The sequence below is a fragment of the Metopolophium dirhodum genome, chromosome 5 (assembly GCF_019925205.1).
Source record: "Metopolophium dirhodum isolate CAU chromosome 5, ASM1992520v1, whole genome shotgun sequence".
NCBI classification, from domain to species: Eukaryota; Metazoa; Arthropoda; class Insecta; order Hemiptera; family Aphididae; genus Metopolophium; species Metopolophium dirhodum.
The window spans coordinates 19,832,447-20,116,974 of NC_083564.1; the positions used below are offsets into that span (position 1 = coordinate 19,832,447).

At 30.8% G+C, this 284,528-nt stretch overlaps 7 protein-coding genes, 2 long non-coding RNA genes and 1 pseudogene across 15 annotated transcripts; 5 read left to right on the forward strand and 5 right to left on the reverse strand.

The window, feature by feature from the left end:
* Positions 1-1,322: 1,322 nt before the first annotated feature.
* On the reverse strand, positions 1,323-22,297 carry LOC132945299 (valacyclovir hydrolase-like). Of its 2 annotated transcripts, none has more exons than XM_061015002.1 (6): positions 22,082-22,297; positions 19,000-19,093; positions 18,696-18,859; positions 17,327-17,736; positions 16,862-16,964; positions 1,323-1,341 (listed from the first exon to the last, which is right to left on the reverse strand). In XM_061015002.1, exons 1-5 carry the CDS (start codon positions 22,112-22,114, stop codon positions 16,868-16,870), a joined length of 798 nt encoding a protein of 265 aa, XP_060870985.1. In that variant the 5' UTR covers positions 22,115-22,297; the 3' UTR covers positions 1,323-1,341; positions 16,862-16,867. The 2 variants fall into 2 exon arrangements, with proteins under 2 accessions (XP_060870985.1, XP_060870984.1); XM_061015001.1 differs by lacking the exon at positions 1,323-1,341 and adding an exon at positions 14,089-14,397.
* LOC132945300 (valacyclovir hydrolase-like) lies at positions 9,774-13,818 on the reverse strand (annotated as a pseudogene).
* A 2,736-nt stretch (positions 22,298-25,033) lies between the features above and the next one.
* On the forward strand, positions 25,034-28,527 carry LOC132945193 (uncharacterized). Of its 2 annotated transcripts, none has more exons than XR_009664521.1 (8): positions 25,034-25,172; positions 25,355-25,500; positions 25,568-25,806; positions 25,880-26,061; positions 26,133-26,213; positions 27,341-27,491; positions 27,577-27,676; positions 27,747-28,527. It is a non-coding gene; the product is annotated as an uncharacterized LOC132945193 (long non-coding RNA). The 2 variants fall into 2 exon arrangements; XR_009664520.1 differs by having other exon boundaries at positions 27,571-27,676; positions 27,747-28,524.
* Positions 28,528-32,148: 3,621 nt separating this feature from the next.
* Positions 32,149-36,342, forward strand: LOC132945511 (valacyclovir hydrolase-like). Its single transcript, XM_061015284.1, has 5 exons — positions 32,149-32,353; positions 33,411-33,504; positions 33,649-33,812; positions 34,309-34,718; positions 36,109-36,342. Exons 1-5 carry the CDS (start codon positions 32,321-32,323, stop codon positions 36,203-36,205), a joined length of 798 nt encoding a protein of 265 aa, XP_060871267.1. The 5' UTR covers positions 32,149-32,320; the 3' UTR covers positions 36,206-36,342.
* On the reverse strand, positions 35,066-36,182 carry LOC132945512 (uncharacterized). The gene is made up of 3 exons (XR_009664576.1): positions 36,043-36,182; positions 35,564-35,694; positions 35,066-35,480 (listed from the first exon to the last, which is right to left on the reverse strand). It is a non-coding gene; the product is annotated as an uncharacterized LOC132945512 (long non-coding RNA).
* Positions 36,343-57,350: 21,008 nt separating the features above from the next.
* Positions 57,351-64,446, reverse strand: LOC132944863 (valacyclovir hydrolase-like). Its single transcript, XM_061014385.1, has 5 exons — positions 64,103-64,446; positions 60,002-60,095; positions 59,699-59,862; positions 58,550-58,959; positions 57,351-57,700 (listed from the first exon to the last, which is right to left on the reverse strand). Exons 1-5 carry the CDS (start codon positions 64,103-64,105, stop codon positions 57,604-57,606), a joined length of 768 nt encoding a protein of 255 aa, XP_060870368.1. The 5' UTR covers positions 64,106-64,446; the 3' UTR covers positions 57,351-57,603.
* A 6,061-nt stretch (positions 64,447-70,507) lies between these two features.
* LOC132945027 (uncharacterized) lies at positions 70,508-143,600 on the reverse strand. Its single transcript, XM_061014636.1, has 11 exons — positions 143,173-143,600; positions 122,097-122,323; positions 117,101-117,204; positions 116,103-116,507; positions 104,899-108,273; positions 80,862-81,007; positions 75,113-75,297; positions 74,221-74,485; positions 73,957-74,141; positions 73,688-73,896; positions 70,508-71,575 (listed from the first exon to the last, which is right to left on the reverse strand). The coding sequence occupies exons 2-11, from the start codon at positions 122,309-122,311 to the stop codon at positions 71,430-71,432; spliced, it is 5,235 nt and encodes a 1,744-aa protein (XP_060870619.1). The 5' UTR covers positions 122,312-122,323; positions 143,173-143,600; the 3' UTR covers positions 70,508-71,429.
* Positions 143,601-146,257: 2,657 nt separating this feature from the next.
* Positions 146,258-209,282, forward strand: LOC132945028 (protein tolkin-like). 2 transcript variants are annotated; one of them, XM_061014638.1, is made up of 19 exons: positions 146,258-146,587; positions 147,491-147,718; positions 154,842-155,127; positions 160,181-160,405; positions 166,381-166,559; positions 168,860-168,966; positions 182,502-182,631; positions 183,997-184,212; positions 186,032-186,154; positions 187,930-188,081; positions 193,069-193,264; positions 196,988-197,110; positions 203,557-203,717; positions 203,815-203,823; positions 204,055-204,241; positions 205,368-205,621; positions 207,088-207,301; positions 207,409-207,659; positions 207,995-209,282. In XM_061014638.1, the coding sequence occupies exons 2-19, from the start codon at positions 147,565-147,567 to the stop codon at positions 208,334-208,336; spliced, it is 3,309 nt and encodes a 1,102-aa protein (XP_060870621.1). In that variant the 5' UTR covers positions 146,258-146,587; positions 147,491-147,564; the 3' UTR covers positions 208,337-209,282. The 2 variants fall into 2 exon arrangements, with proteins under 2 accessions (XP_060870621.1, XP_060870622.1); XM_061014639.1 differs by lacking the exon at positions 203,815-203,823.
* A 13,833-nt stretch (positions 209,283-223,115) lies between these two features.
* On the forward strand, positions 223,116-235,402 carry LOC132945782 (zinc finger protein OZF-like). Of its 4 annotated transcripts, none has more exons than XM_061015543.1 (4): positions 223,116-223,427; positions 223,983-224,063; positions 224,232-224,384; positions 233,740-235,402. In XM_061015543.1, the coding sequence occupies exons 2-4, from the start codon at positions 224,017-224,019 to the stop codon at positions 235,064-235,066; spliced, it is 1,527 nt and encodes a 508-aa protein (XP_060871526.1). In that variant the 5' UTR covers positions 223,116-223,427; positions 223,983-224,016; the 3' UTR covers positions 235,067-235,402. The 4 variants fall into 4 exon arrangements, with proteins under 4 accessions (XP_060871526.1, XP_060871527.1, XP_060871528.1 ...); XM_061015544.1 differs by having other exon boundaries at positions 223,116-223,424; XM_061015545.1 differs by lacking the exon at positions 223,116-223,427 and adding an exon at positions 223,694-223,851.
* Positions 235,403-250,333: 14,931 nt separating this feature from the next.
* LOC132945627 (uncharacterized) lies at positions 250,334-253,882 on the forward strand. The gene is made up of 3 exons (XM_061015398.1): positions 250,334-250,585; positions 251,241-251,363; positions 252,182-253,882. The coding sequence occupies exons 1-3, from the start codon at positions 250,334-250,336 to the stop codon at positions 253,880-253,882; spliced, it is 2,076 nt and encodes a 691-aa protein (XP_060871381.1).
* Positions 253,883-284,528: the final 30,646 nt, after the last annotated feature.

The window sequence follows — 284,528 nt, forward strand, 5'->3', positions numbered from 1 at the left end:
TATTTTGAATTATGATAAATGGGTTAAGTTTTTTTTTAAAAACAACACAATTTTATAATATATTATATGTGATAACATTTTGAATTATGATGAACGGATTAGGTTTTTTTAATGTGTAATAAAAAAATTCTACAATGTATTATATGTGATTAAAGTTTGAATTATGATAAATTAATTAGATTTTTTAATAATAATAACAAGTAATAACCCTCTAACAAACTTCTAAATTTAAAATGTTTAATAACATATGAACAAATATTTAAAAATAATAAGTTAAAAATATATTTTGGTCAAAGAAATGTTTTCATAACATATTTTCACAAAAGATATTTCGACAAAGATATTATTTCAAAGACGTTATGACCTAGTACCAGTGGTGTATGCCATACTGTCATAGGGACTTAACTGTTTTGAGGACATTCACAAAATCATCAGAATCATTTAAAATAACAAATTGAACAATACGCGTGTATACAATTGCCCCTACAGATGAGTATAATAAGGTAGGTTACTTAAACATAAATGTTACATGATAATATAATATTATATAGAAACACTCACGTCGACCGATTGATGTTTTCGTGAAGATATACATCGTGCTCGAGCGGTACGAACACATCCTGTCGAGGTCTCTAGCCGTCACGTAAGCATTGCAGCTCCACACCACCAGCTTGTCGACCCGATCCGCTGCCCTGGACGCCGCGATCATCGCGGTGCACCCGCCGTTGCACCAGCCCAACATCGAATACCTGTCGACGCCCTGCAACGTCTGCGGAAAAGTCGGAAAAACCAACGATCACTTTTTGTCGTTACCGTTGTTTACGGTGGAGATTAGTGTCTGTGGTACGTAGTTATGATTTTGGTTTTTTTTTTTGATTGTTTTTGGGTTGATAGTTTCTTAGATCAAAGCTCAATTTTTCTTAATTTTAATTCACCACTTAACAGTATACATAGTATATAGTAAAACAGTTTTAATTGAACGTTTTAAATTCATTTTTTTTAGTAGGTACAGTAAAATATTACATATTATAATTTGTCTTAATATTAATTATATTTTAATAAATAATTAGTTATAATATTCATATTTTAATATATTAAATTTAATCTATAAAATGTCTATAAAAAAACAATATATATTTATCTATTATTTTGATTTTTTTGATTAGAATATTAACTTCTTACGAAAACTTTTTCGAATTGTTCAATTCCTTAGCTATATAAATTGAATATTTTTACATTTTGAACTACAAAGTCGCGTGTTGTCACGTAGCGCTCGAGGTCTCTGGCCGTGATGTAAGTGTTGCAGCTCCACACCACCAGCTTGTTGACCCAATCTGCAATCTTGAAAATTAGCAAATTATTTTGAGTTGAAAATTCATAAAAATTTTTCTTTTTAAATCAAAAATTTTAAAATGTAATACAAGATTATCCATAAGTTTGTCTACCTTAATCAAACAAAAAATGTCTACAAGGAAATCAAATTAAATGTTTATGAGAGTTTGAAATTCATATTTTTACAACATTTGATATTCACTCGATTTCTCATGTAACGATTTTGCTATTTTGTTGTTATTCAAAAACGAATAACTGCAGATACATGAAAAATTTACTGAATGTTTATATTTTCATTTTCTATACACCATACAATTAAGAAAATATTTTGACTCTTTTTGAGTTGTTACGGACATTGTGAGTTTTCAATTTTTTTTTGTTTTTTCTTCCATAAATATCAATACAATTTTAATTGTTAGGTAAAAAAGCGTGAAAATTTAATGCAAGGCTCCAAATATATTGTTACATTAGCAGTTGAAAAATATTAAAAATACATAGGCACAATTTTTTTTTATAACATTTTAAGTTCAAATTTTGACAAAATTTTAATTTTAAAATTTAATAATTATATTGTAGTTAAAAATGTATAAAATGTTTAACTTTTACAGCTAAGGATTGAAAATTTAAAACAAGGCTCCACGTAAATAGGTTATATATAAATTACTTTATTCACAATAATATCATCAAATATACTTGGTAATATCATAGGTTGACTGACTGTTTTCGCTCAGAATCGTTTTTCTTATACAACGACATTTGACATTCACTCGATTTCTCATGTAACAATTTTCTTATTTTATTGTAATTAAAAAACGAATGACTGTAAATACTTGAAAATTTCACTGAATGTTTATATCATTGAATTCAAATTTGACACCATCTATTACAGTGACCCACTTGTAATCTACTGTACAGCAGAGCGACATCCACTTACCCAACTTTTTTAAATTTGTATTTAAATTTTTTTTTGTGTGTCTGTTATCACCTTTTAGGTCAGTAAAAATAGGTGGATTTTCTTCTACAGTATCTTTTCTGATAGGAAAGTGAATTTAGTTGGTACTTTGAGGGGTCAAGAGTAAAATATTCTCAGTAGTTTTCAAATGCGATGTGAAAAACAAAAGAAAAATTAAGGAAAAACAGGAATTTTTAAGCAAACATTGTTTTTGAGAAAATCGGTTTTGATTTTTGGTGCAACTCTAGAAAAAATTACTGCAGTTACATGAATTTTTGACTGAATGTTTATATTAACATTATTAACATTTTTTATACACCGTAACATTTTCAAAATATTTTGACTTATTTTGAGCTGTTTACGGCCACTTTCAGTTTCCATGTTTTTTAGTTTTTTTTTTTTTTTTTATAAATATCAATAAAATGTTATTTGTTGGTTAAAAAAGCTTGAAAATTTAATAGAAGGCTTCTAGTTTATTGCTTCGAAGGCAGATGAAAAAAATTAAAAATCCACAGTCACAATTTTTTTATAAGCATTTAAAGTTCAAATATTGACAAAATAAGTGAAAATGACGAAAATTTGCAAATTATTTTGAGTTAGCAATTCATAAAAAATGTTTTTTGTTAAATCTAATATTTAAAAATGTAAAACAAGATTCCTCATAAGTTTTCCTACCTTTATCAAAAAAATTTGTCTACAAGAAAGACAAATTAAAATTTTACGAGCGTTTGAAATTCATATTTTTACAACATTTGATATTCACTCGATTTCTTATGATGCAACGATTTTCTTATTTTGTTGTAATTAAAAAAAGAATGACTGTAGATGCTAGATAATTTCACTGAATGTTTTGACACCATGAAGTTTTGAAAATAATTTGACTCTTTATGCTTAATTTATAAAAATATAATTTTTTTTTTGTAACTAATATAATAATTATAGCAGCCCGGCCGGCCCTTACAAGAACCGGCCCATCGGGAAGATTCCCGATTTCCCGATAGGCCAATCCGTCCCTGGCTTACAACCTTACAAGGTTAGTGCCGACTGCCGAGCCCCGAAGCGTCGAACACGGACAGAGTCATACCAGCTGATTCAGATGTGACCACTGAGTGTTCGGTATCTCGTTTCAATACTGGTTTCTGGATTGAGTGGTGCTTGAGGGGTCGACGGGTTGACCCACAGATAAAGAAAATAAACATATTATCATATATTATTATTATAATAATTTGTTATCTATATATGTGGGTCGACCTGTGGGTACCATTCAATAAGGATGGTTTTTTTTTTTTTTTTTTTATTAAGAAAACAAAACCCTCGGCAGCAAGGCCATTGGGATATATAATGTATAATAGTGTTACAACATGTTATGTGTTAAAGAGAGAGAAAAAAAAAATACAGAACGATAAAAATAATATAAATATGATTTAATATGTACAGATTATTAGATTAGTTTGAGCAAACCAGATTGTTGAAGGAAGGCTATTATATTGGAGACTGGTAGGTTAGGTCCGAGGCTTTCAAATATGTCTTCCGGAAGTTGGTTGTGTTCCCTTGCATCGCGGTATGTGTTACACTCGGTCATGATGTGTTTGATCGTTAACTTGACGCCACAGGATGAGCATATAGGGGGTTCCTCACGAGACATTAGGTAACCATGAGTGAGTTTGGTATGGCCTATTCAGAGTCTATTGATGCTGGATTCTATTTTCCGATTTGGGTGGTTGTTTGGCCAATGTAGGGTTGATTGCTTTATCTCATTAAGTTTAGTTCTCTGTGTGGACCATAGGTTTTGCCAGGATTTTGCTGATATGAGTTTTATTGTGCGTTTAGCATCGTGAGCAGAGATGTTTGTGATAATGCCGTTGGGGGTTGTTAATGCTATTTTTTTAGCGAGCATGTCAGCTTTTTCGTTGCCTTTTATTGATGAGTGTCCTGGAACCCACATTAATTTTACTACATTTCCTTTGACGTGGTGGGCAGAGATAGCAAGCTGAATCTTCTTTGATATATCATTAGGTTTGTGAGTGTTGGCAATACTTATTATAGAGCTTAGGGAGTCGCTTAGGATGACAAAGTTATTATTTTGTTTTTCTAGTGAATATTCAAGGGCTTTAAGAATAGCAATTGCTTCAGCGGTGTATATGGAGCATTCTACTGAAAGTTTGTATGTTATTTCTTCTACGTCATTGTATATGATAGCGATTCCCACGTTGCTTTCAGTTTTGGATGCGTCGGTGTAAATTTTTATAAAATTGGAGTACTGATCTAAAATGTTTTTGAATTCTTGAACATAAATTTGTGAGCTGGTTGTGTTTTTGGGCAGACTGGTAAGACTTGTGTCTATCATATTAGAGATCGAGGTCCATGGAGGAAAGAAGGGCGTTTGGGAGATAATAATGTCTTTGAGGTTCAGATTATTTTCGTCTACAATTGCTTGTATGGACGGGCATGATTGTACAGATGATACCATATTGTTTCTAGCAAGTTGTATGGCCAGCATCATGACGTTTTCCTGGCGTTTAATATGCAGGGGCATCACATTGGATATATTAAGTAGGCTTGTAATGGGACTGGACCGAAAAGCTCCAGTTGCCAGTCTTGCTGCTGCGTTATGGATTGTGTCTAATATTTTTAACGCATTTTTGTTGCCGTTTATAAACAGGAACGAATTGTATTCAAGTTTAGATAAAATTAGTGATTTGTGTATAGTTGTTAACGTGGAAAAGGAGGCCCCCCAACTGGTATGAGCTAGCATTTTCATTATGTTAATACTAGATGCGCAATTTTTTTTAATATTTTTAATGTGTGGGATCCATGAGTTTTTTGAGTCAAAAATTATTCCAAGGACTTTAGCAGTGTTATGGTTAGGAATTTGATTACTGTTCATGGTGAGAATTAATTTCTTTTCTTTTTTTTTTCGTGTAAATGTTATGCATTGGGACTTGCCTGCAGAAAATTTGAAACCAGATTTTTGAGACCATTTGTGAAGGTCATTTAATGATTTTTGCAATAGTGATTGCACGGTAAAAAGTTTATTACTACGACAAAAAATATTAAAGTCGTCAGCATACAGTGTACACTTGACGGGATTAGTTATTGATTTCGTAATGTCGTTAATAGAGATGAGAAAAAGCGTAACCGACAAAGTTGACCCCTGTGGGACACCGTTTTGTTGATCAAACGTCTCAGACAGCACATTGTTAACTTTGACTTGAAAGGTTCTGTTGGAAAGGAAGTTTGTGATAAACTTAAGCATGTTACCTTGGCAAAGAATTTTTTGGAGTTTTGATATGATATGAGGTCTCCAGGCAGTATCGTAAGCTTTTTCTATGTCAAGACTCACCATTCCGAGGAATTGTTTATTTTTCGTTGCGTTTTCGATTTCAGATTGGATTTTTATTAATGAACAGTTAGTTCCGCGCTGGTATCTGAACCCGTTTTGATCTGGGCTTAGATAGTTAATTCGTTCTGTGAACCACATAAATCTTAGGTTGATAACTTTTTCCAAAAGCTTACACATTGTGTTTAGTAAGGATATAGGGCGATATCCAGATGTGTTGAACTTGTTTTTTCCTTCTTTGGGAATGGGAATAATACAACTGTGTTTCCAGCTGAGAGGTATGTTACCAGAGTTCCATATTAAATTGAAAATTTGTAGTAAATATGTTTTTCCGATCTTAGGTAAATTGTGTAGAAAGGAGAAGGGTATACCATCCGGTCCAGGACTTTTACTGTTGCATTTGGAAAGCGCAATTTCAAATTCTGTAATAGAGATTTCTGAATTGATGAGGATTTGGTAGCTGTCTAGATTCTGATATTGTTGAGGAGTGTCAGATGCCCTAGATTTCATTGTTTTTTCTTTATTCAGAAACTCATTATCGTAATTAAGGTCACTGCTGTTGTCGTAAAAATACCTGGCTAATTTATCAGCGATAGTTTGGGGGTCTGATATCAATGTGTCATTCTCCACTAGATACGTATTTTGTTCCAGGTTTTCCTTGAATCGGTCTGGATATTCATTTCGGAAACAAACGATTTCCATGATAGCTTTTTGGAATTGTTGACAAGGAGTCTAGTTTGAGCTCTGAGTTTTTTTAAATTTATGAAATCGATAGGGTCTTTTGTAATTTGAAATTTTTTTAGTGCTTTTTTCTTTAATGTTATTATATCACCAATTTCTTTATTCCACCATGGGACGCGATGTTTAAGAAGACTCGGAGTGCATTCCCCAATTGACTTTTTTGCGGCAGAGATTATAGTCTCTGTTAAACATGAGACCATTGATAATATGTCGGTATTGTTTGGGTTTAGTTGTTTTACATCCTCCTCAATTATTGATGAAAAAAGGGACCAGTTAGGGTTTTTTAGGTTCCACCTTTTTAATGAGCTGTTTTTATTTTTATAATTTTTTTTAAAGATGGTTATTAGTATGGGAATGTGGTCGCTGCTGTATATTTGTGGGATGACTTGCCAGCCAAGTTGATGAGAGATAGAAGAGTTTGAAAAAGTTAAATCAATAGCGGAGAAATTGCCATTTCCTGAGTTGAATCTTGTGGGGTCCCCATTGTTGAGGATAATTATATTGTCATTGTCTAATACTTTTTCGATGATTTTCCCTCTGTCGTCTGTTTTGTCTGAGCCCCAAAGCTCACTATGACAGTTGAAGTCACCAGTTATAATGAATGGTGATGGCAGTTAATTGATTATATTTTCGATGTCTTCGAGGAGTAAATTTGTCTGATTTGGAATATAAATATTGCATAATGTGATGGTAGTGTTGTGGGTTAAAAAAGTTACGGCAACTGCTTCCAAATTAGTTGAAAGGGGAATTTCTTTACTGGGGATGGGTGATTCAACGAATATGGCAACTCCGCCAGATGCCCGGATATAGTCAATGCGATTTTTATTGTAACACTTGTAACCTTGAATGTGAGGCGTATGCTTTTCCGTGAGGTTTGTTTCTTGTAAACAAAAAATGTTAGGGATAAATTCTCTGATAATAAGTTCTAGTTCATTACGTTTTTTAAAGAACCCATTAAGGTTCCATTGAATTATATTTATATCTTGATTGTTCATTATAATGTTTTGAGTGAGTATACTGAAGAGGAGCTGCTTTGTGATTGGTTATTATAGTGGAAGAGTTTGGAATAAAAGGTTTAGAAGTTTGGAGAGCTTTGTTTTTATGTATCTATCAGATATCATTGGTTTAACTTTTTCACTTATTTTTTGGAGTGTGGGGATGTCAACGTTGACTTCCTCGCACAGAGAATGTATATTTATGGTTTTATTAGTAAAATTCTCCAATATGTATATGAATTGAGAATACGATATAGGGATTTCTGTATTATTTGAAAAAAGGACTTCGGCGGGTTTGAGCCCTTCATTGAGTTTTGTGTGAAGATTTTCAAGTGAACTGCATTTTTTAATTTTTTTTGATGGGTCGAGTGATTTGTTTTTTGATTTGTCGGAATCTAATAGTTTTTCTCTTATGGTTTTCGGCTGATGGGGGTTCACAATAGTTTGTTGATCGATATGTTGTGGCGTGACTGATGGTGCTGAAGAGTTAATTGGCGATGGAGGAGGTCTTTTGATTGGCTCATTTGGAATATTTGTAACATTGTTAGGGTTGATTAGTTTTGTAAGGTTGGTATTGGAGTCCTGGGTGTCATTAACTATCTCATAGATTAGATTCGTCTCTTGAGTGCTGTTGAGGTTGATACTGTTGCCCTGAGTGTCATTTACTTTCTCGCAAGTTGGGATTATCTTTTGAGTACAGCTTAAGATATTAGGTAATACACTATCCCCCTCTGGTGTTAGTGGGGTTAGTGTACAGCTAGTGCTATCATGGTTGTTGTTTTTATTTTTTTTGCAGAAAGAGGATGTATGTCCGGTTTGGTGACATACATAACATGTCAGTGTATCATCTGTTAAAAAAATTCTGAAGTCTGTGTTATCGTATTTAATGACCATTGAACCAGGTACATTAGCAGTATCATCGGGGTGTATGTATACCTGACGACGAAAGCTACTAATATGTGCCAGCTCATCGTGAAAACCGGCTTTAAGAAAAGTTATTTGGGATACGGTTTTGATGCCTTCTAATAATAGTAGTTCATTGATTATTTCATGAGGAATTATCGGATGTGCATTAGAGATAATAAATCTTTTTGCTGGGTTAACCAACCGGCGAAAAGGTATTTGGTGTTCGTTTATAGATATAAATGAATAATTTTTTACTAGTTCATCGACGATGTGCTTGTCCGTGAAATACACACAAAAACGGTTGTTGGATATGCGAGATGCAAATGAAATGTTTTTGGTAGAAGTGATTTTTCCGAAGGCTTTAATATATTCGATTTGGGCTATGTCGTTAATTGTGTTAAGAACAATAGCTTGTTCTTTTTTTGGAAATATAGTGTTGGCTGTGGTTTCTGCGAATGATTTTGGAAGGTTGTTGGTTTTTAATTGAGATGTAGATTGTGTTTGTTTGTGGGTATCCATAGTTGATAAAGTAGCCGAAGCCATATTATCGGTTGTTTGCGCTGCGGTGTGCCAGCAGCGGCTTAATTAACTAACTAGTGAGGACAGATAAGATAAGGAGTTACATACCTGCCCGAAGAGTGTTGATGTATAATAAATAAATACTGCTATCGATAGCTAATAAATACGTAACACACGTGTGCTCTGGACGGAGGTAGAACACGTACTGCAATAAGGATGGTTTATTGATAGTTAAAAAGTGATTCGACAGGGATTATAATAATATAAAAGTAGAATGTAAAAAGCTTGTATACAATGCCTATAAATTTGGTTATATTTTGATTATGAAATCAGGCGTTCGCAGACTTCTATTGTTACTAGTGGAGGTCAAAATAAGATGAAGAGGGAGATAGATCCCTTATAAAACACCTATTTTTAAATATTATATATATAATTAAATATTATTTAAATATAATATATATTTATATAATATATTGTATGTTTATTGAATAATGTATTATATTTTTTCGGTTAAAAAATCAGCTACATGTGTACAGCCCTCCCTCCACTCCAAATGTTATCTCATTGTAACGTTTAGTAGCTTGGACCCCTTGAAAATATGAGGTTTGCCAATTTCTATTATTATTGATTTTTCTATAGGTATCAGATCTAGGTAAAAACTCCTTGGACATTTAAACATGCAGTAACACAATGTCATTTTATTTTTCCTGGTATGTTGCAAACATGTAAGTGATGTAATTTTAATTTAAAATTAGTAAACATACGTTAGAATTATTTGTCCTTGAATTAATTATTTCCTTATTGCACGTAATTTACTTAGTCAGGTAAGTCTTCATTTTATTTTAAAACAAGCAATATTAATTACAAAAGTCAATAATACTTTAATGCTTTGAAACCAAATGCATCATGGCTTATTATTATTGATTTGTATGGTATAACAATCTGTTTAGATTTTCATAGTAGTTAGATAATGTAATACCACATGACATTTAGTTATAACACTATATTTTAAGATAACTCAACACTTAATACATTCTTGTTATATTAAGTCATTCACTATATAATAGCTTATAAATGTATGTGGCAAGTGGTTGTGATTAGGTACACATGCACTACTGCATAGAAGAAAGGAAGTTATCCACTATCGAAACAAACTTTTCAGGGTACATCAAATGTATGATATGAAGGCCTTCTGGAAATATTTCAAGTCTGCAATACAAAATACAAAATCTATTATTAGAATATTGTTGCTGTGTTAATAGGTAGGTACGTACAGACTTAAAGTATATAATATAATAGGTATTGTCATAGACTCAGGATTGCATTTGCAATAGGAAATCTTGTTTGATTGGGTGATTGTAAGCTCTATCGATTTTAATAACCTGTAAACTCTTGTCTTTTCTGATGGTTAACTCTCCCGAGTCTACTCCAATACTGCCTGATGGGAACACGTAAACTCTCCCGCAGGGCCGAAGGCGTGAGGTCATGGAGTGATGAGCATGTCATATCCCCCTTCTTTGGCTTAAATTTCATACACGCATTTTATGATAAAGCAATGATTACATATTAGAATATGGTCTGATAATAGCCAAAATTTCATATCCCCCTTTTCAAAAATCTGAGCACTTCTCTCCCGGGTTCACGTAAATCCTACTTGGAAGAAGTGTTCATGTAAATATTCTCGAGTTTGTAATAATTTTGTTTGTACATTGTACATTATAATTTTATTGTACTATGACAATTAAATAATTATAATAATTTTATTTTTGTCAAGATTGTATTTGTAATAGGGAATATTGATGAATTTAGGGTACCTATATTTCACGAGCATAATCCTACGCTTATACTAACATTTAAGTTTATCAATACATAATATCCTAAATATTTGAATTTTGTTTAAGTAATGGTGACTATATAGTAATTTCTTTTTTAGTAACACTATACTATATTATTCTATAAGTTACCGCAACAGTTATAATTCATAATGTTCAAGCTTTAACAATGGGATAATAATGTGCAAACTTGTTTAAAAACAAATATGATTAATTTTATAGTACATAGATACAGTATCTTCTTCCTAATAAAATAGGTACAACTTTACTACCTTCACTCCTTAAGTTAGTTATGGATAGTGGTATATATATAGGCCATACTGCCATAATAGGGAGTTATCTGTTTTTATTTCTTTTAGAACATTCACAAATACATCAGAATCTTTAACCTATATAAACATAATACTATGTTACATGATAATGATATTATGTATGATGGATACACTCACGTCGATCGCTTGATATTTTCGTGCAGATAGACGCCGTGCTCGACCGGTACCAAATTGTCTTTTGATCCGTGCAGGATGAGCGTGGGCGCGTTTATCTTGGCCAGTGCGCCGCGGCACACGTCACCGTCGTTCTCGTCGAGAATTTTCCGGGACGCGTCTATCCACCCGGACCAAGTGTCCGACATGTACTTCTCGCCGTACGCTTTGAATTGCGAAATTCTCCTCTCTTCGGGCCAGTCGTGCACGTCGCGCGTCGTCTCGTAGTACTCAAGGTCTTTGGCCGTCACGTAAGCGTTGCAGCTCCACACCACCAGCTTGTCGACCCGATCCGCGGCCCTGGACGCCGCGATCATCGCGGTGCACCCGCCGTTGCACCAGCCCAACATCGAATACCTTTCGATGCCCAACGCCTGCGGCAAAGTCGAAAAAACCAACGAACGCTTTTTTATTTATAAAAGTATATTAATATTTAATGTATGAAATATCTATAAAAAACCAGTAACTATCTATATTATGTTATTTTGTTTTCGACTACATACGAAACCTTGTTGAAAACGTTCAATCCTCATAGCTAAACACAAATTGAATATCTTATACATTTTGAACTATGAAATAATTTGACAATTTTCGATGAAATTTTTGATGAATTTAGTCAAAACTGTAAATGCTTATAAAATACATCTTTGCCTATGTATCATTAATATTTTTCAATTGCCATTATAACAACTCACGAAGAACTTAGTAATAAATTGTAAAGTTTTTTACGTACAAATAATTTGAAAGATGGAAATGTCTAATGCCTATAAATAGTTCAAAACGAGTCAAAATATTTTTAAAATTATGTCTAGAGTATTCTAAAGTAAACAATTGGTGATAATTTAACGAATCTACGGTTATTAGCTTTTAATTTACACTAATAAACAAAATCAGTTTTGTCAAAATAATTAGTTTTTCTTCAAAAATGTTATAGTTTTACCTTAATAATCAGATATATTTTTAGTTCCTCATTATAAAACGACTAGTGGTACTATTCTTTTTTCCCTCGAGCTTTAATTTTAGCTAATAAAATTTTTATACATTTAGATATTTTTTTTCTCTCACGCAATTGTTTTAAATATAAATCTATGTTATTATTAAAAAATATTGATTGATTAATATGAAAAAAAAAAAATGTTTATAATGTATATATAATTTTATATTTTTATTACTTTTAATTCAGAGTTAATTTTATATTATTTTTATCTGTTTTTGTTAGGTTTTACTACACTTATTTAGTTTTTAGTTTTTATCTAATATGTTTCCTTTACATAATTTGTAAAAGGGTATCCTAAATAAATAAATAAATAAATAAATAAATAAATAAAAAATATTTTTTACTATAAAGAAAGTTTTGTGAATTTTCATGATTTACCTTCTTCATAAAAGTACAAACTAGATTCAATTTTCTATGAAAAAAACCTCCTTAAAGTTGAAAATAGTATAACGGGGATCCAACGCTGCTGGTTGTTATATACACTTCTATAATATCTTACCTCCATAAACGCAATGGCGCAATCTGCGTCGCGATCTAAAAATCCCGGTGAAAAATCTCTGTTCGGTGGTCGACTTAAACCGTAACCTGGAGGGTCCCATATGTATATCGTATAGTTTTCTCCATTGAGGTTTTCCGTTAGCGGTGCAAAACTACGAATTACACCTAGGGAAGTAAAGTGTATTATAATATAACAGTGAACAAGTTAAATATGGGTAGACGTCCGGCGGTATAATAGTAAAACCATTTACTGGACTAAGATAATTATAGCAATAAATATTATGTAGCTATAGACTTACCCAGTACTCCAGGAAATATCAACAGTTTATGTGGTCCGTTTCCAACTTGAATGTAGTTTATCTCGAAACCATTGACATTGATTTTATTTGAATTCTACGTAAAACAGGAATTTGTTGAATAGCTTAACTATTTTTGTAGCTTGTAAAATAAATATCTCAATTGATATTTGGATAAAAGACAAAGACAGTTACAGGACATTTAATTGCTAGGTTTTACCTTGCGTCCTTGGTAGGCACAATTATTGCTGTGTAATTATATTACCATTTCTTTATATTACAATAATAATTTAAATACCTATGTGGCTTTTTGATATAGGTGTTAATGTTGGTAATATTACTAATTATATTGTATATTAAATACAATAATTATTTTAATGTTTTAACCAATTTTTATTTCAAAACCCTAATGATAAAATCGTGATCTGATTGTATTTAATTAAATATAAAAATATCGTCTAGATCAAGAACCAACAAAAAAATGTTCTTATGTTAGTCAGATGTTTTATTTTTTTCCTAAAAAACTAGTCATTATTAACTCGTTAATGCCCAGCCTTGGGTATATGCGTATAATTTACCAGCTGTGTCGAAACTGTGGATCGTTGGTCCATCACGAACGCCGTCGAATCAGTTTTATTTAAAAATAAAAATAATTTACGATTGTTTATGTTCCGAAATTTTATTTTGTGTTCTTGAAAAATTATACTATATATAGCCGTATGAATGTCACTGAGTCCATGTAAATTCTCACACTAGGTGGCAGCTAGTGATGGGTGATTTTTTTTGGTCGATTTATCGATTTTTAAATCGATTCTGCTAGGGCGATTTTGCCACTGGCAGCTAGGCCGACTGCTGAGTACTGACTGCAGCCGAAAGTACACGGACAAGGAGTTTCTAGCATTCCCGTTGACGCCACAAGTCACGACCAGTGTTCGGTACTTCATATTCTTATCTTATTTAAATTCTGGTTTCTGGAGTGGGGGTCGTGGGGACGCAACAAAAGTGGTATTGACATACTCGTACTGATGGTTAGGCGGGTTCCCCCCTCCGCCGAGTCGGGAGATTGTATTTATTTTCCCGACATTTCGTATACATTTTGTCTTAAGTGAAGTGTATTTAAATGTATTTGATAATATTAGTAGAAAATATTGTACTTACCAACGTATATTGCAATTAGCTATAAAAGCGTATAAAGATTCGATACCAAAATTAATTTATTATGAAAAGTAAAATAACCAATATAAAATTATATCTATACATTTCAAATAATATGTGAGTTGAGGATTATGCCACCAGCTTTTTTTAATTTTAGTATAATTTTGATATTAATTTATTGATTTTTGCTGTGAACCAAAACAATTGAAGTTGCATCAAATATATACCTACAGATTTTATCATCTGTGCTTCGGAGAAACAGGAATTCTTAAAGGGCCTCCCTACAACGTCTTTTTTTGTAAAAAACTAATGTTTCAAATTCCAACGATCCGTTCCGACGATTTTCATTCTGAAAAAATATTCAGATTGTCCTTAATATAATATACAAGGGAACGATCGAGACATTTAAAAAAAATGTTTAATTTAAATTGCAATAAAAATTGTGAAAAATTTAAAAAAAAATCAGAATTTCCAACTTAAATAATTAATTAACCAAATACAATATTAAAAAATTTAAACGTTTATATCGACGTAGGACTGACCTTAAATGACATAAAAAGTCAAAGTATTTGAAAGTACGGTCTTTTAATGTATAGGTAATAGTACAGAAATATTCAAAAATTCATAATTTTAATAATTTTATTATAAAAATAAAAATGGGGACGATCATGTAACCATGTATAACGTGTATATCGTACATAAACAGTTAAAACCACAAGTTATGGACTCCCTCAGGAAAGTCTGATTGTTCTATAAGTTGTTAAGACTTGCCATTTTCGTAATATAAGCGACAATGCCTATTATTATTATTATTGACAATTACAATAACTAGTAATAAGCGTCTCATATTATTTTATCACCCGTTGCAGCTTGACACGATATATCGTATTATTACGAATAATTATTACATTTTAAACTTGATACATTTTGTCAAAATTTGAACTTAAAATCTTATGAAAAATAATTGTACCTATGAATTTGTAATATTTTTCAACTGCTATTGTAATAATATATCAGGAGCCTTGCATTAAATGTTCACGTTTTTTTACTCAACAAATAAAATTTTATTGATATAAATAGAAAAAAGACTAAAAAAATTGAAAACTTACAACGTCCGTAAACAGCCCAAAAAGAGTCAAATTATTTTCAAAATTTTATCATGTACAGAAAATGGTAATATAAACATTCAGTGAAATTTTCAAGTATCCACAGTAATTCGTTTTTTAATTACAATAAAATAACAAAATCTTTACATGAAAATACGAGTGAATATCCAATATTATGTAAAAATATGAACTTCAAACGCTCATAAAATTTTAATTTGATTTGGTTGTAGACATTTTTTTTTGATAAAGGTAGACAAACTCATAAGGAATCTTGTATAACATTTTCAAATCTTAGATTTAAAAAAAAAATTTTTACCAATTCTTAACTCAAAATAGTTTGCTAATTTTCGTGATTTTTCCGTATTTTGTCAAGATTTGAACTTTAAATGCGTATAAATAAAAACTGTGTAAGGATTTTTTATATTTTTTAAATGTCCTTGTAACAATATAGTATGAGCCTTGTATTAACTATTAAATGTTAAGGCTTTTTTATCTTGATTGATGTCAGTCGCTATAAGTTCGTTTTGATAAAAAATTGATAGTGTTAGCAGGGGCCTTAACTGCAGTTCAAACATTGAAAAATAAAATACGACTTATGTTTGAAACTATATATCTTTTAGGTTTTGTTGATTTCTTTTATGGTTAAATTAAAAGTATGATTGAAATAATGAAATGTCAATTAAATCCGTTCGTATATGTACTATGCAAATATAGAGTAATCATATTAATCTAGAGTCGTCTTAATCGTCAACTCTTAAAACGCACACTTTCGATAAAATACAGGACAAAACCGTACTTCATTATGTATTGACGTATAATTTTTATTTTTTTATGTATTATGTAAATATAGAGTAATCATATTAATCTAGAGTCGTCTCAATCGTCAACTCTTAAAACGCACACTTTCGATAAAATACAGGACAAAACCGTACTTCATTATGTATTGACATATAATTTTTATTTTTTTTTAATTAGATAATATAGAGTATTAACTATCTGTAATATATATAATTTATAATACAATAATATTTTAATACTTTCAAACCAAACGCATTAATTGTATAATACTAGCTGATTAACCCGGCACCGCGCATGTGCAAGTTTTTTTTGCGGCAAATCGTATATAGTATAATATACGCTATATAATATGAGTAGGTATCCCAGTAAAATCGATTTTAGGTACAACCAAAAATTATATTTCTAATTATCAATTAGTTTATGTTAAAAAATCATCAACAAAATTCTAGATTCCACCTGAGTAACCAATAGCAACAATTAATACAAAAAATTAAATTTCGACCTTGAATCTAAAAGTCAATGTCCGAGGGCAACCTGTTTAAAAAGTGAATTTTAGAAAATCCTTTCTTAGTGTGACTAAACATCATAAAACAAAACTACTGACAACCTGACCAATAATGTCATACTCATAGCTTCAGCGATTCCGGCTAGACTATGATATATCAGTCAGTCATTCAATTGATCATGGCTAATTAGTTATATTATTATTTATTACTGATCTGCATGATGTATAGGATACAAAAAATCTACGTAGGTTTTCATAGAAGTTCGGTAATGTAATATCTCTGTACACTTACTTTATTTAGTTATAACATTATATTTCATGTGTAGGTTAATACCTTCTTGCAATATTATAAGTCATTTATAATATTATAGCTTATAAACGTAATGGCAAGTGATTGTGGTTACCTAGCACTACTGCACAGAAGAAAGAAAGTTATCCACTATCGAAACAAACTTCTCAGGGTACATACGTTGTAAGATATGCTTGCCTTCTGGAAATATTTCAAGTCTGCAATTCAAAAAACAAAATGTATGATCAAAAAATTGCTGCAGTGACGCAGTGTTATTAGTATAGGTATGTATGTACAGTTTTAATAATATTATTTTTGCAATAGGAAATATTGATGAATTTAGGTTATATTTTAGGAGCATAATCCTACCCTTTTATTGATATTTTAGTTTATCAATACCTAATCATTCTAATTTTATATAATTATTATATGTGATTACATTTTGAATTATGATGAATGGATTAGGTTTTTTTAATGTGTAATAAAAAAATTCTACAATGTATTATATGTGATTAAAGTTTGAATTATGATAAATAAATTAGGTTTTTTAATATAATATTATTCATATAGAAACACTCACGTCGACCGATTGATGTTTTCGTGAAGATATACACCGTGCTCGATCGGTACGAACACATCCTTTGCTCCGTGCAGAATAAGCGTGGGTGCCTTTATCTTGGCCAGTGCGTCGCGGCACACGTCACCGTCGTCCTCGTCGAGAATTTTCCGGAACGCGTCTATCCACCCGGACCAAGTGTCCGACACGTACTTCTCGCCGTACGCTTTGAATTGCGAAATTCTCCTCCCTTCGGGCCAGTCGTGCACGTCGCGCGTCGTCTCGTAGTACTCAAGGTCTTTGGCCGTCACGTAAGCGTTGCAGCTCCACACCACCAGCTTGTCGACCCGATCTGCGGCCCTGGACGCCGCGATCATCGCGGTGCACCCGCCGTTGCACCAGCCCAACATCGAATACTTTTCGATGCCCAACGTCTGCGGGGAGAATCGGAGAAAACAACCATCAGTGTTTGTCGTTATCGTTGTTTACTATGGCGGTTGGCGTAGTTATGATTTTGGATTTTTTTTTTTATTTTGTGGAGGTGGTTAGTTTTTTAGCTCAAAGTCCGATGGCTTCGCTCCTACTCCCAATACCATAAAGCTCTATTATTTTTTTAACACATTTTTTTAATCCATAAAATACGTCTTATATTAAATTTAATAGAGTATGAACTACTTACGAAAACTTGTTCAAAATGTTCAACTTTTAGCTGTATAAATTGAATGTTCTATACATTTTGAACTACAAATAAATTTTCCAACTTCCGAGATTTTGATGAATTTTGTCAAAAATTTAACTGCTTATAAAAAACGTCTTGGCTATGCATCTTTAATATTTTTCAACTGCCATTATAACGGCTCATGAGGAACTTAGTAGTAAATTGTTAAGCTATTTTACATAAAATGGATAATAAACTAAAATAAATTAAAAATTGGAAATATCTATAAATAGCTCAAAACAAATCAAAATATTTTTAAAATTATGTCTAGAGAATGTTAAAGTAAACTATTGGTGATCATTTAATGAATCTACAGTTATTAGCTTTTCACTTATACCAATAAAGTATAAACAATATCATGAACTGCAGTTGTGTCAATAAAACTTTTTTTGCAATATACAGTTACCGTTTTACCTTAATTTTTTTCTTCCGATTTTCATTATTTACCTTTCAAAGTACAAAACTAGATTCAACTCTCTATGAAAAAGCCTCCTAAAAGTGAAAAATCGTATGAAGTAATAAAATCGGTCTACAGATGTGCACAAAAAAGTTTTAAAAGCACTCATCTTTCAACTCAGAATCTAGAAACTCTGTGGATCCATCCTCATCACCTCCTCTTTCCCTCTCATAAAAACGCCACTGGTTGTTGTATAACACACTTCTAAAATAATTTACCTCCATAAGCGCAATGGCACTATCGGCGTCGCGGTACAAAAATCCCGGTGAAAAATCTCTGTTCGGTGGTCGACTCATACCGTAACCTGGAGGATCACATATGTATATCGTATATTTTGCACCATCGAGGCTTTCCGTCAGCGGTCCAAAATCACCAATTTGACCTAGGGAAGTAAATGTATTATAATATTACAGTGAACAAATTCAATATTGGCAAACGCCCGGCGGTATAATATTAAAACCATTTACTGGACTAAGATAGTTATAGGAATAATTAATAAATATTATATAATCGTAGACTTACCCAGCACTCCAGGAAATATTATCAATTTCTGTGGTCCGTTTCCAACTTGAAAGTAGTTTATCTCGAAACCTTTGACTTTTATTTTTGTTGAAATCTATGTATAACAGTAATTTATTGAAAACTTAAACTTTTGTTGTAGTTTATAAAATAAATGTCTCAAAAGATCTTTTGGTAAAAAAAGACATTTAATTGGTAGGTAAGTAAAATTTCTTCGTAATCATACTTTTGTGATATGGATTTTAATGTTGGTAATTATTACAGTATATTTAACACAATAGCAAATTCAATGTTTCATGTGACGTTTCGTAGGAAATTCACACCATTATCGTCTTTATGAATCACTAATTATTAAAGTGTAAAAATAAATTCTTTCAAAAGAATATTGCAGTACTCAATATCGTTGTATTCCTCATGACTATCCGCTTATTATTTATATAGAGTCTCTTTTAGTATTGTTAATATTAAAAAAAAAACTAATCGTTAAACTGCAATTCAGATACTTCAATCGTCTTTGGTACGATACATTCATACAACTATATGTCTATATGTAAATCAAACATAAAAAAGTGGGTAAGTGAATGTCGCTCTGATGTTCAGTAGGTTACACGTGGGTCACTGTAATGGATGGTGTTAAATTTGAATACAATGATATAATATCATTGTATAAGGAAAACGATTCTGAGCGAAAACGGTCAGTCAGTCTATGATATTACTAAGTATATTTAATGATATTATTGTGAATAAAGTAATTTATATATTTACCTATAATTTACGTGAAACCTTGATTTAAATTTAAAACTCTTAACTATAAAAGTTGAACATTTTTAACTACAAAATAATTATTACATTTTAAAATCAAAATTTTGTCAAAATTCGAACTTAAAATGTTATAAAAAAAAATTGTGCCTATGTATTTTTAACATTTTTCAACTGCTAATGTAACAATATATTAGGAGCCTTGCATTAAATTTTCACGCTTTTTTACCCAACAATTAAAATTGTATTGATATTTATGGAAGAAAAAACTAAAAAAATTGAAAGTTCACTATGTCCGTAAACAGCCCAAATCGAGTAAAAATATTTTCAAAATTTTATAGTGTATAAGCATTCAGTAAAACAGCATACAACATTTCTACCAGAAAGAGTGCTTCGATTTCAGCATATTATCATTTAGCAAATTGAATCAAGATGGTACTTTAGAGAGGTCATTTTTCGATTTTCAGTTATTTAATGCCACAGGAAATACTACCGACAAATTACAAAAACCGCTAAAAATTGGATTTTAATTTCTAACGCTTTGCTTATCGCCAGAGTAACGAATAAATAATAATAATAATATTATAATATTAATTCAACCAACAGGCTATAATAATTAATAATAACAATATAAAAAATCCTTACTGATAAACCGTCTCTGCTCAGAATCGTTTTTCTTATACAATGATATTATATATCATTGAATTCAAGTTTAATACAATCCATTATACATTGTCCCACTTGTAACCTACTGTACAGCAGAGCGACATCCACTTACCTGCTTTTTAATTATTTATATTAATTTCATACTAAATAACTAATGGTATGTTGATCGTTAGATATAATCATAATAATTAAATTAAATAAATAATGCTAACATAATAAATTGCATTTATTGATTTTTATTTTAATAGGTAATACCAATATGTTGCTATTTAGATACTTAAAAAGCCCTCTCTGTATTTGTTTGATTGTAATGAACATAAAATATGAATGTGCATATAACACATTCGTATGCCATAAGTCATATAACCGTATTACAAGTTTATATAAAACATATTTTAAGTACTTTAGGTTATATCTTATACCTACTTTAGATTCCATTATGTTAAAAATATGTAAGTAAATAAAGACATTTTATAAATTAATCATTTAATAATTTTTTTTTTGATTTTATAGAAATATACCATATTATACCCAAAACATTTTCAGCAATACTTTCTGAATATATGATATAAGCAAATTAGTGGGTGATCGAGTAGCGATACATAAATGCCCCACTAGAAAAAAATTAGAGTAATTACTCTATGGTTTAATCACTATCATGCCGGAGATATAACAAACTGATAATAGCATAACAATAATAATTCGTTATCAATAATAGTTTTTAAATTGATTGTTAAATTGTTCATGGCATGACAAATTTAATTTAATTTGTCATGGTTCATGGTTCATTAGGTTCTTCATTGTGAATAGTGAATTTGATTTGGTTTTTATCTTTTAGTGTGTACTGTACTACTGTGTTTGAGTAATAATAAAATTACTTTATTAACAACGATTACTTTATAATGCCTAGTACCTAATAAGATTTTAGGCGGAGCCGAGAATATTATTATTTGAAGAATATAATATATATACTTAGTAAAACAGTGCCACAAGGATGGTTATTTAATGAATATTTTACTGGGAAACTGTTTACTGTTTTAATATTATAAAAATGTTATTATATATTTTGTTTTTCAGAGTAAACTATACTGAAGGTTTTAACAATATGTTGTTGTTAGTTAAGATTAATTATTACGTTTTAATGAGTACTTAATATTATGTTAGCAAAAGTGGAACTGTAGTGTCTTATAATATAATGTTGAAAAATGTCTCAAATGTGTAGTGGGTTACCTTGCGAGCGGAGCGATCAGCTTTTTTATTTGATATGTAAAGTTTTATGATTATAGGGCCGGTCATTTTTATGCCCTACCCTAGCAAATATTGAAATGACGGCCCTATATCTGTATTGTGTTTTATTTAAATTAATTTTATTACGCAGAAACTTATAATTACCAGAAAACGTGTTAACATTTTATTCATATAGCTTATAGGCACTCGCACAAATTCACTCAAATTCAAATTTTGCGCAATACGCGTCACGCATCACGTAGTTGGATAGTATATTACGGGGTGAGTTCAGCACCCCCGTATTTGTGCCAATAGTACACATCATACTACGTATAATACATGCAGGGTAATACACCACCGTACCTAACTTATGAGTTCAACTGTTCAAGGATTTATGATGAAATATAATATTTAAAATATCATGTATAGTTACCGGCTCTGTCGAAACTGAGGATCGTACGACCATCGTGGACGCCTTCGAATCAGTTTTCTTTAAAAAGTAAAATTACTATAGGTAACGTTCCGAAATTTAATTTTGTGCTTTTGAAAAATTATACTATTTATTCTGCACTATGTAGCCATAATAATGTCACTGAGCGCCTGAGTCCACGTGAATTCTCACACAAGGTGGTAGGCCGACTGCCGAGTTATAGTGATGAGCACTATCGAGTTAAAACTATCGAAATATCCGATAGCTCTAAACCATCTAATTATTCGATTATTTTATCGAAAATAATTATAATATAATTATAATTTTGGTGAAATTACTGGGGGGGCTGAGCATTATATGCTCATTACACCTATATAGGTACCACTGTACTACAGCCGCTCGCAATGATTTACAAAGTTCGACATACTAAACAATTTGACCATAGTTAAGTACAAAAAAAATTGTGTGCCTTATCTTTAACATTTTAGAAGTATTCTAAACAGAAATATTATTAAGTTATTCGTTTTCAATTTAGTACTATAACCAGGGCTGTGAATTTAATGTACTAAAAACCCTTTTTATGCATTAAAAATATCAAAAAATACCAAAATTATGATATCCAATTCACTTAAAATGGTTTTTAATTTTATTTTTACATTTATATTGATATTATAGAATATTATACATTAGTACGTTACATTTTACATGCACCTGAAATATTAAAAAAAAATTTCAACATTTTTGTACAAGTCCACGACTAGTGCTCTGGCCTCGCTACAGTCATTATTTAAGGGGCAACATTTAGGCAATTTCTATGTGTTATTTGTAAATGATTATTAGTGTGAGTGAAATTAAATGCGGGTAACCTCTCTCGTACGCGCATGCACATGTCAATAACACGATAACCATATCAATTTCACTACACGAATTTTACAAAAACATACATTTGTTTTGACAAAATTAAAGTTAGTTAACGTTGTCTGATTTTGATTCTGAAAAAATATTTGAATTCAGCAGAAAAAATGCCTGTAGATCTTTCGAAAAATTTTCGTTTAATTATTTTTTAGATTATGAGATGTAGTGGTGGGGCAAAGTGCAATACTGCAGTGTCAACCAAGTTTTTACTTTTTTGATAAAAAAATTAAATGTATATAGATGGCATATCTACAATAGCTACAAGTTTGTGGTATCAATGACTGAATAGGCTAGAAATATTTAAATTTATAAATTACCTAAAATTATAAAACCAACGTTAACATTTTATCTATTAAAAAATAATATATTTGATAATTTAAAATTACATAACAATTAATTAAAATTAATGCTGCAAGATTAAGTGTTAACTTACTATATGTAGGTACGTATAATTCATAAATATTTTTACATTCCTATTGTCTATATGAAAGAAAATATGTCACAAAAATGTTTTATAACTAATAGGATAGTAAAAAATGTAAAAAGGAAAATATTTTTCCCTCCCTTTGAAAAATGTTTGCGGACGCCCTTTCCGTGGGCATTGTTTCATTTAATTGATCAGATGGGACTAATTGCAGAATTCATATAATCATATCAGTAAACTCAAACATAAACTAGTAATCAAGATAAAGAAATAAGTTATAAATACATTTAATTTGTAGGTGGTACCTACCTACCGTTTCCACAATATAATTTGAAAGCAGTGATTCCTGTTCAAAAAAAGTTGTGCTCTTTAAAGACAAATCTGAAATCCATAATGCAAAATTTTCGAACTTGTAATCTGTGAAACATAATTATTATATCTTCCTCTCATGAACTTCCCAGTATAGTTTTCAAAAGCACCTGCAAAAACAAAACAAAAAAAAAAAAAAATGAAGAAAAAACGGGAATTTTTTACGTAAAATCGGTTTTTGACAAATAATCGATTTTGTACAAGATATATATTACAATATAACCAAAGATAACAATTTTGGTTATTTTTTTGTAATTTTATAATAATATTATTCTATTTACCGGCTACCATACTATATCAATAATAATTAATAAACAATATAAATACATTATATTATATAAAATATCCTAGAATGACTAACCATCTCCGCTCAGAATCGTTTTTCATAATATTCTTATTATGTCATTGAATTGAAATTTGATCCACTACAGTGACCCACCTGTAACCTACTGTACAGCAGAGCGACATCCACTTACCTGCTTTTTATTTTGAATTACTCGAAAATTGCTATTTTTCTGGGCTATTAACTTTACGATTTCCATGACTAAAGTATTTTTCAACACAACACGTTATAGGCATTTAAAAAAAAATATAATAATTTATACTTTATCAAATTATAAATATTAAAATATCTAATATTATGATATTAAATAAATAATAGTACATAGGTGCACTATAAACTTTGACGTGCAGTAAATAAATACATATTGTAAACATCTTCTATTATTATTGTTTGATTGCCTAATTTAACAATGTTTAACATATTCGATGTTGGTACCTATATACACATTGTTTGTCGAGGAGTTAACATAATATTATGTACAGTACCAAACTACTTCGAATCTACGACAATTTTCTATGAAAAACGTATAAAAAAGTAACTATAGTACTAAAAATAATAGGTTTATTACATGATAAATGTTAAAGAACAACCAGATTAATTTTAACAAATAATTCATTTGTTGTTTAAAATGTTTAAATCGTACGTTTAAAGTGTAATATGACATACAAATATTTTATTCAAAAAATGTATGAATTACAAAATACAATCGTAATTTATTGTGAGAATAAAGAATATCGATAACAACAAAAAAAATGTACATTTCAAATATTTTAAATAAGAATTCAAATTTTGGTGGGATTTCGGCATGTAAAGCAAGATATCGACCTTATCAAAATGGGGGACAATAACTCGACATTATCAATAGTTAAAAATTTACCGGTGATAAGGTTAATTTTCAAATTATCTCAATCACAAACCGTATTATTTTACGACCGTCCATAGACCTATTATAACTTACTAAGTTATAGTTTACTTTAGTTAATAAACAATAGAAACTGACGACTGTGCACGGCGAATACTCTCAAGTACTAACGTCTACTGTAGTAAGTACCTAATTATAAGTGTCTAAGTAGTATGTAATAATTTGAGTCCAGTTCTAGTATCTTTATATTTCTATGGATTAAGCTCAATTGAAATGATCAATTAAGATCTTAGTTCAACACTCGGATACATAATATTATCATCTAAAATTTTTATCATATTTTAAAACGAGTTTTGTTCAAAGACGAGATGGATGCCATACACTGTACATCGTATTGTGACGGTGATCAAATGGGTGTTCGGAAGTCCGATGAATGCGAATCAACAAACTACACAAATACCACATTATCACTTGCACTGTTAAAGCCTTTGAACTCCTGCGATCTTTACGTGAGCATGTTATGAAATATTAAATGCCGAAAGAATAAAATATATTCATAACAGATGTCTGTTTTAGAGATGAAGTATTATACGTGATATAAGGCTGAAAGCTGATGATGATACAATTGTATTTGGACGCAAAGTTGTATTTATGTCTGCTAGTCAATATTTCCCGCCTATGTTCACTAATTTTAGTGAAAACAAAAAAGATATTGTTGATTTACGAGAACTAGATTCCACCATTTTAAACAATAAATTGGTAAATTATATTATATTTAGAGTGGGAAGATCATGATCAGCAAATCAAATGGACAGGTAATAATAAATATTTGATTTGTTTTGGACATTCATCAACATCATTTAAATGCATTACTGTTGATTTCTCAAGGTTTTGTTAACGGCTGCAAATGTCTTACGGTTAGACTATGTAAAAGGCGCATGTGCTTAGTTTGTACAGAAACAACTAGATCCAACCAATTGTCTTGGTATTAGATCATTTGCTGATTTACATAACTGTTCGGAATTGTTATCAAGTTAGAATCATTAGAAAAAAGTTTCTGTATGATAAATGTAATTACATTTTTTAATTTTGATGTTAAATTGTATAATAATATGTAATGATTAATCATTATTATTTTCAGAGATGTGGTTAAAGGTGATGAATTTCTATCTGTATCCACTGAATAATTGATAATGCTAATCCCTTGATTCCTGAAGAAAAAGTAAGTAAATTTAGTACCTAAGCCTAATAGTTTGTGTATAGTATTTTATTACATTTGATTACATATATTATTATTATTAATAATATTACCCTATTCAGTGGTGGCTTGATAGAAATATACTTTAATCTCGTATTTCACAAAAAAATATTTTAATTAGTGGTTGTACCATGTGAGATAAAGTGATTACCCTAAACTAAAATAGAGAACAGAAATCGCACAATTTAATAAAAATTAAATAATCTATATTGCTATTTCGACCTTAAACATTATGTTAATCTTTAAATATTAAATCTCTATTAACTACAAATTACAATAACTTAATGACCCACCATAAATTTAGGTTTGTAACTGTGAATAATAAATGATAAAAGTAAATATACTGAAACCACCTACTATACCTATAACGGCTATAACAATTATTATTTATTAACAATATTTTAATTTTTTTAAAAAAAAAACTACAATATGATGTTATGAAAATATTATATCTGAAATTGATTCATTTAACTCTTAAAAATAAAATAATTATTTCTTGGCATAATACACAAAAAGCAACCAAAGAGCTTTTTAACGCACCTGGTGAACAAAAATGATATTCTACTTAGTTCCAAAAGATAACCAGTATTGCTTTTACTAAAGGGACACAGGGTGCTACTCGTGCTATAATTTATAAGTCATTCTTTTCTTGCCCCAGGTAGGATTTTATCCTACGGGCACTTGTATACCAGTTCTACGCAGGTGGATTGATGTCTGCAAAAGTGCGGACCACTACTTTTCCCCTTTCACTAATCATTGAGGCAGCAGAAATGCCAATGATTATTTCTGAACGATAACAAAAAGTCCTGATGTGTAACTTGATATTCATCCGATAGGTGGTCGGATACATGTTATTCATGGTATAAAAACTAGTTGCCTGTTGATATATTATACTCTTTTGAAACAAAGTATAGTTATAACTTCTAAAATCCAGCTTTTATCAAATTTTGAATAATGCAATATGTTTTTTTCGGGTGGGTGGGTTGTATAACAAATAAATATTTAATTTCCAACAAAAAAAAGATTGAGCTGCTGATATTGTACAACTACATTTTAATATATTTTAATTTAATTTAATTTATTTGTTTTAGGTGTATGAATGTGTTATTAATTGGGTAACACATGAATTAAATGTTAGATATGATGGTTTGGTGAAAGTAATGGAACATGTACGTTTGCCTTTAGCATCATTAGATACAATGAATGAAGTCGAGGAACCTATTTTTATAAATATTCCTAAAAGTATGTTTTTTTTTCATAAATATGGTTTTTATTATACATTTAATTGTGTATAGTTATTGTTATAATAATATATATTTAGTTACAGATTATTTAATTGAAGCTTTTCAATTTCATACACTATTAAGACACAATAGCTAACAATTCCACAAACTATTCGAAATACACCTAGAATGTCTGGACAAAAGGTATTATTCTATTTTGATTAATTTAACTTAGCAATAACTTAGCAATAATTTATTAATTTCATCTTATCAGGTTATTCCAGTATTCAGACGTTCACCTGGAACCCTCGTGTATGATCCAACAACTAACTTGTCGCAGCAGCATTTACCAGAAACCAGTTTGATGGATTATTTTTGTGTAAATTAGTTTACCTCAATATTAAAGAATATTTTGTTATTCTTTCTGAAAGTTCTTTTAAAATTATTGATTTATCATTCAAATCACTCAGATGTGTGACATCCTTGTTAGACACCTTAGTTTATAGAAGTCATTGTGGATTTAGTGTATTAGATGATAGTTTATATTAAGTAAGTTTTAATTTTGTGACTTACTTATTTTTATATTTTAAATATATATTATAATATAAAATGTTCCCGTCAAGAATTACTGTAAAAATCTGATCCATGGGCCTTTGGGTGTGACAGGCCGACATTGAATTTTTATATACACACACTATTACACTAATTATCGTTTTCTACGTAAACTTGTAGGATTCAAACGTAAATGCCTGTAATATTGCCTATACTGAACTCCTTAAAATTTGTCATACTTTGTATAAATAATAAATGTACAACTTATACAAGTCATTCATTACGTAGGTACACATCGATATTGAAGAATGGATAGGCCATGGCTATTATAACAATATAGAGGGAAGCACGCCATGGTGGGGAAGAGAGAAAGACCATTTTTATCATTACCTCTCATTCTAAATTTCTATCAGAGGTAAAGTTATAATATATTTAATATTTATATATCCTTATACATCAATAATTTATTCGTGACAAATCCTCTGTAATTTCTGTGTGATAATCATAAATGGCCTATACATTCTATAATATCTATGGTACAAATTTGAATTTTTTTATTAAATCAAAAACAAATCTTACATAATTAAAACTTAAATAATATAAAATATCAGTGATTTATGAAACTCCTTTAAGAGGACGCTACACAATATTTGTCATCTCCGTCTTACAAGTGCATATCACAAGTTATGCTCAACAGATCCGTTACCTTAAAATTAGAATGAATCGACCTATTATGAAACTTGATGGTTTTACATGATAGTTCAGATTTTAAGTTAGTTATATATGAGCATTTTTAATGTACGTTATACTATAAATGCAAAACTTGCTAAAAAATTTAAAAAATTGTGCCTATGTATTTTTAATATTATTAAACTGCTATCGTATCAATACATCAGGAGCCTTGTATCCATTTTCACGCTTTTTGGCCCAACATATAAAATTGTATTGATATTTATAAACAAAAAAAACTAAAAAAATTTAAAACTGACAATATCCATAAACAGCTCAAAACAAAACAAAAAAGGTGGGTAAGTGGGTGTCGCTCTGCTGTACAGTAGGTTACAAGTGGGTCACTGTAATGGATGGTGTTAAATTTTAATTCAATGATATAATATCATTGTATAAGAAAAACGATTCTGAGCGAAAACGGTCAGTCAGCCTATGATATTACCAAGTATATTTGATGATATTATTCTGAATAAAGTAATTTATATAATATAACCTATTTACGTGGAGCCTTGTTTTAAATTTTCAATCCTTAGCCATAAAAGATAAACATTTTATACATTTTTAACTACAAAATAATTGATAAATTATAAATTTGATAAATGTTGTCAAAATTTGTACTTTAAGATTGAAAAGCGTGAACATTGAATGCAAGGCTCCTGACATAATGTTACAATAGCAGTTGAAAAATATTAGAAATACATAGGCACAATTTTTTTATAAGCATTTAAAGTTCAAATTCTGACAAAGTTTATCACATTTAAAATTTAATAACTATTTTGTAGTTGAAAATTTATAAAATGTTCAACTTTTATGGCTAAGGATTGAAAATTTAAAACAAGGCTCCACGTAAATAGGTTATATATAAATTACTTTATTCACAATAATATCATCAAATATACTTGTTAATATCATAGGCTGACTGACCGTTTTCGCTCAGAATCGTTTTTCTTATACAACGACATTTGACATTCACTCGATTTCTCATGTAACAATTTTCTTATTTTATTGTAATTAAAAAACGAATGACTGTAAATACTTGAAAATTTCACTGAATGTTTATATTAGCATTTTCTATACACCATAAAATGTTGAAAATATTTTGACTCTTTTTGAGCTGTTTACGGACATTGTCAGTTTTCAATTTTTTAGTTTTTTTTTTTCTATAAATATCAATAAAATTTTATTAGACATTAGTCTGTAATAATTACAAATATTGGTCAAAAAAACTATGGGGATACATTATGTTTAACAGTTGAGGGAGTTTGTAAAATATTTATTTTTTTCTTACAGGAATTTTCCTAACCTATGTTTGTGAAATAATTGTAAATATTTTTGGACTTTTCCTCGCCAAGGATAGCCACTATCAAAGTAATTTCCTTCACTCAAACATTCCGTGCGGCAGCGTTGCATAGCACTACAACTACAACTACATACTATATATACTATGTCTGATTAGGGGACACAGGTGTAAAGGTGTTAGGTGTATAAGGGGCCTCGCTATACTTCCGCCAATTTTAGCTGAAAGACCTGAAATATTGACAAAATTAAAGTTAGTTAACGTTGTCCGATTTTAAATTCTGGAAAAAAATTTGAACTCGCCAGAAAATTGACTATAGATCCTACGAAGCGCTTTGTAAAATCTTTTTCTTTTTTTTTTTTTTAACAAAATTCTTTATTACGCTATCTGTTACAATTAGAACAATAAGCTTAAGTGATAATAACAAAAAAAAACAAACAGAAGAGACTGAGGGAAGAGACCTCCCATCGGAGGTACTTCAACATGAATATCTATATTTTATATTATTGTAAATTGTAATTAAAAACTTGAAAATATCAACTTTTTCGAATCATAATTAAGATTAAAATTTAAAATTTAAAATTAATACTAAAAACGGAAAATTTTTCGTACGATCTACAGACATTTTTTCTGCTGAATTCAAATATTTTTTTTAGAATCAAAATCAGACAACGTTAACTAACTTCAATTTTGTCAAAACAAATGTATGTTTTTGTAAAATTCGTTTTGTGAAATTGATATGGTTATCGAGCTTATGACATGTGCATGCGCGTACGAGAGAGGTTACCCGCATTTAATTTCACTCACACTAATAATCATTTACAAATAACACATAAAAATTGCCTAAATGTTGCCCCTTAAATAATGACCGTAGCGAGGCCACTTAATAGAGCACTGGTCGTGACTCGTGCAGACATCAACGGGAATGCTCGGAATTCCATGTCCGTGTGCTCCAGTAGTCGGCATTCGGGCCTAGTGATGGGCACTACCGAATAGTTTGGCAATCGATTGTCATTCGATAGTTTAAAAAACAAAAATCAATTTTTTTGAAAAATTATCGATGAATACACTCATAGGCGGAAATCGGGAGCTTGAGGGGACTAAGCTCCCCCAGAAATTCAAAGCACAGGTCTCAGCCCCCTGGCCCACAAAATTTTAAAGTGACTAAATATACAATAATTGTTAGAATAGTAAAATTCATATTTAATAACAGAATTAAAAAATAAATTATAAAAAAATATTCTGTGATAAAAATTAAATTAAATCCATGAGATTTTTCTAACCTATTATCATAAATAATTATGAAGTATTAATAATAAGTAATAACTAATAATACCCGCATAGGTTATTTATCAGCAATCGTCCGCGTCGCGTCGCGCGTCGTCCCGGTTTCGATGAAATTACGTTTTAATATGCTGTGAAGGGGGGGGGGGGGGGTAAGTATTTGACTTATACAAAAATGTTGAAATTTTTTTTTAATATTTCAGGTGCATGTAAAATGTATCGTACTAATGTATAATATTCTATAATATCAATATAAATGTAAAAATAAAATTAAAAACCATTTTAAGTGAATTTGATATCATAATTTTGGCATTTTTTGATATTTTTAATGCATAAAAAGGTTTTTTAGTGCATTAAATTCACAGCCCTGGTTATAGTTCTAAATTGAAAACGAATAACTTAATAATATTTCTGTTTAGAATACTTCTAAAATGTTAAAGATAAGGCACACAATTTTTTTTGTACTTAACTATGGTCAAATTGTTTAGTATGTCGAACTTTGTAAATCATTGCGAGCGGCTGTAGTACAGTAGTACAGGTGTAATGAGCATACAATGCTCAGCCCCCTCCCCTCAGTAATTTCATCAAATTTCCGCTTATGAATACACTCGATAGTTTTCTTTCGATAGTAAATACTAAATAGTAGTAGAACTGGAACCAACAAGTTTTGACTATCGACTGTAAAAAATTAATCGAGTGATTTTTGGATATTATCGACCGAATTCGATAGTTTATAAAATAATCGAATAATTAGATGGTTTAAAGCTATCGGATATTTCGATAGTTTTAACTGGATTGTGCTCATCACTATAACTCGGCAGTTGGCCTTCTACCTTGTGTGAGAATTGACGTGGACTCCGTGGCATTATAACAGCTACATAGTGCATAATATATAGTATAATTTTTTAAAAGCACAAAATTAAATTTCGGAAAGTTACCTATAGTAATTTTTCTTTTTAAAGAAAACTGATTCGAAGGCGTTCACGATGATCGTACGACCCTCAGTTTCGACAGAGCCGGTAACTATACATGATATACCTAAACTATAATATATTAAATATTATATTTCATCATAAATCCTTAAACAGTTGAACAGTTGAACTCATAAGTTAGGTACGATGGTTTACGGACATAGTGAGTTTTCAACTTTTTTAGTTTTTTCTTCCATAAATATCAGTAAAATTTTAATTGTTGGGTAAAAAAGCGTGAAAATTTAATGCAAGGCTCCTAATATATTGTTACAATAGCAGTTGAAAAATATTAAAAATACATAGGCACAATTTTTTTTTATAACATTTAAAGTTCGAATTTTGACAAAATTTTAATTTTAAAATTTAATAATTATTTTGTAGTTAAAGATGTATAAAATGTTCAACTTTTATAGATAAGGATTTTAAATTTAAATCAAGGTTCCACGTAAATAGGTTAATATATAAATTACTTTATTCACAATAATATCATCAAATATACTTAGTAATATCATAGGCTGACTGACCGTTTTCGCTCAGAATCGTTTTTCTTATACAATGATATTATATCATTGAATTCAAATTTAACACCATCCATTACAGTGACCCACTTGTAACCTACTGAACAGCAGAGCGACATCCACTTACCCACTTTTTTATGTTTGATTTACATATAGAGATATAGTTGTATGAATTTATTGTGCCAAGGACGATTGAAGTATCTGAATTGCAGATTAACGATTAGTTTTTTTTTTAATATTTACAATACTAAAAGAGACTCTATATAAATAATAAGCGGATAGTCGTGAGGAATACAACGATATTGAGTACAATATTCTTTTGAAAGAATTTATTTCTACACTTTAATAATTAGTAATAGTTAGTGATTCATAAAGACGATAATGGTGTGAATTTCCCACGAAACGTCACATGAAACATTGAATTTGCTATTGTGTTAAATATACTATAACTACCAACATTAAAATCCATATCACATAAGTATAATTACGAAGAAATCTTACCTACCTACCTAAAAAATCTTTTGAGATATTTATTTTATAAACTACAACAAAAGTTTAACTTTTCAACAAATTACTGTTATACATAGATTTCAACGAAAATCAAAGTCAAAGGTTTCGAGATAAACTACTTTCAAGTTGGAAACGGACCACAGAAATTGGTAATACTTCCTGGAGTGCTGGGTAAGTCTACGATTATAATATAATATTTATTAATTATTCCTATAACTATCTTTCGTCCAGTAAATAGTTTTACTATAATACCGCCGGGCGTTTGCCAATATTGAATTTGTTCACTGTAATATTATAATACATTTACTTCCCTAGGTCAAATTGGTGATTTTGGACCGCTGACGGAAAGCCTCGATGGTGCAAAATATACGATATACATATGTGATCCTCCAGGTTACGGTTTGAGTCGACCACCTAACAGAGATTTTTCACCGGGATTTTTGTACCGCGACGCCGATAGTGCCATTGCGCTTATGGAGGTAAATTATTTTAGAAGTGTGTTATACAACAACCAGTGGCGTTGTTATGAGGGGGGAGAGGAGGTGATGAGGATGGATCCACAGAGTTTCAATGATGCTTTTAAAAATCTTGGAAGTTGGAAAATTATTTTGTAGTTCAACATTTATAAAATATTCAATTTATACAGCTAAAAATTGAACATTTCGAACAAGTTTTCGTAAGTAGTTCATACTCTAAACAAATTAATGTATAATATATAATTAATGTTTCTTTTTATAAGCATTTTATTTATTAAATTTAATATAAGACGTATTTTACGGATTAAAAAAATGTGTTAAAAAAATAATAGAGCTTTATGGTATTGGGAGTAAGAGCGAAGCCACCGGACTTTGAGCTAAAAAACTAACCACCTCCACAAAATAAAAAAAAAAATCCAAAATCATAACTACGCCAACCGCCATCGTAAACAACGATAACGACAAACACTGATGGTTGTTTTCTCCGATTCTCCCGCAGACGTTGGGCATCGAAAAGTATTCGATGTTGGGCTGGTGCAACGGCGGGTGCACCGCGATGATCGCGGCGTCCAGGGCCGCAGATCGGGTCGACAAGCTGGTGGTGTGGAGCTGCAACGCTTACGTGACGGCCAAAGACCTTGAGTACTACGAGACGACGCGCGACGTGCACGACTGGCCCGAAGGGAGGAGAATTTCGCAATTCAAAGCGTACGGCGAGAAGTACGTGTCGGACACTTGGTCCGGGTGGATAGACGCGTTCCGGAAAATTCTCGACGAGGACGACGGTGACGTGTGCCGCGACGCACTGGCCAAGATAAAGGCGCCCACGCTAATTCTGCACGGAGCAAAGGATGTGTTCGTACCGATCGAGCATGGTGTATATCTTCACGAAAACATCAATCGGTCGACGTGAGTGTTTCTATTTAATATTATATTATCATGTAACATTTATGTTTAGGTAACCTACCTTATTATACTCATCTGTACGGGCAATTGTATAAACGCGTATTGTTCAATTTGTTATTTTAAAAGATTCTGATGATTTTGTGAATGTTCTCAAAACAGGTAAGTCCCTATGACAGTATGGCCTACACCACTGGTACTAGGTCATAACGTCTTTGAAATAATATCCTTGGTCAAAATATCTTTTGTGAAAATATGTTATGAAAACATTTCTTTGACCAAAATATATTTTAACTTATTTTTTTTAAATATTTGTTCATGTGTTATTAAACATTTTAAATGTAGAGGTTTATTAGAGGGTTATTACTTGTTATTATTATTAAAAAACCTAATTAATTTATCATAATTCAAACTTTAATTACATATAATACATTGTTGTTTTTTTTTATTACACATTAAAAAAACCTAATCCATTCATTATAATTAAAAATGTAATCACATATAATATATTATAAAATTGTATTATTATTAAAAAAAAAACTTAACCCATTTATCATAATCCAAAATAATTATTATTATTAAACACTTAATTAGTTAAATTAAAATTAGTGATTAATACTGAATATTGTAAGATAAACCTCTTAAATATTCAACTGGTGTTACTTCAGAACGATTTTCCACGGTTTTCCACAATTTTTCTTATTTTGTTATCATGCTCCTCGTACTTTTTACGCCGAGGACCGTGGTGGACTTGATTTCCCGATAAACCTTTTTCCAATCGAACTTGGTATCACGTAATTATTCTATTTCTTAATGAAATAAATAAATTAAATAAGATAAAATATGAATACCTCTTGTAACACTTGTTCTTGTTATAAGAAGCGTAAGAATTTCCATATTGAAACATGATTTGCTCCAAGTGATGCATTGAAAGCATGATGCCATCATTATTTCGAAGATATTTTGACCAGCCACCACACCACTATATCCATCATTAACTTAATGAATTGTGAATATAGTAAAGGTAGTAAAGTTAATTAATAATAATTTAATTTGTATTTTTACCAAGTTTGCACATTAATATCCAATTAGTAAAAAAAAAATTATGAATTATAACTGTTACGAGTACTTATTAAATTATATAGTATAGTGTTAGTAAAAAAGAATTTACTATACACCATAACTTAAACAAAATTCAAAAATTAGAATGATTAGGTATTGATAAACTAAAATATCAATAAAAGGGTAGGATTATGCTCCTAAAATATAACCTAAATTCATCAATATTTCCTATTGCAAATATAATATTATTAAAACTGTACATACATACCTATACTAATAACACTGCGTCACTGCAGCAATTTTTTGATCATACATTTTGTTTTTTGAATTGCAGACTTGAAATATTTCCAGAAGGCAAGCATATCTTACAACTTATGTACCCTGAGAAGTTTGTTTCGATAGTGGATAACTTTCTTTCTTCTGTGCAGTAGTGCATAGGTAACCACAATCACTTGCCATATACGTTTATAAGCTATAATATTGTAAATGACTTTTAATATTGCAAGAAGGTATTAACCTACACATGAAATATAATGTTATAACTAAATAAAGTAAGTGTACAGAGATATTACATTATACCGAACTTCTATGAAAACCTACGTAGATTTTTTGTACCCTATACATCATGCAGATCAGTAATAAATAATAATATAACTAATAAGTCATGATCAATTGAATGACTGACTGATATATCATAGTCTATCCGGAATCGCTGAAGCTATGAGTATGATATTATTGGTCAGGTTGTCAGTAGTTTTGTTTTATGATGTAAGGTCACACTAAGAAAGGATTTTCTAAAATTCACTTTTTAAACAGGTTGCCCTCGGACATCGACTTTTAGATTCAAGGTTGAAATATTAATTTTTTGTATTAATTGTTGCTATTGGTTACTCAGGTGAAATCTAGAATTTTGTTGATGATTTTTTAACATAAACTAATTGATAATTAGAAATATAATTTTTGGTTGTATATATATTACAGATAGCAAATACTCTATATTATCTAATTAAAAAAAAATAAAAATTATACGTCATATACATAATGAAGTATACGATTTTTGTCCATCGACTTTTTTGAGGTCAAAATCATAAGTGTGCAGTTTTTGAATACAACGATTTTAAAAATTTTACAGTTTTAACCTATTGGATGTGTGCGGTTTTAAACTACGAAAAGTATACGGTTTTGTCCTGTATTTTATCGAAAGTGTGCGTTTTTAAGAGTTGACGATTGAGACGACTCTAGATTAATATAATTACTCTATATTTTGCATAATACATATACGAACGGATTTAATTATTGACATTTCATTATTTCAATCATACTTTTAATTTAACCATAAAAGATATTGTTTCAAATATAAGTCGTATTTTATTTTTCAATGTTTGAACTGCAGTTAAGGCCCCTGCTAACACTATCAATTTTTTATCAAAACGAACTTATAGCGACTGACATCAATCAAGATATTACTAATTGTTCAAATTAAAAATATAAAGATTTTTTATCTGGTAAAGAAGTTTACTTTGGATTAATACTTTTAATATTTATTTTAATAACACAGATATTTTTTTCAGCCTAAATCACATAATATTATAATAAACAGTGTAACGGACCATATCCGTTTCATCTTAACGTATATTAAATGTTAATGAACGTACAATTTCACCTGAACAGGTTTGATATAATATAAGAAAGGGGGACTAAAGATAAAATACACGAACATTTAGTTAAGATGCCTCACTACTACGTCTTTTTTTGTCAAAAACAACTGTTTCTAATTCCAACGATACGTATCGACAATTATCACGATTTTAATTCTGAAAAAATATTCAGATTGTCCGTAATAATATATACACGAGAACGCTAGAGCCACATTTTCAATTTTTGTTATTTAAATTGCAATAAAAATTGTGAAAAATTAAAAAAAAAACAGAATTTCCAACTTAAATATTTAATTAACTAAATAGAATATTAAAAATGTGATGACAGACAGACAAAAAAATAAAAAAAAACATACATCATTGTAAAATCAATACATTCATCGTTCCACTCAGAATCTAAAATGTGCCTCTATCGATCCCTCGTACATGTTGTGGAAAAAAAGAATATTTTGTCAGAATGCAAATCGAGGTAATCGTTGCAACGTATTGTTGGAATTAGAATCGTATGTTTGAGGGAAAAATACACATTTTTTCATGATCACAATATTACTTGATGACATGTACGTGCGAGTGCGTGCGAGAGCCCTCCATACCGCTACAATTGGCCCACGTGGACGGCACACACACAAATAATTATTTACTACCAACACGTCGTTTATTCAAAAAAAAATGCTTATTTCCAGTTTTTCTACTTTTTTTTAGTTTTCTACATTTTATGGGTTTCTACTGCAAAGTGGTTTTTGATAGAATTAAAATTAAACCAATTAATACAATAATGACGGTAAGATTTAATTTTTTTTCAACTATTTGTAAATATTGTTTGCATTTTAATTTTCAGAAAATCCCTCTGAAAATCTATAAATAATAATGCAAATTGTCTTGAAAGTGAAGTTTGATTTTTTATATAATATAACGATTTATCAATTATTTTTTTTGATTTTTTAGTTAGAAACTTTTTCTAATCATTATTTTTAGCACAGTTGTGCAAATTATGTCTATAGTATCTACTTTATCATGTAAAAAGAAAGTTTTTTTTTTTTGATGAAATATTTTTGCTTGAATTTATGTTTTTAAAATGCTATTTAAGCTCTTATTTTAATGATTTTAAGTGCTATAAGTTCCGAGCCCTGCTTATTAGTTATTAATTATAATTATTTATTTCTTAATATTTAAGTTATAATTTTCAGGCATTAACAAAAATAATTTTTTTATACTCATTATAAATTATAATATATCCCCAAAATAAAATATTACAGTTGCGGACCAGACAACATACCGTTCTTATTTCTCCAGAACCTCTCCATTAAAGGTAAAATTCTACTCCTCGAGTTGTATAACAATGTTTGGTCATCCGGTATTATACCATCGTTATGGAAAAATGCTAGCATTACCCCTATTCCTAAGAAAGAGCAAGACAAACACAAACCTTCAGGATATCGCCCTATTTCTGTCTTATGTAACCTGAGCAAAACACTTGAAAAAATAATTTCTAACAGGCTTAATTGGTATGTACAAAGATTCAATCTGTTATCTCCAAACCAGCACGGATTCAGGAAATCACACTCCACTTCAGATTGTCATGTTAAAATTGAAACAGAAATACTAGAATCTTATGCCAACAAACAAACCATGATTCTCATTAGTCTAGACCTTCAGAAAGCTTATGACACAGTCTGGCGACATAGAGTCTTAAATATACTGAGGAAATGGCACATTAATGGGCTAATGTTACAATTTATAATAAGTTTTCTTAAAGAACGTTCTTTCCAAGTAAGAATTAACGAACACATGTCAGATAAATTTGATCTTGAGAACGGAGTACCACAAGGTTCCCCCCTGAGCATTCTACTTTTTCAAGCTGCAATCAACAATCTACCTGATGAAATTTCACATCCTGTCAAATCAATTATGTTTGCCGATGACACACATATTTATCTCAAAGGGAAAAACATTAAATCAATGACACGTCAACTCCAAGATTGCCTAAACGATCTGTCCAAGTGGTGCTTCCACTCAGGTTTTATTTTCTCACCAGAAAAAACCAAATGTATAATGTTTACCAAAAAGAAACAAAGTTCAAAACCAAAGTTATTTTTGGGAAACACACCCTTACCCTTTGTAAACAACATAAAAATTCTAGGTTTGATGTTTGATAGCAAGCTTACTTGGAAACCTCATATAAGTAAGACCAAAACAACCACGACCAAAAGTATCAATATCTTAAAAACGTTGAGCCATGCTGAATGGGGAGCTGAAAGTAATATATTAATCAACTTATATAGATCTCTCGTTAGGTCCAAATTAGACTATGGGTCCATCTGCTATACCAATGCAAACCCCAATGTTCTTAAAACAATTGATATAATTCACAACAGTGGTCTAAGAGTTGCAACTGGAGCTTTTCGAAGCAGCCCCATTCCAAGTATATTATCTATCTCTGGAGAACCACCCCTTCACATTCGTAGAATCAAATTAGCTCTAAATTATATTGCTCGCATCCTATCCTCCCCAGAAAATTCAACATTACCATTCTTAACACATAATCGTTTTGCAAATACATTTTGCTCCAATCCCAATCTAAAAAAACCACTGGGTCAAAGGATGTTATATGAAATGTCACACACCAATATTGATCCAAATTTAATTATCAAACGAGAATGCAGTGTGGTGCCCCCTTGGAGGGTTCCAACATTTCTTGTGGACACCAGCCTAGCGGATCATAGTAAAAAAGAAACGTTAAATGTTATATATAAAAATTTATTCAATGAAATCATGGACTCTTTTCCATCTGAACCACAAATCTATACAGATGCCTCAAAAACAAACTCAGGTGTTACGATCGCTATCATAAACGGAGAGCAATCCATATCGTACAAATTACCAGACCATAACAGTATATATACGGCGGAATACTTTGCACTCCTGGAAGGAGTCCACCTAGCCATTCAACTACCCGATTCCACCATTAACATTTGTACAGATTCGCTCAGCGCTCTAAACAATCTGAAATACAATTTACACTCAAGCATCCTAGCAATCAAAATAAGCAACATCATTGAAAATGCCAACAAAAACATACGGTTCATATGGACACCTGGCCACAGCGGAATTGATGGCAACGAGAAAGCTGACAAAGCAGCTCGTGAAGCAGTAAATAACCCTCTGACTGAAATACGCACGTACTCCTCGCTCATCGACATCCATAGAAATGTCAACACCTATTGTACCAATCTATGGGAATCTGAATGGCGTCGTACACCCAATAACAAACTGAGAGAAATAAAAAATACTACCGAATACTGGCCTAAACCCCATACATCAAATCGTAAAGATGAAGTAGTTATCAATAGATTACGTATAGGTCACTCAAAGATGTCCCATGGTCATCTTATGCGCAGAGAAGAACCAGCAATGTGCCTAACCTGTGGAGAACTTCTCACAGTCAAACACCTCCTCATCCACTGCCGCATCCATATAGATACCAGAAAAAATCTAAAAATGCCCGACAACCTCTTTGAAGCCCTCAGCCCTACACATGACAACACCAACAAAATAATCATATTTTTAAAACAAATTAACATGTATAATTTAATTTAAGAATTTATTGTAAAACTATACTCTATTATGTACTAACTACCAATTTTGTTGCAAGCTAATAACCTAGTAGTTGATGCTAGTACCATGAATAAAAAAAAAAAAAAAAAAATATTACATTTCCTAATAATATTTTGACGATAAAAAAAATATTTCGAATGATCAAAATGTCAAATAATCCAAATAATTATCAAATAAATAATCAATGAATGTAAGTAGTAGGTACCTAATCATTTAAAAAGACTATTAACATAATAATATGTTGTTTAAAATCGTGATATAAAACTAAATAAAATTATTTATTATATTTTATTTTTTTTTAATGAAAAGTAGGTATAGGTACTATACTACTAGTAAGTATAATATAGTTGTAATTAAATATTAATAATATGATAATTATTACACTAATTAGCTTTTAAAAAATAATTGATTAATCAATTTCATGTACCTACCTAGTTGTCAGTAACATATTGTAGTCTGGAGGTTGTTTTTCCTAGGATCGGGGATTTTTTTCCGGGATTGTTCGTCGGGAGATACAGGCATACAGCTAATGATATTTACCATATTCATCATAGGCAATATAAAATAATTGTAAATTTTAATTAAAAATTAAATAATTTTACATTTTTCCCCCAAAATAAGTAAGAAATACAGTTTAATTTTTAAAGATTTATTAATATTAATATTTTAGGAAACAAATGAATAATTTATTTTACGGGGGCTATTACAAGTTTTTGGGGGCTAAGCTAAGATTAGGTACCTAATCAATATAATTTATGAATCCCTTATATTTTTAAAAATTCATCATAAAGATGTCATTAAACCTAATAGTAAAAGCCCCCCACAGCTTATATTGTTACTAAAAGTAGGTATTTTGCACCCAGTGAGCTACTTATCGGCGGGCGTGCCTCGCTATTCCGTATCATTGTTATACATTTACATTTATATTTATATTGTTATACGGTCGGTCCACAGCTGGTCTGAAGCTATTAGACTTCCACGATTAGAAATGTACGGCGAGAAGTACGTATCGGACACTTGGTCCGGATTGATAGTCGCTTACTGGAAAATTCTCGACGGTGACGTGTGCCCCGGAGCGCACGATCATTCTGCTCGGAGCGTAGGATTTGCTCGTACCGGTCGAGCACGGTTTCTAGGTCGAACAATTTCACAAAAATAAAGCTCGCTGCTCTGAGTCCGATTTGTATCTGTGAACTGAACATTTGTCATTCCATATTTATATTATGAACGCTCATCTTTTAATGAGTTTAAATAGTTCTCAACTTCGTCAATTGAAATTGGATTTAGGAATAATGATTCATCTACGTGACATATATTATTTAAATATTTCCAATCTAATTTATGATAACTTTTTTTAAAAATATTTTTTGATATATTCTCACCAACAATGGTAAAATTATCATTTAGAATAATTAATTACAAATTTCAAATTCGTCTTCAACTATTTTATCATCATTACTTAAAGCATTCGGAATTTTAGGTTTATTTTTACTATCAATAATTTCATTTATTATACGCCATAATGTAGATTTAGTATTTGAATTTGCTAGTATGATTTTATTTTGATAGTGTAGTATACGTGCATTTTTAATAACAATTTGAAGTAGATTCTTGTATTTTTAGAATTTAGTAGCAACATTTAAATCAAAAGGCCTCTTTTGGTTTTTTTTGTACAAATTAGATTCTGAACGGTGCGATGAACGTATTGATTTTACAATGATATGTGTTTTTTTTTAATTTTTTTATTATTATTTGTTTTTGTGTCTGTATACACGATAAGTAGTCGAAATAATGCTTCGATTTTCAACTTCAGTTTTTTTTTTTTATCGAGCTTAAGCCAGGCAACTATGGCCATAAGCGGGTTTTTTTGTAGGGGGGGGGGGAGTAACGGTTGAAACCCGTTTATATGTGTGGCGAGGATTTGCAGCTGGGAGCAGGCTAGGAACACCGGCCGATACGTACACTCAGAGCATTTCCGCAGTTGAGTGTACTGACCACAATCATTTTTTTATTAGGTACTGATTATGCATTTAAGAATGAATACCTATATTTAAAATAATCAGGAGGGCTTGGATAAAACTAGGGTGGCTAAGCATTTAAAGTTGAAATCTTGAGAAAATACGGAAAAATCACGAAAATTAGCAAACTATTTTGAGTTAAGAATTCGTAAAATTTTTTTTTTTAAATCTAAGATTTGAAAATGTTATACAAGATTCCTCATGAGTTTGTCTACCTTTATCAATAAAAAAATTTCTACAACCAAATCAAATTAAAATTTTATGAGCGTTTGAAATTCATATTTTTACATAATATTGGATATTCACTCGTATTTTCATGTAACGATTTGGTTATTTTATTGTAATTAAAAAACGAATGACATGTAGATACTTGAAAATTTCACTGAATGTTTATATTAGCATTTTCTGTACACGATAACATTTTGAAAATAATTTGACTCTTTTTGGGCTGTTTACGGACGTTGTAAGTTTTCAATTTTTTTAGTCTTTTTTCTATTTATATCAATAAAATTGTATTTATTGAGTAAAAAAACGTGAATATTTAATGCAAGGCTCCTGGTATATTATCACAATAGCAGTTGAAAAATATTATAAATTCATAGGTACAATTTTTTTTTATAAGTATTTTAAGTTCAAATTTTGACAAAATGTATCAAATTTAAAATGTAATAATTATTCGTAATAATGCGATACATCGTGTCAAGGTGCAACGGGTAATAAAATAATACGAGACGCTTATTACTAGTTATTGTAATTGTTAATAACAATAATAATAGACATTGTCGTTTATATTACGTCAATGGCAAGTCTTAACAACTTATAGAACAGTCAGAATTTCCTGAGGGAGTCCGTAACTTGTTTTTAACTGTTTATGTAAGTTATACACGTTATACATAGTTGCATGATCGTCCCCATTTTTATTTTTATAGTAAAATTATTAAAATTATGAATTTTTGAATATCTATGTACTTACCTATACATTAAAAGAAAACCGTACTTTCAAATACTTTGACTTTTTATGTCATTTAAGGTCAGTCCTAAGTCGATATAAACGTTTCAATTTTTTAATATTGTATTTGGTTAACTAAATATTTAAGTTGGACATTTTGATTTTTTTTGAATTTTTCACAATTGTTATTGCAATTTAAATTAAAAATTTTTTTTAAATGTCTCGATCGTTCCCTTGTATATTATATTACGGACAATCTGAATATTTTTTCAGAATGAAAATTGTGATAATTGTCGACACGGATCGTTGGAGAAACATAAGTTTTTTACAAAAAAAGACGTGGTAGTGAGGCCCTTTAAGAATTCCTGTTTCTCCGAAGCACAGATGATAAAATCTGTAGGTATATATTTGATGCAACTACAATTCTTTTGGCTCACAGCCAAAATCAATAAATTAATATCAAAATTATACTAAAATTAAAATAAGCTAACGATACTGGTGGCATAATCCTCAACTCGCATATTATTTGAAATGTATAGATATAATTTTATATTGGTTATTTTACTTTTTATAATAAATTAATTTTGGTATCGAAACTTTATACGCTTTATAGCTAACTGGTAAGTACAATATTTTCTACTAATATTATAAAATACATTTAAATACACTTCACTTAAGACAAAATGTATACGAAATGTCGGGAAAATAAATACAATCACCTGACTCGGCGTAGGGGGAACCCGCCTAACCATCAGTACGAGTTTGTTTTGCCAATACCACTTTTGATGCGTCCCCACGACCCCCACTCCAGAAACCAGATTTTAATTTAAATAAGATATAAGTACCGAACACTGGTCGTGACTTGTGGCGTCAACGGGAATGCTAGAAACTCCTTGTCCGTGTACTTTCGGCTGCAGTCAGTACTCTGCAGTCGGCCTAGCTGCCACCTAGTATGAGAATTTACATGGACTCAGTGACATTCATACGGCATATACCCAATGCTGGGCATTAACGAGTTAAAAAGTCAAAGTTAATTTATAGTTAAAAAGTTAACTTAATTTTAACTTTTTAACTTAACTAGTTACTTTTGGCTTTTCATTAACTTAACTGTGAACTTACTAAATTTCTTTTTTAATTAACTTAAAATTAACGAATTAATTTTTCATTTTAAGAAGTAAGTTAAGTTAATTTATTTTTATTTTTATTTAATTATATTTCACAAATTCGGTCTATTTCGTTTTCATGTCAAAAAACATTTACCGTGAATTTTGTAAAGTTAAAAATATATATCATTCGAATCTAACTTATATGGAAATAATGTATAAAGTATAAACATTATAGTCTTTATGATTTAGTTTTGGGTTGGAAAAAAAAATAAGTACGCTAGCGTTGTATTAGTAAATAAACTTTTTTTAACTTAATAAAAAGTTAATAAAAATTGTGTATTAACTTTTAACTTAACTAAGTTAAAAAAAAATCATCTACTTGCCCCGCCTTGCGATATACCTATTATAATATTAAATATTATATTTCATCATAAATCTTTGAACAGTTGAACCCATAAATTAGGTGTTATTGTGTATTACCCTGCATGTATTATAGGCAGTATGATGTGTATTATTGGCGCACATAATGCAGCGCCCTTACGTAGGTGGAGGTACGATGTGCGCCAACACAAAACAAAAGTACAAATCAAAAAGTATATTTTTATTCAAACCATAGTTTACATATAATATTATGTATAGTGTATATACTGTGTGTCCGCGAAAGCTAGCTACACTCTATAACTCAGTTACCTACCTACATCACTCGTATCCTTTACATATTTTGAAATTCTGTCTGTGGGAAATTAATGATCCAATAGTCTAGATTCATGTCCCACAAACATAATTCAAAAATATGTATAGAGCACACGCAAGGTATATGGATAGTACAAAATATGTCAATACTATACTTGAACTAATTAAATTCATATTTGAAAGTATCTGAATGAATTCTTTAATATAAAATATATCAACATTATAATTATCCCCCAACAAGATTTTTTGAACCAGATAATGCACAACTAAAAAAGAATGAAATGACCGTAATTGAATAAATATTGGTCAAATTGTCAAGTTTCCATGATTATTATTATTTATTATAATAGGTTATCGGTAATTTATTGTTTATGGTTTTTACTCAAAGCTCAATATGTTTGCTCAATATTACTATTTGAACATTTCAAAAATAAGTAATAACCTTTTTATAATAGGTACCGTCTTAAAATTTCAAAACAAAATGTTTGAAATATCTCAACCATGATTAAATTTAAATAAAAATATATAATTTATAATTAGACAGGTGTTAAAATTGCTTACCATTGGTTTGTGTTTTTGAAAATAAATTGAGAGGTTTCAAATCAAAACGGACCTTTTTCATTTCTCTAATTGTTCAGGACAACTCTTTTTTGTGTCTCTAATTTTTAAATGATTTAGATAATATGTGATGTATTGAAAAATAGGTAAAAAATGATGAATCAATTTCTAATATGGAGTATCTTAACTCATAGTAATACTGAGTACAACAATCATTAGGTCTTGGAAGTTGTATATTTTTGAATTTTCCTATAATATGCTTTCGATTCATAGCAGACCAAGCAAAAAATCTTTCATAGGTATACAATGACAAATTTATCAATTATCATTATTACCGTTCGAAAAAGAAACTATAACCTTTGTTGTGATCAAATCCAGAAAAATAATCAATGTCAATATATATTTTTCGTATAGCTTCGTATAAATTGTTATTCTGGTATAACGATTTTTCTATCAAAGCCGATAGTTCATTAACAATTAATGAAATGATTATATGTTATTCATTTATTATAATCTATATAATATAAATATATATATTATATTATAACCCTAAATATGACACTTTTAATGGAGCACACAACACTAAAAATGTTTTCTTCGGATTTATTATTATTTAATATTAAATTATTGTTATTAAAACTATTAAAAATGATTTGGTCGAAATTCAATGTAAGTACATATTATCTAAATATTAGGGTATTTAGAATAACCAGTGACATATACAGGCCGGACTAGATATAATTGCCTATCTATACTAAAAGTGGCCCACATTACACAACGATTTACCTATTTAAAAATTTAATTTTGTATAGGTACTTGATTTACGTATAAGTGTTTGTTTTTTTTTTTTGTGCCAAAGACGATTGAGGTATCTGAATTGCAGTATATCGTTCATTTTTTTTTTAATATTAAACACACTAAAAGAGACTTTATAAATAATAAAGCGAATGGCCGTGTTATAAATATACTAGGTACGATATCGAGTACAATATTTTGCGATTAATAATTATTAGTAATGCCTAAACAGTGACAAACTTTGTATTTTGAGGCCCTATTCAATATTTTTAGGCGGGATCCTTGATGATTATGGAACTATATGGTAAATACTGACACTATTGATATTTGATATTTATTATTTTGTTTAATATAAAAGCTGACAATCGTCAGCCTAACTTGCAGATATGGACAAGAAGTCCATAATGACTACTTTTTTAGGAAGAAAATAAAACGTCTGACTAACATATGAACATTTTTTTGTTGGTTCTTGATCTAGACGATATTTTTATATTTATTTAAATAAAATCAGATCACGACTTTATCGTCAGGTTTCTGAAAGAAAAATTGGTTAAAACATTAAAATAATTATTGTATTTAATATACAATATAATTAGTAATATTACCAACATTAACACCTATATCAAAAAGCCACATAGGTATTTAAATTATTATTGTAATATAAAGAAATGGTAATATAATTACGCAGCAATAATTGAGCCTACCAAGGACGCAAGGTAAAACCTAGCAATTAAATGTCCTCTAACTGTCTTTGTCTTTTATCCAAATATCATTTGAGATGTTTATTTTACAAGCTACAAAAATAGTTAAGCTATTCAACAAATTCCTGTTTTACGTAGAATTCAAAGAAAATCAATGTCAATGGTTTCGAGATAAACTACATTCAAGTTGGAAACGGACCACATAAATTGTTGATATTTCCTGGAGTACTGGGTAAGTCTATAGCTACATAATATTTATTGCTATAATTATCTTAGTCCAGTAAATGGTTTTACTATTATACCGCCGGACGTCTACCCATATTTAACTTGTTCACTGTTATATTATAATACACTTTACTTCCCTAGGTGTAATTCGTAGTTTTGCACCGCTGACGGAAAACCTCAATAGAGAAAACTATACGATATATATATGGGACCCTCCAGGTTACGGTTTAAGTCGACCACCGAACAGAGATTTTTCACCGGGATTTTTAGATCGCGACGCAGATTGCGCCATTGCGTTTATGGAGGTAAGATATTTAGAAGTGTGTATAACAACCAGCAGCGTTGGATCCCCATTATACGATTTTCAACTTTAAGGAGGTTTTTTTTATAGGCAATTGAATCTAGTTTGTACTTTTATGAGGAAGGTAAATCATGAAAATTCACAAAACTTTCTTTATAATAAAAAATATTAAGGTAAAACTATAACTTTTATGAAGAAAAACTAATTATTTTGACAAAACTGATTTTGTTTATTAGTGTAAATAAAAGCTAATAACCGTAGATTCATTAAATTATCACCAATTGTTTACTTTAGAATACTCTTGACATAATTTAATAAATATTTTGACTCGTTTTGAACTATTTATAGGCATTAGACATTTCCATCTTTCAAATTTTTATTACGTAAAAAACTTCACAATTTATTACTAAGTTCCTCATGAGTTGTTATAATGGCAATTGAAAATATTAATGATACATAGGCAAAGATTTATTTTATAAGCATTTAAAGTTTTGTCTAAATTCATCAAAAATTTCATCGAAAATTGTCAAATTATTTTATAGTTCAAAATGTATAAGATATTCAATTTGTGTTTAGCTATGAGGATTGAACGTTTTCAACAATATTTCGTAAGTAGTCAAAATCAAAATAACATAATGTAGATAGTTACTGGTTTTTATTGATATAAAATACATTAAATATTAATATACTTTTATAAATAAAAAAGCGATCGTTGGTTTTTTTGACTTTGCCGCAGGCGTTGGGCATCGAAAGGTATTCGATGTTGGGCTGGTGCAACGGCGGGTGCACCGCGATGATCGCGGCGTCCAGGGCCGCGGATCGGGTCGACAAGCTGGTGGTGTGGAGCTGCAACGCTTACGTGACGGCCAAAGACCTCGAACTGTACGAGACGACGCGCGACGTCCACGGCTGGCCCGAAGGGAGGAGAATTTCGCAATTCAAAGCGTACGGCGAGAAGTAAGTGTCGGACACTTGGTCCGGATGGATAGACGCGTTCCGGAAAATTCTCGACGAGGACGACGGTGACGTGTGCCGGGCCGCACTGGCCAAGATAAACGCGCCCACTCTCATCCTGCACGGATCAAAGGACGATTTGGTACCGGTCGAGCACTGCGTCTATCTGCACGAAAATATCAAGCGATCGACGTGAGTGTATCCATCATACATAATATCATTATCATGTAACATATTATTATGTTTATATAGGTACCTACCTTATACTCATGTGTATGGGAAATTATTTTATTTTTTATTTTAAAAGATTCTGATGTATTTGTGAATGTTCACAAATACATACTTATTTGTTATTAAGAAATAAAAACAGATAATTCCCTATTATGGCAGTATGGCCTATATATATACCACTATCCATAACTAGCTTAAGGAGTGATGGTAGTAAAGTTGTACATATTTTATTAGGAAAAAGATGTACTATACAATTAATCATATTTGTTTTTAAACAAGTTTGCACATTAATATCTCATTGTTAAAGCTTGAACATATTGTTATGGACGTCTCCAAAACCGAGTTTGTTCGTTAATAAAGAAATACGTGGTGTATGAGTTATCACTAATACTTTATTAATATAATCAATTTTAAAAGAAATTAAGTTGTACAGAATACTTATTAGACTTAAAAGATTAACAGAGGTTCTGCTCGATGGTCTGACAGTACTACACTAACTCTTATACAGACAGCGAGACACAGTAGGGGCTCGCTCGGGCTCAAAACTGTCCACACAGCGAATTCCCTTAGACCGTGTGACTCTTCCTGCTCACATATTAATATGCGTAAACACTATCATATATTATACTATTACTATATCTCATACTGCGTATAGCATACAGACAGGGGTTCACAACAATATTATTATGAATTATAACTGTTGCGGTAACTTATAGAATAATATAGTATAGTGTTACTAAAAAAGAAATTACTAGTCACCATTACTTAAACAAAATTCAAATATTTAGGATATTGTGTATTGATAAACCTAAATGTTAGTATAAGCGTAGGATTATGCTCGTGAAATATATGTACCCTAAATTCATCAATATTCCCTATTACAAATACAATCTTGACAAAAATAAAATTATTATAATTATTTAATTGTCATAGTACAATTATATTGTACAATGTACAAACAAAATTAATACAAACTCGAGAATGTTTACATGAACACTTCTTTCAAATAGGATTTACACGAACCCGGGAGAGCAGTGCTCAGATTTTTGGAAAGGGGTATATGAAATTTTGGCTATTATCAGACCATATTATTATAATATGTAATCATTGCTTTATCATAAAATGCGTGTATGAAATTTAAGCCAAAGAAGGGGGGATATGACATGCTCATCACTCCATGACCTCGCGCATTCGGCCCTGCGGGAGAGTTTACGTGTTCCCATCAGGCAGTATTGGAGTAGACTCGGGAGAGTTAACCATCAGAAAAGACAAGAGTTTACAGTTTATTAAAACCGAGAGAGCTTACAATCACCCAATCAAACGAGATTTCCTATTGCAAATGCAATCCTGAGTCCATGACAATACCTATTATATTATATACTTTAAGTCTGCACGTACCTACCTATTAACACAGCAACAATATTCTAATAATATATTTTGTATTTTGTATTGCAGACTTGAAATATTTCCAGAAGGCCTTCATATCATTTGATGTACCCTGGAAAGTTTGTTTCGATAGTGGATAACTTCCTTTCTTCTATGCAGTAGTGCATGTGTACCTAATCACAACCACTTGACATATACATTTATAAGCTATTATATAGTGAATGACTTAATATAACAAGAATGTATTAAGTGTTGAGTTATCTTAAAATATAGTGTTATAACTAAATGTCATGTGGTATTACATTATCTAACTACTATGAAAATCTAAACAGATTGTTATACCATACAAATCAATAATAATAAGCCATGATGCATTTGGTTTCAAAGCATTAAAGTATTATTGACTTTTATTAAAAATGTAATTAATATTGCTTGTTTTAAAATAAAATGAAGACTTACCTGACTAAGTAAATTACGTGCAATAAGGAAATAATTAATTCAAGGACAAATAATTCTAACGTATGTTTACTAATTTTAAATTAAAATTACATCACTTACATGTTTGTTGTGCAACATACCAGGAAAAATAAAATTACATTGTGTTACTGCATGTTTAAATGTCCAAGGAGTTTTTACCTACATCTGATACCTATAGGAAAATCAATAATAATAAAAATTGGCAAACCTCATATTTTCAAGGGGTCCAAGCTACTAAACGTTACAATGAGATAAAATTTGGAGTGGAGGGAGGGCTGTACACATGTAGCTGATTGACGGTAGGTAGGTACCACCTACAAATTAAATGTATTTATAACTTATTTCTTTATCTTGATTACTAGTTTATGTTTGAGGTTACTGATATGATTAGGTACATGAATTCTGCAATTAGTCCCATCTGATCAATTAAATGAAACAATGCCCACGGGAAGGGCGTCCGCAGAAATTTTTCAAGGGGAGGGAAAAATATTTTCCTTTTTACATTTTTTACTATCCTATTAGTTATAAAACATTTTTGTGACATATTTTCTTTTATTTAGACAATAGGAATGTAAAAATATTTATGAATTATACGTACCTACATATAGTTAGTTAACACTTAATCTTGCAGCATTAATTTTAATTAATTGTTATGTAATTTTAAATTATTAAATATATTATTTTTTAATAGATAAAATGTTAACGTTGGTTTTATAATTTTAGGTAATTTATAAATTTAAATATTTCTAGCCAATTCAGTCATTGATACCACAAACTTGTAGCTATTGTAGGTATGCCATCTATAAACATTTAATTTTTTTATCAAAAAAGTTAAAACTTGGTTGACACTGCAGTATTGCACTCTGCCCCACCACTACATCTCATTTTCTAAAAAAGCAACGTTCTTAGTTTTGACTCTAAATCGAGTGTAATAAAAATCACTCTGTAAAAATTTAAAATATTTTTATTTTTAATTTAAAAAAAAGGTGGGTACGTGGATGTCGCTCTGCTGTACAGTAGGTTACAAGTGGGTCACTGTAATGGATGGTGTTAAATTTGAATTCAATGATATAATATCATTGTATAAGAAAAACGATTCTGAGCGAAAACGGTCAGTCAGCCTATGATATTACCAAGTATATTTGATGATATTATTGTGAATAAAGTAATTTATATAATATAACCTATTTACGTGGAGCCTTGTTTTAAATTTTCAATCCTAAAGGTGGGTCCACACTTGAGCAAAATTACATTGTTTAAAAATTTGCGCCGCAAATATTTCTTGCGGCACAAGCAATCCGTAGGCCAACGGATAGCGTGCGTGCCGCACACCAAATCTTACGTGACGCACAACTAGTGTGGACGCGGCTTTAGCCATAAAAGTTAAACATTTTATACATTTTTAACTACAAAATAATTAATAATTTTTTTTTTTTTTATTGATCTTGAGCCCGGCAACTGAGGCCATTAGCTATTTTTTTTTTTGTTTTTACTGTAGGTTATTAAGTCGGTAGGGGGAACACGTGTGTGAATTAATAAATTATAAATTTGATAAATGTTGTCAACATTTGTACTTTAAATGCTTATAAAAAAAAATTGTGCCTATGTATTTTTAATATTTTTCAACTGCTATTAGAACGATATATCAGGAGCCTTATATTAAATTTTCACGCTTTTTTACCCTTTTCAAAATTGAAAACTGACAATGTCCGTAAACCGCTCAAAAAGAGTCAAATTATTTTCAAATTTTTATGGTGTATAGAAAATGCTAATATAAACATTCAGTGAAATTTTCAAGTATCTACAGTCATTCATTTTTTAATTACAATAAAATAAGAAAATTGTTACATGAGAAATCGAGTGAATATCAAATGTTGTAAAAATATAAATTTCAGACGCTCATAAAAATTTAATTTAAGTTTCTTGTAGACATTTTTTTTTTTTTTGATAAAGGTAGACAAACTTATGAGTAATCTTATATTACATTTTCAAATCTTAGATTTAAATTAAATTGTAATCACAATTTTTATTTATAAATTGGTTTCTATATTAGGTTAACATTTTGAAAAAATGCATGTCTTATAACAAAAAAAATGTAACGATTTTAGTTAATTTATTATAATTCAATAAATATTATTCGTATATAGAGACATTTTTCACCATTACGAATAATGTTTTTATTAACTATAAACAATGTAATTTTCGAGATAATAATAGTATGTAGATTAAATTTGAGCTCGTTCTTCTACGGTATATACTATATATGTATTGATTTATAAATTTTCATAAAAAAATCAGCAATCAACTTCTTCGGCCACATCAACTCTGCTCACAGTGCGAAATATTACAAACTAAGTGTCCCTCCTTCTGTACGCCGACTCAAGCGCGGACGTCCCCACGACTTGTTGCAATAACGCCTATAACTAATTTATTTAATTTAATTTAATTTAATAAGAAATTTAATATCATAATATTATTATTATACTACATATAAGTAGCCGTTTGTATCTTATATCACTAATGTATTTTTAATTGTTATTTATTTTCTAAATGTAAAAAAAAAAAAAATTATGTTATTAACAATAAGTTAAGATGACATTCGTCAGTAAAACTTTATGAATAATAATAATAAAAAAAAAAGATTTATAAATCAATTACAGATAAGGATGAACTAATACAAATATTTTAATAAATAATATGTTCTTATAATAATAATAATAATAATATAATTATAATATAATAATACAGAGTGTAACGGGAAGACCTGACAGATGAAATAACTAGTCTGATTATAAGAACAATTTTGATGGTAAATCTAAGTCAAGTAGTTTATTTTTAAAATTTTTAAAATACTAATCTTTCTTCGTTAAACTAATTCGGAACGTAATAACTTTTTTCAAAATATTATTTTGGAGAATTTGCTGACATGAGTAAATTTCTTAAACTCTTTGCTAATCATATAATTTTAACAATTTTTGTCATACGTTTAAATAGCATCATTTTTTTTCTCAGGTTTTCCTGTTACACCCTGTATACCTATGCGGTTTGTTTTTGGCAAAACTACTTCAGTCCACGATTAGATAAATAACCAGATATGATCACATCGAATACCGATTTATCATGGTATGGTTTGCGAACACACGTGCGTCTTCTGTGTCAACACTATAAACTTGTAAAGCGACGTCGTCGGCTCCACAACATTTTAAAGGGGAAATTCAATGTTTTTTTTGGGCATATGACGTTAGCGCATGATTCAGCGTGATCAATGATCATGCCTGGTGGCTGGGTATTTCTGTCATGATTAAACCCAATATAAAAATTAATTAATAATTGTAAAATAAAATTGATTTTTCCGTGGTAAAAATTTGTTTTAAATTGATTACTGTGTACTAAGTGTTAGTAAAAAAAAAAAAGGATCTCAAGTAGTTGAGGGGGAGGGGGGGGGGGAAATGAACAGCATATATTATATAATGTTTACTTGAATCAATTCTTAAGGGGGGCGTTACAGTGACATTTTTTGTTTCCGTCTTAAATTTTACGCTCAGCAGAACACGTTTATCTCCGTTAGTTTAAAAATTAGAGCAAATTGACCTCTTATAAAATTTAAAGGTCAGATTATTTTCTAGTCAATGGTATAGACTTTTTATTATATTTTAATTTTAAAGCGAGTTATGAATATTTTAAGATGTACAAACAGTTTACTATTTTAAAATACACATAACGACTCGCTTTAAAATTAAAATGTAATAAAAAAAACCTATGTTATTGTATAGATAATAGTCTTACCTTTAAATTTTATAAGAGCTCAATTCGCTCTAACTTATAAATTAACGGAGATAAATGTGTTCTGCTGAGCGTAAAAGTTGCTATAATATGTTACGCACTTGTAAGACGGAGACAACAAATGTCACTGTAACGTCCCCTTAAGTCAATGAAAATAAAAATGACGTTACATAGTTTTGTAAGTATAACATATTATTATAAAGTAAAGACGATGGTCATAATTTGTTTGTCTTATGATACCTATTCAGCATTTCAGCGAGTAATACTAATATAATACATACTTACCTGTCTGGTAATTTTAATAAATAATAATAATTATAATATTATATCATAATTATGGGTATTATTTTTATTGTTATTAATTTATATTTGAATACCAACATGGGCGACATATTATAACGGTAGAACGATGTGAATAGGTTAGTGGTATAAATAGCTTAAAATTAGTCTTAATAATATTATGAAAATGTAATATTATGAAAATGTAATATATTATTATGCAGAACAAAATATATGAATAGAAAGAAGCTAATATTTTTAACTGCATTATTACTTAAGGCGGTTATTATAATTGACCATGTAATATCAATATTATTATTTATAGGTTTTACCGCTTGTGCAATGGCCAATGGAAAGGATATTCGAGTATATAAACTATACGTTTGTCCTCGTTATTATATTAGAGCCAAGTGTACAGGTGTAGAACGAGAGTACCTACTACAATATAGTCGCGTACCTATCCAGAAATTTTTTATAATTTATTTTTTTGAGGACGGTATATGGAGACGGGGTTGAAAATTAATTTTGTTTAGCCAAACACTCCGCGATAACGTCACGCCAGGCACGGGCATAATTACAGGAAGCCAGGAACTGAATAGAACTTAAATATTTTTAGTCTTAAACTATTAACTTAAAGTAGGCACATAAAATAGTTCCCAGGCAGAGTTATAAACTATACGTTTTTCCTCGTTATTATAATATTGTAACCAAGTGTACAGGTGTATAGAAATAGAGTACCTACTACAATATAGACGTGAATCCAGAATTTTTTTATAATTTATTTTTTTGAGGACGGCATATGGAGACGGGGTTAAAAATTAATTTTGTTTAGCCAAACACTCCGCGATAACGTCACGCCAAGAACGGGCATATAATTACAGGAACTCAGGAACCGTATAGAACTTAAATATTTTTAGTCTTAAACTATTAACTTATAGTAGGTACATAAAATAGTTCCCAGGCAGAATTATAAACTATACGTTTTTCCTCGTTATTATATTGTAACCAAGTGTACAGGTGTATAGAAGTAGAGTACCTACTACAATATAGTCGCGTACCTATCCAGAATTTTTTTATAATTTATTTTTTTGAGGACGGTATATGGAGACGGGGTTAAAAATTAATTTTTTTTAGCCAAACACTCCGCGATAACGTCACGCCAAGAACGGGCATATAATTACAGGAAGCCAGGAACTGAATAGAACTTAAATATTTTTAGTCTTTTACTCTTAACTTGCAGTAGGTACATAAATTAATAGTTCTCACTTTCTCAGGCAGAGTTATAAACTATATATGGCTTCAAATTGTTATTATTTTAAATATATCAAAATGTAGGTATATACTATTGTCAAGTTTATATTATTATTTTACAAAAACTGTGCAACTTTCATTCCGTACATCTAGCCGAGTAACAATACGCGTTTGTGCTTGTTATTAAATAATTAAGTGTACAGGTCACAGGTGTAGAACGCGAGAGTACTACGAATCTACAACACAGAGGCGTACCCAGAATTTTATTTACCATTTTTTTTTTATTATTTAACACATTTCGTCGGGGGAGGGGGGCGGTTCAACCCCTTACACATCCCCTGGATACGACATTGTTACAACATAGCTTCGTTTAAATCGTTGATCGATGGTCCATCGCGAACATCGACAAATATAGTCAGTTTTGATGAAAAGAAAAAATTATGACGTACCTAGTATATTTTTATTAATACGAATAGTTTTGAGTAGAGTGGTTTTGTAACATACTCACATCAAATTTGTAATTTTAAATTAACATAAGTAGGTTATGGAATGATTAAAAAAAAATTTCAATAGAAAGATTAAAATATATTGTTGTTTAACATAAATATAATATAATATAATATACTGACTGGTAAATTGCATATTTTTTTATGTATATTCATCGCATGTATGCTATATTTAGTTTGTGAACTCCAAATTAAAAATATAACTTTTATATTATTCCAAATTAAAACAAAATGTTATTTTTATAACTTATATTTCTATAAGTTGTAGGTTGTAGTGTAAAATAATGTATAAAATATATATATCTAACATAAATTAATGATAATATAAGTAGTAACCTATTTTTTACTGTATAGAAGTAAGAAATTTATCCACCACCGAAACGAATTTTTCTGGGAACATAAAATGTATGATATGCTTGCCATCTGGAAATATTTCAAGCCTGGAATGAAAAAAAAATTCCTCGATAAGTATTGTTGTGATTTTTTGTTAACATATTACGCTATTGTCATAAATTGTAACACTCATAACTTATAAATCATAACTTGTATAAGCAAACCGGAGGATTTAGTTATATTATATAGATTTATAGGTAATATGAGCTACTTTGAACACATTTTAAGACATTTACAAAAACAAATTTTGAATAACCATAACCAACACTGATCACAGACCAGGTGGAGACTAGTCGATGTTTACGAGTGTTAAGAATAAAACTGAATAAAACGAGACTTTTTTATTTTACATATTTTTAAATATTTACATATTTAGTTGTGTCACACATTTTAAAACAAAAATCGAAACGTAGTTACACGGGTCGCTGGTTTATTTTTACCGCTGCGTTATCCTCTTGGGGCTATGTGACATAAACGCCAAAGGTACAAAAATGACATATCATTTGCGCCAAAATTAATATTTTATAATATAAGTAGTTATTTAAAAATGTCGGGTCTTATAAAAAATTGTCAATAAATATAATAGAAATTAATAAACTATAATTTTAACAAATCGGTTGATTTTTTCGATCTTATAAAAAATTGTCAATAATAATAAAATGTTAAAATATAATATAATTACAGGTACCTAGTTCTAAATTTAATATCTGTCATTTAAATATCAATTAACCGTGGCACCCATCAGGTATCTACGATTTTGGCGCTTTCGTACGATACAACTTTCTCATCTCGTTTTGGCGCTTATGTCGCGCTCATCCCCCCCCCCCCCTAATCGCCACCACCGGCAACGGCCCGGCCGGCTCTTAAGAACAACAATATTATAATATTGCACTCACGTCGAACTCTTGATGTTCTCGTGCAGGTACACGGCGTGTTCGACGGCCACCAACACGTCCAGCGCCCCGTGGAGGATGAGCGTGGGCGCGTCGATGTGCGCCAGCGCGCCCATGCACACGTCGCCGCCGCCCTCGTCGAGGATCTTCCGGGACGCGTCTATCCACCCGGACCACGTGTCCGACACGTACCTCTCGCCGTACATTTCGAACTGCGGCAGTCGCCACTGATCCGGCCAGCTGTGCACGTCGCGCGTCGTCTCGTAGAACTCGAGGTCCTTGCCGGTCACGTACGCGTTGCAGCTCCACACCACCAGCTTGTCCACTCGGTCGGCGGCCCTGGAAGCCGCGATCAGGGCGGTGCACCCGCCGTTGCACCAGCCCAACATCGAGTACCGGTCGATGCCCAGCGCCTGCAGAGGAACGGTCCGGGTCGGAGGTGAAGAGAAGCGACAACCGTTACCGCGTCGCAAGTCACTGCAGGCGGCGGATCCAGAAACGTCTGATCGGGGGGGGGGGGGGGGGCGCAAATTTGTCTTTAAACGTGCGGTTAAGCCGCCTAAGACATAGTACGCAAAAGCAACTAAAAGTACGTTGGCCACTCACCCTCCAGGAATATTTAAAAGAAAAGATTGGATCCAATATATCATAATATAATATACGTAATGCAAACCTATTTTTAGGGATTTGTTTAGGGGGTGCACCCTCTGCTCCTTCCACATTGGATCCGCCCCTGGCGTATCTACCTACCTACATGTACAAGTATAATATTACCTCCGTACGAGTACCGGTCGATGCCCAACGCCTGTGGAACGTCCGGAACGGAGGGCAAGAGAAAACGATAACCGTTATTGCGTCGTACCTACGTCGCAGACGGAGTGTCCAGAGGTGGATCCAGAATTTTTTTACGAGGAGGAGGGGGTGCGCCAAATTGTCTTTGAACGTACTACTAAACAGCCTTAATTTGAACAAAGTAATATACGTAAAAGCAACTAAAAGTATGTTGACTGCATAAAAGAAAAGATTGGATCCAATATATCATAATGTAATAGACGTAACGAAAACCTATTTTTAGGGATTTGTGGGGGACCGCACCTTTCGCCCTTGGATCCGCGCCTGGGCATATCTATATTTTACGTATAATATTATTACCTCCATGAGTGCGATGGCACAGTCGGCGTCACGGTTCAAAAATCCCGGTGAAAAATCTCTGTTCGGCGGTCGACTCGAACCGTAACCCGGAGGATCCCATACGTATATCGTGTACTTTTCTTGGTCGAGATTTTCCGTTAGCGGTGTAAAATCGTTGACTTGACCTGCATGGAAAAGTAAAATATGTTATTATAATAATATCGCTGCGGCTGAATCAGTCGGCTGACGAGCTCCCGGAGTAGAAACCCTATAGAGTCGTACAGATAAATTATTAGGGGTACGGTTAAATGAATAGGTAGGTACCTAGTGCTCCTGGAAATATCAACAGTTTCTGTGGCCCGTTTCCGACTTTGAAGTAGTTAATGTCGACGTTGTTGACTTTGATTTTAGCAGAATTCTGTATAACATAGGTAATTTTTTATTCGAGTAATAAACATTTTTAAACATATTTCAAATTTAATTATCAATTATTTCTTACAAAATATGTTAACCTACATTTTTATTTTATTAAAATTACGACGTCCTAAGGACGCGAATCCCAAACACTCTGGATATGACACTCTATATATGAATACAATATGCGTCTATGTACGCAATGTACACCAACACTGGGGAAAACCGACCTTGTTAATGTATTAGTTACCGTTAAGAATAACATGGGTAAATATGACTTGGTAAGGGAAGCTTATAAGTATCACTTAGGTGCAAATGGGTATATTAATATGATTAAAACATGTATTATTATTCGCTCATATCATTACACTCATGTCGTGGTACCTCCGCTGGGAGGCGTCTACATACGGGATAATCTGTCATTTATTTTTATTTTATTTTATTTTATTTATTTTCATCAATTGTTCATGTATTGAAACAGATTGAATAAAAATACTTTAATAACAAAAAAAAAAAATTATATCATTACACTAAACTTTTAAGTCAGCCGTATCTCGTTGCACATGCTCGCTTATTTGACAAAAACGATTTATTTAAAAAATCAATAATTTATTTATTTATAATTATAATACATACTTAGGTACTTACTTTTGTCTTGTTGTAAATATACCTATTGCATGTAAAATATAAAAATAATTGAACTAATATTATATTTACATTTAAATTATTTTAGTTTACAGACATAATATATTAATATATCTTTATTGTCTATAATATCTCTTAACAAATCAAAAATGGACAAATTAACAATTTTAGATTCTGAGCGGAACGACTCATGTTAGATTTTACAATTATGTGTTTTTGTTTATGTCTGCCATCACCTTTTCGGAACAGTAAAAATGCTTCAATTTTTTCCTACATTTAACGAAAAAAAAAGTTTACCGGAAAGTCAAATTAATTTTTTAATGAATGTTTGAAATTAGACATTGAATATTCACCCATTTAAACAAATTCTCACACGACAATTTTGTTTTTTGTTGTTATTTAAAAAAATATATATCCTCAGATACAGTGTTGAGCCCAGATAACAAAAATAATATCTAGATATAAGATAAAGATAATTTCGTTAACAATTATCTAGATTTAGATTCAGATGATCATTTTCACTTTTATCTAGATAAAGATAAAGATACATATTTTTTTTATCTAGATATCATAATAGATATTTTTATTTTTTGTTTAAAATGCGCAAAAAATAAATATATTGCTTAATTATTTTATACAAATCCTTTTAGTATTTTACTATTTTATGACCATTAATTTTAATAAACAAATTTTTCTATGCAATTCCTTATTTTAACTGTCGAACAATGATTTATTTCTGTGTACCTACTTTTGTACTTCAACTCAAACCGAATATGGAAATACTGCGAGACTTATTAATTTTTTTCAATCATCACTAATTGGTAACTTATGTTATATTTTTTAAGAAGTCAAAACTCCAAACGCTATACCCACAATAATTATCATCCTAATTTAATAGATAATAAATGCACGCAAGTATCTTTAGGACGACATCCACTTCAAAATAGAATTACATGTAATAAATTATAAAAAAAACAATATTGGTAAAAACGTACTTAAATGTTTTACAGCCAATATGGAAGTATGTACACAAATACGTCCGAGGTTGAAGGTTGAGCGACGACCGCGAGTGAACGTTAGCAATTATTGAATACGAATATAATAATATAATATTATTGTTTTCGAGATATTATACCAAATATTATTATGTTCTGAGCTATTTATGTCCGATTTACTCTCCGGACACCGCCTCACTATCCGAAAATCAAGATAATATTATTATTATAACGCCAAGTTGTGAACGTCTAGCGGGACAGTGCCGAATTCCGAAGACTATACTATATATACTTAATGCTTTATTACTATATAAATTATAATATATTATAGTATAGAATATTTCCATTACGAGTTCACGAAATAATGTGCGCTGCTGGACGAGGGTTTTACACTTTTACGTAATAACAATAATATTATTTAGATTTATATAAATAGACAAGAACGCGATATCATTTCATTGAAACCGTTTCTATAAAACAGTAATCAACATTACACGAGAAACGTAATAATAAATGACAAAACACATTCGTATGAATGTTATATTATTATAAATTATAATATTGTGATTTTATAGTATTAGATTGTTGTTATCAATACGATTACTGCTATGAAAAAAAAATTAATATATTCACGTTTAACTCAGAAATAGTGTAATAATATTTTCAATGATAAGATAAAATTAAAAATTAAAAGTACCAAACTACCAACGAATCAATGGAAACTAAAAATTGTTTATTTATCTAGATAGGTATATACAGTTTATCTTAGATGACAATCAGATACCTAATATTTTACTTATCTAGATGAGATAAAGATGCTGTTGTTTTATCTAGATACATTTATCTACGGCCGCTGGGGTAATACGTATAATATAATCCGGTTTTTTTCGCTCGATGAGGAAATTCGGGTTTTCTCTCCACGCAGTCCATGCCTGATGCCTTTTAATGTCTATTGACTGAGTATTGAGTAATTTATAGCAATTTTGAAATTTTCAATTATATTTTAGTTTTTTATTCTACAAATGTCAATAAAATCGTATTCGTTGGGCCAAAAAGTTTGAACATCAATACAAGGCTCCTCATAAGTTGTTATAATTATATTATACTATTATAGCAGTTGATAAAGATTCAAGATCGTGGGCATGATTTTTTTTATAAACATTTAAAGTTCAAATTTTGTAGTTAAATAAAAAATCATAAAATGTTCAATTGTCATATAGCTAAGAATGGCTTGGCTGGCCGCTGGGGCAATACGTATAACATAGTCTGGTTTTTCTCGCTCGATGAGGAAATTCGGATTTTCTCTCCACGCTAGACTGATATACCTACCTATGTAATGTACCTACCAATGCCTTTTTTATGCATTTCATTTGGTGTTCTATTGTCGTAACGTCTTATGGCTGTCCGACGGCCTATATTATTATGATATGAATTATTAACGAAAAAGATACAATACAATACATTTAGATAACCTAATATTAGATTTTATTGTTGTACACTCGTTAAGTCTATTAATGATGTACGTAATAGTATGATTAATGTTATTATTAATTGTTATAAACACATCGTTATGTTAATCAATTGTTTGTTTGTATATTCAATTATTTCTTAATGGTTTTGTGTGAATAATAATATAAATATGTATAATGTAAGCACTTCATATCACTGGAGGTAGTTACACAAGACAAAACTAATAAAATATTGTTTGTGTACGGCAATATTATAGTCTTGTTACACATAAGTAATTGTAAGTCAAAATCTTACTACAAAGCTTTTCGGCTGTACCTAGATACATAATATAGTATAATACACAAATAATATTCTATATATTAGAGAATGTATGAGCGTTTTGTTAGATTTATGAAATTAATCGGAAAATCAAACTTGACCGGATAGGTATTATCTTTATTTTCATGGATACGGTGAACCGACGGATAAGCGTTTAGAAAACGGAGAGACTTGAGCAAACGCGGTGTCAACCACATATTATTACCCATAGTTCTGGATAGTTTTTCTAATTATTGTAGTTTCGACGAAAGTCTCGAGACCAGTGTAGCACTCGAAAAGAGCGCAGGAACAAGGATTTAACTAGACGGAAAACGGTTCAGTTGGGTTGGAAGGAATTTGTATGGGATAAATACTATAAAATATAAAAATAAATCTCGATTATTACCCATAGTTCTGGATAGTTTTTCTAATTATTGTAGTTTCGACGAAAGTCTCGAGACAGTGTAGCACTCGAAAAGAGTGCAGGAACAAGGATTTAACTAGATGGAAAACGGTTCAGTTGGGTTGGAAGGAATTTGTATGGGATAAATACTATAAAATATAAAAATAAATCTCGATACATTACTCATAATCATGAAATTACCATTTCTGCTGATACGGCGGATCGTCGAGAACGCCAACGTAGTATATCAGTTTTCTATAAAAAGAACGATTTGTGCAACGCCTAATTATATATTTTAACGCGGCAACACGTCACGTCTAATTATTATTAATTTAATTCCAATGGTTTTTTTTTTTTTAAGTTTTTAGTAAAATGGATTTTCCGTACAATATTATTTCCACTTTTACGGTCACTGCTGCGACGACGACTCCCGCTCTTTGCCGACTGACGAACGCGATCGCTACACGACCGGTCCCAACCGATGCAAAAGGCATATTTTTTCAATGCTATTCGATATCTGGATATTCGTTTCTGGAGGGAGCGTTGGATACCATACAACTGACATTTTTCGTAGTCGTGCGCAGACTGTCATCGTTATCATCAGACGCGGTTACTATTTCTCCGATCACCCTAACCCGACTACACGCAGGGGTCCCCAACCTAAGGCCCGCTAAGCCAATTATATTTATGTTTTCAAAGAAATATTTTAATATATTATCAATCATAGTTCTTATAAATCTTTAATATTGCATTACCTCTCTATGGCTGCAGTGGTGTAGTGGAGCGTATACGCGGGTATACGGCGTATAACGACTTCTCCAGTTTTTGGTTGATGCGTATACTTATAATATAATTTGTGATACGCAGGTATACGGATATACTGTATAGCTATAAATCAATAATATTAATAGTATTAACGAATAACCAATAATACCAAACATATTTCCTTGTGATCATGTTCATTAGGAACTATTATTATTTTTACATTTTACACATCTATTTTTAACTTCATTGCATGGATCTATATTTATTATATATATATATCATACGTCTAAAATTATAAGCTCATCTATAACGATAGCCGACGCCGAGATTCACGGTCACATGCATTACTGAAAATAATTTTGTCAAAAAATATTATTTTATGTACCTACACTGTGTCACACAATAATTACATAAATAAAACAATTTGATGTTTTCATTTATTTTTAATCATTCAAAGTTGTGATACCTAATTTATATACTACCGAGTATACATTTAAGACTATAAATATTAATAAATATTTAGGTTTTTTGACTTTAAAAGAAGTGGGGATAGGGGGGTTAAGAAATTAACATAGGTAATCATAAACAATTTAAATGCATAATCATATATTTTAGGAGTATGATTGTAAACTATAGAGACTCAATTGCGGTAAGGTAGTAGTAAAGTGTATGTAATTATAAATATATCATTAGTAATAGCGTAGTATATATAGTGGTTGGGGGGGGGGGAGAAGCCCCCCACGTTTACATATCAAGTACATTAAAACGTGTAATCAGTAAAAAAATTACGACTACATCACTGTAATGACTGTCTGAAAATTGAACGTGTAGGCAATTTCTAATCTCGTCTTAGCAGCTCGGGACCTATGTTAGTTGTAAATGTAAAATGTTTATTAGCGTGTGTGGAATTCAATGCGGGTACCAATCTCCAACGCTCATGCGTAGTGGCGTAGCCAGGAATTTTGTATAGGGGGGGGGGGCTAAGTCTCACATAAAAATATAAAAAATACAAAATATACAATAATGTCTTTTATTTACACTTTTTATTTTTTTATTAATCTTGATAAAATCCTAAGGTCAACACAGTCAATGGGGGGGGGGGTATAGTCCCCTTAGCCCCTCCCTGGCTACGCCACTGCGCTCGTGCACATGTAAATAATTTGATAACAAATCACAATTTTACAATTACTTACTTGTTGTTTTGACAAAATTAAAATTATTCAATTACAGTTCACAATAATATAAGATTTAATTTTTAGTGTTCCGTACGACCTATAGACAATTTTCTGACGAGTCAAAATTTTTTTTCAGAATCAAAATAGGACAACGTAAACCAACTTTAATTTTAAAGGTTTTTTGAGCAAAAATTAACGGCAGTAGTTGGAAGGCCCCTTAAATCGAAATTATAATGATTAGTTTCTGAGTTATTAAAATGTTTACAATAAGGGTAATAATCCTTGAAAATGGTTTGTAAAAACATAAGCCATATAATATGTAATATTATAGATGTAGTATTTATTATACTTGGATCATTGTTTACAATTTTTTTATATTGACAGATCAATAGTAACTGTTATACCTTTTTCAAATCGTCTAAGCTCCCTTAATATCTACTTAACCCATTGCCATATGTCTATATAGACATATTATTATCCTTAGTGCATATAATGTAATAATATAATGTATGTATGTATGTATGTAATATTAATTACAAATATCATAACGCTAAAAAATTAATTAATGATTGGCTACATGCATCTCTAAATGAAACTTAGATTAACCTTATTGTATTATATTTTATTTATCTCTTTTTGTATTGTATAATTACGCAATAATAGTGTTTTAGTTTTTCCTTTTTTTAGTTTTTAAGCATGATATGTATCAATTTATAACTCTCTATCTTCGCCACAAGCCTAGCTTACTGAAGATAGATAATTCAAATGTACAATTAATGTAAAACTGTATATTTGTTTATTTAAATAAAAAAAAAAAAAATATAATTATATGATTCAAAAATTAATATCTTAAATTTCGATTTAGTTACATCAAAAATCTCAACAAAAAAACATCGGCTTAATAATTTGAAAAAGAGAAGTTTGTAATGTCACATGATCATCCTTGAGTGGTACATAAATGTCAAGGATTCGAAAATATAGTCTTCGAGTGTATGAAAAAATTCCAAAAATCAGAATTTGAATATTATATTTTAATGATCAATCATATTGTTCTTGATAGACCATAATGGACTTGTAATCGCCATCAGGCTGAGCTTGCATGTCTATTAAATCCACTTGACAGCGAGAGTTAAATTCTGACGAAAGTATAGGTTTTACAACTAAACCTTTTTTAATTGTACTGCCTTTTTTTTGACAGTGGTCACATAAATTTAAAAATATCATTATAGTCTACCTTGTTATATTTTTATATTTCAAGTTCAATTCATACTCCATACGGTTTCTACCTCCATGTCCCACAGACGTATGTGTTTCATTAAGAAGTTGAAACAATTGTTCGTTGTAAACATAATACTTAATTAAATTACCTTTGGATACCTACTGGAACTACTAACTTTTCAATCCCTGATATATTTACAACATCGTATTTTTTAATTAATTTATAATCATCTGCAGTGTTTTTTGTGGTTTTAGTTTTCACATTATTCACTTTTAAAATTGATTCATCGTATTTTACTTTATTTAAAAATACAGCATTTGCATTTTTGTTTAATAGTAAATTGTTAAACTTCTCATTAAACTTTTTTTCCATTTTATGTTAGAAAATAGTACACAAATACTTAGAAAATAGTTAAAAACGTTGACCAAAAGAAAAAATAACACTACACGCAACTGCACTACCTACTCTACAATGACAGACTACGCGACGTCGCCGTCGTGACCAGTGGCGTAGCAAGGGTATGGCGAACTGTGCCTACGCCAGGGGCGCAAATTATGAAGGGGCGCAAATTTGTGCTTCAAAATTGGTACTTATTTTTATTCTACCTTCAAAGCTACATTTCTTTATTATACATTTTGAAATCTGTATGATTTTGTTTATCTTGTTTATCGTTAAATTCGTGTTTCACTACAAAGAACGGTGCGCGTGTGTGTGTGTGTTTGTGTGTGAACTAGAAAAAAGATTACTTGATGATAAAACTATTGACTGTGAAGTACAACAAATGTTGAAAAATGAAAAAGAAAAATGGCGCAGTATTTTAAAAATATAATCGTTGATATTATTATGTTTTGCAGTAGAAATAATCTTGCTCTTAGAGGTCATTCAGAAAAGATTTTAGACTCGAAAAAAGGGAATATTTCTTGATCTTATTGAACTTATTAGTCACTATAACCCGGTTTTGAAAGAACATTTAATAGCGCTTAATGAGGGAAAATCTAAAATCAGTTATTTCTCACCAACCATACAAAATGAATTTATTGAGTTGATGGGAAAAACTGTTAAAACTAAAATTCTTGAAATCATTAAAAAAAGTAAATATTATGCTATATTATTTGATAGTACTCCTGATTTTTCACACAAAGAACAGTTATCACAAATTATAAGATACGTACAAATTTCAAATAATGAAGTAACGGTTGAAGAAAGGTTTATCGATTTTAGAATAAATGTTAAATATATCATTCCGTATTTTCGTCAATTTTTTAATCGCTAAAAAGGCGCATTTTCCTACGTTTGCCAGGGGCGCTAACGAGTCTTCCTACGCCACTGGTCGTGACAATAATCATTAGAAAATATCGAATAGGAATTTAATGATTCGATTATGAAATATTATCTACAATACTGTGTGAATGTGTGATCACGTCTTTATCGTTTAGATTACGGATCGGTTAGTACTATCGCAGCCGTCGCGTTGTTGTGTACGAATAAAATATAATTATAGTTTTGTAGTGATATTATTACGTATAAATGCAATTTGATATAAAAGTGTGCAGCGCACTGTTATAATTCACTTTGCCCACTTGAATCTGGGCAGGGTACACTTTGCCCGGGCAATCTAGTACAATGCCCGGTCAATGTATGACAAATTTGAGTATTAAAATGATCATTCTTACATTGGCCAAAATGTTCGGGCATTGTGCACAGTGCCCGGGCATTGTATAACAATGCCCGGATTTCCTACTTTGCCCGTAACATATTATACATAATTTAAGCACAAAAATACGGCGAGTATGCTTACAAAATCACTCAGTATATTATATATATTTTTATCAAAATTCTATACCATGCGATATTTTTCAATTAGAACAATAATAAGCTTAAGTGACAAAATTACTAAGTTAAATATTGTCATAGAAAAAAAACAGAGAGCAGAGGCCTCCCAGTGGAGGTATTTCAAATATAGATTTTTTAGGTAGTATTTGTAGAAATAATTAAATATTGTAGAATCTTGTGATTGTATTTATTGTATTGTATTTATATGAATTTTCGTTCCTAAACTGGAAGAGTAACTAGTACAAAAAAAAAAAAAAATGATTATATTATTTCATTTAATTTTTTTCCTTACTTGTACTTAAGAATTATTTCCCAATATGACATGTTTTCCATTCACTCAAATCATGTTATGTGATCAATGTCTATGACAAACGTGGCAGTTGTGTGACACATTTTTTACACGATATTGAATTTTGAAAATAATATATATACCACAATACACTGCAATATTACAGCTGAGTTTGAGTATAATATTATTATTCCTTAAAAATATTCTTATAAAAATATAAACAATAATAGTGTAGTTATTATGTAATATTAGGTGTAGTATTTATTATACTTGGATCATTTAGAAATTATTTATGTTGATAAATCAATAGTAATTGCTAACTTTATCCAATCATCTAAGCCCTCATATCTGCTTAACCCATTGGCTATTACCACATAGCCATATTATCCTAGTACACATAGTTATATAACTCAAAAACTACTCGCTTGAATTTTGATTTAGATACATTAGAAATCTCAATAAAAAATATCTGCTTAATAGTTAAAAATGAAAGGGAGGCGGTTCCTATTTAAAAAGCAGAAGTTCGTTATGGTTGTACCTAATGGTGAACAGGAAGAGTAACCCATACAAAAAAAAAAAGGTTTTGAAAATAATATAATATAGGCAAGGCTGGGCAAGTCAATGATTTTTTTAACGCAGTTAAATTAAGTTAATATGCACCAATAACAAAAAGTTAAAAGTTAAAAGGTAATTTAACTATAGGTTGTTAACTCAGTTAAGTTAAAAGTTAATACACACTTTTTGTTAAGTTAAAAAAAAGTTAATTTGTTTATACAACGCTAGCGTATTTAATTTTTTTCCAACCCAAAACTAAATTATAGGATATAGTGTTAATACTTCATACAGTATTTCCATATAAGTTAGATTCGAATGATAAAAATGTTTAACTTTAAACAATTTACGATACATATTTTTCGACATGAAAACGAAATAGACTGAAATAGTGAAATATTTTAAAATTAAAAACAAAATAAATTAACTTAAATTACTTCTTAAAATGAAAAATTAACTCGTTAATTTCACGTTAATTGAGAAAGAAATTTAGTAGGTTAACAGTTAAGTTAATGAAAACCCAAAAGTAACTAGTTAAGTTAAAAAGTTAAAATAAAATTAACTTTTTAACTCAACTTCAACTTTTTAACTCATTAATGTCCAGCCTTGAATATAGGTACCGCACCATAGTACCATACACAATATTATGTGAGCTCGATAATAATAATATTATTATTATTCTAACTGTTGTTGCATTTTGGAGTTATCGACACAATGACACCGACGCGCAGGTTTAAATAATAAAAAAAAAAAAAAAACAACAATACTATGCATACAAAAAATAATGAACTTTGCAGCACACATCGTATAATGGGTACACAATATATATTACACTACACAATATATTATATATTTATCGGAAATGCATTAAAATATGTTTTCCGATAGAAACATAATATTATTTTGGCTACTTATACGCAAAGTTACAACACATGACATGTTCGTCATTCCAAACGGACGAGATTATACGTGTTATTTTTAGGAGTACTCTCCCCAACCCATTTTCTATTTTGCTCTACGATCGGACAAATTGTATATTACATATTATAATATTATAATGTACTTAATACTCATGTATATATGTCTATAAGCTATGATAATAATAATAATAATAATAGTAATACGTAAAATAAAATAAAAAAAATACTGCACATTTATCAAAAAATAAATAACACGATATGCACATAAAACGCACAAATACTATCCGTGTAGACAAACTATCCGTACAAACACGTAAGTAAATATTAAAACTACATAATATGTATTATATAATAATAATAGTAATATTAATATATGATGCGTACAAAATTCGAATGGAAGACCGATATACATATTATAATTATTATAAAATTCTTCGTTTGTTACACGATCGAAATATTCTCAGATCACAGATATCCTTAGAGTTTATATAAAAACAACAAAACATAAAAAATAAAAAATAAAATAGAAATAATTAAAATGAAATCAAAGACCAATGTTGCCGCCATCGGTGATGAGTACCTAAATACACAATACTGTATCATAATAATGATAATCATGAAATATTATTAATGATGATACTGATATATAATGTACACGCACATCACGACGAAGCGGAATAATAATAATAAAAAAAATATACGAAGACATATAATATACGTCCGAAGAATAAAATAATTGAATTTTGTGTGTATAAAAAATAAACGAATATTAGTTTTAATTTTTGCTCGCTAACTCCAACGACGGTCGCAACGTCAGGCAACCTTCGACCCAAAAGTTTGGCCTGTCCAACATCCTCTGCCACAAGGCAATTTCTTTTTCGTTGGAATCCATCCAGTCGACTGGTTTTCCGTCACACATACCTGAAAAATTCATAATTTTTTTTTAAATGAATACATAAAAATAATCGGTATTACCGTTTTTTTTAAGTACATACAACTGCAGAGTTACTCTTTTATGGATTTAATTAACCTAACCTTTAAATTCGTTCTACGCATTACCATTTTCATGTTGCACACGTAGGGGCTAAATAGGAAGTTAATACTACATAATATATCAGTAGCGGATTTTCAAAATTTTTCTAGGGGGCGGGGGCACCAAAACGTATAAATTTAAAATTACAATGTATTTAAATGCATTTATAGAGGGTCCCGTGTCTGAGAGTGATCATTATTGGTTGATCACGTAATTATAAACCAGCATCACTCTCAACTAATATTCATATATGATAATATATAGAATAACTAAATTTTTATTTCATAAATAGGTAGATAATAAATTCATACCTGTGATTAATAGTGTTAAATTTTCCGGATAACTCAACTCAAAAAATGATATAATTTTATACTAAATCCAGTGGCACCTATACATATATATTTTTTTGGGGGGGGAGGTGTGAGTTATACTTTAAGAAATAATTGTATAACCACAAATTAAGAGCTAAAAAAAAAAATAGTGATTATCGTGATTGTATAAATACTCATGGGTAAATGGTAAGGTCCTACACAAACCAAAAAGGAAATGTTCTGGAATTGTAAATTAAATTACGAACAAAAATTTTTTTCCCACTTCATTTGTCCTTAGCTGGTGTGATTAAAAATTATTTGTTGGTGCGAGTTAGAAGGCACGAATATTATTTAGACGTTATTTTACCCATTAATGACAATCGAAAAATTCGTTAACAATTTATCAATTATTATAGACTATATAACGCGAGTTGTTCAGAAGTTGTTTTATATAAACGTATTTCTCATAGTATAATAATATATAAAATTAAACAAAATATATATTTTTTCATATTTTTCATTATTTGTACCACTAAATAAGCTGCAATCATATCACAAGGAAAGCGTACCATTTTATTGCTATTAATTTTCCAAAGGGCATTGTAAATGGTAAATCACTAGCTTATTTCTATGTAGAAACTTTCATATTATATTTAATTTTCGCTAACATATCAAATGTTATAGGTACTCGTGTAAGAATTTACAATCACCACCCAAATATACACAGCTGATCACACAACGCCCAAGTAAAATAACATAATCGTGATGTGTATACAAATGGGTTGAAAATGCAGTAAAAAATAACAGATAGTGAAATTATTTTATAATACGTACCTACCTATTTTACACTATTATTAATTTCTGTAACATACTTTATCCACATCACAATACATACAAAATATTCTTCAGTAAAAAAATTTTTTTTTTTTTTTTTATCATACAATCACATAAAATATATTAATTATACGAATAATTAATCATAATAATATGATGAATTCCCTGGGAACTATTCCGCCCAAATAAATACGCCACTGACGTGTTATGCTGTATTAACATTAAACTCCACGGCATAGGCCTTTAAACTACCTACTATAAGTACGATGAAAATAAGTGTTTGTTCCTCTATGGACGTGTACACCGGAGTGGTGCGTGTAACTCGCATACATGGGGTTTTTGAAACTTAGTACGATGGGATGTCTTCTCCAATCGATAATTATTGTTTATTACGTTTTCGACGTCGCCGCCCACACCGATCCGGCAGGTGAAAATTACCATTGTCGTTATTACGGCGTATATAATATACGTCCTATTATGCTGTGAATTGTGATATCGTGGCCGGGAAATACCGATGATAGTAATAATTATTATTGCCATTATAACGGAGTGAGAGAGAGAGAGAGAGAGAGAGAGGGAGGTCGTGCGTACGTTTCAAAACCCGTTCTACGTGATTACAACAGTCAACTCAAGATGTCATTATCATCACAGAAAAAAAGTTCGTCGTCGGATTGGGACGATGATTGCTACGGTATGTCCCCCCCCCCCCCAAAAATGATGGTTTGTCGCAAATCGGCAGCATATTTCGGCGTGGATTTTACCTATAATATTATTGTCATCGGGACCGATTGAACTAAATCATTTGGATTTTTTATTTTTTAAAATCGATTATTCGTCAGTTAAAAAATAATTTACCTGAACCCAACGATAGACGGACGCCTCCCAAGAACTCATTGCTGCCCAGCCGGTCATGGTCCCAAACGGTAAGTTCCAGACTCCGCTCCGCCAATTCGTCTGGAGATACATCTCGGTACGTAAGCGTTTGGTTCCAGTTCGGGTTGCACGTCTTTCGAGCTACGTTGGTCTTCTGCTTGGAACTACGACCCTTGTCGGGTAGTAAATAACTGGAAAATGAGGTAAACATAGATTAGCATAAATTACATTTCACATCACCAATTACTCACCTTTTACAAAACGGATCGGATGAGCCGTTAGACTTGATCGCTTGAAGGTTCTTTGCGTCTTTCACAAGCAGAAGGAATGTGCCCTTGGTACGTTTTTTTGAGTTCGGGTCGGGTGGCACACACTTCAGGCCGACGATAATTTCGCCTTTATTACTGACACACATAATATCATCTAAAGGTTCTGTCTGTAACATATACAAAATCGCGGTCATTAGACACCGGTCCTTCGTTTGGTCATATATTTTAATAAAATAATATACTCACTCGTTCCTGAAGTGGGTAGAGTTTTGGTGATGGATCGTCAAATATCATGTTCTCCAGAGGAAGTTGGACCTCGCCTAAGAAGTTGTTGCGTCCGAACATGTCCGAGTGCCACACGCTTAACCACAGTGTTCTGCTGTTGAGCTCTTCCAAAGGTAGACTGTACTTGAGCACCTCATCAAATATCGGGTTCATCGTGTGCTTCTTCACTCGGGTCTTTCTTTTGCCGGCCTTCGATTTGTCGGGTAATAGGTACACTTTTACGTAGCTACACAAAAAAAAAAACGATGCATGCAACGGTTACTGATTGTATCTCAAGGTAATAATTTTTTTTTTTATCAAACCTGACTTTTAAGAAAAATATTTCATAGGCTTGTTGTAATAACGAGATAGAATCTTTAACACATTATATAAGGAATGCGATCAACAGAAAAAAATCTAAATCGATGACGCGTGGTACGAGCATAGATAATAATATTAGTAATAGGTCAGACGGAGTCGGATATTTAATACGGGACGAAAATTCAGACGATTTCAAGTTACAGGCACAAATGTGACGACTAGGTATTTTACGAAGTGTTAAAAGTTTTATTGCGAGGAAAGTTGTTGTAGGTACTAAATACACCCTTAAGGGTGTCGGTGCCAGTTTTCCTGATTTCCCGCAGTTTTAAAAAATTTAAAATTATATTTTATATTTAAGTTGCTAGGTACCTTATAATTATAATACGTTTTCACTAATCTACTGCCAGATACCTATTCAAGGCGTGTTATTGTATAAAAAAAAAATTGGCTTCACAGGAAAAACTCTCAAGCCTCATTTATATGTTGAATTTTGATAATTTTTTTTTTTTTTGATCTGAAAGAGTACATTTTATATTATGGTCATCGAACTTACGGGTCGGATCTGTTTCGTTTGGGATCGGCAGCTGCCAGGTCGCGACAATGTTTGATGTTGATCTCGAACTGTGCCGCTTTATAGTTGTACTGAAGACCAAACTCCACCTCACCTCTGATAGGCACCATGCCGTACCTGCCCTCTCCGGCACCAGAGTACACGGATGCCATGGAATCGCTTCTAGCCTGTGAATGAAGAAAAACGGACGTTGAGACAATGCGATAGACACTATAGTATATAGTCGTATGTTAATTATAATAATATAATATACAATATTGCGCGTACGCAATGTGTAGATTAGTGTCTTCGAACGCATATACGAAACGAAATCGATTTACGCTCGGTAGACTTGGAAAATATCTGAATTCACGAGTGCCAAAATTGAACATTTCCTCCGGAACGAAAATTACGACGTTAAAATCATCCGCGGTCCAACGACGACGTGCGAAAACCGACACTACAGTCCATAGTAGGTACGGGTCTGACAAATTACAACCAGACGGCATAGATAACAATTTTTCAAAATAACGACGACTGCAATTTATACACACTCATACTCAGTTTGAGTTCCCAACCTGCCTTATTTTCGCTATAACACTCGAGACACGTCGTCGCGGTTTCGTGACGTGAAAAGCGTCACGAGTTGATTATTATTAATTAAAACCACCGTCACGAATCGATTAATAATTTGCGAAACGTTTGATGCACGAGGGATGTTACAATATTATTATAATATTATTATTATGTTATACGCTACGTCAGCTTACTTTCAACCATCGACCGTTGTATGTACGATCTGTCATTATTTTCGTTACGTTTTATGACGTGTCTATAACAGTGCGTACACCTATAGTTAACCTATTATTTTTCACGATTCGAAAATATTGTCATCCTATATTATATAGTTACAATAATATAAAACCGTAAACCTAGTGCCTCCAAGAATGCAGTATCGCGATAAAAATAAATTAGGAAATTCGCTCTGTAGACGATAACACTATAGCAGGTATCCGTTTTTTAAAGCGTTATAATCGCGTATAACGACTACTTTGTGAACGCGCTGGAATCGCCGCTCTCGTTAACGGAGTTTAAACGCGCGCGAGTTAATAACATAGGCAATGGATACATACATATATAATATATTATATAGCTTAGATGTTTATTATTATTATTATTATTCATAAGGCGGTATGGCGGAGTTTACCGAGAGAATTAAAGAACAGCGATAAAGAAATAAGGGACGTAGTTGTAGTGAAACAAACGGTGGTGCAGTTACGATTAAACGAAATATACGACCGCAGATTTCGGGTCCGGACGCGGTACGGGAGACGTAGTTGTATTAATTTTTTTATATATATATATATTATACGTATTATATATTATAACGACATCGCGGAGGCGAGGAAAATAATAGTTTAATAATTCAGAACATTTGCTAACGGCGGTGGTGCGATAATCTCACGATCGTAAGTATAATATATATTATTATAATAATAATGAAATGTACAAAACTTCGCGTTTAGAGTGTGTGAGTGAGCACCTGTACCTATATACATAATATAATATTTATGTAAACGCAGCAAAGTGAATTCGCGGGACAAGCGCGGCGAAATTTGCGGGATGAGAAACCTTGAAAGTTGTGTTTGTGTTGTGATTATTATTCGTTTGGCAAGGAGAAAAAATAAAATAAAAAATAAAATCCTTCGAAAACACTCAAGTCGCGCCGAACGCGCACATTAACATAAAAAAATATTTTAATCGGGTCTCTCCGCCGCAGTTGACTCGAGCGAAATCCAGCAGAATTAATCACGATAAATCCTGTGCAGCAAAACAAGACAAACGACGACGTCGTAAACACGTAAAATCGTACCTATATATATATATGTATTGCGAGGGGAAACCAAAAGTGAAGATAGCACACTACGCGGTGGTCGTATCAACTGATAATTTGCATTGTTTGAAATTCACGTGCCGTTTGGTAAAAGTATAGTGAAAGAAATAAAAAACGACGAGCTCGTGTGAAGTGCGCGGCATTACCTACCGAAAAGGTATAATATTATATACCTAACAGCCGCGCATTCGTCTTCTTTGTCTCACAAAACGTATAATTTCACAACGAGCACGCAGTTGGTTTAGATTAAATTTACAAATGAGATCATTATAACTACTGTGACCCGGTGCAGAGGTTTAAAAAAAAATGATTTTATTCTAATACCAGTATTTTAAGTAAGCGTTTGAAAATATTTATAATTAAACTAATGACTTGTATTAATATTAAAAAAAAAAAGCCATGCGGCACAGCTGCTGCTGCTGTTATAATGTTTGTATATTTATAATTAGTAAATAATTTATGGATAAGTGAACTACGATACTGTAATTACTATATTATACCGTAATGCGATGCGATACGTACATTTGCTAAGTTTAAATATTTTGGAAGCGAAAAAAATCGATACCAAGTGAAAAAGTATAATAAGGTATACACAAAAAGTGAACAATATTTTTTCAAGCATACGCGTGCGGGTTAAATATCCGTTTTCCCTATAGCTTTCTCGAAGAATACTGAAAAATGGTCATTCATTGTTCAATATGTGGACATTTTTCAATTTCTTCTAAGCTTCTGCGATGGTTAGGTATTTAAAAAACATTAAAACAAGTCATATATATAAACCAATGGATCCCTGCAATTTCCCAGATCCACGATTTAGAATCTTAAGTGTTGCTATTACGACGTCCTATTCGTTAAACGTAAAGAGATTATAGAAGCCCGTCCGCATTAAAAATAATTCGCGATATAACTCACCCCGACCACGAAACGTTTCCGGACTTTCCTCCTCAAACTAATGAGCAACAATTTTAACACCGAGCGGAGGCGTCCGAATCGTGCGGATTAAACGCGAAAACACATTCATAATGATAAATACGATCTAAAGTATTTTCGAACGCAATAAATCTCATCCTGTTCTACATAATAGGCACAAATTTCGGTAAGTGTCGTTGACGCGACCACGATCCTACTCGGGTACACTACACATGTGAGTATAATGACAGGTGTTGACGATTGATCGTCTCCCTCTTATCTAATTTACACTATTACTTTGTATCAATATAATCATATACACCAATAAATTTACAAATCATCGTTTATAAACCGTTACTAAAAAATGCGATCACTGCCATGGTAAAATACTAGGACATTGGTAATTTGGTATATCGTCCAATCGTCGCTCAATATACAAAGTTGAAGAAAATAGACGTCGCACATGCACGTTATGTTGTCTAACACACGTACGACACACCAAATTTTCGTTCACTAGTTTCAAAAGTGTGTTATGAGTACCTATGTAAAATATTAATATTTTTAAAATGCTCATAATTCACTTAAAACTTAAAATATAATAAAAACTCAACAAGGAACCACAAATAATTTTCTTTCCTTAAAGTTTGATAATAGGTCAATTCACTCTAATATCAAAATTAATAGCACACTATTGAAACATGTGAACGAAAATTTGGTATGTCCTACGTGTATAAGACAGAGACGGCATATCGTGCGGATACGACGTCCTCTTAAAAGATATTTAAATATTTGTACAATGTATTTCAAATATTTTATAGTTCCTATACCTAATTATATATATAAAAAAAAAGTACTGTGGTAAATTTGTGTTCCAAGTCTCGTACACGGTGCACCGTGATTGTGTACATTTTTAGTCCTAACGGATAATTTACCAACTTCAATAAAGATATATAAAATATATATAAGACTATAATTTATCATATATTTGTAATTGTATTTAATACGCATTTCAAGATGTCTTGTTTATTTTAAGAATCTATATATATAAAAATACTTGTCCTGGGTGATTCATCATCGCCTAGCCGGAACTGCTGAAGCTATGGATATGAAATTTTCAGTAAATGTATTTATTACTATGTATAGGCGCACTAAGAAAGGATTTTTCGAAATTCGCATTTTAAATAGCTGCTCAAACAGGGACATTGAGGTTCAAGATGGAAATTGGAAATTTTATTTTTATTTATTAATAGTTGCCATTGGTTACACTCTACAGTAGAAATTAGTAATTATTTATTATTGGTTGCCATTGGTTATTCGGGCGGATCAGGTACAATAGCTGGCATCAATTCGAATTATATTATAATATCAAAATTAACTTGGTATAACTTCGATAATTTAGAGTTAAATCCTACACTTACGTACAAACAGCACTGGGTCCGCGACCTACCACGGATAAATTGCCTACCTGATATTGCCTACCCTATTGCCTATACTGCTGCGAATCAGAATTTTTATTGCAGGAAACAGAAAAGTTAAGATACATTTCGAACACCATACACCGAATATTAAATAACGAATTGAACAAAGTTTGAGTCATATAGAGTTAAATCTTTGTTACGGTTTGGCTTCGAAACTTCTTATCCAATTGTCATGCAGTTTTTTTTAAATGAAAGAGGATATCACGGAGCAGGTTTTAGGCATAAATAAAGTCCGATAATGTTAGTCAATAATTAGTTATCTTTACATAAAAAATCCCAATACCACTGACTCACGGATCGCTGTATCTCAAAAACTACTCAACGTACGGACTTGAAATTTGGAATAGAGGTTCTTCTCATATTTTCACCGTGCAATAAGAAAGGATTTTCAAAAATGTTGCGTTTTAGTGGAGTAATTAACGATTATAATTATTCACTGGCAATACGTCATAAAATTTCTATCGTAAATCTCAAAATTCCTGTTTGAGCACCTACCGGGGGTGATCACTTCCCTTTTATTAATTAGCCTATGACACTCACAAAGAATATGGCTTTGTATTGGTGAAAGAATTTTCGAAATCGGTTCAGTAGTTTCGGAGTTTATCCCGAACATACAAACAACATTTTATAGTATAGATAAAAATGAATATTTGTGTGTAGATTAGACCTCTCTGGGAAGAAGATAGGCTAATTTAAAAAGTGTTAAATTTGTTTTTTTTTTTATTCATCGGATTTTAGTACGGTTGCGTTATAGGCTTTTGTATTAATTGATCATATTAATCCTCCGAAGGTGGAATTAAGTAAAAATGACAAGCTTTGTACAATTTTGATACTTTAGAGTTAAATCATACACTTACGTACAAACAGCACGGGGTCCGCGATCTACCGCAATACCTAACCTACCTAACCTACCTGATAATATACTGCTGCGAATCAAAATTTTTATTCCGGGCAACAGAAAAGTTAAGATAAATTTTGAACACCATACACCATACACCGAATATTAAATAACGAATTGAGTCATATAGAATTGGTACATTTAACGGGCAACGAAGTGCCAGCGGGATCAGCTAGTTAATTATATGTACCTAATAATATATTGACTTTATATTATATAGAGTACCTATAATTATGGTGTTTTCATCGATGGTTAATTTATGGAAAGTGATAATGATTTGTATTAACTTGTAAATTGTAATGGATAAAAATATATGTACTATAGGATGCTTAAAAAAATAATTTTAAACCGTATTTAAGTACCCACAGAGTACTCAAATACATACCCACATGACAACTCTAACTGTACCTATATACCTATACCACAGCGGTAATCAGATGCGCCGGAGTCGTCAAAAACACACACAGTAAGTAGTAGGTAACGTAAATTATACCTAAGTATATCAGTCCATTACAACTTTCAGTGCCCCCAAACCTTTATTTTACGAATAATAATTTTAAAAAAAACACTCACCACGCCCAGTGAGGAGCTGCTCCTGTGCGACAATTTTTCCATCTCGTCTTCTGGTTTCAAGCAAAAAGCCGAACTAGCCAAAGGTTCCGAACCACTGATGCCGCAGGCTATCGTCGTCCTGCAGTCGCTGTCGTTACCCGTAGCACCTGCACACGAAACAGAAATGAAAACAATTTTAATATTATTTTTATGGCTTTCCGTCACCCCGGGGATAGGATAGTTGTTCGTCCACCCTGTACGCCGCCAAACGATTAACCCGTCGTTTTACGAGGCATCGTCACACTACAACTCTACGTCACCCGATCATTTAACGATTATTCATTGTGGGTACCTACCAATATTATTACGGGTTTGGGTCGTTATTTTTAAAAATGTTTGTCGTATCTATATTATGCCACGCGCAAATCCATTACGTTGCCACCGAACACAATATTAGCGGTTTGTTATAAGTACCTACTCGTTATTTCATAGTTGACACCACCGAGAGCTATAAGAGGACATTACCATTGCGATAGTAAAGAACGCCCATGTAATTTATGTACAGCTCTTAGAACGAATAATATAATATAATATAATTGATTTATTTTAATAGGTACCAAACCTAATCGATATAATAATAACAGTCGTATTGATTCATAATAATATCTCACCGCAACAATATTATTATTGTCTGCGTTCAATGTTATAATAAAACGCATCGTCAGTCATAATAATATTATGGTTGCGTCGAGATATGAAGTTTACAATATTTAGAAACGTAATGCATTTTTCTTTTTCGCAATAATTATATACCTTGTTTACACAGATATCCCGCGTGCAATTAAAACGTTGTTATTTTTTTATAGTACAATAATTAAACTCGTTAAGATTGTAATGCAACTAATATGAGATATAAATGTAGAAAAAACTAATTTTATATATTATGATAATTACTTGTAGAACTCTCCGGTATGATTTGATTATAAAACTGTTCGAACAACACATTATATTTTCGGAGCTAAAAAGTTTAAAGAAAGTATATTATGAGATGAACATAATTATTATCGCGTACAAAATCAAAATCTATATCTTTTAACGGTATCCTACGCATCTATTTGGTATCCTACGGTATCCATTGCAGGATTTTTTTTTTTCGATCGCGAACCAGCAATGACTTATTCGAGAACCTAACCTATACGATTTTACAAAAAACGTTTCCACTTTCAACGACGACACACTGTTCTACATTTTTAAATAATTCTAAATCGTAATAGTTTTGTAAGAGTTCCGAACCGCGACAAAATTAAATAATCACCCTGTATATACGTCATTATAATAAAATATACATTATCGTAGACCTATTTAATATACGTCATGTACGATTCCGTATTGTTGCGAAACACACATAGGTAGACATATTATACCGTTGCGAATAATATAATGTACGCGCCAATATAATCATTAATATCGTGTGGTTACAATAATCAACGGGTTGGAACTCAGCGCGTTTCACCTCTTTTAATTAACATTATGTGATGTCTACTAATTAACTAGCGCATCAATGAACACCGAACAGCATAACACACATTATAGCGTATACATATGATGTGTGTGTGTGTGTGACGTGTGCGTATTGTGTATATTATATGGTACACGTAATATTCATTCATTGTTTTTTATAATTTTGTACAGCAGGTAAACTTATGTAACGAACAACGACCGAATTGTAATATCGAACTCCAATTCGGTAATTTACACACGTGCGTCGCAGGTAGTTTCAGTTATTTGTTCCCCGAGACTTCTGTACGCTATATTGTTTGCATGTTTGATTCGTTTCGAAAATCCCTAAAAAAAATACCTAGTTCAAATTCATACTTTATATGTATATTTTCAATTCTTGTTTTACGCGTACCTAAATATGAGTTTTAAATTAGCAAAAGAAACTTGGAGTGGAAAAAATTTTAATTCGTACAAAAAGCTGGATGTAACCCGAATTCGTCGTATCCCGTCTGCATAACAAAATATAATATGTATTGTATATTCGCAATGGGTATATTATTATAAGGAAACCGATACGGTTTTGTCGGCCTCGACGTTATATGATAAATTAGCCAGCTATTATTATTAGAATATATAATGCAATATGCATATAAGATTAAAAATATCGAATAACGAGTGACGATTATACGGAACTATTATAGATTTTTCAAGTTATGCGTATATGCTTTGTAAAATGTATATAAAACGATAACGAAAAATACTACACGGCCGTTGGGCGGGATACCTATCACACGTTTCCTTGAATTCAAGCAATCGTAGGTATAAGTACTTTGTAAGGAAATACGCAGAGCAATGAAAAAGTTAATGAAAGTTTTCAAACGTGCACAAATAGTGCGAATAAAATTATAAACCTTGGCAATAGCAGGTGGAAAATACATGACAATAACGGTCGGAGCCAAGTGAATTATCATTCGAGTAAAATTTTTGTCGGTATACTTATAGGTACGTTATTATTTGGACACCAATCAAGTGTAGGATTCCCAGAAATTGTTGAAATAAAAAAATAAATAATGACTTTCGCGGCAAATTATGTTTGTCATTATGCTATACATTTATATATATATATCATACACTATGATATATATGTATATAGATTTATGTTCGTATTTGGTAAACCGAAGAAAATTTTCTCAAGTAGGACACTGCACCGTTCGGTGTAATAACATAGGAATGCAGGTTAAATAAATATCGATATTTTACGAGATTTATGATTATTAATATTGTGTATTTTAATATAGGTAGGTACTTAACCTAACCTACCTACATAATATTATTATTTTCATTCTCCGCAACGTCTGCAACTGTAGTCCACGTCCGCGCAAAGAGAAGGAGCGTGCACGTATAGGTATTGCGTAAGATAATAATAATAATAATAATAATAATAATAATAATAATAACAATAATAATATGTGCTATAGTCCTCGCGGTTATTTAAATAATCGTCCGGAATTTCGAAATCGTATCTTTGATTTGAACAATGTCTGGGGTGGGAAGGATACAACGCACTTAAATCGGACGATATTATATCACATTATAATACGTACAATATTTCACTACCGCGTCGACCTTCGATTCGATGTTGAACACTACCACGGTCCGCACATTTCGGACAATGCAGATTTGAACTTGGGTTTTTTTTTTATTGGTATTATAATCCGTTTCTTTAGAAAAACAAAAAAATCCGTAGCCAATCGGATTTTCATTATATTTCGTCGAACGAGTAGTTTAACAACGAGAAGCCACGATAACGCCATACGCGTATTATACATTTTTATATTGTGATTACGGGTTTATGCTCCGAGGGCGGAATGGGTATTGTTTGACGTAGTCAAGTGAAATTTTTGTTGCGCCGCACGATTTACTCGCAGTGCACGCGCGTTCGAACTTGGAATATCATATTCGTGCAAATTCTATGAGGATAAAAACATTATGTGTTTAAAAACACTGAAACAATGTGGCAGACTATACTGATTCAGTGTACCCTGCTCGGATATCCAATAGGTATACCTATTATTGTATCGTATACCATTATATACACGGCCGCAATGTGTACCAGTGTGCCACGCAACCAGTGGCGGATTTAAGGGTTCAAATAAAGTCGCACAAAATGTAACATAGGTATACTTTCGAAATTGTTGTTTTCATTAACCCAACAACGGTAAATGATATCGCAGACTGCAACATGAAATGTATTTATTATTATTTTGTGGTAAAAAATTCAAAATTAATTTTATATAGTTTAGGTGGGCCCCAGTTTACATATTAGGAAAGGGGTCTCGTGGGTATTTGCCAACTAAACGACCGTTAAATATCTGTACATTTTTATTGTACAATCGACGTGTAACATTTTTATAATTCGTTGTAAATTTCGACTCGTGGGAAATTATTTATTACAATCGTCGGCGTCGACACTTTCGTCTGCGAAGAAAACAGAAATATTAATTTGTTTTAACTGCAGGCCACAGCTAGCTGGTCACAGTAATATTTCCTTTTGAAACACCGCGGGGAGGGTTTAACGGTGTAATTCAATCGTAAATAATATAATATGATTCATAGGAAACACTCGAGACACGCGTCCGGGCAGACTTCTCGGTACCCATCCATATTATACAAGTCGTATTGCGCATAATGACCAGCGACTCGGACTTATAATATCACATTTGCCCCCGTTGACTATATCCGCTCGGCCACCGCCGCCCTTGCAGTGCGTATAACCGCGAGAAAGTATTATTCCGGTATTTATAGTAAGTACCCATATTATATGTGTACCTGACTCTGATTGTGCACACTATAAAACGACAAAACCACGCCGTCGGTTAATTCGTTTTATATCTGTTGGCACGATCGATTTTATAATTTATAATTACAATAAGTACGTCATATTATATTATATACAATAATATAATATTATATGTGCCAATTTTCCTAAAGAGGAAACCCATAAGCACCGCCGCGTTAAGTTACGTCGCACAATACGCGCAATAATAACCACATTAAGCGCCTTGCTATATACGCCATGCGCGTTTTGGCTGTTTCCGCGTTTCCAAAACCATTTTGTTATTTTAAATATTCGCTGGTTGATCTCATATCAAAGTAGATAAAAGAAAATAATAATATCTGTGATGCTTTCTTGTAGGTTTTTCTAGTGTTTTGAAATCGTTATTATATTGAATAAAACCGACGAATGATCACGCGAACAATATGCAGGCTCTGCAGTCTAAAATTTAAATATGATAATACATATACTATAGGTAAATTCGCCAAAATACATTTAAAACAACAAAACTATATTGAAAACGCGGAACGAAAATTAAATATGTTACGTGTACGTATAAGACTGAGACCGAAAATGCATATTATTATGAAGCTCACGAGTCACGACAGAGTTCAGAATTTATCGGATTTCTCCGAAGGATACGTCCAACAAAAATTCGTCGCCACTAAAATTCAGTGTCAAATTTTATTTAGGATTCGGTGGTACGGTACTATGCCCGGAAATAAAATAGTAATAAACTAATAAATAATAATAATATACATTAATAGTGAAAATACCTATACAGGGTAAACGAAAAAACCTGACCTCATGAACAAATAATTAATGTCAATATAGCAGCGGTGAGATGAGAGGAGTTTAAAATATAAAATATAATAATGCATAAGTAACGCCGGACCGAATAGTAAAGGTTAAAACGAATCGAATCAAAGATAATATATAATACCTGTACAATGGGAATTATATTGTATAATATATGTAATATTATTATTTAAATTTATTAATGAACACCAAACGAGGAATTTTACGGCATTGGAAATTAACGATGGTATACGATATATTATTCAATTAACAAAACTGCTACGTCTATATAGTGTTTGTTGGAAGAGATATTATAATGTAGGTACAGTAAGTTTTTAACATTTCACCAGATTTAATTACAAATATTTAAAATATTTTAATGTGAACATTTTTTTATTCAGAATATCATTATGATTTACCAAGGTACTACATAATTTTATTTAATTAAATCTACAAAACTGAAAGTAACCAATAAAGAAGAATTAATTAAACAGTCGTGAACTCTGGACCCTCTGATTTGTTTAAACTTTTATAGAAGCATTTTGCATAAGCCGAAAGTCCCAACTTATGGCATCAGGTAGGTACATCAATCAAACTCCTAGAATTAACAACTCAGAAAAGTTTTCTTTATCAAAAATGTTATCTTGTACTGACTTCAAATTGTATAAAAAGATATTTCTAACCAGGTTAAGACTAAGTTGAACTGAATGTTTCCTTTTAAAATGATCCCCTTGCATTACCAAGGTATATATATTGTGTATAGTGCCTATTCACTATTATTCGATAGTATTATTGATGATAAATCTTCAGCAGCTGGCTTGCATGACGTGTTGTATGAGAATAATAATGAAAACCAACTATCGGGCATGTTAACCCTCGAGGGGTTGGGTTGTTTTCCTAAAAGCACACAATAATTATGATTTCCTAATAACGAAGTACATAAATATAATATGTAGGTATAAGGTATACAATTTGGAACTAATGAGAAAACACGTTTATTATTAATTGTTTATATTTATATTTTATTATATTATATATATGTACTGCATACTATCTATAAACTATATAGTCGTATTATAGTACCACCAGGACCGGATTGGTATGTATCGGCCCATCGAGATTTTCACTTCTATAAGCGGCCCATTTACATATTCCGTGAGCCAAAATTACGTCTATAATTATTACGAGCTTATACGTGGCCAATCGTATTTTAAACATGAATTTATTTTCACTCACACTCACACGACCGGCCCAAACTTTAAGCGGCCCACCGAGATTTTCTCGGTAGCTCGCCTAACCAATCCGGCCTTGAGTACCACATCACTTTGGTTATTTCCGAAGATTATAAAGTGTACTTACTGAATTATTGATTTGATATACTACGCATAGGCTCAAATTGGGGGGATATTTGGGGGGCTAAGTCCCCAAAAAAACCTAGGACATACAATTTAAAAATGCTATATTGCAATGGTCTGCTTGCCTTTAATATATTCAACCCCCCCCCCCCCCCCAGTCAAAAGTTGAAATTTCGCCTATGATACTACGTCAGTATTAATGGAAAATATGACAAAAATATCCAAACTATCAGCACCAAAATGTCTTAAGAGTGCTTTTGTCATTTTTAATTATTTTTATTGAAAAACTAATAATTTATATCAACTAATTTAAACTTCCTATCATACATATAATAAACAAATTTAGAAAAATGATTAATATTGGTCACAAATATATAAGTATGTGATCAATCGACGATGCCACCCATATAGTGTTGGAAATAATGATCGCGGTTGTTCTTAACCAGCTGATGGCCGACTGGTGGTTTTCAATTAATCAAGAACCTATATAATCTAATACCCAACAACTCGATATATATTATACTAGGGGTGAGATTAGAGAATTCCCCCTAGGAAATTTTCACCTCCTTCCCACCACTAACAGACTTTTCTTCACAGAAAAGATAAACACGTATTATATATACTGGGTGATCCGTTTAATGCGTAGAACATTCATTGTTTAAGAAGTATTAATGTTTTTGAAATTATATTTATTAACCATGCATGGTTTCAAATTGTTACTAAATAACGTAATTATTAAAAATTAAATTTTTAAATATTTTTTTTAAGTTTTTACTTTTTTGAATTCCAACACACAATTTTAATTTCATCTTCGAAAGCAGAATATTTTACTGAGTATTTTGAACAATCGAATTTAAGATGACTAGCTTATAAGTTATAACTTTAAATACTTATAACTCATAAACTACTCGTCCTAAATTAGATTTGTATGCATCGAAATATCTAGAAAAATATTCTGTTTTGAAATATAAAATTAAAACTGTATATTGTCATTCAAAAAAGTAAAAAACTTAAAAAATGTGAAGGATTAAAAATATTTAAAAAACTATATATTTTTTACAATTGTTGGTTTTAAAGACTAGAAATAAAGTAATTTTTTTTATTTATTTAAACATTATACTTTTTGAAATAATAAGTGTTTAATGATAAATGAATCATGCTGTAGGTACAATATTAAAAAAAACTGTATTACTTACATTGTTATTAAAATTAAAAAAAAATATAATTTATTATTCTTAATGGTCATACTAACGAATTTTATTAATTTGTTTCAAATAATTGTTTTGATTCTAAGTCGTCTCATACCTACAGATAAGTTTATTATTAGGTAAACTAATATAAATTTGTTTTGTTCTAGCTCGGTGTTATATTAATAACCCGTATATGATTGCATTAATGTCATAGTTGCAATAGCATTACTCTTTTGAAGACCTTCTTTAAATACTAGAATGTTTGATTTGTTTAAATTATTCATGATGTATTTAAATTTTTAATACCATACATAAATTAACATAAAATTATTAATAATTAATAACAGGTAATTATAGTATAATGTTTTAGAATCACCTTTCACAAACATTATTTGTTTGTCCTATTCCTATAGTTGAGTTTCGGAACACATTTCTCAAAAACGTGGCGAGGAGTTAGAGTTTGTACAAGTTGTAGTATTCCATTTACGTAATTTGAATTGAAAATATAATACAATTCATTTGCTGCATTTTTTTTTCATTTCAAAGGGGAAAATGTTCGTCTTCCACTCGGGGTGTACGTACGTCATATATCAACATAACAACAAACCTACGCAATATATAATATGCATAGGTAATACTCCAATACTATTATTATGATGTGTATTATAAAGTGAAACAATACCACAAATATCCGTGACGTATAGCCAGATACTATTGTAGAGGTATGCTCAGTCGTGGCGGAAATATGTGTGCAAAGTAAAAGTTGTTATTTGTGAGTATGTGACGCTGAGTCTCGAGATATTTTCTAAACGACGATAATCACAATACCACTCATTTTGTATAGGGTGTCTCGTTGTGATTGTTCCTCTTCGATAATTTTTTTCAAAATTTGTATTATTTAAATCAGATTATCATCACTGTGTGTGTTTATACTTTATAATATTAATTATGACAGCGAATTATATAAAGATAAGTTTTTGATTAACTTAAAATGATTTTTTTTAAATATTTGTTGTATTTGCGTCTTATCGGGGGCAGTAGAATAAATCGTAAATGTATTTATTATGGTGGGTAAACGACTGTTCGTGATTCCTCATGGACTACAGACATTTCGATTGGTGAGGAGATACTTATATATTATGTACCTAGGTATACGTCTTTCAGAGTCTCTGAATTGTTTATAGTTTGCGCGTACCTACCTACCCATTCCTTCTATAAGTTTTGACTTGTCACCGGTTCGCTCTTTTGTCATCATAAAATATCACAATAATATATCGTAGATATACGTCTTACGCGTCGTACCGTGTTTTTCGATCAAATAATACAGTCGACCATAGCTATATGATTTTGATATAACGGTTACGACGCGTCTCTGTACAACCGCAAATGAGACTTCCTCGGATGAAAGCGAAATCGATAAGACAGACCAAAATCAAGTGCATGCGCTCCACAAGAATATTATATTATCATACGAAATAGGGTCAACAAGGAAAACTTCTACAACCAATAAAATGGTTAAAAAGACTGCGGCACTATCTCCTCCGTCGCAGCAGAATAAAAACCGACTATAGCATGGCGTGTATAGTTGATTCGTTGAACCTTCTCACGTTTGGCGGGTTTGACCGCAGTTGTCTAATACATTAGATAGGTATTATATCTAAATATTATTATATAATTTTAGCTAGAACTTATGCATTACTACTACAGTCTGAATTAAATCTGTACTGACGCGTAATACCTAACTACCAATAAAGGAGAATCACAATTTATTTTATTTTATTTTATTTATTTTTTAGTAATATAATATTATGCTGAGGTTGAAAGTCGGTACTTGTGATGAATTCGGTATTACTTTTTTACCACCAATATCGAGATGTTTATAATAATCTGTAGTGACGGCGCGTACACGCTTCGTGGAGAAATTAAATAATATGTAATTACTCCGATGTTTGTTATTATTTATAATGTAGGTCAGTTATTGCAGTCTCCGCGACGTGCAGCGGTATATACAAATCGCGATTACGAAACAATGAAGGTGATGTGCGAACTTACCGAAACAATTAGCGATTACTATTGCGGCAGAGTGTATACTCGCGAATTGCCATCCGTGTTATAAATCTATTTAAATATATAGGTAGTATCCCTCATTTAATGCGTGCAATCGTTATTATATTGTATACTGCAGTGTGTATTTTACGTACAAACATGATCTAAAGAATAAGAGCGGCACACGATGTGTGCTCGTAGGTATAACACGCCACAGAGATAAGTAGCATAGTATACGCTGTATTGCGTTACACATATTATTATTATTGTGCGATCGTATGCATCGCGAATTCAACATGATATTTTTCGTTTTAAACGCAAATACCTACCGTGATCCAGTGTGGAACGATTTATTGTAATATACCTACGATCTACGATCGACCAACGAACATGATAATATATAATAGACGGACGTTTCGAAATTCTGTCGCCGAAACTGTGTAGCGTATATTATTATAAGACAATACAAATACCGACTGCGAGATCAAAAGAAAGTGAAATCATGCGCGAGTGTAAAGATTTTTATAAAATAACATCGTCGTCTTCGTCGGAAGAAATCCCAGACGGGACGACGCGAGAGATCGCAGATATTATTATAGTTTAAGGTTGTAGATAATAATATTATACATTTGTATTCCGTGCACGTCAAATTTACGGTTTCAAACCCATCGTGTAAGGCAACAAACACGTCGTTCTAACGTGTACGATTTAAAACCTAATAACTCGTAAAAGTTAACTTTTTGAATATAGAACCAAATTAATTTTGGGAAAATCGTTATTTTTCATTTAAAAAAAAGTTCTTTCCAGTACTACACAGTCCCTGCGCGTTTAAAGAGGGGGTTTTTACCTGCACACTCCGCTGCGACGTAGTAGTTTTTCTGCAATTTATCGTAGATAGCCAATTTTAAGACGCAAAATAGTATCGCTATTACACACTTGCAGCCGCGAGAAGAAGAAGACTTTGCAGTCCAGTAGGAGGAAGACGGCCTTAGTAGCAACATAAACCTTATGTACAGTTGTAGATATGGTATTATAATAACACTCGAAAGCTTATATTACAATATTATGCATAGACTATAGGTGTATCTAACACATATTATCGTCAGCGGATGATTTATTCGTTTCCGAGGACACTTGGATCCAGCAAACGTCTCACAGTATATTATATCGTAGTATTCAAGAGAGACCTCGGCGACGGCGACCCTATATCCGATCGGTGGGGAATTTTCAATGTCGCATGGTGGTCATCGAGACATCATCTATATCTACCGACCCACCACCACTATTTCTACTATACACTGTATATCCGTTGACGACAAACACATACACACACACACGACTATAGTCGATGATGTGGGTTACAAGGTCGTCGGCCTCCGAGCGCGGGACACGGTGAAACCGAAAACGTTTTGCCGTATATTCATGTACATGCGGCTTTCACTGCACCGTGCATAAATATAATAAAATATTTAACCGCCGAGATTTGCAGCCCAAGAACGTGGCGGCGGCGGATTTAAACGAAACGTTTCGAAAAGTCGGATCGTGTTCGTCCGTTTCGCTATATAATGTCATCTCACCCGTATTATAGGCACAACGATATTACGGCCGTTAGAGACTTTTACCGCGTCTACGTTACACTCACCGTACTCACACGATCCCCCACTACACAAGCCTCTGAGTAAATACACTTGACCAATCAAGAGACGACTACCGAACGAGACGTATAATATATATGTAATTTATTTCGCGAAATGATTCGAGACGTCTGTTTTGAAGTCAGTGCGGGGAAAGAAAAAGACAGGACGGATTTGGTGAAACTCGCCGAAACGTGTCGTCGATGACGCGAGTGAATATGTAACGCGATATTGTTATTATGAAATTTTTGAAAACTATACACCAAAAAGCCGGGTTGGGTTGTGTTCCGACGACCCGACACAACGGGATCGACAATAACACGCGGACATTCAACATCTTTAACCGGCATAAATACAATAGGTTGTTTTACATTTTTCGTGCACTTGTAGCACAACTCCGTGTCTTACAAAGACAAATTCTTACAAATGTTTTATGTTTGGCCGAAGAAAGTGCGCATAGGTAGATAACGACTGCCGATTTCCATAATATGTCGTGATGATTTTATAGCTTATATATTATTTTAACTATTGAAAACGAACCAGACACATGCGCATAAAATATATGAAACCAGCTAATGGTAATATAGATCAAAATCAGCCATAAAGTTGAAAGCCATTTACAGTGCATCGTTTATCGGGGTTTTGATAAGAAAATATTATAATAATATACTAAACCTTTTGTCTGTTTCTAGTTACAAATACGTGTACTGTTTTGTATTCACGGGGACTACGAATAAGCTATAAAAATTTCAGCCACACGTGCAGGTATACGACTGTTTTAAAGTTAAAATTATGTTCAAACGCGGTGATTGTACATTATTTTATATGCATTAAACATAAGTGTAGGTACTTCATACTAACTATATAGGTACTGTTTGTATACTATCTATATATACTGTATTTTTACAACAAATATCGTTGCAGTGGATGCGTGAAAAAAAAATCACTGACATAAGTGATTATACTTAAAATTTGAGCTACTTATTATAATTGATAATTATTTTCGATGAACATAATGTATAATGTACAAACAATATAATATTAAAGATGCATAGCATATATAATTATTGTAATGCACAAATTAAAAATGTTATTTGCATTTATTTATCGTTAATACTTTTTCTTTCTCGGCAAACAACGATATCTCCATTCTCAAGGTATAAATAAAATGTTTACGACTTCAACCATGGTAAGAATAATAATTATAAATCTATTAAAACAACAATTACACTTACTAGTATGAAAATAATACAATATAATGTCTTTTTTTATGAAATATAGTCGTCTATGTATGTACTTTGTTATGTACCATTGTAATATAGCGGTGCATTTATGAATAATTCAAAAGCATTGTTTTCTTTTTACTCTTTTTTTCAATTAAACATTTAAATATATATTAACCTTTAAAATTTAATTAAAAAAGGACTATCTGATTTTAGCAATTATATTATGTTAGCTGCTATTTAAATTTCAAATATTATTTTGTAAATGCGATTCAATTAATTAACTGTTAGTGATTAGGTAATTTATCTTAAAAAATCTTAACTTTATAAAAATTAAACTTCTGTAATTTCATGGATTTGTTTTTATAAAGTTCAAAGTACCTATATTTACAAAGATAATTAATAATATTTAAATTGTAAAAGGGTTCTGCACACAATAATAATGGACGATTTTCGACATATTTTGTTCTCAGATGGGGAGAACTATTATTAACTGTATACATGACGAATTGGCAAATGTAATATTGTAACCTATTATATACTCAGCTGTACGGGTTTTAATGTTTTGTGATAGGTAGGTATTGTATTTTTGTACTGGTATTTAATATTAAATAGTAAAATAAAAGGATCTGATATAGTAATATCCAATAAGGTTTGCATTGTATTTTATGTTTATACAACAAATTTACGTATATGGAGTAAAACAAGTTCGAGAATATCAAAACGCTGTCTGTTTAAATAAATCATTTTTCGAAATGATTCTGATCGGCATTAGAACCACATAATATATAGGTTATTAAAACTGTGCCAACGTAAAGTCAGTAATACAATAAACATTATTAAAAAACTATTTACGTGTATAGGTAATTTTGTTAGTTAATAATACAGGTAGGTAAACCGTCGTAATCAGTTACGATAAATGACAAAATAAAAAATCTATTGCGGTTTCCTATACGTTCAGGTATATAAAACGTTCTATTTAGCGTTTTTGATAATGCATAATAATATGCAATATGTTATCCTTGACCTTACAATAATGTTAACCGTATTCATATTAAACTGTTAGACCACTTATGACGATACAATGCGAATTTAGGTTGAGTTTGATAACTGATCATTAAGATCGCGCACTATGGCGTTTCAAACATGAAACGCATATATTATTACAAAAAAAAAAATTGAAGCCAAAAATGATGCGTAACTGTAAATGTCTGCTGTACAAAGGAAAAAAATATACACGTAAAAGAACGTATAGTACTAACGAATAAAAAGTATAGAATAACGAAAGTATACACACCTAACAATGTCCCATAATGAAGCAAAATAGTTATCATTAAATTTAAGAGCGATAAAAGCATTTTATTATCCAACGTAAAATACCAGGTTTATAATACTAAAATATTTAAATTCATATATTAAGTATAGGTACTTTCATAATAATATATAAACGATAAAAGTAAAAAAAATATATAATTAAAGTTAAAACCCATTAAATAATATCAAACGAAGACCATTCTAGTCTTATTAGCATTCGTCAACACTCGATTGGTTTTCTAAAACACCACACACACGAACCGCATAATACTAAACAGTTTTATCTATGGAAAAAAACTCCGATTTTACTTAGATCTCGTAAGACATACGGAAATGAAGATAAATAAAGTTCACCCCCCTCCAACGTCTGTCAATTAGCATTTAGTTAATTTGTGTGACTTTCGATTATACAGTATACACTATAGGTATACCTACTATGTCTATATCTATATAATATAAGAGTTTTTATTCGGTAAATCTCCAACGAAACTTAGGAGAGACCAGAGGGAGGGGGTCTCGGGAGATAAAATATATTCGTAAGTCTTATCGTTTTGGGAATGGTAAGAACACACATACACACACACACACGCATTTACCGTTATCGAGTACTATCTGAAGTACACGTTGGCGGTCAATCGTGGATAATATATTATCGTAATGAACGTAGATCATTTTCCGGCAATGGTTTTCGGACCGACTGCAGCTGCTCTACTCCGAGCATGATATAATATATTATCGGTAATCCTAAATTGTACGATATATGGCGTGCGTGTGACGTCTGTCTATCTGCAGCAGTGCAGCATATGTATTATGTATATATGTTTATAGGTACTATTTGTATGTGCAATGTATACACCATACACGGTATATGGTGTAACCGTGTAATTATGATTACTCTAGTTCCGGAGTGCACATATCGCCTGTTCTGTGTGACGTCTACCTATAATGATATATTATGTATATAGCAATCGCGCGGTGCATCATCGTTATTGTTGTCGACGACATGCATGCGTATGATGCATAGCTAGGCGGTATGAACAAAATGCGACGTACAAGTGCAGCACCGACGGAAATGCGGTTAAACAACGATTACATATTTGACAGAATAAAAATCGACGCGTCTCACAAAACCAAAATATAAACCACATTTTTCAGATCCGTTTCACTCGTTTATCGGGTAAAGCCTAAAAGTTAAAAAAAAAAGTATTCCCTCTATATTATAATATTACTCGAGTTACCGTGTATTATCGGCGTAATAAATAATTATGATGGGACCACTGCAGCAAGCCACGCGAAAACCAAAACAATATCTGTTTCCACTATACCCATGGACTTCCATGGTGGTACTTGTATACACCTATACAACCCGTACATTTTTCAAAACGTTCGGATAAAGACCGTTTTTTATTCGCCACGCACCGTCCATAATACTTATATAAATTCATATCTTTGTCATTATACTTATAGCGACGGGTAAATACGTGAAGACGCGCCCGAAACTCGACGAGCAAAATAACGAGTCGGACTTCTAATCAGCCGAGTTTCTTGTCCCTTGTCGGACCAATGACTTTACTTGGCGGTTATTCGCTTTTTGTTTACATATTATATTACGCGCGCCGTACTGTATACATCACATTATTATATTATGTAAGTATATGTAATACGCGCATAATTTTGTTTTTCCGTCCAGCGCGCCCACCTGTACACGTCTCGCGATCGTGGGTTTTTATATAATATGATAATATATTTTACATAATTATTATCATGCAGTCAACCTTGCGCAGCTGTGCTATAGTTGTATACATCATTATCTGGACATTGGAAAAAAAATCGTTCGAATACCTGCTGCTGCCGAACGTTTATAATAAACGCATATAATATGTCTTCTCTTGCGGTTATTATATGCTGTGTACAATATAGTATAGTTATATTATCGCGAACACGTCGGTGGTAGTATATACATTTAACGTGGACGACGAAAATATAATATTAAAATAATATCCAGCTCGGATGAACAAATTTCACTGTACCTATATAATAGGTATAGGTACGGACAGAACGTGGATCGCTGCATACATCCTGGTCGCGTATCCTTTCTAATCGCGTACATTTTCGTTATATATATAATATATATATATATATTATAAATGTAGTAGTTGTGTTATAATATAATTACAATCTTTTAATCTCGGATTAAGATTAACACAATGTGCGAAATCAGTGAAAGGGAAACGCGTATTTTAATATTATATATATACTACACTAGGCAGATTTAGGTCATCGGTTGCCTGTTTGATAATCATTGTTCTTGCATATTAGTATATTACTATTTTATATAGGAAATATGCATGAGACGATCCAGTGCATTCTACACACGGTTCTAAAATCCGTTCAAACGTACCTATTATACAATTGTTGTTGTTTTAGAACGACAATTGTTCACGTACTATGATTATATTGGCCACAAGAGACGATTATTTTCGATTACGATAGTCGATATAATACTGATGACGATGTAAGTATATACGCAAGAACGTATTTCAGTTGCGTTTAATGGGACGTGTCATTTCGTGCAACAATGGTCAATGAGCTGGACGGACACGTTGTTGTGATATTATTTTGTCACGATTTGAATGGGCCATCACACCACAAATATACGCATTTTATCGACGAATAATTCGGAGGGACAAAAATGCCGGACGATTCTGCTGTTGTGTTAGGCGGCGTTATAACAATATATTATTATGTAGGTTTATTACGCACTTTCGTTAGCCAAGCGATAATACGAATTTAAATCCGAGCATGTGGGACGGTCGCTTCAGGGTTATTTAAAATAAGTTGTTGTTTTCACGGACGATTGTAAAAATATTTTTGAGTAAATTCTTCTTTTTTAAAAAAAAATAACGAATAAAACTTGGCAAACGTTGCACGAGACTAACATAATATAATATGTATCGCCGAGTAAATTCGTTAGTGGTATACATTCAAATCGACCACATCGTAATAATATAATACATGAATTGAAGATTCGTTAGACGTCAATTAATTCAAGGTACAAGTGGGAAGAAATGAGTTATTATCGTCACACAACCTACATACACGCAGTGCGCATGTCTCGTGTTATTTCGCCGACTGCAACGATTATCCGATTTGTCGTGTAGTAAAGGCGAGACGATATTATTATATTGATTGTCGTACTGTCATAGTCATTAAAATATCTGCATCGCATCATTATTGGCCACACGATATAGTTTTCTTATATTATAATGTAAAAAAAAAAACAGATACATTTGACGATATTATGATGGACGTAGAATTGTGTGTTCGTGAAATTGTAAGCGTAAGATGTATCCGAAGGTATCATATTTCCTCCGATACATACCTATATACTATTTAATAGACTGGTTCAAACTGTATATAACTACTTAGTAAAAAAAAAAACACTGTACGACATACATAACGGCTGAGCGAATAGTTTCAGCACCTATCATCTCTGTATACTCGATTCGCCTGAATTATTTACCCAATAATAATTATTAGAGAATCAACATCTTATATTATTATGTTAATTGCAGATATTTACTCGCAGCTGGACTATCCTCGGACGGCTATAATATACCTACTTAATAATATAAATTTAATCAACGGTTTCCTACTCGAACGACGACGGATCGGTCATTTTCGCCATAACACACACGTGATTTGCGAAAAAATACGACTGACAAGACCTTGAAGAACACACACATAATATTGTTAGACAATTTCGGTAAAATTGCGACATTTCCGATTGAAACACGCTCAAATGTGTACTGCAGACGATATAATATTTAAAACTGATATATACGAGCGTGGCTCGTATATTTTAAAAACTATAAACAGTAGTCGTTCAAGTCGTTGTTGACACGAAACAGCGATATAGATAATAATAAAACAAACGAACATGTAATATTGAGTTAACGTACCTACCACAGTACGAAAATATTATACCGGTGTTTCTGTCATTACTATAATACGCATGCACTATCATCAAGTGTAAAAAAACAAATGTCTTCAGTTTTCATCTGCTGCAGTAGTTAAACGTGAACTGGAGACTGTATATAGATAACGTGTCTCGACGAACAACGTATACATAATATTATATAAAAATATGACTACAGGATTTGCCTCGTTTGTGTGATTCAACGCGAAACAGAGAGTCGAAAAATATGCTTACACAGATATGTAAAACGAATTTTCACAGAAATAGTATACAAAATATTATAATATATCTACATAGTTTAGTGTCATCCTCTTCCACTCTACAACGCCATTCTTTTGTGATTTTTTTTCTTTTATTAACAGAAAACAATTCGTAAACAAGACTATTCTATTATAATTATTATTATATATTGTACGACGTACGCCGTCTGTTTGTTCTTTTTCAAGTCACTGACCATGCGCGTTTACAGTGTTATAACGTTACAAGTCGCCGAGACATAATCAAGTGGTAAATTATGGAAGTGTCACGGTGTCTTAAATCATCCGGTCTCTTGCTCCTGCAGTATTGTTCCCGTGAAAACCTACAGAGACGGCTGATCGTATACCTACATTGGTCTACTAGATTTTAGACTTTGTTATGACACCCATTAGGTTTATTATTTTCCACTTGATCTATGGTGTGATGTGATGTGATACTATAGGTAGATTTTTTTTATTTATCTATTGCTAACTGATGATTTTTTTTTGAGATCTTTTCGATATTGGTTTGATCGAATTATTAACGCGTATATTGCCATGCCTATTTCTTCAGTACCAGCAATTAATACATTTGAGCGTCGTGCAGTTACCGTATATGTTCTAAGTCGCGTGAAATTCCACGAAATTCTGTAATCGAGGGCGCTAAAACTGTGCTAAAATGTATTTGATATTATGGCGTGTTAAAACAATTTGTCACTTATACACGTTAAATTGGAATAGTCAAGCTCAACAATTGTCATGCCTATTTCTTCAGTACCAGCAATTAATACATTTGAGCGTCGTGCAGTTACCGTATGTTCTAAGTCGCGTGAAATTCCACGAAATTCTGTGATCGATGGCGCTAAAACTGTGCTAAAATGTATTTGATATTATGGCGCGTAAAAACAATTTGTTTTTATGTCGTCGAATGACTGTGGCAAATAGAATGACGTTATACGTATATATTTAATTACATATTAAACATCTATCTATATCTATCTACCCATCTATATCTGTATAAAAATCACGGATACAACGATTTCACGTGCAATGCAGTCCAAAACTACCTACTTAACTGATTTCGATAAGATAATGCTCATGCAATACGTGTGATTTGGTCCAACTTAAAATATAGGATGGTCGTCATCTCGATAAGTTGTCCTTAATTTGTTTTTATTCAGCTTACTGCGGTATTATTAAAATGAATTGTTTTAAAATATTTATAAAATTAATTTCTAAAAGTACCTATATATAATTTTGGAATTTTTAACGGAAAACGAAGTGCACGGAGTCATATTATATGATTCGTATTTTAATGTAAAAATGGATTAAAGAGAAATGTTCTAATAATATATAAAACACAGAAATTAGATACGATATATAACACGTAAGACACGTCGAAGCAGAGTTTTGTGTTTTTTTGAAAATTTAAAACTTCGGTCGATGACGAATACCAATGTGTGAAGTACCTAGGTACACAGTAAACAACACGCGACAATCAGGAAAACATTGGTTCGTAACATTTTAATTACGACCATCGGGTTTTAATTAACCAAACGATAACTACGAAATATAGTTTGAGTGCTAATGTGTTATGATCGAATAGGCGTGAATAGGCAATAAGCGTGAATATTATTATATATTGATTGTCCATATTAATATGTTGTTGAATTAGAAAATACAAAAATAAATAAATACGTAAATTAATCGTTAATTGGTTTTCCGCCGTCAAACGAAAGTGTTGAAATTAAACTCGTTTGTCGAACAACGTGTGCAATATACGTTTATCCTCAATAAATGCCCACTCATAATATTATTATTAAATAGATTTTGACTCGAGAAAATATGAACGCAGACCTCTTTAATATCAACCTAAGTTTGAGTTTGATAATATTGAGAAATTTCGTATCCTATGGCTATTAGTCTATGACCCAATTCAGAAAAACGTACAATGACGCCTTGTATGATATATTATATATTACCTATAGCATACAATTAAATTTTAAATAAATTTTGCATTTATCTGCAGGTAAAAATTCAAACACTTGTTATGTTTGATTCGATTTTGTATCATATTTAATAATTATTATAGATACCTACTATTATAATATTATGAAAACGAATTTACAAAAGTTTTAAACTGATTATTTTTTTTTTTATTATACATATAATATTTTACAACGCTTTAGAGTTATTTGAATTTTGAAACGTTATTAAACATTATTTATGGACCTCGACTACAGAACAACTTCACACACATATACTCACATTATGTGTGTGCTTATGCTATTATAAAATAAAATTTTTTTTTTAATATACCGATGGATATTTTTTTGAATTAGTTTATTGTTATATAAATATGCATAAAATATGAACCGAAAAAAATAGTTAGTACATAATGCAAATATAAGTATCATATAATATCATATAACTATTGATAGAACTATGAAAATTAGAACTATGAAAATGCATAAGCTTTAATTTGATCAGTACCTACTTATGCAAAATATTACGGTGGAAATTCACCATGGGTAATATACTAATATATACTTAAAGAAACGTAGGTTAGGTTTTTTTGTATAAAACACTCGTTGATATTTTTTAATATCACTCGCACATATAATATATATAGTAATAATAGTCTTTTATAAAAGACCCTTTGTATTTTGTTTTTTTTGTTTTGTCAGACTATACTTATATATATATTATATTATTAATGGATTTTCATTAAGTAATAGGTTATATTATTATATATATGAGTATATAAATATAAGTCGAACGGGGTCACCATAACTATAACTACAATAGGGAAGCCTCACGGAAAAATAATAACAAAAATGATGTCATAACGAAACAAACAAAAAAAGGGCAGCACTCGCGCGTGAGTGTATTTACACCTGGCGTACGCACATACACACCCACACGCAACTGATGACTTATTGCTTGTACACGAAACACTCACAAGCACCTGGCAACATCATCGGCGACGTAATATGTTTACGGTGTCTCGTTGATGTTCGAAACGTTTGACGGGTAAAAAATGAAAAACGTCAATATTCAATAAATATATTTAAAGATATACCTATACAGAATACTGCTGCAGATAATACTAAAATAATATTATAATGTAACAGCAGAGAGCGAATCTATACAAGTGCGAACTCGCGGGTCCTATTCGCATGATAGGTAGGTAATAATGATAAGTCGCTGCAGTATAGTAATAATCCAATGGACATGTTGAAATGCGCTTTGACAATGAATTACCAGCTATGCCTTCCCACTGAGAGTATCGATAGGTACTGCGGAAGTATAAAATATACCTACGAGGAGACCGCCGCGTCGTTGCAGTAATCGATGGAAAGTCACGATTTAACAGACAAGTCACTATATAGGTATACAAACAGATAATAATAATTTTTACCAATTGTTTGAAAAATTATTTCGTCTTGCGTTATAATATTTAACGACTGTATGACTAAAAAATAACAGTGATGTCTCAGAAAACGATATCGCAGTTACCACCACACCGTGCATTAAAAAAAAAAATGCGGAACATTTAATGCAAAAATTAAATAAATTCGTACTTGGATAAAAAAAATTTGAAAATTATTCTCATTCGTCAATCGTATTCTATAAATAGAGTGTTTGAATATTATCCGAGTATTTTGTATGGTAGTAGCATTATTTTAAATAACACCAGCCACTATATGTATATAGTTATATGATAATATTATCGATATTGATGCTAATTTGCAGAGTTTTCCAGACACGATGTTCGTCGAGATCGGAATTTTCCGAATACTGAATACCATGATATTATAATAATGTAGTTTTGTGTAAAAACGTCTAAGGCCATGTTTTCAACATAGGTCCGAAGACAATGAACGTAGTAATTTTATTCTTTCAGAGGTTCAAATAATAAAAGCTAGTCAGTAAGTATTCGATAACTTCAGTGTTCCGTGTCTTTTTTTAAACAGGTTCGTTAAATAATATAATACAGAGAATTCGCGTTGTTATTCGATAGAAGAAAAGAATTGATTGTAATATATTAATTTTTATGAAAGGTGAAGAACTATAATTAACCGACAGAGTTCTAAAATTCACACGTGTGCAATGATATATTTATACTATAAACGCTACCTAGTCGAAACATTCCATTCATTAATATTATGGTCCACCGGTGTGCTCCGCATACGAGAAACGATCGCGTAGGTCGTAAATGTCTACTTAGTTTGTGAAAACGAATAAACTAGATTGAAAATTCACTGTTTAAGCGGGTTTTTACGATATTGGTGGTAGGTATATGTACACGTTGTATTTTACCCGTTATAATAATGTCAATTTCCCAACATGAAATCGATTTTTTTTTAAATAGTGTCCTGCACAGATGTATAAAATATAGTTTTGCGGATTACGATTTAATTATTTAAAACGCGTGGGAGCGACAGGAGTAAGTGGATATATTTTTCAAACGAATAAAAATGAATATAACATATATAAATATATAATACAACTCGTATAAATATTTTAAATAATTTCCATATTTCCGTCGTACCAGCAATGGTATGTAGATAACAAGTAAACATTTGGTTTATGTCACTTAGAAATGTACGCCCCACTTACAGATTATCCCTATTCACGCTGGACGATAATACGGTGTTCTACAATACCAGAAATTCTGGTCCCGAGTAAATACAAATTCAGTGTTAAGGAGGATTGTGTTTGGGGGAAAAAATACCGACGAAAACGAATGCGTTCGGTACTTACAGAGAGTAGAGACAATAATGCGCTGTCACGTCGTAAGTTACACGTCTGAAAATGCGTTGAAAAATAGTATCATTGAAATAATCGAAAAAGATATTTTATGTTTGACATTAGCCACAATTTAACCACCCAATTCAACATTCTACAACAAAATTATAGGCACTTTTCATTTAGTTTACTTGTAATTTATGAAAAATATATAATGGATACTTATATCTAATTAATTTTTATATTTTAAAATATAAGTTATAATCAATCAGCACAAATATGCTGGTTACTTATGAATTAAAAAGTATAAATCGAATACAAGTAATAGCATCATTTAAATAAATATTTTTAAAACTAATTCCATGGTAAACTATATATTGTACTATTGTACTTATTATAATTGTTGATATTATTTTTTTCTATAATTATATCGGTCGTGTCTCGTATTATCTTTGACATCTGAGGCGTCGTGAACATCTTTTACGTTTATTTTGCACACAATTTACTAGACAGCAGAGGTATCCCTTTGGCTCAGTGGCTGTGGTCGTTATTTCATTGTGGTTAAACGCGAACGCGCTAGACTGAAAGGACGTACACATTCCATCTGTACCTCTAGTACCGTAATTGACCGCCGCCGCAAGAACCCCGAGCCCACAGTCCATAATGTACCTACCTACCTATACCTATTTTTTTTCTTCTTATACTGTATATTTATCTTCTACCGGCCGTGCAACAGACTATTACCATGTTTCGGTCAAACGACGGCGATGAGGTCACGTCCGCACGTCCTGAAGTGTGCAGATGTGCTCTCTAAACTGTGACGAAACGAGTTGTGAGTGCTTCGGTCGCAACATCGAATTAACGTAGTATAGTATTGTAACTACCTATACATACTTGATACTACTGTGCGCGCGAATAAAAATGCTAATTCTCACGACGATTGCCTACGAGTTGTATACGATCCCGACTCATATTGATGCATAGGCGAAACTAGGGCATAAAATACATTCTGGGTCCCAACTAAGTCCCAACAGAAATTAAAGCGAGTCATGTGATAACAAACCGTATAGTAAAAATTGTACTATGTGTTTTAATTATAAGACATTCGAGGAGGAAACTAAATTATGTCAATACTAAGAGGTCGGAACAATTTATTAAACGATGCAGTTAGTATAATATATTATGAGGGACTTACCGGTCGGCGGCGATTGGAAATTGTAGTTGGCCGTTGACGACGATGACGGGGATGGAGACGTCGACGCAGATTGCTGTTGTCCCGGATGCTGCGCGATCCTCCTGCGGTTATATTCCCTACGTGGCGGTGAAGCCACATTTTTGTATCCTGGTGGCCTGTACCTGGCCGACTTTACGTTGAACTGGTGTACGCTGTGCGCCTTGTATATACCAGTCAGCGGACTTGGGGACGGAGCTGGTGCGGCTGCGGCGGTGGTAGGCAGCCGAGGTAGCGAGTTTGTATTTGATGACGATGCGATGGCCTGCTGCTGCAGACTCCTGGGTAACGTGGTCGACTTGGGACCAGTGGCTACCACGCCGTCGTCGCTGTCGCCACCCGAGTCACCGCTATCGGGTACGCTGCCCCGTCTTCGACCGTTCCTCCAGATTCGGTCCTCGACACTGCCACCGATGCTGCCACACGATCGCACACGGTCCAACTGTTCCCGGCTACTGTTAGCACTCTTTATCAACAGGTCGCCGGCCGACCGCCTCTTAGCAGCGAGCGTCACGCAACTCTCGCCACTAGACGTTAACCGGGTTCGCGAGTCCGACATCATAAGCGTCGATTCAAAACTCCCCCTCCAACTGAACCTTTCATTATCGCTGGCCTCTTGCCGAGCCTCTTCTAACAACGGGTCGTGTGACTTGGACCTGGGCAGACCTGGGCTATCAAACTGTTCGTCTTCGCCCTCGTCCTCTTCCTCCGTGGTAGTAGAAATTATCGACGTTTTGTGGTGGTGATGAGATCTTCTGTGATATCTTGACGCCCGTGGCGTACCGGGATTTTCGGAAACTGCGTGCATCAGCGCTACGAGCCGGCTTCCGATGTGTTGCATGACTTTGGTTACGAGTGGTGGCGAGTTCCTGGACGCCGACGAATCGGAACTGGGAACTTCGATCTTCCGCAGCGAAGCCATAAGTTTTTGGTAGACGAATGCAGTGTCCCGGTTTTCATCCTGTAGCCTTGACCCGGTCTCCAAATCAGAACTCGTGTAGTCCGACGAATCGTAAGAATCGCTCCACGTGTCCTCGCTACTTAAATATTCGACGATTTCTTTCACCTGCTCGTCTCTAATTCCCGGCACGGTTTTCATTAATCTGGTCAATTCGGACTCAAATTTTACCAATTGGGGCGGCTTGCTCTTTTCTCCAGGCACTTCCGGTTTGGGCTGGTTTGCCAGCATGGTCTTGAAAAACGCTCTCATTTTAGACATCATTAGATTTGTTTCTTCGTCCGAACTCCAATTATTAAAGCTGTCGGTTCTGGTCAGCCCCTCTGTGCCAATTGGTTTTTGATCGCTTTCTATTATCGGAACCAAGACTTTTTCTTCTGGCACTTCAGCAGTTTCCGGGTTTTTATCTAGCACGTCATCTCCAATATTGATATTTTCTACGTTTTCTTCAGTTTCCAATGCTTCCAAAGGAGGAGCAGTTACAACCGATCTCTTCTTTTTTTTGCCTCGTTTAACAGTATCAAATTGACCGTCACTTTTTTCAAACGATATAGACTCGTCGTTCGAATCTGAGCTTGTAGATGAGTCTTCGTAATCCAATTGTATCTCTACCTGTTGTTCAGATTCTGTAAGATTATCTAGTGACGAATGTTGCCGTCCAGTTCCTCTAGCTCTAACCAATCTTTTTCTCCGTTGCTCGGGGCTGTGTTCTGGACTGTCACTACCAACACTACCGTCCGAATCTGGTCGATCGAAGCCCATAAACTCGCTTAAAAAATATCGTTCCAGTCTAGATCCAGCCATTTCCGATGCTACTGGTTGTGGCTCGATGCTGTCCAAAGACTCGAATCCTTCGCTTATGATAGAACTTGTTTCAGAAAATCCGTCAGTATTTCTACCATTATCTTGATCTTTATCGCAGAGACCGAAGAAAAAATACTTTTCCAATTCTGTTTGGTTATTCCGGTCAGACTCCACTTCACTTTCTTCGCAGCTCTCCTCCACGATGGTGTGCAACGTAAAGTCCAATGCCGATCTCCTGAACTCAGGTTCTTCCTCAAATGACATTTCTTCGCCTTCGGAAGATTCAATTTTGAAATCGTCCCTATCCAAGTCTTCCACCCAAGAATCATCGTCGGCCAAACCTTCTTCCAACGTGATGACAGCCGACAACGTGTCACCACCAGTCACTACCTTCACTTCACTTTCGTCAGCCGGCTCGGACGTGTCCAGTGTGAGTTTGAACCCTTCGTCTTGGACGACCGTGGGCATTATTTTTGTGGTATCACTGGTCACCACGTTCACAGCCGGTTTGTCGTCACGTGTTATCATTATCAGGCTAGTAAACTTGCCACTCAGGCCGGCGGCGGCGGAAGATTCGTCGACGGATATCTGTTCCATGGACTCTGTACCGGAAAACTCGTCGGAGGCGCTGCTGTTTCCAGCGGCAGACTTAACTGCCGCGGCGGCCGCTGAATCCAAAATGCTGGACAACTTCACGTTGCACCCGTCGTCTTCGTCTTCGTCGTCGTCATCGTCCGGACTGTCGTTGACGTCGTACGACATGGCGACGTTCTGCGCGTCCGAATCGTCCGAGTCGTCGGACGGCGACGGAGATGGCGACGAAGACGACGAATAATATCCTACCTCGCCGTCGCGGTCGTCATCTCCGCACGATGCGCCCGGTGACGATGACGATTTTGCGTCGAGGGCCGACGCACGGGCCGCGTACATGGTGAGCACGGCACCACCGCCTTCGTCGACGGCGGCCGCGGGGGGTTCCGGCATATCCGCGGCGACGACACCACCGGCGCCCCTTTTTTCGTTCACATTTCTCAACTCTGCACCACTGACGGCATCACGTTCGCGGAAATATTCGGTTAAAACGTTGGCGAACGCGGTTGTTAGCGTGTACTGCGCGCGCTCCGGCGGTATCACGATCGGCACTGGCACGAACACGGGGAACGGCAACACGACCGGAACGAACGTGGTCGTCGTTGTTGCGCGCGCGTCGGTCTCGCTCGGTTTACTGCCACCACCGCTGCCGCCGCCACTACAGCCGGTTAACTGGTCGCTGTTACCGGTACCTGCGCCACCTGCCGACTGTCGTTGCTGTTGCTGTTGCTGCTGCGTTTGTTCCGGCGGTCGAGTCTGGTCGTTGTCGTCGTCCAGGCCGGCCATGAAATAGTCCCAGTCACAATCGTCATCGGCCGACAGGCTGGACGACGTTTGCCGGCCACAGCCGCCGTCGTCCGACGACCAATCGGCCCCGTTCAGGAAGACTAGCCGATAGTCCTCTTTGCTCCGACTTCCGCCGAGAATGTCTTCATGCAGGAAAGGGTCTCGGCGGAGAAAACGCCGACTTCGCGGTGGCGTCACTCCTGAAAATAAAAAAAAAACATATTTTATTATTCAGCGATAGTCTTAAACGAAAATCTTACAAAACATCGGTTATAAACAATATTGGGATTCATTTTTCTTATCATGTAATTTCCAATATTTTTTACGGTTTATTTGTGTCTTGCAATACAGTTGTATGCAGGTACAAGTCCAAATAGTATTTATATAAATTCAAAATTACTCGGAGATACAGGAGAGAGATCACACGAATGTACAAGTATTTATTTTAATTTGTAATCAATAAATATAGAAAAATAAAATATGTCATTAAGAACCAAAAGTTAATTAATACGTTTATAATAATAAAATCTAATTAATATTTTTCTTGTTTCATTTTATGTAATAATAGGTATAAATATATTATAGTTTATAAACTTCAATTATTCTACAAAAACCAAAATGAGGTATAACATTACATTTTAAATAAAAACCTACAAATAAATTCAGAATAAGAAAATTATTGAAGCGTAATTTTATAATAAATAACATGTTATTATTATTGGGTAGTTGATTGTTACATTGTTTAACTAATTACATGATCATTATTCATATAATCATAATTCGTGTTATAAAAAAATATCATTTTGCTTTTAAAACAAAATGTTTGTAATTAATTTAATTTGTCAGAATATTATATTTGTTTTATAATTCTTTTGAAAAGGATAATTGCTTTTTAAAAATGATCGATGAGTTTATGAGAAAGACTTGCATTTTAATTATATTTAAGCTGATTCTATAAAAACAAACGTGATCTAACGACTTTCGGTTTTTAAATGTAAAAACTCGTATAACGTGAAATGGTGAAAGAAGTCATAGGGTGAAATTGTTACGTTTTTAATGCCTCGCGGCTGATGTTCGGCCAAAAAAGTTACTTAAAATAGCTAATCGTTGTGAAATTTGAAATGTTGGCCTTTATCAACTACACGAAACAATTGCGATCAAAATTTAGATTCACAATGACAAACTATTCCAAGTACAAAATAATGAAACGCAAAAAACAAACTGTAATCTCATAATATGTGGTTTATTGTTAAAGAAGGTTTGATACAATATAAGCATTTTTTCTGTTGGTTGAATAGTGCAAATTAAATTTCACGAATTATTGTTTTTCAAATAAATAAAATACCAGTTAAACATGAATAAATACAGATTATTATACCAAAATATAACAGCGGTTACTAAAAATGATAAAATGTCACGTGTTTATGAGTTGTAATTTAATTACGAAACTACATTAGTTAGTTTTAAAATCACTTGAAATCACGTATATATTATTATCATATAGAAGTGCAACATCGTTTAGAAATATACTTAAATAACCATCATGATGATTATTAGTATGACAGTAGATAACAGGAATAATGAATAATTTTTTATTTTACAGAGCTTTTAGTAAAGGTAAAAAGAAATATTACAATTCATTATTTGTAAATGAGTAATATTCACTGATCGATGAAATGCACGTCATTATGTAAAAATAAATCGTAATAAATCAATTATTTTTTTTCTTGTTATACCTACAATCAATATATAAACAACGTGTGCAACTAATTAAAGACATAAAAAATTCTAATTATTAGTTTAAGCTGTTTGCACTCAATGGGTTAAGAATAATTAATTTTCCGATGACGTTGACATTCTGTATACACGCGCGGTTTAATTAATCCATTTCGTCCAATCACATTTTTTAATTAAGTTTAAAAATTACAAATCGTTGATATAATGTATAAATTTACATTCTTGTCAATCCACAGTCGACGTTTATATGAATTGAAATGATCAAAAATAACGGTTTGTATAGAACTCGACATATTATGTCGTCAAGACCCAGATTGTAATTACGCGCATATCTTAGTACTCTTCAAGCACACTAAATTATGCATACTATACTGCATCAAAGACCACACACACGCATTTTTCTGTTGTTGTTCAGTGGAGTTACGAAATCCGATGACACCGATTATCGACCGGAAATCCAAGAACAATAGACACCCTTCGGCAACATATTGCATTCCTAAAAAAGAGGTAGGAACCAATAATGCGTATACACATTTTGAAAAACAGATGTTAAAAAACTAATAAAAAGTTTTGAAAACTATATTTTTTTTACTTATTTAAATAATATTTTATTTTAACAGCATCTGCAGTATTCACGAGAATGCTGTGTTGTAGTTATACCTACAGAGTTCAGATATCGAATATCAAGTAGGCCCCTAACTAGTATATACGTTATACCTATATAGGTAGTATACAAGACTTAATTTGCATAAATGCATAATATATATTAATAATATGCAATTATGATTAATAAAATACAACTGAAGACGGTGGTCGGAGCGCCAGACAACTACATATTTTATTTGTACGTTATGTAATACAGTTCTGAATGGTTTGCATACTTAAGCTATAGCTATGGTTACATATATGTATGCATTGTAAATATTGCTTGATTGTTCTTGCACTTTGGATAAAGAGTCAAAGTAATGAGACGTATAATGATCAATGGGAACAACTAACAAATTGATAATGTTTTTGTATCAAACAAAGAAACGCATAAGAATAAAAATACTATGGCGATTATGGGAATGTCCACTCTGTCTTAATTTCGATTGTTTACGAAATCGTTTTTTTTTTTTATTAATTTCTCTTTGTTATTCTAATTTCATAAAATTTAGGAAATTTGTGATCAAACGGCTCTAAGTTTTATTGGATACGATTATTGATAGCGGCGTGGCACGTTACTAAAATAATAAATAGTTTTCAAATATTTTACGAGCCTCAGAGATGTGATAGATATTACACTAATATTATAAGTAATATTATATGGGTTTGAAATAAAACATATTAAGCTAAGCCGTACAATGTGTATGAATAGACCCGACCACGAGAAATGTATTGTTAATTGCACGCATGCAAATAAATAATAATTTATATTTGTCCGAACAAGAAGTATGTAGGTATAAAAATGTAGTAAACAAATGTGTACATAAAGAAGAAACATTTTCACATTTTAGTATATCACCTGTAGAAAAGTATAAATGATAATAAATACACGAAGACTATTAGTTGTTATTAATTAAACCGATTGATTTGCCTTGAGTAAGATTACCTAATTACTTTAAAGTATATAATATGTAAGATAATATACAAAACGTATAGCTAATTATGTGTATGTACTTCATCGAGATCGTATTGCTAAACTTCAAATAAAAGTATAAGTACCGAGAGTTCTTTGAAACCAATAGCGAAATAAAACGCTCGTCTTTAATCGAAAATTGTGATATTTCCACAACTTGTATGAATACTTAATACAATTTGGAAACTAATATAATCCAAGACAATTAGTTCTTACATACTCGAATCGTAATTTATTATTACTTAATGTTTATAATAATACTAATTTTAAAAGAAAGTTTTTATAAAAACGTAATTAAATATGTACCTAGGTAATTACATTCAATTTACATAACTTTGGGTTGAGATATCATAGAATATATTATTATAAATTAAAATACTTGTAGGTATTATACATAATTTTATAAGCGTACACATATACAGGGTGATTTGGTGATTATGGAACCTTATGTTTAGTCGGCAAGCGAATTGAAAGTTATTTATTTATCGTACACACAAAGACTAAGTAATCAATGAAGACTGATGAAGTGTCAATGATGATTTCAATAGTAAATTCGCGTATGTTATTAACAATTTAAATCTCAGGTGAAATCCTTCTATACCTAATTACCTCGTGTATACTAACTTTCTGATTTGAATTTAAAAAAAACTAATGATGAAAAGTTGTCGGAGAATGTTAATTTAGTCATTAATCACACGCGTTAAATGTAACTGAGAATTATTTCAAAATACAAATTATATACCTAATAAATTTCAAAATTAAAAAGTAAAACCGACAGAAAGAATATTATATTTTTAAAAGTCAAAACGTAATAATACGCACATCTCGACGAGAAATACTTTTGGAAATATTTTAAAACTCTATACGCGGTGACTGACGGAAGAATGTGGATCAATACGTTTTATATAATATTATTATAATAATATATTATAATTTATAAGAATGTATCGGGCCATAAGAAAAAAAAAGTACTAAATATAATATTATGCGTATATACATATTATATACTCCTTTCGTCGTAATAAACATACAAGTATAACACAACACAACATTATATATTATTTTTAGTGACATCACTGTCCACCACTGACGTTAGATAACAATAAATGTTTTGGATAACAATAAAGAGTCCACGTACACACACAACAGACACAAAACACACTGCACGGAAGACTTGGCAACCCTGGGTGTGACAAATGAATGCATAACAATGGCAATAGGCCGATAAGCACAATAGACGGATTGCTGAAAGAAGTGGCTGCAAGGTTAACCACCTCACATCACCGATGGTTGAGAGTATAGTGTGGGAGAGGAATAGAAAGACCTATACCGAACAGAAACGTTATCGGTTTTTGGGCAAGTATGTGGTTATGCCACCTTGCAGACACTTGTGCGCGTTCGAATACGTATTGGATACACTTCAGGCGTAGTCCTCCTCGCAAGTCACAATATATGCTTTACAAACTGAAGTTATAATATTAGTATTTTTATTAAGAGGCCTTGCTACTGCCGTCAATATTTTAGCTCAAAAGACCTTAAGAGGACGTTATACCCGCATGTGATGTCTCCGTCTTACAAGTGCATAACATAGCAAATTTTACGCTCAGCAGAACACGTGTAGCTCCGTTAGTATAACAATTAGAGCGAATTGACCTTTATAAAATCTAAAGGTAAGATTATTATCTAGGCAACCTCGTGGGCTTTTTATTATGTTTTAATTTAAACGCGAGTTATGAGTATTTAAAAATTGTAAATTTTTTATACATCTTAAAATACTCATAAATCGCTTTAAAATTAAAATATACTAAAAAGCCTATGAGGTTGCCTAGAAAATAATCTTACCTTTAGATTTTATAAGAAGTCAATTCACACTAATTTTTAAATTAACGGAGCTACACGTGTTTTGCTGAGCGTAAAATTTGCTATGTTACGTACTTGTAAGACGGAGACAACACATGCGGGTTTTACGTCCTCTTAAGGTTTAAAAAAAATTAAAGTTAGTTTACATTGTCCGATTAATATTCTGAAAAAAAATTTGAACTCTTCAGAAAATTGTCTATGGATTGTACAGAACACTTTGTAAAAATTAAATATTATATTATTGTAAAATGCAATTTAAAAATTAAAAATATGAATTTTTTAATTATAATTAAAATTAAAAACGAAATGTGTTTCGTACGATCTACGACATTTTTCTGCTGAATTCAAGTATTTTTTCAGAATCAAAATCAGAAAATTTTGTCAAAACGATAAGACGTAAGATGTCATAAAATTCGTACGGTGAATTTTATATTATTATCGAGTTATTACATGTACAGCGCGCACGAGAGTGGTAACCGTATTGAGTTTAATTCACACTAATAATCATTTACAAGTTGCAACTAACGCATAGATCTCGGTCGGCTAATACGAGTTCAGAAATTGCCTAAATTTTTCCCCTTAAATAATAGCCGTGCCCTTTAATAAGGGGACTTCAAACAGACAATTATTTCAACCAAAATGTACCTATCTTTTGTCAATCATACCGACAGACCTGATAACGCGATAAGACTTCTGAAAACTGATTTGAATTCGATAATATGTTTATTTGAGATCGATCAGGCCAATTTTATTAAAATGTTGTTCCTAAACTCCTATACATTTTGTTTAAATAAATAAATCCTATAAATGTTGTTAAAATGTACACAATTTTAAATGTTAATTATTTGAAAATTAAATTAAGGCTCTTACAATCTGGACTGATCGATCTCAAGTAAACATAATTCAAATCAGTTTTTAGACGTCAAATTCTGTTATCAGGTCCTTTGGTAGGATTGACAAAAAGTACATACAAATGAGCATAAATTGCTAACCGTTTATGCGCACAACGTCGTGGCGGTGACTTGTACAGTTGTACGTAAGCGTGCAAGAACGCACACAGATGATCAACTACTACGCACACATTTACAAAAACCGCGTGCAAATAATTTGAAAATTGCCTACTTTGAACTCCTTAAAAGCTGTACGTTTGCAATCCCCTTAATAGTAAGCAATGTAGTTTGATATAATATTATCCTGTATAAATAATATATTCACTATAAATATATAAAATATATTGAACTGTTATAAAAATATTTTTTAATATAAAACGCATATCAGTTATTATTGTTACATAAAAAAATTACATAATATTCTTAGTTATTTAACATAATTGGTATATTTGGTGAATACAGGGTTTTCATTTAAAAGTTAGTAGCCCTGTTATATTATATTACGTTTCGGAAAATTATTTTTATATATTACTTCATAATAACGAGCTAAAACATTAATGGTATAATTAACATGGGATTATTACTGTTTATTAATTTTCAAATAAACCACGTCAATACGTCATGTTTTAATATATTGTAAAATGTTGATAATTTGAAATTTTTTATTATATTGCCTATACAAAACTCCTAAAAAACTATCATCAGTGATAATATGTAGATTGCTGATACTAGGTACGTAAACGCTATCTAACGGTTAAATCAACACACGCCATGATATTTAACTTAACGATTAATATTATGGTGGTAATTTTTTCCAATATTATTTGATTTTAATATTTTTATGAATTTATCATCAATATTAAATGTTTAAGTACACGTTATAATGAAGGCTGGGTGAAAGGCGAAAACTTTCAGTTGTTTTCCATTGCTTTATACAAGGAATTGGGTTCGTTTGAAATTAGGTTTTATTCTGCATATTAATTATAAGTTATTTTAATTATTTATTGTTTTATTTTGATGAAGTGGTGAACGTTTACTCCTTTAGTAATTTGGCTTTTATTTATGAAGATAAGTTGTTTTTTAATTGTTTTTTTCAATGTATCTAAATAGCACTTGACAATAATTGAAAATACCATTAAAAAATATTCGTTCTGCTTTTGATTGTTAGGCATTTCTGAACACAGTTGACACTAAACAAAATTGTAAATGATTAAATTATACTAGGTACCAAATAAGAATAGAGTGGTTAGGTATAATTTTTTATGTTTTTTAGAACAGTTTCCCAATTTGTAATGCATTTATCGTACATTAATGCATTCCGTTCTCTGAATATAATATGATAATAAATTATTGTAACAAAATAAAATTGACGGAAATGGTTTTTATAGATGTTTTACATTTATTTTATATTAAGTTGCCTATTAGTAGCGCCTTAATGTGATGTGTAATTTTTATGTTGAAAATACATATATATGAAGAACGTTTTTCTAATAAGAGGAATGCATTATGATTCAATGTTTTAAGTCTTTTTTTATTTACAAATATGTTTTGTATACCGTTGATCATAAATAATCAGTATGGTATTTTTATTATGTACTATGACATACTACATAGTTAATATTACATTGTAACGTATGGGTATGGAACAATAATTGTGCTTTTAAGGGGCTTAATGTAGGCAAATATGGTGAAAAATAATGAAATAAAAATTTAAGAATATTGTACAAGCAAAAATATTAACTGGGGTTTTTTATAATAATACCTATATCGGATACTTTGTTATTTCTAGTACTTAAGTTCCCGATTTTATATCTATATGACTAATTCGACATTTTGATGGACAAGCATTTTAACACGGCGCAGCAAATATTATAATGGATCGCGGCCAACCGCAAAAACAAAATGGACGGCAAGAGCAGCTTACCGGGCGGTATGTGTTTGAGATCTTCTTGTACTCTGGACAGACATGCGGTCAGGGCGGTGGCCACTTGCTTCCGGTGGTCGTCTTCGGATTCGTTGCCGCCGCCGGAATGGTGGACGTTGCCCGACGTCTGCAGCAGCGACGATACGTCGGCGGTGGCCGTGCCCGCCGTCGCCTCGGCGACCGTTTGCATGTCGATGACGTGGCCGCAAGTGTCCACCAGGTGGACGGTGTTTACGTCCACGGCCGGCCCCGTCTGTCCGACGGCGACCGGGGCGGGCCGTCCTACGCGCGTGGCCGCTCCGCCACCACCACCGTTCCGCTGCGGCCACGGTACGCTACCCCGCGGCATGCTGCTGTAGGCTCGCAGTTCGGGCGACCCTCTGACGGCCGACCACGGAGACGAGTCTGTCGGCAAAAACACACATAACGCGTTACGCACACGATAGGAGAGAACGAGGAGACTAAACGAACAAAAACAGACGTATAACGAAAAAGTATACGGCACAACACGCACGTAGGCACGCGCGCGCTGGCGGGACCGTCGCCTGTAGGAGGAGACGGCGTGTCGATCCATTAGGATCAACGGACTTTGGTGGGCAGACTCGTTCACTGGTGTGTGTGTGTGTGTGTGTGTGTGTGTGTGTGTGTGTGTGTGTGTATAGTAATATTATGTATGAACTATGTAATATTATAATATATAAATATATTTAAGAGTTAGACGCGAAAAGAGTGAAGAAAAAGAGTACGGCGGTGAAGAGAGGACGGATGAGGAGGATGAGGAGGAGGAAGAGGACGGCGACGAATTTATACAATTGTTTCCAAGTTGTATGTATAATATTATGCGCTCGAGTTTCGTAACGAATGAAATATTAATATATTATAATATTATCGTAGTCGTACGACAAGACAAAATATTATACGCCACGCCACCACACGTTGTGTGAACAATAATAATGGTGCTGAAGATATTACGCGATTTATCGTCGTCGTCAACGTACCTTTGAACGTCAGGGACCTGCCCAGTTTAGTTTCGTTTTTCGGAAATTTCATGGTTTCTGGTGACAAAAAATCAACGATCCATTCTTTCGCCGGCTCCAACGATCTGAAACGACGTAATATATATTTTTAGCACACATCGATCTGTATATTTTCTTATAGTACCTACCTACATAATATATAACATTGTGAAGTATATGTTATGAAAAAAAAAACTATGACATATTATAAAATTCGAGATATCTAACTCTAACATTAAACACTCATATAGGTTATCATAATACGAGAACCCGCGACGGTTTCGTTTCCCCGTACAATAACATTTTGTTCCTCGAGCTTAAAAGTGTAAAGATATAGTTGTGATAATCTTCGGTAAGCGGGAGAAATAATTTTTTTGTCACGCCTGCATCAAAAGTTTAATTTTCGATTCCGGTCGAAACGTTTGAAAATGACCTCATTACGTCCAGCGGACATTAAATTAGTCTAGAGTCTAGCGTCAACTTCCAGTCCGGACATATACTCAGCATCACGACACCATGCTGTTTCACTGTTTAACGCTGCAAGAAAAACGTGCAGTGTATCGATTCATTTTGTCTAATGTATCAAAATATACTGCCTGGTAATGGTTTAATGCCGTGCTGTTCTATGAAAAAAGTTTGGCTTAGCACCGAGACACCGACAACAGCGAGAACGGTTTATTATAATTTTTGTATTACCGTAATATCTAAAGAGGCGGTGGAGGAGACGGTAAAAAGTCCGATATTGGTATTAATTTATGTAAGATAACCAATGTGTAAGAACTAAAATAGGTGCCACAATTTTTCAGCGGGTATAGGAACTACATTATTATAACATAATACCTCATTTTCATTAGGAAACTAATGTATGTAATTTTCAACCTGCTATATATACTCGTGTAGAAACTTACGATTTTCTAATCTATACCATCGTGTTTTTAAATTCATAGCTTAGTACATTTTTGGGTGAACTGAGTTTGAATTGATAAAGGTTTCCATATATCAGAAGTTAGACACGTAATATTATTATATTATGGTTAAGAAGCAAACTTTCAAAAAGAGACATTTATTATTTTCACGATAATAATGAAATAACCTATATATATTTTTTCGATGTTATTAGTCTTTACGGGTTGATAATTTAATATTGTGTACAAATTACAAGGTTCTTCAAATAAAATTCATACACTTTAAAAATCATACTTTGTAAATCGAGCCACGTTCAGGACTGAATTAAATAATTTATCATTGCTTTCAGATTTATAATAATAGGTATACAATACTGGCATATGTCAAGGTGAACGAAAGTAAATGTGTTTACAACACCCAGTTTTATGTGTGTAATCTATACCAACAACCAATGTTTTAAAAAAATCAAAACTAACAGAATGAAGAAGTGAGTATTAATATTTAAACATTAAAAACAAACAATATTTTTAAATATTTTCTGAAATATCAAAAAAAAATATTAGTTTAAAAATAGGGATTAAAAGTCGTCTCCACAAGAATATAGTATAGAGAATAATGTTTTTGTCACACCTGCACAGAAAGTTTAATTTTCGATGGTGGTCAAAGCGTTGGGAAATTAACTTTTTCCGTCTACCGTACAGTAAATTCTTTTTTTCTGCACAGTGGCAGTTAAATGTCTAAATCAGATTAATAGGTAAACGTGAAAGTATCGATGGTACATATTGTCTAATATATCAAAATATATTAGACGGTAGGAACGTTACTCCCGTTCTGTTCTATGAAACAGTTTGGCGAAGCTAGAAACAGAGAACACCATAAGTACAGATAATTATGACTTCAGACTACCATAACATCGATAGAGGTCCACCACGGAGGCGGCAGAGGCGTAACACATATTATTGTAAGTGTGGCTCGTGCGGGAAGGTAATTTCAGTCTTAGGTGAAAGCAGTGCTAGCCTGCGGGGATTGCGCCGCACACGTCACCCACGAATGAATGTAACTTCCCGCCCTTGTCTCAGAATATACTATAAGCTTAAAATTTTTATGCTGTGCGAAAAAAAATTGAATTATTATGTTTTTGATGGTCGCAATTTATACGGTTTATCGCGAAATAACGCAAAATCGGTTATGAAAATACTATTTATTTATTATTGTTTAGTTGCGACTGTAATACGAAATATTATGCTACGCTAAGAAAATAATTGGTATATAATCGAATAACGATTAATCAATAATAAATTATAACTTATGAATATATTATATGTATAATTTAAATTATTTTAATTTATGTTTGGCATATGGGAACTATATATAACGGTCAAAAAGAGTCGAAATATTTTGAAAATATTATCACGACGTATAGGAAATGCCGATATAAACATTTTGTGAAAACTTCAAGTACCTTCCGTTATTTGTTTTAAAGTCAAACCACAAAATCGATTTAACCAAAAACTGGTTTTGAATATTTCCGTTTTCCCTTTAAATTTACTAGGAATCTTTTACTTTTATCCTTCCAAAGTAGATCGAATTTGCTAACAAAACTGCCACAAAGATGAAAATAAAAGTATTTTCACTGTCCCAAAAGGCGATGAAACATTCCGTGTCTGTGCACAGAACAAAATTTCAGAAATCTAAAATCTAAATGTACAATTCATTAATTAGTCTTATAGTATTCTAAAAACATCGAAAATATATTTACACAGCTTTTATAGTTTTAATATTATTATTTTTTTTCAGAAATTTAATATCTAAACGAAAAATAACGATTTTATAATTCAACGTTATATGATGACTTAATATTAATTCAATAACATATTATATATGTAGTATTATAATATATAATTATAATATAATAATATATGCGATGTTTTTGGCAAAAACTAGTTCACACCATGCTACTCAGGTGTGGACGCTCACGCAATTAATATTAAAAAAACAGAGTATTCTACATTCCTATTCAATGTAAAATTATCCGTTATGCTTTAGTAAACCCATTCGGGTATGACGTCCTCTTAATATTGATAACATAAATATATTTCTGATATTATACCCTAAAAAATGTATGTTATACGTTATACCTACATAGTACATAGTATTTGGTATACCTACCAAAAAAATGTCAGAATACTAATTGTTGATATATGTTTACATTTTATATTTTAATTCAAGAGTTCAAGTTGTTTCATTTTATATGAATGTTATACCGTTTCAGATAATATAATATGAAATGAAATTATAAAAATAAAATAACCAAGTAAACAAAAATTTAATTTAAAAAAAATGTAAATATTTGTGTTGTTCGTTGAAATATTTCTACGGTTAACTTAGTATTGTATTACTAAAATATTGTATTTGATTCCTCTGGTTACTTTATAAAAACTATTTCTGTTAAACACACTATAAACAATTAAAATGCATTATTTATTTTATATTTTTTAAACTATATACTTGTTCTAACACTCAAATGAGTTTTATTCGTGGTGCATTTAGGCTTGTCTGTGATTTATAAAGATGGACAAAGTTCTTTGAATTATTTATAGTTTATACATTATACATTATTACTGAATGCTTTATCCGGGGTATGGTTTGTGTGGGCATTATTTTTATACAATTATTTACGTGGGTTAAATTTTAACTTTTTTTATTGTTAAGCTTATTATGTCTTTGTTTGTCTTATGTTTAAGATCTGTTTGATTGTTTACGAGCATTTTCAGAAAATATGAATATTTTAAGTACACCGAGGATATCGAGTGCGCCATTCAGACTTATACAATTATTGTATAATGTATATTATACAGTATACAATGGGCTTGAATGGTTACTATTGTACGATTTTTTTAAAGTTCAGATGGTTTATTTCTATATTAATAAAGGGAAATGTTTGTGTGTGTGGATGAAATCCATAGCCAAGTTTATTGCACTCGTGGTTCTGAAATTTAGTACATATTATGTAACCAAAATACTCGAGTATATGCACCTATTAAAGCCCAATTTTTAATTTAAGGAATTCAAACAGGATTTGTTGGCTTACGAAAAATGAATATTTCTTTTGTTTGTATAGGGTTGCCATATGTTACAGAAAAAAATAGTTACTATAGTTGGCTATAATCGGAAACTAATTTGTACTTAAAACTATGTAGGTACTAATTTTGATTAAAAATGGGCTTTGAAGATATCCTTGTCGGGGTTCAATTAAGGTTTCAAACTTACAACAAAACTGGATAGTACAAATCTCTGTCATCAAAAAGTAATAATATGTAATATAATTTTTATAATAATTTTAAATTGTTCAATTCAATTTTTTTAAACTTTTACACGTTTTGTATAACGTTGACCAAGTGACCTAGTGACAATAAAAAAAATATTTAAAATAAAAATTAAGTTTTAGAAATTTTGAATTTTTAAAATTATTATTTGACCACTATTTGTATGACGACAACGAAATATGTATACGTACCTATTAAAAAATAACCTGTGTGATTTAAAGTGGAAAAACCAATTACCCACGCACTTTCTTTGAACAGGTCGAATAATATTAATGTAGTAAATCAGTCATGTGAGAATTCACATTACAGCATTTAAATTATTATGATATAGTTAGAATTCAAAAATACTTAAGATTGTGTGATTTCTTAGAGGCGTTTAAATACGTATATTCGCAGCTTATTAGTTATTCTACATGCAATGTTTTAGTGGCGAAGACAGGGGGAAGGCGAGTGGAATAAATGTATTATTTAAATACGAAAACATGGTTTAATTTATACTTAACACACCCCCTCCCCCCATTTCATAATCATGGCTACGCCACTGCATAGTTTAGTAATTTTTTTGGTTTCTCGAGTATCTATTTATATAGGTACCACATTACATTAATAATAATTATTGTCATGTAACAGGTTAGTTCAACATAAGATAGCCAAGACGGATAGTTCAAGTATAATAATATGATAGGTCAAAGTTATTTTATCGGTAGGCACCTATTAGAAAACAAATAATAATTTATGATACATACTCGATTTTTTCTTTGTGACACCGAATGCACAGCCATTCGGGAGCATGTGTGGCAGTTGAATATTCCCTACAAGACATACATATCCGTTCACGGCAAGCACGACAATTAGCCCCTCTATTGATTATCCGGCCCAGTTCGGCTCGGCATCGAGCACAACAGTGTCCAGACCATAGACTGGATTCGCATCGTAATACTTCTAATTCACCGCTAGCCATAGTATCGTTTGCCTAGAAAAAAACAAATATTTAATAGTGGAAAAACATTCAAACATCATGAAAGCCGGTACCAATTTTTAGCCAAGAAGATTTTGATTTATAATAGTCATTTAAAAAAATAATAACGGGCCTCCGCATAAAGATTAATTGTATTTCACACCGTGCTGATACATTTTCTGCAGTTAAATATTGTAGAAACTATATGAAATTAAACCTGGCTGCATTAGGTAAGTATACCTATACATAGCTTGTTGATAATTAAATTAAACGTACAAATGAATAATGCAAACAATAATGTTACCTAAACCTAATTCATAACGCGCTGTAATTTCTCGTTGCTTAAGTACAAATAAACTGAATACACGACGAAAACACAGTTCTATTATTTTAAATTCAACTAGTTGTTCTTCTCTAAGAGGAAAATTTATTTCTTATGAACGATGACCTTAACTACCATTCATAATTGAAATTCATTATTTATTTTCCTCCCGAGTTCGTCGTAAAAACAACATCTGTTTTTCTCGTTATTGTCACGTCCGCGCCATGGTCCGTTCCTAGTTTTCCGCCAATGCTTACGCAATTTGTACAACATAATCTTCAAATACAATAATATGAAAAACCACTTAAGAACGTTAACACAAAGAGTTGTTATTGCATGTAAAACGTTGAACGGCACTCCCGATTAAAATGCGATGCATATTAAATACTTAATATAATATTATATATTATCTGATATCAGTTGATACATGCAAAACAAAACATGCGCAAATTACTTCTGCCCACGTACCATAAGATATATCACCAATGGAATAAAAATATGCTGTGTACATTATGCCTACCGGTTCTGTAATCCAATTTCATCACGTATGTGTGTCGTCTTTTTAATAGGCGTGAATCAGTGATCAAAGCGAACCCATAATAGTTTTCACAAGATACTTTTACTATTACTTTTTATTATACGCTGTATTATAAACCGTTTACAATCCAAACGAAACGCATCTCGGAACAGTATTTCCAAGAATATTTTATTGTGAAATCTGCGAATCGGCTTTGGGTATAAACTATAGAGCACACCAACAGTATTCAAATTTTATTTAAATTTTTTTATAAAATATTTTCGAAGCGTTTAATACCAAGTATTTATTATATTGTTATCGTTGACAGAGACAACGAAATATACTATAATATATAATTTTATCTTGGAATTCAGGGACTTTATTTCACAGTTGTGAAATTAATCATACTAAACATATTTGGGCACAGCAACTATATTAACTAAAGTATATAAACTATGACATACAGGCCTTGGCCTCATGGTAAAAATATAAATATAATAAGTATTATGTATTATTATTACGAACTAAAATATCCAAACCATATGGTGTCGGAAGCTTAATTTGATATACATTTCAATGGTAAATAATAAATGATGTTTTGATTGAAATTTTAAATTAATATTAAGCAACTTGGTTGTATGTGTGTTATAAAATTGGCTTTCTTTTAATAAAATAATGGTCTACAATGTTTGGATTTTTTTTTATATTTAATAATTTCCATCTGTCATGACTCATCATGACTATCCTATATTATTTTCTATATACCATCAATCATAATTACGACAGCAAATTATAGTTACGAACTCGTTTTTTTTTTGGTATTATATAAAAATAATATATTTTCGAAAAAAATCACTAGTCCAAATGTACAATTGCACAATGAACATACAAGGTAAAATCGCATAGATTTCTCCTTCCAAGTAGCATTCAAATTTTTGGCGTAATTGTTTACAGAATTTGTACTTATAGTGATACTAACATTATGTACGTAATTCTAATTAATTAAAAAAGGTATTGTAAAAACATAAATTATGATATTATCATTGCAGTAGATAAAAAATATAATATACTATTTGTTATTATTATACTCGTATATAATACAAAATATGGGTTCATTATAGACATTATCTAAACACGACCATGTTATACAAGTATTTGAGTGATATTTGTTACTGAAATGTGTTGCGAAAGTGAGTACTTAACTTATATATTTGCATAATTGCCTTAATATCATGTTTCACATGCAACATATATAATCTATATTGTATGTAGATATTTAAAATAATTACAAAGTGTTTGTTTATCGTTGATAAATAGCACTTGTAATTTTAGACTCAAACAAAACATATTAAAGCACCTCATTTAATAACATACACAAAATGAAGAGAAGTCACTGCGAGTGAATTTGGTTTAAATAATAATTAATTTCTATATAGGCTACAAAAATAATTAAGAATTATAGGAACTAAAATATGATTCAATTTAAATGGACCAAAACATACCTTAGTTAAACTCAAGAAGTGGTCTTTGAATACTTTGATCGTTACAAAGGTATATATATATATATATCACAATCAAAAATATAATAATAAATAATAATTACCATTTGATAATTTGTGAGTTTAATAGCTGATTTGGACAAACATTTTCTTTTCGATTTCATTAAAGTGCGTGCGCTTGATTATTCAATATACTTAATAAGGAAACCACAAATGTACAATACATTTTATTTACGTCATGAATCTAACACAATATAAATATACATAGGTAGTACATATTATTTAACAATATACCGCAATTAGTAAAAACATATTTGTAGTCAATAGTATATTACCCGAATTGTTAAAGATATATTATTTAGGTAAGTCATAAAGTCTGTGAAAACACTTTTTGGCATAGAGGGCACGTAAAAGTACAAGTTCATTCCTCGTCGCTTTTATCAAATGAGGTCATTTGAAATGTAGGTGTGAATAAAAGTGAATGGAAATTAATAATTAGAACTAAAATAACGAATGTCGAATGAAATATTGAAATTACCGAATAAAAATATATTGACACAGGAGAGATGTATATAATTATTACCTTTGGAGACCAAAACTAACACAACGTGTATATAAGACTTAATTTAGTAACTAAAAAATTATACTTTAGATTTCACATACATATTATTAGGTTAACGATGTTGGAAAATAATATTTTTATTATTTTTACAGAATCATAATTCTAGGAATGCTGCGTTTTAAAAATTAGGAAATATAGTGTACCAATATCGTAAGATCATCAATTATACTATATAGGTACAATGAAAATAAAAATGATAACCAAGTACCTAACCAACCTGGTTTATTATCGCTGCAAACGTAAAATCATAATCGATAAGAATAATTTAAGTCTTTATAGCGGCCAAGAACATTATATTATTTTTGAAAGAGACGACCAACGTATACCCGAGGTTACCATGCCTTATACCCATGTGGCATGAAGTCATCGGTGTCCGCGAACGAAACAAACATATCAACAGTACCTATATTAAATACTTAATGGTGGTAATTAATAACAATAATGATCATATTATTATAATAGCTACGTAGTGAGTACTACGTACTGACCGGTACTTCTGTTATTAATTATTATTATTATTACTACTATCATCATCATAACCGGTGGTTGGTGTACTCGAGTACTCGACCGGTCTCATCGTGAATATGCGCACGTGTGTGTGTGTGCGTACAACTGCGTACACGAGCGAAATAAACAATGGATGGCGGTGGCGGCGATAGAGGAACCGGTACGAGCCGTACCGGCAAACACACACACAGGCGCGCGTGCGCTCACGTATTCTATAATACTTGCGTATAATATTATATTATAATGCAGTCGAAGACGAAGACTGTGTCGACGACGACGACGACGATGAGGAACTGCAGAGGAAGACGAAGAGAAGAACTGAGAAGTCAACAGGGCAACGACCAATAACACACACACGTACGCGCACGCGCGATCGCACGCCATATATATATATATATATATTATATTATATATTATGAGACACGGCGAGTCTTTCAACTCACGTACGCACACACACACACACACACACACACACACACATATCCGCACTGTAGATACTACAACCGTTTATTGTGTGTTGATAATACACGATAATAATATTATTATTTTAAAACTTTAATGCTTAAATCATACTATTATTCATATTATTATAAAATATCATCACATATTATGTGCGACGGCACGGACAGAGGCGTTTCCGTTATGCTAACGATGAGATAAGAACCAAAAGAAGTACAGGTTATAGGTAGGTATCCGATGTCCTTGCTACCAATATTTAAACACGACAAGTGCATCGTCGATATTCATACGCCGAAAAATAGATCTCTGCGGATGATCTGATTGTGCCTATAGTAGGTAGTAATATTAATTTACTATTAGACATTAGGTGTATGTAGATAATACGACGTATTATTATGATACGTCTTCACAATAATTGTTAGTAAACCTTGAATGACTTATATAGGTACTGCGGATATGACTAACAGTAATAAACCTGAATTGATTTTGCATTACACGCGAAGTCGGCGTCAATAACCCATACACATATAGTAAGTTTCAAAACGAATTAAAATCAATTAAAGTCAAAAAAAAAAACTTTCTAAAATAGTAAAAAATTACAATACAACCCGAGTTGTTTAATTTTTTTAAATGAAAACCATACGTTATTTTTATAAGTTAAGATTTTATTGCATTTTTTTGGGTCGGAGGCGGAGGCACAAACTAATATTTTAGTGAGTAAAAAATATTTTGACGAGACGAAATCTTAAAATTAATTTCTTTATTAAGTACGGGTTTATAATAATAACTATATGAAAAATGATGCATTATCTGAATACCAGGATTATAAATTTAATACATATATTACATATTATATCCAACTTATCTCTATACCACAATGGCAACACAATGTGTGCTATTCACGAGGTATAACTAGTAAAAGTATAGAAAACTTTTAACACATAATCATAATATATTATACTTTTTAAAAACAAGCTAAACATTTAATAACAATAATATATTATTCAACCATAATTTTAAACCAATGTTGTCTGAAAAGTAATAAATTATTTTACTTTTTCTCAGATATTTGTTAAAAAACTTTTAATGAGATTTGATATTTTAAACCGTAGAATAAAAATAAATAAAAACTATTATTACTTATTTAGTATAGGTTTGACCGTTATTCTGGTATATTCACAAATTTGCATTTTAACGGTTTTAAAAAACAAAATTAGAGTACCTAACTATTTGTATTTTATAAGTCGTGTTTGACTTATAAAATACAAACACGGTACATACTTACATACTGTACATACTTACAAAACACGGTAACTCAAAAAACCTTTATTAAAAGTCAGATAATTCATATCAGAACACAATATCAGGAGTGTATGAACTACGAGAAAACGGTATTCAGAAGATAGCACAATATTATGTAGGTATTTAGAAGATATAGCACAATATCTTATTATTATTATTATTATTACTATTTCTAAAACACGCTGGTGCGTGTGTAAATAGCGAAAAAACCTGTTTCAAGTCCAAGTGCAATTTACGCAATAACAAGGGGTCATTTTAACCCGGTCAAGTGTAAATTCAGAAGCAAATTTAGAATTCACATAACAACAAAAACTGTAAAATATACAGGTAAGTTAATTACTTCTAAAATACTTAAACGATTGAAATTTTGTATTTATTTAAAGTCTGGTTTATTGCATGTCTTGATATTTTTAATTATATATTTAACAATAAATTAATTTTTTTTCTATAATCCGGTATTTATTCGTATATAATAAAATATAATAGGTACTTAATTTGCTAGCTTTTATATTTAAGTACTATAGAATAAGCGTCGAAGGATAATACGAACTTGGCCGAAATTTAAATTAAATATTTAATTATAATAATATATGTATACTGTATTGTAACTTGTAAGTTGTAAGTATTTTTTTTATCGTTAGTATTTACATATAGAGTATTTAAGATAAATATATATTTTGTAGAATATGCGTATTTTTGTTGAGCCCGGCACAATTGGTCGATTCAAAGAACGATTAATAGACACGTTTTTACTCCTTTTTGAAATAAAATAAAATAATTTGGGTTGAGTATTACTTATTTTTAATACATATATTAATAGTTAATTATTTATTTTAAAATATATAATATACCTATATAAAAAAAAAAAACAATAACCTTTTTTGTAAAGTTATATGATTCAAGATTAATAATATATTTATACAGATTGCGGTTGAATTTTCATATGATGTATGTTGTATAATGAATATACCTACAGGAAATAATGGATTCATAATAACTAATAGATATAGCTTTACCTTAATCAATACAGATTATGAAATTAAATTGGAACAATACAAACAACTACCAATAGTAATTATATAAACATGTATTATAATACGTTGTTGATAATTTATTGAAATTGCTGACACTATGTTATAATAATATTATGTATTATTATTATGTAACACGACTGTAGGAATATAAGTAACAAACGAGTAGTGACATTTCAAATAAAATGAATAAAGATCATGAATCAACTTTTTTATTTTTAGTGTACCATATTATATTGTGATTATTGAATTTTTTTAGCAATAATACAACCAAATTATAAAATTAAGTACCTACATAAGAAAGGAGTTAAGTTTGTTAAAATCTAATATGGAATTTATCTGCATTATATTTTGTATATTATTATTTAAGCATGTACTAACGTACTAACTATTAACGTATAAAAACATAATGTAAACTATTTTGATCAACTAAAATCTATGTACATTCACATACATATTGATATATATTATGATTTAAATCCTTAAATGTTTTACGTATACTGCTTTAACCACACATTTTAGAGATTTAGAAAACAATAAGTTGTCTAATTCTGTTGCTTTACGACAAGCTTATAATATGTTTAAAATGAAAGAAAACAGCGATTTTGTACATAGTTATATTATTATATTGTAATAAACTCCCATAAGCGACCAAGTTGAAAATAATGGTTGGCAATTGTTACAGAATAAAGTACTAGCAACTACTAATACAATAAATTTATAAACTTATTAATTTGCCAGTTGGTGTAATAAATAAGTACCTAGTTGGTGATAATTTATCAGATTTCATATGATTCAATATTATCGAGAGTTTAAATGTAAAATATGCCTACAATCAATTTTTTAAAGTTTAACGTTTTCATAAACTGTGCAAACATTTAGATTTCATTAGTATATCGTATATTATTAATATCTAATATTTTTGGTTTCGATATAACAGTTAGATATAGTTTATTTTAGTCATTCACATATCACATTGCCCTTATTATCAATCCCATTAGTTATAAACTATAATAGTAATTAACAAAATATAAATAGTAATAACAAGATACATTTTAGATTTTTTTGGGTTATAGTTAGGTACTTTATCGTGTTTGACATAGGGTCATTATTTCAATCACGAACCACGATGAACTATGGCATTTAGGAACTAGGGGCAGTCTAAATTTACCGTTTTAGATTATATACTATCACAACGAAGGAAAATTTAATTCTACTAAACGCTGCAGGATTATTGTCCAATGCCATTTGTCAAGAACAGCGATGGAATATAATATGAGAAAGACTGGTTTCAACTTCATTATGGCCAAGTACAACAATGTTGAACCGCAATGGTTGTCCGGGAAACACGCTGCTATACATTATACCATACCCTGCAGTTGAGTGCAGTAAATACAATTTTAATCAACACCGCTCCGCGTGGCGATATAATATTAAATAGTATTAGAAATATCTTCTATAGGTATCTTGTACTGGTGATATATGCAGTAAAATTTATATTAATTTATTTGATTGGACTTTTAAATTGTCTTTAGTCAATCACAAATGTCATCAATCGCTTTTCCTTTACAGACACTAGCTATTTTTTACTAATCAATAATTGTTGACCACATGGCCAAGTACTAAATTAATAAATTGTGATCTAATTATTTATAGTTTAGAAAAAATAGAGGGAAAACAATAGGAACTATAGGTAATAAAAAAAAATTAAAATTAAAAAATGTTTTTACCAACTATATCTTTTATTTAAATAAAATAGGGATACTTTTTCATAAAGAAACATTAGTTAGGTATATACAACTAATATGCGAAATTAAATTTATTTAAAACCCATCAGAAATTTTCATAAATACTTCTTTACCACATTTACTAGTTACAGTTTTCATATTTATTTGACTTGAGATTTTCAAAACAAGAACTCGAATAACACAGTTAATTATGCAGTTCGTACGTAGGTACCTACTAATATCATATTATGCTCATAGTTAATACTTGATGCGATATATAAGAAATTATCCATTATTTAGTACTTGTAGTAACGATGATCTATCACGATGTCTACATACCTCATATAGTCATAATATGACCGGCGGTTATTCAAAGCTGAATAATTTTAAACCAATCGATTTGCAATAAGGTTAAAACCCGGTAAAATAGGTATTATTTAATATTAATTTTTGCATAAATGAAAATTGAACCTTCTTAAAATTCGGCGGAATCGAATAAACGATGAATGCTCGTTTACGCATCATAATAATATTACTACAACCAAACCACAAATATTAATCGTAATACGTATAATAATATATTAATATGTGTACACACAGTACAAAATGCGCACGCAAACGTAAAACCACGAAACGCTTTTAAATCACGACCTTCGTGAATAAAAAAACAGCAAAAAAATACTACATGATAATATTGTGTATACAATTAAGAAAAAAACGAAATTCGACTACCACTGTAAATATAAGAGCGGCAAATAATACAATATGGTGGAGTGTTTTGAGTAATTTTTTTTTGTTATTATTATTCCATTCGGATTTTCTATCCAAAGGAATTTATCGTCAGACCAGTTCTGAAATCTATACGATCTTAACGTTGTGGTGGAATAAACTCTGCACACACACACCACTCTATTGTTTATAGGTATAAAGCGTAATTATATTACCGATAAACCGATAGGCGTCGTGGTACGCGAATTACCTGCACACTCGCGACTCACCTTGGCCGTTCATGACGCAACCCAATAATACGGCGAAGGCGGCGGCGTTTAGATACAATTTGTAATAATATATAGAATTTATCCAAACAAAGGACGCGACTGGCATGGGTCTCGGTCGCACACGCAAATTCGTATACTGATACTCACCACGGTCGCCCCATTTCCTTCGTCAAATTATCTATATAAACCTCGTCGTATCGCTGCTGACACTACAGAATAGAGAACACGGATGGAAACAATTCACTATCTATTTAGCGCACTTATCGGATTAAAAACACACAGCGAAAATGAAAATCGAGTAAGCTATGCACATAGATATTAAATTCATATGATATTATTATAATACATCGTACCTATATACACTGTACCTATATCCGTGAAATTATGAGAATGCCATCTATACTGTAGATACCTCCTAATGCTGATAATAATACGAGTTTCTATAAGTTCACTCCGTAAACCCTATAATCTATATATTAGTACAAGGACTATAGCAAGCTCATTATCTTAGATATTACATAAATGGATAGAACAAATATTTTTTGTTCCATTATTATGTTTCGCTTAGCACTTGTTTTGCATACAACAAACGTTAAAACCATTGTAATTAATTAATTCCTATTTAATATTCCCATGTATAGTCTCCTCTTACAATAGTGTACAACATACCAAATTTTACGTTCACGATTATTACTCAGTCATTTTTAACCTATTATGAAATATTGTAATTTAAAAATAAGATTATTATCTAGATTCTAGGACATCTCTTAGGCTTTTATTACTATTTAAATTTTGACGCAAGTTATGATTGTATTAAAATTTTTAGTTTTAAATTAATCATAACTTGCTTTGTAATTAAAATATCAATAAATTCGTATGAGACCTAGATAATAATCTTATCTTTACATTTTATGATAGGTGAATTCACTCTAATTTTAAAAATACAAAGTAAAATGAATTATTTTTATGAACGTCAAATTTGCTGTTGTACTTTTGTAACAAGGAGACAACTTACATAATACACATGCGATACGTCCTCTAACAATATTATTTTATTATATTACCTGGTTGTCAAAATTAAAACCACAAAGTGTAATTATTGTGCACGTTACAGACCTCAGCAGTTCATAAAATTATAACGGCAAGTGATAACTATTTTGTAATTATTACATTTCTTATCAAAAGTTACTCAACTAATATTTAGTCTTAGTAGACCGCCATTCCGTAGATACAATACAATATTATATTATCTATTTATGTCCATTCCACGGGAATACGGGATTATAATTTGACCTTATCACTGCTCGTCGGGCAACCATATTATTATAATCTTACATCGTGGCGGATGTTATTATGTAACATCAACTAAGATAGTTCAATAATTCAAATTTCATGTTACGACTAAGAATAGCCATAGTACATGCGAATAATATGCGAAATGTGCCCTCCTGCAATATCGACGACGATAATGAACAAAAATATACGGAAGGAAATAACAAATAATAAATGAAAAAACATAAGAAAGGTAACTAAAAACAACAACAAAACGTTCTCCGTGATTGCGGTGGATGCGGGAATGCGGGATGCGATCGGCGGCTGTCCGCCGCAGTAAGTTGTATTCCGGTCACGGATGCGTGAGGAGGATCGGGTCGGCGCGATTTGCACAATAATATCCTAGAGTGGCTAGAGTCTATACTCTATACTTATTCTTTATAGACTATAGTCTGAAACTACTACTACCTACTACTACTACTTCACAATACTGAATACGCGATAGTATATTACTGGGGGAACATATTATAATACCAAAACGATACAAAATTCGCAAATAGACGAGATGTTGCGTACCTTAAATGACATGCACATTTTGTATTACTATTATGTATTATAAATAACAATAATGATTGTAAATGTCAAGCGCATTATAAAACAACGAACAATGCGAAACAAACGAACTTCATTGACGTTGGAGCCTCGGTGACATCATTCGCCGCGCGTTTGGTTAGTCGTACATGGGAGAGGCGTACACACACAGGGGGGAGACATTCAACAACCTACCACCCTTGTCTCATTCGCTTTATAAAAATGTAAACATGTTTTTATAAAACATAATATATTGTATGCATATTTTTTTTTAATATAGTCCGCCTTTGGAAATTTCTGTGTACGACACTGGTACACGGTTCTATGTTATTATGTTCATGTCTATAATATATTATTTATTAGGATTTAATATATTATTAATAAGGATATTTCGAGCTGGCCGTTTCATATCAACGAATTTTAGATTCTCCACGGAGCAATGTATGTATTGGTTTTACAACTATGTTTTTTTCTCGAAAAAGCTTTAAGAGCTGTAAAAATGCTTAAATCTTAAAGGGTAATTTCTAGCAACAAAAATTGGATCTAGTTGGTACCTACTTTGGTGAATTTTTATTTGGAGTACTTACAAAAAATAATAAATATTTTCCTAAATTCCAAAAGATTTTGTTTAATTCTGCTGCGCATAATACATTTTGAGCAAGACAAAAAAAAAACGAGTGTACACTTGTCGAGTGACTAATTATTGTCATTTTTAAATTATTTATGTCTGTTATTGTTTTAGAAGACGACAGAAAAACTATAAACAAAAAACTCTGTTCATAATATTAAATTCTACGTAGCAATATTATAGATGATGACGATGATTTTCATTACAAATTTACAAATGTTTGTTTTGACGTTTTTAAAGTACTAATACAAACGTCTCTTATTCTTTCGTTGTGTTAATAATATTATATTATATTTCGTTTAATATACAATATATTAGCTGAAACAATAAGGAAACATTAAAAAAATTTAATTATTATAAAACTAATAAGTACCTACTGATTTTTTTCTCAGAATATTTTATTATTTCGGTTACGTGGGAAAATGTTATTTAATACCAGAAGTATTGGTTGAAATTGCATTTTTAAATAATTGAATATTATGATTTTGATTTACTACAGTGATTTATGATTTTAATATATATTTTGTGACTTGTGTAGGTGTAATAGAAATACATTTTTAATGACATTTAGTTTATGATGTATTGGGCTTGCAGTAAACAACAACACTCTGAGGTAACTTTAAATTCGAAATAATTGATATAACTAACATTTGTATTGATATTTTTTTGTACCAAAATAAAATATTATAGAATATTTTTCATATCCATGTGTATACTGTGTTATACTAATAGCATTTCTACATTAAGATGACCATAATATAAATTATAATCCATATTTATATACCTATATAATATTCAATATTCATATTATATTTTTTATTAATTTAATTACTTAGGTATTTACTACATAAGAAAACAAATTTCTAAAATATATTCATTGAAAAGTCTGAAGCAATAACTCTGCATTGTTCCTTGAAGATTTGAAGATGAGCATTTAAAAAATGATAAATTTAAGTAATTTATAATTTCAAAACATATTTTCTAATAATATTGATGTCCCCATTTGTATGCATTAATGTAGATAAAAAAAGGCCGAGGTTAGTTAATATCTAATGGATTGAAAATAATATTTACCAGTAATTGAAAACCCAATTGTGTTGGAAAGAATTTTTTTTTCATTAAAAATTAAATTAATTTATCAGAAACTAAAAATGTATACTATAATACCTACCAATTATGCCAATTAATTAGTGAATCGTTAAAAAAATTGTTTTAATAATAGAGGTTTAAATGTTTAACGCCTGAATAGGTTTCATTCTGAGTTTCATAGTTCTAATAAGTAAATGTAAATTATATGTTAAACTAGCTAGTTAGACAATATTAAGTCGTGTATTGGCGACTTATCAATCGAAGTATTTACAACATTATCGAGCAGTATTGCGCATTATTTTTTGATCCACGACCCCCCAAATAAATTTGATACGAAGACACAACCCCCTACCAAAATGTTGAACATAATATATACAATATACATATTAGTATTCAATATAAATTCGTTAATATTATGCAATTTGAAATATTTTTAATTTAATACAAAATACAAATATAAAAATTATTATTTTAATAAAAAATAAAAATAAAATATTAAAAATGAAAAAATTATCAAATTACATTATTTGTCACGTTGGTGTCAGAATCCGTCAGTATAATACCACTTTTTTATTTGTTGTTAAATATTGGCGACTCTATACAAATTTAGCGACTGTCCGGTTGTGCACTACTGCTATATAGAGGTACTAACATTTTACTACCTTATAAATTAAACTATTATAGTAAACAGTAATTATATAGCTATAAAAATTTCAACTTTTTTAAAAACTTCCCAATTATGCAATCTTATTCTTAACTTTCAAATATTTCACCGGGTATTTCACTTTTAAATGTGAATACCCAATGACTGAGATTATATACGAATACAATGATAATATTCAGTTGAAGATAGAATAGATTTGATTAGGTTGTTGATTAGATGAAAAAACAGTCACAGCAGTATACATTATTTTTAATATTATACATACATGTGTCATAATATCTGATAGATAATTTAATTATGCAAGTTATATTTAGAAACATTAAGTATGGATTTAGTAATTTTTTTGCGATTTTACATAATTTAATATTTTGAATACAAGTAAAATGGACCAATTAGACAAAAATGTAAATAAGTAGATAGGTATCATCGAGGGTATTATAAATTAACGGAAGAGTTAGACTAGTTAGAGCTCAAAAATCTTAAAACTTTTAATCACATCAAGGCATTTTTAGAATTACTTAGATGATAAGAATTCAAAAGTGGATTTATTATTAGACTAAAAAGAAAAGATTGGATAGAAAATGTATATATTCATAAATTAGGTTTTTGAACTTTATTATCAAGTTAATAACTTTAACTTCACTAAAATATTAATATTCAGTATTCCGAGTAATCACAATAGAAATTTTTAATAAGATTCTAGATTTTCGTGCAAATATGATACAATTATGAGAACTCTATTAAAAATAGGTAGTACGCATGGATTAATTTTTTTACAAAAGTAAGCAAAGCTATGTAGTTATATAGGTATTTAAATTGACATGTATTCATAAACAATAATTTTGTATTATACTTGAGAATCATTCAAGCTATACGTCTATAATAACTAATTTTATGATGGTTAATAGGTTTACTACTGCTGATGTATTTTCCCACGAATCTATACTATTTCAATGGCCATAATACCTACTATATGATATTATAATTTATATGGTTTCCGCTTTATTTATGACAGCGATGCTATTATTTTTGTACGTATATTGTATACTGTATAGTATTGCAATAGGTGCCGTATTTAAAATCGTATTGACTTTTATAAATCAACATTGGAAAAGTTGAGAGGATGTCAGCACACTATTTGTTTTCCTTTCTTTGCAACATAGAACATTTGCGTTCAGGAGAACCAACCTTATGTTTTTAATTTTAATATTTGTGGAATTTTCCTATTATAAAACTTAAAATTAAGAACACTATCAATTATCTGTGGTGTTTGTTCAATGACTTTTTTATACGATATTTAAACTGTTATGCGATATATATGGGCATTTCTGAATTGCAATATTTTACAAACCCATTTAACTTGTTACTAGATATTGTTATATCCTTAGGCTTTAAGTTTAATAATAGACCAATTCATTATAATATTAAAGTTGACAATATAAGGTTGATCCTCCTAAATGCAAATTGTCCACGTCAAAGTGAAAAACTAGTGCGCTGATTTCCTCTTAAATACCTACTACAGTTTAAAATCAATACAATATATACTATATAGGTACCTACTGATATGATACTGAATAAATATTAAAATATTAAATTATGCATGAGCAGTAAGATGTCATGAAACAATGTCAAGTTTTTGAAATACTGCAACATTATAAATATAAATATACAATATTAACAAGAATATCATCATGTATCCCATATACATATTAAACTAATGCGTTTTAAAGGTTTTGGATGGATCGTATAGCATGTTTTTCCAGTTGACTAATTGCTTTTGTTGTGCATTTTTCTAGAGTCGTTCGAGTAAAATAAAAACATATACGTGATAAAAACCGATGACAATGTTCAGAAACGTGAAAACGTGAATTTATGTTTAGACGGGAAGTGTAGTTAATAATTATTATTACCTACATGACTACATACAATTAAGGTAGGTATACCTACTCATCGATAGGAAAATAATCATTTCATGGGGAATGCGTTATTTACTCATATAATAGAGATAATCATATTTTTCATCTTATATGCATGCAGTAATGTATTATATATGTTATTATTACTATTACTCAGCCTTTTATTTGAGAATATTTTGTCCAGGCAATGATAATATGGTTAATGAATCGACAAAAAAAATACTCTGGGAACACTCAAAATATAGTTTATGGTTAACGAAATACTCCATTTTAAGTGCACTCTCTCTGTATAATATATTATTATATCATTGTTTTCATTTAAATTTTTTCATAAAAAGTATAATAACCTGTACAATAGGTCATATAAGGTCGTTTTTTGGATTATGAACAAATGTAAACATAAAAATGATCAAGTCTATTTTGAAAAGTCATTCGGTAAAAACGTGAAATACACTCAGAAGAATGTTCTACGGCATTGCAGTTATTATCATTGGTAATGTTGCTTACACTAAATTGCATTAGTAATCCTATTTTAAGCTGATAAAACCGTAACAAGATAACCAATTATGTCAATCCATTTAAACCTAATAAATCTACTAAGTCTGATACGTTATACAGTTCAAATCGTATATAGGTCGGCATATAATGCAAATTGTAAAACGTTTAGGGGCAAAATTCGTTATTTTCTCCCTTCATCTTCCCCGATCACAGTATATTTTGTTTAAAACTATATTATATAATATTATAATTACGTATATAAAAGCATTAATATAACTTATAAGTAAGTAAATAAAATATGACAAACCACCCTAATTCTTGAACCATAGATTTATGATACAAAAGTATTTCCACAAATTATATTATTCCTATAAAGTAACCCACTATCTAACACATTATTATTTATTCAGTCATTCAAATCTTATAAACTTGGCCGAAATGATATTCTCAAATAATTGTTTTAACGTCTCCTAAACCCAAATTATAGTTTTTATGATCTCATATTTGATTTGTGTTACCCGAAAACCTCGCCGAAAACTGACATAGACACTGCATAGTTCACGAACTAAATAGTTAATATTTATTCAGGCATAATATACTCATATGAATCTTATGGACATGGCTGAAATTATATTCTCAAATTGCTTTTTAATGTCTCCAATAACCCAATTATAGTTTGAATAATTTCATATTCGATTTGTGTTACTCGAAAACGGACATGAACACTACTTTCACGTGGCTCAATTACCTGAATGAAAAAAAAAACCCGCCCATAAGCTAATAAAACATTTTGAATTAGATATTTTAGAAAAAAACGTGGAGAAAACAATTTCATAACAGCTATTATTAAATAATACCCACTGAGTTTACTGGATGTTTTTTCGTAACATTTGTTAATAATTTAGAATACAATAGAAAATCGTATTAAACCTTAATGAAGAATACTGTTTACAGTGGTTCTCTTCGAGTTAAGCAATATGTACCACATAACATAAAATAATAAATAGTGTTTGAACCCCGGTTTGAACCGTTTATGCAATTAATTAATTGTTTTTAATGTTAAAAAATTCAAAAGTAAAATGTATTAATAAATCAATTCAATGTCATCTAAAAATGCATAGATTAATCATTGCAGACGGTGGCACAAATGCCCTACGGGACACTACTCGAGATCAAATATCAATAGTCAATGCATAAGTGATTTAAAATAAAATAAACCTGTCTATAATGAGTAATGACGTATCACGAATGAAATCAGTGTTTGATTGATTTTAGGATATGGAGTTTTTGTCCACTCTACATTTCGAACATGACGTGAAGATATGTGATAGATGTATTAAGAACCGGATGGTATTTACGATCTACACAACTAAATCTATATAGTAATGCACGGCGACTTTATCAGTTTTCGTACAATCTTATAACCGAGTATAGTACGTTTTTCATTAAATTATCGCTGCATAAATATATAGGTAATGTACCTACAACCTACTGCACGTGGTCCCTGAACCCTGCAGGTTGATTGGATTTGGCGGTCGATTGTTTGGTTTCAATATTTGTGTTTGCCAAGCCACTTAATTTTAAATTTTGCTCGACTCACCGCAAAAAAGAAACGATAAAGTAGATTGATACTCGCACACAACACCCACGGGTTGTGGTCTCCAGGGGCTAAAGCGTTCGGGTCGACGGACTATTATCCACGGTCATTGTGATGCACTTGGGAATCGATCATTGACAATGGGAAAATATACAAAGGCGCATTCAGTATCGTCTAAGAAATAATTTCGAAATTAAATAGTTAACTTAGACTTGCACCCCTGCCTTGAAATTGAAGAAATATATTAAATAATTTGATTCATCGGATATTTGTGTACGTTATGTTATATTTAATACTAAATTCATATGATTCATGAATAGTTATATACTTGTATCTATAGTATATTATAGACCACACCAAAAAAAATACTGAAAAATAAAAGCCACACACACAAAACGACTGGTTTAAGTTTAGGTTTAAGCTTATGGTTTTTATTTTTTATACATTTATTCCGAGCTATATTCTATCTATGCGGTTACTGAGTATTTGAAAATAGTTAACTACCTATTGTGTTTAGCATCACCTACCTATACATATTTTAAGTTTATCTCATACTTTTGAGTGCATATTTAAAATGTCTATAGAACACATAGGAAAATTAACACATAACAAGATATATAACCATCATCCTTCCGGAATCCGGATGAAAACGAAATTATAAAAGGAATGAAAAATACTAAATCTACCAGAAGTCTATAACCAATACAGTTGAAATCGAAGTAGAATGCATTATTTTGAACATTTTATTAAACCAATGTATTTGAGAACTCATTTAATATATTTTTCTTGCGACCTTTGTTTCTTACTTCAACTACACGTCTCCACTCCCCCCCCCCCCCTCTTACCATAAAAAAAACAGTCGACAGAAAAACATTATCTACCCACCGAAACTGCGCTTTATACGAGTCGAGATATCCTAACTATCGACTGCATCGGCGAAATTCGTCTCTGTGTAGCTACATCGAAAATTTAAACAGTTAAGTTAAGTAGTAATAGTATACACTGATAGTGCAATGTGTACAATGTACACAGTAGGTACACAATAATATTATAGGTACTTACCTACCTATTTTTTGTCGTAGCAATATTGCGTAACGTCATTCACTATGTATCGACACGCCACCGCAAAACTTTTTAAAATAAATAAATTCAACTATCAGCAACCGTCGATAACTCGTGTATGTATCGTAGTATCGTTCAATACGTCAATATAACATTGAATGAAAACGTTTTAAATTAATCTACCGTTATAATTCACATAATAATAATATATACACCTACTTATACATATAAGTAGCATAATATATAATATTATTTTATATTACATTTTATTATAATTGTTTACTCGCGTACTATATTTTTCATTTTTTCCGGAACATAATAATTGTAATAACCCGGGTAGGTTAAGGTCTTAAGAATAGGGTGGTTAGAAAAAAATGGATTATCATTCTGAGAAAACTTTTACACTGTTTTATACTCAGTTTTATACTTACAATTTTCGCTGTTTAAATTTCAACAAGATTCGATCGTACGGTATCCAGAACAGAGCCTGGGGTCACGTCGAATTGGATAAATTACCAACTACATTCGTGACTTGTGCCGTCCGAACGGTTACGATTTGCTTACGGAGAGAACGTTCGGCGTCCGACGGTAATATACGAATTTTTATTGTAGGTATTATAAAACTTCAAATATCAAACATAATAATTAACAGTATAGGTACTGTTATAAATGTTTTTATGAGTGGTTTGCGCATACAGACAGTAGATATTATGTTAACGTGTACAACATGCATATTAGAATTTGTTTTTAAATTTACTGATTGTAATTCTCATATTTATTCGTTTGTTTTTAATACAAAAATGTATTATAATATAATGCTTAAAGTGATTAAATTGTATAATAAGACTGTCCTGTCTTAGCTAAATTTCCGAAATTTAAATATTCCCTGTCTCGGGTTTCGTATATTAGGTAGGTAGGTAGGTAGGTACCTAATGTATAAAGGCATAAAGTATTAACTATTAAGTGTAAATTAACAGAGTACCTAAGCCCATATACATATAAACGAGCATATTAATATATTGTGTAACATTTGTCATTTTATACGTTGTAAATTTAATAACATTATCTTTGTTTTCGAACTATTAAACATGTAAGTAATTCGTTAATACTTAAAATACATGCGATATTTATCGTCAAAGACATATTAACATCCCCAACGTGGTGATCATCCATGGTTCAAAGTTCGTAATGTAATCGTAAACGTTTAATTACATTTTTAATCGTTTTTTCAAAGTTCGTTATCACCTAACCGCTAACACTTTCCACTCTGAGGTATTTTAGTGACAGGTGGTTTTTCATACAAAAAAAAAAAAAACTAAGTACCAACACCTTTATTATTTATGCGACATGCGTTTGGATATTTCAATATTTTTGATTGTTGATAATATTTTAAATTTTAATATCGGACAGTCCTTGATTTCGTTTAAAATCTCGTTATTGTTATAATATCTGTTATACATTATGAGTTGTTTTTCTGGGCATAAAAAACCATGAATAGTAGGTAAGCTTTCGTTGAACACTCGGAATACATTCGAAATATTGAACTTTTACATAATACATAATATTATTATTATCATATAAAATACACATAATTTAATTATAATAATATGTACGTCACCGGGTTTTCAATTGCAATATTTCAAGGTAATAACTTATAATATTATAATATACGTATAGATAGCAAGTATAATATAATGTAATGGTTTATATATTATTATTAACTACACAAACACTACGTATTTCGAGTGTCGTCAAGACTCGACTTGGAATTCAATCGTTTTCTGGGAAAACCAAACCATCGACCCGCCCCGCTGACGGATTTTGCCGTCTTCCGTACCCGGGGGGCAAGTTGTGGCCGTTCCCGATCGTTCAAAATCAATAAATTGTTCGTCACGGTTAGATGTCCTCCGGTGGGAAAAATGTCGGCCGAGGACGAATGTGATGACGGGAGACGTTGACATCGACTGCACTTGATGGTAAATAAATAATAATAAATATTATACCCGATACCCTATACGTGTCGGTAAGTACCGAAATGTAACCCTAAACACACGTTTTAGTACCTATACGATACGCACGCATTGTGGGACCTTTGGAGTTTTTCGTGCCGGACAAAACGTCTGGACCAGAAGAGGTTTCGACCAGAAGTGGTTTCGACGCCGCGGCGGTACCGACAATTTTGTCAACAATTTATTATTTCGCTCCGTACCTACTCGTCGCACGGTCGCTCGTTTTTAGATTCTCGTCATATTTTTGGTAAATTCGTCGGGTGCAACACAAATCGTGGGAACCGTCGAGCCATCGGCGGTAAACGAACAATAATAAATACCCATCATACCTGCTACGCGTCGGTAAGTGCCGAAATGTAACCTAGACACACGCTTTAGTACCAAGGTATAAACGCGCGATACGGGGTCTTTGGAGCTTTCGCGTGCCGGAGGTAACGTCTCGACCAGAAGCGGTCCCGACGACACTTTGTCAACAATATTTATTTCGCTCCGCAGCTAGCCGTCGCGCAAGTCGCTCGTCATATTTTTTAGTAAACTCGGTCGTTTTTTCTTACCTTTTTACCGTGCGGATTTCTCCGGTCTCACGCGGGTCTGTGTTCCGATTCAAATACGGTCATTGGCCGACCGCTGCGACTGAGCTGCTCCCATGGATGAGGACAAGAAGAATTCTCAGCGGCCTGAGGACGCCGGCAACTACGGTGCTAGGTGTGATCGCGGAGAACCTTTTTTCGACGGACGATCGCCGAAATCGGAAAACTGTGAGGAATGAACGGGTTCAGCGATGGCCGCGCATTTCCGCGCCGACTGATCACGTTGTGCAATGGCAATACGCGTTTTAAAGGTACGTCAAACCGAACAACGAAAACTACAAAACCACACCGACGAACCGATTGTAAAACGTCCGTCAACCTGCTGCCGCCGTCGCCGCGCGTTTACCTCCAGTCTCCACCAGTCCGCCACGGGAACCGCAACTGACCGGAGCGACAACCACCACCACTACCAGTCGCCGCCACCACCCCCCACCTCCTTAGAACGCGGTATTCACCTTGGCCGTAACCGCAGTTACCATCGACGCCGCCGAGTCCCCACTACCGCGACCAGCGTTCCCAGTATTTTCCGTGTGTGCGCACGCACCTGTGTGTGTGCGTGTGTCGTGCGAAGTGTTTTTGAATTATCGTGTGCGAGCTCGGCGCGCGTACCGCGTAGTCGCCGTACCCACGTGTGTCGTCGTACTGCTTGATCTCGCGCGTCGTCGTCGTCGTCGTCGTCTTATGACGATTCGAAATAACAAAAACGATAGCTGATAATACCACGATTTTATTCCCCACGTTTCTCACTTCACTCTTGCGTCCTCGACAAAACGATATTACAGATTATAGCCATAGGTACAACCTTCCTAACGGTTACACCTCCAGATTTCGGACGTTTTCTTAGGAACCAACTAAAAACTTTCTACAAACCTCTGAATAGCGGACAACATTTCGGCGACCGAGGGTGTCACTACTGTATATAATATAATATAATATTCAGTATTGTCTAATATGAACTGAGGTTCCAAAGGCTGGTTTCCGCACTATACACAAGTTCGCTATAATCCTTTGCTGCGTTTGGGTGGTTAGGCACACGACGTGTATATAGTGGAAACCCGCGTAACCCGAGGAACATTACGTCAACTCTATCGCTAACGTCTTATGCGTATAGATCGCGCGCGCGGCGCTCTTTTCTCTCTCAAACACATAATTTGCTCTCTCTCACTCGGCCGTCTTCAACAAGTGTATACCGGAAACCGGTCCACTCGGATACCCGGTACGTGGTAGGCGAGTACCTTCGCGACTGCCGAGTGTTGATGGCCGTGTGTGTGTGCGTGTGTGTGTGTGTAATAATAATAAAAATATTTAACCCACACTACCGTCAGTCGGACCGACCCCACACGACCACCGGTGTGCCAAATCACCACCGCCCGTACCGGTGAAATGCCATATGTCCTAAGAACTATTCGACTACGCGCGTCAGGTTTCTGCAATGGCGAAAGGCCAAGGACACGGTATTCTGCAACCGCGGTATCGTGCGTGCAGGACACATTTCGTTCCTTTTAGTTCTTGCACCACCCCCGCTCACACGCCTTAACAACGCCGATCGGGATAATAATGACGACGAACAACACTACTCCACCGCCACCGCCTAGATAAATGATCTATTTCATTCAATTTTTTTTCCTAATGCGTATACCTATCCCAAGGTGCACGCATTCGAAAAACGATTTATCACCGCTTGTTCGTGGGATGCTGATGCAGTACCTACGTTCGCGATATTGCCCTTACCTATAATATACCATCATTACGATCCTGCGCGCGTGTACGACTATAACGCCTATCCGATGACCGACATCATCGGTTTTGTGCAAAAAATAAAACAGAAAATAAGGAGTCCCTCCCCCCAGAGAGGCAGACAGACGATAATAATAACATCATTATTATTGTTACGACGAGCGAGCGAGATTGGAAAACGTGACGTGAAAATTACGATTTGGCGTTATCCTCTGGCACGGGGTCGTCCGACGACATGCGCCGCCGCGGTGTTGGAAATTGCGGCGAGGGAAGTGCGATGACTAAGTGCGAAAAGGGTGCATTGCAAATCGCTGTTTACCAAAAACGCTATTATATATTGTATTAAATGACGTCATAATAGTTTGTTGCTAAATAATATGCGCTAAAAATATATTATACATCAAAACAAAAAAGCCATTAAATCTGCAGCGTGCAGGTGGGTTGCATCGAATACCTATGAGATCGCTTTACAAACGATGGGTACACAATATTATAAATATTCGAACCTATTACGGTAATTCAAATTATCATTTGATGTGACGTTTCCTGTAGTGTACGCAACGTTTCGAATATTTTAATATGTATAAGTACCTATACAGTACTTACACGTATTTAAAAAAAATTCGGTTATTTCGAGTTGTGACCTTTTTTGTGTTTTAATTGTATACTTATTACGACTCAAATAATATTATTGTATATTTTTTGATAAACAAGTTTTTATTTTTTTTTTTACATAATCGAGTAGGTTCTCTACTTTATACTGCGTGGTGTGTAGTAGACAATAACATTTCGATTCGAAATAGGAATTTTTATTTTTTGTTTTCGCACATGTTGTTTTCGCCGATGAAATTCGGCGTAAACGCAAACATAATATTATATTATAATAATATGCATCGACGACTGATTTTATAGCCGCTATGTCATTGTTATTATTATTATCGATTTTAGGATTTATCAGAGTTAAACTGGCATAATAATATTATGTCAGCCGTATAATAATAATAACAATATTTTGTTGCCGTTTAAATCGGTTAATAATTTTATAATATTATTATTATATTATCATACTCTCCGGGAAAATTATTATTACAATAATACAGCGCATTCGATAATAACGATGTTATAGCGGAATATTAATATTATTATTGTAGAAAAAGAGCGATAGTGCGGCGGCGATATAGGTTCGACAGGACGTCGTCGTGTGTGATAGGCATGTCGATATTTATGGTACACGTCGTCGGCGGCGGCGAACGCGGGAGATTGATACGGCGAAAGAGGGTGGATAAAAATTGGTCATATAGGTACGGGCGCATCGCGTCTCGCGGGAGCTCTTTAGTAGTAACCGTAGAAGTACTCGTGCCGGGCGTAGTACGTGCTGCGTCGTTCCGTATAGGCGCGCGAGCCGGTCGTTTCGTGTTCGCGTTCGTACTATAGTTTACCAACGATATATCAATAACAATATTATTATATAACAACCATTGTCGTGTGCGTTGCTTATAATAATATATAAGTCTCGACGCATTTTTTTTTTGCCGTCGCAATATTCATCGCAGTGTGCTGCGTTTACCGCGAATATACGATCGAATTATTTTTTTATTCGTCCGAACACCGCCAACACGTACCGTAGTCAGCCGAAACAGCAGTAAGTATCCAGCGGCTTCCATACAACTTAGTATATCATAATAATTGATATTCGTAATATTCGCATGTATTTATTTCAACGTCGTCAGTCGTTTTTCGATTACAAACTCGGGTACTGTACAGCACATTAGCACCGGCTATTACCTAGACAAACGAGATAAAAATATATTCTTGTTTTTAAATTAACCGACTTTTACTAAATCGACGTATAGACACTGAAAAAAAAAAAGGAAAAAATGGTAGGCTTATATTATTATCACTGTTATTTGTATATCGGATCAAATCAGTAACGCAATACTTTTCGAAATTATTTACGTTTCAATTTTTTCTTTAATCAGTACCCATGCCTATTTGTTATTTCCCATCTTATATTATAGATAAAACGCATTATGTTCTCGCACATTTTTATTTAGGAAAATTAAACGGACGACTAGAAAATAATGAAAAATTAACTCTGTGTTGTTATTGTATTCGTAACCGTAATCGGTTTTACATATTAAAAATATATTATCTAGTTCCGTTGACGGACATTATTGAATAAGAATCGCACCGGTATTATTGTTGTTAATCAACTTTAAACGCCGTTTTTCTCGTGTCCAAAACGTCCGTGGACTTTGTGATATAGGTCCACACTAGGAAGAGAAACGAGGCCACGCAATATTTTCTGAATCATAAAATAAAATATGTAACACATCACACTCGTGATAAGAGCAAATATATTATTATTTATTACGATGATTGTACGTTCAACGCGCGCGTGTAGAAAATAGTTCGTTATTGATATGATTTCAATAAAATATTTATTTGCTATAATAATATTATAACAAATAACTTATACTTATATAAAAAAGTAAATGTTATTATAAACGACGAAATTATAATATTATAATATTTCCTCCTACAGGATAATATGCAGATAACGATCGTCGTCAAACGGTGTTGAGCACTAGCCAGTAGGGACGACACTCGAGAGTCGCTATGAAGGCGGCCGGAGGGTTCGTCTTGTTGATCCGCGTCTTGGCGGGATTATGGCTTACAGCCGATTGTTCCAAGTTCACCGCCGATGAACTGCTTTGCTCGATTTACCCGAAAAAAATGTCTAATGATGTCGATTTAGACCCCTGCAAAGCCGGTAAGTTCTAAGTAACGATGTTAAAAAAAAAGAATAAGAGAAACGAAATAACTTATATTAGCTTGTATATATATATATATATATATGTATATATACGTCCCGAGGGGTCCGTATAGGTTTGGTGTACACTGTTTGGGGTGCCGTTTGACACTCTTTTCTTATAAACGCGCCCGCGGGGCGGTAGATATTTCTTCGTCGTCTGCAGTTTTATAGTAGCTATATTCTATATATAGGGAGAGTTTTTCACGGTGTCCTAAAAAAAAGGTCGGAATAACTCCGTTAAGGTGAACTTTAGGATAAAGTAAAAAGACAATTTGGTGAATGACATTCTTCTTTCATCTGGATAATTGGTATAGAACTAGTATTTGCCGCTGGACTTTGGGTCGTTAAAATACGCAATGTCGATGAACTCTATATTATATAATAGGGCTTGTGTATGCGATACCTATTGCATTCAATAATATTTCGATTGTTATAGTGATATTATTAATTTTATTTTTGACTAGAAAAATACGCTGTCTTACACCTAGTGTACAAAAATGTCATACCTATGATACAATAATAATTTATAAATACAAATTTCAGATAGGAATATTCAAAGAGTTAATTCAATAATTTCAATAAAATAAAAAATAATCAAAAATTTAATATATTGTATGCTTGATCATTATTATGAACCGCATAACTCATAAATCATAATGTTTTTTATGTCATTATCATAATATCATACCCGCTTTTCTTATACATATTATGCCATTATTGTTATAAATGTAAATCCATGTAATTATGGGCACCGTTTGTTTCTAAAATATATAGAATATAAACGACTCACATTTTTTATCAAAACTGATAAAATAAATCTTTGGGATTCGTATTTTTTTTCAAACGTCCGACAATACCGATTTTCAAGTAAAGGTTATTAACAGTTTCAAAAAGAACCTAATAGAAATCAAAAATAATATTACTGTCGTTAAAATTCGTTTTTTCTCATATATTTTATATAATTTTTTTTTTTTATTAATTCTTTAGACATTTTAGACATTTACAGATACCTACTTCTATTTAAATTATAATATTCTTAGTGTTGAACACTACACGTGACACTTACATAGTGTTACATAGCAATATTATGTAGTATTCATTAGAATAATGTGCATTAGGTATAAGAGCCAATAGCTATACATTGCTATGTATTGTTAAAATCGAGAAGCCAATTTATCTTATACACAGATACTTTTCAGTTTGCATTATTTATTTTACATTATTTATATTGAACTTCCATGGAAAATTATTTATTCGAAGTGTACCTATCTAGGTATACTCTAAATTCTATTCTAATATTTTGACATTAATACGTGCAGACTTATAATACAGCCGTACCTACCTATATTACTTTGTCTTTATCTAAAGAGCATGCAATAAAGTATAATTTTGGCAAGACGACCTTCGTTAACGTAAAATCCTTCGATATTATACCTATTATATTTTTCTTTGTCACTTATTATCGTTGATGAATTACATTTTCTATTTGGTTGATATCGGTACATTGAATAAACATTAATTTAAACTTTATGAAAAGTCATAATATGTATAAATAGAAAATATATATTTTTAAATTTAGTTCTTAATTCAGATTGTATGACATTCACATAAAGTAGAGATTAGTTTAAATTGTTTTAATCCTAAACAAATCTAACTTGAACCTTGTAATGTACGTATGTAATTTGTACGTATATAATAATACCTACTAATTTATTGTAAAAATACAATATGCAAGAGTTATAAAGAGGTACATAGTTATTATTAATATTTATTCTGCGATTTAGAAAATTTTGTAAACAGTTAGTGAACATCCCTATACTAAAAATAGCATTATTCAAAGATATTATCAAACGAAATCCTAAATTAAAGTTAGTAGGTATAGGTATGTACTTACTTTATCATATTAGAGTATTAAAAACTTTCTACACATTCAGTACCTACATTAATTTATAAAAATATTAAACTATCACTTGATATGATATTCATTATTAAAAAAAAATTAATAACCTTACCAATTTTTTATGTGTCTAAAAAATGTAATAATTATAGTCCTAACTTTTTAGTTTGTTTATACCTTATATAAACTAAGAAATAACTGGTTTATTTTTTTTTTCAAGTAACAAATAGTCATGATGCACTATAGAAATATAACATAACATCATAAATCATATAAATAATAAAATGTATGAAAAAAATTAGCTAAATTAAAAAAAAATAGGCATAATATATTAATTCTTATGCTATATATTATTCTGTATAGTATATAATTACCATTTAGCAGAATAAACAGTAATTAAAAAGAGTTTTACGCGTGTACCAATACAATATCGAGGTCAGTTTATATTTATAGTAAATATAGTATTAATTACTATATTATGAAGTCATGACCTCTTCTTCGCAAAATGCAGTGAAGATTGTTTTTAGTCTGACCTTTGCTTTAGACTTGCAATAGAAATATTTTATTGGTACAATTTTGTACCTAATTCTGTTTAATATTTATCATTAGATAAGTGATAGTTATGAAATATGTCTCCGAATTTGTCTTTCTGCGAGCAGTTTCAACTGTAGTCTGCATAAGATCATATGAATATTCTTTAAACTGCAATAAAACATTTAAGTAAGTACCTATAGCCACCTAGGTTATAATGTGTATTATATTAAACTGCTGAATATTGTATTAATCTATATTCTATAGCTAATTTAATATAGTGGCACGCCATATTTAGACATTTTAAATTGTGATATTTTACATACAGATAACTAATTTAAAAATTAAAAAATCGCAAAAACCTCACAAAAAACATACATATATTATAATGATGTTTTTACCTTTAAGTTAGACAAAGTGCGTTTGTAAGACACGGAGACAACACATCTGGGTGTGGCATCCTCTTAATATTTAATAATTACAACACGTGTATCTATACGTATTGAAACTTCTAGCTAATTTCGAATATTATAATATGCACTATAAATTAAAATACTATATAAATATTATAAATCATAATTAATATCCGTTTACATTATAAAATTTACATATTGCATTATTGTTAAGATATAGTTATTATTACAGTAACAAATATAAATATCCAACAATATTTTTAAATCCAATACACATATAATAATATTTTTTCACATCCATTTTTTAATATGCATAAATGTAAATTTATTAGATTTTTTTAAAACATATATTTTGAGACAGTACCTAACACATTTTACCAGTAATAAGCAATTGATTTTATTTTATTTCCACTTTAAGTTCAAAATGTACCAAATAATTCGAATACGCACATGGGAACCGGTTGTTGTGGCGCAAAACATATTTTGCATAAAGAACTCATAAGTCATATCAAGCAAACTTACTGCGTTATACTTATATATGCATATAAATAAAACACTTAGTGTAATATTGTGTGGTACTTGAGTTCAGTTACATATCATTTTGGTAATATTGGCAAAATTTGAATAATCAATAAACATTCTTTGGTGATTAAATTCACATAGGTGCCTGCAGTAAACATGCACGTTATTACTTATTAGTTATTACTCATTATCATATACACGTACTACAATCTATAATTATATTTTCGACTCGTGCACTCCGGTATGCTATACCCTTAGTGCAGACTTACGTCGAAGTATAGCTCACAGAGAAATCGACTTGGATTTAAATTCGTATACCTACACGATTCTGACATTTTTACTCGCCGTTTGCAACCATGATGCAGCTATAGATGTATATAATATTATACCATACCAATACCATATCACGATTACTGTTATTACTATTATGAGTTATTACCATTATTGCAATAAATAAATAATAATTCGAACATCATCATGAGATATGAGTCAGTAATTATATCTACCAGTTTATAGTATATAGATGGAGTTTCACGCGTACCCCATTCCGCCGAAGCCCACGGCCATAGGCTTAATTCTTTCGGGGGTTGAACTTCCTCGGATTTAATGCAAATGAAACGAACTTATTATAATTCCGCCCACCGCCTCGAGGCATCTCGACTGCTAATCACTGTTAACGTGTAACTCGGTGATTGAACATAATATAATATTATAGCGCGAGTAGATATAATATGAATTCGGTCGCATTAATAGGTTTCGTTAAACTGTTGACGAAAGTTAAGATATTTCAATCGAAATACCGCGCAAACCGATGACCGCGGATAAGCGAAAAAATTAGGCTTGTCTCTTGCAAATTTTCTCGAATCAACGATAAGTTATTATATTATTTTCTCGACCCAAATATCATCGCGCATTATTAATTTCGTTTTTATTTCCTTCGCTTCCGAATAGCCACTTATACGTCATACGTGTATATGTTACCAGCAGCTAACTAACTAGTAACTACCTACCTATTCGTTTATACGATGCACACGTACGCTACTGGAGAATCGCTGTACCGTATAATTATAACACGCTGTAACCGCACGCATTTTCGAATTTTTTATTTTGACCATACGCGTTTTTAAAAGAGTTGTACCACGCGTAGTGCAACCGTAATAATATGTATACATAATTTATACGTATTGTTTATATTGAGGTTATTATATTATATTACATGCGTATAACATATAGCCATATAGGTACTTTTAGCAGGCAATTACGCGGTGTACGCACTGTATTGAAGATAATATATCTCATTAATATTATTCCTTTTTTTTTATACACTTTGGTTAACACTACAAATTACTATCAGAAACCGCGTCATTTAAAATACGGATTCCAGTGTGTTACAAGCGAAAGTCCTATTTTCCTATTTTTATCGCTATACATATATACATTTATAATAATACTGGCTATTCAGATTTGGGTACGCGTAAAATGGGCGTTAATAATAATAATAACAATAATATATTCTTAAACGGAAATCGTTTGTCAGATTTGATGTCCTCGCGACTCGCGAACGTTTTTTTTTTTTTTTAAGTATTTGAGGATTGAGAAATAATGTATATTGTCTTTAACGGGTTTTAAGAAGAAAAAAAGTGTAATCATCATATTATATTCTACTCGAAACAATGAATTATTAATAAATAATAATGATATGTTTTACGTATATTAGTAAACTATAATTAATTTATAACTAAGTTTGATCCAACTATAGTTTGATGGCAAAAATAATCGAGTTTTATACTTTCAATAATATAATATTAGAAACTCGTTAAGTATTAGTAGTAAAATCTTACCAAAAAATAGCATCTGAACTCATTTTTCGTTGATTTGATTTTCTTGAAATTTAGAATATATATAAAATAATGGAGGCTGAAACGTGTTTCTAAACTTGTTTAAAACGCGCACTCTAAAAACGCCTAATCCGTATTAAACTTATCACTCACCGTACGTCTAGATTGTGTAATGCTCAAGCTATGAAGTATATATAATGTATTAATGTGTAGGGCCAATCGAGTCAACACTGGAAACATTGTTAGTAGTTGTTACGCAAATCCGTATTTCATTATTGACTGATATACCTACCTACCACATATGTCCTATAGGTATACAACGCGTGTAAGTTCAATAATATACAAACGATTTATACCTATTCAAGAATACCATATAATATTATAACACTCGTGTAGCGGTCAAGGGACGCGTTCATCACGTAAATTAATGACATTATTACCTATTCTTAATCTAAGTATTAGGAAAAAGGGCACGTCCCGCCTGCGAGGTACCCACCGAAAGTCAGTAAAAGGGTTTCGCTTGCGCTATAGACTGCAACGTGTGCAGTAGATACATCATTCAGATACCTACTCGGTATAAATAAGTTACATATTATTATCACTCCGACTGGCTGAAGGTATCGCAATATTATATAATATGTATAAACGTATATTGCATATTATTATATATTATTATAATGTGTAAAAATAATATAGGTACCGCAATGACAGCGAAATAAAAAACTTTAGTAACGTGATTTTTATACAGAGAATACAACTGCGCGTTTATGTATTATGTTGGATACATTAGCTGAAATAATTGTGTATTATATAGAGACATAACGATTAAGTTCCTGGAGGCGTTATATTAATTTTAATAGCATTTAAAATAAGCGCATATCAAACTATTAAGACTAGATTAAAAAACTATTTTATTAACATATATATTTAATATTTATTGGGTTGGGTTTATGTGTACGTTAAAAATATTTTACCGGAATTTCTAGTCCGCATTATCGAAATACTAAACAAATTCCAGATTATAATCTGGAATTTGCTTTAAACACTTTGTATAGGTACATTGAATTATGCTAAAATCTGAAGACTTAAAATTAATATTTTTTAAGTGGCCATTATTATAAAATCTCATTATATATTATAGTATTTTAAAATAATATAAATAATATAATATTATATTATGTTCAAAAAAAGTAAATTATGATCACGTTTTAAATAATTATAAATAAAAGATATAAACTCACCATCACAAATAATTGGTTTTATAATCAGATATAGGTAATCCATTGGATTGGATATTAAAACTATAAATAAATAAATATAATAGGTGTAAAAATAGTGTAGATCACCACGATAATATATTTTTTTAACAATTTTTCATTTGTGTAACTTGGTTTGTTTTCCAACGAATTGTTATTGTTTATTTTATTGCAAAATTAAAATTATTTAATTAAAACAACTAATATTGTATTTAGGCATGGTGCAGTATATATGTATTTATATATACAGTTACCGTAACACATTGTGAATATGTGATGAGCTCCTGTTGAATCGTTTTAAAATTAATGGTAATTACTAATTACTTATAATCCCTGTAGAATAACAAAATTCGTATTCTTATTTTAATGTGCTCCTTCTACTCTTTTTTTTTTATCAGTATCAACTTTTTGTATAGATTACATTATTTTATAAATATAGTCGCACTAATTAATTTCTAATTAACCATGGGTATTTATAGTATTGAAAATACAATTAATAAAGAATAACTATTGGGTATCCAAATTGTAATTTATAGATATTATAGATGAAATAAAATATTAAAACTATAACTATAACTATACCTTTAAATCAAATCATGTATTTAATAAAAAAAAAATTTTCAGGTAATTTTATGGGTGATATAGCCGTGCCGGATGTAGAGTACACTAACAAAAACGAAAAAAACAGACAAGCATATGCAGAAAAAGTTGAAAAATACAAAAAAGAAATCAACGAAGGGTTGCAAATCGAAGAAGAGGGTATCGTACCAGGAACGAGTAAGTCAACTGATGTAGCGCAGATCAAGATAAGACACAGGCACAACAACAGAACAAGGAAAAACCACTTGAACAAGAGAAAAAACGATGATCATCGGGATAAAACTACAGTTCTTGATAATTCTCTAACCAGGTATCTATCTCAAGGGGCTTATACAATAGTATATATAAACATTATGGATCATAATTTTATAATAAAAAAAATATTGGAATATCAGACAATAGGTACGCCGAATTGGTTTTATATAAAAATTGCGGACTAAAAAAATATAATAAACAACACATTTGTCACATTTGCTTATTTGAAATCTTTATTGGCTAAAATATTTAAAAGAAATGTGCTTATATTTTACTGTCGTTTTTTTCTCACGAAAACTACTGAAAAATTACATCTGTCTCTAGTTTACAATCTAGATCGATGCCATATGAATATTTCAGAGCGCTATATCAACCCAAACAAATAATAATTATAATAAATTATTATATATTGCAGTAGCATTTTATGATTTTTTTTAATGTTTGAGTGTAAATAAGGAGTTAGTTTGAAAAATATTGAAGTGCGGATGTTTGAAATGTAGCTATCATGTAGGTATAATTATTAATATTTGTCAATGTTTTACAACATTTTTAATTTATAATGAATTTATGATGTAGCTATCTACATAATGTAGTTATGTAATTTAATCGAAACAGCAAGACTGTACCTATTTAGTTATTTTCCCATATATATATTATATAGGTATTTATTTTAGACGATGTGTTCATAACTGACAAGTGCGAAAATTCTGGATATAAATGTATAATAAATTATATATTATTAATAATACGGATTTTTTTTTATTCATAATTTGTTCTCACTTTTATTAGTACATAATAATAGGTAACGCAGTGTGAAAAATAATGAACTCGTTCTATTATATTAACACAATGAATGCGTTTATCGTGTTAAACTATATACAAGCGTAGAAAAAAAATTAAGGTACATTTTGATGATTTTTAAGTGCTTACTAGCTCTTTTAGAATATTTTTAGTTTGGCATGATTATACTGGTTATAGTACATGAAGTTAGAAGATAATTGTATTTAGTTTATAATAACTCCGAGAATTGATTATAATATAATCATAAACCAATCTAAAAATAAAAATTACTGCGTATAAGTATAATTGGTTAGGTACTCATACGTGTTACTAAGAATCTAAAAATACATAACACACCTCATACGTACGTGTTGCTGACCTGTATACTACGAGTCGATCCCTTATATTAAAGAAAAATTGAAACTCTTCATAATTTAAAATTTCTTTGCATAAATACAAATTTAACATCTTCATTTAAGAGGATGTCAGCGCACTATTGGTTTTCTCTCACTGGCTCACGCGCAACATAGACAAAACGCATTTGCGCAGAATCGTTTTTTCCATGTTTTTAAGTAATCTTAGAGTAAAATCACCCATTACAAAAAAGATAGAGAATAATATTTTTGAGAGAATGTCATATCGATTTCTCTAAATATTGTTTCAAAACAATTTAAACATCATTTAAATTTACAACATTTTTTTGTTTTTTTTGAAACTCAAATACAAAGTCAAATAACAATACAATCTAAAATCGATATGACATTCCCTCAAAAATATTATTCTCTATCTTTTTTGTAATGGGTGATTTTACTCTGAGATTACTTGAAAACATAGAAAAAACGATTCTGCGCAAATGCGTTTGTCTATGTTGCGCGTGGGTCAAAGAGAGAAAACAAATAGTGCGCTGACATCCTCTTAATGTTTTCCAAGAAACGTGTCGTTTTTACCTCTATCATCGTACATTTTATGAAATAAAAAATAATTTTTGAAACCTCTCGTTAACCACAATCCGTAGGTATTTTCATCGTGAATTATAAAATAAAATCAATATTTGACGGGTTTGAATAAACAACTTAAAACATTCTGAACAGGAGTGGACGTGAGAAATTTTCATCGGCATATTTTTATCAGGGCAACAAAACAAAACAAAAAAAAAAACATTTCTCCTCGGCCGCGGAGTGAATAATCCGTGCGGTTGGTTTCGAAAAACGAAATCATTATTGTTACCCAACCGTCGGAACCGTGGTAGCTGATAGGACAACTCTATTATAGTTAAGGTATTATATTATATTATGAGACACGTTGTAGTTGTGCAAAAACTGCAAGACGTATTGCGGAGATTGATTTTCGGTTGTCAGGTCCTCACGTTAGTCGCTATATGTATATACATTGTATAATACTACATGTACCTGTGCATACATATTATACATACAATATTGGTCTGCATAAATGTCACCATCATTGTCACTTGAGACACAATGTCATAACGTTTTTTTCTATATTAATGTTTTATTATATTAAGTTATAGATAGTTAAATTATATGTTACCGCGTTGCGTATTACATACCATTATATTATTATCACATATAGGTACTAATAATTGTATTCTTTCGATAACACGAGAAACTGGCGCATAATCATTTATACCTAGGTACCTTTATAATATAATATAATAACCAAGGTTTAGGACAAGTAGCACTGAAAATAAATGCTCTTATGTATGTATGCCCTTGACAATTTAATTATCTTCACTAAAAACGTAGAAATTAGCAAAACAATTTTTCAAAACAAATGCATTTTAATTTATTTTTTAAGCATTTCACGATAGCAGCAAATCAAAAATATAAAGAAAACATTAGCTGCATATATTATAGTTATAGTGATTATCTTAAGCCTTAAAGTGAAAAAACGTGTTGATATTTGGATATGAATTAATAGAACTGATTTGCTTTTTCTTATAGAAAATAGTTCACATAATTTTCTAAAAAAAAAAATACAAAACAATTTATAAAAAAATTGAAAATCGTTAAATATACCTTACTAAGGTAAATATTTTTCTATTGTTATACATTTTAATGTTGCAGTACTTAAATACTTTATACAAAAAAAATATATTCGTTTATTATTTTGCTTATGATGTTTAACTATATGTGCAATATGAATATAATATGATATATTTTTTGACACATAAATAGGTTGAACCCAAATAAAAATATGTTGAAATTAACTATGAAAAACTAAAATTTAAGTGTATTACAATAAGAATAGTAAACATGACACTGATAATATTTGTAAATCAAATAAGGAATGATGGGTCCTCATTGACGAACTTTCTCAGTCTGTATAGGTGCAGAGGATTACTTTTTAAATCGTGTGTGATAAATAGGAATGAAAAAGAATTGGGAACGGTAAAAAGTTCAGAGGAGATATATTTGAATTAACAATTGTTGACAATTATATTATAATATTAATACCTGTCAAAACTTTTATCAGTTGAACATTTTAAGTCGATGGCACAAAAACAAGGGGGCATTCAGTTTTTAAAATAAATGCATTGAAATTGAAGAATTTCCGCTGGACAAGTTCTAGCTGACACTCACCAGTAATAGTGATAGGATCGCAGAAAATTAAATTGTATCGTACTCCGAGACAGAACTAACAATATAACAGACAGAACAGTATAGGGATAAGAGGAAAATAATTTAAAATCAACGCAAATACACGCTTGACAAAACTCAACAATTCAAGAGCTTTATAGGACATAGTATTTTAAATGTGTTAACGGAAACACAATTTCTTGTCAAAAATAAAACCTAGATCAACCACCTCATTCTTAGACGATATTATATTAACCACGTCAATCGTGTGTCTTTTATGATTATTATAGGATTATGATTTCTTGAATAAGTCAAAGTGTGACATTTTAAGATAGTCAAAGAAAGACCCGTCTGCATCATATTTAGTGTCTTTGATATAATAATAATAGTAATAGTAATATTTTGAGTGTTTCCATCCCACCCGACACAGCTGATTTACTTGCTACCTAGTGAAAATTGGACGTGTGGGCTTGATGTTTACCATTATTATTTATGTTCTCCCGCAGTTTCAATGATATTTGATTAATTATATAGCTCTAGGAACGGTTGCAGACACGTCATGTGTGGAGGAATTGCTCACAAAATTTTCTTATACCCCATATTAGGGATAAAGGATACTATAATTTCGGGTATTGTAATATTATTATGGCCGTTTCTCATCATACCAACGAGGTTGTTTTTTAACCAATATTTTATAATACAAACATCACTCACTGAGAAATCAAATGCTTTAACAATAATAACCAAATACAAAACAAATAATATATAAACAATGTTTTTTTTTAATCATAAACAATATGATTTATTTTTCGTGAATCTAAGAAAATATAAGAAACTATTAGGATAAAAAAAATGCTCCATGTTATATTTTCATAAATATTAGGTACCTAGTTGATAATACATTGACTGAATAATATTATTCTGTACCCACACAAAGTAATATAATATACTTATGTCCTATATGAATATTAATCGCACTTAAGATTACTCTATATTTAGTGTAAGTAGGTACCTTTTTTTTTACTATCACTTGTATTCTTGCATGTAAAATTTATTTACTCCATCTCAGAACAAGTGTGATATGTTTTTTTATACTTACATTTTCTCCAAACCAATACCCTCTGAGATTAAATAAGAAAACCACTGTGTTCGCTGTGTATTATGTGAACATAAATACTTATATTATATTTATGTTTATAAGTTTTACAGTTTAAAAGTTCATCTCAAATAGCTTAATATGCTATTCATTTATTTATAATAAACTGCAGGGATATTATTATAAAATTATATTATTATACACAAATATTATATTATGTTATGTTTTGTTTTTACAAAGACTATATGTATTTCGAATTTTTAGCATTTAAAACTTTTTCTCTAACGGTTATTTTATATACGATATTTGTCGAATTTTCTGAGATTTAGTTATCTACTCGTACCTATTACAGCGATATGCCGGTATCCATATTAGGTATCCATACGCGCTTTGTGTACCTACTAATATTAATGTACATATTATAATATAATTATGTTATATACTATGTACTATATACCTACACGCGTGGCTCTTAATAAATTACGAATTTTACTTCCGAATGCGAGGCGGAAGTGGACAAATTATTAGAATACACACGTACCGGAAAACCCTATTTATTATACCTACTGGCTACTGTTTCAAATGTTTAAATAATTAATTTCGATAAAACGTCTAAATAATTTGCTCGGTTTCAGGAACATTGTCCATTCGAGGAGACGCAGAGCGGCCACGGCAAGAAAAGAAAGGGTATGGGATTTTGGCGTAATACCTTACGAAATCGACAGCAGCTTCGGCGGCCCGCACAAAGCGCTGTTCAAACAAGCCATGCGACATTGGGAAAATTTCACGTGCATTAAATTCGTCGAACGTAATCCAGACGAGCACCCTAATTACATTGTGTTCACTGAAAGACCTTGTGGGTAAGACGTTTCGTACGCATCCGTAAAATACGGTCCATATCTAAATCTCGTGTAATGCATATCCCAGTCTTGTATAATAATATTATTGTAGTAGTGCGGTTACTTTTTTAAAGTCGAAAATAAACGTTATCGTATTATTACAGTCCCCGAGATATCCAAATTTTTGTACTATATTATATATGTATGTATATAAATCTTATGGTCTTAGAACCTTACAGATAGAAAGCAAATAGGGTTGAGAGCTTAGTCCCCAGAAATATCTGTGTAATATTTTATCAAGGATTTTGTCACTTTTGGCGTGCACAACTGTGATAAATATAGTTATACCTATACCCAAATACATAACTCTGTCTCCACCCATGAGCCCTCTATAATCATTAGCATGACGAATACTTCATACTGAATATACTAATTCAAATATTTAACAATTTTATTAAATATATTATATTATAAAATAATGTAAAATTGATTATCGTACACCACTACCTGTATTATATAATAATTAATAACAATATGCACAATACACGTGTCTTGTGATGTTAATATATTATATAGATATTTATTTATTCTTCAAGAAGATAACGGGTCCATGAGTTCACGACTGTCAATAAAATATTTAAAGTATAATATAATCAGTATGAATTGAATAAAGAAAGTTGTATGAAGTACAATCGAACTTTATTTTAAAAATTGCTTCAATAATTTATATTTATTTTTAATCGATTAAATAATACATTAATAAGCAAATAATTAATAATTATTAAAACAATAAAACTTTTATCTTAATAATACAACCAACAGATGACAACTGTAACTATGATTGGTACAACGATATTAGATAAAAAACCCCGTGTTCTATTTTAAAAGTTAGAACATTTTTGTTTGGTGCATAGGTACTACTTCCGTCCGAAATTATAACCAACGTAGGTCCAAATAAATAATGTTCAGAAAAGGTCTGAAGTAATAATTTGCGTCCTAACGTGATTTTTAATTATCTATAGATGGAACCCTAAATATCTACAAATAGGTATGGATTACTATAGTTATTACATTAATTTAAAAAACTGAGTGATATTAATGTTAATCTGGATTTCCTATTTCCTTCTATGTTATTTCACAATAAGCACACACAAAATAATAATCATAATAACTATAACAAAATTGACATAACAAAATAATTTGTTTCGAAAAATATATATTTCAATTTTTAATACAATCATAATAGTTACCTACACCCATTAATTTTTTTTATTATAGACATTTCAAGTTCAAATTTATACAGACTCAAATAATTAAACAAAAATAACACTTTCAATTATTTTATTGTGTTTTATTTGTTAATGGCATGTAAGTACTTACTATAACAGGTATTATCAATGCTCGAATTGGGAAAAATTAAGTAGAGGAGCTCAATCTAACGATTTAAAAACTGCGTTCCAAGGGCACAATTATTCAACATAGACCATACAAAAAATAGCAGGGGTACGCAAAAAAAATAAAAATAGTAGGGGTGCTGCGTCTCCCTGCGCCCCCTCCCCCCCAATTCGAGCACTGGCTATTATTCAGTATTATAATAAATTAAATAATATTATATACTAATTTATTGTATTTAGAAAAACTATAATAGCAAAATAAATTACTCATAAAGCAATTAAAATTCTTAGGAATATAGGCTGATAGACGGTCTCCGCTCAGAATCATTTTTCGTATGAAATAATTTATCAATGGATTCAAATGTAATACATCCATTACAGTGACCTACTTAATAACGAGATACTCTCGCGATAACTATATACTATACAGCAGACTGTTGAGAGACTTCCTCAGATTTTTCTCTCAAAATTATGTTTTTCATACATTGTCTAGAATTGACTGAATTCTTTCGTTCCGTATACTAGTTAAAATATTATTCATAGAAAACTGAAACTATTCCTCATTACGTAGGTATAGGTAACTATTATTATTAACATTTTATAACCCTCCTATTTACGCATCTGAATTGGTTCCCATATCTGACAATTGACATCCGAATTGGTTCCCGATATTCTAGGCGGTACACATCCGAATCCGTTTCCAATAAAGACCTTCTAATTGAAACATAATATTATATTAAATTGCGAAGCACGGACAAATAACAGAACCATAAGATTAAAAGTAAAGAAATATAGCTACATGAAAACACACAAATTTCAAAAAACTGAAATGAATAGATTGAAATTTATGACTAATATTTGTTATACATTTTTACCTCAATAAAATAGAATATTAAAAAAAACAAAGAAATACATTAAGTATGTTTATTTTTATATTTATAATTTATTTTTTAATCCAAAAAAAAATATGACCTACCTATTTCAAAACAAAAAACACTATTTTTAACTATACATGCATAATAATATGTGCAGTCCTAGTTCTGTATAAATCGGGAAGGGGAATTGAAAATGCTTTTAAAATAATTTGGAACCGATTCGGATATACACTTCGTAACAACTCGGAAACCAATTAGGATTTTTCGGAACAAATTTGTATATACACCAGGAGCGTCATTTTTTTTTGGTGGGGGGGGGGGGGGGTGCAATGTATACATTTGCACCAACTTTTTTTTAAAACGTCTTCTTCGGCCTGCCATAAATAAATACAAGCGCTGTCTTAATTTTTTGAAACATTTCTCATTTTGAATACAATAAAATCAATAATGTCTCACTTACTGTCTTACAAATAATTAACAAATACAACTTACCTACTCAATTATGATATTATTAGTTATGATGAATTCTATAAAAAGTGCTCTTTAAAACATCAATTATAATTTAAGACTAAACAATACACCAACTATTTTAATATTTAGACCCATCATTGTGCACAGGGATGGATTGGAATTTAAGATCCAACTATTTGTTGGGAGATTGGGGGCGACTGGCAAGTGTACCATACTGAAGATTCTCTTCCTTTACTGCCACTTTCGTGGGCTTTACGGCTCTTCTTTATTGCGGTTTCCAAGTGATCTTTCATTTGAAAATCATATTTTGCAAAAAACAATATGATTTCTAAAAAATTTCCGTGGTCAAAAAATGGATTAGCTAATGTGTATGCTGCTTCAAATTGATTTCCCCTATAACTCAATCCACGTTTTCCTATAAGTTTAACAGCTTCAATCACTCTTGTAACAATTTCGCAGTTTTTTTTATCTCTTTCTTAGTTTCACAGAAAATAAGTGAACCAATATCATGTATATTTGAATGGAGAGAAAAAAAGCTGATACACAATTTTTATGTACTGTGCTTTTATCATGTTCATCAGTTCGAATATAAGTATGACTCCATACATCTAAACCTTTAATAAAATTATTACTTTCTGAAGAAAATGCAAGACACAGATAGCAGAATAATTGTTTTGGATTTTTATTGTAGGTTAACCATTTTCGTTCAGAGCCATTACTTCTAAAGAAACCTCTTTGAAAATTAAATGGAGTTTCTTCATTTAATTTTGGTTTTTGAGGATGATATTTAAAAAATTGATTAAGCTGTGTAATTTTAGGTTTCTTGAATATATCTAGAGGGCCAAAATTAAAAAAAAAATTACACATTGATCAGTTTGATAATTTATAAACTGCAATAGACACAAAGACACGTAGGTTATAGGTATCTAATAATGAGCCAAATGCTCAAATTATTAAATTGTAATATAATATTTCAACAAATATTTTTAATAGAAAATATTATGAATTCCTTTATTGTCGATAATTGCAAAAAGTGAGATTGACCTTTTTAGACCCGATCCACAGAATTTTAATTAATATTATTTTTGTCTTTGTGCCTTTGAATGTTCACTAAAATTGTTTCCAAAATTAATAAAAAACTTACTAGGTATAACTTCATTTTTAACACTTTTTTGATGATCAATAGATTCAATTACATTCAAGCCAATATTTGCATTATTTTTATTTCCAATACCAAAAGTTTCATTCTCCAAACTAACGTTATTAATGCAACTATCAGTCACCTATTTAATTACAATTAAAAAAAAAATATTATATATTCAGTTTTAGTATTTGTAATAGTATAAGATATATCAATTATGTTACTATGATTATAAGTTATAATAATATTATTTACTTTTATAAGAAAAATATGAATAGTTAAATATAATAATTTAATAGTACTTTTATAAGAAGAACAATAAATCACAAGACTTACTTCATCTAAAGTAGATGTTCCAACTTCAACATCTGTAGTAGTTTCATCCTAATTAATAATATCATTACTCTAAAAATAAATCTATAATTATTATACTAGGATGGGTATTAATGAGTTAAAAAGTTTAAGTTAAGTTAAAAACTCAGTTAAAAAAAAAAACATTAATTTGCCCAGCCTTGTTATCAAATCAATAAATCATAATTTATACTTATAGATAAATATTATCTATAATGTTTAGAAGTAGGTATTAGTTGAATATCACACTAAAATAATTTAATGTATATTGTCATATTAAAAAAATAAAATAGGTACCTATTGAATTAAGTATTTTGCAAAATATGTCGTTTCTCTCATTCTCCATCAATAAAATAAATTGTAGATTATTGTACTTTGTACAGTAACAGTTTAATATTTTTAATTATTAATATATTATTATTATAATGACAAAGTTCAGCTAAAACTCACTTCGCTATTCTGAGACTTGAAAAATTATTTAATGCTTTTAGAAGCAAAGGCTTCTAAAAGTAGTATTTTTTTTATTTTTGTCTCGAATTTTTTCAGCTCCTCCTTTTCGTTTTTTACTACAGTCTGATCCATCCATTTCCATTTTATTTTATAATTCATAACTATTGTATTATAAAATATTTTATGAATGATTCCTAGTTAAGTACTTAGTAATTGAATTGTAAAATTAACCAAATTGTGCTGAACTGCTGACTGCCGAGTGCTGATATCGAGGTTTTTAATGATATTTAAATATAAATAATATAAATTTCAAATAAAAATATTCTTATTAGGTATTCATATTAACGACCCACTTCGACTTGTATCGTCAAAATTCGTCGTCATTACCCGCAACCCGACGGTCCATCTGATTGACGACAACCCGAATAACCAATTATTTATAGATTTTACTGTCCACGGAAGTTGATTTTTTGATTACAGTTTGTTATTACTTATTGATAATTAATATCATTATTCAGTTTCTATTGTAGACGTTGTATACTTGTATCATTACAATTTACAACGTTTCACGTTATAATATTATAGACTGTTATTACGTAATATCATTGAATAAATAATTTATAAATTTATAATCAATGGTAATATTTATTAAATATTAGATGATAGATTTTTTTTTTTTTAGCTGATTGTGGGGTTTTTATGATTGTAGGTAGTGGGATTTTTAACGGTAGGGTTTTTACACGTGTGTGTTGTGTTAGGCAGAATTTCTTAGATTATATTTACTATTTAGTACGCGGCCCATCGGGAATTTCCTGATTTCCCTATGGCCCAATCCGTCCCTGATTGAGCAGAAACTGAACAGTAGACATAATTAAGGCAATGCGATTTTGCGACAATGACGTAGGTATTAGGTACTCGTATGTCACATTATCGTAAATTAATACCAGTTGATGGACATTTTAGAAATTATGTTTCAAATAAATATTTTTGTAATATAACTTATTACAGTGTTATAAATATTTAATAATTTTAAGCGGGAATAAAATTCAGTCACGATTAGATATTTTACACGGTCTATGGAAATGATAAATATAATATTATATGTGCGGGGATGGCCATTATAACATAGCAATATATTACCATACATATATTATAATCATGTCGTGTAGGAATCCCGGCGGACGCTTCGCCGGTGTCTTATATGTATATGAACATTCCAAATAACTATAAGTATTTAAATAATTCCTGTTCGTATGGTTCGCATTATAGATCGATGATTTATGTACGTATTCATTTTTTCCCCTCGTCTTTCAGATGCTGTTCTTTCGTGGGCAAACGTGGCAACGGTCCGCAGGCGATATCCATAGGCAAAAACTGCGACAAGTTTGGCATTGTCGTGCACGAGCTTGGACATGTGGTCGGCTTCTGGCACGAACACACCAGGCCGGATCGTGACAATCACGTGCAGATCGTGAGAGATCACATCATAGTCGGTAAGGCGATGTGAAAATATTTTGCAAAACATCATATCATAATAATATAGTATTGTACGTTATGTTGTATTTTTTCAAACACAATAATATTATTCGGTGAATGACAAATAGATTCAATTCGATTCGTATCCACGCCATCTCTCCTGTATACATACTGTATTATATAAACGTATTATTACTCACACATTTGCCCAGTTTGAGATAATAATAAAAATAATAAAATCCTTTAGGCGTTCTCCGGGCGTCCCTGTAAATAATATTATAGGTATTAGTCCTTACACCCAACCTATCCATTTCGTGTTCTATAATATTAAACTGGTAGTTTTAAAATATCATTTGGTATCCCGTGGGCATCCCTGCAATTCAATCAAAAATATTCAAAATAAATATCTTAGGTCTCGTATATAATATTCTGTTTTTAAAATAACTGCTTACTACAGACCGGTTGTATTTGATGAAAATATCAGATATCTACTGTTTAGTAGTGAAAAGAAAATTATAATTATAATACCTAATTGAAAAAATATTATGCGCGGATTGATTTTCTTGTGGAAAATATTTATTATTGTTTTTAAAACATATAAATGTAATAGTTTTCCCTTTCTCGTAAGTCGATCATTTGTTACTGTTATATATAAATATATACATAAGTCTTATAAGTTTTATACTGCTCAAATTTAAAATGTTGGGATATTATGTTTGAAAATTCTAATGTCTGTAAGTACCTACTTATTTTGCGGAAAAATTAATAATTTAATTTCATAAGAAACACATTATATACAAATAGTTAAAGTTTCACAGAATAAAAAAAAATATAAGATAACCACATTTGTGCTGTTTTATATAAAATATTAATGCTGCATATTATAATATTATAATATAGTTTATATCTATCATACATATTATTATAACGAACATAAAATTATTATTGTATACTGCGTGTTATTATCGTACAGTAAATATGTTGTAAGTACCTACCTATATATTGTAAAACGTTTACCATGAAATGGTTTTGCAACAATCGGAAACTGTTGACGGTACTACTGTAATTATTATAATCTACAATAATATAATAAAAATTAATAATCTAGTTACATAATATCATGGGTAGTGTGCATCATTTATTTGTTTTATTATTTTTAATCGGCGACGAACTGAAGTTTACGCGTGTTTAAATAGCTGCAGGAGTCAATGGTCTATGGGTATTAAATATTAATGTATTATATTGTGTATACTCGCTTACCTAATATACCTTCACACGTGCAGTGATAATACAAATTACGAATGCGAAATTTGCGCCCCAGAGCTGATAAATCATCCACCGGTGCCTGCTGGTGGTCGGGTGATGAATTAGATCTTCACTGAGCTACATAATGCTTATTCATCCATTAATCATCGATATCGTTAACTAAAACGTTGCTGGCAACGGTCAAACGTGATTTATATAAGTGTTTCCGTGTTTTTGTAGACGACCCTCATCGTAATCCGAAGTGCGATGTTCAAATTCATACTATTTTTATCTGTTTATACTTTATATACAGGATGATTCACCAAGCATGTTCACCCTCTTTTTGTTCTTCGATAATGCAGTTATTCAAAATCTGATTTTTGGAATTTTTAAATATACTTTAAGACCATATTTTCAAATTCTTGAGATTTTTGTACTACTTAAGTACTAAGTAGTGTCTTATGGGGATACAACACTTTGTTTTTCAAATGAGAACACACTTTTTCAACCGTAAATTATTCAGTGAATCATTTTTCTAAACATTTTTTTATTCAGAATCAAAATGCGTACGGGCACTTTTTGAGTTATTCAACTATGTGTTCTAAGGATAAAAAATCCATGGTAATGGGTTAATAAGATACGGGGGCTATGATGATTGATGGGTTGAACATTGTAGTAATTAATTAGGAAACTCATTAAGAATTTAAAAACATGGTCAAAGTATATTTAAAAATTCAAAAAATCAGAATTTGAATAAATTAAAAGAAAAGGTAATAAGTTCTAGGTACATAAAGAAAAAATGTGGGTAGGTATGCTTGAATCACCCTTTAAATGTGAAGCTATGCTCTAAATCTAAAATTGTTTTCTTTTCGACGATTAGAGCTAATAGAAGTTACTTTTTGTTGTTATTATACTTATCATAATTAATAAATAGTTTTTTTGTTTAATGAAATGGTTTTATACGAGACCCAATTAAACAGAATTAATTTGGATTTTTTTTTATTTTGAGAAAACAACGTATAATACATTGATTACATTCGTATTTTTAAATCCTCATTTATATGTTTATTAGGACAAGAATACAATTTCAATAAATTAACCGAAGAAGAAGTAAATTCATTGGGCCTTCCATATGATTATGATTCCATCATGCATTACGCAAAGAACACATTTTCAAAGGTAAGCTTAATTATGATTTCTATACTGTACCTACTGGCTACTATATTATATTAACTGTTGGAAAACGCGTACCTATAAACAAATGTTTTTTTTTATTTATTTGCATGGTTTATACAATTATAATAATATAATGGCACATAATTTGAGTAAGAACAAGCAGATAATAAGTTATTTTTTAAAATAACGAATGATAATAGACTAAAAATTTGTTTGTTATAGCAATAATCATAAGCAAACAAAACTTCAATAATAATATTAATTTACAAGTTAATTTCAAAGTTTCCAATTAAGTCGATTGCATCAGCGGTCGCATTGAATTAATTCTCGAGCTGACCGTTGAATTTTCTCTTTGGACAGTCTTGTACATATAATAATTAAATATTGAGAACTAAATTAATTCAAAAGGTAATAACTCCGCTTTTTATTCAATAAAATAAAAATGTTTATGATTTTAAAATACCTTTTACCTTATAGTTACCAACTACCAGGGAAATATAAAACCGTAGTAGCTGTACGGGTTTAAAATTACAAATGCTACAAAGGATTAAAACTCAAAGTAAATTTAGAATATTATTTCAGAAATATATAGTATGAAATAAGTTTTTTATTCACTGAAGTATGTATAACACACTAAACAATTGTGAATTAATCTAGGTATTTGATTAAAACAAAGTTTTTAATAAAATATTAATTCCATGACTGATTACATGACGGAAGTCCATACGTTTTAAAACACGTTCACCACAAAGATGGATTTTTAGTTCTATTATATTCATAAATATTATAAATCATTCAGCCATCATATTATATCTCAACGCGTAAATATTATTGTGGCCGTTTCTCACTGTCGAAAATGTATATAATAAATTCGATTCCGATGCGAAAACATCTTTTTGAGGAAACGCGTATACCTATATAAATTATATAATATGAATTGAAACGAATCTCAAAAAAATTACATTTTAATTTTGCCTATGACACTTAAACAAATATAGGAAGTTAATATAGATATATTGCAGTCCGGTAGGTCTGATTAAATTTTATAATTTCAAAAGAGCAAAACCCCATCTACCAAGCATATATATATATATTATATGTACAAGCTATTGAAAATAATAAATTAAGGAGGCTGTCAAAAAATATATTCATCTTATATTTTTCTCCATATTTTAATAATTTTTAATATTTTAATTACGTTTTTAAAAAAACGTGGTTGTACATAAACCATCGCGACTGCTTACTTAGAAAACCATCGAGAGTTTTGAGCTATACGAGTATATTAGTATATGATATTATACATAACATTTAAGGCGAAATCTTAACCATGCATCGAAAACGACCTAACAAGAGTATTTATATAGGACGTGTATAGTGCATATTGTACTATACCTATTTTATAATACTACTGCTAAAAATAATTAAAGTTTTTATTTTACGGAATAAAATTCAAATTTTAACAAGACAGTGCAATACAGTGTAATATACACAGTTATAATAATATCTAACACATGATAATGGATAACGACAAACAATGAATTAATTAGTATAAGAATATAATATTAAACTATATGAATAAATAAAATTATAGTGAACAATTATAGGTACTATAATAATAGTTTTAAACAGTTATAATTGGAATGAAAATTCGTTGAGAGATAAATTGAAAACCTAGTATTACCTAGGGACATTAAGACATTGCATGGAGAATTTAAGTCTTTAGAGGATGACGTACCCGTCTCCATCTTACTAACGGATAATATACCAAAATGTACGTCCAGAAGTTGTAGGGTTGTAGAGTGAATTTACCTATTATCAAACTCAAATGTAGGAACATCATCTATGTTCTGTTGTTGGTTTTTTAGGATATTTTAATTTTTAAGTGAGTATTATGAGTATGCAAAATATTAATTTTGATATATCATGCGTTAGTAAGACAGAGACTACAAATGAGGGTACGACATCCTCTTAATTTTATAGGTAATATTTAGTAATGTTTTTCAGATAGAACAAAGATTAATCGCGTGATCCTTTTGTAGGTATTTATTTAAAAGTTAATACATTCTAATAATTTCAGGGCAGTCGAATATATTTTTCAATAATTTAAGTAGGAATTTTATTTCATTTTTATTAAATACAACTTTAAGTTTTGGTAGGTGGATTAAAAATCCCTTCAACCCCTGTGTACCATGAGTGCGGAATTCTTTCGATATGGCATTTAAATGAAAGAAACTTAAGGAAATTATTTTGAATTTTCTATAGGCAGTTTATATTATTGACTTTGAGATTTGAGTGCCATATGAGAGATCCGTGTTATGTAGGTACCTATAGTAGTATGCACCTATGATACAATTTTGCTGTGTTATCTGCAGTTGAATGGTGGTTGATATGTTCTGCAATATTCGGCCTGTCGTCGCTATTATTATAACAATATATATACCAGATACCTACTATATTATAACGTAGGTATGTATAATTATTATATAATATATGCGATTTAACAATAGTAATAATATCGTATGAATATATATATATAATATATATAGTACCAGCTTCGCGTGTATAATATTGTGCGTATACCGCGGAATATATAACGCAATCATATTATTATTATTAGGTATATTATCATGACAGACCGTTACGCGGTTATAATAGACATCGTCGGAGGAGTAGTACATTATAATAATAATAATATTATGTATGTATTAAATTATATTGTACCCATAATACACGCCGTACGCGCAAGTTGTGCACCGTGTACATTGTAGGTATATATATTATTAATATATAATAATGTACAAGCTACCCGGCCAACGCGATGGTGTTTTAATTGGCCATACTTAAAACCGTGTCAATTATGGACGTCGAATGTGTATACTATAATATACATGTTATGTACATATATTTTGCATAAATATAGGTACGCATAGGTGTCTGTCTTCCTTGTAACACGTACCCACGGCATCCTACTATTACATTTATTATGTAATATAATATATATTATTATATCATATATAGCTGTTGCCTGCCATGTGCGCAATGCATTAAACGAGACGGTTTTCGACAATATTGTAATATTAATATTTTATGTATATTATATATACAGTGTGATTCACCGCAAGCATACTCACTCTCGTATTTTCCCTTTAATAATGAAATTATTCAAATTCTGATTTTTGGAATTTTTAAATATAATCAAAGAACATAATTTTTATTTAAAAATTGTTTATAGCACATACGTAAAGAGTGTCCTGAGGCAATTCAAACTTCTGTTTTTCAAATGAGAACCCTCCTTTTCGAATGTAATTGATCTACCTTATAATTTTTATGAAAACGTTGACGTATCAGAATTGGATAGAATCAAAATTTAAACAAGTTATTTGTGTGTTATATAACCTTGTACTAAGGATAATACGTCTATGGTTATGGCCTTATGGAGTTAGTAGATATTGAGACTTGGTGATTTAAAAATATTGGTGATTATTCATGAATATTAATTTGTCTACATTCATATTTTGTAAAATGGTCCAAGTATAATAAATACTAGATCCGATATCTACTATATCTGTTTTATATTTTTGTAAGGACAGTTATCCTTAGAATAAACATTTTAATCAGTAATAGCTGAGAAACTACTCGTCCGAATTTTGAATTGGACACATTGGGGTGGGCATGCTTATTGATAAATTATCCTGACATCCTGTATATAAATATTATTTTCATAATAATATATAGATACGTTTTCCATAGTTAGATTTCAATGAAAATCGGCATTATAATTTACTAGGTATGGTAAAATAATCTTGAATATTTTTTGAAACTGAAACACGTAATTCTATTCGATTTTTCATTAGTTGAAACATCCTCTTCCTCGACCATCAAAAGTCAAAACAGTGTAACCTTTGTAAAATATAAAGTTGTAATTATTATGATTTTCAACTATCGGAGAGAATATTATTTTTCTGATTATTTTGTTATACCTATACGGCTATACCTATATAATATTAATATTTAATATGTATTTTATATCATCTGATTTATTAAACTATTTTATTGTTAAAAGTGGAAATTTATGTAGTATAGGGTTAAGAAAAGAAAAGGTTACCTGCTTTAAAAATAGGTTGTAACTATAGATAAAAAATATTTATGCATTAATTTTTTTCGTTTCTCCAATTTGGTGATATAGGATATTATATCGATTTATATTATGTACCTACTACCTACGTATTTAAATATACGTTTTTTTATTTAATAACGTTTCAATTATAACTGCCACTGAAATTGAAAATTACCTACTTAACCATTTGATTCCGTTTAACAATAGTGTGTGCTTTATTCACAAAAATAAATGTTCTAATATTGCTCAAATAAATGAAATAATATTAAGATCAAAGTCTGAAAGAAGTTAAACAGTGATTCGAATATAATTACGAAAAATAATGATTTCGTAGGAATTCGACAACACAGAAAGTTTTAAATATACCACAGAACGTATTCGGAATATTTCCCGAGATATGGTTTAATATTTCACGTTTGATTACAGATCTTTATCGGAAATCGGAAAATATATCTAATGGTGGTATAGTTTTTATAGATTATACAAAGTAATTCCTCAAGCATGCTCATTTCAGTGTTTTAACACTTAATGAATTTATCCAAATACTGATTTCTGAAACTTTTAAATACACCTATAGTTAAGGGCAGTATTTTAAAAAACTTTCACTGTTTTTTACCATTTTAGGAGTGTTCTGTGGTTTTACTCGTGTTTTTCAAATGGGAATCAATTTTTTTTCTGTAAATTGTAAATCAGATGACTTATTAGAAAATGTTGTGATCAGAATTCAAATGAGTGGTTTTTTGATTAATTGACTTAGTGTCTTAAGGATGATAGGTCCCCATGATTATGGGTTTGGAAAAGCGTTTGTTTGTTATTAGTATTAATCTATCAACATTTTCAAAAATTATCATAGTAAGTAGATTTATTGTAAAAATAAATAAATATTAAATATATACTAGATCCCAGTATTGCATAATATATTTTATACTTTTTGAAACCATGTTTAAATAATAATATTATCCTTGGTGTATATCCATTTTAATAACACAGAGAATACTCTTTCGAATAAGTTTATTCTTAAATTGATTTCTCACTCATCGCTGTTGTAGTGCTAATAATTTACGAATATACTAATACACGGAGATAGTATATTTGATAATATTATAGGTAGGTGGTTGTAGTATTTTCGGCGCTGCAGCAATTATGATTAAACCGTCGCCGACTTACTCAATCATCACAACACCACCTTTTGGAACAAATCTGCGGCCGGCAGACCATCGTCATCATAATATATTATACGAGCAATTTTAATTAACCGTATTAATCTATTCTGTGGTATTTATGTAGGTATTATGATTATTATCATATCCGTAATCGCGCTGCACATTCGCGCGGGCGATTTTACGTTACGCATTATACGCGTGTACCTATAACGATTAAATTATAAAATAAATATACCTCCGAATTCGCCGTTCAAATTAGACGGAAAAAGCATGTTCCAGCACCCGGCGAATCCTCATTACCTAATAATAATAATAATAATAATATATCGCACAACTTCATATCGTAGATATTATAATTATGGGTCGTAACCTAGCTAGAGATGAAAAGCTTGAAAATATTCAATTTAATAAAATTAAAATAGGTATATAGATACTTACATGATAATAAAACATATTAATGAATTATAAATAGTTCTGACTTATGGTCTTGTGTAAAAACTAGGTACAATGTAATTTGTAATAACTTATAACTACTCATAAAAATAACAGTTAGTGTAAAATAATTGCGAAAATAACTCAAACAATATATAACAAAAAATGGAAAAATCAATAAATGTATGAAAATGTTTCTACACTCAACATTTATACTCAAGTAAAAATACAAGTTTTTAACAATGGATAAAAATACACATTTATTACCGAGATAAATATATTTGTATTTTGAATTTCCTATATTAATATGACGTTTAATATAATAGGTAATATTAAAATGGGTATAAATGGTAATACAAGTACACAGTATTAAATATAATTATATAACTGTATAATATCAAGGGATTTATTTGATAAGAAATTAATAATTTTAAATTTTGGATATTGACTTTTTGAAAATAAGTAGTAGTAAATATAATAGTATATAATATAATATAATATAATAAATATAATAGCTCTAGTCAAAGTACACAGTTATTCGTGATTGTTTTTCCGTTTATTATTGTTAGGTAGGAATTATTAATTATTATTGTCCAAACATTAAATCATACAATGTATTATCGTCGTTTTATCGCGTTCACCGCGTTCGATCAATAATCAAAATACATTTTGTATATTGTTAAATTACGTTGACACCTATTTAGGTATCTTTTTTCTTCTTATCGTTTGGATTTTTAGTCATGAACACGTCATGATTCTAAGGTCTTGATTTTATTATACTTACATCAAATGTATAAATTGACACGCATGATATTATTATACATTTCAAGAGTTACAGACGTGACGTTTATTCACTGATATAATTTATTTAGCTCCCATATATTTATAGCTTCAACTTCACGTGTATTTGTCGATGTTTTCAAAACGCGAACACAAATTTAATTTCAATAGACATAAATGAAAACATCGTGTTTGATGATAAAAAAAAATAGTAACGATGGAAAATATTAAAATAATGTAGATAAATCGTAAATTATTTTGTGGATTGTAACTAGGTATATACAATATTATACATAGTGAAACTTTTCCTAACCAGCACCTGTAAATAGTGGACACCCACGAATAGCAGGCAGATTTTTTTAGATAAAACTACCAACTAAACACTCTGAATAGTGGACACAACTTCAGCGACCAGAGTCGTCCGATATTTAGAGGTTTCAGTATTTTTTATTGCATTTAAATTAGCTATAATTATTGTAATTCAAATTTTATCATCAAAAAAAACTCTTTGACCGTCGCATCGATAACACTAAATAAGCTACCGTACCCAAATGGAATTAAACCTTTTGTAATGCAATATACTGACCGTATGTAAATGGTATTAATTATCGTTGCAATACATTTCAAATTATAATCGCTACACAACACTACCTATATTATACAAAACTGTTTCTAATTACATATCTACTTCACGTTAATTATAGAAACGGTTAATCACTTGAATTATACACCCTGGCGCGATGACCCCGAAATCGGAATTCTGCGTTTTGCAAAAACCGATCCTAAAACAAAAAGTTCAAAATGTTTGCCCTCGGAGAGGACAAAAGTTCACCGCAGTTATTTCGGATATATCAAACATCTAAATTGATTTTACATATTTTATAAGATAGCGGGCATTCTAAGTATGATAATATAAGTTACTATAATGTTTACTATAATGGTTACTATAATAGTTACTATAATGCACAACAATGCGTAAACCACATAATAATACCGATCGAAAATATTAATCACGTAAATTGCAGTAATGTGTGTGTGCGAGACAATCACAATAATCGAACTCATTGTTTTACTCAGCGTGCGGTATCCGTATACGATACATACTGCGCACAGACACATAATTTTTATAATGTTATAATAATGTTAATTTTATGTTATGTACGGAAACTCAAAACTTTTGGAAATCGACGAAAATAACTAATCACTTCAGAAGCTGGTTTAACGAGAATAGGAGCGGCTTGTACCTGTAGTTAACCACCACACACACACACACACACACACACACACACACACACACACACACACACACACACACAGAGTGATGTTTTTGAGGGTATACGGGGTCACGGGGGTATACGACGTATACCTACCCTGTGGAAATAGTAAAAATGTTAAATACCCAAGTATCCGTTCTTATACCTTAAAATTTAAACAAATTTAACAACAATTTACTAAGCAATTCGCATTTGTATTATTATATATTGTTATAATACTATGGCATCTATCAATTATATATAAGTTAGAACCATGTAATAAATTTACTATAATTGGTTATTACCACGTATACGCGTAGAACGTATTGCTGTATTGGTATATGTAGTAAGTTAATCATCGTTCGTGACCGTGACTATTACAGTTTTTTTAAATAAAATGTTTGAGTCAACAAATTAAAAAGTGGTGCCAATAGGTAGAACTATCAAAAATAAATGTTGTAAAATGTTGAATCTGACTAATGAAAAATAAAAACGTATAGGTTCCAAACTAGGTAACAGAAAATTTATTTTTGGAAAATTTTGGAAATTTGTAAATGTATTTCGTAAGAGTCTTGCAAAATAGTTTTTCGCGTGCGTATAACGAGCAGCTTTTCGAAGAGTCCACTAAAAGTCACAATATTAATTGCATATTTGTATCATTACTTCAATTTCATAAACAAGCGTATACCCTGTAGTTTTTTTACAAAAACTCCAATGCACACATGTTCAGAGTACAGGGCCATCGTCTTTGACTGTTTTCTCATATTATCACTATTGCAGGCTACAATCTATATGTCTTGCAGGCCAACCCTGTATACCACGTGACAATCAAATATATTATGGCAATGTCTAAGGTTCGAAAATAAAACAGATAACGAGCAGTCATCTGAAATCCGCTCAAGTCATCTAAACGTAAACTGTGGCGTGACGTGTCACACTCTTGAAATCCCTTACAGATACGTTATACTGTATATTACATCCGATATAATTGTTACACGGAGACAACCGTAGTCTGTTTTCCGCGATGTGAAATAATACTAATACGATAGGAACGACGCGATGAGCTTTTAATATACTTGAAGAAGCCGCAAAACACTCGAGACACTTCCTCCAGACTTAACGTATCTACGACAGGTCCCACATATATCATAATATAGGTACCTATAATACTATCTATTCGTTTATTTTGTTTATTATTTTTGATATCATCTACTGAAATACAATATATAATATAATAAACCAAAACCTCGGTCAATACCTCGTTATGTCGTTATTTTTACAGTCGTAAATCTCGACAGACAATATATTATAATTATGATTATTATATTAAATGAAAAATATCAGTAGGTATTCATTTAGTACATGTGACCTACTAAGACGATTATCTACATTATGTACGGACAACGTACGGGTACCGATCTCTAACAGGTAAGATATATTTTTAAAACTTTTGAAGTGATATACAAAATATTAAAGTGTATTGCTAAACATTTTTTTTAAAAATTAAATTGAATTATTTTATAATAAAATAATTGTATGACATTTTATGACTAATTTTGGTATAATTTATTGCTGTATTATAGATAAGTGTCTTCATACATTTTTTTTACTGATATTTTGTTTGACTGATTTTGATATTAAAAGTGATCCAGTCATACATATTTTATATTTGAATAACTAATTAATTATTAATAATAAAATAACTTAATAATTAAGTATTATTGTATTATTTTTGATTTGATTATTTTTAAATTAATTATCGGTCTGGTAGGTAACATATATTAAACGAATACCAAAATATCCAATGCAGATATGGTTCACGCATGTGCCATCGTAAATAGATAATTATTGCATTTTACTCTTTCAGCATCAGCACACACACTGTTTAAGGAGTTTTGAATAGGCAATTTCAACAAAATAATAAGATTGCAGTCAAGCAATATTTAAAAGTTTAAAACATATACGATTTCTGAACGATTGAAAAGTAGTACTATTTAGATTACATGCTGTAAGGGAGCTGATATGTTATTTCGAATAAATAATCGACTAAACATTTTTTTTCGAATACCAATCGGTACCTACTATTGTACTCGTATTTCATAAAAATTGTTATCAGCCATAATAATAGGGTGACTTAAAGCAAACCGTGTCTGCGATGATTTTTATTTTTAGTTTTTTGTAATCTAAACTCAATTATTATTTCGTATTATAGAGTTGATTTTACAAAAGCGGAAAATTGTTTATAAATCAATTTATTACTCAACGCAAATATTATTTAAATATTCATATCTACCACCGTACATTTATATTGCAGGCGACGGACGTATTTCAGTTTTTTTTTTCACTCGTAGTCAATCAAAATACCAATAATACCATTGATTAAATATTGTTCATTTAAAATCAATACGATAATACGGCTTGGACGCGAACGTTTATAATAATATTATTATACTCATCCGATTCGTTTAGAACCGAACGACTACACGTCATATCGCCATCGTTATTCATGGTTTGTGATTTTATTTTGTTTTAACACACGTGTGTGCAACGCGACCGGAGGCTCATCGTGGACGCTAAATCTAACGCATAATATAATGTATTTTTATATTGTTTTAGTATCCGTACATCTGTCACTTTTTATGGGCGTCCGCATGTGCGTTTTGAAAAGGGACGACACGGAAGGTATAAATCGTGTGACGGGGGGTGTGGGTCCGGTGTACGAAACAAAAAATAAATATTAATAATATTTTCATATAAAATAACATTATCCGCGGTAGCTGCAAAGTGTAAAAATCAGCATTTTCGCGTTTAATGTCTGTGCACACGTTCGGAACGATATTCGTCGTCGTCGCATTTACTGCGTCGTACAGGCGGTTATCCGTCTATTTAATGACGGTCGATCGCGAAAAATAGCAAATGAAATTTACAAGCGCGCGGAAATTGGAATCGACACAAACTCATGTTTGTACATATTACATGTTCGGAGTAGTTCACCAGGGCATGTTCACCCCCGTTTTTCTTCAATAATCAATATTTATTCAAAATCGGATTTTCAGAATTTTTAAATATACAATATAGGGATTATATTTTCAAATTTTTGAGATTTTTTATACTACTCGAGGCGATTGTCTTGTGGAGATACAAACTTCTGTTTTTCAAATGAGAACCCCCTTTTTCAACTGTAAATTATTCAGTTTATGATTTTCAGAAAAATTTGATCTATGAGAATCAAAATTCGTACGAGTAATTTTTGAATTATTTAACTTTGTGTTCTAAAGATAGAAGGTTCGTAGGTAATGGGCTTACAGGAATGGGGGCTATGGCGATCAAACAATTTTAGTAATTTATATAATATATCGACAAAAATAATTTGTAAAAAATGGCCCAAGGATGTAATAAATACTAGTTCCAATATTACGTTTACTTAATATTTTTGTAAAACTATTTTTAAGGACTATTATCGCTACCTAGCACAAACAATTTAAATAACTTTGATTCTACTCATTAGAATTTTGAACTAGATACACTAAAATTACAAAATTATCTACTAAAATATAATTTATAGTAAAAGAGGGAGGGGGGAGGTGGTTCTCATTTGAATAACAGAAAATTGTATCGCCACAAGACACTCATTAAGAAGTACAAACATTTCAAGAATTTGAGAAAATTGCAGTTTTTGAGTGTATTTAAAAATTCCAAAATTCATTATTAAAGAAAAATGTGGGGGGACATGCTTGGTGAATCACGTTGTACTTATGCTAGTGAATATCCGTAGATGTATACAGAATGTGTCGTCACCGTGTTTGTCCTCGCCTACTATATATAATAGTAATAGTATCACATAATACGGAAGTACTCCATTACTTGTCTTTGTCGTGGTTCCTGAGCGCTTTCAAGCAGTACACACGAACAGCCACCAAATGATAATTAAAAAGAAATAAGTCATCGGTGGCGATTATGGCGTTCGACTGTTAAATGGTGGTAGGGGGAGGGAGGGGAGGGTCGTAAGGTAAGTAAATATCTAAAAAAGCGATCGAAACGAATGTTGCCCGTACTTGGGTTTTAGGTCTTATCCGTCCGTTGCGGCATTCGTATCGATAATGTGATATATTTTCCAATAATTATTGTGCCATTTCCAATGAATTTCATTATTCACAATTGACTTACTTTTAAAAAAGATGCCATATTTTTAATTATTTTATTGAAATGGATTCATGGATTTTTTTTCTTTTTAGGCATCATCGACAAAAGGTTTTGAATTTTGATGTATGTGCTAAGAAATAATAATTTTTTTTATAAAATATTAAGAATAAATTTAAAAAATATCCACAAAAATTAAATATAACCTAATCTAATATACCTAAAAAGGAAGTTGAACTCGTCAAAAATGACATTGTCTACATAAATCATTGAAAACAGCACTTAATATACTGAATAATATAATATCAAAACATATAATATTGATTTTAATTTTAATTTTTGTTTATACAAAATAAAAAGTTTTTGTCTACTAGCATTTATGACTGAGAGGTGTCTACGCACCAACTTTAATATTGTACTCCTGTTTTGTAGCCGTTCATTTAATAAAATCGTCCACGCGTATAACGTCACTTAAGTACATTATAGCTATTTCGTTTTCACCGCAAAAGCACTGATGGTAAACGTATATTATTATGATTTTTTTATTGCACGTTAGATGACGAGCTTTTAACGTTTCAGTTTAGTGTCGGTTTAGACTTTATATTATTACCGAATTCGATTACAATATAATCTATTAAACAGATTCCGAAACTGTGGGTCGCGAGTCGCCAAACCAAAAATGGGTCGAAATTATATTTCTAATGTGTCACGTAAAGTTTTGAAATGTACCTACATTTATTTTTATAATATTAAATTACTATAAAATATGTACCTACACATAACAAATAAAAGATATACTATTATTAACACGAGTATATATTATGTTTTAGTATTTTCGCATGTAACTGTATATTATATTGTACATAATTTATTAATTTTAGTTGATGTTTGAATTTATTTTTATCATTGAAAATTATCCGTGACGATTACGAGAGTACCGCTACTAGACTAAAAGTTATCGCAAAAATAACGATCAACAATTTAAAAAAGGGTCATTATTCATTACTCATTAGTATATGGGTCGCCAAAATTAAAAAAATTTCCAAATTGGGTCGTATACCGTTGAACATGTTGGAAATCTCTGATCTATTACAATTTACAAAATATAATATTATATTATATAGGTACCACTTGTGCATACAAAATCAAATATTTTATTTTATTTTATACGCCCGCCACGTCGTACTTATAATACAATGTATAGAAACAACCAACGGGGAAGTAGTTGAGCGGCGCTCCACGTCGTTTTAGAGTGTCATCCTTTTTCTTATATCTGTTAAATATTTGCGACTTAAAAGTTACGATACTGCGGTAGTCATAGGTAGTCGCAGGGAGGATATTTTTTTCTACCGTAGTAATCTCTGTGTACTTAAAAATCCTTTATGCAGTTTGCTCAATATATAATATTTATTATAATATTTTTAACAAGCGGTGAAACGTTCAATCAAGAGGCTTATTCCTGGAGAGCATAATATATTATATTGTATTTTATACATATATGGTTCATATTTGACGATAATAATAGTACGCTCTTCGGCCGGACAACGTTCGCCCTATATGTAGAATATTATTAATGCTCCTTGAACATATTATAATGTTTGTTTAAATAATATCTCCATTTTAACATATAATATCGCGTTGTCTTATTTGCAGGGATCGTATTTAGAGACCATACATCCGATTGATGCGGTAAGAAATTTGAAGAAACGTCCAGAGATCGGACAGCGTGTCCGTCTCAGTGAAGGAGACATAGCCCAGACGAAGCTTTTGTACAAATGTTACAGTGAGTAAAACGATGTATTTATTTATTTAATCAATGTACCACGGCTGACCTCTTGAAACACACATGCTGTATAGGCAACTGATTTTACATCGATGTCTCGTTGAAGGCGTTCGACACAACTCGAAAAATGTTATTCCACGATTGGTTGTATATATATATTTGATAGCATATTGTTATGAAAATGATTTTTGCGCATCATTTAATTTTGCCGGTTGAATTGATATTAATAGATTTTAAAAATACGAATATATATCGTTAAAACGAGATAATAGTATACAATATTCTAAGAAATATTAATCTTTTATTGAAACCCACGGTACACCTATATAGCCTTAAACCATAATATAATAATATTTATGGTTCACCGAATAAAAAGAATTATCACATTTTTGAACGTTCATAAGAAATTATATATTGAAAATATAAATCTTTACTTACTACTATTAGCGATGGAACTTTTTAACTTTCAATTTTTTTTTCTCATCAATAATAATTATTTAGGATTTAATATCCCTGCATTGGCGGCTATTATAATATGTTACCTAGGAGAAATCTCAGAAATACAGTGTCTGAATGTAGGTACATTTTTAATAAGAGGATTTCTATGATAATATTATATAGGGGGGGGGGGGTATTACGCGTGGTATGAAACTTTTATAAGATACGATGGCAGTTTTGGGGATCGTATGAATCTGGCACATTGTCATGTGCAGTATAGGCACAGGTTGTAGACATCGTTTGGGAACGCCAAGCAATCGTTATTATTATTTATTACCATATACCTATGTCCTATATATTACGATAGGACGGATTAGAATGCTGGGATTTTACGAATATTATGTAAAGGCTTAGCGGGACTTTCATATCTGTAACAACCACGTGTCAATGTACTTAAATAATTTAATAATAAACTTATACGAGTTCTGAGAAGCAATATAAAGTACGATTATGTTATAGCGTTTATAAAAGAATAATTTTGCTTCAACCTCTCGTTATATATTATTATAATTAGTATGTATAGTTCAATCGGGAATTTAAAGATACATTATATTATGATATAAACCACTGCAATAATCAATGTGTTTGATGATGTTGCGCTGCCAAGTTCTGTAAGATGAATTACAATATTGATTAATTAATGGTCTAAAATCAAAATATTTTATATTTCGGAGTTACAAAATTATCGCATGTCGCTGCAATATTTTTGTGTAACGCTCGCGTTGGAATTTGATTTTCGATTGAAACGATATTAGGCGTAGTTTGCCCACGGGAGTGATCCTAACAATATTCAAAGTAGCTGAACCAGATAATATTATGTGATTCTTTACCTTATAATATACTGCTTGTATTATTATTGTTTTCAAGGATGTGGAAAGACCTTGCAGGAGAACAGCGGAATTTTCGGTTATTCGCCCGAACCTGGACAGGAGTACGGAGATAGGTGCGAATGGCGTATTACAGCCACCCATGGCGAGCGTATCGTGCTAAACATCACTGAGCTCGACATACTAAAATCGGACCAATGCAGCACCGATTATTTGGAAATCCGCGATGGGTACTGGCACAAATCTCCACTGCTCGGTAAGTGTTCGATCATCGTCATCGCGGTTGTCGTATTCTGATAAACTTTCGATTTATAGATATTATAATATACGAATAAATGAGGCATGTTAAATAACATTACGTGTGCAGTGAAAACAATAATACGAGTATATGGATAGAGCTTTCACAAAGTTGCGACCTGACCTTTGTTTCGGCTTATTCTCCGTGTACGGTAATGAGTGTATAGCGACATATTGTTTTGAAAGTCTCATTGTTTCACGGCGGAAACAGTAGAATTTTTCCACTCCAATTATGGAAGTTGTCGCAAAGAGCGGTGTTCAAAACACAAAAAAAAAATGGAATTGACAATTATTTAAATTTTGTAGAAGCAGGTGGGTGTACGAATATAAAAATAATAATATATAAGTGCGCTACTTTATACCAGTCACTACAAACAGTAGGTAAGCCCCTTTTCGGTGTACTATGCTGCAATTGTGTATTACAAACTAATTACTAATCAAAGAGTTCTTTTAATGCATAATATATTACATGAAGTAAAAAGCATTTGACGCTGTGTAAATAAAACCGTTCCGTAAACAGTTCTTCTTTGATAAAACGTTTTTGGAAAAAAAAACTTTTGTACTCAAAAACCATTTTACATTACCGCTATAGTTTAAGTTACTTTGTCCGGACAATATTTAATTAAGTTTAAGTTTTGATTTTCATTTTCATTTGCAAACCGAAATGCGCGTATCGTATTTTATAGCAGTAAAATAATATTTTTCAAAATATAGCTAGTTAGGTACCTATGACCTATCTATTGTTCATAGGATAGATATAGAAATTAAAAAAAAAAATTATCCTTTTTGGTTAACTGCCATTAAATATTAAATTCTTTATTTTTATTACGTTGACCGGAAAATCCAATAAAATAAAATTATTATACCATTATATTTTATATTATTCTAATTACTCTTTACAAACTTCAATGTTTTAGTGAAATAGGTTAACCATGTGTTATTTGAATCATTATAATAATAAACACATTTGAGACGTAGTTTTTGAGCATTTGGTTATTTTTTAATAAGATATTAAGTTACTTTGTGATTATGTTTTTTGGTGAAATTCGCTGATTTATAAGTTCAAACTTTATTTCCAGGTTAAAGGTCCCTACTACTTAAATTTATATTTTATGTTACTATGTATATTATATGCATTCAATATATTAATAACTATATTAATAGGTAATCTTTTTGTTTTTTATTTGTCCTTTTTTTTGTATTATACCTACAATAAATACATTGCATTAAACAATAATCACAAGGCACAATTATTACAACAGCACTGAAACGTTGTCTGATCATTGTTTAATTGTATTGCAACCTTGGTATTGTTTTTAGAATAATTAAAAAGTTAAAATTGGCAGAATTTAAAATAAAACGTGCTCGTTTAATATTTTTAGACCTCTTACATAAAATATAAATTACAGCTTTATTACATTTTGTGCTCATTAATAAACGCTACATTTGTTCGGATATTGAGTTAAACTCTAAAGATTTATAAATAATTTTGAATTTTAAGCAATTAATCCAGGAAAATATAAAAACTATTATAACTATTATAACTTTTATATAAACTATCTACATTTATCGTGGATTGTGTAAGTAATAATCTGCAACGCTTACATTTTAGTTTTTTTTCTCTTATGGAAAATGTATTTTGTAAAAATAACAAGTTAAATGTTATGGTCAATAAAACAGACTCAAATGTCTATTCGATTTAGATGGACAGTATATTATTTAGTAGTAATTACGTATAATATTATCGAATAATAAATATTGATTGTGTGTTAATATAGGCAGGTTTTGTGGGAGTGTTCGCATTCAAGACCTCATCGTAACCGGCAACAGCAGAATGCTCATCAGTTTTATGATATCCGACAAAGGTACAAAATACAAAGGATTCACGGCAAATTACGAAGGTTGGTGAATATACATTATTTTATCCGTTATCATTTATCCTTTAATGATTTTGAGGGATTCACAATTATTATTATTAAACAGTCGTTAATATCAGCTATAGGAGTAGGTGTCCGTGTTTCCGATCAATCTGTCGTCGTTAAATGTTTATAATAATATGCACTATTCTATATAATATACCAACAGCGACCAAACCTCCTCCCACGAATACAGAATAGACCTTATAGATAGAATACCATCAGTTAATCAGTTGGTCCTATCTTACTATAATAAAACATAATATTCTCCCTCAATTTTCTAAAAGTCACCCTCTGGTTAAAATGATCGAAACTAGTATAACCAGCCTTTGATACTGCTAAATCGTTAACTGTCAATGGGTATATATACTAATGAAGAGTGATGCTTTCTTAATATTCCGTGGTCATTCTGTCATTTCGTAATTTCGTGCTATTGATTTTATTTATCTATGAGTCATCTATTATACATTCAAAGACCAGATTTATATGCATTTCCAACTGTAAAGTATGCACTTAAAATGTTTCAAATATGCACTTAAAAAGCACAAAATATACAAAATAATTTTTGCATATTACAGCTCATCGTAAAGTTGTAAAATCAAAAAACTAATGATGAAAAAATGATTATATAAACAAACTACAATATTATATTTTATATTTTATGTATTTTATGGTTGCGTGATGAAAAAATTTACAATTTAAACGTTATTGAAAAAACCATAAGTAAGTAACAATAATATTTTTCATATTGGTCTCGGTTAAATTTATTATAACGACGATTTGTAACAATGTGTTTGTACGCACTAAAACTTCGTTCCACATCAACGCTATAGGTGCACATTTCAAACTCGACAACATTTCTGGGAAAATATTTTGGGTTGAAGAACTTTTAAACTCAACGTTCTCACCTTGGTGTATTTTAGAAATATATTTATTTTTATTAATGATTTCGGAATGTTTTTTTAAAATTAATAATAGCTATTTTCATTTCCAAAAAGATTATTAATAGTATTCGTAACTTGTTCAAAAACGTCTAAAGTATTTATAAATAAGATACTTGAAATATAAAGTTATCTAATACTTTCAACGATAATCATAATATTATAATTTATAATTAGGATACTCTCAATATGCGTTATGTTCGTAATTGTATTGTTAAAAAAAAACTGTTTATACCTAACTACCAATTGGATTATGTGATTAATATTTTGAGTCAGAAAAATTCCAAAATAATTAAAAATTTCTCTTGAGAGGAGGATGTCGGCGCACTGTTTTCCCTCTCTGACTGACGAGCAACATAGACAAAATAACGCATTTACGCAGAATCATTTATTTTTATGTTGTTGAGTAATCTTAGAGTAAAATCGCCTACCACAAAAAGTATAGAGGATAATATTTTTGAAGGTATGACATATCGATTTGTCAAAACGATTTAAACATCATTAAACTTACAATAAAATTTTTACACGTTGAAAGTCGAATACAAAGTCAAATAATAATAAAATATAAAATCGATATGTCAAACCCTTAAAAATATTATCTTCTATAATTGTTGTAATAGGTGGTTTTACTCTAAGTTACTCAAAAATCATAAAAACGATTTTAGATAAAAGCGTTTTATTCATGCTGTGCGTGGGTCTAATGGAGAAAAGAGAGAATTGCGCTGACATCCTCTTAAGATATGTCTATGACGGGTCGTAGGTACCTACGTGCAAGTTGATATTAAAAAATCACTTTGTTCTTTTCTTTTTTATTTATAGCCGTTTGCGGAGGAGAAGTCATTGTGACTGACGAACAAGGGCACTTGGAATCGCCCAATTTTCCAGACGATTATTTACCGAACAAAGAGTGCGTTTGGAAACTTACAGCACCAGAGGGATACCAAGTCGGATTGAAATTTAACGTATTCGAGGTAAATGTTTATGTTTTAATTCCGGTGAAACTAATTTATTTTTATTCCATTAACATTACCTATCCGAGAAGAATTAAAAATAAAAAAAAACAAATACATTTTGAAACCCGTTTGATAAAGTCATTAAAATAATATACAGGATAATCCATTTAACGCAAGACACTCATTATTACAAATTTATTAATGTTTTTGAAAATATTTAGTTCCCACAAATTTTAGGTTAAAATATTTTAGTATAAATATTTTTCAATTTTTCTTAATGACAACATGTATTTTTAATTCCTTATTAATTCCGATGCAGCATACTTTTTTGAGTGCTTCCACACAAAAAAAAATTGATTTTTTGACAATTAGTTTGTGAGTTATAAATTATAATAGTATTTAAACTTGAAATGAGTGGACCGAAGAGATACAAGAGTACCACCCCACTACGGTTGTTCCGTAGTTCACTTATATCATTTTGTAAGCACATGCAACTAATTAACTACATGTCCGAAATTTGATTTTTATAGATCGAAATACTCCTAATAATATTTTATTTCAGAATATGAAATACAACTGTATGTTATTCAAAAGAGTAAAAAACTAAAAAATGATCACGATAAAAATATAATTTTTTTCAAAAATTATGATTTGTATAACGACTTAAATTTATATAAATGAAGTATTTTCAAAAACGTTAGTGTTTTATCAAAATATAATGAATGTCTTAGGTACGTCAAACGAATCATCCGGTATAATATATTACAATGACTTCATCAAACGGTTTTCGAAATTTATTAATTGTTTTAAATTCTTCTCGGTCCATTAAGTTACATATATTATGTGTACATAACTTAAATAATATAATATTAACAAATATATAACAATCATAACCAATGATATAAAAAATAGACATATTAAATATAAATAAAATACCTAAAAAATTTAATTTGTACAGTAGGTACTAAAAATATATTTTACTTAATAATATTACGTGACATAAAGAAACATCAATACAAACAGAAATTTAGATCGCTAATAAAAGGACCCTTGGGAAAACAGATTCGGAATTATAATTATTATTACAAAACGAAACATGAAACAAATTATTTTTCCTTAGGCTGTGATACCTTCATTTAAGCCAATCATTAATAGTAATTTGGGAGAGTCAATATTGCCATTCAATAGATCGTATACGAAAATAACGTGGGCAACTTTCCTCCTCTACTCACGTAATTCCTAGTTTGGAAACTTATAAGTTGTATGAATTCCTGGAAATCGGTAAATTTAAATATATATATAGTTTAATTTGGTGAATAAACTTTTGACCCAAACTAAAAGTTTGATCTATGTATCTAGAAAAGTATAATTTTTTCAAATCTGTAATATTTTCAAAACATCATATTGTTTTTCTTTTTATAAACCCCTTCCACATTAAGTTGAAAGATACGGAGCTGGGCGCTCAGATCTCGAGTCAAATAGTCCTCAGAAGGACTGTTTCCTGGTTGAGAAATGTTGACGTTAGAGTTGTTGTTGCTCATGGTTGCTGTGAGGTTCTAAGAATAGTACAGCGGCCGGTGGTGGTAATTTTTTAGCCGTCTAGGGCGTTGCCCGGGGTACACTACGTGGAAGCGAATTACCTTTGTACCCCAAATCTCTAATATAAATATCGATAGTATTGAATTATCAATCTTGTAATACTGTATAATATAATAGGATTGTTTGATCGAGTATAAAAGTCATAATATTACACTTATTCACAATTCAATGGTTAGTAGTTTTTATGACCAATATAAATAACGAACATTATGTACCTATTATTGATTGTACATTTTATTTGTTTTAGAGCGTTATAACTTTTTTCCTTGATTTTTTTTTCTAAACGTTTTGTTTTATATCGACCCTTTGTATAACACATATTGTGTCAGTAAATTGAATATAATATTATGACGTGATTTATTCGAAATATTTATTCGTCTGTATAATACTGCTGTCATAAGTCAATAAGCTGTAACTCCATTTTTTCAAAATCGATTTTTCGTAGGTATCTATCTATCGATATTTTAATTCTCCGCCGATTCCACTAATACAAATTAAGGGTTTTCTCATTAGAAGTGCATATAAATAGAAAGAAAATAGTTAAAAGGTGACATGTGCATAGATTCATTAAGATCAGAAGTAAATAAGCAGTATGTCCAAATACTAGAACAAAAAGCAATAAGTAATCTGGAGTTAACGGCTTTTTTTCCTATTACCTATATAGGTACCTAATTATTATTGTATTTACAGAGCAGTATCTCCAACAAAATTATAATTATTGGCTTAAACTAAACGTAAGTCCTGAAATGGAAGTTATATTTATACTATGGTAAAGTTAACCTAATAGGGATTCATAATATCTCCACTTAAAAAAAAAATCACATTAAATGCGATCTGTATTTTCATAAATTTTGTTTCAGAATTTTAGATATTTAAATTAGATGATATAATATTACATGTTCATTATAATATTAAAAATTAATTTGAGTTTATTACAACTTATTTAAATATCTAAAATTGTAAATGTAATAATATAAATACATTTGTTAAGACAATATAATATGCTTATGATATCGGAAGGCATTTGGTAGTAACTCTATATAAAATATGTGGGCCTACTGCATTTCGTCTTCTGATTCATATAAGCCGTATCCAGTGAGTCCATTAAAACAAGTAAAGAAAACACTTTTCTTTGTGTTCAAGTGTTCATTAATTTCCTCGTACAAGAATTAATATTATAATAATTAATAACATACATATATTTAATGTTTAAACATTTTACTTTCTTGATTTTTAATCAAGTAAGTATGGTAATTGAAATGAAAAAAGTCTGAATTTTGAAAACTTCAAGAATTTGTGTTAAATACGAAAATAATTATAATTTAACTCAGTAATGGAGTAGGTGGGTAATTTAGCTATAGCTTTAATATAAAATATTAATGAGAGATATTTGATATCCCACCCAAGCGGTAAACCATTTGAATCCATAAAAACGTTGGCGTGAACAGTCCCAAAATGTCTATTTTATACTTTTTCTCCTAAACTATGATAGTTAGAAAGTTGACTGATAACTCATTAAAAAGGAATTATCAAGTAAATACTAAATGTGGAGTTAAAATTTTTTTTAAAAAATTATTTAATTTTTCACTGATAAAAAAGAGTTATTTTTCGCTAGATTTTCATTTAGTGAGGTAGATTTACAAAACTGGAGAACGGGTTTTGTTGTTTGGGGTCTTGTTAGATTCACATTGGCTAGGAGAAGTGCAGTGAAGATTTTCAGATTTTTATCTCCTATTTAATGTTAATTCACTATAAAGCTGAAAAACATCAAAAAACGCCCAATAAAATTTATTTTAATATTTTTTTTTTATGTTCTAGAGAATTAACTATTAAAGATAAAGTTCTGAAAATCTTCACTGCACTTCTCTTAACCAATGTGAATCTAAGAAGAGCCCAAACAACGAAATCCGCTCTCCGGTTTTGGAGATCTATCTCACTAAATGGAAATGAAAATGAAAATGATTTTTTGTGGGGCTGTTCACACCGACATTTTTCTGGATTTAAATTGTTATACCGCTTGGGTGTGATTATCAGTTAATAAACTTCTAAAAATTAAAAATCAAGAAAGTTTACATGCCGGTTCCTGACTTGTAAAGAGTTTTTTTTTTACGCTATGGACTAATTTATTGCTGAAAATTGTTTTATTCATTCCCGAAGAACTACGCGTATGTTTGTAGTTAGGTACTGCTTAGTGGCTATTGGTGGCAAAATATAATATCTAAAGGTATATTCGAGCGTGTTATTACTTATTATCATGTCTTATTCCACCGTTCCACGAGTTTAATGTTCAACCCGTAAATTAATAATAAATCGTCCAACTTCTTTTATCCCGATTAACTATATAACGAATCTAATCAACGGGTTTTCATACAGCGTCGAATTCTCGTACGCGCAATCAATAGGTACCCAACACTATGGTTTCGTATTATTAGTATTACCTACCTACAGGTATATACGCGTATATATAAATAAACTGCTGTGTGCGCTCGTGAAAACTTGTTCAGTAATTGGATGTTTATGCCGAGCAGATGCATTATTAATACAGGCGTATATTGTTCACGCAGGGTCCGATATTTTGACGATATCGATCATATTATTACTATTATAATTATTTTATAATATATATAATATTATATAATTCAAACCTCTAGAACAAGATTGCCACACCTCAAAGTTAATTGATTTTGAGTAATGACTACTTTGAAATAGTAAAAATTTAGCTTTATAGAATGCGCTGCAAGAACGCCACATTCAATACTATCATTTTTAATTTCGCCTCTAAAAAGATGTGCCAATAGGTATTGCATTTTATTTATTCAATTTTTAGATAATTTTTAAAGCAACAGATCCGTATTTACCTTATATGGCAGTATATATATAATATAAGTTATAAATATAATAATATAATATAATATAATAATATAATCGCCGAAATTAATATTTAAGACTGCCTTATTTTAATTTGTGGCGTTCTTGCGCTAAATAAAAACTCATATTCGTGTGATGTGTTGAGTGGAAAACAGTAGTGTTTAATATTGTGGCAGTATCGTATTTCATAATTTGTGATATTGCGGCCATAATATGAAAAACATCAGTCTTGTATTTTAAAATAGACATTTTTTACTGACACGTCTCAATAAATGGCTGTCTTGAATGGACATAAAACAATTGTAAAAATCTATGAGTCTAACTTTTTGAGTTTTAGAGAGTATTTCACAAATATTTAATTTGAAATGCATCGGTATAAAGAACTCTTTAAAATATCTTAGTTTTAAATTTCGTATCACTTTTCATCAAAAATATATGTACTTGCAGTACATTTTGAGTTGAGCTAGTCTTGTACTAGACGTGCGATCATATTATGTTATAAGTGTGTGTATAATAATTACGTTTTAATCCGATACAGATCGAAAACCACGACAATTGCTTCTACGATTACGTGGAGATCAGAAACGGACATTCGGCCGACAGCCCTTTGATAAACAAGTATTGCGGCTACAAGCTTCCCTTGGACGTCCATTCCAGCACGAACAAACTGTACGTCAAATTTCTATCGGACAGCTCGGTGCAGAAAGCCGGATTTTCCGCTACATTTATGAAAGGTATGTGTACTGTAAAATGTAAATACGAAATATATACCTTCACGTTCGTCGATCGAGACCTTTTTCGTTTCGTTTAAAAAAAAAAAAAAAAAATGTTTTTCGTCCAAACGGATCGTAAACATAATCGGGTTAAAAAAAATACAAATGTGCCCGCTGTACTCCGTGTGCGTATTGTATACATTATGATACACGCACCTACACTATAATATTATATGCTTAAAAATGACGGTTCCGTAAACATATTATAGGTATACCATCTACAATTTCGAATGGATTAATGCTAAATTAAAAAAGAAAATAGGGATTACTTCGGGTGAGACGGTCCTATATAGCGTGGACGTCGAACTGTTTGTGTTCTATAAAAAAAAATATGCGATTGTGAATCATTATTATTACTAATTGCAATGCAGTTAACGATTTTGATCATTAGTTGGATTAGATTAGTCTGTTAAAAACTGGCACTCGATTACATTCGTTAGGCAGTCTTTTTATTTAGATGTCCCAAAATAAACTGTTGCCAGTTTTTTGTCAGAAAAATCATCACTCTTTTAAAATTTGTGTTCCATTTCTTATACACATGTACCTATATCAGCATATACCTTCCATATTCTGTGATCTGTCTGCCTATCTATATATTATTTCTTCATATATATGAAAAAATGCACCTTAAGCCTTTTTAAATCTTTTTCTGCTCAAAAATTCGTTTTTCGAAGAAAACCGTATACGCCATCGTTGAAAAACCAATAACAAAAAACGGAAATTGGGTTCCTGGGAGATTATATTTTTTATTTGTAAACCGAACATGTGAGTATATTTGTCTATTTCGGTAAAGCCTTTATGGGTAACCAAATGTCACAGTTTCCCAATACTTACTCGTTTTCTTGCCTTTTCCCCTCTTATTTTGAACTACAAGTATTATAATATTGTATATTGTATAGGATTTAGGTAGTAACTAATTATTCTATTAAATTATAATAAAAGTATCTAATATTATATTGGTAACATTATTTATTTCGTAAATATAGATATTTTAATCATAATATTTATAATATTCCCACATAAATAATATAGTTTTTAATTAGTTAATGTTTCTAGTTAGTTTTAATAATTTCTATAAAAACATTTTACTGAACAAATTTATTTTACAAACATTAATTCTTTTACAAAAACAATAATTTGTGGTTTTTATTTTAGGGTTTTCCTTCATTTGATTTAAATTAAACACATTATAACTCGTTGGGAAAAATTTCCATTTTTATATATAAAAAAGAAAACAATAGATTAAAAAAATTCTTAAAATTTACTTTTGAAACACTTGAACTACAATTTTATAAAGTTATATATATTATATTATTTAACGTTCAGTGAGTACTGAATGGTATGAAAGTACTAATGCTTCGTAATAGTTCTTATTTCAGACAAAGAGTGAAATAATTGTCAAAGTAGAATTTCCATTGCTATAGTGCTGTTGATATTAATTTTACTTTAATCAATAATAAAATTTAATTATTTAGCTTTTAACGGTAATGTATTAATTTAATCATTGTAAACGCTAATGGCCATGTCCTGATAATAGCTCATTGGGTATTTTTTAATTTTTAATATTACCTAATTATTATTATGTATGCGTAAAAAATCGATAATATATTTTTAATTGAACTGCTTTACTCAAATAATTTCAAGAGTGATGAGTGAAGCCCGAAATTAGAAAATTTGTTTACTGTACCTATCGGTCAACTAAAGATTTACCGCTAATTGTTACGTCTAATTAAACCTGAAATGAAAATAGCCCGCGTGTATTCAAACTATCTGAAAAGATTATTTGTAAAAACGTCAAAACTTTTCATGACAACGAGTAATGAGTAATCAATTTTAAAATAATCACCTTGTATAGTCAAGTTTAAAAGTGTTTTTAGATGTTTTTTTTTCATATATAAACGTTATAAATGATATATATTTGACGTCCGTATTATTGCATATTATAATATTGATATAAAAAAAAAGAAAAAACAATTGTAAAACTATAATATTATGTTTTTCACGAATTTTGTGTACACATTTTATCATAATATTATGTTTAACAAATATTTCAAAACGATAATTAAAAAACAGAGTGTTTTGATTTCATTTGTAAGTTAAAAAATACACCGTCATAATAGCAAAACACGAAAACAATAAAAACATGACCATAAAACGTTTTATTAAAAAATATGTAATATAATATACTTCACGGGGGAAGAACATTCGTTTGGCTGGTTCACCGACACCCGCGTGTATTTTTCTCCTCCGTTATCGTGAACACATAATATAATTATTCATAATACATACAAATGATGCATTGCGGTGACGTTTTGTGCGTGCCGGGTTTTTGAAAAAAATATTATAGTTTTTTGATCATCAACTTTAAGGCCATATATTAACTTACAAATAGGTTTAATGTGCGATATATCAATCCAAATACATTTGAATTTTTTTCAAGTAAGAGATTTTACTGATTTGACATCTGAAAAAAATCCAATATATAGCTTCGTAATGATTGTCTGGAATGGTGTATTCGTTTCTGGCCCCCGTGAACTATTTCCATAGTTTACGACAATACTGTGCTTAACTGAAAGTTTAGTATCGCATGTTATATTGGACATGATGAAGGTTAAGTCATTTCCATCAGCTGGTGTATCTGTGTGAGATCCTCGCGACATCAATCATGAGTCATTTTTTTAGTGCTACTTCTAAACTTCTTCCTTATAGTTTATAGGATTCAAACCATTGTAGTTTGGCCAGGATTCACTTGAGTATTTAGAAAGTGATTTTTTCAGCATGCTTACCCTATTTTTATGCTTAAATTACGCATATTATATTCTGCAAGTTCTGATTCTTGGAATTTTTAAATACACTTATAGACCATAACATTTTCGAATCCTTGAGTTTTTTGTATCACTTAACGATCTTATGATACAAACTTCAAAATTCTGATTTTCAAATAGGAACCCTCCTTTTTCATTTTTAATAATCAAGCAGATTTTTTTTTTTAGTATTTTAATGTATTTAAATCAAAATTCAAACGAGTAGTTTTTGAGTTATATAACTTTGTGTACTATGTCCATGGTATTAGAGTAATGAGATTGGGGGCTTTGATGATTTGAAAAATGTAGTAATTACTATTGATTTATCAATAATATACATAATTTTTAAAAAATAATTCAAGTATAAAAAGACTACATCTAGTATTACATAATTTAGTCGAAGGTTTTACAAAAATATTTTTAAGGATTATTATCCTTAGTATAAACATTTTAATACCTCAGAAACTTCTCATTAGAGTTTTGATTTAGATACCTACTTCAACATTTTTAAGAAAATCGTTAAATAATATTTAGTAAGAATCATAGTTTGAATAAATGAACTGTTAGTGTAAAAATGTGGGTGAACATGCTTAAAAAAATCACCCTGCATATTCCCCCAATTTATTTTCCGTAACATCGTGCCAGTTAGTGTTCCGTAGACAATTGCTATATTCATCTATATTTATTATTAATTTCTGTGTACGCCTATCACTAGGTAGTGATAAAAATAAATGGTGTTTCGCTGTGGGTGTTGTCCGTAATAATTGCGTTTCGAGCTGCTATAGTATGATAGCCTCCTCAATCATTGTTATAATAATATTATTGTTAAACTAATACAATGTCGGTTTTATTTGTTCACCCCATCCCGTTGGCGCTGCAGAGTACGACGAATGCACATCGGTGGACCACGGATGCGAGCAGTTCTGCATCAACACGCTGGGCGGATATGATTGCGCCTGTAAGGTGGGCTTTGAACTACATTCTGACAACAAACACTGCGAAGGTACGTAATTTAGATATTAATATTATAGACGAAGATAGATGTTTGATATTATATTATATTATTTCGTATCTTGTATATTTATATAATATTTTACATTCAATATCGGGACCCGTTAATAATTCGTTTGAAAACCGTGAAAGACGGGATTCCAAAAACGAACGGTTCGATTACAATAATACTGTACATGTACCGGTCGAAGTGATGGTAAGCCGACGGGATTTCTTTTTTTCAATATCGTTTTATTTTTGTAATCATCCCACCACGTTCTGCTCATTTACGAAAACACTTTATCCACCTTGTGCAATGTGCGTGTTTATAAGTGGGTGGGAACAGGGAGTCGTTCACCGGTAAGATTTTGAAATGGATTCGAGATTACCTCGTCGATTTGCGGCAGACATCATTCGTGGTTATTACGTCATAAACGCTACTGAATTCAAATTTATAAAATATTCACCCTCTCCTCTCAGATAAACAATTATTTACCGGGCCTTTTTAGTAGTGAACTAGTAACTTTGACGATTATGCAGATTTTAGGTTTACCGTCATCTCGAATTTTCCAAATAATCTTCTTTTTTTGTCGTTCTTTATTAATAGTTGTCGTTGCTAAATAATTTTTTTCACCCTAGGGCCATATTCTCCCAAAGCCTAAATGCACGGTATCTGTAATATTATATTATGCATATTGTATATACTATATTATATAGCATATAATCTCATAAAAATTCTCAGTTTATTGCGACATGAAAAAAATTAGTTATTTTGTTCTGTCAGATAATGAAACGGGAAATGGAAAAAGTCTAAACAAACCTAGATGATCGAAATCAGTGCAAACATTATGACTGTTATAATTAATTTTCACGAGGTCGACTAAATTTGTGAGAATTGTATTAATAAAATGCACTCAGTGGAACCCGCGTCCCGATTTCAGCTAATTAAATTTTAAAAATATACGAAAAAAAAGTTAATGAATGACTTTTTTTTCTAAAACAACACGTTAATTTCACGTTTTTGTACCAATATAATATCATTGATTGAAATATAAATTAGTAATAATATATTAATTTATTCTATGTAACCTATAATCAATCAATGATCATATTATATTCTTATTTTGTTTATGCTTTTCAATAATAGTGTTTAATTAATAACCGTATATTTTTTCAAAATTATAATAAATAAATAAAAAATATTATAGAACATGACGATTTGGTGGGAGGGGGGGGGGGGGTAGTATCGACAGGGGGTTTAAATAGAAACTTCATATCGTACAGTATAATATACCATTTTGATAATAATATAATATTATAAATAATCATCATCCATCATGAAATAGACGCCGATAGCGCGGCGTTCTGATTATGCAATATGACAGCATGTGCGCGTAAAATGACGTCCAGTCGGCCAATTCGATTTTTATCGGGCGTTCACGAATCACACGAATTTATCATTTAAAGGCAATAATATTATAATATTATAGGTATAATTATATTTGGTTGTATTTGACTATTGTCGTGAAGGTAATATTTTATTTTCACGATTGCCCTTGTGGTTTCCGTGTGCATTCAAATCTCGAATTAATAACAACTTGATCAACAACGTTTGAGACGATTGATCGAAAAATTCAAAAAGTGATCGCGAGTAGAAAATTTAAAAAGTAAGAACAGGAGCTAACCGCAGTGAGTAAATTAAGATATAGGTACCTATATTATCTATTTACTATTCGATACTACGGAATCTCTAAACGTACCGACAAAAAAGACACTATATAACATAATATAGTGTATAGGTACCCACATTTTTTATAATAAAAAGCAATATATTTTAATTTTATTCGGGCGTGATAAATATATTACTCACGTAGTATACTTTTTATAAAAAATGTTAAAAAAAAATAATTTATTTAGCTGAAACGCTTTTGGATGGCATAAATATGACACAATATTAAGTTATGCACAATGTCACTCATAAATAATTTTGAATTGTTGCAGTTTTTAGAATATTATTTGTGCGATAAAAGCCCTAAATACAACATTTTAATGATTGTCTATGTCTAAATCCGTATAAAGTTCACCCGGGCATACATCACACTTCAAAGTCCTTATCAAAGTATGATATATTATTACAAAATAGACGTAAGCGTTTCTATTGAAAAATCAAAATCATAACATGCAGCAAAAAAAAACCATTTATAATAATATTCTTATGTTATAATATTATTAAAGTGATATGTTATGGTTCATTAAATAAAACACTTGTACTGTATAATATATCAAACGCGTTTGGAAATATCCTGCAAGTAACATGACTTATACGTCACACGATAATGTAAATGTCGAAAAGTATAAAAGAAGTAGAATTTATTATAAGGCGTTTGGCATTGGCATAAGACGTGTTTACAGTTTATATAGTTATATACCAGGTACCTATGTAGTTTCATGTAGTGCGATGTTTATTGTTTTTCGTATATTTGTGATGTAAAATAATGTCTGAGAGTTCACATTAAACGCGGTATAATAATCGTTAATTCAAGTTAAAAAATTTAATGAAAACCATCCAAAACAATATACCATTATATAAGTTTTAATTTCGTGTTTTATTAAATCCCCTTTAGTTTGCCCGAATTTATTTGAGACGTGAAGTTAGACTGATTAAAATAAATGAACATAAAATGGTTTATTTATTTCATTAATTGTTAGTATGAAATTAATTTACTTTAACTTGAGTAAGATTCACAGCAGGCTTCGACAACTGACGTCATTAGTCTGTGGAACTGTGGGGGAGGGTACTGTAGGTTTTGAACACGTGTGTATTTTGTTTTGGGAGAATTTTTGTGGGCACCCGTAGGTATCTACCATGCCCGGGGGGGGGGGGAGATGGCAGCCTCTCTCTCCGGACACTGTAGTCACAAGAAAAATGCTGCCCGTGGCCGAGTTCGAACCGGTGATAGTGCGCGTCGCAACCGATGTCTTAGTTCACTCGACCACTCCGTTCCCCTAAAGACATATTATTGTATGTAAATATTAATAATAAAATTACTTTCGCAAGTTTTGTATATTATAATAACAAAATATTGTTCGATTTTTATATTGTATTCAGGCGAAAACCATTGGTCCTTATTGGTATTTATTTGATTTATATATATTTTTTTTGATACTTCATATTGACAAGTTTATTTTTTTTTTGCAAAAAAAAAATTTTCAAAAAGTACTTACTTATAATTTTTTCTTAAAGAAATTAATAATTTGAATATGAAAACCATTCTTTGTATATTTTTGTTTACCAAGCTTTTGCAGTATTTCAAGTTTCAATCCGTATAATTATTTTACTCTTTAAGCTACTTAAAATAAATTAAAAAATTCAAGCTTTCTCTGCTTCACCATGACTTTAATTAAGTACTTACTCATTTTTAAAATATTTTTCAGAAATATAAAATATATTTTTGCTAACAAAAAGTTTACCATGTACCTAACCTACTTTTTTTTGTTAAGATCATTTAAGTTTTATGTTTTATATGTAGAGTGCCGACTATATTATAAAATACCAAATACGTCATCTGACAAAGTTTCAGGGAAATCAGATTAAATGTATTATCATTAAAAAGTTTATAGACACGATATATTATTTATAATCACGAAAATGTTTATAAAATTGTACCTACTGCAATTCGTATGAAATTAGTATTTCATGATAAAATATCTCCTTGAGTTAATTCTGCCAATTGCCTGCAATTAGGAACGCCACGGGTTCAACTTACGTGGAATTTCCAATCGATGTAGAATAAATAGAGAACTTTTCGAGCAATCTTCTCCGATGTAAAGTGTTGACATATAAAAAAACCACGAGCAAATAAATACAAAAATACGATTATATAAGACACCACTTGAACTGACAGGTAAAATAACAGAGATGGACGAAAAAGTTCTAATACAAACACGAAAAGGCATTTTAATTGTTTAGAGTACATTATTATTATTTTAAACGGACAAATAATAAAAACATATTTTAGTAATTTGGATGACGCTATCACAAAAGTGAGGCATTATGCGTGTCTGGTGAGTCGAGAACACCAATGCAGTTTGCTCACGGAGTTTTTAATATCTGGCGAAACGTTATTGATGTCACACAAAGTTGAGCAAACTTGTGGTTCCCACAAGACTCATGAGTCCTATTGAATTTTTAGCCTACACCATTGCGAACTCGAGTGAAAACCCAATTATGCAATTACCTAATTAATAATTACTAGAGATACCTAAAACAGTATCAAAAATTACCTAAAAAATATTTGTAAACAAAATTAAGTAAACATTTAAATTTTAAGTTTAATTTACAGTAAAAAAATATATATGTATATGAAATGACTACATTAATTTTATTATATTATATTAATTACTTAAATCTGCATCGGTACGCAATAAATTTAATTACCACAAAAACCCACCAATAATAATAAATAACCTTTTGAACAAAATTCTAAATTCGATAAAAATGTGCCACAAAAATACCTATAATATGAAAAAATTACCTAAAAATCTAAAAAATTACATTAAAAGAAAAAAATGCAAAAGCCATCAACATCCTATCCCTAGTAATTACTAATATAATTAATTTAAACCCATATTATTTTCGTCTCCAGGCCACATCTCGTTTTAAACGTATTAATACTAAATTGTTTATTTTAATTTTTATATACCGCATTTGACATATTATGTGATTCGAAAAGATTGTAGGAACCTATAATATAATATCCAAACACCATAATGAGATGCCACTATACACAACTGGTGTGGTAAGCTCGAATTTTAATGACGTGTGTGAAGTTAGCCCCCCACTTTACTAAAAAGCTTTCAACATTTTTGTAACAGGATTTTTTTAATTTGTAACTATTTGTAACCAACTTTTCAAAATTTGTAACTTCATAGTTCAAAAGTTACAACTGGTTTCTCAATGATGGGCTAACTTCACGCGAGCCCCCCCCCCTTTTATTTTATTTGTTGGGTAAAAAAGCGTGAAAATTTTATATAAGGCTCCTGATATATCGTTCTAATAGCAGTTGAAAAATATTAAAAATACATAGGCACAATTTTTTTTTATAAGCATTTATAGTTCAAATTTTGACAATACATTTATCAAATTTATAATTTATTAATTATTTTGTAGTTAAAAATGTATAAAATGTTTAACTTTTATGGCTAAGGATTGAAAATTTAAAACAAGGCTTCACGTAAATAGGTTATATATAAATTACTTTATTCACAATAATATCATCAAATATACTTGGTAATATCATAGGCTGCAGACTGACCGTTTTCGCTCAGAACCGTTTTTCTTATACAATGATATTATATCATTGAATTCAAATTTAACACTATCCATTACAGTGACCCACTTGTAACCTACTGTACAGCAGAGCGACATCCACTTACCCACTTTTTTTGTATTATTATTTGTTTTTTCCACCAAACGTAATTTGATTATTTTTAAAATTGGCGAAATTCTGCCGTTTCTATACACATATGAGTGTATATAAGTATGCAGTTCAGTTATAATCTCTATTGGATTTTATATTTTATTACAATAGTAATTAATACATTAGCGGCCATTATATTTTTACCGATTCGTTTTGCGAATTTAGATTTCAAGTGTCGCGTCACATAGCATTATAATATACGCACATCAATTATATTATAATATCACTGTCGTTATTAATTGAAATATATTAATTGGTCGAATAATTAAATTTATAATTACCATAATTTAGTGTTACAGCAGTTGTACATTTATATTTCGTGTGATGTGCCGGTGACATATTTTCATATATATAATATATCTTTATTATAGCCATTGAGTGCCATTATACAATGCTGATAAGTGATAATAATATGTTTGTCGGTAATTTTTCGTCTCGGGTGACATTAAAATCAATTTATCGAACGCGTTAAATAATATTTATATTATTGTTCTCGCAACATAAATAACCATATTGTTTTATTTTTACTGTTTGCTATTAACCTTTGCCCCTTGTGTCATTAAAATAATAGGCATACAATTATGTAGGTAGTGTTATAACAATAATTATTACTGTAAAAAAAATTGCATTGATTATTGTGAATTTCACAATAAATTTATTTAAATTTTTTTTTATTTCAACAGACAATTAAACAATACAATTTTTTTGTTTATTCTAACGCACGATATAAACTGTTACATTATTATTTTATCTGGAGAAAGTATTCTGTGTACAGTTATTAATATAGTACCTATACTATTTTAATGTGATAATACAATAATATAGGTAGGTACCTACACTAATGTCTAATGTTCATGGTCATGACAAACTGGCCTTGAATTCTTAAACGTGGATTATATTATACCATTATAATATGAACAAAATAATTATAACAAACTTAATAGTAATAAAAATATAATGCATTTTGCGCCGTTTCCAGACGCTTGCGGCGGTATAATTGAAGCGACAAATGGCACGATTACAAGCCCTTCGTTTCCTGACCTGTATCCCGGAAATAAAAGTTGCATATGGGAGATCATAGCGCCAATTCAGTTCAAAATCACACTGAACTTTACTCACTTCGACCTGGAAGGGAACAACGTGAGTCAATAACCGCTCCGGAGTCGATCGCGGTTTCGTGCTCCACGTGCACTACGTATTTATCCGTTTGTTTTTGTTTTGATTTTCTATTTTTCAGTTACACCAGGTGAGCGGTAGGAAATCATAGGAAATAACACATGTCTGACGGACGGATTCGAAAATAAAACCACTTTTCTAATACTGTTCGATCGTACGCGGTGCGCTAGCTGTCATCAACACCTATAACCACGTGTTGATGTATCATACAGCTGTTGCGTACTCTCGCGACGTATTCTCTCTGGCCGACCGTCATCTTATTTTATTCTCGACGTTCACCTTATTTTTCTTTTCTCCGTAGGCCGAATGCGAATACGACCGAGTGGAGGTGTACAGCAAAATCGGTTCGGACAAACTCCGGAAGCACGGCGTGTACTGCGGCCAGGAAGCGCCGTCCATGATCACTTCGGAGGCGAATGCACTGCGCGTGGAATTCGAGTCGGACAGCTCCGTGCACAAGACCGGATTCGCCGCCGTCTTCTTTACCGGTAAGACAGCATGTGCTATTCCTACCAGCGGTACCCAAACTTTTTTTCCGGAGGTGCCCTTTTTTGGACCAAATCCTGCCACGGTGCCCTGCTGTGAATACCAAGAGAAACATACATAAAATAAACGAACACTCGTTGATAATCGATTTTTTTATTATTTTTTTGAACATAATACAATAATAAAAGCGCTCTAAGCATACAGCCGACCTAAAACTTTAAACTTAAAAATTATTATAATATAATGTAACATTGTAAATTGTAACTAATGAGATGTATGTGTCTGCTAATGTTTGCAAAGTTTTGCAAAGTTATATATTTTATTTTTTATTTTCATCAACTGAAGTTGAAAGTAAGTTTCTTCTTTGAAATGTTTGTGGTAGGTATTTGGTTTTAGTTGCAGTGTAGGTAAGCTGAAAATCCTGACTAATATTTTTATAACTTTCAATTTGAAATTATTAACAAAATATAAAAAAATAATTTCTTGTGAGCTGCTGTGTCCCTGGAATGTACTATCGAGGTGCACCCAGAGTACCGCGGTGCACAGTTTGGGATCTAGTCACTATAAAAAGTCAACTGCGCCAGTAGGACGCATTAAAAGTACAATTATAGAGCAAGTCCCTTAAAATAAGCGGAATGTGTGTCACGAGAAGGGACACCAGAAAATTTTGTTTAATAAGCGTTTGAAAATATCAAAATTTCGATCGCCCGTCTGGCGCATCATAAGAAATTTAAACTGTACATATACATAGGATATATTATTTTAAATACTATGCACTTTTACCACTTAAACAACGTTTTGTTTTCATATAATATTAATTTAGCGACACGCGTTAATATAATATATTTATGAAGGTCTAGTCACTAGACACCGACTAGTCACTAGCATAATACGACTTTTGAAATAGGTAATACATTATATATTCACGCATGTGATATCTAAATACTTAAAAAATAAACAACTTTTCAAGCCCGTTAAATTTTAAGCGTGTGTCATATTATTTTGAAACTCCTTTATCATAATAAAGATGGTTATTATTAAAGATACGTTTTAGATAGCCACCACCTAATACAAAATTAATTATATCGTGTGTTGAACCAAGTGCGTTATGCGTTGTCTTGTTCACAGACATGGACGAGTGCGCCATCAACAACGGTGGATGCCAACACGAGTGCAAAAACACACCAGGATCATACGAGTGCACGTGCAACAACGGGTTTACTTTGCACGAGAACAAGCACGACTGCAAGGAGGGTGGTTGCAAGCACGAGATTTCGGCACCACGTGACGTCATTAGCAGCCCCAACTACCCGGACTCGTATCCGGGCCGGAAGGATTGCGTCTGGCATTTCACCACCACCCCGGGTCACAGGATCAAAGTGGTAACAATGAATTAACTGAAATACTACTACTAATAATAATAGAGATAATTGCTTCCATATTGTTGTGTACACAATTGTTTATGAAGTCGTTTGCATTCGTGATTCGACTCGTTTTCCTACCGTTCGATCGACCTAGTCAGACTAGACCTCCCTACTGATACATCGAACTCTGACATCCTAGCCCACCAAATGGCGTCCTTTCTTAATAGTTTCCAAACAACTGTATACATCCTATTTAATCTCCTTGTTCACTTCTCTCATAAAAAAACTCACACATTCTAACGATAGTAAATAGACAAAATAATATCCATCACCCGATCTAAGTGTTCTCATGGAATGCCAACGGATTACTGCACTTAAAAAACGAACTCTCTGCATTACTTCTATACTAAAATGGTCACGTGATGTTATCATTAATACAAACTAAATTGATTTCATATTGGAAGTAGTGTCAATGGACGCTCCCTACCCTCAAGCCGTCCAGCCTAGTTAAAAAATGTCAACACAATTACTTATTGTATTATTTGTAATTTGTATACAGATTGTACATTTTAATATATTTTCTAAAAAAAAAATCTACTTACTGGTTATTGAGAATTTAAAAGATACAAAACTTCGTTTTGAAAATAAAATTGTTATACGGTCTGCGCCTTTTAAACTGCTGGTCGACGGTCGGGGCAGACATTCATATAATATTATAATATTAAATTATGTCTTATCGATATTATATAATAATATGGTCATGATACTATATTATAGTCGTTTATTAATTATCATCTGACATTTGGTTGGTATTTCATTTGTAACGGGCATATATAATATTATGTATAAGCATGTATATATAAACACACTTTTCGCAAATGCTTTTTCTAAACAGTTTAAACAAACCTTCCCTTTAGGTATACTATTGCAGACGTCAGACAATATTGTGTTCGAATAGAATATATATATATATATATTAGGTAGACTGCAACTGAAGTGCGCACGAAGAATAAATACACTCGACGTTTCACAATATTTTTCATTTTTAATAGCACACTTATTGTTATAATATAGTTGTACTTAAGGTCATCAGTAAACGCGTGCGGCTTTTAAATCGCGTACATTTCCGGGCCTCGCACAGATCATTATCATCGTAATATACATAAAACGGTCGTTATATTATATTATTTTATACAATCGCGCCGCGTCGTGGTGTATTTATAACAACAATAATAATAATAATAATAGCATACGTTTGCGTCAAACCGAATAACATAATAATATAGTACTATAATATACCCAACTATAAACAGGGCGCAGGGTCGTCCCGATTTCCGTGATATTTAGGAGTGTTGTTAACCATATAATATATGTCTGCGTTTGTGACGATGACGATGATGATGATGTTGTTGATGACGATGATAATGATGATGATGTTGTTGATGACGATGATAATGATGATGATGTGTGATTATAATGTATAGCTCTTCGACACATTCGAAATGGAACCGCACCAAGAGTGCGCGTACGATCACATCACGTTCTACGACGGGCCCACGCCGGATTCGCAGACGCTTGGACGGTTTTGCGGCTCCAAGATCCCGCACCCCATAGTGTCCTCGTCCAATCAACTGTACTTGGCCTTTAAAAGCGACGCTTCGGTGCAACGTAAAGGATTTCTGGCCACGCACAGCACGGGTACGACCATCGACGACCGCGCGAGCCATCGCCATGATAATATTATGGCTGGTTATGGGGGGTAATACATTGGATATAACAAATAATCGCTAAAATCGTTTTCGCAGTTTGCGGTGGTAGGCTGATAGCCACGAACAACGTGAAACACTTCTACTCGCATTCCAACTACGGCGATCTGAACTACGACAGCGACGCTACGTGCGAATGGACCATCGAAGCCAAAGCCAACATGAACGTGCACCTGACGTTCTTGACTTTTGAACTGGAAGACGAAAAAGATTGCATGTATGACTACGTGGAGGTGTGGAGCAGCTTGGACACAAGCGGACCGTTCTTCGGAAAATTCTGCGGACCAACCGTTAGTATATAATGATAATATTAAAACAACGTTCGCAGCTGCTATATAAAATAACATTATTATACTCTTAATATCATATACGGTCGCGATAAGTAGAATTATATGAATAAAACATAAACCACGCGGTTGTTGTTATATTGTCCTTTTAAAATGTTAACGAAAATCCGTTTTAATGGTGAGTACTTCAGCACGTCATATTTTGAGAGAGAAAAAAATGTAGTTGATCGTATATTACGTCAATAATACGTAGTTGAGTTACACGTCCTATACAGTTAGTTCATTTTGACCCATTCCATACTCCAAACCAGACCTAACCACCATTTTGTCATTTTCAGAACCCAACGGATGTGATATCCACGAACGACGCTCTGTTGCTCCGGTTCAAGACAGACAGCACCATCGTAAGCAAGGGATTCTCCGCGTCGTACATAGCCGTGGAGTCAATGAACCCCAGCGTCGAGTATTCGTCGGTGCCTGACGAAGACGACGTCGACTTGACTTATCACAAGGCCAAAAAGAACAAGAAGAAAAAGAACAAACCATCGTCGCCGTCGTCGTCGAACAAGACGAACGGCGATGGAGACGACGACGACGACAACGACGGCGGTGGCGGTGGCGACGAAGACGACGATGATGACGACGAGGACGATGACATGCTCGCCGTCAAGGGTCCGTGATGCAGATATGATATTACATGATAATATATAAACATAGTAACCCGGCGACGACAGACGGTTAAGAAGTTTAAAAAAAAAAACAAAAAAAAAATACTTAAAAAGAAGCAAAACATTAGTTTATTATAATATTATTATTCAATACATAGCGATTTCTAGAATATTACCTCTACGAGACCCCTATTTATGATAACATTATTATTATCGTGCGTGTAACAGGTGCCCATCGTATATTATCATAATATTGTTCTTCGGATCATAAAAAAAATCTACACTTCAGTCCGCCAGCCGTGTAACTTTATGATAATATTATAATTATATTATGTGCCAAATAGAAAACGTCCGACCTACTCGCCGTGTCACACGTCACAATATTGAAATATATAATAAAATAATATAGATACGTATCGATTTCGTATAAGATTTTAGTAAGTCGTTTTCGCGATCTCATGTAATAATATAATATTATATGTTTGATATACGTGCTCCTCGAACCCCACGATCAATGTCCAGTCTTAGACACTGCTGCAGCACCCGTCGAAATCGTCACCAGCTCGATAATAATATTATATTGTTATCGAGTTTGTTATAATATAATATCGTATCGTATATAATAATAATATATCGTACGATCCCCCCCGCGGTACGCGAACCGATCGATCTCGACGCGGTTTCAATTATTTTTTATTTTTTTTCATTATTACCTACTGCCTATTATATTTTACTCGTTTTACTTTTGTATACGTTTCGATATAGGCACATTTTTACCATCGACGGTACCAGTATTTTTATTTTTATTTTTTGAAATTCGTTTTTCCCGATACGTTTATATAAATATTTATATGTAGGTAATAATATGCGATACCTATACCAGAGTGCGCGCACTTACCGCCCGTGGTATTAACCGGGTATGTTAACGATATAGTATTACCATGTTCCGACGATATTCCTATGCCTAACCTATCACGACGGCGACGTTATACGAAAATAATTATTATATACACCTGTGTGCGAAACAAAACGATTCGTCAAATGCGAATTATATTATATCGATGACGATGACGATGCCGCGTGATGGAATTAATATTTATTATTATTATTAATATTATGAAAGCGCGTCGAGATCGTCGGTGTAAATATAATTATTATGGCGACGCGGATAGCCATATACCCACCCCCGCAAGTCGTACGCGTTATATTACATAATTTTTTTTTAAATTTAATCGTAACGTTTAAAAACCCCACGTGTGTTGTTTCATGTGACTAAAAAATAATATCATTGTACCTATATAATATTATTATTATTATAATTTTACTATTATTATTATTATTATTATTACTACTATCATTATATTCGAACGAAAATGTTGATCATCGTTTATAACCAATAAAAAAAAATAATAAACAATATAATTATCCTGTTTTTTGAACGTCGTCGCGTTGTTGTATTTGCAGGATCTCGTGTAAACAATAACATTATACGCGCACAACAATAATTATTATTGCTATCCATTTTTATTCCCCGCAAAGGTCAGAAATCTTTTTAAAATCGTATTCCTCGTAATAATATATACCTACAAACTGTTTTTTTTTTTATTTTACATACAAGGCCTCGACTACAAAGGTCATTGGCCGTGGTTTGTGTATTACATGAAAATAATATTTAAGTTGAAGTATATATAGGTGATAAGGTAAATACATAAAAAAATATATTGGAAGACTTACAAACTAGATAAAATGAAGTATTTGTGTTTTTAGCCTACCAACTGTTGTCAGTGTATAGATTATTATAATATTATGTATACCTGTAGTATTAACTCGTTGACATTTTGTTTTCGATAAAGGTCAGCAGAAGCTGTTGTTCGTAAGAAAAAGAAATACACAAGTATACATTATAGCGTACAATCGGTCAAAATACCGATCGACAGATTTTCGTTGTTACTGTGACTGCGACATGGACAACGCACATAATATATCATTACATATAACAATAATTATTAATAGGCATCGCCCATTTGCGCCAAAATAAAAAAGGTATGTTTTTTTCTGACAGCCCATTTGTGTCAAATTTACTTGCGTAAAAATTTTACAATAACTGAATAGAATAACTATTTGGTTCAATTCGAATGTCTTAAAGATACGACATACCTACGTTAAAATTTGAATTAAAAAAAAATCAAACTCAAATATATCAATCAATAAAATAAGCCTATATCTATTTTTATTTTTAACATTATAATAGTTACACATTTTTTTCAAATCCTAGTCAATATCTTATATGATATTTTGACAAACAATTATCAATAAAACACATTTTTTAACATATTATTATATATTATATTTTTGGGCTGGTTATAGGTACAGATATTTTATTTTTCTAACCGATTAGACGTTATCGATTTCATGGTTAGGTACTTATCATTAAAAATAATTTTAAATTAATAACCTGTAGATTTTAAAGTTGTCTATATTATTGCGTAGATTGATTGAAAAAATGTGTATTATTGATGATTATTTTTAAAAAATCCTTATAATAATACGGATTAAAATTTGAAACAAATTGTATAATTGATTATTATTTGAGAACAAAATATATTAGTTTATTATAATTAATAAAAAAAATTTACACTTAAATAATATTATAAATTATAGCCTACAATTTAAAAAAATGTGTACCTATTATAAGGGCTGGATTTAGCACAAATGCCGCTATAGGCCGCGATATAATTTGTGGATGCTCCACCCTATCCTTTCCTACCATGAAAATTAGGCAAATTTTAGCTGTTGAAAATTTGCTCTAATATAGATATTGATATTGAAATAATTAGAACAATTTGGTCAAATATTATAATTATTGAAATAATATTTATAAACAACATCACGAATAAAATACATACATTTTTTTAAAAAATAACATTGCCTACAAAGTTTTACGGTGGACTTATCTTGAAGCGAACTCGTCATTTATACTAACGTAATTCATATTACACAACATTTTTGACTCCATGTGTATAACAAAAATAGACAAAAACTTTATAAGAACCCGATACTCAAGCAATTTTTAATATACGCTAATACGCGATTTACAAAAAATTAAAATAAATAAAATAGATTAATTTTTTTGATCACTCCGTATGGGTACAATCAATTTTTCGCTCTAGGCCCCGGGCCTCACGCCCAAAATTCAGCACTGCCTATAATAATATTATTTATTATTGCTTGAAAAAGCCATTGCACGCCACTCGATATTTTTCCTCTACAAGGGAAATCTATGAATCATAAATATGTTTTTGTTAACAACTATCATTACCAAACACATAAAAATATTATCATTGGCACAATATACCCTACTCAAAATAACTATACTCGTTCAAATTTTGATTTAGATACATCAAAATTCTCAAAGAAAAAATATTTTCTGAATATTTAAAAGTGGAAAAGGGGAGAGTTCCTATTTCAATAATAGAAGTTTCTATACTGTCACATGCTGCAGCATCATCTCTAATAAATTAGTATTTTTTAAACTGCAGATTGAGCATGCTTACAAAATTACTTTGTACAGTTAAACGGATGCAATAATAATTATAATGTTATACACTTTGAACTTTGTCTGAACGAGTAAATATTGAAAAATCGTCATGGAAATTAATATTATATTATTACTATATGTGCAGATTGTCAACGCGTTTTACTTATAATTTCAAGTTTATAGCAACTCGTCCGTGAATGTCTCGAAAGGGAGGTCAAAATAAGGACCAGGAAAAATGAAGGCGTTTATTTAACCTTTGAAAATAGTGTGGGCGTAACAACAAAAATAAAAAACGTAGAAAACATTTACGACGTATATTAAACAATAGGTAAATCATTTTGATAAAAGCACATTTACTTTTCGAAAATCCATTTGATTATACACATTTGTTTGTTTATTAATTTATTATACGTCTATATAAGATCATGAATTTAGTTGATTTTACAAAATTCACTTTTATTATTCAACTATGTAAGTATACCTCATATAATTATACCATAATTTATTGATTATAAATAGTGGTTATACATAATATACTGTACTAAAAAACCCGCAGCACACTACTCTATGTTTTTCCTCTACAATGAAAATATATGAATCATAAACATGTTTTTTGTTAATAAGTTACCATGACAACAAAATCTTTACAAAAAATCTTCTATCCAACCCAAAAATATATAATATTTATGTTAAAATTAGAAAAACAACTCAATCGTTGATAAAGAGCAGTATACTGCAGTCAGCAGCAGTAAGTTAGATATTATTTGTTGTGGTACCCTTTTAGGTTTTAATTTATTAAATCGCTCATTTTATCATCACTTTGGAGAGTTTTCAATCTAGATCTCTTGAAATTTTAAACGTTTTCATTTTTTCGTCCTTCGTATACCTGCATATATTATATCATAATAATATATATATTATAATATGTGTTGTGTTTGCGTCATCAACAGAAGTTATAGGTGTATCGTCAACCCTGCAGCTCCTGTACGTGCGATAAATCTCGCGGCGACAGACCTCGAATGGCGACATTTTCACTTTGTTCAACATTCAGTTCGGATGAAGCAATTTTTAAAATAAAAATTTAGTGTGATGGTGCAATTTTCAAATTCAAAATCCACAAACAGGCCACGCCACCCCAGATACCAATTTTTTGTTTAATAATATTATTATAACATTATAATAAAGAATAATATTAGTATAACGTTATTATAATACTATTATAATATTATCATTACAAAATGCTGTTTGGGACGTGAACATGAAGTTTCAGAATTCGTTGCGAAATCGTTGTACTACACACGCGAGACGCGCACTAGATTTATGCGTAATTAAATCGTTGCACTGCTGTTTTAAGTGTACAACTTACGATTCACGTAGGTACGGCGCTAATAATAATTAATAATTATTCACTAAGTATTGATCTACTGAAAATCTAACGCGCACAGAGATTCTGTTTCGATTGGTCGTTACAATATACTATTATTGTTTGTACCTATTGCAGGGTATAGGATGGACATGAACGAGTCTATCACAATTATAATGATTATAAATATGGCGTTATTACCTACATGAGTACATAACATTAAATAATTTTTATTAAACACCGAGTGAGTACGAAAATGAGTGAGTAAATCATTTGTTTTGGAATGGGTCAGAACGATTTTTGATCGGTTTTAAAACTTTCTATTCTACGTACAGTAAAACCTCCTTAAAACGGAATTCCTCGGTACCATCTGATTATTCAGTTATATATGAGATTTTGGTCTTATAGGAGGGGTCCGTTATAAGGAGGTTTTACTGTACAGATATAATAATATATTCGTTTTGAGTAAATATTATACACATTTACATGTTATACTCATACGCATGTCCATCAAGCGATTCAACAACATGTTTGTATTCTCACTTATAGCCCGTGTTCAGTTATCGTGCCCGTATCAGTTGCACAGCCCAGTACATCCCACTTTTAGTGTATATATAAATTCGATGCATATTTTAATGAATTTGATTTACTGACTGCAGTGTTGAAAAATACTTGAATTAGGTATATGAAGGTACAATTATTTGTATAGGTATCTCATTTTTTCTGAGAAAATAAATTTACATAGTTATTAATTGTGTAAGTATACCTACCAAGATTGGTTTTTATATAAGTGCAAACTGAATAATATACTGCTCTGAAGTTTGTTACAAACTGTTCATTGATAACTTATTTAATTTTAATTTTAATTTGGATACATACATCCATACCAAAAAATCATATTGCCTAACCTAACCTACACTTAAATAATACAAAGTGTTATTGTAATTGTAAAAAAATATTACAAGTGTAAAGTTTGAATTATAACAAAATACCGGCAGAGTGAATTATATCGATATTTTAAGTGTAGCAAAAAAAATTATACCAGACATGGAGTTTATAATCAAAACATTATACGCATCATCACATCGAACCAAAAATTCAAAATGTTAATCAGTCATTATAACAAACAAAGTAAACAATTGAAATGCTGTGCGTGGTTGCACTTGGCATTAATCCGGACCGTCAATTATTACAAACACAATACCTATATCATCCACGTTTATCTCCTTGACTGCTCATGCCAACATAATATTATACTGCAGTGTGCAGCGTAATCATGATACCCTGACAAATTAAATAACTTTTGTTCTAATCCATATTTAAAATTTATTTTTATATAGGTATTATAATTTGTTGACTAAACTAGTCTGTTACACGTATAATACTACATTTTTATTCATAATATATGCAATAAGGTAAATTTATAAATATACAAAATTGTTGTATAGAAATTTGATTTAATTTCACAGATTTAAATCTCAGTGTTAAATTTAGTTTAGTGGACTTCAAATAATAGCGACCATTATAATTTTTTCTGCAGCTTCTCAGTGATTTGGGTGGGTCCGATTCACCCGACGGTTTTAAAATTGTCTATACAAATTGTTTCGCCAAAAACTTAATAACAACAAATTTACAATAATGATTGAAATAATTAATTTATATGAACTTATTGATAAGATTATTAAAAGTGAAAAATTTCTATTTAGTTGCTTACTTTTGATATATTAATGACTTTTTAAAGACTTTCAAATAAAAACAAAAAAAGATGAGTAAGTGGAGGTGTCGCTCTGCTGTACAGTAGGTGACAAGTGGGTCACTGTAATGGATGGTATTAAATTTGAATTCAATGATATAATATTATTGTATAAGAAAAACGATTCTGAGCGAAAACGGTCAGTCAGCCTATGATATTACCAAGTATATTTGATGATATTATTGTGAATAAAGTAATTTATAAATAAATTATTTACGTGGAACCTTGTATTAAATTTTCAATCCTTAGCTATAAAATTTGAACATTTTATAAATTTTCGACTACAAAATAATTTATTATTATATTATAAATTTGATAAATTTTGTCAAAATTCAAACTTTAAATGCTTATAAAAAAAAACTGTCCCTATGTATTTCTAATATTTTTCAACTGCTATTGCAACATTATATCAGGAGCCTTGCATTAAATTGTCACGCTTTTTTTAACCGACTATTAAAATTTTATTGATATTTATAAAAAAAAAAATAAAAAAAATGTAAACTGAAAATGTCTGTAAACAGCTCAAAATAAGTCAAAATTTTTGGAAAATGTTATAGTGTATAGAAAATGCTGATATAAATATTCGGTGACATTAATTGAAAGAAAATCGTTACATTCGAAATCGAGTGAATATCAAATGTTGTACAAATATGAATTTCATTTTTACGTATTTTGTCAATATTTGAACTTTAAATGCTTATAAATAAAAATTGTAACTATGGATTTTTAATTTTTTTTCATCTGCCTTTGAAACAATAACCTAGGAGCCTTCTATATAATTTTCAAGCTTTTTTAACCAACAAATAACATTTTATTGATATTTATAGAAAAAAAACTAAAAAAAAATGTAAACTGAAAATAACCGTAAACAGCTCAAAATAAGTCAAAATATTTGGAAAATGTTATAGTGTATAGAAAATGCTAATATAAACATTTAGTCAACATTTCATGTATCTACCGTCATTTTTTTTAGAGTTGCACCAAAAACCAAAATCGATTTTCTCGAAAACGTATTTTGCGTAAATATTCCTGTTTTTCATTAATTTGTCTTTTGTTTTTCATGTCGCTTTTGAAAACTACTGGGAAATATTTACTTTTGACCCCCCAAAGTACCAAATAGATTCACTTTCCAATCAGAAAAGTTACTGTTGAAGAAAATCCAAGCACTTTCACTGTCCTAAAATGTGATGACAGACACAACAAAAAAATAAAAAACACACATCATTGTAAAATCAATACATTCATCGCTTCGCTAAGAATCTAAAATAAGTAGGGGAACGCAAAAAAAAAAATAAAATAGTAGGGGAGCTCCGTCTATTAATCTGTTAAATGCTATAATATAATATATTATTCATATAGAGTTGGCATTTTTAATGAGCTAGTTATTTATAAAATAAATAAGAGTAGGTAGTTTTTATTTCTAATAAAATGTAAAATATATAACATAAATAATGCATTTTATGACATATGACTTGAATAAAAGTTTTTACAATCAATATTTTTCGATAAACCAGGTTTATAATTTGGCTAGGTATTTCATATTTCATATCATTATTGTTAAAAAAAAAATAAACATTGTTAAGGTATATGCAATGACGTTCGTCTTCAGAAATGTAGGGGTGGGGAAACTTTATTTTTTCAATATTATTGACCTTTTTATAAACCTGTTAACTGCTAAAATATGTATGTTTACGTAGCATAATATTATGTATGGCTGTACTAGTGTACTCATACAATAGTATTATTAGTATTTATCAATTTATCATAAATATTAACTATATAATTATTTATAAAATACATAAGTGTACCTTGGTACTTTAATTTCTAATAAAATGTAAAATATAATATAGGTAACATAAATAATGCATTTAATTATTTAATTAATATAATTACTAGGCACCTACTTACTTAAAAAGTAAAAAACATTATATATAACTAAAGATGATTAAATTTTAAAACAAGAACTGTAAGTTACGTTTATTTTTTGAAAATTCGTCAATAATACATTTTGAACTAAATTTAAATCTTGAATTTTCTGTCTACGTATACTAAGCATGCATAATCCAGATGATAAATCATATTATACTTATTATTTAGTTTAATATCTATGATTTTAATATATCTGTTGTTCAAATCATTGAACTACGTGATAAAATCATCGGCATATTTTTATTTTATCAATATAATAATATTATCGTTGGATAAAATTAATTTCTATGATTATATAGAACAAGAAGTTATAGTAACGAACACTATAATACAGTTATCAATTTTCTTTATTAAATGTATCGATTATTATAATATAATATTATGTATAAATGTATTTAATAGTATAATAGGCACGGAAAGCCAGGTGGTATGTCCCCTTTCACCCCTAATGGTCGCACTTGGCTCTGTAAATTATTGAAAGTAAAATATTGAATAAAACAAAAGTTGTCAGGTTACGCTCTACGTCTACGCTATCAAGCCGGATTTCCACTTTCCACTAAACCGTGTCGTGATCTAGATAGTTGCATTTTATTTTTATACCTTGTAACCTGTGTGTAAAGCGTGTTACCGACATATTCCTACCTGTCTATACATATAAAATATACGGAAAACGGCATGACACGACCCGACGTAGTGGAAACCACCGACTTTACGATGGATCGACGGTTCGTGTTTTATTTTCAGCACCTTGAAAGCGACTTTTATCGTCATAATGTGAACAGTGATTTTCCAAACTAAAATGTTATATTTTGTATTTTATATCTTATATTCTTGTGCGCCTGCCTGCGGAGAAGCTTGATGAAGTCCTCGAACCTACATTCTGGCCTGATGCTGTAATGGTCAAACGCTTTTGGGGTCGTCTTACGCCCGAGATGATTCTAACCGACACTCCAAAAAACTAATTTCTTCGTGTACGCCTATCTGTGATCCTCCTGTTGATATAAACGCTTATAATTATAATAGTAAGGGTTATTGTTTATGTAGTGATTTATGTACTTGTAACCATATTCTTTTAGGTTTTTATCGAAATTGCCGCGGGTTAAGAACCAAACTAAGTAATTTAAAATGTAATGCCGCTGTTTTTGATTATGTTTTTATCTGTTTCACTGAAACATGGCTATGCGACAGCTTCTATGATAGTGAACTTGGTCTATCCAACTACATCATTTATAGATGTGATAGAAATAGTTTAACAAGTAATTTTTCTAGAGGTGGCGGCGATCTCATTGCCATTCGTAGTGACATAGTATCTAATTTAATTTACACTCCAGCTACTAATGTTGAACATCTATTTGTTAAACTTAGTTATAATAATATCAACTATGTAGTGTGCTCAGTGTACTTTCCTCCTAATTGCCCGCTTTCTGCTTATGAGTCTTTTATTTCCGCTGTACAATCTGTTCTTCTCCTTCATCCAGAATGTGTATTCATTTTTTGTGATGACTTTAATTTGCCAGATATTATATGGTCCAACGATGATTTTGGTTTACTTTACAATACGGTTTCTAATCCCAGAGTTCAATGTATCCCTGATGCATTTGCGTTCTTTAACTTTTTCCAACTAAATGATATTCAAAACTCTTTTGGTGTTGTCTTGGACCTTGTGTTCTCCAATGATAATTGATAACAGAATCTATATCTCTAAAGCCGTAACTTCAGCAGTACCTTGTGATCCCTACCACCCGGCTCTTGATATTATGATAAAGTTGGATAAACTCTCCCCTTTACTTGATCGTTCCCATAATTATTATGACTTCCATCGTGCTCCCTATTCAAAAATATGCGAATTCCTAAATTCATTTAATTGGTTGGTGACCATAATATCTCTCGACGTTGATGAAGCTGCTATGGTAATTTATGACGCCTTGCACTTTTGCATTTTAAACTTTGTTCCGGAAGTGTCTTATATACCTTCGACATTCCCGAAATGGTTTTCAAAAAATCTTAAGCATATTGTTTCAAGCAAGAAAAGGGCACATGCCAAGTTTAAAGCTTCACGCTGTCCCCTTGATTATGCGGAATTTTCCACACTTCGTGCCTCTTACAAGGCAGAATACAAGAGATGTCATACTGTCTACCTGTCTCGCACTGAGTCTATGCTAAAATCTAACCCCAGGTCGTTTTGGGACTTTGTCCGAATTAATAAATCTAGCAACGAAATTCCCCACTCAGTACATTTTGAGAATTTTCAAAGCTCGGGTACAGAGTCTGTCTCTAACTTATTTTCCCATTACTTCAATACAGTCTATGTTCCTCTTTTGTCTAATGACCATTCGTCTCCTTTCTTGTTCCATGACCTACCTAGCACTTGTTCATTCGACATCGACGATGTTGACGCTGGTCTAGACGCGCTAAAAAATGTTAAGTCCGTAGGCCCCGACGGCTTGTCAGGTATATTCTTATACAATGTGAAATCTTCATTATGTTTTCCACTGTGGCTACTTTTTAAGCGTTCAATCGATAGCGAAGTTTTTCTCTCTTCTTTCAAGATTAGCTCTGTCACTCCTATTTTTAAATCTGGTGATAAAGCTGATGTCAAAAATTATAGACCTGTCTCTATTTTGAGCCACATATCCAAACTGTCTGAACTTCTAGTATTGAGAAGAATTCAATCGCCAATTAACTCTATTCTGATCGACGAGCAACATGTGTTTAGACCTGGTCGCTCGACCACTACTAATTTACTCATTTTTAACAATTTTGTTATGAAGGCTGTCGAGAAGCACATCCAAGTTGATGTTATTTTCACAGACTTTACTAAAGCCTTCGATAGAGTCGACCATGACTGCCTAATCGAGACCCTATACAAAACTGGGTTCGGTGAACCACTGTTGTCTTGGTTCAAATCTTATTTGTCAGACAGAGTCCAGTGGGTAAAAGTGTTCGGATGCAAATCATCCATCTCAAAGGTCTCTTCTGGAGTTCCTCAAGGAGGACATTTATCTCCAATATTGTTTTCTTGCCATGTAAATGGCATCAAGGAAACTGTCAAAAACTGTGAACTACTCATGTTTGCCGACGACTTGAAGCTCTTTAGGAAAATTGATAACTTATCTGACTGCTCTACGCTCCAGAATGATCTCAACAACCTGGTCTCGTGGTTTAATAATATTGGTCTACAGTTTAATGTAAATAAATGTCATTCCATGTCATTTTTAAGACACCGCTCCCCTATTAACTATACTTACTCCATCAATGGTTCAAGTGTACCATCGGTTTGTAGTAAGAAAGACTTAGGTATTATCTTTAATTCCGATCTCAATTTTCACTCCCACACTGAAATTATATGCTGCAAAGCCTTAAAAACGCTTGGGTTTGTAATGCGCATATCAAAGGAGTTCAATCTATCTTCTTCATTAAAAACTATATACTGCTCATTGGTCCGTTCACTTTTAGAGTATTCATCGGTTCTATGGGACCCTTATACGGTATCTGACTCATGTCAATTAGAACGTGTTCAGAGACGGTTCTTATCTTGCGCAGCTTTTGTCTTAAAAATAAATCATCCTCTCCACGACTATTTCTTAGTTATGCAGGAACTCAGCCTCATTTCACTGGCTGACAGGCGAGTTAACGCTAACATAGAGTTTCTGAATAAACTGGTTGATGGTCGTATAGATGCTCTCTCACTTCTCTCGATAGTCAATTTCAAAGTTCCTTCCCGTACTACTAGATACCATGCTCCTTTCGTTGTTCCTGCGCACACTACCAATTATGGCAGAGATAATCCGTTAGACCGCATGATGCGGCTGGCCAATGAGAGCACCGTTCATAAAAACTGATACATTTATTATTATATATTTTTATATTGTTTTATTATCATTATTATACTTATTATTCTGTAATTATTATCTTATATATATTTAATTATGTCATTGTATTAATTATTTTAAATTATGTATTATTGTATTATGTTAAACTGTTGAATAGGGCCCAGCCCGTTAACAAATAAATAAAAATTAAATAATATTATGTGTTAAGTTGGGCTAGGATGGCCAACAGTGCCAGGAAGGCCGAATTATTATGAATTAAGTTAATTAAAAACATTTATTGTAATATTGTAGTTCTTGAGGTTTGGGGCACACTGGTAACCTTATAAGAGTGGTCCTTAACAGCAGGTGACATCCTGATATTCAAAATAAAATGAGTTATTAACCGGACGTTGTCGTGCGTAATGTTTCTGTTGATTGTTCCCCAAGTAGCGTTAACAATTTTAAACGATTTTCAATAACTTGAGCTTTTCAAAAAGAATTTACTTGAGTAGGTACATCAAATGTTTTATTTTCTATTATTTTAACAAGTTCTTCCGCTCTTATTGTTGATAATTTATAATAATCAGCATTTGAGTTCATTGTAAAACATTTGAGGGCATCTATTTCATATTCATAAGTGGCTATTATTACCTAAGCACCGACGTTTACAGAGCTACCTTTTCCCAATGTTTCATCTGAAAACTATACACACGTTTTACAAAACGTACCTTCTAGTTTATCGAACTAACCAGGGAAAACTTGGTATGTAGCATCTGAAATTGTTGAACCAACCAATACCTAAATGTATTTATAAATTCTTTATTTAATTTAAATACTTATACATTTTTTTAAGTATAGGTACCTACCTACATTCGTGATCTAACTCAATAATTTAGTTTTCAGTGCTCAGTGACTATAATATTCTAGTCTTACAATTAACTTACAACTTAAATTGTGCCACGTAGGTATACCTACAACCAGAGGTGTGCTCAAGGGGGGGGGGGAGGGAGTTTAACCCGATTATAGGACGCGAACAGACTACAAAGGTGATATGCGTTGGAGGGACGCGGATATTGCCATATGCCCGGAAGACATTGAAAACCACTGTGTGACGGGGAGTATAAGACCAGCACCTCGGGGGTTTTTAAACCTTTAGCCATGATTCTCGAGGGCGGCTCCTTCACGCCTTTGTGACGCGGTCGCATCCCTCCGACGGGTTAAGTTCAGGGCGCCCTGGCGCCATACTGACGTTCCCCCGCCGGCTACTCCCGTACGGGGTAGATCGGTGGGTCTCGCTGATCCGCGTCGGCGAGCGCTGGATTCGACCCAGGCAAATTCCTCCCCTTCTACTAAGGCGCTACTCCCACAGTCTTCGCGAGGCCATCCACATAAGTCGCGAACGCGCGGCCGGTGAGCGCGAGCACGCGAGGTACCCGCGCGCATCGGCCGGACGCACGCCACAAAGCTCACTGGGTACTGATACCGTTCGGGCGTTAGCTAAGTCGGGTTGTCAGTAGGGCTCCCCCAGTGCCCGCGAAATGAGATTTAAGGATCCGTTATCCAGAGTACTCACAACGACTCTTTTCCCACTAGCGTCAGCATCGGGACAGTTGTTTAAGCTGCCGCGGTGCGACCTTTTATGAGTGGTACGGTTTTCTTTTTGCCGGGTGCCGTGTCCGTACCGAAAGCTCGGGTTTGGGTGCCTGACGGCGGGTGTCCCCCGGCCGAACTTCCACCTTGCACGTGTTCATTCACGAGTTGGCCGGGCCCGTGAACTCTCGGCCGGAGTTTGGGCGGGGAACGTGCCGGCATGTGGCTGGAGGTCCGCGGACAGGAATGCCCGGAAGACAATACTACTGTTTCCAGTTACTTGATTTTTTGTCTTTACTATATAGTTATATAGTTGTTATTTAATTATTAGATGGATTATTATGAGATATTTATTTTATCATGACTATTGTAGTATTGTTACTTGTTAGTTGTTATAAAGTTTAAAGTAAAAGACAATATTATAGTCGGCACTTAGCAATCAGAACAATAAGCCGCAAGTCGCAACACATTTTATAATATCAGTTATAGAAAAACGATTAAATATCAGCATTAAAGAAGCCAACAGCTAAATCATTTACAGTGTGAATGGCAGTAAGTAGTGAGTCAGTACGGTGTAAGTTGTAATAAATATAATATAATAGTTATAATATCTTTTTTCAACGAATAATAGTAATAAAAGTACAAAATATTATCTAACTAATGATATAAAAATTCAATCGAAGGCGGTAATCAAATTAGCATTGATAAGCTGATAATGTGTTTATCAATATTTGAAGAAATTACAGCATAGGAGTTCTATGATAAGACGCGAACTGTCGTGACAGGGTCTGACTGGGTCACTGGGATATTGTCACCGATTATAATATTGCGAATACAGAATAACGTCTTGTCAGACACTAGTTTCTTGTTTCCACTTAATTTTTGTTCTTTATTCGTTATTACTTATTGCATACTTACATGAAAGATATTTATTTTCTCATGACTATTGTTACTTGTGAGTTGGAACTAAAAAGTAAAAGATAAAAGTCGGCACTTGGCAATCAGCACAAAATACAAAGCCGCAAACACATCAGCCATAAACGAAAGATTAAATATTAGCATTAAATTACCTAGTTAACAGCTAAATAGTTTAAAGTGTGACTGGCAGTGAGTAGGTAGTAAGTAATTTGTAATAAATAATATAAATCTCTTTTCAACGGTTTACACATAGTATGAAAAAAAACAATTTAAATACCTACCTACCTAATTCAACGCACAGCCCGCCATAAGTATTTTATTACACATACCGGATTTAAACATTTTCCATAATATCTAAGAGCATTAACTCAAAATATTTTAAATGCATAAAAAAAAAACAGTTTCAATAGGTAATATAGCTTAATCAGACAAACTTATCTCGTTCTTCATATCTCTCTATTATAGGTATTAAAATAAAGTTATATATTTTTGTGTTTTATATAGACTTATGATTTGCTATTACAACATAAGAATTTATCTATACAATTTTGAATTTGAATTCACTTTTGATTTGTGTTCAAAATGGTGTAAACGAGCAGTGCGAGCATGATATTGTTTTTAATTGTTGGTGCCAAAATGTTTATTGACTAAAAAATACCTTTTACCAAATATTAGACCTACATACCCTTCCTCCCACCAAATGACCAAATTTGACTTAAATTTAAACTTATTATTTTAATTGTTTATGTTCATAGTAATTGAGATACACTAAGGAGAACGTAATTCAGTATGGAACCATTAAGAATGTCTATTACCGATTCTGCAGTAAATTCCAAGTAAGAAAATACAATATTAAGCAGCGAAACATTTAAAAAATGTGAAATTTTTACCTACATTTGAAATTATTTCATTTTTTATAATATATATCACATTAAATATGATTTAAACAGTAATCGATTCAATACTGAATAATAAATAATTAATTTTTTTGTAATTTCTTTTAGGTATGATAGTAATATGCACAGTATAATGCATAGTTCTAGAGTTCTGACCATTCCACTTATTAGATGTGACGATCCAGCATTTAATAGAGTTATTAAACAAGAATTAATTGAAGATACGGACAATAATGATGATAATCAATTATTACAAATGAGGTGAGAATTGTATTTACTTCATAGAATTATAAAAAATTTAATGATACTAACCTAATTGATAACCAAATATAATGAACAATGAATTTGATAAAAATTTTAATAGAAATAAAAGCTTTCCAATGCTAGAATCTTAATATTTTAAACAGGTTTTACATTTTATAAGATTATCAGCTTTTAAATATAATTAACTTAACTTGAATATTATATTGATTTTACTAAAGCTTTCTTAAAGCTATAATGATTGTTATATTGGTTAATATTAATACTTAGAGATTTACATAATAACTCTCAACTGCGATATTAATACAACTTTAAATCTCAAAGACTGTACAATTTGTTTTAATCACAACAATATTTTTTTATACTTTTCTTTACTATTATTGTCACAAACACTACAAATATAATTTTTATTTTTGTATACTTGGTAGAAATAATAAATTTTTTTTAAAAAGTCTATCTAAATTAAATACATTAAAGTTAATAAGTTGGATCTGTACTATAAGATTTGGCATCCTAAGGCCGGGTTGCATAAACGTTCTGTAATGACTTACAGATCTGTACGTGCGTTAACGGCTCTGTAAATAAAATTAGGTGTTGCTTGAACACTCGGTAAAGTTCCTGGGTCTGTAAATTATCAGCTACCGGTTCTGAAAACTGCAGATAGGATTTTGCATATGTAACTACTTACAGATCGGTAAAATTATTATAATGATAAGAAAATCACATGGTTTATTATGTGTTTAATTTATTTGGTAACCACGGTTATAAATAATTTACTATTTCTGTATGCAAAACTAGCATAGTTTACACAATCATTAAAACCTTACAGGGCCGGTAAATTACAGAGCCAACTTAAAGAGTAAATGTACATACTGTTCTTTATACAACCCGGTCTTACTGAATAATATAGAGGTGGATCTATTTAAGTGGGTACACTAATTATTCCAAAAAGTATTAATTTTTTTGGATTTTTTTTTTTAAAACTTAGATTTATGCTTTTCTAAAACTGTATACTATTTAAATTTTTTTCACCCTTATGTTTATTGGTGAAATCACTATCAACTTTTGATTTTAAAAGGCAACATTGGTATGATAAAAATATCATGAATTAATAAAACCATATTTATATGAATTTACTCGTCAACATTTTTATTTTTTGTTGATTGGTTTGCGAGATACAGCTCCTCGAAGTATTAGTGGTTAAAGGAGGTGTTATAGTCGGTATATGCAGAAAAATTTTCATTTGTAAAGCCCAGAAGCTATAACTGATAAATTTGATACCATTCGACCTAAGGTACCTAACATTTAACATATTGATAACTGTTATACTTTGTACCTGATTAATTAAATGTCTTATTATACCTAAAGCCTAAAGCTATACGCTTTCCTGTAGCTATCGGATTCCTCCCCACCACGCTACATTAAGTTTCAATGTTTTCCGTTGATTCAGAATTCAGATCACACTATGACAAATAAACAATAACGAGATCAGCTGATTGAGGGTCATTTCAACTTTCTATTATATCATTGTTCTGTGATATTTGCATAAGTAATATTAATTATCATTCCATCATATCAATTATTATTCCACACATCAAATAAACCCATACGGCTTTCTCATTGGTCTATATATTTGACGCAAAAATTTAAATTTTAAATTTAAAACAATTGCTTACAATATATTTTAATTTTTAAATTGTTAAAACAATACATTTTTCAAACTAGAAACTGAGTAAACTCGTGTTTAAGTTGGGTTTTTTCACTGTTAGCAAATAGTATATTAATTGTTATTGTTGCAACACTTATGATATCAGTCTACATTTTACATAACTATTAAATCTTACAAAATACATATATAACTATACTATTTATACTTAATAATATTATAATAAATTTAATAAGTCTTATCATATAAACATAACATATTTTATTAATATTAAATAGATACATTATGCAACTATTCAACATGATTCATGTTAGTTACACTAGGTGTAACAGAAAGACCTGATATATGAAATAACTTTTGTTCTAATTAATATTAATTTTTTTTTTTAAATATTATATAATTTATAGATGATTGCACTACAAGTACTGTATAATATTTATTATTTTTATGTTTTTATACTAAAAAATGAAAAAATGTCAATATAGCCAATTTGTAAATCTAATTTTTATACAAATTTTGGTGGTAAAAATATTAATTTAAGTCAAGTATTTTATTTTTTAAAATATCAATTTATGTTTTTGGTCTTTGAAGTAAATTAATTTTAAGTTGGGATATTAGTAAATATTAAAAAAGAATCGCTAGTAAATTTGTACAGAATATTTGGTACCACAGTGAGCGATCTAAAGACTGTAGTATTATTTATAATCAATGCTACTACTGACCTAGAGTTTACTCCAATTATTATAAGGTTGATAAGATATATCTTATAATAATATGTATAAACAAATGATAACCCTGAATATTGTTTTCTGAAAACATGAAAAAAATTATAGTTATATATTTCATATTCAATGCATTATTACCTCCTGTCACAAATTAAGATATATCTTAATTTGTGCCTCCTGTTATAAAATAATAAAAAATGTTAAACAATGTATTATTTTACTATACTTTTTTTAAGTTAACGATATACATACATATACATACTTAAAAAATATACTAGGTATAATAAACAACTATACCTTATAAAAATAAATTATAGAGTTTGATTTCTTATAATATTGGCCATAACAACATTTGAACACAATAATTTTTAAATTTATCTTGTGGTTCAAATGTACATATAAATATATAAAAGCCATGTGTACAAATATACTTCATAGCTATAAAACATAGTAGGAAATTAGTAAATAATTACAAAGTAAATCATAGGATTTTTTTTATTATAACATAATATAATACAGGTGTACGCTGACATTAATTTAAGATGGTTTATGATAAATCTATGAGGCTCATTACTCTTTTGTAAAATCTCTTCAGAGGCGCATACAAAGCTAACCTAAGAAATTATCTTATACATGTACCTTATGATTTATTTAAATTAATGCATGTTCAGCAAACCCCTATGATACAACTGATAGAAGTTTAAAAATGTAACTAAATTCATATAAAATGAGGTGACTCGAGCCTTATTAAAAATATTATTTTCACAATTTAACATTATTTTATTGATTTTTTTTTTTTAACACAATATTTATTTTAAATTTTACTATAATTTGTATAATATACATATAACTGATATGTCTTATTTTTATGATTTTAAAACTATTTCACATTAGTTTTGAGTTAACTGTAGCAAGTTAGTAATTATAATTTTAAATATACATAATATAGTGCTTAACCTATAAGTATACATCTAGCATATTGTATTTTTCTAAATGCATACTAATTATTAGGGGGGTACGCACGAATGGTAAGCGTCAGAACTTTAAGTATGATTATTAAAGAAGTATACAGTAGGTGTATGCCAATAGTATTCAGCTTTCGGTGAATTTTTATATTATGTTAGAAATTGGTTCGTATCATAAACCGTACAGATATAACACCGCCGCGCCGTAGCAACAACCTTAATTCTTATGGTAATGAATATAAAAAAAAATAAAAAAATAGTATATTATGTAAAAACATAGGGCTATAATTTTTCTAATAGGTCATTTTGGTGTAAAACTATAAATTTTGCCTAAAAAAAAAAAATCAAAAAAAAAATCAGTTTTTTTTCAAAAAAGTTTTCTTAAAACTACCACGTTAGAATTTAAGTAATTAAAATATTATATTATTATAGTAAATTGTTCGGTCTTTAATTTTGGTCCTATACTTTTTTGTCATGAGTTCAACGATTAACGAGTTATAAGAAAAATAGTGGGAGGGTAGATTTTACCCCTTTTTGGGGGGTGGAGAGATATGCACAGGGGGTCAGCTGTCAGGACTTTTAGTATGTTAATTGGGAAGGTACATTTTAAGTGTGTATCAAAATTCAGTTAGGGGCGAATTTTTTTCGATCTTTGTTGATTTTTTATCTAATTTGACTGGACTATATGAAAGAGATGCACAGGTAACTGTAGCCAATAAACTCCCTTTAAAATTGTATCATAATTTAAAATCCTAGGACTATGATCAATCTATGTCAAATTAAATTATACAGTTAGATCAAAACATGTATTCAAAAAATTTAAACTAACTCAACTTAACCCTTAAATTTAAAAAATACAAAAAACTTAAAAATGGGACTAATAATATATTAACTTAGATTTAGTAGGTGGTAATAAATATCTAAAAACACAAATCAAACAGAAGGAACTATTCACTTGCAAAACACTAATACAATATAGTTTTAAATAAAAATATTTTTATGATACCTAAATATTAGGATTAAGACCTACCTAATATTATAACAAAGTAGTTATTTAAATATAATACCTTATAATAGCATGTATAATAATGAAGATGAGCAATTTATGATTTTTATAGATTTTTGATAAATAAAGAAACATACATTTTACCACACATTTAAGTAACAATGGTTGATTTGATGTGGTTAGCTAATTTAACTTAATTGTATAATATTTGTTAAAATTAAAAAAAAAAACATAGATAGATAGGCAGCCATCTTGTTGGGTCCAAGTATACGGTAATAAGTAATAATTTATGAAGCTTGTAACTGAATGAACAATACTGATTTAACTGAAAATAAAATTTAAATAAAAACTGTTAATACATAACAATATATAATAATGTATGTACAAATTAATGTATTAATCATAACAATTTATTTTTCTACTTATACATTTTAAGAAAACTTACCAATAAACTTTATGTAGATACAAATATTGTGCTTTCCAAGTGGTAGATATTATCAAATTTACATCACACTTAATAATATAAACTTAAATACGTATATTTTTGTTTAAAATATCAAATAAAATACATGAATATATTACAAATTACGATTTAGGTATAATGTAACTTTGAGTTCAATGGAATTTTTTTGACAAACTTAATGATTCAACAATTATTGCATTAGATCTATTATGTTATTAAAAATTTAAACTGTTTGTATACATATAACAGTTTAAAAAATACAATAATTAGTTTAATTATTAATTACATTTAATATTTGACTATTTAAGTATGAGTGCTATGCTGCATGGCCACATGGTTTACAATTTACATTTTAGTATTTTACTTTATATGTTTACACTTTAGTATCAGTTTATCACAACTAATTGATTTTTCTTTACTATTATCATTAGTTAATTAATATTATATAATAATATTTTAATAAATGCTATTATCTTATAAGACCGTGGTCATAGATAATTCATAAAGTAATTACTAGTAATTACTCTATGAGATAATTATAAATAATGATAAAGGTTGGCTAGTCTAATTCGTGTCTGGCTAGCAGCAGTTCCGCTGGTTCAAGCTCTAGTTTATTATTTTCCTTGGAGATGGATAGTTTCCACCTTTCTCTTTATGCCTCTTTATGCCTCTTCATTGTGTTTATTTATAGGTTTGGTCGTTTTAAAAAAGATTTCCCTTGATTTAAGTCTGAAATTGGGTGTATTTTGTCCATTTAGCGGGTGTCGTATATCAGTTTCTGCTTTGGTCCTTTCCCGGTCTGCTGCAACCTCCTGACGGATGTTCGGAGGGGTTATACCAGCGAGTTAGTAGATTTTAGGAAGTGGACAACCTGTTACTAAACGGCAAGATTCATTGAGTATGGTGTCTAGTCTGGTTTTGTGTGGACGGACATACTCCACACAGGACTGGCAAATTCTCCAGCATAGAAACAAAGTGATAATGCAGATATTCGTAATGTATGTGCGTTGGCCCCCCCACATAGAGCTTGTGAGTTTCCGGAGTATATTGTTCCTTGCAGCAATTTTTTCCCTAGTTTTCTCACAATGGTGTTTATACGTTAGGGATCGATCCAGCGTAATGCCTAGGTATTTGGGGTATGCAGAGTTCTCTAATACAGTTCCCTGCTATTTAATTTTCAGTTTTCGATGTGTCTCTTTGTTTTTAAGTCGAAAAACACAGACTTGTGTCTTAGTTGGGTTCGGTTTTAGGAAGTTTTTATCATAGTAATCAGACATTACCTTAAGCGATTCCTCCAGTGCTCTTTCAACATCATGAAAGTTGTTACTTTGGGCAACTAGGGCTGTATCGTTGGCATGTATAAAGTGTTTGATACCCGTCTGGCTAAGTATAGATTGATAATTAGTGTATATGTTAAAAAGTGTGGGTGATAGCACACTACCTTGTGGGAGGCCGTTCTTCTGAATTCTCTACCTTTCCTTCAAGCTCTACTCAATATCGTCTGTTTCGGAGAAGGGGGTTTATTGACCTGGCAAGCTTATTATATTTAGTTAGATCCTTGATCTTAAAGATCGGCTGGTTATGGTTTACTGTGTCATATGTCGCCGTTAAGTCTATAAAGACTACTCTAGCTATCGTTTTTCCTCATAACCATTCTCTATGTGTTGGGTGAGGCCCAATATTTGTCCAGTAAGGACCTCTGGTCTGAAACTGCCCTGCTCATTGATGAGTTTATTATCTATGTGTGTTTTTAGCCTGTTTAGGATTATTTTCTCGTATAATTTGTAGGTATGACAGAGAAGAGAGATGTGTCGTTAGTTCTTTGGGTCATCTGGGGTTTTACCTGGTTTTAGAAGTGCGATAATTTTTAATTTCTTTTAGATTTTGAGGATTTGTTCTGTGTTTGTGATATTGTTGAAGAGATCTAGGAGCCACTTTTTGGCAATCGGCCCAAAATGCTTTATTTGTTCTGTGCAAATATTGTGTACACCCGCTGTTTTCCTATTTTTCAGCTCAACGATGGCGGTTTGGAGTTAGAAAGAATCTCAAAGTATTGATTCCTTCTAGTGTTGCTTTTGAGCTGTTTTATATCTATGTTTCGGTTGGGTCTTTTTCTTGTCCTTCCATTTATGAGCCACTTGATTTGCTGTTAATGCTGATATTCGTGTTTTAGCTTTTGATTTGTGTAGAGTTGGAACTGTTCTGATAGTTCAGAGGTTAAGTCTGGTATATGTCTTGTTCTATAACCTCTGGGAATAAATTTCCTTGAGATACGTTTCACTTTTTTCATGAAGGTGTCATACTGGTCATTAGTAGCGTCTAGGTGAAATATTTCTGCGTCCAGGCTATTCGAGAAATCCAACCAGTTAGCCTTTTAGAAGTTAAATATCCTTCGGAATGTTGTTATGTTAGCTCTGATTGTATGTGTTATTTCACATGATATGGGTCTATGTTGTGACCGTGGTATGTGTTTTCAACTCGTTTGATTGTCTGTTGCTTTAGATAATTGCTGAAAAAAATTAGGTCCGGGTTATATCCCCTCCTCCATTGTCCGATATTAAATGAGAATGGAAGTTTGGAGTCATAGATCAGTGTAAGTTGCCATGCTTCGCCCATTATTCAACGAGGTCACTATTTTCATCATTCTCTTTGCATCCCCGTGTACTATGGCTGTTGAAGTCGCCAACTTCTATTAGTGTTCTTTGGTTATTAAAATTCCCAGGATCATGAAAGGTGAAAGGAGTTACGTGGTGTTTATACATCGAGGTAATAGTACAGTTCTGTATTTCAATAGTTAGAATCTTTATGTCTAGTTCTTCTGATAGTTAAGCAGATATTATATTCAAGTCTGGTCTAACAAAAATAGCACTGCCACATTTGTCATGAGGTCTTTTGATTACTGATTGCATGCCTGAAATTTTTGGTTTGTTGTGAGGGGCTCGATGCGTCTCCTGCAAACATAATACGTCACATGCTGTAAACTTACATTATTCTGCAAGGAGTTCTTCTTTGCTATAGTCCCTCAATATTGATTGAGATCGTCTTGAAAACTTTGGGAGGTGGTCCTGAAAATCTTTTTATTATATGTTACCATTTGAAGATTAAAAGTTGATATTGGTTTCCTCAATAAATAAAGGTGATAAAAATTAAAACAGTAAACAGTTTTAGAAAAGCATACATCTAACAATTAAAAAAAAAAAATTTAAAAAAAGTTAATACTTTTCGAAATAATTTATTATTGTACCCACTTAAATGGATCACTCAGTATAATAATTTTGTTCATAGTGGTTTTTAACTTAGTGTGATGGAAATTGAAGTTCCCTCCCCATATTTTGATAGCAAAAGTAATAAGTTATTGTACAATGGAGAAATATTTTACTTTTAGGTTTTGTATATAAAATAAATCCCTAATGTTTATAAATATATAAAAATGTTTTCTTATAATTGTTATCTTCTTCTTCTTCTTCTTCTTCTTGGTTTCGGCCATTAAGAACATGTCGATAAATACAAATCTTGCCATCTGTCCTCTGCCGCTCCTCTCCATCTGGTTCCTAATCCTATCATTTTTATATCCGTTTAAACACAGTCTTCCCTTCTCAACCTAGGTCTCCCTAAAGATCTTTTACCTATAGGGTCTTCCTATCTGCCTTACTAGAAATCCTTGCCTATGCCAGGCATGTCCCTCCCCACACGAGTCTTTTTTTTTTTGTGATCTCCTTAATTATATCTGGTCTCTGAAACTGCATTTGGAGTTCATAATTATGTAATTTTCTCCATTAATATGCTTGACCGTTAAAGACCGGTCCATGTATTTTTCTTAAAACTTTCCTCTCAAATCCACCAAGTCTCTGTTCTTCAGCCTTCCTCAATGCCCACGTCTCAGAATCATACAGGACAATAGGTCGTAATAATGTCATACATTCTGATTTTTTAATTTCTTGAAAGGGTCTTAGATTTTAGTACTTTTTCTAATCCCTAGTATCCTTTGTTAGCTAATTGTATTCTCGACGACACCTCTATCTTAAGTTCATTGTCTTGAGTTATAATCGTTCCCAGATATTCAAATTGTGATACTCTTCTAAATGTATGTCCTTTTAACTCAATATGTTGTTCTAGTTCATAATTTCTGTTGCTTCGGCTGACAATCAGGTATTATCATCATTAATGGTTAATCCCACTTTCTCCATGGCCTTAATAAGTTTTTTTCCCAGACTTTTATCGTCTCGATATCATCTCCTAAGAGAGCAATATCGTCCGCATATGCCAAGAGTCTTATTTTTATCTGCCCGAGCTCAATTCCTTCCGGAACGTTCATTTCTCGTGCTATTTTTTTTCCAGTACCAGGTTAGACAACCCTGGGGAAAGTGCATCCCCTTGCCGGAGACCTGTTATCACTCTCACGGGCTGTTATGTTGTGTACATTTAATATATATATGTTTAAATAACAATAAATCTATTCATATACATAATTATCAAAGTTCTTATAACAATCTACATAATAATAAATTTTGAAATAGTTTTTATTTTTAGAGCTAAATGCGAATTTGAAGAAGAAATAAACACAACTGATACCATTATAAAAATCGAAAAGGATATGAACGACGGATGTAGGATTGAAGGATCAGTTAAAAACGAAAGCCATTCTTCAGAAATAATTATTCATATGACTTCGGACAAGACAGCACACTCAGGGAAAACATTTTCAAATTCAAGTGATATTCAAGTCATTAATACATTTCGAACTAATCATAATAATCAAAAATGCATTATCTCTGATAAATTATTCAACTCAAAAGCACAACTCAAAAAAAATCTGAAGACTTGTACCAGCAAAAGAAAAAACCGGTTTGTTTGTGACAATTGTAAAAAGTCTTATTTTACTAAATCCGATTTGATTACACATATATTGTGTTGTACGGGAGGAAAGCTTTATAAATCTGATGTATGTGATAAAGGTGTTTCTCAAGCAGGAAATTTAAAAGAGAATAAAAGGCATCATATTGGATTAAAGTCATATGAATGTGATATCTGTGATAAAAGGTTTTCTCGAACAGAATATTTAAACAGGCACAAAAGGACACATACTAGAGATAAACCATATGAATGTGATATCTGTGATAAAATGTTCTCTCAAAAAAGAGATTTAAATAGACATAAAAGGACACATACTGGAGATAAACCATATGAATGTGATACATGCGGTAAATGGTTTTCTCAATCATATATTTTAAACAGGCATAAAAGGATACATACTGGAGTAAGGCCATATGAATGTGATATCTGTGATAAAAGGTTTTATCAAACAGGAGATTTAAACAGGCATAAAAGGACACATACTAGAGATAAGCCATATGAATGTGATATCTGTGATAAAAGGTTTACTCGAGCAGGAAATTTAAAAACCCATAAAAGTACGCATACCGGAGTTAAGCCATATCAATGTGATATCTGTGCTAAAAAGTTTTCTATAAAAGGAGATTTAAACAGGCATAAAAGGACACATACTGGAGATAAACCATATGAATGTGATATCTGCGATAGAGGGTTTTCTCAAACAGATGATTTAAAAAGGCATAAAAGGACACATACTGGAGATACACCTTATGAATGTGATATCTGCTATAAAAGGTTTTCTCTTGCAGGAAATTTAAAAGCCCATAAAATAACACATACTGGAGTCAAACCATATAAATGTGATATCTGTGATAGAAGTTTTTCTACTCAATCAAATTTAACAAAGCATTCGAGAACCCATACTGGATTAAAGCCACATAAATGTGATATCTGTGATAAAGGGTTCACTCAAGCGGGAAGTTTAAAAATCCATGCAAGGAAACATACCATTAAAAGGCCTTAAAATGCACATTTCTTTGTCAGGTTTTGGTTATACCATAAACTAATGCAATTACAATCATCCCTGTACTTTTAAACGAATTATTTTTATATTAAGATACCTATGTATAATGTTCAATAAAATATGTCTAAATAAAGAGAATTTAATTTAAAACTTTTAGCTTTATAAAAAATCCTGGAGAATAATCAGGTTACCTAACCTTTCTGATGTACATGTAGTGTTGATTGTATTTCTACATTAAGGGATACGTTACTGTAATGTTTGTGTTTATTTTGACCTCGATTCATTATTGTATATTAAAAATTGATATAAAACAAACAAAATAACAATATGGAAAAATGTGTTTATATATTTAAAAAAAAAATACAAATAAAAACAGTATACTATAATATGATAAATACATTTTGTGACAATCCAATTATCTAAGGTAATAAGACGAATTACACAAAAAAATTACCTTGTTAGTTTTATTGAATACTGTTTTTGCATAAATATGCAAAAAGTATTTATTTTTTTGTGTGTATGCTTCGATTTTCTACTTCATTACTTTTCTCAGTGAGTCGAGTTGGTTTATTTGGGTGGTCAAAATTCAAAATATTCGGTTGTTTTCAAATGTCGTAAAAAACAAAAAAAAATAAAGGAAAAACCTTGAAATTTATGCTAAATCGGTTTTCGAAAAATTTGATTTTGGTTCATGGTGTAATTCTAAAATAAATTATAGTACATACATGAACATTCACTGAATGTTTATATCAGAATTTTCTATACACCTAGAACCGTATTTAAGGGGGGGGGGGGGGGTGTTACGGGGATTTTTGCCCCGGGTGGCCAATAGTTGATGCATTTAGGCCTGCTAGACACCAGTGCAAACTGTATAAATAAATTTTTTTTTTGGTAAGAATTTGTTTGTGTACCTATGTCTTACTTGGCCTTTTTTCATTGCAATTTTGAAAGTCGAATTCAAAGTCAAATAACAATAAAATAAAATATAAAATCGATATGTCTTTCCCTCAAAAATATTATTCTCTATCTTATTTTATAATGGGCGATTTTACTCTAGAATTACTTAAAAACGCAGAAAAAAATGATTCTGCATTAATGCGTTTTGTCTATGTTACGCGTGGTACAGAGAGAGAAAACAAATAGTGCGCTGACTTCCTCTTAATATTGTATGTTGTTTTACATTTTGACAATAGTTAAAATAATATTTCATCACTAAATGTGTTTTTAACAAATATTTTATAGATTAAGAATAATAACTAAACAATTAAAAAACGAATACATTTTTATTTATGAATGTATAATCAAATGTCTTTTAATGTGTATCATTTTAAAATTTAATACCATGGTATTATAGGTATCAATAAAAAAAAAATGTCTACTGATAAGTCAAATTAAATGATCGCTTGAAATTGAAATTTTTACGACATTTGATATTCACTCGATTTCTCTTGTAACGATTTTCTTATTTTGTTGTAATTCTAAAACAAAATGATTGTGTTATCGTTTTCTACACTTGATAAAGTTTTCAAAATATTTTGACTCCGATGATAATCGAATCGCGATACCCGAAAATCGTCAGTAGTTACGATAACCAATAAGTAAGACCATAGGTTCTTTTGATAAAGGTACTTGATTTATAAGGCAAAAAATAATATTTATTAAAAATGACTACTATTTGATGCTTGATATTACACATACATCCGAAGTACCGAGTAACCGATGGCAACTATTTATATGTAAAAAAAAAATGTCTTCTTATACAACTACCTATAACCTGTAACCAATTGCAACCGTTTTCAAATAAACAAAAAAACAATTTCAAATTCCAGTGTGAATTACAAAACCTTATTGTGCGTGATATAAAATGAGGATTTCAGATCATCCTTTCTTAAAGTGCTCCTCCACGCGGTGGTACGCAATTACTGTCAAAATGTCAAGTCCATATTATAGCTATCAAAGGTTATGCTCTCCGTCAGTCTGGACACGTCCTATTACATATAATATAATATAGATAACAAGCTGTTCCTCCCGGAATTGTCCATGCCATATATTTGTGGTTTTATTTATAAATATTTTTTTTTTAAAACAAAGTTATAATATGTTCATATTAGTATTATAATATGAATACAATATGTAACCAATGGCAACCATTTGAATAAATAAAAATAATACATAATTCATTTTTCGTGAGCTGAAAAAAATAATAAATTTGTAAGCAACGACTCTTTTGGTACATAAGCTATTAGGTAACACTTTCCAAGTCTCGATAAATCTATTGATATGACTTTGATTGAAATAGTTTAAGCAATTTTCGATTTTTTAAGTGACAAACAAATAGGTAAATTCACACTTTATTTTTGTTTTAAGATATAATTTTTTTTTTTCAAGGCCATAAACGTGACGATTTTATGCATGCTTTTACCTCATCTATCTGAGTAAACAATAGCAACCATTTATAAATGTAAAAAAATATATACTAATTTCTACTATGACTATTATAACCTGTAACCAATTACAATGCACCATTCATAAAAAGTACAATTTTTTTAATTTCCATCGTCATAATCTCATAATCCTTACGTAAACATCTCTATAAAATGTTTATTTTGGAAAGGACACGTTCGATTACAAATATATAGGGCTGTTATAGTTGCTAATACCAAAGAACATAACGTATTCCAATATATTTTTACTATATTTCTGAAATCTTAATTTTCTAAAATATACAATTATCTGCTTATAATAAATCATTTCAAAATCACCTTTTAAATATGACAGTCAAGTTACTCGAATATTTGATTTTATTGATGTGGTAACGACCAACACATGATTAAATTTACACTAATCTGTATATACTATAGGTATTATATATTTTACTACTCAATACTTTTACTGTATTATGAAATGTAATATTGTATACAATTTGTTAAATGTTACAATATACGTCAAATGTTACAATATATACCTAATATATTTGGCAAGAATTTAAACTGGTAAATATATAAACATATAATATACAATTTAATGTGTTTGGTATTAGAGTTCATTTTATATTTACATTGTTAAAAGAAAGAAAAATATACTTGTTGAAATGACTTCGATCACTATATATTATCAGGGACGGGCAACTTAATAAAATTATTAAAATCGATATAATGCATATTGTAAAACGTAGATACTATGAATTCTTATCTAATATTGAATTATTAAATGTCTTAATAATATTATATCATTTATAAAAGCATAGTTAACATAGGTATTTTTTTGCCTTCTATGTGCTCTGGCCCGCTAGATTTTTGAACTCAAAAAATTGGCCCTCTATAGTAACACTGAGTTGCCCATCCCTGCTATATATCGAATCACTATTTTGATGAACAAAAATGCTTTTACAGGAAAAACTCTTACGCCTCGTTGATACGTTGGATTTTGGTTTTTTTTTTATCTGAAAGATGAGAAGTTTTTGCAGGTTGGATCAAAGCTTGAATTTTCATTTTATTTTAAATAGTTACGTAGAAAAATACTTTTAAGAAAGGTTGGCAAGTGGATGTCGCTCTACTGTACAGTAGGCATAAGTGAGTCACTGTAGTTGATAGTGTTAAATTTGAATTTAATGATATATCATAACATCATTGTATAAGTAAAACGATTCTGGGCCAGACGGTCAGTCAGCTTATGATATTACGAAGTATACTTGATGATATTATTGCGAATAAAGTAATTTATAAATAACCTGTTTACGTGGAACATTGTTTTAAATTTTAAATCCTTAGCTATAAAAGTTGAATATTTTATACATTTTTAACTACAAAATAATTATTCAATTTTAAATTTTCATAAATTTTGTCAAAATTCTAATTAATTTTTCACGTTTTTTTGGGTCAACAAATAAAATTGTAATGATATTTGTAGGAAAAAAATTAAAATAATTGAGTAATATAAAGTAATAAATAAATGGTAATTATAATAATTACCAATGGCTCAGAAGTCAGCAAACCATACAAGCGTAAATACTTTAAAAATTAATAATCAAATAGTAATCTATCAGTCTTCAAGGAATAAAAACGATCAAGAACATATTTTAGTCACTTATACGACGGGCAACGCGCAATGCTACGGTTTGTATCGTACAAACTACAAGGACTAGGATCTAGGAAATTTGACGCCCGGGGCTAATAAAATTGCTGCGTAGGTGGTGTGCCGGGTGTCAGCACAAAATAAAATGTTTAAATACAAATCTAAAACAAATTTTTTTTATTGAAATCATTGTTTTCATATATATCGTGTGTACGCAAGAACTGGGTACCTACACTATAACTCACTTACCTACATTACTCAGTACCCCTAGGTACCCTAAACATATCCTAGAGTTCTGTTAGTCTGGTTTCATGTCCCGCAATAGAAGTAAAGAATATCTGAATATGTTATACACATATAGTTAATCTATAAATCCTCGCGCGTAAACACCTCTAAATGGGAATTTTGGAAAGTTCTTTCTATTAGGTGCACCACTGTCTATACACGATGGTACGAATATTTAGGCTCAATTTTATTATGATCAGTTAGGAGTCTGCAGGACACGTTCAATTTTACATGGCGTTTAAAAAAGAATGCACCCGTTCACCAGCGTACCTGATACCTAACCGTGCCCGGAATTGTTGGTCCCGCGTGTTTAACCGCACGACCTAACCGTGTTGCGGGTATAGTGGCCACAGGGGTAGGAAGCACTACCTTAATTTAATGTCTTCGATTCGATTGCGTATGTGGTCTAATGAAGCCTGTGAGCAGTCTGTGAACAAAATAATAAGACTAGCAATAGCAATAACTGCTACCCCCGCCGCAGTGAGGCCTATCACCTATATCAGGGTTAACCAACTGGCGGACCACGGACCGCATCCGGACAACAGACCCGTTTTTTTACGGACCCTAATGGCTGCGTAATCATAAAATATTTAGGTAATATAGTTTTTTATAAAAAAAATGACGAATAAATAGTATGTTGTGTGGCAAGGGCGGGAAATGGCCTTCCCGCGCGAGCCACACATACTATTTTTTGTCACGCCCCTGCGTTCATGGAAAAGGTTATGCAGGGATCTATGCAACAATTATAGACTATTCTACAAAAACAATTTCATGGAAGACATTTTATTTTATTTCAAAATTACAATTTTCACTTTGTATATTTTATTATTGTAACTGATAAGATTAGGTATTATACAAATTGCGTGAAATAAACTTACTAACGCATCGTTCGACGCACTTATCTAGGAACAGTGAAAATTAAATATGTTTAAATGTTTATGCGTCATGCAAGGAGGTTATACTATACATTTAAGATGTAACCAAAAGTTTGTGTTTTGTAAGAACCGTGGTAGGTATACATTTTAGTTTCTGGTTGTGCAGGGGATACGCGCCCGGGGGCTGGCACTTTTGGGGATTTCTTCTTTTCCACCCTGCACTTTTGGCGATTTCCTCTTTTCCGACCTGCACTTTTGGGGATTTCCTCTTTTCCGCCCGGCACTTTGGGGATTTCCACTTTACCGCCCGCTGGACGGAAAAAGGACGCTTTCGAACGCTTCAACCGTGGTCGAAAACCAAACTTTCGGTGCAGGCGTGACAAAAAATATTTTCCGATATTGTGAGTATGGTATACAATATATTATATAATATATATCATATGCGCAAAGCTGGGCATTAACGAGTTAAAAAGTTAAAGTTAAGTTAAAAAGTTTATTTAATTTAACTTTTTAACTTAACTGTTAACTTAATACATTTTTTTTTTTTAATTAACGTGAAATTAACGAATTAATTTTTCATTTTAAGAAGTTAGGTTAATTTATTTTGGTTTTAATTTAATTATATTTCACTATTTCAGTCTATTTTGTTTTCATGTCAAATATTTACCGAGAATTGTTTAAAGTTAAAAATGTTTATCATTCGAATCTAATACTTATATGGAATTACTGTATATAAAATATAATCACCATAGATAGTCTATAATTTATTTTTGGGTTGGAAAAAAATTAAGTACGCTAGCGTTGTATAAACAAATTAACGTTTTTTTTAACTTAATAAAAAGTTAACAAAAAGTGTGTGTCAACTTTTAACTTATCTGAGTTTATCTATAGTTAAATTAACTTTTAACTTTTTGCTATTGGTGCATATTAACTTAACTGAGTTTAAAAAACAATCATTAACTTGCCCAGCCTTGCATATTATACGTGTCTCCTTCACCGGAGGTTACGTTAAAAGCCCTAAATATTTTAAAACCTAGCCAATAGTATCTTTATTACAAATTTATTTATTATATTACTAATTGTTATCAATTTTCCAAATGCTAAAAAAAAATGTAACTCAATAACAATAAGTTAGGATGACTTACGTCAGTAAAACTTTAATTAATAATAAAAAAAAAACGTTAAAAGCCCATTATAGGCACAAAAAATAATTCAGAGAAGTCGACTAATAGCCGCTGCGTTGTCGCGTGTCAAAAAACGATATCTATGAATTTCCAAAGTACGTTTTATTACGATTTAATATGATTATTATAAATTGTTTATGTGTGAAAAAAGTCATTGGGTTCTTAAATATGAGTCTTGGACCGCGGAAAGTCTGGTAAGTTACAAAACGGACTAGAAATTGAGCTATATTATACTTATACTATTTCTGTACCGTTGAAGCAGTATAGGTAATTCAAAACCTTCAAATTCTATTTGAAACGCTCTGTATATATATATATAGAGATAGATAGATAATATTATAGTGGTTTCGTTGTGCAGTCCCTCAACTGTGTCGATGACTGTCCAAAAGAGTGTGTGTGGGGGGGGGGGGGAGGGCGATTGAAAACATATTGTACGTCGAACGTCATTACATTTTATGGAAAACGTTGTCGGTTATTTAGAACGGCGACGTGGTGGCGGACACCCGGTATATATACCTACGTACGTTTACCTACATCGTGATCACGGCAAAACTTGCTTGGAAAGTTTCGCGCATGTACCCGGGTGTATAATAGGTACATATAATACCTACGCGCGTTGCGATGATCGATCGGAAACCGGATGTACCTACGTCGCGACGGCCGCGGAGCGGATATTATATTATATCGGCTACATATTATATGTTCACCGTTTTGGGCGTGTTAGCGGAATTCTTCTTTTTGTTTGTTCCGAGAAAGTCGTACGAACGCATACGGACAAGCGGCAAACTGAAAATTTTTTTTTTAAAAATACCGCTGAATTCCGTTTGCGCCTCCGACACGCCGCGGCCCATTCCTCGTCCCGACTTCCTTCCGGTCACCGATCCGCTGACGACGTCCGATCGACAGCAATAATTAATATAATATGATACCTATCGAAACGCGACGATTGATGATGATGATGGTTATCGTCGTCCTTTTCCATTCAATAGTTTCATTATATTACTGTATAGTAATATAATATACGACGGCTGACGTTCGATATAATATGATATATATTATGCCTATAGGAGTACCTGTATGTTATAACTAATTATTAATTTAGGGACCGGATTTATATGCAAATGCATATACGTATTGGAATCATCTTTTTGAAATCTGAGAAGAGAATAATTGTCTCCGATAAAGATCATTCTTATTAATACAACAAAAATTGTATTTTGCATATTTCAACGTTTTTACCTATTAAATGCATATTTGTAGTTTTATAGCGCATATTATTATTTATAGCACATTTGTTTTTCATCGTATTTTCACAGCCACATAATATCGATAATATTACGACCAGTCTTAATTGCCAAAAATAACACACTCATATGCGACATATAATATATCTATATATATTATTATAATTTATTTTCATTTAAACAACTTTTAAAGGTTTACATACATGAAATTAATACAAAATATATTAATACTTATTAAATATAACATTATGCATAAATGATTGTCCCCGTAAATTTGTAAAACGCTTGTTGTATATATATATATATATTATTATATTAATATAGATAAATATTCGTTGTTCATATATTATTAGAGTTCAAGTGTTTGATTGGAGATAAAGAATGTTAAATGGCGAAGAACTTAGTGAAGATGACGAAATACATTTTTATACTTTTAAAAACCTTTTTGTACCTTTTGTATAACTTAATTAACCAATAGCTATTTTTTATATAATTTTAAATAAAATGTTTTCGATTCAATTTTAAGGGCATATTTAAAACAACAAATGCATATTTTATAGCATATTACAGCATTTTTAAAAGCATATTTTGGGAACTTTTAGTGCATGCAAATCCGGTCCCTGATTTATTATAACTATCGTATGTACGATAATGTTATGCCTACTCACTGCACACACCCGCGCTGATGACCCACCCGCGGTCGAAATCAGTTTATAATGTTTATGTGTATATATGTTAACATATATAATATATATATATATGTATGTAATGTATAAATTATAATGTATACGATAATGTACACACGGCCCGCGGTCGAATCCGCGAAATTCAACTCTGGCACATATAATAATAATAATACACCGTAATATTATAATATTATGGGTGTGCGCCGTAAAACACATAACTACCGATGAAATCATAATTACTGTTATTATTATAGTACTATTATATTATCATTACACACATTCGGACAATCGTCCGCGCGATGGTGTGATGATCAAATTTAAATTTAAAAGGTACACACGCACACGATCGCATATAAAATAATGCGATGATGTTTACCATGACGTTTGGAAAACGTTTTTAAAAGACGTTATCAAACGAAAGTAAAAAATAAATAAAACGAAAAACAACTATTATAATACGATAACAAAAAGACACAAAAAACCGAAAAAAATCTAAAACCAAATATTATATGAATAGATATAATATACAATAACTATAGATAGCCGTTTCCTTCTTATCATCGAAGTCGGCCGCCATTTACAAAGCAGGAAATGTTTACGAAATAATATTATCACAGTATATATTATGTATATAATATATTGTATAAACAAAGCTGGACTAGTTAATGATATTTTTTAACTCAGCTAAGTTAATTTAATTATAATTTTTTCAATTAAATTAAAAATTAAGTTTATAGACATTTTTAATGCATCAATTAAGTTTAAAATTAAGTTGACAAATACCATTAACTTAAATTACGTTCAATTAATAAGTTAATTTAATAATAATAAAAAAAAAAAGGTGGATAAGTGGATGTTGCTCTGCTGTACAGTAGGTTACAAGTGGGTCACTGTAATGGATGGTGTTAAATTTGAATTCAATGATATAATATCATTGTATAAGAAAAACGATTCTGAGCGAAAACGGTCAGTCACCCTATGATATTACCAAGTATATTTGATGATATTATTGTGAATAAAGTAATTTATATATAACCTATTAACGTGGAGCCTTGTTTTAAATTTTCAATCCCTAGCCATAAAAGTTAAACATTTTATAAATTTTTAACCACAAAATAATTAATAAATTATAAATTTGATAAATGTTGTCAAAATTTGAACTTTAAATGTTTATAAAAAAAAAATTGTGCATATGTATTTTTAATATTTTTCAACTGCTTTTAAAACGATATATCAGGAGTCTAATATTAAATGTTCACGCTTTTTTACCCAACAAATAAAAATGTATTGATATTTATAGAAAAAAAAACTAAAAAAATTGAAAACTGACAATGTCCGTAAACAGCTCAAAAAGAGTCAAAATATTTTCAACATTTTATGGTGTATAGAAAATGCTAATATAAACATTCAGTGAAATTTTCAAGTATCTACAGTCATTCGTTTTTCAATTACAATAAAATAAGAAAATTGTTACATGAGAAATCAAATGAATATCAAATGTTGTAAAAATATAAATTTCAGACGCTCATAAAAATTTAATTTAAGTTTCTTCTAGACATTTTTTTTTTTGATAAAGGTAGACAAACTTATGAGTAATCTTATATTACATTTTCAAATCTTAGATTTAAAAAGAAAAATTTTTATGAATTCTCATCAAAATAATTTACTATTTTTCGTGATTTTTCCGTATTTTGTCAAAATTTGAACTTTAAATGCTTATAATTAAAAACTGTGACTAAGGATTTTTAATTTTTTTCATCTGCCTTTGAAACAATAAACTAGGAGCCTTCTATTAAATTTTCAAGCTTTTTTACTCAACAGATAAAATTTTATTGATATTTATAGAAAAAAAAACTAAAAAAATTTAAAACTGACAATGGCCGTAAACAGCTCAAAAAGAGTCAAAATATTTTCAAATTTTTATGGTGTATAGAAAATGCTAATATAAACATTCAGTCGAAATTTCATGTCCCTACGGTCATTTGTTTTAGAGTTACATCAAAAACCAAAATCGATTTTCTCGAAAACAGATTTTGCGTAAAAATTCCCGTTTTTCCTTAATTTTTCTTTTGTTTTTCACGTCGCTTGTGAAAACTACTGGGAAATTTTTACTTTTGACCCCCCAAAGTACCAACTAGATTCACTTTCCTATCAGAAAAGTTACTATTGAAGAAAATCCAAGCACTTTTACTGTCCTAAAAGGTGATGACAGACACAAAAATAAAAAAAAAAATAAAAAAAAAAACACACATCATTGTAGAATCAATACATTCATCGCTTCGCTCAGAATCTAAAACGCATTTATGAGGTATTTTTTAATAAAATAAGTTCACTTGATTAGTAATCATCATTCATAGGTATATTATTTTTCAAACAATCTATGATAGTCATTTTTGTACTAATAAAAAATAATTAATAACTAATGAGTAATTAATAGGTATTATGATTTATGAATATAATTCGAGTCGTGGGATATATTGATGTCTTCATACAGGTGACTAATGTTACCCCTATATTAATATTTATAAGTACCTACAATATATTAGTTTTATCTTTAAATATAAATACGAAGTTCTTTTTAAATATATCTTTTTTTTTCTAATAATATTTTCCGTATTATGCGAACATTATTATAGATTACATTATTACATTATTAAAGATTATTATAAACCGAAAACTCGTAATAAACAAAATATTTTTCTGGATAATATAAAAATTCAAAATTAACTTAATTGAGAAAATAAAAAATAATTGATTTTAAGTTAATGTAGAGGTAAATGAGTTAAGTTAATCAATACACTGAACTAGTAATTTAAATTAATAAGTTAAAATCAACTTTTATAATAATGAATTTTATTATTAAAATATTTTCTATAGTTGTGGACTATTATGTTAACAAATACATAAAAATAATTCAATTATTTTATTGTTAAAGTATATATAAGTACCTACAGTTATTAATTTTAATACATACCTACATTAATTTCAAAATTATAAGGCATTTATTTAATTACTAAGTTATTTGTTAGCTTTAAAAAAAAGGTATCTAGGTATAATACTTACATAATGTTGTATGACAAAAAAAAGTAACTGATTTTTAACTAAGTTAAGTTACTTTTATTTTCTAATTAACTTGTAACTTTTACATTTTAAAACAAATAATGGCAACTTTAAACTTAACTTACATTTTCCTATGTTAACTTAACTTAACGAGTTAAAAAAAAGTAGTGTCCAGTCATAAATAATTGTTGCTGTTTATAAATTAGGTAATGATGTTTTTAATTTGACCCCAATTTAATGTAACATTTAATAATCCTGTTTCTAAAGTATAACAATAAAGGTGATATGTTATTATATTTGTCCAGCTTTTAAAATTTTAAGGAGTAGGTATTATAAAATACATTAAGTATTTTCCGGAAATCCATTTTTATGACTATCAAAATTAGAAGGCGACCAAAACGCCAAATCTAAATCTATTTTATTGTTTTATAATGCATCTACTCTCCGTGCTCTCAACATATAGCTTAATCCATCATAGGTGAAGTCTTACATATAAGTTAAAAAATGAAAATATGCCAGGAAAAATTGTAAAATGAGCATGAGAAAAAGTCAAATATGCAAAAAAAATTAATAAATATGCATATAGGTAGTTATTGTTTTAAGTACCCAAAAAAATACATCTAAAATATTGTTATTAATAATTAACAATAAAATAAAATATCGAAAAATAAATGTATAATATTTAAATTATGGCAGTAAGCTGTTTGGCGTTTTGATATTTTATTGAACTTTAAAAATAGATTTAAAAAAACATAATCGACAAGACTATACTGTACTCCAGAATATTAGCGCGATGAGATTAAAATATGCACATCGCACAGTCATGTTGTCGTCGAGGTTAAGCTATCAGATGACTGAAAAGATAACAATAAATACCTAAGTTACAAAATATTAAGTTTTTATATTCAATATCATATTTTAAGAGGATGTTACACCCGCATGTGTTGTCTCTGTCTTACAAATGTACAACATAGCAAAAACTGTTTTGCGCGGGAAAGAACCAGGAGGCTACAATCATAACTAAGAAACGAAATTTTCACCACATAAAAAGAAGAACTTTGGCTGTGAAACGTTGTTCTTATTTTTTTGATATCATTTATATGAAAAAAGTTTTTCAAGTTTGAAAAACACAAACAATTATGGTTTTTGAAACGGTAAGAAATTTTTGCATATAAGTGATATCAAAAAAATTTTGCTATGTTGTACATTTGTAAGACGGAAACAACGTATGCGGGTATAGCGTCCTCTTAAGACAGAGACCTACCCGAAATATTACAAATCGCGGAACCTCACCGAAACCCTTATTTAAATTAATTTTAAAACCAAAATTTCACCGGAACTGATAATTATATTTTATGTAAAGGTTTTTTAAGATTAATTTCGGTTTCTAATTTGAAGCGAGGTCGTGCATTAAGTGACAGTGATAGGTAAACTTTTTACTTATTTAGTCATCACCTTAGTCCTAATAGGAATTAATAGGATATCTGATTGAAAATTGGTATCGACCCAATTGACAATACCAATATTATACATTTTAAAGAATCCAAATCGGAACCAAATTGTTCTTACACAAGTATAAAACCAAAACAGGAAACAAAGTTTTTATTCTTTTAAAAACCAAAAAGAAACCCTTTATTTTTTAAAACTGAAAATAAACTGAAACAGAAATTTTAGTCTTTTTAGGAACCACATCGTAAAAATCATCAAGTTTCGGGTACATGATTTTAAGTACACAGGTTAAGAAAGAAAAAAATCAAATATTTTCTAGTAAATATTAAATGTGCTTGATATACGTACAAAAATCAAGAAATATGCACATTTACCCAACAATTTTAAACTCAACATTGTATGTAGCTCTGATTTCTAACTTGGCCTGCTACAAAACGAAAGCATTTTATATAATACTAGCTAATCCCGTGCACTTCGATACCCGTTAAATGTACAAACTGTATATGACTCAAACTTGGTTCAATGCGTTATTTAATATTCGGTGTATGATGTTCTAGATTTATCTTAACTTTTCTGTTGCCTGGAATAAAAATTCTGATTCGCAGCAGTTTATTATCAGGTAGGCAGTCTACCTGCGGTAGATCGCGGACCCCGTGCTGTTTGTACATAACTGTATGATTTAACTCTAAAGTATCAAAGTTTTACCAAGTTTGTCGTTTTTACTTAATTCCACCTACGGTGGATTAATATAAACAATTAGTACAAAATCCTAACCTAACCTAACCATACTAAAATCCGACGAATAAAAAAAAAACCAAATTTAATCCTTTTTAAATTAGCCTATCATCTTCCCGGAGGTCTAATCTAAACACAAACATTCATTTTTATATGTAAATATTGACAGAAAATAATAATACAAATCAACAAACATGCCCGATTAACTAATAGCAACCAATATATTATAATACACTATTATTATTTTTATTTTTTTTTCTGGACAACGCTTATCACAGGGGTATGAAAAATAAATAGTAGCTGATTCTCAGACCTACTGAATATGCATATAAAATTTCATAAAAATCGGTCAAGCCGTTTCAGAGGAGTATGGTAACTGACATTGTGACCAGTGTTGAGACTTATCTAGATAAATTTATCTAGATAATTATCTAGATAAAAAATTACTCATCTATTATCTCATCTAGATAACTATTGTGCCATTTATCTATTGGTTATCTTAGATGACAAATTTAGTTATCTAGATAAATTTATCTAGATAAATTAATTCAAATCATATTATACATTTTCATGAATAATATTTTTTTTTTTTACTAAGATTGTTCTCACAGAACTCTTTCCAATTGTTCCCATGTTCTACTAGCAAATTGTATTAAGTTTAAACGTTATTTTATGAAGATTTCGACAACATAACCCTTATTGGCAATTTGGTATAGATAATAATTAATAGATGTGAAATGTATAGTCTTAGTCTTAACTAGCCGCTACACAAAATAATATTATAATATTATCGTAATTTTATTCATGGTATCATTGATTATAATTTATAAATACTAAGGATCCGGCCACCGATCGGTAAACAACCGTGCCATCCATATATAAATACAGTCAAATTCGCGTATAACGATGACGTATATAACGATATTCCGGGTAAAGCGATTCCAAGCAATGTATATGGTTGGTTTTATACGTTATGTCTTATGTGTATGTTACTTTTTATAATCCGGATATAAAGGAAGTTCGGTTATAACGATCAGATTCTCTAGGTCCCTAGAAGATCGTTATAAGCGAATTTGACTGTATAACATTAAGCCGCGTTATCGGGGCCAGACTAGTCGATTCTCCGAACCGTCCGAAATCGTTCTGGAATAAACCACGCGATTTGGTCGTGACGTTTTTATCGTCAACCGACAAAACGCATATTATGATCCGGCCCTATAGTACATTAGAACCTATTTATAATCAATGATGGTATCAACAATATTAATGATTGACGATTTCAACAATTCGCGTAGGCTATAATATTATAGTTGGAAAAACTCAAACACTAAAAATAGCCTTCTTAACGAAAAGATAAGACCGTATTGTCTGTATTACCATTGATTATAAATACTAGTATTTATAATTAATGGTATTACCTAGTGCCCCTGCGTATGTAATCGGCGGTCTTCAGTTTTCTGACCACTGAGTGTTGAGTGTTGACTAGTGACTACAATGGTTGTGTAAGCTTTGCTGTTAGTATTATTCATCGTTATTCGTTAACAATATATTATATAACATATTCACAATAAGTAAGTACGAAGTAATAACTTTTATTAATAGAATGCCTATTAATATTAGCCATTATCTAATATATTATGTACTTAATATTTCAAGCATTGAAGTTTACAACATTATGGACCGTTTTGTTACGAAAAAAATTCGTCTTGATCTGGCAACGGGGGCACAAGAAGAAAATGCTGACGACCCACATTTAGACAAATCTAACCAAGCTCCTCTTGAACCTCCTAGTTTTAAATACTTATTTAATGATTTTTATAAAGTATTAACTGTGGAAGGTAAAAAATTGTCAGTTATATGTCAAAACTGCCAAAAAGTAGTAAACGGATCAACTAATTCGAGTGGAAACTTTTTAAGCCACATTAAAGTAAGTTTTTGTAGTTATTACTAAATTGTATACATTGTTATTTTAGGATTATTATATAATTTATCAGGTTAACACGTTGATCGACAAAAATAAAAAAAATACCTATGCATGTTATTTAAATTACTTTTATGATTTTGTAGTTACTAATTTACTATAGTAATATTTTTACTGGCTAGTGGCTAGTGGCTACTAGGTGCCTACCTATATTATGATATCATATACATAATAATTAATAATATTAGTAGTACTGAACTGCAGAATTGTAGAAAAATATTACATTAACTTACTTGTATTAAACTAGTAACTACAAAGTATTAGACTTGTACTATGTAAACTGAGTACTGATTACCAAGTATATTTAATTTTCAATATGTTACGTCTTATGTGAAGTTTATGGCTTAAACAATTTAAATATAGTTTCTCTAGTTTGATCAGGCTAGGAACAATGTAGATAAAACATCTAAGTAAATTATTATAAAAATGCTTGATAGCTGCAAAATATGCACCTATTCTGTTCGAATATTTTTAAGTTGTTTTTCTAAAATGATGTCTTATTATAAGTTATTACATGCTGATTGTTAATATAAAGTAGTTAATGCCATGTGTAGTCTGCTTTATTATACATTTTATAAAGAAATTACCCATAAATTTACAGCTCAAACATAACTCATTGATGCAAAAAGTAAACCAAGCAAGGAAAAGACATGATGTATCCAAAACAACAGAGATTCAAACAAAACTGTTTAGTGGTCCAACTAAAAAATGGTCTAAAGATAAGGTAATTCAACTTACTAGTTATTAAATAAGACAAGTACTTTTCAATAAATTGCATTTATAGATATAATTATGCTACCTAGCTACTACCAAGTTACAAACAAAGTTTTTTTTACAAATTACAAAAATTCTAGAATACAAATTATAAAATAATATAAATTACAAATACAATTTATTTTGACCTTATCAATGTATATGGTTAATAATAAATTGCAATCATGTAGATTATTTGAAGATGATGCCAACATGATATGAAATATGAATGAGTAATTTTTCAGTTATTAAATTGTTTGTACTAAGGATAATAATCCTTAAAAAAGGTTTTACAAAAAAACTCTAAGTGAATCTAGTATTTATACTTGAGCCATATTTGCGTACAAATTATTAATATCAAACAATTAATATTAATCACTAAAATGTTCAAATCACCATAGCCATTCTTATATATCCATTATTGTGGACTTATTATCTTTAGTACACAAAGTTAAATAACTCAAAAACCACTCGTACAAATTTTGATTCTGGTACGTTAACATTTTCAGAAAAGTTACACTAAATAATTTACTGTTGAAAGCAGGTTCTCATTTGAAAAAAATAAATTTATGTCTGTTGGTCATTATTTCAGTATTACAACAAATCTCAAGAATTTAAAAATATAGGTCTTAAAGTACCTATTTTTAAAATTTCAAAAATCAGAATTAAAGTAACTTCAGTATTAAAAAAGAAAAAGGGGATTAACATACTTGACGAATCACATCCTATATAATAGTATATTGTAATCTAAAACATAAAAAAGTAATATTAATATTTTATACTCTATAGATTGGTAATTTGGTGTTCAACTACATTATTCAAGAAATGAGACCTTTAATTACATGCGAGAAACCAGCATTTCGACAGTTAATCTTTGGCCTTACTGGTTTAACATCTGCAGATTCTGTTTTACTCCCAGACCGAAATTATATATCAAAGAAACTCAATTCAAGCTATACAAATTATATTTCAATGTTGACTTCTTTGCTCAATAAACAACAGTATATTTGTACTACTGCAGATATATGGAGTACTAACAATAAAAGCTATCTTGGCATGACATGTCACTTCATTGAAGAAATTTCTTATACCCGTCATTCCTATGTTTTGGGCTGCAGAAGAATCAAAGGTGGACATAATTATTTAAATATTTCTGAGTTAATCAATGAAATAACTCAAACTTATCAAATAAGTACTTCAAAAATAACACATACTATAACTGACAACGCAAGTAACTTTGGTAAAGCATTTCGAACATTCTCAACCACATTGTGTGAAAAATCAAATACTTACGATGTAGGTAATTTATCCAGTGATTCAGATTCTAATACTATTGGTGAAAATTCGGAAAGTGAAGATGACGAAGGTTGTGAAATTCAATATGTTGATTTATATCCTTTACTTTCTGAAGAATCAAATGAACATTCTGAAGATATTAGTATTTGCCTGCCTGACCATATGAATTGTTGTGCTCATACCCTGAATTTGATTGCTACAACAGACATTGCAAAAATAACTGACAGATCTTATTTACAAATTTCAAAAGCTACGTTTGAAAAACTGTTTAAGTTTTGGAATCTGGTCAGTCGTAGTACTGCAGCTTCAGATACAGTAAGTGATAAATGTAATTGTAAATTTCCAGTGCCGGTTATTACAAGGTGGAACTCAATGTATGATGCGGCAAAAAAAATATTATATTATAAAGAAAAATTGATTCCAGTATTTGATGAACTGAAATTAAATAAGTTAAAAATGACTGAGTGGCTATTTCTCAATGAGTATTGTGAAGTTATGGAGCCATTAGCCTCAGCGCTAGACAAATTACAAGGAGAAAAAAGAAGTTATTTAGGATATGTGGCACCAACAATATTATCCATAAGACTTTTGTTATTAAAGTCAACAAATAGAGTATATTGTAAACCATTAAGTCTATGCATAATTCAAAATCTTGAAAAACGATTTGATTATTTATTTAACTTAAACAGTTCCAAGAGTAAGGCATTTATTATTGCATCAATAAGCCACCCAAAATTTAAAATGAACTGGGTACCAATAAGATATAAAAATTTGTGCAGAAATTTATTTGTCAGTGAATGTAATACATTAAGTGCTGTTATTAGTTCAACTCCAAATTCTGGTTCATCTAGTGAAGAAAATAACGAGAGTGATGATGACAACTTTTATAACAATTTACTAGAAAATTGTATTGATGAAAATTTAAACGAATCTCAATGCACCACCGAAAAAAGAAACACCAATTTAGCTGGTATTCAAAGTTCATCATTTTTAAACTCAAAAAATAAAAATTTAATCATGTTAGATTCTTTCTTTATTGTAAAGAATGTATTTTTAAAATATAACACATCATTGCCATCATCTGCTCCCGTAGAAAGATTGTTCAGCGGAGCTATACAAGTCTTAACACCACGGCGAAATCGGCTAAAAGATACTACATTTGAAAAGCTGCTCTGTTGTAGATGTAACCTTTAGAATAATATATTTGGTTAGCTACATAATATTATGTAATAAATTATAATTATAATTATTTTGTTTTTTTATTTTAATAAAGATAATATCGTTTTTTTTTTCTATTCATTGTTTTTGAAGAAACATAATAGTCAACAATTATTCTCAATAAAATGTCTACTATAAAATATAAAATAAGTAAAACTTTGTTCCAATAAATTAAACAAATAAACTAAGGTAAAAATAAAAATACTTAGGTACTAGCTACAAAAACATTAATTGTAACTATGTACCAGACACCTATTGACTTGTGACTACTAACTATAAGTTAGTTTATGTTCACGTAGGTAAAAAGGAAGTAGGTACATCTATTATTTAATTATATTAATGTAATAATTATTCTTTTTATCTATAATATTATCTAGATAAAACTTAGATTATCTTCATCTTATCTAGATGAATGTAAAATGTAGTTATCTTTATCTGTATCTAGATAAATTTCCATAAAATTATCTGTATCTTATCTAGATGAATTTTTCGTTATCTATTCTCAACACTGATTGTGACACGAGAATTTTATATATTAGATAATAATATGCAACTTGCCCTACTGATATAACATTGTTATTTTTTTTAACTTAATGTAGTCGTCCAAATCCAAAAGTTCGTAATTCCATTTTTTTGATTTTGGGATTATTTGTGATAAAATGAATAAAAAAATACTCATTGTATGATAAAGTCATAACTCCTAAACGTTTTTTCCTCTCCTGTAAACTTTACCATTTTGGACTTACGACCTTTGAGATTTAGGCGTCGGCGATAGATGTTTTTGGACTGGGTAAAATGTTTTTTCTAACCGATTTTTGTAAAGTTTGGTGTACTGCAGCCATAGAAACACAAATCAACAGAAACAATAAAAAAAAAGCCGTAGCCCTCTACTCCGATATTCTTCCTCTACAAGAAACAATCTATGAATCATCAATTATGTTTTTGTCAATAATTAACCATAACAACAAAAACTTTATGAGAAATCGGTCAGAAATAAAAAAAAACACGTATCCTGCCCAAAAACATGTTTAATATGTTAAAAAAATTAAATTAAATTCCTTACAAAATATAGTATACAACTCGATATTTTTCACTGTACTATACCCAAAAACATATTATCTAATTATCCTCAATTTTTCTTGCAGAGGAAAAATGTCTAGTAAAATGTAGGGTTTTTAAATTTCATGAACAATAAACTACATATTGTATAGGTAATCATCTGTTTTATCTATAGTAATACGTGGCAAACTGTGCACCGTGGAGCCCTTGGGGCTCCACAATGGTTTCCTTCGTTCGTTACACCACAATTCATACTTTCCAAAGGATGTTCAAGAATCGATTCGAAAAAACTATGAGTGGATTCTAAATTAATTTTCAGTGACGTCAAAACCAGCAGCTCTCGATGCAGCAGAATACGAGGTTCTAATTGATATGGTTTCGGATAGCTACTATCATTTTAAAGCAAACCAATATCTGCATTTTGAGCTCAGTCAGGGGAAGATCATTCAATATTAAGTTCAAAAGCCAAACTGCTTTTACTGCCTTTTGGTACTACGTATGTTTGTGAAACCGCTTTTTTCGAGGTATACAGCTACAAAAAACAAATATCGGTCACGTTTGGATGCAGAAAACGATATGCGTCTTCAACTGACTTCTGTGATATCGGACATCGATAAACTCAGTAGTAAAAAGCAGACCCATTGTTCACATCAAGACGTATACATTTAACGTAGTATTATTTTTAAATATTTTTAACTAGTTTTATTCTAATTTTGTAGATTTCAATAATAAACAATATTTTCTCCAGTTCTTTTAAAACTATTGTTTCCTTTATTCATAAATATAATTTTATTTTGACTCCCGTATGTATAAAGTTCATAGAACACAGGCAAATGCAAATTAACGTTAAATATTTCTTGGAGCTCCACGAGAAATTTCTCCTTAAAAAAAGGTTCCGAGTGTGAAAAAGTTTGGGAACCGCTGATCTAGATAAAAACGAGGTTATACTATTATCGTTTATCTAGCTTATTGTTTTATACTTTTATTCGACTATCTTTTGTCTTATCCAGATAATTTTAAATATAAAATTAGTTTAATATATTTTTTTTAAACTTTTTAACCTAACTAGTTAGTTGATTTTCTAATTATAACTTATGAACTTAACGAGTTTAATGGACAGTTGAAATGACTTGGCTTTTCTCTGCAGTTAATTTAAAAATAACAATATTACATGTGATATTTAACTATATATTGTACATCTTGGTGCATTATATGGGTTCTGCGGCGTCGTAAAAGTGTCCCTGTAATATAATACAGGGCCCGGCGTAACATATATGTTACGATTGGTTCAAAACTGATTTCTCGTTGCAATAAGTGTGAACAATATAACACAATTGCGAGGTATGTCAACGTAATAATAATTATAACAATATCATAAACAGATGTTGAAATGCACGCGACACAGCACACATAAACACAGAATGAACTCTAATAATAATAATATATTATAATAATATTATAATATTGTAACGTAATATTGGAGAAAAATAAAACTTTCTCGTGTCATTTAATATTTCTGCATGGTGTGTGTGCATATAATAATAATAATATTAAACTCGACGGGGAAACTAATTACAAATAAATCTTATGTAAATGAAATGTTCATATTTTTTAAAAATCAACCGGACTGGCTTCGTGAGTATATTATATTATAATCGTATGAAACTCGTACCGATATTATTATTGCTATAATAAAATTATAGCAACTCTCTCCACATAAACAAGGTGCACGTATCTCTGGAAATATGTGTGTGCTTAATCATAATATTAAAAAAAATCTCAATTATTCTCGCGTCGATGGAACAATTTTGAAAATTAAACAGGTACGTCGTAAAAATTAGCTGGGCGTTTAATTTAAACTAATTAATTAATTATGAGAAATTACCCGAACGGTTGAGATGCGTTTGATAATTTTCCCGTTTTTTTTTTCCAGTATAATCTCTCGTATATTATGGTGCGATTCGTTCAGAACAGTTTAGCCACAAATCGCGCCGAGACATTGACGAGATTTGGGCTTAAAATATATTTGTACATAGAAAATGATCTTTTTACGTCCACGGAAGTTATCGGGGCGGACTGACGAAGAATTTTTAATAATCTATTATCTACGCATTAATAATATAATATTTTAATCTATAGATAGGTATAGTATGGACTGTATTAAATTAACTGGCCATACCAAATACTCGATAAATTATTTAGCTATTTCGATAAATATCGCCGATAGTAAAACGCATTAAAAATAATTGACAGACGACAACGCAGTCTTCAGAAAATCTTATCGATTTGTACCGTTAATACGTATGAGGTGTATAAAACTATCAAATTAATTGAAAATTAAATACAATAAAGGCATTTTTAAGTGAAAAAGGCAAAAATTAGTTTATGAGAAAAAAGGCAAAACATAAATACGTTCATCATCTCACACACATTTTTATTTAAAAATTATTTCTCAATTATTATTATTAAAAAAAAAAAAGGCTTTTGCCTTCAAATCAGAACCCTAAACATTAATATACTTACTTTTTTAGTTTGTAATTTTTAATAATAACCTAAAAACACTGACAAAATTATAGATAACTACGATGGTCAATAATATATTAATAATAATAATAATAATAATAATAATAAAACAACCATATTGAAATTATAGTTATTTAATTAAGAAATTAGCAGAATATAAGTTGATAAAAAATTGGCCAAAATATCTATTACCGAAAATAACCATTACGGTAACTATAGTAGATACTCTATGCTTACAGTTTACCGACATACCGTGTATATTAGGTATATAGGGATTTCAAATTCATGTAATTATTATTATTATTGTTATTATGGACGCTCCACCCTCGTCATATTATGTACGCCAACGGTTTAATTAATGTCACAATGAAATGGAATCTCCGTCTATTGTGTGTGTAATAATTTAATGTGTCCTCGTAAGAACAAAATCATAAAAAAATTTAAAAAAAATATAATTAAAACTTAATAATACCGTCATCAAGGAGCTTATAATATATTTAAAAACACCAAGTCAGTATTATATTATATGGTATTCTGCTGCAGTTTTCTACGAGCGATCGAATTATTATCCAAATAGATATTACTCATAAAATATAGGTAATATCTGAACCTGGGTACCGGTACTATAATATAGCCGTAGTGTTGGGTAGACTACTTTTGAAAAGAACCTAATAAAATTACGTTACTCGTTACATTGAAATATATTTTTATTTTAAAATTACATTCGCGTTACCCGACATTAATTTTTATCGCGTTACGTTATATTTTTTCGTTCAAATGAAGCCAGTTTAATCGTCAATAAATTTAATTTATTTTAAATTTTCTCGATTATTCTAGCCCCTAGGTCTTGTCATGCGTTCTACAAGCACAACTCATTTTAATAACGTGGAAAATAACTCGTTACGTCCGTAGAACTTACTTATTTAAAAAGAAATTTCATCGTTACGATTGCACATTTACCCAAAACCAAACACGTTTGGGCATAAATCCTTATGCGCAATACCAATTTCCCCTTTTTAATATCACGTTGGGCCATTTCTCTGCATTTTTTTGCACAATATTATTTTCATGCTGAGCCTATATTAGCGTTACCTAGAAGTCACCACGAGGAGCGGTTGGCTCAAAAGTTTTCCAAAAATATTCAAAGATTTTTTTAAAAACGTCCTAATTTCATTTTGGTATAGGTATATATATATTTTTAAATTTCTGATCTATTTTTTGTTTATTTTTTCGGGATTTCTAAATTTTTTTTTTTGTCGCAAATCGTAGTCCTAATTTTTATATATATTTTATATTTATTTTATATTTTATTAATACATTTTTACGGATCGTGTGGTCCTTTTCGTATGTAATTTAATGTAGGTATTTGTTTCATTTAAATTGGTTTCCCAACATTAATGTATAATTTTCGATTTTTTTTAAATTGATTTGTTATTTTTCTTTCTAAACATGCACAGTGTACATTTCGGTGAGTACGAAAACGTACCATCCGCAAATACATAATTTGATTAATTTAGTAATTTTAAATTAGAAATAGGTACAAGTAAAAAATAGAATGCTGTCGCAATCGTGCTACTCATGTTTGGTGACCAAACATGTTATCAGTTTTCTGGTAGGTATATTTCTCATACTGCGACCAAACGTGTTATGTATCAAAAATGTTTAAAAGCATCTACATAAGTTGTAAAGGTACCTATATCACACATGTCGGACCAAATTTCAATACAAAATTCTAATATTGAATTTGAGAATTCGATAAAATAGGCAACTCGCATAATATGTAATGAAAATTAATATTATTTCCGTGCAGTACAGTGACAGTAGGTTAGTATGCAATTAATGTAATAAATCAGTTATATTATCATGATAAATATATGTATCAAATAACAAATAAATTGGTTTACTCGATTAAATTTTAAATAATACTCATTATTATAATGCATAATAAACATAATATTATGTGATAAAAATCTACAGGTTAGTCGTGGTTATGAGTCACCTGCTTTACAATTCAGTTATTTAATCTTGTCGTAATATTATATTTTTATAAGAAAAACTTACTAAATATTTGAAAATTTAATATTCCGCTTTTATAGTACTTCTAATCTCTACGAGTTGTATGGACAAAATATGTGTATTGATAACTATACAGGGCATGGATTTTGTAGTAGTAATAAGTTTGTAAATGTAAAGCCGAAAATTTCACAAAAATTTGGACTAAAAAATAACAACCTTTCGTTATATACGTTATATTGGTTCATATTGTTATTACATTTATTTTATTTTATTTGATTATATACGGGAAATTCCTTGTGCTATTGATATAATTTATAATAGTAAATACAGTAAAGTATATGTGATAAATTAAACTTAATAAGATAAACATGAATCAAGAAAATAGACAAACATGAAACAGCTAGTAAGTAGCGAGTCACAATATTAATAAGTATAAGGCCTGGATTTCAATGCAAAGTGCATGTTTTTTTGGTTGATCAAACACAATGCTTTCTATGTACATAATTCGTTTCATGTAACGAGGGTTTGAAAGCTACACATTTTATTATGCATTTTTTTTTGCATATTTCGAGGTTTTTTAAAATTTAGCCTATTCAAAATATTATCTAAAGATAAATTATTTTCTTGATATTTAAGAAGGTTTATCGGGTTTTTCCATATACATTGTCAATTTTTTTTTCGATTCAGTTTTTTTTTTCAATGCAATGCTCAAAATTTAGTTAGTACAATAGAATGTTAATTTTACATACATCTAATATATAAAATTCTCGTGTCACAATGTTAGTTACCATACTCCTCTGAAACGGCTAGACCGATTTTTATGAAATTTTATATGCATATTCAGTAGGTCTGAGAATCAGCTACGATGTTTTTTTCATACCCCTAAGTGATAAGGGTTGTCCAGAAAAAAATAAAAATAAAAATAATAATAGTGTATTATATTATATTGGTTGCTATTAGTTAATCGGTCATGTTTGTTGATTTGTATTATTATATAGTATATTATAAATGAGTTAATATTTTTAAGATTAATCGTATTCCTGTTTATGTATCCTAATATATTAAATGATTTTTTAACTAAAGTATTAATATGTAATATACTACAACTAACCACTGTGTGACGGGGAGTATAAGGCCATTCCCTCGGGGGTTTTTACACCTTTAGCCATCTGTCGCGAGGGCGGCTCCTTCCTATACTACAACTATCAGTTTTATAATAAAAGTCTACTAATAACATTATCTAGACAAAAAAAAGTAATAACACCGCAATTATTTATATTTAGTAGGAGGTCATTTTGATGACTATATAAGTAACAAATTTGTTTAGATTTTACTGTAAAATTAAAGTATCATTTAATAATCAATCATATTATATAGCAATATAGCCCACCCCAAAAATTATTTCTATATACGCCCCTATAGTGAATTGACTTCGTATAAAATTTAAAGTTAAGATTATTATCGAGGCAATATCATAGGGTTTTACATTATATTTTAATTTTAAAGCGAGTCATGAGTACATTTTATGATGTACAATTATATATAAGTATTTGCTTTGGGGATTTTGCTTTTAAGATTTCCGGGGATTTTTTTCCAATTACCAAGCATATATACGTCTACGCTCAGCGAGGGTATGTATACCAAGTGCTATAGCAACAGGAGAGTAATCGTGAGGTTCATGAGGAATACCTTAAGAGAAGCCAACAAAGCTGTTGGTTCAAGTTTTTGTTCAAGTTGGTTTTCACCGGCAGCCGTATATAAGGATTCCATACTACCGATCCATATTCTAAGATGGGACGAACTAGAGCACAATTTAAGGATTGTTATAAATAATAATTAATTATTATTATAATTTTTTTTCACTTAACAGTTAACAGTAGGTGCCTATATTTAATAAAAAATCTCTATCTCAAACATAAAATGAATTGGATTATAAGTGTTTGTTTTAAATGTTCAGATTCAAACGTTCTTCGATTTGGAGCCAATAAGTAAAAAACCAACAAAATTGAGAAATAATTATTATAAAATTGTTTTATAAATTAGTAAATTCAATTAAGTATTGAAGAAATTCCAAATATTGCAGAGAATTGCCTTTAAAAATTTGAGATTATAATTCGTACTTATACGAAACGTATTTAAAATTTTCTTAGCAGTACATAAGAACAGTGCATATAATACAAGTTTCAAATGCAACAACATCCGTGCCCTGCTGTTGACGTTTGATAACGTAAACGGACGGTGCTCAAACGATGCAAAACCTGAAAATCGAACGACGCACGACAATGTCTTGAAAAAAAAAACTCTAAATGAACAATAGTGATTTGCAAAATACAGACTTAAGGCCGTTAAAAATTAGGTTAAAAAAAATCTCTGATATCCACAGCGGTTAATGTGAGAAATGTTTACAAATTAATATCGTCGTTCACGAACCTCCCATGTGGAAAAGTGTAGTTTTCAGGAAACATAAAAAACGTTTTAAATAAAAAATCAAATAGGAGTTATTTCATAAACGATTTATAGTTGGTAACACATAGAAGGATTTTTCTGCGGCGGAGATATTTCATAAACGATTTATAACGATTTATTTTAGGTACCACATATGAGAATTTATTTATTATTTTTCATTGATTTTACGATACCGATAGCACATATAAGAGATTTTATCGATAATCCAGGAATACCAAAACCTCATAATCATAAATTTGGCACACAGAAGGTTTATTCCCGTGAACGACGATATTATGTTATATGGACTCATGGATTTCTATAAAAGCTATACATACCTAATATACTTACATTATTAGAACGACACCCCAGGGTTATTGCCAAAACCAAATAACAACATGTTGTTGTATGTAACACGATAATAATTAGCATCACGACCGACGACTGCTGTATAATATAAGATAGAATAGGATTTATTAAAAGTAGCAATTGGGGGCTTTGACCTATCCAATGTACCAAATAGTGTGCCTCTCGGATAAAATAATAATAACGCGTGTACCTAGGTACTATAATTAAATAGCCGATCTAGCTCTGTTTTCGAATTTGCGAAAACACCATTCACCTACAACGAACATAACTATACATGCAGGGCGTTGGCCAAATTACAGGACCTCTGATCTAGGAATAGAAGAACGGGAACACCGCGGTATGGGGAGTCAGTGGTACAAAGATGTACCATGCGATGAAGTCGATAATTGTTTAGAGCACATTCATATTTATATTATAACATATTAAAAGAAATTATTAAGTATACTTCTGTGGCTTGGTGCAAGGAGGGCCAATGTCATATTTTTACGAAATTGAGACAATGTCTCTTATGCTGTATGGCCAAATAAGATTTGACATTGGCCTTTTTGACGATAAACGATAAAATAAAAATCGATATATTGTGGGCCTATGTCGACATTGGCCATTTAGAAATCAATTAATAAAGTTTATAAATGTAGAAGTTACTAACATATTATGCTCAATTGAATATTATTATTAGGTTTTAATAAAAAAAAGTCGAGTTCTTTAATAATTATTAAAAATTGTTTATTTTAAATTTTAGTTTTTGGCCAACGTCAAACCGAAGTAATTTTTTTTCCGGGTGGCCAATGCCAAACTAAAACTTACATATTTATAGGTAAAAACGAAATGAGAGTCATTATACAATGAAATAAAAACTAATTTAATTAAGTAACTGTATTTTTGAAGTGCCGAGATTAAATTTAAAAATTGTATGTAGGTACACTTTAATAATTGACCAACTTTTTTTTTTTTAATTCTTGAACATTGTCAAAATATGACATTGGCTCTTCTTACACTAAGTCACAGAGACTTTTAAATACTCAACTGTTTTCTTTGTCGAAATATTTGATATTTTCGGTTGAGTGTAAATTCAGAGTAAAAAAATATAAGTACTTTTAAATATTTTATTCTCAACGTTATCAAAATTAAAATAGAAAATATAATAATATAAACTAAAAATAATTATTAAAGTATTTGAAAATCAGTATTTGATTTTAAATGCTGATACTTTAAGAAAGTACTTTACTATACCTATGTAAAATACTATATTGATACTGTTGATTGTACTCTTAATTCAAAATGAGTACTTAAAAAGTATTCGGGTACTCTGCAAGTACCTACCTTACAACGCCGTCGATAGCTGTTAAGCTAGTCCTGAGCACTTTTACAATAATTACATAGTATTATATTGTTTTATAATTTGTGTTTTTACTTAATAAACATCAGTTTTATTATTTCCGACCGATGAATAAATAATCGTCTTAAATCGATTTTAGAACATTTCGCAATACAATAACATTAATATCTGAATCACTGGGACAGCCACCTGCTGCAATGTGGAGGCTGTTTATTATTTCACTTTAGATTCTGAGCAGAGTTTATTATATATTATATAATATAATATTATATTATATTATATTATATAGCAGTCTGTACCAGCACAGTGCTGCAGACAGATCGGTGCAATGCGTTTGGGCACTTTTTAACATTTTTTTGAAAAAAAATCTGTGTGCACAATTGTTTTATGGTTTTTGAATATAAAAAAAGTAAAAAAAAAATACCAAATCGGATTTTGGTTCTTAAAATATTATAAAAAAATGTAAAAAGTAGTAAATGTCAGCTTTTTTAGCGGATAAACGGGCAAAAAGTGTGTACAATCGTGTTACAGATGCGAGTGCATTTTTTTTTTTTTTGAAAATACACGTTATTATCGGTTTGGTTAGAGCGGTATAAAATGTTCGCACAACTTTCAAAATATTATATTATATTATATTCAAAACGACTGCTGCAGTGGGTCATTGCGCCGAGGTGAGCGACCCGAGACGCCGGTGGCGGCTCCACAACACCCTGCAGGCTATACTATATATTATATGGCCATTAATATTATTATATTATTATATTAAATATTTTGATGTTGTCCGCAACTTTTTTTTTGAACTCTGCGTATCGATAAAATAAAAACTTCACGTAAGTATATAATAAATACGACGACGACCGAAGCGGCAAATGAAACAAAAAATGTTGATCACGTGATTGCGTGTATATTACAGTATACAACTACCGACACATTGTATAGTTGTTATGCCGTCGTTCCCGGTCAAGACAAATGCAGCTCGTGTCCACTTTCATTAAAAAACAAAAATATGATATTTTAATATACGATACACGCTACTATAGAAGTTATTACTTTCGTTGGCGTCTTATATATTATGCATTTTTCGCGTTATTCATATACATATACGATAGTTTTTAAATGTTGTAATTATAGTTGACACGCGCCACATTGAACACCATAGTTCTGAATAGGTTTTAGGTTGGTTTTGTATAGCAGCAATTTTTTTTTTTAGTTGAGTTTGGAGTGTTTACCTAGGAGTGGGTATAGGGACTTTCGTCTTAAGTTCAATAGGAGACGTTTTTGTTTAATCTGATCTGCTCAAGGTGGACGTTTGTCTAGGATCAGCCCTAAGTACTTGACACTGGTAGCCGCTGCAATAGTTTTATTTGACAGGAAAAGAGGAAGGACAATGCCTTGCCTGAGGAAAAATGTTATACCTAAGCGAAGACTTTTCATTATTTATTTTAACTTTTCATTTGGAATACCATTCATCCATGTCGTTAAGATGACTTTGTAATTGTTGGCTGGTACGACAAGAGGGGTTTCGTTAGAAGTAAAAATTACTTTGCCATCGAAGTGAGAGGATATTGGTTGTTCAGCCGCGTATAATATGTAGAGATTGGAGGACGAGATAGCACCTTGGTGTGCACCGGTCACAGGCCATAACGGGTGCTAGGTTTGAGAACTCAGAACCTACCTTAGTTAAAAAGTGACGGTTTTCTAGGTATGATTAGAAAATTAAAAAGTATGATGGGAGCAGGAGTTCTTTCAATTTAAAGAAGAGTTTCTTGTCGAATGCTTGAGCGACGTCTAGAAGTCAGAAGAACTTCCAAACAGTAAAGTTTGTTTTCAAATGAGTTAGCAATAGCGTCGGTGAAATTTATATTTTAAATAAAATAAAAAAAGATGGGTAAGTGGATGTCGCTCTGCTGTACAGTAGGTTACAAGTGGGTCACTGTAATGGATGGTGTTAAATTTGAATTCAATGACATAATATCATTGTATAAGAAAAACGATTCTGAGCGAAAACGGTCAGTCAGCCTATGATATTACCAAGTATATTTGATGATATTATTGTGAATAAAGTAATTTATATATAACCTATTTACGTGGAGCCTTGTTTTAAATTTTTAATCCTTAGCTATAAAAGTTGAACATTTTATAAATTTTTAACTACAAAATAATTATCAAATTGTAAATTTGATAAATTTTGTCAAAATTTGAACTTTAAATGCTTATAAAAAAAATTGTGCCTATGTATTTTTAATATTTTTCAACTGCTATTGTACCAATACATCAGGAGCCTTGCATTAAATTTTCACGCTTTTTTACCCAACAAATAACATTTTATTGATATTTATAGGAAAAAAAACTAAAAAAATTGAAAACTGACAATGTCCGTAAACAGCTCAAAAAGTGTTAAATTATTTTCAAAATGTTATCGTGTATAGAAAATGCTAATACAAACACTCAGTGAAATTTTCAAGTATCTACAGTCATACGTTTTTTAATTACAACAAAACAAGAAAATCGTTACAGATATCAAGTGAATATCAAATGTTATAAAAATGTGAATTTCAAACACTCATAAAAATTTAATTTGATTTGCTTGTAGACATTTTTTTTTTTTTGATAAAGGTAGAAAAACCTATGGATAATCTTGTAATACATTTTCAAATCTTTGATTTAAAAAGAAAAATTTTTATGAATTCTCAACTCAAAATAATTTGCCAATAACTAATAACTATAAATCGATGTTGTGCAACAATATAAAAATCATAAAATTATAATACCAATATAATTATATTATTTTTAAATTTTAATCAGAAAAAACTCGTATAGGTCAGGTTAGGTCGCATCATAATATTATATTATACAACACAAATATTGTAGGTAGGTAGGTATTTACCTATTACCACAATATTGTTTACTCCGAAAATCCGTACAATGTTTACGCGTGTGCAGCAGTATTATTATTCATATTACATATTATTGTTAGGCATATATTTTGCGTTCGTGAAATACTCGTTTCGTGCGTTTGATTTATTTTACCGTTGGAGGTATATTATAGTACCCCCTCCAATATAATATGATATTATGATGTAGGTAGGTAGTCACTAGTTTTTAATGATTTCTGTTTTTCGTGCTTACGATTCCGTCACCGTGTAATATGCCATTGCCATATGCGGTTACGAAACGGCGCCATCACGGTGTGCAGTTATCATATAGGTACCTATATCGGAGATGACCGATTGCGGGCCGAATTCAGGTATTTCAGTCGTATTTTGTTCCAAATATAAGTACCTCGATTGCAACCAAACACCACTGCAGTTTCACAGAACAACGTATGATTAATACAATAGTTATGTATACCTAGGTAAAATAAAAATAAACTTTTATAAACATATATTTTCATTAAAATGCATCATAAATATAGTAGGTATATATAATATGCATATTATGAATAGCTAGTCCAACTCATAGTAAAGGCGAAAAATGTTTACAGTAAAAAAAAAAAAATATGACTCGACAAAAATGTTTAATAACCCGATAATTATTTTTATATGGAACAAATTAATAATACAATATAAATGATTTAATAATCAGAACAATAAATAGTCGAGTGAAAAAAATTAAATTATAATGTCATAAGTAGATTTTTACAACTTATTGTCTTAACAAACTCAAAATTAAATATTTTCTTGTTTTTTGATTTTAGATTCTCAGCAGAGCGAGGAAACTAGGTGGTTTTACAATGGTGTTTATTTTTTTTTTATTATCCTTTATACAAAATTTCTACCAGGAGGAGTGCTTCAATTTCAACATATAGTATCTTATCTTTTAACAAATTGGATCAAGATACCTTCAACTTTAAAGAGGTCATTTTCGATTTTCTCAATAATTATTGAATTCCACTAGAAAAACCACCGACAAATTACAAAAAACCACTACAAATGGGATTTAAATTTCTAACGTTTTGTTTATAACCATAGAAAGGAATAAAAAATTATAGTATTATAATATTAATTCAACTCACAGGCTATAATAAATAATAATGTGCAAGACTGCTAATTAATTAGGTAATCTTAATTATTTTTAAATTCTAAAGTGTTTTTAATGTTTTAATATGCGTATATTATAATTGTGTAATATTATTTAATTAGTAGTATAGTTACTGAATAATTGTATTTATAGTACCTACACGAAATAATGTAGAAATATTTTATGAGCTACGAGATAGGTTAAATACAACATTTTCTGCACATGTTTTTTGCTGAAAACTGTTGACCTGGCGAATGAGCCGCATGGCGTACATATTGGCCCTAATTTTACTAAATCAATCCCTGGCTGTGTGTAAGGAATATTATGTAAAATATAGCTATAGCAATAATATAATATATTATAATCCTATTTTTTGTGCCAAATTTGTTATGATTTTATACATTATACTTATCAATAATATGATCTACTGTATAGTTTTTTTTTCTCCAAATATCGTCGAGGAAATCAATGAACCGGTAATGCATCGAAACACGCGATTAAATATATTATTATTACATGTTAATAACCATCACGTAGACCACAACTGTAATATATAGTATTAAATATGCCTATTAGTATATAGACAGTTGTCCATTTTAGTCATAGTGGTCTTTAATCAGCAATCATATTGTGTGTGTTGAATTTGTTAAGATTTTATATCTATATATATAAAAATAAGTGTACATTTTGAATAAATCTTATAGCTCAAGATGCACCGAACCGATTTCGATAAAAATTTCAGGGAATATTAAGATTGATATGTAGATGGTTTCTGTGAAGTTTGTACGCTGTGCGATATGTGGTTCCGGAGTTATGGCCTCTTAAGTTAGTACGATGTTTCGCGCCCGCGGTTTCAGCGTACGACGTGCGTGCGTGTGTTTCCATGCGATAACGCGAATAGGTTATTATTATTATCTATTAATAATCTGTTATTTATCGACGTCATACGCGGAATGCGTACAATACTAATAATATGTGATAATCGAGATAATAATATAATTTGTATCGCTATTTTTGTTCGCTTCAATTTCCGAACCGATTTCGATGAAAATTTCAGGATATATTAAGATTGATATGTAGATGGTTTCTGTGAAGTTTTTACGCTGTGGGATAAGTGGTTCCGGAGTTATGGCTATCATTTTATATATTAGTATAGATAAAAATGAATGTTTGTGTGTAGATTAGACCTCTGGGGAAAAGATAGGCTAATTATAAAAAGTGTTAAATTTGTTTTTTTTTTATTCATCGGATTTCAGTACGATTGCGTTAGGCTTTTGCATTAATTGATTATATAAATCCTCCGTATGTGGAATTAAGTAAAAACGACAAACTTAGTACTACAATTTTGATACTTTAGAGTTAAATCGTACACTTACGTACAAACAGCACGCCGGGGTCCGCGATCTACCGCAGGTAGATTGCCTACCTGATAATGTACTGCCGCGAATCAGAACTTTTATCCCGGGCAACAGAAAAGTTAAGATAAATTTTGAACACCATACACCATACGCCGAATATTAAATAACGAATTGAACAAAGTTTGAGTAATATAGAATTGGTACATTTAACGGACAACGAAGTGCCAGCGGGATCAGCTAGTTTTTATATATTATACTTCTTGTGATCCATCTGTCTTTCTCAAAGTAGGCGACAGCGCCTCTATGTAGGTGTTAGCTGCACCCTCGGGGGGGGGGGGGGGTGTAAGGTCCGAAGAAATTGTAGTGGAGTGGAATAGGACTAGACGACTAAACGACTAGGTGATCGAGAAAAGAAAAATAATATGTTCTTCTTATACTTCAAATTAAAATTAAATTCATGTCCACATAATTCCACTTACGTCTGTTTTTAAGTAGATCCAAGCCTGATATTGTTAAAGAGCATCAGGTTCGTCCTTCACATACGTATACATTTTAATTTAATTTTAATAAAAATACTTTTGAGTATAATTCAGATTAGTGATTAATGTTTGAACTTTAAAAAATAGAATTTTAAATATGATCGAGTATGTGTTTTAATTATATTTGTTATTTATTCTCATTAAACACGGGAGTTTGAACTCAGATATAAGATATGGTGCTAACAAAATATATAATAGTTACAATAACTAGGTACTATTTTTAAGATGCACTACGGATGGTAAACAATTTTGGGGGCTTTGGAAAATTATTGATTCTGAATGTGGGTGGTGGATTGAATAAGTTTAAGAACCTGTGGTGATCTACTACATAATTTTTTTTTCCAAAAATCGTCGAAGAAATCAATGAACCGTCGATGCATCGAAATACGCGATAAAATATTATTATTACATGTTAACCATCACGTACACCACAGCTGTATATCATATTAGGTATGCCTATTAGTATATAGACAGTAGCATGTTTTAGCCATAGCAGTGGTCGACGCAGAGCCAAAGATCGTTAGGCCTAAACATCATAATATTATTTTGTAACGTCAGCCGATAGTGTCGGTACGTCTATGCGTATATATAGTAATAGTATTATATATTAATAGTAATAATAATAATTAAAATTAAAATATTATATTATTTATGTGTCAGAACAAAACCACATTAACAGCAGCGGCTTGTCCGGAGGCTTGTGCGAGTTGTATATAGTTGTGATAGGTATACACTATACATCGATTATCGATTAACGCGTTAGACACACAGCTCAAACATCGCCATTTTCGAAATTATTATGAACATTTATAGCGAAATATCTATATTTGTACGTGCAAGAACGACGTAATTACTCTAAAAATGACCGCAGGATATAGCAGACTGTCGAGTCGGTCTTCTCTTATCGCATAACCACTAGTTTGTTATCACGAAGAGTGTTTGACGAATCCAAATGTGTTCCGACAGTCAAAGCACAGAGCACTGTTAATATTCGGCTAAAGTGACACACGTATCAAAATGTGCCAGTTTTTTGAGTTGTGTCACCAGACAAATTGTATATACTTACGGGCTACGACAACGCACTATAGGAGTATCCATCGTAAGTCCATAATATGTTTTAATCATAGGCGTGCGCACGGGCGTGGATTATAGGGATATAGCCACACCTGAGACTTTTTTTAGGTAGGTACTTAGGTAAAAAGAGACAATAACTCACTTTTTTGTAATGCAGGGTAAAAAATTAATAGCAGGAGAACAAAGATTAACATTTCTAAATAATTGTATTATTAATTCACATTTCACATAAGGTTTGAACTAATACGTTTATACTATGTACCAGTTTTAGATCCTGATCGGAGCGAGGAAGCTAGTAAAATTATTTTACAATGGTGTGTAATTTTTTTTTTTTATCCTTTATACAACATTCTACCAGAAGAAGTGCTTCGATTTCAACATAATATAGTATCTTATCTTTTAGAAAATTTGATCTTTAATGCCACGGAAAAAACTACCGACAAATTACGAAAAACCACTAAAAATGAGATTATAATTTCTAACGCTTTGTTTATCACCATAACAACGAATAAAAAATAATAATATTATAATATTAATTCAAATTACAGGCTATAATAAATAAAAACAATATAAAAAATCTAGACTCACTAACCGTCTTCGCTCAAAATTGTTTTTCTTGTAAAATGATATTATATCATTGAATTCAAGTTTAATACAACCCATTATACATTTACCCATTTGTAACCTACTGTACTAGCTATGTTATGTACGTCTAAAACTCTAAACAATATATTTTTGACAAGTGTATAAGTAAGTAAATTGATTGCAGTATTGTACTTAAAAAATATCAACAATTGCACTAAAAAATAACAACATTTCGTTATAAATGTTATTAATTTATATTGTTGTTAAATTATTGTTAGCATTTTTTTGATGTGACACGTTCAAACGTCTAATGTGGTGGGCAGTAAAACCGATTGAAAACGCGCAACGCGTGAAACATCTAATACGCCTTTAAAATAAAGAATAATTTTTCTTAAAAAAATCTGAATATTTCGTTTTTTATCATGCCGCCATGTTTGTTTTAAAAAAACCATCTTTTCAATTCGTTTGCATATTTCTTATACAAAATAATTACGATGTTTTACATTTGCCCCCGTCTCGCGACGGATATTATTTTACATATTTTTATTTTAACAATCTAATAAACTATACTCTACCTACCGTAAACATATTGAATCGCATTATAAGTGTTTGTTTAAAATGTTGGTATTTAAACGTTCTTCGATTTACAGCCAATAAGAAAAAACCAAAGTAAAATCATGTGAACCAAATTGAAAGATTGTTTAAATTGTTTTATAAATGAGTAAATTCAACAAAATTGCAATTAAGTTTAAGAATTCCAAAAAATTCTACTTAAATTTTAGATTGTATTTTGTACTTATATGAAACGCATTTAACATATACTATATTATATATTTAAAATCAAAATTTAAATTGTTGAGATATCTAATGCAGCGAGAGAAAATAAATGGGCTAAGATCGATTTCTATAATTCATTTTTAGTACGATTATTATTAATATTTTCGATAACGAGATTACGGAAAACCATTTTCAAATTTTTACCTTACCACATGTTGTATATTATCGTACGAATGTTTTTCTACAAGACTTGACAGGAGACATCTGTTAATTCGACATTGTGTAATATAAATTTTGGTTCAGACTTGCATAGTAATAATATAATACCGTTGGTTTAAAATATACAATTTAAAATAAACGGTAATACCAATAACAACCATCACGGACAATTGTTTTTTCCAAACCTCCAAATTGGAGGGGCAAATATCGTGGCCTCTATTACGATATTAATAATAATAATAATTTTATCATAAAGCCATCGACGTGCCGGTAATAATAAAAATTATTATTATGAAGATAATCGATCGTGTGACTATCGGTAAATCAATTGGTACTATATTATACTATTATCGTCGTCGTCGTTGCATCGTTACCTGCTTCTACGACTTTGCGTAACACGACATCCGAATATCCTATGTAATAACTACTATATTAATAATATTTTGTAACAAAACAACTATAATATAATAATATTTGGCACACGACCTCTCCCTTCCCCACTCGTTCGCAACACCCTTGTGCGGCCTATGATAATTTATATCAAATATTCGAGCGTAGGATTCTAAACGGCGACCACAACCATATCGATATTTTTGGCTCTGTCGATTTGGGACCTGAAACCATGGTGCACGACGTCGACTGTGACAGACAATTACAGTTGAAGTTCACATAATTATGATTATAATATATTATTATATTATTAATTATTATACGGGCTTGGCTGTTTTCGACCGATTCACTTTTCGACAAAATCTAAAAAAGATCAATTCCCTTTACGACCAAACCAAAAAGCTAGGTTAGGTTAGGATATTATTTTGAGTAAGTTATGATAATTTTAAAATGTACAAAAAGTGTATACAGTTTAAAAATGGTCATCACTAGTTCCTTAACAAAAATATCAATAAAAACCTCAGTGACGCCCTAGATAATCTTACCTTTACATTTTGTTGCAACCAAATTCACTCTAATTTTAAAAATTAAAAAGTAAAATGTGCCAGGAATTTTGGACGTACAGTTTGCCATGTTGTACACTTGTACGTCTGTAACACGGAGACAACAAATGTCCGTGTTGCGTCCAATTAACAGGAAATTAAAAAAAAAAATCATCAAAACATGCAGACTGTGCACGTTACATAATATCTACTGCCAGTGAAATAGAAATCGGCTTAAACTCACAATCAAACTTTATAAAATTAAAATAATCACTTGTCATGTGGGCACGTGGCCATTCCTCGATAACATACAACAATATGAGACCTTAGAATAAGACACATAAGTGACTCGCACGGCTACACTTGAGAGGACTTCGTACTCGCATATATTTTATCCGTCTAACTAAGGCATAATATATCAAAATGTACGTCTAGCCGTTTGTATTGTTAACTTAAATATCAGTGTGAGTTAACCTATATTATCAAACTCGAATGCAATACAATTACTTGTGTTCTCTTTTTAGTTTATTACGATATTTTAATTTTATTAAAAAAGACGTGGAATTATTTGGCGGAGGCTCGGATCAGAGAGGAAAAGCAACGGATAGAGAAGGATCGAAGAAAAGGTGCGAAATGGGATGGTCCTCGGAGCCCTATATAATAACCGCGAGAAGAAGAATATTAAGTCAATTCACTCTAAAATGTTGAGCTAACAACACAAAATTAAAAATTGAAACTGCAGCTGGACTTACATTTTGATAGTATATTATGCGTTAGTAAGGAAAGCTGACGACACACACGGGTACGACGACAATATCCATTTGTATCAGCTGTGGTGTCGAATATGTAACAAGGAGACATGGATCGGTTTGGAAATTTTCTGCCACCTTACAGCGAGTAGGTAAAATTAGGGCCCGGATTTAAATGCACTTAAAATCATACAAATATGCTCTAAAAATAGCCAAAAATGCCCTTAAATAATGCATTTTACCACAAAAATGAACTTAAAATGCCATATATTTTTTTTATACAAATTGTAATTTATAAATGAGATATAATTGTTATTTATTAATTTATTATTTTATTAAAAAAAAACTGAAATTTTGAAATATTGACTGCTATGATGTTGACATGCATATGTTTTGGCCGTTTTTGGGAAAATATTATTCATTTTAAACATACTAAAATATATGTAAAATTAACATTCTAAGTAAGCCTATTATACAAACTAAATTTTAAGCATTGCATTGAAAAAAAAAATTGAATCGAAAAAAATGTGTGGAAAAACCCGATAAACCTTCTTAAATATCAAGAAAATAATTTATCTTTAGATAATATTTTGAATAGGCTAAATTGTATATCTATACTGAACAAATATGCATTAAAAACCAACAAAATGACTCAATAATGCTAAAAATGAAAAGAGTCAAAATATGCAAAAAAAATGCGAAGTAAAATTTGAAGCTTTCAAACCCTCGTTACATGAAACGAATTATGTACTTAGAAAGCATTGTGTTAAGTGTTTGTTCAACCAAAAAAATATGCACTTTGCATTGAAATCCAGGCCCTACTTATAATACTATAGTGTAGTCTATAGTGATAATTTATTGAAATTCATTCTTTACGTTAGTTAATATTTTAACCAGCTGATTTCAATCTAAAACCTACGTTATGCGTCCGATTTGGCATTACATGCACGCCGCGGATATAGCTATTACGTAAGTATCTATAGTATATAATGAAATAAAAAATAAATTAATAAGATCTATTATAACGGTATTTTTTATAAATTTACTCATTCTGATTTCCTATTTCTAGCGTTCGCTAAATAGGTTTTCGCGATTCACTCACTCGTCGACATCGCGAGATCTCATTCTCAAAGTTTGTACTTACGGAAAACCCAGCCGAAGCTCATTATCAATAATTGTATACCTATGACGTGAATTGTAAACGATCGTAATAATTCCGATATGTAAACAATAGATTACCTACTATTATGAACACGTTTAGAAATCACACGTACGATATGAGTTAATAATATAACCTTCGGCGTAGACTGTAGTTTTCTACGGTATTCGGAAATATTTTTGTGTCTAATATCTATGTCGCATAGCACGTAGACTTATAATAGCTGATTTGCTTACTTAATCATACGGTCTGCTGCAGACGTCACAACGTCGTCAAGCGATTGCGTTTTTAATATTTTTCGTCTGTGTTTCAAATATTAATTTTTTTTTCTCATATTTGTAACCTCGGTTATAATAATATTATCGTATGATAATCTATATATGCATTACATTGATAATTGATATATTATTATAAAGGCACATTTGATTCGGATTGTTATTATTATTAATTATCTGTATAATAGGTTTCCCGTAGAAATACCAATGCATAGGTGCTAACTGCTAATTTACCTGCCTATAATAATATGTAATGCGTATAATAAAACAAAATATATAAACACACATTATTATCGAACCACCTGTATGCGCATATATTTAAAATTATATATATATATATAATATATATTATGACGTGACTGCGGATAGTGGTAACTATAAAAACTATCATGACTATAATATTATTATAATTTATACGCTAATTATACGTCATCGTGTACCAGTATTTAACAGATGCACTTGAAGCAATATTTATTATTATTTTTTTTAAATCAAGGTTTTCTAATTTTTACAGTCGGAGAGACGCAGAGACGGCAAATGTCGGTATAGATATTAATATTTAACTACTGTATAATAATATTATATCATTCACCATTCGCACTCACTCCAGTTCTTAAATAGGCACTGCGGCGGCAGTTAGAAGTAGTTCAATTTATGTCATAAACTCATGAATATAGCCAATATAGGTACCGTATTTATCGTTTGATATTGAAAATAAATCAAATAATAATTATGCCATGAGATCTCGAAGTACCCGATGATAATAATATAATTATATCGATATATAGTTATTGTAAATAATACGTAGTATCATAACATTATAATCTTTATCAATATTGTGTAATTGTGTAGAAGTAGATAAATAACGTTTTAAAATTTAAATAATTATAACACTAGATTTTTCGTTTTTATTAAGTGGTCTATTTTGAATAAAACACCTAAATTAATAAAATACTTATGAATATACTTGATTATTTGTATTTATCCGTAATAATAAAAAATTTAATTATCGTATTTGTCCACGCAGACAAAATATTGAAAACATTTGATTTGATTTTTTCAAAATGACTTTATGCTAGCACTTGTATACAATTTGCATATTACCACACAACGGGCTATTTAATTATATGTGCCTACCTAGGGATAAATGGTCAGTCTTCATCCGGTCCTGCATTTTCTCCAGCATATTATAATATTCTATTTGACAAATATAGGACAAGTTTCCGCCGTCGACCGAATACGCGTTTATTCTTATATTACAGCATCGCGGTTACAACTGTCGACACAATACGTAAATATATATAATATGACATGTCACCGTATAATATACAGGGTGTACCAGGAAGACCTGACAAATGAAATAACTTTTGTTTCAATCAATATTTTTTAATTTTTGTTTTAGATTCTGAGCGGTGCGAGGAATGTTTAAAAGTTTTACAATGATGTTTATTTATTTTTGTATCCCATATTTTATATATATTATAATCTACAAACGCCTTCGTTACACGAACTTATAGTATATATTTTTTTTTTAAATTTTAATACTGAAAATAACAGTTTTTAAATGTGTATAAATTTTTTTTGAAAAATTCAAAAAAACCAATTTGTGAACCTGGTTTTTAGAAAAATTGTTTACTGAAAAAACATTTATTTAAGTTATATGCGTATAGTTTATTTTTTTACAATTGTTTTTGTATTAAGTTGACAGTCGTAAAAAAACATTTTTAATTCAAAAAGTTTAAACTTCTTTTAAATATTTGATGACAATTCTAGGTTTATTTTAGTTATGACTTAACAAATTAATGATTATCCTATATACATATATTACTTAAACAAAATTTGAAAACCATAACAAATAAACTCATTCGGTTTAGATAAAATATGTTTTTACAGTCAAAAATCTTCTAAAACTCAGTTTTACAAATTGGCTATTTTGAAATTTAGAGTCAATAAATTATTTATATGTATATAAATAAAAAAATACTAAAAAAATATTGAATGGAACAAAAATTATTTCATTTTTTATATCTTCCTGTTACACCTTGAATATTATAATAAATACATCACAGTGGCCTTATTATATTAATATGATGGACCAAAAAAAAAAAAACCAACTTAAACCAACATTTTTGTGAAACGATTATTCATCTGGGATCGAGCACCGCCGCGCAGTCGCCAGAAAAAATTCATGATGTCACGTAATGATATAAAACATATATATTATCCACTTGTCATTACGACGAAATTCATTAGAAAATTATCGGCTACGAAAAATCGTCGTTCACACACCCATTATGTTATTCTTGGGCCAATAATAATAATATTATAATCCCGTAAGCACTAATGGCAATCGCGACGACCACAGAGGCGGCGGCGTACGGTGTATAAGTATAATATTATAATCGTTTTTCCATCTCCACGCGTCGGTGTTATTTGAAAACCGGAAAGTAAATAATATTATGGTGAACCGACGACGACCGCGACGTAGTGTCGAGACGAGACGTGATTACATATTATTATTATTATTATTATTGTTATATACCACAGCTGTCCGTGTCGAAAGATTAGTTTTAAAATCAAATATAAATATTTGTTAGAAAAATTATATTCCGTTTTCCCACGGCGGGTCGAGTGCATTGCGCCGTCGTATATCCCGTGCAATATTTTGTGTAAAAAGTGTGAGGTCGGAAACCTTGTTTGATTGTCCAGCAAGTCAGAAACCTCAAGTGAAAATCGATATAAGTGCAACTTAGTCACTTATTAAGTACCTATAAAGACAATCCGAGGACGTCGGATCGCGGACAATATGCAAACAATTTATTATCAGGTATAGGCAATCCGGCTGCGGACATTTTTCGACACGACGATGGAATACAGTGACTATATTTAGGGTGACCATATTTAAAAAATAAAAATAAAACCATTTCCATGGTGTATTTAAATTTATATTTATTGAAGTTTTTTGTATTAGTTTAAAATCATTGTAAAAATCCTCACATGATAGATATACTACACAGCTCTACATGGAGTTTTTTATTATACTACAATATATAGGGTGATTCACTAAACATGCTCATCCCCTTTTTCTTCTTCAAAATCTTATTTTTAGAATTTTTAAATATAATATATTTAAAGATCATATTTTCAAATTATTCAGATTTTTTTGTACTACTCTTTGTCAACTTTGTTCTATGGAGACACAAACTTCTGTTTTTCAAACAGTCACCCCCCAACTGTAAATTATTCAGAGGCTAACAAAATATTTTTGTCAACAAATTAGAAAACAAAATTAAGTATACAAATAATATATTATGTATTAGGCATACAATATGCATAGTACTTTTTTTTTTTTTATTTAACTTAAGCCCTGCGACTATGGCCAATAGCTGATGTAGGGGTTATGAACTGTGGTATGGGTAAGGTTGGTACGGTAGGTTAGATTTACGATTGTTTTTTTTGACGGTTGTTACGGTAGGTAGCAAACACGTGTATGTGTGGCAAGGTTTTTAACTACTATGAACCCGGGTGGTCACCCATCTGGAAGCTAGTAGCTGTGGCCGTTACTTACTCCCAGTCGCATTCCGCGACTGGTAGCAGCCAACGCGCCACGCCAAGCCACATGCATAGTACTATAATGTATATTATATATATTTATTAATAAGAATAATAAAAAAAAATTGTAATAGACATTAAAAAACAGGACAAAAAGCGTCCTGAAAGAATAATTTTTTCGGGACAACAGGGCACAAAACTAAAATAAAGGTCAATCCTGTATAGAACAGAACTTGTGGTCGTAATGACATAGGTATGTGTACGTTGCTACAGTAAGTGCAATTAGCCACTTATAGGTGTGCAATCAACGACTTAACTATGCTCATTAAATACTCGTCATTGTTTCAATAATTACGAATAGCCAATTGGTACCAAATCTTTAAGAAAGATCACCAATGATAAAATCTTCATTCATTACACAATCAAATATCACCGAGTTAACTAGGTAAGTACTCTTATTCGAAAATCTCGACGATTTTCCTGCGTGCCAAAATATAATCATTATGCCACGGAACAAAATAAGCAATTTCCATTGCCAGCTAAATACAATGGGAATTAATTAGTATTCAATTTTCTATTATTATCAATTAAAAACAAAATCACAAAGACTTTAAACCAAAGAAACAACAAAAAAAAAAATTTTTCTCAATTAAGAACTTTCTTATTAGAGGAACTACAGTTACAAATTTAAAGTTCATACGTCTTGTCGATTTGTGAATTGGTAAGCAAATGAGTTAGAACAGTGGAATTTTTATTTTACTCTACTATACTGGAAATATGGCGTTCTTTTTCTATTTTTTGCCATTCGGTTTCCTATTTTTCCGGTAGAGTTTTATAAAATTTTCTTTCGTGCAAACCTTGTCCTGACAATTATGAATACTTTTTTAAATTTTTTTTAATTTGATAAAAATAATTTGTACATTTCTGGTTTGATTGTGTTAAATAGCTTTAAAATTTAAAAGAATTACAGGTTTTGTTTCCAAAAACGTTGAATTTTTGCTCATAACTAAAAAAATAAAAAAGTTGTATTTTATTAAGTATTATCGTATCGTTGTATAACTTGACCTGATAAATAATAATAATTATACGTTAAGAAACTTCCATTTTTACACGAAATAACTGGCACTGCACGTTTTGAAAACTGATTTGGTAACAAAATATATAATATGATATGATGACTAACGACTTTATCAAAATTTCCCGGATGATTTTTGTGAAGGGCTAACTATGTTCACTTATGATGCATACAGACATCGCGTTTCGTGAATATTCTGCATAATTCGATGTGTCATCCGTAGATCTATATATATATATAGAATTTAAAGTTTATCCAAACTCCATTTGTACATGCCACAAATGCGATGTCGTCGGATTGTAGGAAAAAATATTATCCAAGGCCGATGATCAGTGGCGAGCTTTATTCACAAAATCGATTTATAATGAAATAACTGTATAGCCAAATATTGGCAAAATATTTTAATTTTTTTTGAACTATTGATAGCTATATAAGTAATTTTTTTAATTCCTGTCGTTAAAAAATTTTTAGTAGGGCAATAAACTTGAAAATATAATTGGTACAGTTATGCATAAATTGTTAATAGTGAAATTAAAAAAAAGTTGAGCATAAGTCCTCAATAGTTTTTTACGGCTGTCTGAAGTTAGAATTTCGACGAAATTCATCAGTCTCGAAAATTTGCAAATTACTTTTCAGTTAGAAATTAATAAAACATTTTCAAATGTAAGTAATGAAAAGAAAATGACGAAAAATTGCAAACTATATTGTAGTTAAAAATGTATAAAATGATACATTTTTTACTTAAAGATTGAAAAATTAAAACACAGTTTTTCATAAGTAGTTGATATTGTAACCCAAATCTCTCAAAATATATTCACATAGTTATATTCACATAGACATTTTAAGTTAAAATTTGAACAAAATTAGATATGTACCTAAACGAAAAATAACGTTTTTAGTTATTTTTTTGTAATTTAAAAATATTATTTGTGGGTACATAAAACTTTTAAAGTGTTACAAATTAAATGTTTTCGACAAAGTAAACTTAACATACTGTTACTATGAATTACTTTAGTATCAATATTATAAAATACATTTATAGTAATATAGGCAGACCGTCTTCGTTCAGTTTCGGTTTTCGTGTAAAATGATTTTATATCATTGAATTAAAATATAACACAGCCATTTAAATGACCCATTTGACATCTAATGAACAACAGAGCGGTACCCACTTGCCACTCTTTTTTTACATTAGTACTTCATTAATCCTATAGTATATTATGTACATATGTATGCTAAAAATTAATACCCATTACCCAATACCCACCCACCCAAAATTTGGAGTAGCGGCCACTCCTCTAGACCCCCTTCACCACGCCACTGGTGAATCCAGGAACACAACATATAAATATTTTAAAATGTAGAAAAATCGTTTTTTATAATATATATTTAATTTTTAAATAGTATACAATACATTATATTATTATTATTATTATTATTATTATTATTATTATTTTAAAATAAAAGCTTTTAGCTTAATAACGATCAAACTAAACTCAGATTTTTATTTTATTTCAAATAATGGTATAATATAATTATTTGTAAAAAAAATCTTTAAATTATATTATTTTTCGAAGACATTATATAAAATTTGAGATACAATTATGGAAAAATGAAGTTCAATGCGGCCTGCAAAATATCAACTTATTTGTTTAAAATATTAATTTATACTAGTTAGCAAAAAAAAATATCAAATTTAGTTGATCTACAGGGATCAATATTCCCGTAGAGCGTATTTTTGTGGGCAAAATATTACATTGGCAACGGGTACCTTAATAGACGGATAAATTGGACGATCTCAAGCGATTCCGTCTTAGCAAGTTTTAACTGTAAATCGTTATACATATTTTTATCTATTTCATATTATTTTAGGTATATTAGGCATAGTTTCCGTTCAAACGTTTGTAAAATCTATGGGATTTGTGTATTAGGTATTTAGGTATCTATGGTATATGGTATTTTTATTTGCGACACGGTGCAGATGGTGCCGACCGAGGAGACCAGGAGACATAAGGTCGGACGTACACATATCACACACCGTTATCATTTAAAAATATTCACTACGTTTCACAGTAATACACTGTTATTAACGTTTAAACTCAAAATATTTATTACATAAATGTTATTATATAGGTACCACCATCCACCAAAATATTATGTACCTATATGAAGTATATTTTAAGATTGAATAACATTTATATGGTTTTTTTTTATTTTTTTTAGAAATAAGCACTCATCAGTTATTTATATTTTATATTATATTATACTGTCATTATTCATTTTTGTAATATTTCCGGCTTTCCCTAACATATTTTATTTTTTAAATACTGAAAAACCCATCAAAAGTTTTTATTTTTTATTTTGTAATTGATTATAAAAATAATTTCGATCGATCGAACTGATCTATTGTAGAAGGAAATCAGAGGCGATAAATCTGTACTACAGATGTCAAGTAACGTAAGTCACAAAAAGCAAATTTTACAAGAGGTATGAAACAAAATTTTTGTGCGCAATGGACTTACAATTGTATACTTAAAAATATTATTTTGTATTTCTTTTCTTATGTATCACGCCTTCACGCTGGACATACGTTTCAATTCATAGTTTAGGACCGAAGTTACTGCATACTAGTTACTACCTATGAATTCATTGTATATTGGACTTACGTTTTAATACCTTTGAAAAAATCACAAAAAGGATATTCTGATTACGGAACTAACTCCTGCATATTTCAAAAATGGACTTGCGTTACTTTACTTCTGTGGTACAGAAATATCATTGACAGCGCTTATGGAAAATCATCAATATAGTCTCTACCGATCGTGGGTGAACATCAGCTGATGTTAAACTTAGGAGCGACATATATGTGTTGCAGCCAGGAGGAGCTTCGCAATTTAAAAAAAAAAACGAGTCTTCGTCCTCTGTAGGTACATTGCACTATTATAATAGTAGACGGTGTGTCTAGTCGCTAACGATTCCAGTTTAAACACACGCCAACTCCTGCGATATCGCATGTAGAGTCATAATTACCATCGTGTTAATTGTTATTGTCATTACGAAATATTCTCGTTTAATCGTGACGTGCAAAGTTAGCACTCCCCCCCCCCCCCCCCGACTGTTTAAGACCTCTTCCGAAATGATTTTATCCTCATTTTTCCGATTTGTAACCATTATTGTAGCCAAGTTTTTAGAATTCGTATCCTCTTATTTTTCAAGCAACGATCAATTTCACGACGAGTGGCCAACTTTTCTCCCCACAACTCAATGAAATCGTCCAATAAAGTTTGCAACACTTATATACAATTCAATTTGTATAATCGTTTGTAAATTTGTAACAATTTTTTTTTAGAATTTGTAGAATTCGTAAAATTGATACTTAAGGGACATACATTTCAGCCTGGAGCCGCTACGCAATTCGAAAAACGGGTCTGCGTCTAATTTGAGTACACACAAACAGTGACGTGCCCTGCATGAATTTCAAATGGGAGGGGGGATGCACACTATATAATTATTATAGTAGACGGTTTGTCTACTCGCCGACGATTCGAGTTTAAACGCACACGCCTACCGCGATATCGCATGCACAGCCATAATTATTATGTTAATTATTGTTATTGTCACAACGAAACATTCTCGCTTAATCGTCGGGCGATACAGAATAATATAATGCAATGTAATAATTATTCTCGACTTCTTTATATTTTTTTTTTTTGTTACCGCAATAACTATGATTATAATAATATAATGACATGATAATCTATATATGCGCGATCGTCGTTGTAGCAAGGCTGGGCAAGTTAATGATTTTTTTTTAACTCAGTTAAGTTAAGTTAATATGCACCAATAACAAAAAGTTAAAAGTTAATTTAACTATAGGTTAACTCAGTTAAGTTAAAAGTTAATACACACTTTTTGTTAACTTTTTATTAAGTAAGAAAAAAATTTATTTATTTATACAACGCTAGCGTACTTAATTTTTTTCCAACTCAAAACTAAATTATAGGATATAGTGTTAATACTTCATACAGTATTTCCATATAGGTTAGATTCGAATGATTTAAATTTTTAACTTTAAACAATTTACGATACATATTTTTTGACATGAAAACGAAATAAACTGAAATAGTGAAATATTATAAAATTAAAAACAAAATAAATTAACTTAACTTACTTCTTAAAATGAAAAATTAACTCGTTAATTTCACGTTAATTAGGAAAGAAATTTAGTAAGTTAACAGTTAAGTTAATGAAAAGCCAAAAGTAACTAGTTAAGTTAAAAAGTTAAAATTAAATTAACTTTTTAACTTAACTTTAACTTTTTAACTCGTTAATTCCCAGCCTTGCGTTGTAGTCGTATCGACAGTAAGACACGCACTATAGCAGCTCACTAAACGAAATTTAAAATAATAATACCGATATCCGAAGCCGAATTCAAAATAATATAAAATAGCTCTAAGCATATAAATATTAAACCAGGGCTTGAAACCGATATTGGATACCGATTTTGAATAGGTACAGAGTAAATCCGTTAAAACCGAAATCGATATCAAAACTGAA

Coding starts and splice junctions, on each gene's coding strand:
- LOC132945299 (XM_061015002.1), bottom strand. CDS start 22,114: ATGGTCGTACGATCCTCAGTTTCGACAGAGCCG. Junction 18,860..18,999: donor AATATTTCCTGGAGTGCTGG/GTAAGTCTACGA, acceptor TTACTTCCCTAG/GTCAAATTGGTGATTTTGGA. Junction 17,737..18,695: donor GTGCCATTGCGCTTATGGAG/GTAAATTATTTT, acceptor TTCTCCCCGCAG/ACGTTGGGCATCGAAAAGTA.
- LOC132945511 (XM_061015284.1), top strand. CDS start 32,321: ATGATCGTACGACCCTCAGTTTCGACAGAGCCG. Junction 32,354..33,410: donor CCTCAGTTTCGACAGAGCCG/GTAACTATACAT, acceptor TGTTATACATAG/ATTTCAACGAAAATCAAAGT. Junction 33,505..33,648: donor AATACTTCCTGGAGTGCTGG/GTAAGTCTACGA, acceptor TTACTTCCCTAG/GTCAAATTGGTGATTTTGGA.
- LOC132944863 (XM_061014385.1), bottom strand. Junction 59,863..60,001: donor GATATTTCCAGGAGCACTAG/GTACCTACCTAT, acceptor TTTTCCATGCAG/GTCAAGTCAACGATTTTACA. Junction 57,701..58,549: donor GAGAACATCAAGAGTTCGAC/GTGAGTGCAATA, acceptor TTTTCATTCCAG/GCTTGAAATATTTCCAGATG.
- LOC132945027 (XM_061014636.1), bottom strand. CDS start 122,311: ATGGCTAGCGGTGAATTAGAAGTATTACGATGCGAATCCAGTCTATGG. Junction 81,008..104,898: donor TTTCCAATCGCCGCCGACCG/GTAAGTCCCTCA, acceptor TTTCGTGTGCAG/GTGCTACGGGTAACGACAGC. Junction 71,576..73,687: donor CCGTCTATCGTTGGGTTCAG/GTAAATTATTTT, acceptor TGAATTTTTCAG/GTATGTGTGACGGAAAACCA.
- LOC132945028 (XM_061014638.1), top strand. CDS start 147,565: ATGAAGGCGGCCGGAGGGTTCGTCTTGTTGATCCGCGTCTTGGCGGGA. Junction 182,632..183,996: donor GCTTTTGTACAAATGTTACA/GTGAGTAAAACG, acceptor ATTGTTTTCAAG/GATGTGGAAAGACCTTGCAG. Junction 186,155..187,929: donor ATTCACGGCAAATTACGAAG/GTTGGTGAATAT, acceptor TTTTATTTATAG/CCGTTTGCGGAGGAGAAGTC.
- LOC132945782 (XM_061015543.1), top strand. CDS start 224,017: ATGGAACCATTAAGAATGTCTATTACCGATTCTGCAGTAAATTCCAA. Junction 224,064..224,231: donor GATTCTGCAGTAAATTCCAA/GTAAGAAAATAC, acceptor AATTTCTTTTAG/GTATGATAGTAATATGCACA. Junction 224,385..233,739: donor AATCAATTATTACAAATGAG/GTGAGAATTGTA, acceptor TTTTATTTTTAG/AGCTAAATGCGAATTTGAAG.
- LOC132945627 (XM_061015398.1), top strand. CDS start 250,334: ATGGACCGTTTTGTTACGAAAAAAATTCGTCTTGATCTGGCAACGGGG. Junction 250,586..251,240: donor ACTTTTTAAGCCACATTAAA/GTAAGTTTTTGT, acceptor ATAAATTTACAG/CTCAAACATAACTCATTGAT. Junction 251,364..252,181: donor AAAAATGGTCTAAAGATAAG/GTAATTCAACTT, acceptor TATACTCTATAG/ATTGGTAATTTGGTGTTCAA.